This window comes from Ascaphus truei, chromosome 4 (assembly GCF_040206685.1).
Source record: "Ascaphus truei isolate aAscTru1 chromosome 4, aAscTru1.hap1, whole genome shotgun sequence".
Classification (NCBI taxonomy): Eukaryota; Metazoa; Chordata; class Amphibia; order Anura; family Ascaphidae; genus Ascaphus; species Ascaphus truei.
In genome coordinates, this window is record NC_134486.1 from 146,973,355 (window position 1) to 147,261,712 (window position 288,358).

Here is a 288,358-nt window from a genome sequence, read left to right on the forward strand (position 1 = left end):
GTAAACTAGCTTCAGCAGTGCTCTGCACCTAGCAAGCTAGGAATCCCCCATAACATCTTGTTCTAGTGAGTTATTGTCGTGTTTCTGTTTTGTGTTTCTCCTTGGTTGCTCCAGCCACAATAAACCCGTGTTTATTTAACTCTTCAGTATCACAAAACACCAAGCAGAACTTAAGTCTAGTCAAACCCCCCTTCCCCCACCCATCATAACAGAAAACTCTTGTTGGGAAGAGATAACTCTTTTTTTTTACCACACTGATGTCCCACTTGTCTGAAGTGATCTGCTGTCATTGTGATAGTCTCCCACCAGGGACCTGGGATTAGAAAGGACATCTTGTAAGCTGTGATATGCAACAACCTGCTTGAGGCTTTAATGAAGAGGAACCTCCTCCGTTTGTGGTGAATTCTATGCCTTCTGTCTCGGCCTGACCTCATCCAGGGGGCCCAAATAAATGAAGAGTTCTCCAGTTTAGGGAATTTGTGAGCTTGAGGCAATAGGTCAGACAAACCAGAGAACTTTAAACAATAATACCTATGGATATTGGTAATATAATTAGGTCTGATCTGACTTATAAATAAAGTGTCCCTACTAGCCATCTTAAGGACAGCTAATTTGGAAGGTAACAGGACTATTTCTGATAACTGATGTCCCTTATTGCCCTCTTTCTCAACCTTGTCCAACATGCACAAATGTGGACCTGTTGTGTCAGCAGTTTTAAATTGAATGCTTCAAAATAGTTTTAATCAGCTATCAGAGGGAAGAAACATACTGCTCATGGCAACTAAGGCCTGGTCAATTTCTAGCACTATAAGTTCCTAGATGTCTGCTATGGCTATGTGGCTTCTTAAAACCAGATTGTCCTATTGTACCTAAGAGGTGTGGGAGGTATGATTGGTAAAATCCAATACCTTAGAGGGAGGGTACTTCATTGTAAGACTGACCCATATCATCTGGATGTCATTCTTATTACAACAATGATGTTTGAAGAACAGCTTTCTACTGGTTAGGAAGTTGCATGTAGTATCACAGATATACACGGTAGACACAAAAGCAGTAAAGCTGACACGGAAATTATGAAGTGGGAAAAACATATACTGTATGTCACAGGAGACCAGTACTTTCAACACCTTTCCCTTCCGGGATAATAATAATAGCATATTCTTGTATAGCGCTGCTAGTTTTACATTGCGCTTTACAGATACATTTTGAAGACATAGTCCCTGACCCGTAGAGCTTACAATCTATTTTTTTGGTGCTTGAGGTACAGGGAGATAAAGTGACTTCCCAAGGTCACAAGGAGCCGACATCGGGAATTGAACCAGGCTCCCCTGCTTCAAACTCAGTGCCAGTCAGTGTCTTTACTAGATCAATTTGATCAATTCACTAGGCAGGACACAGTAATGGAATAAAATGGGGTTTATTCTGGTACAACCAGCAGACACACAATGGAACACAAAATACAGGAAATACACGCTTAACTGGAGGTCTAAGGGGGAGTCTCTAGCCTCACTAGGTGCAGGGTGCCTGCTTCAGGAAGGCTTACTCTGTCCACTCCATGTCCAGGAACACCACGGTACTATCTACGGTATAGATACCTGACTTACCCCGTTGACCGAGTCTCTGTATGAGAACTTGGCCGCATCTCTAGCACTTGTCCCCAGCTTGGCTGGGCTTCTCCGGCATCTCAATGCCCCGTGCTTTTCTATTGCGAGCAAAACACCTTTGAAAAGCCAGCCTCTGCTTCACCGGACCAAGCCTATGAATAATCATGATGGTCTCGTTCTCTGATGGGCAGTCCCCTTACATAGACCTCGGTGTCAAGAGAGAGGGGATTTGGCCTGGAATTAAAGGGGTTACACCTCATTTGGCCACCCCCTACTCTCACTTGGGAAGCCAGGGGTTAACTGGACTGAGGTCCAGTAATGTGTTTTTACCTTGCTTCAGCATCCTAATGTATATTCCCCTGTAAAAATGTATTGTTCCTGTTCCATTGTTTGCCCCAAACATACACTGGGATTGATGCGGTAGGCTTAAGGGGTTAATGAGCTGCAGTTTAGGAAAATACAAATATGTGTGGTGTCTTTTCAGAAATATCTGGGCTTCAACAGGCTTGATTGAAGTTGGGTGTGAAAAGTACAGAGGGGGTTTAGTGTACAGTATGTTAATACCTAAGTTTGCAGGACAAGGGTATATTGCTGGTAGAGGCAGCTAGGACCCAGTCTGGAGCATTGGGTGTGAAATATAGCACCTGTGACAAACGTTCCCTAGACAGGGGGCCCAGCTTCAAAGCCTTTCTTGACAAGGTGTTTTATGGGGGCTAGGGGTGCGGTTACAGATGACGATATCAGAATGAGTGACCTTATTAAATATAAGAATACCATGAGATGTCCTCGGCTGAACATGCTAAAAATTACATATGTGTAACCGGGGGACCGAGCCGCAAATAACGATTACAGACACATGATGTCTAGCAGGTCCTAAGAGACAGATATTAATATCTCTCTTAATTTTAGTATTACACGGTAATCTCATTGGGAGCGTCATGCGTGCCAGAATGTATTAATATGTCTCGCGTGCCAGTAAGTAAAACTGAACTGAAGTTATGAAGTTATTTAGATAGGAAAAGCAGTTTTTAAACGTCCTTGGGTGGGAGGAGTTTTACTCTGGGGAAAACTGTCAACCTCACCACTGATTTATGAGAAGGGCTGGGTTTAGGTTGTGTTCAATGGGAAATAATTGTATAAGAACCAGGCTCAGCCTATGGCTATTGTCTTTCGTGTCTTGGTGATTTTGAAGAGTGCTGTATGAACCGCCAGTCCAGAATTATGACTGACTGTTTCATCATTCCATCTTAAGTAAGTGTTATATTTTGTTGTTATTTGTACTATCTTGTTGTGTTCACCTTTTTCAAGGAATAAATTATATTTTATCATATCTAAGCCTCGTTCAGTTCAACCCAGTTATATTTTTGGTGTGTATTATTAATAGCCTGTCACAAAGTTACCGTCACACTCGGTGTCCTATGTCTAACATGGAACAGGGACCAACCAATGCACGGATCGTGATACAACCACCACTCACAAACGGAGGCTTGTTACCTGCATCAGAGGAGGGAGCGTACCGAGGGGCTTAGGTAGCTGGTGAGTAGGATATTCGAATTGGCCAATGGGAACCGTGACTACTAACAACGGCTTTCAATTGCCAGCCCCATTCTTCCCGCTGGGTAGGCTCCACGGTGTCTGAGTGAACGAGTCTTCCCCGCGGGGAGCCTTTGTCTCTGGGCCTGGTTTTTCGCTCTTCCCCGGTCAACCAGATGGTCCAACACCTCCCATCCTCCCTTTTGATCCACCATCTCTATGCAGATATCCTGGCTAATCGAATTACCAGGACTGCCTCTATAGAGATAAATACACATTTTGGAAAACATATTTCTTCCTCTAACCTGGGCTCAGGGCTTTGGATGAGAAACTTAGCTTTGCTGGCGGGGAAACAATATTTCATAGGGGGAACGTAACGGTATTAACATGCATATACGTACCCACAAATCAGATGCGTTTCGAGGGTAAAATTGTGGGACAAATGGTAACTTTGTTCCACAACATTTTATACACATCTTAACACTTTTGCCCCCCAGTATTCACTATTAAAGTCCTGTTCCTGAAGTTCCAGTTTTATAGCTGAAACACAGAGGCAAAGAACAGGTGGCTAGAGATGCTTATAAAGAAGCTACAGACATTGCTGGACAAACAAACTGAGACAGAAGGGAAGAATAAATCCCAGTAGGGAAGAATCTCCCAAAGGCTATAGAACTGCTTGGGTGTACAATAAGAAAAAGGAATATAATTGAGCCAAAATTGATAGTACAGCTAAACCCCGTTATAACGCGGTCCTCGGGGTCCACCCCGAGACCACCGCGTTACTAACGGGGTCGCGCTAATTTAAAAAAAAAATGGCCGCCGCATCAGTGCATATTTACCCCGCGGTCCCGGCTTCCCCCTGTCACCGCGTGACAGGAGATGGGAGGGGGATTCCCCTCCGGCTTCAGCTTCCCCTGTCACCGCGGGACAGGAGATGGGAGGGGGAATGCCCCTTCGGCTTCAGCTTCCCCTGTCACCGCGTGACAGGAGATGGGAGGGGGGATTCCCCTCCGGCTTCAGCTTCCCCTGTCACCGCGGGACAGGAGATGGGAGGGGGGATTCCCCTCCGGCTTCAGCTTCCCCTGTCACCGCGGGACAGGAGATGGGAGGGGGGATGCCCCTCCGGCTTCCGCTTCCCCTGTCACCGCGTGACAGGAGATGGGAGGGGGGATGCCCCTCCGGTCCGGCTCCCCCCCGCCGCAGCACAGGGCCCTCGCACCGCATTACAGGGCCCCCTGGCCCTGCCGTAGCGCAGGGTCGTCCTGCCCCCCCCCCCCCCATGCCCCCCCGCACTGCACCAGGCCATCCCACCAGCCCCCGAAGCATCAGGGGCCCCCGCAGCCATCATCCCCCTCCACCGTAGCACCACCCCCACCGGCACACCCCCCCCCCCCTGCAGCCACATGCCTCACCAATCATCCCCAAGGTAAGGCTGATTTATGTATATGTGTAGGGTGTGTGTGTGTGTGTGTGTAGTGTGTGTCAGTGTGAGCAGTATGTGTGCAGTGTGCAGTGTGCAGTGTGTGCAGTGTGAGCAATGAGCAGTGTGTCAGTGTGTGCAGTGTGAGCAATGAGCAGTGTGTCAGTGTGTGCAGTGTGAGCAATGAGCAGTGTGTGTGCAATGTGCAGTGTGTGTCAGTGCGAGCAGTGTGTGTGCAGTGTGAGCAATGAGCAGTGTGTCAGTGTGTGCAGTGTGAGCAATGAGCAGTGTGTGTGCAATGTGCAGTGTGTGTCAGTGCGAGCAGTGTGTGTGCAGTGTGAGCAATGAGCAATGTGTGTGCAGTGTGTCAGTGTGTGCAGTTTGAGCAATGAGCAGTGTGTGTGCAGTGTGCAGTGTGTGTGCAGTGTGTGCAGTGTGTCAGTGTGTGCAATGAGCAGTGTGTGTGCAGTGTGCAGTGTGCAGTGTGCAGTGTGCAGTGTGTGTGCAGTGTGAGCAATGAGCAGTGTGTGTGTGCAGTGAGTGTGTGCAGTGTAAAAACGGGAGCCACGGGAAAACCGCGTTATAACCGAATCGCGGTATAGCGAGGTGCGTTATAACGGGGTTTAGCTGTATTACAAAATATGTTGACCAAGGAAAATAAAAAGACAACAAAACCTGGCAGCTGAGAAGCCGCAAAAAACCACACACCAACTGTAGAGAATCAAATAGCAAAGCTGCCAAAGATGCATGGTAGACATGACGTATGAGGTGCTTCACAGTTACAAAGCTCAGTACATCTCCTGCTGCAGCAAATGTTTAAATATATTATTAGATCAAACAGGTGAATAATTATTCTTGCACTACACACAAAGTGCAAGCGCTATTTAACTAGTCAAGAAACAAAAACCTAGAATATGTGATGATGAAGTTTTAGGATGAAAAGCCAGTCATAGTGAAGCTGTAATGCTTATTCTTCTATGCTACAAGATAATGAGCTAATTCTTATGAGTGTGATAAGCCAAGAAGATATGAGAAACAAAAGTGTAGCTGAGAATGGAGAAGAATGTTCTCAGCATGATCAAAATGCACTGAGTTTTATTCTAAAGTTGCAGATACCAGAGAAAGAGAAACAAAAAAGACACAAGGACCATATATAAATTACAAGTGACACTTTTACATCTTTTAGCTTCTATTTATCAAAACACTCAAATCCAATTTTGTCACCTCTTGGTAATTTTTGTGATTTGGGTAGTCTCACCATGAGGAGTTGGGAGGTGCAAAAAAAAAACCCCCAAACGTAATTTGACATATAAAATTCTGAATTCTTGTGCATCATTTGTCTGCCTCTTAAATACAGATGTAGCAGGTGTGTGTAACGCCTGTATGCCCACAGGCCTGGCCAGTCCCCAGTGCTGAGGTGGGTAAGGGTATAACACGCACCCACAGCAGTGAGAGCGTGCCCGGAGTGTGGTAAGATGCGTTGCCGGGCATGGTGAGAAAGGGTTAACAATATACTTGCTGAGTCCGGGGTGCCAGAAGTCCGAGGGTAATGTCCAAGAGCCATGGGTCAGGGGCAGGAGATAGCAGCGTAGTGAGGTCCAAAGCCGAGTCCAGGGATAGCGAGGTACACGTAGTCAAACAAGAGCCGAGATCAAATCCAAAGGTATCCAACAGGGGCAGGGACAGGAACAAGAGCTGAAACAGAGAACAGAGCTTGGCATAGACAGCTGCACACATGAGTCACAGAGGAACTATGCAGAGCAAGGAAGGAGAGGGCAGACTGGTGTTATAAATGCAGGAGGACCAATGGTAGCAAGGGGTGGAGCAGAGGCCTGCTGAGCGATCCCAGGGATAGGTCCAGGTGAGCAGGGAGGGAGTCAGAGAGGTGAGTAGTTGAAATCGCCTGCAGCCGATGGGGGGGACGGAGCCAGCAGCATGGGAGGATGAGTAAGAGGATCGGGTGCGCGCGCACTCTGTATGCTTGCCGTGCATGCGCCCTGGCCGCGTGCGGGAGGATGTGGCGTGCGCCGCGGAGGAGCGGCATGGCGTGGGGGCAGGAGAGGTAAGGAGCCGAAGGAACAGGGAACCAGAGCTGACAGCCGCACCGGGAGCTGAGGTGACGGGGACCCGCTGAGTTGTGCATGTCCCCCGATCCCTTACAGTACCCCCCCTTGAGGATCCGGATGATCCTCCCAAGGTTTAAGAGGAAATTTCCGACGAAATTGTTTAAGAAGAGCTGGAGCATGAATATGATGACAAGATACCCAGGAGCGTTCCGGCGGGCCATATCCTTTACATTGAACGAGGAACTGAAGTCTGCCCCTGGAAAAATGTGAATCAAGAATGGAATGGACCTCAAATTCCTGTTGCCCTTGTATTACGACGGGATTGGGTCTCTGAGGACGGTCCGGAAAATGCACATTTTGAACGAAGGGTTTCAGAAGGACACGTGGAACACAGAGGGTATCCTCATGTTGGGAGGTAGCTAAAGTCGATACGCTACAGGATTGATCTGTTCGAGGACCTTGAAGGGACCCAAGAATCTAGGAGCCAGCTTCTGGGAAGGAGTTTTAAGCTTGATATTTTTTGAAGATAGCCAAACTGTGAGGAATCGGGGAGTGCGTCCCTTGCGGCGCGTTCCCTCCTCGCCTACCTATAGTACTGCGGCGGCAGCTGCCGAAGATTCGCCCCCCCGCTGATGTGCGCATCACCGTTCCTGTTACAGAGTGTGCGCGCACCCGCTCCTTCTATGCACGGTCACTGAGCATAGCTCCGCCCCCTCGGGACGCGCCGCACCTCCGCTGTGCGCGGTGCACGCGCATGGCCGCGTGCTATGAGCTCCAGTTACGTGTCAAGATTTTCTATGAGCCTTTGTCTCCTGCAGCCTATCCTGGCATCTGCGGAGGCCCTGCCTCCGCTCCCTCCCCTACTGGTTCCTGTCTCCTATATAAGACTGCCTCTTCCTGGCATACCTTGCTGAACATAGACTTTGTGTAGCCTTGTGTGTGCCTGGCATGTCCAGCCCTGTCCTGCTTTGATTTCTACTGTTACCCCTCGTGTACCGACCTGGCTTTGCATTTGGATTCTCTCTGGCTCGTTACCCCTGGCTTATGGATAATGACTACGTGTACCTCTCCTACCCTTGGAACCTGGCGAGTATTGGATTAACCCTTTATCTTCATACCCAGACCCAGCAACGCTACAAACCACCTACTGAGCCCGCCTTCGCTACTGTGGGTGTGTGGCACTGTCCTTCCCACCTCAGTGCCTGGGTCAGGTCTTGTCTCTGGGCTCGCACAAGCGTGACACAAACTCTGTCTCCAGGTTTGTATTCTGAGCCCACCTGACGTCGCCGATCTGCTTGCGTTTTTTGTTTTTGGACGGCCCCTTGCAAGGCTTTTTTAATCTTCTTCCAAGAGTTTTGTAGATTAGAGACGTGAGTATCTGCTGCAGGAACACCAGAGGGGAGGGAGGAGAAAGGAAGGCAGCTGGGATGGAACCCATAATTAATGAAGAAAGGCGACTCTTGCGTGGACTCATTCTTCAGTGAATTAATAGTGAACTCCGCCCAGGGTAATAGGTCCAGCCAGTTGTCTTGAGATTCTGACACAAAGCATCTGAGATACTGCTCCAAGGTCTGATTCATTTTCTCCTTCTGGCCGTTGGTCTGCGGGTGGTAACCTGAGGAGAAGAGGAGGGAAATGCCAAGTCTCTGAGAGAACGCTCACCAAAACTTAGAGATGAATTGAGTACCCTTGTCCGAAACAATGGAGAGAGGCACGCCGTGTAACCTGAAAATTTCTTTAGAAAAAATGTCAGCCAAGGTGGCTGAATTGGGGAGACCCTTGAGGGGTATAAAGTGTGTGTGCTTGGAAAACCTGTCCACTACCACAATGATCATATTCATCCCCTTAGAAGTTGGAAGTTCAACAATAAAGTCCATGGAAATATGCTTCCAGGGCCGTTCCGGAATAGGAAGAGGCAGCAGGAGACCGGTAGGTTTGTGTCGGGCGGACTTGCTCTGAGCACAGACTGGACAAGCTCTGGTGAAATCAAAAACGTCTTTGTTCATTTTAGGCCATCAAAAGGTCCGTTTAATAAGATCCACTGTCCTCTTGAAGCCTGGATGACCAGCAGATCTGGAAGAATTCCCCCACTCTAAGATCTTGTGGCGAAAACGTGGGGCAGCGTACAGACGTCCTTTTGGCACCTTAAATCTCCTAGGGATATGAACCTGGGCTTTATTGATCTCATCCAGGATATCAAAAGTATTGGCAGAAATAATATACTTTGTTGGAAGGATGGTCTCGGAAGATTCGTTAGATCCTTCCTCCGTAGAAAATTGGCGAGAAAGAGCATCAGCCTTGATATTCTTGGTACCCGGAATATAGGAGATTGTGTAATTGAAACGAGAGAAAAAGAGTGCCCAACGTGCTTGACGGGATCCCAGACGACGAGCCCCCTCAATGTACAATAAGTTTTTGTGATCGGTGAGAATAGCTACTGGCCCTTTGGTACCCTCGAGGAGATGTCTCCATTCTTGCAAGGCCAAACGTTCACGGTTCCCGACTTCATAATTTCTCTCGGCCGAAGAGAATTTCCTAGAAAAGAATCCACACGGATAGAGTCTTTCTTGGGGAGAAGATCTTTGTGAGAGTACTGCCCCAGCTCCCACATCAGAAGCGTCAACCTCCAGGGTGAAAGGAAGGGATGTATCCGGATGCCGGAGGATGGGGGTGGAGACGAAAGCTCTTTTGAGGAACTCGAAGGCTTTGATGGCTTCAGAGGACCTTGCTGTCGGATCAGCCCCTTTTTTGGTAAGAGCAGTAATGGGTAGAGCGATAGTGGAGAAAATACGGATGAATCTCCGATAGTAGTTAGAAAAGCCAAGGAAACGCTGAACGGCTTTTTGGGAATTCGGCAACGGCCAATCCAGAACAGCCTTCAATTTCTCAGGATCCATGGTGAAACCTTTATCGGAGATTATATAGCCAAGGAAGGCTGTGGATGATTGGTGTAAGAGAGTTTTCTCCATCTTAGCGTAGAGGCTATTTGCACGAAGCCGAGAGAGAACCACCTTGGTGTGACGAATGTGCTCTTCCAGGTTCTTGGAGAAAATGAGGATATCATCTAAGTATACTATGACGAAAACACCCAAAATATCATTCATAAATTCTTGGAAGACGGCAGGGGCATGGCATCACTAGATATTCATAATGACCCGAATGCATGTTAAATGCAGGTTTCCATTCGTCACCGTCTCGTATTCGGATTAGATTGTAAGTTCCTCTCAGGTCGAGTTTGGAAAATATAGAGGCTCCTTGTAGCCGGTCTAACAGTTCCGAAATTAGAGGAAGAGTGTACCGGTTTTTAACTGTAATCTTGTTAAGCCCACGAAAGTCGATACAGGGTCTTAAAGAGCCATCCTTCTTTTTCACGAATAAGAAACCTGCCCAGCGGGGGAGGTGGAATTCCAAATAAACCCTTTCTTAAGATGTAGGATGTAGGTCGCCATAGCCTCGGTCTCGGGCACAGATAGGGGATACGACTTAAACTTGGGGAGTATGGTTCCAGGAATTAATTCGATGGGGCAGTCGTACGAACGATGAGGTGGTAGGACTTTAGCCTGAGTCTTGTTAAAGACATCCAAAAAGTCATGGTATACCTCCGGCAGGGTAGAGAGAGAAAGTGAAGTGGTGTCGAGACAGCGAGCACAGTGATGGGAGGAGTGACCGTCTTCTTCAAGGTAGGAGCCCACTGGATCGGTAGTTTGTATGTCCAATCAACACGCGGGTTGTGAAGCTGAAGCCACGGCAATCCCAAAATGACCTGGACAGTAGGAGAGTGGAAAACATAGAAAATGATGACTTCAGTATGACCATCCGCGGTGGTCAGGGTGAGGGGAATAGATTCCCAAATAATGAAGACTGGTTGAAGCGGTCGACCGTCGATAGCCTCAAGGCCGATAGGTAACTTCTTCTTGACTAACGGGATTTGGTTATTGCAGGCATAGTCATGATCCAAAAAGTTACCACCAGACTCGGAGTCGATGAAGGCTTCAACCTCTACCCTAACATTGGAACCCTCAAGAGTTATGGGGAGAAGGATTCTCTTCGGTAGCTCTTTGGGGGAAGAGGGGCAAGGAGAAATGGTACCCAGTAGAAGCCCCTCTACCTTTACTGGGCGTTCTCGTTTCCCGGTTTCAGGCGACAGTGATGTAGTTGGTGTTCCGGGGAGCCACAGTAGTAGCAGAGACCCTCATCTCGGCGGCGTGTTATCTCAACGGTCCGAAGCTGTTGGCTACCGATTTGCATCGGTTCGGGAGCGTCCGGCGCAGGAAGAGCCAAGGGAGGAGACCTAGAAGGGCGGCATTAAACGGGGATGCTGGCGCTCGTGACGTTGCTCTTGAATGCGCTGGTCCATCCGGACGCTAAGGGCAATGAGATCCTCTAGAGATGAGGGCCGAAAATGAGCTGCGAGATCATCCTTGAGGGATTCGGACAAATCCTGCCAGTATGCCGCGGCAAGAGCTTCATAATTCCACTGAGTCTCTGCAGCGATGGTGTGGATCTCCACTGCGTATCTTGCAGCCGACCTGCAACCCTGGGAGAGATGAAACAAGGAAGAAGCGGCAGTCTCCCTACACGCTGGGGTGTCAAAGACCTGCTGGAACTCTCGCCGGAATTTGGGGTAGTCCTGTGTTAAATCAGATCTATGCTCCCAGAGGGGAGAAGCCCAAGCGAGAGCGTCGCCCGTGAGCAGGGCAAAGACACAGGCCACTTTAGAACGACCTGAGGGAAACCGAGATGGGGACATCTCGAACTGGACGTCACATTGGTTCAAGAATCCCCAGCAAGTAAGGGGGTCCCCAGCATACTGGTTGGGTAAGGGTATAACATGCACCCACAGCAGTGAGGGCGTGCCCGGAGTGTGGTAAGATGCGTTGCCGGGCCTGGGGAGAAAGGGTTAACGATATACTTGCTGAGTCCGGGGTGCCAGAAGTCAGAGGGTAATGTCCAAGAGCCGTGGGTCAGGGGCAGGAGATAGCAGCGTAGTGAGGTCCAATGCCGAGTCCAGGGATAGCGAGGTACACGTAGTCAAACAAGAGCCGAGATCAAATCCAAAGGTATCCAACAGGGGCAGGGACAGGAACAAGAGCTGAAACAGAGAACAGAGCTTGGCATAGACAGCTGCACACATGAGTCACAGAGGAACTATGCAGAGCAAGGAAGGAGAGGGCAGACTGGTGTTATAAATGCAGGAGGACCAATGGTAGCAAGGGGTGGAGCAGAGGCCTGCTGAACGATCCCAGGGATAGGTCCAGATGAGCAGGGAGGGAGTCAGAGAGGTGAGTAGTTGAAATCGCCTGCAGCCGATGGGGGGGGGCGGAGCCAGCGGCACGGAAGGACGAGTAAGAGGATCGGGTGCGCCCACATTCTGTAAGCTTGCCATGCGCACGCCCCGGCCGCGTGCGGGAGGATGTGGCGTTCGCCGCGGAGGAGCGGCATGGCATGGGGGCAGGAGAGGTAAGGAGCCGAGGGAGCGGGAAACCGGAGCTGACAGCCGCACCGGGAGCTGAGGTGACGGGGACCCGCTGACAGGCGCGTGTCCCGCGATCCCTTACAGTGTGTTAGCTTCACCCCTTTTCCCACTTATGGCTAAGGACTTTACAATGGTGTCTGCTCCAGATAGTGCATTGTATGTGTCCCACTGCTTAGCACCAGCAGGAACATTAATATCCTCTACATCTATAAGTGTGACTAACTAATAATTCTTATTTGATTCCGATATTACTTTATATGTATGATGCAGTAATCGATGATGAAATGGCAAATGCAATAGGATCCCAGAAAAGTTTTGATTAACATGATCTTCAAGTTAAAGGATCATTTCAATGCAACAAGAGTTTGGAAATGCAGATGTGAATGCATGACCCACAGTCCTACCACACTTTTTTTTATCATTACATTATGAAATAGTTTGTTAATGTCGTCTGATTTCTAAATTGTATCTAAGTACATTCTAGGATCATGGTTTTATAAATTCGAACAGGACTGCGAAGCTTAGAATACAAACTGCAAGTGGCTTTAAAAATCAGGATTGGTCCATCTTGAAAATGTCAATTTAGTAGACAAAAGTACTTGCTGAAAATAGTGTCAGGCTGCTAATAGAATTTAAACAAAGAAAACACAAAGTGGGAGATGTGCCAAGGGAGTTTTATGACAAGACTGGGTCAAAGAGAGATATTTTCATTTAGTACCGATTTATGCCCATTTATTAAAGCACCATTCCCACCTAAAACAATGATTGTTTGTTGTACAGTATTCAAACTGGGAGGTCCTCAGTAGCTGAACCGTACTATTTTCAGGTTCGACGACTGGTGCCCTAGAAACTTACCATTTAGATGCCTGGTTAAATAGGAAGCCAGTGGTTAAATAGGAAGCCTAGAAATTTGGGTGAAACCTAGAAATCTGCATTTTTTTCAAAAGGCCCTAAAATGGATGGTATTGTATTATATGATTTTAAAAAATGTGGGGTCAAATTTCTTTAGATGTTCTTGTAGATTATTGTTTTCTAATCCAACAGGAATATCACAAAGCTAAAGTACTCAATTTACTGCCAAATTCCCTCTGCACGTAAAACATATAACATTTGTATTGCTTTTTAATGTACACTGATAGTTCTGCTTTTGAAAGCATTGAAATGTCCAATAATGAAATAAGATTTTGAAACACTTAGAATTATTATTGTAATTCAATGATAAAAAATAAACTTGGTGCAACTAAGGCTGATGGCTGATAGAGGGCACTGTGAGCTTGTCTTTGCTAGGCTGTTCCTGTAGCCTGATTGAAAAACAGAACATGCAGAGCGACAGAGTCACAAAGAGATGAAAGGACCAAAAAGAATAAATCCAGGGGGAAATAGTGTGGTAGGATTGAATTACGGCATGTCACAAGGTGATAGTTGGAGGAGGAAAATGAATGTCCTTTATTCTGATCAAAGTTCAGGTTTATTAACAATATCTTCCACACCCACATAAAAAGCTAGCAAGCTGAATGTTTTCACTCTTGATATGCATTGCTCTTACAGTGATAATTGTAATATAAGTAATACTGCACGTGTGCGGCTTCATTATCAACGTAGGAGAATGCAAAAAGTAATATGTGATTAATCTATGAAAATCATTAATAAAAAGAAGAACGTTTATACAGTACACAAAGCCTTTTGCTATGCTGAACCTGAGAACCTGAGAGGTTTTAAGGCATGAATCCCATTTAGCACAATATACTGCATTTACAATGAAGTCAAAATACCTAACCATGTAATGATTTTCCTACCATTTGAAATGTTTCATTTGTAATTTAAGATAAGTGTTACAGTTTTCCAAATGAGAAAAAATACAGTAACCACAAATGGCACAGAAGAAAATATGTAACATATGCTGCTTTTAATCTAGGCTCCTACATTAGTAGTTTGTAATTTCACACGGGCGGGTTTATTGTATTTCATTTTTCCTCCGAAATAGAAAACTGCTGGAGAATTTTACAGAGTTCTTTTTATCCTTATAAAAATCTAAAGGTTAAGGAAATAAAAGACAGAGGAACTTATTTACCAAACTTTGCTCCTGTAATAAATATCTTCCCTGTGCTAAAAGACTCCATACGGCCCATATGAGTGAATGCTACTCCACTTCTGGTGCCAAAAGATGCCATTTGACCAATTCAAGTGAATGGGCCCTAATGTACTTCTGGAATCAGAAGGTGTCTGTTGAAATAGCAGTATTGGACAACTTGGGAAAGATGCTGCATCATATCTACAAATACGTGAAAGAGATGCTGCAACACCCGCATTTTGTAATTTATGCTTCCATTAACACTTCAAAAGAACTAGATTAAATCTTTACAGATTTATTTTGAAGAGCATGGACATTTAATGTTTCGGACTACACCAAGCCCTTTGGGAAACATTCTACTTGACAAAGAACCAGAAGTGTATTCTATGGTGGGGGAAAACTACAAGCCCATACAAGCCTCAACTGTTCGCACACATCAAATAAATTGCACTGCAGCAGGTAAACAGTTACAAGAACTGTGCACTATCCACACAAATCCAAAACGTTTTTTAAATAACTAAATCCACAATTAATAAAGCTTAACCCCTAAAGTGTGTTGAGAAACCCCTAAAGTGTGTTGAGAAACCCCTAATGTGTGTTGAGAAATATTAAAACTCAGCCCTTTCTTTGTGAATGCACTCAACATATTGCCACTGCTTTCCTGATTAAAATGAGCCAATCCTACATTACTATGTAACATATACTTTGTCATGAGCACTGAAATACGTAGTGTTACCATCAGGTTATTTTATCATGGTCTCTGAAGGTGTGCATTAAATTATATCATGGTGACCCTGGCAGTCCCTCACTATAAATATAGTATGATCTCAGCATACAAAACAAGGCATGACCTCTTATTATTGATTGCATCAAAGCCTTGCATTAATCAGTATGTATTACTGAACTGAAAAAGTGACTAATTGGTATTTACTGTAGGTACAAAAACAATTGTCCATTTGGTTCGAAGATCGGTTCTGAAGGACAGAGATGCTGAAAGATTACTCAGGGGGATTGAGGGACATTGCTAGTAGGGGAAATGTGCTCATGCATGAATAATATTTAACATGAACATGTGAATTTTATACACACAAGTTAAATAAAAGTTGTGCTAAAACTATTTTCAGACAACTTCAATTTTGGAAGACTGACTAATTAGGGAAAATGTGCTACCTTTCTTTTACTTGGATCATAATACATACATTCTGTACACGAATGACAAATTGCACAGAAAATGAAGGTCAATGACAGTCTGGTCATTTTTTAGCTTGATAACTTTGCAAAGATTTTAGTCAGGGGCGCAAACTTCTTGAGCTGCGTCCCCTGCCCAGCAGCTGCAGCGTTCGTGCCCCCCCTCTCTAAGCACTTGATGTAAAATTATGCCGTGGGTCATGTGACGTCACGTGATCCCGCTGCGTCATTTGACACACGTTGCCATGGCGATGTGTCAAGTCACATGACCCCCCCAGCTGCCACGGCGACGCGTCGCCGAAGACCTGACAGAGAGCATGTAAGGGAGTTACAGAGGCCTCACGCGTCTCCCAACTAAATGCCGTGGGGAAGAGCGCGGGGTCTCTGTAACCGCAGCGCTCCCACCCCAGTTTGCGCACCACTGTAAGTAGATATGAAAATGTGTGAAAATCATTCAAAAGTGTAACCTTGGTTCATGTCACATGTAATCTGAACTTTGCTTTAGTCAATATCCATTTTCATGTTCTTTACATACCAGAAGTAACCACTACTATTGTTAAAGTTCCAAAACATTTGACAGTGATCCTATCTGCTGATTGGTTTGTGCAATAGTGTGAAGGATGCCAATAGCACAGCCACAAAGGAAGCAAATGAAAGCGAGTGGGAACAAAAATGGAAGGTTGGGTGAGATGGTGTAAGACTGATGGGGCAGGCGATTAAAAAATGTAATCTGGACAGGGACACTTCTATATCCTGAAGATTGCTGGGTCACATAATATGTGGTTAAAAAAGCACACCATGATTTCAGTGCCCAATAAAAGATGATGGCTGGTGCAGAGTACTTTTTATTATTTCTCCTTTCTTAATCATGCTTGTAGGACAGTTACTACCAAAATATGCACACACACAGTGCCAAGCTCTGCCAGAACAAGCACATTCCCTTCTGTTGTATTAATGTATACTGTCTATTACAGTGCAGCAAACACTTGCAGCACTACATAAAATTAAATAGCTGAATGTGGGCATGAATGGTTCAACTAGGAAGCGTCTAGACTCTGACTGTGCATTTTTTTTTTTTTTTTACAGTGACACCATCAGATACAATAACAAAAAGGTCCCTGCTGTTGCGGTGCCTTTCTCCAACAATGCAGGCTTTGTCAGTGTTTTGTATGAGGAGGTGATACATACTGTAAATAAAATAGCCTGTCCCTCTTTTCAAAGGCACCCTGTTGCCAATGCGCAAGTTCACTGGCAGACATCTTTTCCTTTATCCAGGCTGAAAACACTCCTGTATTTCGCCAGGCTTCTTATTTGAAGCAAAAAGAATAAATAAGCTTTAAAACTTTCGCAGGTCTACATCCATATTAAAATATCACAGATATTGTTATGTAATACTTAAACCCTGCTAGCACTTAGATTGTTATTAATTGGCCAGGAAAGAGACTTACAGGTGTACCGTTTGTAAGGTATTTAACATTTTAAAAATAGTTTTGAATTGATGTTTTAATTATTTATTCTGGGTTTTTTCATTTATCATATTTTTTGATCAGTTTAAATTCTCTCTGAAGGACATTTTGTTTTTCTGTTAAATATTTATATTCTACAGTGCTGGAGAGATTGTCAACATGTTGCTCAGTAATGCTCTGTACATCTATCATACATTAAAGTTTTAATGCCCAATAAGGGCCAAAGGGGTAGATCCTAAGAATGTCACTAATTTTTTAAGGTTATTTGATCTCATTTTAACATATTCATTTCAGTAACGCATATCCCCAAAGCTGCTTAACGCTATGTTGTAAAGCCATTTACCTTAAAAATAAGGGAACCTTACATTTTAACAGACCCTAGGCTTCTTCCTATTCAGATCATATGGTAATGAGCAATTTAAGTACCAATGGAGATCCTCAGACCTCCGTTACTGTTAAGGTTATGCTAATAACGTTACCATATTTGGCAACTGCTGAAAGCTGCCCTTACTCACTTCTAAACCCTGAGGAGCATTCTGTTATTTCTCACAATAGACTACAAGGGGAAAGGGAAGGTCTTAAGTGGTTCCCATATTAATAGCGTGAGTATAGGAATTAACCCTTTCATGAATTGTATTATACTAACAGATATATGGTGGAACATATAAATGAAAAACAGCAACAAATTAATATTAATTGGTGTTTTTTTTTAAAGGTATTAACTATATGTTGTTTAATACTGAAACATTAGATATGTTTATGTGGCCTATTATTGTATATATCATTTATGGTATAAAGTCTGAGTTTACCTGAGGAGACAGAAGTAACCAAAATATAAAAAATACAAAAGGTAACATATATAATATTCAACAAACATAACTATATACATTACAGACAATAAAAAAACATATATAAACATATTAACAAAGTTTCCCTGGTGTGGTTGGGAAAGAGGTGTCGGGCAATGTGTCGTAGCTGTATTGCCCAGGTCAGGACACTACCAGAATTGCCCAGTTAATGGGATCTGTTAGTTACAGCTGTGGTATTCAGTGTATTGTTTTTATTAATCTCCCTTCATCCAGGTAACATTACCTTGGTCGTTTTGCTAAGGGTCCTTACTTTGCATATCATTAGCCATGAAGATACTCGTTAATAAGGAAGAAAATAAGGTAAGTTACCTAATTAGGTAAGGTAACGTTATTTGCCCTTATTTAGCACACTTCTGAGGTTCTACCCCTAAGATCCTTCATTACTTAAAAAAATGATTACAATGTGCAAGCTTGATAATGGCAACTACTGATCATCAATTAGAATCCACTGCAGTTGATGCAGACACAATATGTTTCAACATTTCAAAACTTCTGTTATTGAGATTTGGGAAGGATTTTTTTTTAAAGATTTTGGCATTTTTATTTTTGGAATCTTTTATCAGGAAGAAAGCAGAGAAAATTATACATTTTTTGCTCAAGTTCAAGGATTTCCCTAGATATATTGGAGCACTTTGGGGGGAAATTTAATAAGGTATGCTGGAGGTTAATGCAACAGATTCAGTGTTAACTGCTATTTACATCAATGGACGTCAACGCTGGATCAGATGCGTCATCCAGAAATGGTCTTCTCCTGGGAGATTCACTATAGTCCAACTCCTGTGCTGTATTGCCTTAAACTCAGGTATTTGACACAAGACCATATTCTTTAAACATGTAAATAAATACAGGTTTACTTAAAGGGGAAAGGAAACTGATATAAATATGCTGTTTTTAAGCATGTCCTTACTCCTGGAGTCCCTCACACATAACAATTTTGAGAGAGGTTATTGCCATAACCCCCATCCAGCCAATCCCCTTGTTCTGCCTTTGTTCCAAAGGGCATGAGAACCATTTAGCAAAAAGGTTCTGAAGTGGGGGTTTGGGGGAGAGGGGGTTGCCTGAAAAAAATAAACAACAAATAGAAAACATGAAACAATTATAAATCCAGAAGTGGCAGCAAGAAAAATATGAGAGGAGATAAAATTGTGGCTACATTTTAAAAGAGAGAGGATTACACAAATATAACCTTATGGAATCAGATTGTCCACAGCCAAACTGGCTGCTGCTGTATAGCCTGTCAGCTTATTTTTGAATCAAATACAGTATCCCCTCCCCATACAGACACACACAGCAGAGGCTGCTGGCTGAACTGCACTTGTAATCCTCTCTCAGTAGCGGCTGCAAATGTAAGAGGGAGCAATAAATAAAAAATAATGTAGACCCGGTGGTATGAAAGGAAGATCAGCAGAGACTATAAGGAACTCTTTTACCACGTTGTAAAAATAAAAGGAGGGTGGGGTTAGAGAAATGACAGCCCAAACCGGGAAGGCAACCTAGGGGAAATATTGAGTTTCTATTAGTGTATTGACTGCTGGAGGAGAGAAGTGTGTGTAATGCCAGAGATGAAGGAGAAGGAGGACACAGGAAAAGTATCTAGAAGAAAGTGGGAGACGAAATGCTAGAGCAATCCTGACAGATTCTAACTGTAGGCTGGATGTACACAATATGAATTTAAAGAAAGTAGAGATTGAAAGCTCAAGGCAAACTTGTTTGGAAGGTCTTCAGTAATATGACTTGAGGGTGTTGCCTGCCTGGGATCCTTTCTGCACACTGCCAATGCTACAAAAGCAAGAGACAACCTGGGTGGAATGACTTTACTCTATATCTGATGTAAGAAAACTGAGCATACAGAAAGTATAATCAGCTATTTTTTCCCCCTGTTATCAAGACTGAACAAATTGGATTTTGTTTCCAGCACATGAAGAAGTCTGATTGTGGCTGCAGAATGACAGGAGACGCCAGGTACCTGTGCCATGCTTTATCTGATTGTTATTTCAGAGCTGCCTGATCACTTGTAGAGAAATAACTCTAGAGACTGATTTTGCCCTTTGAAGTTTATATATATTTATTTTTCCCCCTGTGTGGATACTTATTGTTTTTGTTATTGTTGTTGTTAATAATCAAGAGATATAGTTTAGAACATTTTGTTTTTACCTTCAGCATTTTTCTTGGTGGCAACAAGTTTCACACCATGTGTACAAACATAGTGTATGAGTGGTTAAAGACTCTGCAGCTTTCTCAATACACCGAGTCTTTTGTGGATAATGGGTACGATGATTTGGAGGTTTGCAAGCAGATCGGGGACCCTGATTTGGACGCAATTGGGGTATTGATCGCCCAGCACCGCAAGAAGATACACGATGCTGTCCACAGACTGAGGGAGGAGGACAAAGAGGCTTCAAGTGGATTGTATTTTACGTTAGAGCCTCAGGTGGGCTCACCTACCCCTGATATTTACACCAGCCACTTGGTGGAGCAGTACGAGACCAAAGCGTGGAGGGAAGCGCAGGGTCATAAACCAGTTCCCAGAAGTAACAAAAGTGGTCAGCTGAGCAGAAGCTTGGTCACTTATCCTAAGCTGAAACTAAAGATCATGATAAGGGATAAACTCATACGGGACGGGGTCAACCTCAGCAAGCTGCCTTTCTCCAAAAAGGTAAGTGACTTGTAGAAGAGAACTCTTTACTATTCAATATCGTGCTGATGGACTGCAAGGCAGAAGTCTATATTTTTTCTAAACTTTCACCCATGCCTGTTAACTCCCACTGGTAAATGAATTGTATCACTTGTGTTTACAATTGTGTCCAAATCATATACTATTTCCTCCCTACAGTACATACACCTGTATACAGGATAATCACAGAATCATGACTATATATCTGTCAATCTTTATTTTAGGCATAGTAAAAGTCCCCCCCCCCCTTACTTTATTTAACAAATCTTTAGGATTTAATTATATACAGTAGAAACAGTCCTGTGGCTCAAACTAGTTGATTCACTCTGCTCCTGCTTCCCATAGTACAGTACATCATGGATGGTATATGAATGAGAACTATTGACAGGGACAAACTAAAAGGAGAGACGGTATAGCTGCAACGGATGGATAACATGTATACATTATATGCTAAACCAAAGAATGTAGTTTGATGGAATTGTTCTGACCCAGGCAATGATACTCAATTGAGATCTGTAGAGGGGCCAATTTATCCAAATATACTTCAGTTTCATTGAAAATGTATGAATGACATATATAAATCTGGTGGTATTTTTGCACTGATGCAACACTGGAGGGAAAAAAATGACTATATCTACTAGAGACAGATAAAACCCCAATATGATTCCAATTATGTTGGGAATTAGATGAATGCCTTCAAATAAAGAGCACATCACTGGCCTGATGGAAGAAGGCAATTGACTAACTTTCCTGCCAAATTTCCTCCTTGGCTATAGTGATACAGTAGGAAAACAATACATATTTTTAACAGTACCAGATGTACAGTAGCCAACATTATTGCACCCATGCTGAGGGTGAAATACTGCAATAGATCTTTTCACTTGCTACCGATTCAAAACAATAGATACAATACACTACTCTCTAACTCATTTCCCTGCATTTCTACCTCAACTATAGCCATGCAAATTTCCTATCTTTCATGACAACTAGAGATGTGTCAAAATGTCATAGAAATTCTGGATCCTGGTGAAATGTGTCTTTTTTTTCCAGAAAATGTGAACATTTGCAAATAAATATTTTCCAACGATCAAGTCAATTTGCAGGTCACATGGTCCTAAATTCCAATCACATGACCCTACAGTCACATCACATGCCCAATTTTCACTAAACTCTGGCAAACATTAGTGAAATTGTCAAAAATGTAGCAACAAACGTACATTTGAAGACATTAACACATTTTTACTGAAAGCACTAAGCTCTCTGGAAACCTTAAGAGCACTTACAGCTCAGCAGGTCACATTTGCCTGGGGGTATGTTAATAATCTAAGTCAATCTAAAACTTGCTCAGCAGCTCTTATTTTCCACTGCGCTCATAAATCTATATTGGGAAACATAAAACCAGGACTAGATGTGCCTGTCCCTGGAAATTAGTATTTTGCAGTCAGAAAAACATTGCTGGGAAAAAGGGCAACGTGAACACAAACGAAAAAATGATTTAATAATGTGGTTATCTTTGAGACAGGGCTTATATATTAACTTGATCTAGGTTTCAAAGTTCTATAGTAGGGAAAAGTTACAAATATAGTCACCTCCTTTAAATAGAAACAGTGTAATGGTAGTGTGTTTGTCTGGTTTATTTTTTTTTACATTTCATGAATGGTTTCAGTGGAGGATTAGTTTGGATTCTAAAAGTGTGCTAAGGAATGTGTGCATGTGTACACCCACATGAGGGGTGGTGATTATCATATGGTATATATTTCTGTGGACAGCATCATGATAACTGGACCTCTTCCTGTGACAGGCAAAGATGCTATTCACTTTCTCCAGACATTATTTTCATTGATCTGCTATGGACACAGTAGAGCTGTCTTAACTCTTTGTAACCCTTGATTATCTTTCTCTTCATATCTCGCTAAACACATCAGTCCTGCTTTGCAAGCCGAAGCAGAATTAGAAAAATTAAAACACTCATGCTAGTAGCAGTAGCTACAATTTATGTTTATTTTAAAATGTAACATTTTGTTTTATATTTACACTCAAAATTCTAACCTTGTCCCTAATGGTATAAGGGGAAATTCCAGGAAGTATACCCAATATAATTCCTATTTTGAGAGTACATTATGTGCGTAGTAGTAAAAGAAAGAAAGCTATAATGATTTCGATGATAGAACAGTGAGAATAAAGCAGCTTTGATAAAATGATTGATGACCCATCAATGGTCATTTTTACTGAGCCCTTACAATATTATTAAATATCAATATTATTTACTGTGAATAATGCAAACGTTATAGATAAAGCAATGGATTTAACCAAAAAATACTTTTTTTGAGGGAGATAGTGGGACTGATGTTTTTACGTTAGAAAAAAAAATTAACAAAATATTGTTATACTGGATGACCATCTGTTGTTATACCATATTTCCATTTCTTCTATTTTATTCAATAGCATGCACCGAGTCCTGTTAATGTCAGTAGCTTTTGCTTGCATGTGTGGCATGGTTTGTTCAATAAATGACTCTCATTTTCTAATTAGGCTGCTCATGGACCATACAAAGAAGTACAGTAGCTCAGCAGTTAAATCTGTCAGTGCTGAAGGGGATTTAGAAGCATGGCAGGTCTTTTCAGTACCAAAAAGAAGGATAAGGTTGTGAGCAATGAGGGTTGATTTGTTTTGTAACTGTACAGTGTCTGGGAGACTGCAAAAAACAATAACATAATAAGACAGGATCAGCTCACTGTGAATTTACATATGTGGCCGGTAGTGCAAACACATGACAGACACAGAGTCAGAGTGTATGTGTTGTTTGTTAGTTTTTGTATATTGTAAAGTTGCAAAGTTAGAGAATGGAAGAAAGGACCAGTACAGCCACCCAGCCTTCTTAGGCCGAGTCCATAGACGGACAGGCCGTGCTGAGGCGTGCGGACGCTCCGCGCTGAGCCCCTGCATCCTCAAGGAGGATGCCTTGAGGGGCTCACACGAGCGTCCGCAGGCGTGCTGATGAGTTGGAGGTTTCAGCCGAGCGCCAAGCTGATTTTCAGCGCGCTGTCGGCTGAAAACCTCCAATCACAGCACAGCAGCGTCAACGTCACGGCGCCGTGACGTCGGCGCCATGACATTGACGTCAGTGCGTCGCAGGTGATTGGCCCAGCGACGTCACTGCCCCGCCTCCAACCACCTCCCCCCGGCTCCCTTCGCTCACGCTGGCTCACCTGCAAGTCCGTGCAATCGCGCTGACTGAAGCAGGCGAGCCTCAGCGTTAGCGCGCCTCCGCTCTCCCCACACCTCTATGGCCCGGGCCTTAGACTGCGTCCCCGCTAGCACTGAGCGGGCAGCGCTTGCGGCAGTTACATATATCTATATATGTAAGTAAGGCCTGGGACATAGTGCCCCAAACTGTGCGGAGGCGCGCTGAGGCTCAGGGAAAGCGGTGCTTTCCCTGGCCTTACACAGCGCTCTGTCAGGGGGTGGGACGGGGGCGGGCCAGTGACGTCACGGAGCTGGTTCGCCCCTCATTGGGCGAACTGCTCACGTGACCGGCCCTGCGCTCCGGCGAGCGCCAAATTTCAAAACTCCGTGAGACACACGCTTCCGCAAGCATGCGGAAGCGTGCGCGAGCCCCTGCTAAAGCCACTCTCATTGCGGCTGCAGGGGCTCAGTTTCGAGCAGCAGCACGCCTCAGCACGGGTCAGCGCATAAGCGCTGACCATGCCCGAGGCCTAAGTCCCCGAACATGCTGTGCGGGCGCGCTCCTACACGGGCACACACGCTCACCCGTGCACTCAACTACCCGCAATGCCTCTCCCCCGCGTGGCCTCTCCCCCCGCGTGCGCGTAAATGCAGGACACCCGGCGCTCATGCCAGCGCCAGTGGGGACTCAGCCTTACTCAGCTTGTTTTATGCTAGCTTGGAAATGTTGCAACGTATAATTGTAGTAAAACTCATTGTCTTACGCTCACCCCCTTTCGTCCCCCAAAAGTGATCATACCTGATTTGAGAATCTTACGCTTTCCTACCCCCCTTCCTTTTCTATCTCGACGGGTACAGTAGTTACAAAACTTTCTTACATGTTGCATATACTGTAGTGCATTGAATAACTATACATAAATATAATAATTGTGAATACAACGTTTTTGCCTTTGCCATTTTTTAAGAATTCATGTGTTTATTTTATGTTTGATTTGCCTTTTTCATTTTACAATGGTTGATTTTAATAAAATGTATAAGGAATTACAGTTCGATTTTATCTTTGTTATTCAAGTAATTCCGTGTATATATTCTTTAGAGCAATTATGGTGTTTTGTATGCATGACAATTTTTTTGTGTTCTCAGTTTTAAATAATGAATGGTCTATATTATGTTATATAGGGTGTCAATTGGTATTGAACTTGATGTGAAGCAGAAAGATAAGTTAGTGTTAGTCAGCAGAAATGTTACTGTCGTTGAGAGGAGAAAAACAACAGATTTATGGGTTCCTATAGATTGTGTTGCCTAACTCATTCCTGAATGCAAGCTTTCAAGATAATTCTTGTGTTTTCCTCTCATGCTTTAAAAACAATGGTTGTGCAGCTAGTTTTTAGTGCTTTGGAGCCTCAGAAAAGAACCTGTTTGTTCCAAGCTGAATATTATTTTGGATGCAAGTATTTTGATATTGCATATGTCCACAGTTAGAATGTAGCAGGTAAATATAAATGTTTCTCATTTAAGGCACATTGGTATTAACCCATCATTTCCTTATCAGGGAAGAGTTTATTAAAGAAACTCTTGAAATTATTAATATGGAACTAATTTGTATATAAATAGAATATTGTTTTTTTAGCCCCAAACTGTTGTGTCTCAGAGCCCTGAAGAAATGTACTTCTCCCTGCAATTAAAACAGCAGCACCCCTATCAGACCCCCTGTTTTATTTCAACCTGCCTGGGAACCCCACATTATTTTCCACTTTGGGGAGACCCCAGTCGCTATGATACATACAGATAAAAGTGCCAACATTTTGTTTCTCCTGCAGGGGACTGGACCTCACAACTTTTACTCGTATGTATCACAGAAACCAGGGGATCCCCCAAGCTGATAATAGTGTATTTCAGCTCCGGGGGACACTCTGGTTCCTATTCTGGAGAAACAAAGAGGGTTAAAAGAAAATTGAGCAGGGGGAACTGCTGCTTTAAGCTATAGATACCATGACACACAGCCCTTTTTCTAAAGTGAGGAAAGAAACAAAGACAAAGCAGTTTGATTAATACCAGTCTTTTTAGCTATTTCAGTTACACCATGGGTAATTCATAAACAATATAATTAAAGGCGCAGTTATACTTTAAAATCTGTTGTAAAGATGTAAAAAGATGGAAACATTCATCCACCTTCGAACGTATGTAGGATTTTAAGAGTTGCTTTATATGAAGGTATCTATCTATCTATCTATCTATCTATCTATCTATCTATCTATCTATCTATCTATCTATCTATCAATAAAAAAAGATGTAATTTTAATTCAAAATGCCTAACTGTGAGTACACTAAAAGTTACCATTGTATATCTATTACTTATACTGTACAAACTACTTTCCTTAAAATTGCTATACCTCTTGGTTTTTTCTCTCTGGAGCTCAACCACATTGATTTCCCCTCCAGGGACCCCCTGCCTTTCAAGATACTTACATCGGAAGGTGATGCCAGTAGCAGCTCCGGCAGCTTAAAGACCTTGCGAACCGCAGGCCAAGAGGAGGCTGCGATGTCATCCGTTGTAACTTCCTAATGACCCGCATGCCGTGGAACTTTTATAAAGGATTGAGATACCGGCATCACCTTCCGATCTGAGTATTTTTTTAGAAAATCACAACTAAGATAGTCAAAATATGTTCTATTTTAGAAATAAGAGAAACTGTGACTTCAATTTTTGTTGTTAAAACTTCCACTGGAATGTAAAAATATTGGCTCACCACCAAACTAAAGATGGTTTAAAAGTATACAGATAACTTCTCTTTAACGTCATCTTAATTGCTGCAATGTAGAAGGCTTGCCACATCTGTATAACACTGCATATAAAAAAAGGTCACTGCTTAAACAGTAATTAAAAAGTCCCCAATTCATACACAGAGTACGCACACTGCATGTACTAAAGTATGTACAGCAACTGCGATTTATGAATTGTTTGACAAATGCAAGCACCATTTTAAGAACTTGCTTCACTTTAGGTTATATGCAAATGTTTAACATTGGTATGAATGCCAATTTATAACCCATGAAAAATGTAACCCCCATTTCAGTTAAGAAAATTAAAGGACCACGAAAGTAGGTATTTATGCTTTTTTTTTTACCTTCTATGAACCAGATGGTCTTCCATAGCTGAACTGTGACATTCAGAGCTCCGGAGACCACCCGTCTGATGAGACTATCATTGTGACTTTTGTCAGTGTTTCCAAAGCAAAGATGCTAGTAGGGTCAACCAATCGAAAGCTGTAATATCGTCCTCGCTTTTTATTGGCTGCCAGAGTGAGCCCAGTGGCCATATTGTTCCTCCAGAGGGATCCAATTTGTTTTTTTGGATCCCTGTAGCTAATGGAATTCAGCTGCAAGTAATCCCTTTTTTTAAAAAAAAAAATATATATATATATATATATATATATATAACTACCTTGAGAAAGGTCCCACTGGGGGGACCGAAACGTTGGTTTTTGTGTCTTCTATCAAATATAGAAAATGTATGATTTACTTACCTGCGTGCTGTCCCTTGATGTCGGGTTGCAACCGGTATCGTATGGTCTATTATTGCTTTATGGGATAAGCACCAAAACTTATTTACTTGCAAATGGTGTGCCGGCTGTGCATTGGATTACATATATATATATATATATATATATATATATAGAGAGAGAGAGAGAGAGAGAGAGAGAGAGAGAGAGAGAGAGAGAGAGAGAGAGAGAGAGAGGCAGAGAGAGAGAGAGGCAGAGAGAGAGAGAGAGAGGCAGAGAGAGAGAGAGAGGCAGAGAGAGAGAGAGAGAGAGAGAGAGAGAGAGAGAGAGAGAGAGAGAGAGAGAGAGAGAGAGAGAGAGAGAGAGAGAGAGAGAGAGAGAGAGAGAGAGAAAAAAAAAAAAGAAAACCAAGCAGCCCAGGTTACTGCCTTAAAGCTCTGAGACTGATTTTAGTGAAAATATGAACAACATGAAGTTCATCCATATTTGACTCTTAAGATTATGGGGGAGATGTATCATAGCAGATTTGGAGCGAAAATGATGCATAATGCATCATTTTCATCTTGCATCTCTTTGCTTTAAAGTACCAAGATTCAATTTTAACTTTATCTAATGTGTGCCAAAATTATCAAATAGTAACACAACAGAAATGGATCCTAACGCACCAAAATGCATGCTTTGGCATTGCATTTCAAGAGGCAGAAGGCAAATTAAATACTACATTTTTTATTTTTGCACACAAAAAACTTGCAGATGGATCACTATAATTTTGGCAGAATGGTTTTTTTTTTTTTTACAGCAGAGGATTTAAAATCTGGTGCTCTATTTAAGCAATTTTTCAAGTGACAATGCAGAGCGATTTATATTAATACTGTTTTCCATACACAATTAGTAGACCCTCTAAAATGAACTTATCCCATTAGTGACCCTATCCTATAAACACATCTGCCTTGTGCTGGGGAGAGCTCTGCTTCACTCAATTGATTCACAGCATATTGAAAAGGAGCCTCTTCAGTAAACTGTAATGATGGCTTTTGGGGGTGGGGGGTGAGAAGCCTGTTTTTTGCATTTTACCCTATTTGTTAAGTTCTTATTGCAAATCCAAAATGTGCAAAAACGTCAAACACGTCTTTAGACGCTATTCGTTTCTAACTATTGAATTCTATGCGATAAGCAAAAACGAATGGGGTAAACTCCCCAAATTATACATTAATTGACTATTTATTAAGCTGTGAGTTTGCATATTGCCGGAAAAAAATCATGAACATAAATCACATGGGGAGATGGAAGACATCTGGAGACACACCTCAGAGAGATAGGTACCTGGGAAATATGCAAAGAAGGGATTTGAAAATTTTCTTTGACATTTTTTATTAGCCTTATTTTTAGTTTTCATATTTTCCAGGTGTCTCGCATGTGTCTAGGTATTGTTCATCTCCCCATGTGGAGTAGTGAGTAATGTCCTGGGAGGTATATGCGCCCTATACTATATGAGCCTCTCTCTTTATCTCACATTCACTAAACTCCATCCATTTAACGCTATGTTAACTTGATGGTAATGATAAAGATGTACTCACTAAAAAATGTAACATAGCGTTAACATATGTTTATGTCACATTAAAGGCATAACTATACAAACAAATAATGTATGCAGGTTGTATGCAAATGAGCCTCAAACATGTCGGTATCTCTCACTTTCCCTCCCTCTTTCTCTCCCTGAGGAAGATGAGATTTCTGGTTCGGACTTTCCAGATGGTATTGCAGTGAATCGGGTGAAAACGAGATGTATAACCATAGGATTTTTATGCATAGATAATTCTTAATGAAAAAGTAGTTTCGCATTGAGTCAAATAATGTGTCATTTCCGGGCAGTTTAACTATGTCTTCATTCTGCCAACATAACTTAAACCAATTAAAAAATAATAAGGGATAAGTTGATTACATACAGTTAGGTCCAGAAATAATTGGACACTGATACAAGTTTTGTTATTTCAGCTGTGTACCAAAATAAATTCAAGTTACAGTTAAATAGTGAATATAGGCTTAAAGTGCAGTCTATCAGCTTTAATTTGAGGGCATTCACATCCAAATTGGAGGATGAGTTTAGGAATTACATCTCTTTAATATGTAGCACCCTCTTTTTCAAGGGACCAAATGTAATTGGACAATTGACTCAAAAGCTGTTTCATGGACAGGTGTGGGCTATTCCTTCATTATTTCATCATCAATTAAGCAGGTAAAAGGTCTGGAGTTGATTCCAGGTGTGGAATTCACATTTGGAAGCTGTTGTTGTGAACCCACAACATGCGGTCAAAGGAGCTCTCTATGCAAGTGAAACAGGGCACCCTTAGGCTGCAAAAAAAAAGAAAATCCATCAGAGAGATAGCAGGAACATTAGGAGTGTCCAAATCAACAGTTTGGTACATTCTGAGATAAAAAGAACGCACTGGTGAGCTCTGCAACACAAAAAGGCCTGGACGTCCACGGAAGACAACAGTGGTGGATGATCATAGGATCCTTTCCATGGTAAAGAAAAACCCCTTCACAACATCCAGCCAAGTGAAGAACACTCTCCAGGAGGTAAGCCTATCATTATCCAAGTCTACCATAAAGAGGAGACTTCACGAGAGCAAATACAGAGGGTTCACCACAAGATGCAAACCATTCATAAGCCTCAAGAATAGAAAGGCCAGATTAGACTTTGCCACACAATGTCTAAAAAAGCCAGCCCAGTTGTGGAACAGCATTCTTTGGACAGATGAAACTAAGATCAACCTGTACCAGAATGATGGGAAGAAAAAAGTATGGAGAAGGCTTGGAACGGCTCATGATCCGAAGCATACCACATCATCTGTAAAACACGGTGGAGGCAGTGTGATGGCATGGGCATGCATGGCTTCCAATGGCACTGGGTCACTAGTGTTTATTGATGATGTGACAGAAGACAGAAGCAGCCGGATGAATTCTGAAGTGTATAAGGATATATTGTTTGCTCAGATTCAGCCAAATTCAGCGAAGTTGATTGGACGGCGCTTCACTTTACAGATGGACAATGACCCAAAACATACTGTGAAAGCAACCCAGGAGTTTTTTAAGGCAAAGAAGTGGAATATTCTGCAATGGCCGAGTCAATCACCTGATCTGAACCCGATCGAGCATGCATTTCACTTGTTGAAGACAAAACTTAAGGCAGAAAGACCCACGAACAAACAACAATTGAAGACACCTGCAGTTACGGCCTGGCAAAGCATCAGAAAGGAGGAAACCCAGCGTTTGTTGATGTCCATGCATTCCAGACTTCAAGCAGTCATTGCCTGCAAAGGATTCTCGACAAAGTATTAAAAATGAACATTTTATTTTTATGATTGTGTTAATTTGTCCAATTACACTTGAGCCCCTGAAATAAGGGGACTGTGTATGAAAATGGTTGCAATTCCTAAACGTTTCATACGATATTTTTGTTCAACCCCTTAAATTAAAGCTGAAAGTCTGCACTTCTATTGCATCTCAGTTGTTTCATTTCAAATCCATTGTGGTGGCGTACAGAGCCAAAATGATGAAAATTGTGTCAGATTCGGAAATAATTGGACACTAACTGTACAATGTTGGCCAAGAACAGTCACTCAGTATATGCTAGGCAACTTCATTCTCCACCTTCAAATCAAATCTGAAAACACAGCTTTTGTTCTAAGCATTTAATAGCCTCTATCCATGACCACTTCTCTGTACACCCGCAGGGGCACTACTAACCAACCATTGGGTTCAAGCACTCAAATCAGTTGTGCTTTCACCTTACCCTGCTGCCTCTGTAAGCTTCCAAAGTACCATATAGATTGTCAGCTCTCGAGACAGGTATTCCCTTAACTATTCGTTATTTTCATTTTTGTTGTAGTTATTTTATTACAATTACAGTCTCCTTTTGTTTATTTTATAAAGTGCTGCGTACATTGTTGGCACTGGTGATGGTTGAAACTGGTGATGGCAAGAGATGGGCAAAACTGTAAAAATATGTTTCCCAAGCTTTCCATTCAAAATCCGTTCTGTGGTGTAAAATCCATCGATGGATTGTTCCAGTTTGAATCCGTGCAATGTTTTTTTTATCACTCTCAATCCAATCTGTAGATCCCGCAATGAGTTGGAGGAGTTTAAGAATCCAATCCGTGGATTGCGCAAATCCGCCGATTGGATTCTTAAAATCCTTTAATTTATTGCGGGATCCACAGATTGGATTGACAGTGAAGAAAATAAATCTGGAAAGGAAAGACTAATTACCCTTTTTGAGACTGATTCGTGGAAATCCACCAACCAAAGGAAATAGCCAATGGAGGTGGATCCAAATTCTCAACAAAAAAATCTCCCAATTCTCTAATGATGACCTCATCAAGTGCATAGTTACAAAATGGTGTTTAGTGAAGAAGATAAGTGCTTAAGACAAATCAAGAATTACGTCCCAAAACGCTTACATTAAATGTTTCCTGATAAAGGATGGTCACTAGAAGGACTGAAAAAAACAATTTGTATCATTCAGAAAGGGGAACTGGATCAACGGGTTGTCGATTATGCAATCAGACAGTGGCGTTTCCGCTTTTGGGTGTGCATTTCAGCAGGAGGAGGACATTTTGAACACATACTTTGAACTCAAACGTTATAGTAATCTTAGTTTTTCAGATTAAATTACAACAGTTGAACACATTTACAAGCTACGAAGGAAAAACTCCTATTTCTCGGTCAATGAACATGAACCCACCGCAGTGCATCTGGTACTTGTTAACTAAATTGATGTCACTGTATTGTCTACTTTGTACTTCTTTTATAGTGTTAATCTATGTAACAGACCCACAATTGTGCACAATTTCATGGGGATTGAGCGAGAAATATATAGGCTATGATGAAAAATGAAAAAGTTCCCTTATTTCCTGAACACAGTGTACATACATATACAAAATGCAAAAGGTACAGTAAAAGGCAAGGCAGCATAACATTTCATCAACCCTTCCAAACAAACAATAAATCACAGTCATCTTTTACCTGGAGAATTGTCCCCATAGGAATAATGGTAAAATGAATTGTAATCCATTGCAGACCCTGAATTCAAATATCAGATTTCTGAATACATACAGTACAGTACTTACTCTGCCTAATAACAATCACTCATGTAATGCCAAGTCAGACTGGGTTTGAAATACTGAAAAATGTTTATGGACGTTTTAATACAGTATAAAAATGGTTCCAGTTTTGCTCTGATGTTTTGGACATTTCACGGATAGTTATTTAAAATATCTGATGGTCTTTGTATTCCAATACAAGTAAAAACCTTGCTCGTTGTTTTTCTAATGTCACTCATCCCAACAAGATAAAAATGTTAAGTGGCACCTTATCACTCATCCAGAATTGATTTCAAAGCTTTTATGCATTTTTTTTATACAGGGTGTCTGAAAGCTACTAAATATTAGCCCTGTGCTCATCAGGCATAGATCATTACATTTCTGGTAAAATTCTGACAAATGAACTACATTCTGAAAGCTTTCTGGGTATATTCATAACAAAGTTGAATATGCATTAAGCTTTTAGTAGATTGTTTCCAGGCATGCACTTACTGTAGTTTATCGAAGGATCAAAGGCAGACATAGACAGGTTGAAACTTATCTCTATGTCATTCCTAATGTAGAACGAAAGGTTAATTATATTGCAATCATTTATCTAACGTAGTCCGGTTGCAAATATGATCTATAGTCCTTTCAAGAAAAAATAAATTGGAATATTTAAGAGTGATAGAACCTACCCTCTTAAGTTGTATTCTGTTGCTTTCAGGTATCAACAAATTGATTAAGGGCAGTGATTTATTGGGTCTGTGAATAAGAGTAGAGTTGCAGCACCCGTTATTGCACTCGTTAATGCAATGCGAGGCTTTAATGCTACCACATTATTTATCACAATAAATACCACAGCTCCATTGAAAACAATGCAGAAAATATCTACCATTTCCATTGAAATGATACCTACTCTACCTGTATGTATAGTATTACATACTGTACATAATGTATTTATTTTGAAATATTTTGAATAGGAACATTACATTATGCATCGTGTTTGCATGTTTGTATACGGAACCATAGGATAGAGAGGATACTGTGCAGATTTGTGTTACATTTTATATTAATTAAAGCAGCAATACTACATTCTCCCTTTTCCCCCCGTGTCTTATTTGAATATGTAAAGCATCCGACAATGTACAATTCTACATTCTTACCTAAGCTGGTAATCGTTTGGTGCTCCTGTTATATAAATCTCTAAAAATCCTGATTGTGTGACTAACATAATGGCCACCTTTCAGTTTCAATTAATCCTTCAGTCAGTGTAACTCAGCAGCTACAGTATTTACAGTTTGCAGCTCAAACTGCTGGGAACATTGTCAACAAATTATCACAAATAGGAAAGTTCTATGAAGATGTTGTACTGAAGGGGAGGTGGACTAAAACCTGCTATAGAAATCAAAGAATGCTCAATATATTAAAACTAATGAAAAATGGCATTAAGAATCGAATAAAAAAAAACAGTCACTATTGTCTAATATGACGTAACTGATTTATTTAAAAAAAAAAAAACCCATAAGATATCACATGTTTTTCTGCTTTAAGCACATGATTATAGAAGTGAATGTACATTTAAAAAATAGATTTACTCTGAAACCAACTGGATTTACACAGGGAAAGTGATATTGACTATTTAACTTGTGGGATGATTTCAACTTTGGCCTACGACTGAAATACCTCATTATGTAATAATAACTGTTGAGTGCTAAGATTACTTGTGTGCTTCTCAACATGCCCTGAAGAAACTTGCCCACTGACAAAAGAAAGCGCATTAAGTGGTAAAAATAGCTATTGAGTTAAAAAGCCATTGGTGATGCCTATTATGTGAAATTGGCATCTGCGGAATAACCCAACGAAAATACCTTTGTATATTTGCTGCAATTCCCCTTTAAAATTGTAGACCTAATTTATTAGCAATGCCTTTGTCAGCTACAGTAAAGAATCAAGTGTCTTTTATGTGGTCATAATAGTAGTAGTGGGAATAAAAAAAATTCACATCTCTACTTTTGAAGCCCAATTTATTAATCTCTCCCTTTTCTAAGTTACATCCATCCTAATACTAATAACTGTGTACCTGAATTGTTAAGTGACAGTACAGATCTCATCAGTTTAATTACTGCCACTCAACATCCACATAGTGGGCTTTTATTTTATGTTGCAATATACATACTAGAGTCAAACTGTATCAAACATGTTTGTGATAGACACAAGGGAACCCTATAAGGGTATATCTTGTACAATCTTTCATTTTATTTTATATACCACATCTGGTGAGCCAAATGACCCGTATCTGTTGTTAATATTTCTATGATGTGCAGGACTTTGAAAATACACCTTTGAGGTTTTTAATGTTTACCACAATAGTCAAATAGACCAGTGAGATTTTGAAAGGTCTGCGCTAAATTTTCTTTATGTATTAAATCTCTACAATAAATGTTCTTAATTTTGTACAGGCATACCCCGGTTTAAGGACACTCACTTTAAGTACACTCGCGAGTAAGTACATCTCGTTTAATAGGCAAACAGCAGCTCACGCATGCGCCTGTCAGCACGTCCTGAACAGCAATACCGGCTCCCTACCTGTACTGAAGCTGTGCGCAAGCGGGGAAACTATAGAGCCTGTTACACATGTGTTATTTACATCAGTTATGCACGTATATGACGATTGCAGTACAGTACATGCATCGATAAGTGGGGAAAAGGTAGTGCTTCACTTTAAGTACATTTTCACTTTACATACATGCTCCGGTCCCATTGCGTACGTTAATGCGGGGTATGCCTGTATTACTATGTAGCGGTCATGTAAAATGCCTACAGTCATCTCTCCTGCTGGCAGCAAGGCCTGGTAAGTGTGGGCATGCCAGCAGTAATCATGGAGGTTTTCCCTCACACCCTGGTGGGGTGCCCTGTGTATGGATGGGACTGGTCACATGCTCTGACTCCATGGTTAGTGATGTCAGAGGTGTGTCAGCCTCAGAAGTTACATAAGGCACAGCACTGTGACTAACAGTTAGTTGAGGAAGGAGTTCAAGTTCGTGCAAGGTGTTTGCAGAGTTCAGAGACTAGCTGACAATTATGTTCGAGTAGCTGATTTAGGAGTCTGTGTCCAGGGACCTGGCACAGAGCAGTGAATCCCTAATCTAGGAGACATACCTACCAAAGGGAAGCGGCTGGAAAATGATCGGCTAAGTACACCCCATTGTGGAGGGCAGCTATGCCCACCAGTACAATAAAGATGGAGCTGATCAGAAAGACCCCTGTGTGTGAGAGTATGATTACACAGGAGGTTGCACCACCGAGGAGTTCCTCACCAGGACCATCCCCATGCGGACGCAGGGACCCTGATGAGGTGGAGGCGCTGCACTGGAACTAGGTGAGACTCAGCACACTACCTCAGCCGCCTGTCTGGACGGGTCCTCCCCACACACCATCATGCGGGAGACTCAGGAGTCCTGTAGCCAACAGGTGCACCACCCGACACTACCACACTGTAATGGGGACCGGTTAGACCACAGGGGCCAATGTGAGATTGGGTGGGTCAGGCCGGGCCAGAAATACCGTTACAACTAATTACCAGAACCTAAAACAAATCTACACTTCTTCAGTGCAAATATCGCTAACAGAACTTTGCACTCTAAGTATTTGGTACTGTACACCCAAAGATAATGCTTTAGTTTATGTAACTTCTTTATAAAAGAAGGATACAGTATGTGGTATCTTACAAGTGGAAGAAGAGTGATGGCAATAGGTAGAAGGAATTTAATTGCAATTGGAGGCTGGCTGTGTAGCCAACAAAAAAGGTGAAGAAAAAAAAGAAGTTAACTGAAAGAGCACTATGAACAATTTTTTTTTAAATATTATGTTTGGTAGGATTGCAACTTAAATTTTATTTTTATTTTTTATTAACTCATTAACCTTTCAAGTATATGTGAAACTTTTCCACCTTAGTTGTAGCAGATATCATCACAATTTATCTTAATGGCAAATGGCAGAGGTCCTTTTTACGTATTATGTATCTGTGTATGCATGTCCGAATGTGTATATATCACTGATCATCTTCACTTTACAGACGTAATTCAGGAATATAGAACCCAAATAGTGAAACTGCATTTAAAAAAATAAATAATGAATAACGATGTAAGGAACAGAGATGAGGAAAAGAAGAGAAAATGGAGTCGAATAAACATACTGCAAGGGGTGAACGCAGAGCTGATAGAGCAGGCTTTATCAGAAGTTGAAAAATATATATAATAAATAAATAAAAACTAGAAAAAAGAGACAAAGACGTACATGCAAGTGACAGGCCTATGGGATGATATATTACTAAATAACGAGCACCAAACCAAGAGAATATAACAGAAAAAGTTGTGATCGTTCCCCCTACCCTTTCACGCACTTGTATGTTGATGAACGGAAACTGTAAACTTAAATATAATTTGTATAACCAAATATGTATTATTATTTTTTAAACACCAAGGCAAATGTATACAAGATGCATGTGACTCAAATAAAAGTATTTGTGGAAAAAAACAAAAAACACTGGGAGAATGGAGCCCTACTTCAATTTTTTTGAAGTGGTATGTAAATAGACTTAAAGTGACTGTGGAAGTAGGAGTAAATTAATGAATTCATAGATGGAAGACAAAATATCTGGTATGTGTATCTCATAAAAATTCTTAATTCTCCCCTTAATTGTTTTCAAATCTTAAGGATTGAGGAGCTTAACAAGCAGTGTGTGACAGAACTTAGAACCAAGTGAAATATGCAAATGCATGTGTGTCAGGAACGCCAGCCATGCCTGTGTGCACGTGTCTGTGTATATCAAAGAGGTTAAAACAACCAGCAATCCAACAGACTCACTCACCTCCTGAGGGTTATCTCCCCAAAATCCGTCACACTACACCTCAATATGCTACCACCATGGAAAATTTACGGTCCTCAGGAGTTCTTGGTCCCCTGTTTACTGGAAAAAATATGTAATTAACACAAAAACCCAATTTAGTTAAATGTGTTAAAAAATGCAGTTAATCTCTTCAAAAAGTTATTAGGTTCTATTAGAGCACAAAGACGTCCTTATCCAATTTTAGAGTTAATATACGAAAACTGAACAGTGCTTGTTTACTGAGGAACAGGTAAATACAGTAAACGTCACAAGGAGGTGACACCGGGAATTGAACTAGGTTTCCCTGATTCAAAGTCAGTGTTCTTGTTTACAGTCAGTGTCTTCACTTGCTAAACAGCTCCTTCAGACACCATGACCAGGAGACAGAGAATAATTTTTATTAAAATGAAAGTTAACCCCTTGGTTGCTGTATTTGTTGACATACCTTAACATATTTGTCAATAGGGTGACAATACAGTATGCCTGTTCCAATTTTGTTGAAATGTTGGGTTTTTATAACTAAATCTATGTGGGCTATAGTATTGGACAGCTTTCACTGTTATGTTGATCTTTATGAATTTCTATATTCTGGTACATTCTACCTGATTAATACTTAAGCTGACTCCAATTTAGACAAGCCAGGATATGTAGATACTATTCTCGTAGCTGATAGGTCACCATTTATAGTTGATTTATATTTAGTATAAGGAGTGGTTCAGTGAGTAAAGACACTGAGTTTGCAGTTGGGGAACATGGTTCTTGTGACCTTGGGCAAGTCACTTTATCACCCTGTGCCTCAGGCACCAAAAATAGATTGTAAGCTCCATGGAGCAGGGACTTGTGCCTGTAAAATGTCTCTGTAAAGTGCTACGTAAAACTAGCAGCACTATACAAGAACATATTATTATTATTAGTATCAATAATTGCCACAGCCATTTCTCTCCCAGTATCCTAATTCCTAAGTTTATTGCCTCTCCCTTCCAAGTGAGGACAGTGTCATAATCAGATTAGAATTTCAGTTTATTTCATTCTATTCTGCTACGTTCCACTATCCTATTTCCTCTTCCTGAAGGTAAAAAAAGCAATAATTATTATGCAGTTGTTTCTTAAAGGGGATAGCACCTTTATGGTTATCCTTTCCAATGTGTCATAGCAAAAATTCCAAAGCTGTGACATTGTGTAGCAATACATGTTCATTGTGTAAATGTAATATTCATTGATTTATTGATGTTAAGAAAATGTAAAAAAATTATGCTAAATGGCCAAATACTAAAAAGTATACTTCAATACAGTTGCAGGAAAAAACATATAGGCCAGGATTCACCAGCATTAACGGTCATTGAAGTCAATGGCAGTTAATGCCAGAGTGGTGTGCAGTTTCCAACATTGGAGCTTGAAGAATCGGCCCCATAGTTCAATAATTCTACTTACAGTAATACTAGAATTATGTGATCAATCTACGAATAACTAAATCAAAGTTGCAAAATCTCTCTTAAAAAAAAGAGGGAAATTCCAAAAATGGCTATTACGGTATGCATTTAGGTAATGGCTAAAATACATGTTTTTTGTAATAATAGGAATTGGTGCACCGGTACTAAAAACTGTAAGCATCGGAGGGAAGGGGGTGGGGGGAAGGGTACGAGTCAGTCAGTTGCTGCAGAGGGTACATCACTTCATGGAGTCCTGTCATCAATTTAGGGAATAGTTTACGAAGAGAAGTTCAGCATGCAAGCAGTGTCTGATCTAATTAAGTATTGTGCTAAGTTGGAAGACAAGATTGGATTTCCCAGCCTTGCAATGGACTTTACCAGTATACTGTTTCCATGATGCACTGGGGTTCTGAATAAAGTGATTTGCCTGTGGTATTGGGTTAAGCTGGTGAAGCAGTTCTGCAAGCTGTTTAGAAATAAAAGTGGCTATTGTTTTTATAATGCAGTCCTTGTAGGAAGCAGTGTGTGTGGAGGAGGGGATTGGCAGCATTGAAATCCATGGTGCCTTGCTCAGCTTGCTTGTATTACTACTACTTGAGGTGCAGCAAAATCAATCTAAAATCTTCCCTAAAGTATTTATTCTAAGTGCCAATGTCTGGTATCATATTCTGATCCGATCTTAACTGCTATGGAAGTCAATGGCAGTTAATGTGGAATCGAGGTGTGTTACTGACATTGGGTCTTTGTGAATACCGCCATTTAAAACTTATATAGTGTATTGGTGCTATTTTATCTAATGAGTAATTTCTATCATCCCATTAGGGAACCATCTGAATAGTGAATAACAAAAAAGCACATTTATTAAATAAAAAACCTATAATAGGCAATGTATGTGTACATAGATTTTTTAAGGCATTTTAAAATGTTTTGGTTTCCATAAGTTTCTGGTACTTTCCTACAGTAGATCCCTATTCAAGAGGTATTTTCCATGCTAGAGATAATTTGCTAAATTCCTCTAGCACAGAAAAATACAGATCTTTCTGTGATGTCTATTAAAATAACGTCAAATCATCTTCATAATGTAATTTTCCAGAACCACGTGAGCACAATTGTGGAAAGTTATTTGTTAAAAGCACTTTTGCATTAACCAAAGAAACATATTGTACTTAGATTGCCAAGTATACTCTTCAAATGTAACTCATTCTAATCAACTTTTTCTGTTGTCCAATGAGGAAAATGCTTCTAGGATTATGTTATGTTTAACCCTTTATTAAGCATATATTTATTATGTTTAACATTATTCAACTCTACGTAACCCTACAGTTCCCTTTGTAATATACATATGTTGTGATTATAATAATAGCTAGAAATATTCTAACACTGGAAACTAAAAACGTTCTCTGTATTAATACTGAAACAGGCTATATATAGCACGGTGTATAGTATAAGCACTAAATAAAAAGTAATATCACTATTATTTTCAAGCCAATTTGCCTATAATTTCTGTAATTTTATGTTATAAAGATAAGCTGGCTACCTTCGCTGCTTTTATTTATCATAAACTCCTATAACTCTTTAAAACATATTTGCTTAGGATTCAGGAACTCGTGCAAAAGCACTACACACAAAAATGTTTTATATATATATATATATATATATAAATATATATATATATATATATATATATATATATATATATAGCAAATGGAAATATTACTGTATGCTCATTTGCATGTCTTAGACAAGTCTGCAACCCTGCCTTTCACCATTATCACCCAGCACACAGCACTTCCACTGCAGCAAGAGATTCTGGGAAATGACATGCAAATGAGCACACAGTGCCACCTTTTTCTTCAAAACCATTAACATGGTTCCCTATAGGCTTAAGCTTGCAGCATGGTCATGTTAAGGACCCTTTACCCTTCAAGTGAAGAAACTCCTGTGAATGTGTCTCTGACTAGGGAGTGACTATCATTGTTCATTTAACTGTGTGTACCATTCCAATTGTTGCTGGACTTACATGCTGGACTCATATGTTGTACTCAAGTGGTAATCTCTATGCATTTGAATACATATATGATCAGATGACCGCAGTTCAATGCTAAATCCTCTATACAGTAAGTGCATTTTAAACTCACATGGTCAAGGCTTGCATAAGGGTTCCTTTCTGCTTCTTGTTCACTTTACTTTACTGGATTAAAGAAAGTATTCCGGATTTATATCAGTGGATTTCTTTCTCTATAGTGATTCTCATATATTTGAGCCCCAGTTGTTTCCCCTACCTAGGGTAATCTAATGCTTAAAACATAGCATAGACTCCCTTCACGTGTCCGCAAGAGACTTCAAAGATGCACAAGCCAACAACAAAGGCATATAAATACTCAGTATGTAAATGCATGTAATAGGTAGATAAGAGTAATAATACTCAATAGTAAGTTTACACATGAAAGAATGGCAAGAGCAAGCGCCAGAGTGGGTGATGTGAACGAGCTCAGAGGGAAACCCGGGCTTCTTTGGTTGTCATGGGATGCGTCACCACGTTGGTAACTCCTTTAGCGGACGACGTCACTCACGATTTGAGATGGAAGGTGAAGGAGATCGGAGCAACATCTGATGCATATTAAACTAGCTGATTGTTCCTGTTTTGGCGCGAAGCTTTTCTTTTAAAAATTGCATGTCGCTCTAGCTGCCTTACCACTCCAAGTTTAAGACAAGGGTCGAAACATGTAGAAGTGTCAGCGCCTGGTGGGACCCCCTGTTTCTCTCTTCTTTGAGAGCACGTAGCTATACCCCATGTGACTTTGATGCTATGCACCCTCAAGATTGAGATGGTTATAATTGCAAGACTGTTATTTTGCCTGAATACTCTTACTGTGTTTATTTGACATCCTTTGACTGTGACTTTTTCCATTTATGGCCAGTCATTACTTACATTGTCAGCGTGACCTTAATTATCTCATTATGGCACATATATGCTAGCTTTAGTATGAAGAGCAGTGTATTTCACCACAGTGTGGATAAGACATAATACACTTCATAATGTTCATTTTCTTACATCCATTTGTCTCTGTTATGTGTCACTATACACCACAATAGTGTCAGGTTAGGATCGCTCCTTTATTTACTACCTATTTGCAGCAAATAGTTGGCTATCAGCCTTGCCATTCTTTCATATGTAAACTTGCTATTGAGTATTATTACTCTTATCTACCTATTACATGCGTTTACATATTGAGTATTTATATGCCTTTGTTGTTGGCTTGTGCATCTTTGAAGTCTCTTGCGGACACGTGAAGCAATTTTTCCGTATTGTGTTCTTATGTCATATGTGATACTTAATAAATTTTGGTTGCTTTGGTAAACCTGAGTGCTTCTTTAGGGACTCTTTCTCTGTTGCCACACATATATCAATATATATATATATATATATATATATATATATATATATATAAATATATATGAACAAAAAACAAACAAAAGCGCAAGCTCCATAGCACGTAACTGAGTAAAAATTAAGGTACATTTATTTAAAAAATCAGCAACCTATAAGAATGTGCACTTACAGGATTTCAAACAGAACCATTCGTGGGAGAGAAATCTCTATTGTGGTCATCTGCGGTGGTATGGTGAGTCCCAGGTTTGCCGAGTGGATGTAAACAGCCCAGGTTCACCATGAATTGGCAGCAAGATATAAAGGCATCCAATGCCTGCACGTCCTTTGCTCCCTCATACAATGATTGCTAACACTTGAAATTATCGCCAGCTGGAGCGCAGGGAAGCCAGGGACTCCAAATACACCAACACAAATGCGATGACGTCACAGCTCTACGCGTTTCGTCACACTGCAGACATGCATGCATGGAACTATTGCAACTAGTTTGGACTGACTCTTTAGCTTTATCCGATATATTTAGTATCTGATTGTGCGCCTGATTGCCAAGGTGCAATTAACTACATTATCTGCCAATTAAGTCTTATACAGTGACCAATCTACTATGTGTGTCATTTCTGTTATGCATGGTCTGGCTCTTACCTAATGAAGCCACACCAGTCAGGTCATTAGTTTGTATGATGATTTATTTATGGATATTTTTTAATTAAGCCAGAGCATCTCAGTATATATATGTTCACATTTATGGGTATCACTGTACTGCATTTTATTATGGGTGTTGTTGTTTGTGCCACATTTTTCATGCTTGTTTTATTGTAATGACCAGCCTATGATGCCATTGGCCAATGTTGCTAACATTGACACTGTATTTTACCCTTATACAGCATTAGGCATTTACACATGCCTTTATTCAGCCTATTTAGGCTTTTTCCCCTCTTCCTTGATTAAAGCTAGTTGCTACACACAGTTTAACAACTGTTTATGAGTTATCACATTAGTTAGCAAGCAACATGATCACCATTCATGCCCTGAGACGCTCAGATCACAAAGGACCACTTCGCCTGCAGTTGCGCTTATTATTTATTTAATTCCCGCGTTTCGCGCATGCGCAATGGTTATCCTGTCAGCTCCACACGCATTACACTCTCCCTTCACCAGCTCGTGGCTCGCGCATGTGCAGACATGCGTTTCATTGGTTACATGCGCCCCCTCTGGCTCTGAGACATGCGACGGAGATGATTTGACTTATAGCCTATAACCCTTGACCCCTGCATGCGCAGTGAGTGCGTTTCATGGGACGGGTGCATCATTGCGTTTCAGTTAATGCCTGATGGTTTGGTTGCAATGGGAGGGTCCTGCATATAGCATGTAAGTTATTGTTTGAATTAAATTATGTGTTGCACCTGTTTGTCATGGTTTGGTAGGGTATTTATATGTGTTCTATTGCACTCTGTATGTACATCACCTTGAGAAAGGTCCCGTGTGTAGGACCAAAACGTTGGATATGATGTCTCACTAAATACAAATCTTTTTTGACTACCTCGTGGAGTGCTGCCTCTGATATTCGCTCATACGGTATCGTATTGCCTATACAGTATATATATAAAAGAATACAGTGCTTTAGATTACAGAAAAAGATCATTACAAGAACATACAATTACAGTAAATGCAGAACAGTTTCTTAAAATAACAGGATAAAACATAAAACAGAAATCCCAATACATTACGTTACCATATGTCAGGGTTTTCTCCAGAGAGGTCACTGGTGTAGAAAAATGAAAATCCAAGTGTTTCATCCCAAAACATCCATCATACCTCTGTTGAATTCTGATTTTCATAATACCCTGCTAAGACTTATGTACTATGTTTTTCCTCATTGAAACCACATAAACCCACCCCTGTCATAAATCAGCTGCTAAATTGATGGTTTTACGATAGAGAAAAAAAACCTGCTCTAAAGCGGCATTTAGAATCTTGCCTCAATATTTAAATGCTCATAGCTTAATTTCCCCCAATACTTAGACAGACGTGAGCCATATCAATAGATTCAGGCGATTATGATGGCTGTAACAAGCTTGATTGTGAATGACAAATGGATGTCTGTCTTTGGCACCTCTTTCTCATGTCATATGTGGTCTCATTGCATGCGTCTCTTTATAATATTCAGATATCTGTAATCGTTGCACTGTAGCGTAGAGGTTATCACTGAATATCCTAATTTCCAATAAAGTCCTCCAACTAAGGCGTGACCTGTGGGTCACCTCTCTCTGGGATTCACCAGTAATCATTCAAGAACGTTTATTTTTCTTTAATGCTGAGAGCATAGTATCTGGCTATCATGTATTGCCTTCTAAATGACACGTGTCACTTTTAGTGATGCCCCCCCAAATTAAGTCCTGTTGACCTGCCATGACCCCAATATATTGTATTTTTAAAACTGTACAGATGCAGTCACCAGTATCTGACCACTTGCCTTGCAGTTTTCTGGGAGATTGCCCCAGATTTTCCAACATTTCGGTGAGATTTCTGCAGCCAGACGAATGGCCCATTGAATTAACATCGTGGGGGTCCCTGAAGGTCCCATTCAAACTGAGACCCCCGCTGTGTTAATCCGATGGGCCATTAGTCTGGCTGCAGAATCTCACAGAAATGTTGGAGCATTTACTGTGAGATTGCCACATTATTTTCCCAGACAAATAGTCAAATACTGGTGGCTGCATCTGTAGCTACATTAAACCCCGAAGCACAAGATTGACTAAACGACTTAATATAAAATACTGTAAGCTGCAGAAAATTAGACGTGCATAGACATTATCATCATCATTTTAAAATATGTAATATTCATGGGATAATAAATATCTAATCCCCTGAATGTACAGAGACGTTGAAGTGTATACCATATCATCATCTTCACCCCTAGTCGATCCACTGCTGGATGAAGGCCTCCCCAATGATCTTCCAGGTAATGTGGTTGCAAGACACTCTTCTCCAAGTTGCTCCAACAAATATATACTGTTAATTTTCCCATCTCACTTTTGGTCATCGTCTTAGTCTTTTACTTTAACTTGGAATCCAGGTGAGTAATATTATTGTCCAACAATGGTAATTTGTTCTTGAAATATGTCCTGCCACTGCCATTACAAAACATTTACCCTTGTAATAGTGTCACAGACTTTTGTTTGGTTTTGAACCCATTCTATCATTCTCATGTCTTCAGGTAATACCCAGAATACATCACTCCATACTTCTTTGAGTTGTATGAAACTTCTGAATGATCTTTGCATTTAGGGTCCAAGTTTCACGTATGTATGTGAGAACATGCTGAACACATTGGTCAAAACTTTTCTCTGCAGGCACATAGGAAAATCTTTCAAGGGAACTTTCCAGTTTGTTCCAAATTCATTTAATCCCATCTTCATTCTCATGTTGAGTTCATTCAAAAGGTTCCCATTCATTGTTACTTGCCAGTCATGTAGACATAGGCCCTTATTCTGTAAAATGTGATAGTGCTGATGAAAAGCCCCATTAAAGTCAATGGGACTTTTCATGTGATAGCACGTTATCTGCGCTTATCACACCTTCCAACGTCTTCTACTTCTATTCCATTTATTTTGCTTTTTTCAGAGTTTACACATTTGTTGCATATCCCTTGGTCTTGTTGAGATTCATATGGAGTCCCACTTTCTTACTTGCTTCGGTAAGTTCTCTGATTTATTGCTTGAGGTTTTCGGAGCTTTTGGCAAAAATAAAAATCTCATTTGCAAATCATAGGTGGCATGAGAATTAACCGTTGATTGTGAATACTTTTTCTTCCAAATCCAATCTCCTGTCTTGAACAATTTTTCAAGTGTTGCTATAAAAGGCGTTGGTGACAGTGGGGCCGATTCACTAAGCTACGTTAATTAGCGCTGAAATGGGTTACATCACTCGGGCGAAAAAGGGTGAAGCCATAAGCGCTATTCACTAAGGCTGTTTGGCGCGTTTTTGGCCTGCCTTGCCCAAAAGGGCCATATCACGCGATCACCTTCTTCCCCCCCTGATATCGTGCTTAAAGTTAGATAGCACGATAACTATTATAAACAAAGCAGCCTGTAAGAACTGTATGGAGACGCTGCGTTTCAATGCACGGCTCTTACAGGCGATCGTGCTGTTCAAATATGATTTTTAATACTAGTGTACATGAGCAGGGGGTCTCCTGAGCTGAACCGCATTGGTTTCAGGTCTGGAGACCCCCTACTTCAGGAGATATAGGCCCCGTTATGGGGTGCCGGTATCCCTTGCAGAATGTAAATGTCCCGGTCACGTGACGCGGGAGCTTTACAAGTGCAGGGGATACCGGCACCCCATAACGGGGCCTGTATCTCCTGAAGTAGGGGGTTCCCGAGGCTGAAGTCAACCTGCTTCAGTTTAGGAGTGGCCCTGCTCCCGTGCAATGTGATTACAATCCATATATTATTATTGCTAATATAAGTGAACTGAATTAAGTTCTTACAATTGTGTCCCGTAAAGTTCGTGTATGTTCATTTTTTTCAACGGTGTATCTGTGTGACAGTCTATGGAAGGACTCAACCACTTCACTATAATAGTGTTTTTACTTCTTTTAGATATGTTTTAGTTCACAGCATAGCTATGGTACTGTAGGGGTTAAGTGCTGAACTGTTGATCTGGTGAAATGATGAACTGATTAAATGAGGGAAGCACACGTGAGAATTTATAATTACACTTTGGCGGGAACATTTCTAATACACCCTATATAAGCCGCCCGACAACATGTGGTCTGCAGCCCCTGAGGCTGCTGGGACTTGCAGTTCCCAGCGGATCTATGGGTGTAATGGTCGCCACTGGCATTATACTGCGCATGCACCTGGTGTACAAAGATGGCTGCCGTAACTCTAGATACTATCTGCGAATGCGCGAGACTTCTCTGCACATGCACGTGCACACACAAAATGGTGGCGCCCTCTGTGGAGCACCGGCGACCCGCTCGCCAGTTCACAATCTCCCTGCAGCAACCACACAACCATACCCTCATGCAGCCTGGAGGTAACATGGGGACCTGGCTACATACTATATGTATCAGGATAACTATAACATTGCTCCATTGCTCTGGAATGTTCCTGTTCTTCCACCAGCATCTAAAGAGTTTATGCAAGGATTTTCTCTTCTTCTTTCCTAGATTCTTTCAATATTTCAGTAATTCCATTTCCCCCATAATCCTTCCCATTCTTCATGGGTTTTATTGCTTTTGTATTGTATTGTATTGTATGTCTTTATTTATATAGCGCCATTAATGTACATAGCGCTTCACAGTTGTAATACATGTGGTAATCAAATAATTAACAGATAATATAAATAACAGGTCATGGGAATAAGTGCTTCAGACATAAAAGTAACATTAAGGAAGAGGAGTCCCTGCCCCGAGGAGCTTACAGTCTAATTGTTAGGTAGGGAGAACGTACAGAGACAGTAGGAGGGAGTTCTGGTAAGTGCGTCTGCAGGGGGCCAAGCTTTATCGTGTTCAGAATATCCACAGTGCTATTCATATGCTTCTTTAAGCAAGTGTGTCTTAAGGTGGGTCTTAAAGGTGGATAGAGAGGGTGCTCGTCAGGTACTGAGGAGAAGGGCATTCCATAGGTTTGGGGCAGTCAGTGAAAAAGGTTTAAGGCGGGAGAGGGCTTTAGATACAAAGGGGGTATAAAGAAGACTTCCTTGAGAAGAACGCAAGAGTCTGGATGGTGCATAACGAGAAATTAGGGCTGAAATGTAAGGAGGGGCAGAAGAGTGTAAAGCTTTAAAAGTGAGAAGAATGGAGTGTGGGATGCGGGATTTGATCAGAAGCCAGGAGAGGAATTTCATGAGGGGAGATGCTGAGACAGATCTAGGAAAGAGTAGAGTGATTCTGGCAGTAGTGTTTAGGATAGATTGTAGGGGAGACAGGGGAGAGGCAGGAAGGCCGGACAGCAGGAAGTTACAGTAATCAAGACGGGAGAGAATGAGGGCCTGAGTCAGAGTTTTAGCAGTCGAGCAACAGAGGAAAGGGCATATCTTAGTGATATTGCGGAGGAAAAAGCGACAGGTTTTAGAAATTTTTTGAATGTGAGGGGCGAATGTGAGAGAGGAGTCAAGTGTGACCCCTAGGCAGCGTGCTTGGGCTACTGGGTGAATGATCGTAGTTCCAACAGTAATGTGGAAGGAGGTAGTAGGACCAGGTTTGGGAGGAAGTATGAGGAGCTCTGTTTTAGCCATGTTGATTTTAAGGCGACGGAGGGCCATCCAGGATGATATAGCAGAGAGTTTTGCCACTTCTTCTGGAAGTACGCATGGTACATCATTCATGGTTTATTTTCACACATCGTCTGTTAGTTAAAACAGGGTATAATCTGTGTTCTCATACAATTTCATGTTCTGTGTTCTCGTACAATTTCATGTCCTCAACGCATTTATGATAAGCACACTGTCTTTTATTGTTAATCCATCATCTTGTTTGAATGCAGTGATATGATTGGGAAGAAGCAAAAGTCGCTGCTTTGTCTTATTTAAGCTTTTATTATCTTCGATAATCTTCTTCACTGTATCGCAGTAAAATTTTGTTACATCTTCCATTATATTTTTGCGGATTATCTTACACAAATATGCATATTCAATTCTTGATCTTGCATGTTGGAATTGTTTTATTTCATGTTGTCTCCTCTGTAGTTGAATGCGCACAAAGCAATTACTATCTTCATAAATTCGTCATAATTGTTTGTTAAAGCGTCCCCATATATTTTGTGTAAAATTAAATAATTTTTCAATTCTAGATTAAATTCTCTGCTATTGTTCATGAGGTTATTGATGTTGATTGGTTTTGTCTTCTTTTTAAACAGTTTTCGTCTTTCCTTCTTCGGATTCAGATGTAATTTGCAGCTAACCAATCTGTGATCACTCCTTCTGTCAAAACTATTAAGCATTTTGCAGTCTTTAATCACATGTTTCTTGTCAGCTAGGAAATAGGCAATTTCATTCTTGATCCCATTGGGTCGATTCCATGTCCATTTTCTATTTGGATTCTTCTTGAAGTATGAATTCATGATGTAAAAGTTTTCACATTGTGCAAATTCTACCAATCTGTCTCCACGTTCATTCCTTTTACTTTATACTTACCAACTGATGCTTCATCTTTCTGCTGGGCACCCACCCATCTTTGCATTGAAATCTCCCATAAATAACTTGAGGTGATAATTTCCTTTGTTGCTAAAGTGATTGATTTCTTAGTAAAATGATTCCCCTTCATAGCCTGTGTGACGTGATGCTGGGGCATACGCTTGGAAACCTGTATGTCTTTGTCAACTGAATGAGGATTGTGGCTTTTCTTTCTCATCAGCTTTCATACTCCACTGTTGTTCTCGTGTTAATGATGAAGCTTACTACACAAATTCTTCCATTTTTTTACTTCTGTAATAGAATAGGTGTCTGCATTTGAGCTGAATGCAGCATTCATCTTTTATTCGTACTTTAGTAAAGCCAGGAATATCCCATTTCATCTTTTCAACTTTGTCTTCCAGTTCATGCAGCACTGCTTCACTGGAGAGATTCCGGCAGTTGTCGGTTGTCAGATTTAGGTTTGAATGACAGCTTTTGTTTAACTTCTGGGGATTCTTAGCACTTTTTGCCTTCATGCCTTGTTCCTTAATGCTGTCAGGCCCAGGGACAATCCAGCCTCTGGAAAATGAGGGCCATTGATTTTCGGTAACTTCCATATTTGGTGGTTGTGGTCTTACCGTTCTTGGCAGCCATCCTTATTTGAATGTATATAAATACCTTTCCAACTTTATGCCAAGTATATATTTCAAGTTTTCATAGTATGGTTAAACCTACCTACACAAGTGCCACTATACTTCTTCTTGAACACCTATTGCCAACTTCCCATCACTTAGAGATGTTAGATAAGCATTTGAGAGAAGAACACCATTTATATACAGTATGTTACAAGATATGCTGCAGAGATATAGTTATCATGTGGATGTACAGCTATTGTTGAGGCAGTCTACCGTTGGTTAATATTAGTCTAATTGGGCAGCATAGGTAGTCACTACACTTACCTCGTCCATGACAATATACATAATGCACCAGGTAAATATCTGTTAGTGTCTTCTGCATAAATAGTTCTATTCTCTAAGAAGAAGGTTTTATTTCTGGTTGTAGAATAAGACACAAAATTGTTATATAGGGGAAAAAAATAATAATTGCGCCAACCATATTTAAGTGAATTCAAGACTTCAGTCCCTCACAGAGTGTAATCCTGCTGCCCGAGTTTCTTAGAGGTGATTCACCAACCTCTATATGTAACAGTCAAAAAAGGGGGGGGGGGATCCTCCGGCGTGTGTTTCCACTTGTGATTCCGGGACACATGCAAAGTAAAATAAAGAGAGGGACCACAATCAGGGGTGGTTAAGAGACAATAATAAACGTATGAAGTTCTATAGGGAACACACTTACATTTGAACAACAAATCTTCAAATGGGGATGGGGGGGACCTCTTGATGATACCTCAAAATAGGGAAGAGAAGGGAAACATAGTACAACACTGTTTATTAACAACAAATTAAAAAAGATTGAAAACTCACAAGCGGCCAATAAATAATGGCATAGAGAAGAGGTGTCTCCAGACTCCACAGATCATCCTCCAGAATATTTGGTTGTCTCTTGTGGATTCTGTTCCAGCTGGTAAGATGGTAATGCGAGGAAGCAGTTAACAGCAAGGGGGTCTTCCGGAACTTGTGCACAGACCGGATTTCCTCCCGTTTGTCTCTCTCCTTGCCGCAGCTCCCGCCTTCCACGCATGCGCATGCGCTCTGGACATAGTGCTGGCCAAACTTGAATTGTGATCTCACTCTTCTGTACGGTGGCCTGTGATGCCCAAAGTCCATCAGACGCGTTTCGCAAATTAACTTCCTCAGTGACGGTCAAGGAGAGAGACATACGAGAGGAAATCCGGTCTGTGCACTAGTCCCGCTGCAAACTATCGACGTGGATGATCAAGAACGCTGGACTGGCAGTGGACCGGCGCCGGCGCCAGCTGAATGTAAAATTCTATGGTGAGTATTGTTGCCGTATTATTTTCTGTGTTTTTTTTATTTTGACAATGCAGTATCAATATCGGTGCGATTCAAAAGTCAAGCGATTCTCCTGTAAGCAATATTATTGGCTGAGCGGCTTCTACAGTACTGTACTGCAGATACTGAACTATTGGTGGAACGCTAGGCGCATGCGCAAAGGAACCTTCTTGAAACGCATACAGTTTGCGTGTCATTACATCAACGGTAGGCGCATGCGCATGTGAACAGGAGATTCTCCCCGAGAAAATTATTGGTGGGACAGGCTGGGAACTTCTTTAGACCATTACAATAAAACTTTTATTTTTGTTTTTCCTCAGAAAAGAAAACGGCTAATGGAGGGATTTCGATGGATAATATTGCTTTGTGTAACAATGCCTGCACATTACTGAATCAGATTTAAAAACCCACGTACCGGAGTCTACAGTTTAGTGGCTGATGTACACTATGCTGATGTTTTGCGGCCGTACAGTATACAATACTTTTTTATAAACAGTATACTGTGTAATAAACCTGAAAAAAAAACTATGCATTTATTCTACATGTATTACAGTACTGTACATACAGTATGTGTCTTCTATACAGTGCTAGTACATACAGTACAGTACAGTATTGTATGTGTCTTCTATTATTTTTTTTAATACTCATGTACTGAGCATGCCTACAGTATACAGTACAGTGTGCCTGGACAGTAGTGTACATTCTAGAAACACTGTATTTTGTTACAGTAGCAAAGGAGCCAATGGAACAATGTAAAACAAATCAACATGTTTTTTATTGGTGGAGTAAGTACAAAAACATTTATTTACAAATACTGTACAATGTAGAAACATTTTAAGTGCACAGCAATTCAAAACATCAACAGGTGTATGGTTTACTGCTACAGTTGTGAAAACATTTATGTATAGAAAGTAAAAACATTTACAGTCAGTCAGTATGGTTTACAGTCACATGTTTTAAAAATAAATTCTTTATTCATAAAATATACAAACCGCAACATCTCCTTTATCAAAGAACGGCAAGTCAAAACATATACAGTGGGATGGTGTGCAAAACAGTATGCACCAGTACAGTCCTCGAGGGCAGCAGACAGGCCCGGTTTTCAAGACAACCTTGAAAACAGTGCCTGTTTGCGGCCCTCAGGGACTGGAATTGTGCAGGTCCTGTGTGTGTACAGCAAGTTAAAACATTTCTGTATAAATACAAGTTAAAAAACACACAACAACATCTTCTTTATTTAAGTACAGCAGGTCAAAACATGTACAATACAGTTCAGCACAACAGTATGGTCTTACCTGTGATTAAAAAAAATCTTTATTCATAAAATACAGTATACAAAACGCAACATCTACTTTATTAAAGAAACATACAGTATACAGTACAGTGGGATGGTGTGCAGGATTGCATCTTCACTGACGAGTCTACTGTGTCGCTGGAGAGATTTGCAAGCTTTGCATTCCACAAAAAAGGCCACATATCTTTGAAACCGCGGCCAAAACACCCCGTGAAGCTGCATGTGTGGAGTGCCATCTCTAGGCGTGGACCAGGATGCATTGTCATCTTTGAAGGTAAACTATATGAAATATAAGGTAGCCTTATGCACTGTACTTTACTAGTGTAGCCTTACTGTATGCACTGTACTGTACTATTGCGCAGTTTTTTGAGCACTTTTCTTGCTATAGGAATCATGAATAAAGCTTTCTTCCAAGACAACATTGTCCCTGAGATAGTGCAATACATCACATGCGAGTACCCGAATGGTCACCGCTTCTACCAGGACAACGATCCGAAGCACACCGCATCAACAGCGCATATCCTTGAGCGCGGTATCAACTGGATCAAGACGCCAGCAGAGTAAGTGCGGTAACCGTGTCTCATTTTTTCCCCCACAGTTTTTACTGTGTACTGTATCTCTTAAACTAATTGTCCTTTTTTTCCAATGACAGATCGCCAGACTTCAATCCGATCGAAATGGTCTGGCATCAGCTGAAGGACCATATCCGGAAAGTGGCGAAACCCTCCAAAAAGGACGAGTTGTTGAAAGGCATAATGAGTTTTTGGAACGATGTGCTCACCGTGGAACGCTGCAATAAATATATAGACCAAGCATCAGGAAAGTAGTACTGTGCTGTAGTATTGTAAGTACAGTATGATACAGGTAAGTATGGCACAGATTTTTTCTTTCCAGATAGTCAGAGTATACAGTAGTTACAGTTTTTTCTTTACAGAGAGAGCAGCACCAGCCATCAGGTTACAGTACATAGTATTTAACAGTAGTCAGAGGATACAGTAGTTCCAGTATAGACTAGTTTGACAGTACTACAGTAACTGCCTACTAACTGCGCAATTTTTTTCTTTCCATACAAAGCTGCACCAGCCATCTACAGTAGTACTACACATCACACAATGCCATAATACAGTACTCACATAACTGCACTAATTTTTTGTTTTCTTGTCGTTTCAGGAAAAAAGGGTGGCCTGGGGGGAGGTGGGGTTTTGTGTCCAGTCTAATCTGTTTGTACAGTAAAATGTACAGTATATAAACAGCAGAAATGATGTACACAAAACCTCTCCTCTTTCAATGAACTACTGTACACAGAATGAGGAACAAGATAAAGACGGAAAAAATAATATTACTATATATATATATATTATACATTACAGTATATATTATTAAATAATATTATAAATGTGCATTATTCATGTTTCCCCATGTTTTAGAAATGTTTTCTAAATGTTTATCCAATTTCAATCTGCCAAAATAACTTAATAAAGACTGCATTATGTATTATTCATGATTAGTTTTATATTTGTAGTTTTTGGTTCCTGATAAAATAAATATTTATTCACATTCCTGCTAGTCATAATCATTTACAACAACCACAACCCTTTCCCCCACCCCTACAGTACACCAATGAATCAGTTAATTGTTTTTTTACAGTAACTCTCAATTCTCACAATGCTGTGCAAATCGGATTTACATTTCAAAATCGAGAAGGGATTTTCCAAAGCGTTACCGTAAACAAAGCCTCAAAGGGTTGGGGGGGGGGGTGATTACACGCAGGCGCACTGAGGCTTTGTAGCTCGGCTATGGACGGATTAAGAACACAATGGCAATATTCAGAAAATTAACGACTCTGTGGAGAGAGGGGGTTGGGTGACTCCGGCGCAGTAAGCAGCAAGCTCCCATCTCTAAAAGGATTAGAGTACACGCAGGCGCAGTGAGGCGATTGACGCCCGGCTAGAGACGGATTAAAAACACAATGACTAACTAACTTCAGAAAATTAATGACTCTGTGGAGGTGTCTGTCGATAAGAGTTTGTGTGTGCGTGGGGGAGGGATGAAGGATTAGTTGTGCAGCAGTTCAAAGAAATAACATACTGTACTGTAGAGTACAGTAATTTCAAAAGGCAGTTCATCATAATACTGTAATTTGATCGCTACACCCCCCAAATACAGTACACAAATAAACCATGTGCAGGCAAATGCACAGATTTAATATCGTAATATCAAGATTGTTTTTGCAGGCTTGTGGATAAAATAATTTTTTGGGGGGCACTCAAGCAAGCAGTGGTGGGTAATGTTACAGGCGCATCTCAAAGAGAATTACACGCAGTCGCAGTGAGGCTTTGTAGGTCGGCTATGGACGGATTCAGAACACAATGGCAAGATTCAGTAAATTAACGACTCTGTGGAGAGGGGGGGGTTGGGTGACTCATCCGCAGCTAGCAGCTAGCTCCCATCTCTAAAAGGATTACACGCAGGCGCAGTGAGGCTTTGTAGGTTGGCTATGGACGGATTAAGAACACAATGGCAAGATTCAGAAAATTAATGACTCTGTGGAGAGGGGGGGGTTGGGTGACTCATCCGCAGCTAGCAGCTAGCTCCCATCTCTAAAAGGATTACACGCAGGTGCAGTGAGGCTTTGTAGGTTGGCTATGGACGGATTAAGAACACAATGGCAAGATTCAGAAAATTAATGACTCTGTGGAGAGGGGGGGGTTGGGTGACTCATCCGCAGCTAGCAGCTAGCTCCCATCTCTAAAAGGATTACACGCAGGCGCAGTGAGGCTTTGTAGGTCGGCTATGGATGGATTAAGAACACAATGGCAAGATTCAGAAAATTAACGACTGCGTGGAATTTCAAATCCTTGAGCTAGCGTTCGTGGGGGAGGGGGCTGCAGGGTACAGCTGCATGAAGTTCAAAGCTAAAGACATACTTTGATTCCAAAAGGCAGTTCATCATAATAATACACCCCCAAATACAGTACGTAAAAAGCACACAAATCAACCATGTGCAGTCAAACGCACAGGGTCGCAGTCAAAAGCACAGATTGAATATCGTAATACAGTAAGATGGGTTTTGCAGGCTTGTGGAGAAAAAAAAATTACAATTTAATTTTTAATTTTTTTTTTGGTCACTCACTTACTCAGGCAAGCAAGCAGTGGTGGGCGAAGTTGCAGGCATATGCGCAGTAAATTCCTGCTGTCAAGCAGGGATGTGATTGAAACCAGACACACGTTCAAAGGAATGGTGTGGGAGAGATGTACTGCATTGCACAGAAGATAAGAAGTTGAAATACCCTGCAGTTTAGTTAATTATCCTGAGTGAGGGGAGAGCACTGTATATGCCGAAATGTGACACTGTTACAGTACTGTACACACCTATGCGTTTCAACAATTTTCAAATGTGACATACACTGGCGACACACTTTATTCGAGCTCGGCTAGTCCCACGAATTCGGGTATACCCGGGTGTATTGAGGTTTGTGACTGTTTTCTGCCCGAGTGCATTGGGTTATTTTCCAGGCAGGGATTGAAGCATTTTATTCCCGCTGGCTGCAATACTGCACAGTATATATATATATATATATACTGCATTTCAATTCATGAATTTATGCCATCTGGTAGACACGCGAAGCATTGCAGCCTATTAAATCCTAATCATTATCATTTAACAGATCAGCCACCCGTCAGCCAGGCATGAACCCAGGCTGGGAAGGCAAACGCAACGGGGCTTGTCAGAGGTGAGGAGCGGCACATTCCAGGTATCTGCAAGGTACATACTGGGTATTTGCTCGAATAAAGTGTGTCGGTGCAGTACCATACAGCAGCACAGCACTGCAAATGCATGTATACTTTAAATATGCAAATTTACAATTACTGCGCGCGCACACACAGACTGTGTACTGACGTATGTTGAACCGCAAAGGTATTAGACTTCCAAGACAACAGCTCCCCTGAGTTTTTACACGGCATTGCAGTATTGCAGACAGCGAGAATAAAATGCTAATATCACGAGCGCGAAAATAACGCAGTTCACTCCGGGTGAAAATGACAAAAAAACGCACCTAACCGGGATAATCTGAGAGCCGCGGATCTAGCCGTCTTAGACTCAGATCGGCCGCCACTGTATTTATAGCACAGAATACAGATATGAGCAATATAGAAAAGGCTTAACCATGTGCTAAAACTATTGGTTGTAACATATTAAAAATGCACTTCCTTTGCTATGTTTACAAAATTACTCACATCACAAATGTATGGCGTAAATGAGCTGAAGTCTCTGTGGCAATCTCAGTACCACTCCTAAACCATAGTGTATGTTGGCTCTGACTCCTGGAGTTATTATTAGCTGACTTTTGTGTTATTGCAGTGACCTATTGTATTTATTTTTTTTATAAGTGACTATGTCTTCCTTTGTTTATGGCAAATAATGTCCCTCCTTTTAGATACTATAACTATATTGCTCTTAATTACTTTTTTTAGGCCCAATGCCAGCTTTGTATGACCTTGAACATGTGACTTTAGCTTCCTACTCTTGTGGTGTTAAAAAATGAATTGAATGCATTGAAAACTCTTTGTCTAGAACAGGGGTGCGCAAACTGGGGGGGGGGGCGCGGGATTTTTTTGGGGGGCGCAGAGGGTTGCAGAGGCCCCACGCTCTTCCCCTAGGCTTTTAAATTAAATGCCGGGGGACCGCGTGAGGCCTCTGCAACTTAAATTTACCGGGATTCAGCTGGTTTCTGGACGCATCGCCGTGGCAATGCGGCATCAAATGATGCAGCGGGGTCACGTGACGTAATGTCACATGACCCGTGGCGTCATTTGACGCCAGTTCACACGAAAGGGGGGAGGGGGCAAGTGCCGGGGCTGGGAGGCAGGGGGGCGCAGCGCAGAAACTTTGCGCACCCCTGGTCTAGAACAAGTGCTGTCTGTATTTTTCAGTGTGTGCAATTTGAATTAAAGTACATTGGTACCACTAGATATCATAAACTAATAATTATTTGAGTTTGTTATATGTAAATTTGGAATGTATACTGTTATCAAGTATTAGTCAGAAATGTTTTTCTTGCGTAAAGTTCCTAAATATAGTCAGTATAATAATTCAATATATCTGAGCAGGGAGTTTAAACTATGGGGATCTGCAAATCATTTACTAATGAATCAGACAGATTGTGTAATTTCTCCATGGTCAAAAATCAACTAAAAAAAATGCCCATATTAAAGACCATCATTTTTTACATATCGACATAACCCAAGCTTTAACATAACAATGTAAAAAAACCTAAAAATCATAGGGTCAAAACCCACTGATTTAATTTACAATTTTATTTCACATTGTGTATGTATTAAATAAATAAATAAATAAATAAATAAATGTATGTACAGTATTTGAAGCACATGGAAATACATGGAGGAGCAGAATAGGAAGCACATGGAGGTACAGTATATGACGCACATGGGAGGTGCTGTAAGGAATCACATGGAGTTACAGTATAGGAACCACATGGAGGTACAGCATATAAAGCATATGGATGTACTGCACTGTATTATTTTATTTATTTATTTATAAAATGTTTTACCAGGAAGTAATACATTGAGAGTTACCTCTCGTTTTCAAGTATGTCCTGGACATAGTTAATATGACAAATAATACATGGTTACAAATACAGTTACATAAATGAACAGGGTATACATTATATACTGTACAATAGATTGCATGCACAGTTAGAGAAGATGTATATTATAAGCTTATGTAACAGTTACAGACCAGATTAAAATGTGAGACAGCCTTAGTTTTGAAAGAACTTAGACTGGTGGCGGATGTGAGAGTCTCCAGTATGTTTTTCCAGTTTTGGGGTGCACGGTAAGAGAAGGAGGTGCGGCCGGATACTTTGTTGAGCCTTGGGACCATGAACAGTCTTTTGGAGTCTGATCTCAGATAATAAGTGCTGCATGTGGTAGGGGTGAGGAGCTTGTTCACATAGATAGCTTGACCAGAAAGTATTTGAAGGCAAGACAGAAAAGGTGAACTTTGCGCCTAGACTCGAGTGATGACCAATCTAGTTATTTGAGCATTTCGCAGTGATGTGTGTTGTAGTTGCATTGGAGAACGAAATGACAAATTGAATTGTAGAGGGTGTCAAGTTTGCTAAGGTGGGTTTGGGGCATATAAAGCACATGGAAATACAGTATAGGAAGTACATGCAGGAGCGGTACAGGAAGCACATGGAGGTACTGTATATGAAGAACATGGAGGTACAGTATAGGAAGTACATGTTGGTAGAGTATACTAAGCACATGGAGGTACAGTATAGGAAGCATGGAGGTACACTATAGGAAGCACATAATGTACAATATTGGAAGCACTTGAAGGTACCGTATGGGAAGCACAATGAGATACTGTATAGAATCAGAAGCCCATGGAGGTATAATTATTAAGTACATGGAGATACAGTATATGAAGCATATGGAGATACAGTATATGAAGATCATGAAGGTACAGTATAGGAAGCATATGGAGATACAGTATATCAAGCAAATGGAGATACATTATACTGTATGCCACCACAGAACTGGCAGAAAAACTTTCTTGTGAAAGTTGGTGTCAAGATGCTTTCTAAGTAAGATATTCATAATTGATGCTTTTGATGAATTTCAAAAATCCTCCAACTTTCACATATTTCTACTTCTTATCTTCTCTCAATCACATACGCTGATAAAGGTAAAGCAAAATAAGTTCACAATAACGAGATACTAATATAGTTCCCAGGCATAATGAATTCCAGACTCAAACACCTCATATGATGCATGTCTATGCCGTCTAGAGAACATAAACAATAACATATATTTAAAAAGTTGACAAAAAACAGAATAACTATTTGAATTACTCTTCACTTTGCTGGAGATTGGTACAGCTCACCAGATACTTGATATCACATGTGCTGAAAGGATAATTTGAATTCTTTATGGTATCACAGGTCTAATTTGAGTTAATTTAGGCTGTAGTTGAAAACAAAAGTACATACTAATGTATCTTTCAGGTAGCGCACATACAGTAAAAGTAAGCTATTCAAAATTAAATTACCATGCAAACCGCAACTTGCCTCTTGCAATGTTACATATATTTCCATAAACTCTTCTTGATACCGTAACCGGTTGAGATAACTTTTTTAATAGAGCAGGCTTTATTATTTAAGTTACAATTCCCATTTCCCAAGGCCTTAGTGTATCTTCAAACTGCAATATTGTTGCTTTCATTTTTATCTAGAATATGGGCAAACTACTAATGTACCATATGCAAACCAGCCAAAAAATATTAATGATCTCTATGCTGAAAATTGTGCTTTAACAGTTCAGGCAAGGAGCAGTGCAGATTCATAGTAGTATAATGCTCATGGTCATACCAAACTAACCTTACCCACTTGCAGTGCAAATATGACGATGTTACTCTGTATTTCTCAGATGGGAAATAAACCTTACAAACCGATCTCCCATATATATTTTCTCAATTGGATGGACCAAAAGCAGGGAGCCCTGACAAAGTATCATCTCATAATTCAATACATTTGAACTTTATTACTACATTTTTTGTTGCTTCCGCTAAAATTTCTAACGTCATCTGTAAAAATGTGTGCGTTGTTCATCTAGGATCTTGTCATCCTGTTAAAAAATCCACCCAGGTTAGAACAGATGTAGAAGATTTAATTGCTCCTGCTGATAACATATCACACTATAACGCAGAATATCCCACTTTAATGCAATAAACTTTACTACATCTGTATATACTAAGGATGGACACGGTCCAAATGGAATTTTTGTCAAACCAAAACACGAAAATATTTTACAACCAAAACAAAAATCAAAACATAATTTTTTTTTAGCTCTTGACATTTTGACAATAAATATCATGTGATATTTGTAGCAACCGGACATCCACTGACAATGCGCATTGAAACCTGTTGAGAAGTTTCTTGATCGATTTTAAGGATGCATGAATACATTTCTCTTTTATGCTATTCAGCACAGTTGTCACAGCCTAGTGGAAAAATTCTGAAATCCTTTGTGATGTACTCATGAGGAAACAATTTTTTTACTGTCTGAGAAATACAGAGTGCCGCCCTATCTTTGTCCTACATGTGGGTAAGGTATGTTTCAATATAATCAATAACAATTAAACTGGTATCATGTTAGTAAAAATAGTAATTTTAAATTAGCCAATTTTACTGCATGTAATGTTACAATATAATCATTGTGTCAGTACGAGTTTAAATTATTGTGATAACGAAATATCTATCCATTTGTTCATCTGTTGTACAGATGTAGCCAGACTGTCGCCAGAGCCGGATGAAGAAAAGCAAAATGCTGTTGCTCCATAAAAGCTATGGCTCTCTGTGTGGGGGGAGGGTGGTGGTAACTTTTTTGTTTTTGATGGACCCCCCATGGAGAGATTTCCTGCTGCCGGGTGATGTTACACTGGCTACTTCTGTAGGCCTGTAAAAAAGATTGAAAATAATTTGGAACTTAAAAAAATACACTGCTCCCTCATTATTCCTGTGGATTGTGCAGAGGAGTTTTCCATTTACGTTCAAGACCCTTCCTGTTTGTATGTTGATCTAGAATGGGAGCTTAACCTAGGGGTATCACTGATTGCCACTAAAAGTGAAATAAAATGTATAGATTGAAAGTATGTAAACGATACACAGGTTATGAGCTGTAAGCCTCAAAGAAAACCTTACATTCTTGAAATATCCTCTGTGCATCACAGAGAGAGGTGATAAACAGGTCACAACTTAGTTTGAGGGTTTATTAAATATGAAGATACCATGGGCCTGACAGACGTTTTCAAGAATAATAAATAGATGCTCGTAACCGTTGCGATTAGATGAATCAAATAATTCCAAACATTTCATGATTAAGAGGTGCAAAGACAGATATCCATTTCTCATGCAAAAATAGACATTATCGGGTCATATTTTATGTTGAAACCTGAATGTTAATTACAGACGCAACAGTGAAGATGGCGTCTGTCTATTTATTATGGAAATAAAGTAATGAGGACTTTTTTATATTGAGTCAAACTTTAAAAGTCACCAGGAAAGGTTTTTTTCTTTTAAGTTATAAACTGTCAAACAAGTGGTTGATTGATGACAGGGGTAGGCTTATGTTGTTTAAATGGGAGAAGAAGGGTATATAGATCTTACCAAAGGGTTATGAAAATGAGAATTCAACAGCGGTGTGTTTTGGGATCAAACATATGAATTCTCATATTTCCTACACCAGTGACCTCTCTGGGAAGACTCTATGACATGTGGTAATGTATAGGCAGTGGCGGATTTAAAAAAACGCCACCCATAGGCACTTAACTTGGGGCTGCCTCCTCCTTCATGCTGCCCTCCCTCTTCTTCAGCATCGCGGCATCAAATGATGTTGTGATGTCACATGAAGCCACCTTTCCATGACAAATCAATGCCATGTGACATCACATTGCCATGGCAACGCGTCACCATGTGACGTCGCAGCGTCATTAACACAGCAATGCTAAAGAAGGAGCAGGGTGTCACCAAGAACGTAAGAACGCAATCAGTGGGCAAGTGGGCGGGGCCTCTGAATATAGTCTAGGAGGCATGGTGGCGACCAAAATGCCGCAGGGATATTTCGCTGCAATATCTACTCCTAACTGCCCAGTCCCAAAAGCCAGGTGTGATAAGTGCAGGCTTAAATATCCTGCACGGGACCACTAAACTGTCTATACCTGCCGCTCCGACACGCCATGTTTCAATGTCCGATGTGGGACATTTAATCATGCACTTATCAGAACTGGCTAAATAGAACAGTTGGTGCAGCAGACCTGGCTTGTCTAGCGGCGACTTGTCCTGGCAGCAGGATGCCGCCACCATTGCCAAATGTTATCTCTATGTGGGGTGGAGTGGGGATAAGGGAAAGGGAAATGTTGCCACCTAGACCTGGGCCTGTCAGTCCTAATTGGAAATCTGCCACTGTGTATAAGAATTCTTGAATGTTTTTTCTTTTAAGAAACTGTATTTTTTGCATTTATTGTAACTGTATGTTCTTATAATAATCTTTTTCTGTAATATATGCGCTGTCTTTTGGTATATTAAAGTCAACCTTTAATAAGTGATGCATTGGGCTCTGATGTGTGCTACAGTTCAGAGAGTAAAGTACATTTTCAGATACATTTTACTATAACAGATTTTTGTGTATTAATTCCAATGTTTTTTCTTAATTAACAGGGACCATTAGATTGCAAATTTAAAATTTGATATTTTTTTTGGTGGTGGCAGCAGATAATAGATATGATTGCTACTGAGTAAGGGTAAATATCAATTCATTTGAAGTACCTTGCGAAAAGGAAAGGGAAGCTGGCTAGTTTAGTCGTTTGTATTATCCCTGGTTCATATATGTAATGTACTCACAAGTGCGGTGTTAGTGACAGATAGTATATTGGGACGGATTGAGGGGAGATATTGTTCATTTAAGGGACCTTTGCGGAAGGTGAAAAGTTGGTCAGCAAGAGAGCTATGTGCATTAACCCTTGTCCCATATACAGGTAACATCCTCACAGGTGTGTCGTCCGGACATTCCCATTGAGGTATAATTCCCAAATAAATATTGAAATTACCTTAGTTGTGTACTTAAATCATCAACTCTATGTAGGTGCCCAAAGTCTTATTATATTCTAAGTGCTAAGAGATGTCACCATTTCATGACTAAAATAGGACCAACAGAGCCAAAGCCTATTTTAGAAATAGTTGATTTTTTGTTGAACAGCAGCGAGGAATATTCTCCTCTGTGTTCTTTGCACTGTATGCAGTGGTGCACTTACCTTTCTGCCACCTATAGGCTGTAGGGTGGCCCTTCTCCTCGGTGTATGACATCACAACATTACAACGCTGTCTGGTCATGACAACGCAACATCACATTGCATCACGTTGTCATGGCAACAGGAGGGCCTGCTATAGAAAAGGTAAAACATACCACACACACACCTACACAAACAAATTGCCTCCCCAAATAATAGCCGCCCCCCAAAAATTGCTACTCTAGGCTATAGTCTAATGAAAAATCCACCACTGAGTGTATGATGGTTGATGCTAAACAATTCTCTGCTAACAAGCACTTATTTGTAAATGCCGTACCTCACTAAATGCTAATATCAATGGCTTTTTAGGTGGACTCTTCCACGTATTGTAACTGAAAAAAAAAGCGATAGCTTATTAACTCAAGGACACAGCAAAAGATAGATTAACTAACCTCCTCTGCTTTCATTGCAAAGTCTCATGCAAACGAATTTCTAAGCATTTGGCAAAGCAAGGCTAGATAGAAATAAAATGTGTTCATGTCAGCTTACAGGTTCAATGGGGTCTATTTACTGCAGTCTGCTAGCTGTTAATTATGGCAAAACCAGTACAAAAACAATATAGCTGAACCACGTTATAACGGGGTGCTTGGGGTCCACCCGATGCGACCGCATTATAACTGGGATCACGATTAAAAAACAAAATGGTCGGGGGGGTGGTGGTGGGGGGGGGAGGGAATCTGTGTGCGCACGTGAGTGTTGCAAATGTGAAAAGAGTGGAGGTGATCCAGAGGGAGGTGATGGCCCCAGATCAGTGTAGGCATCTGGGCTTGAGTGGCAGTCATCCTTTCTCTTCTCCTGTGAGCTGATGTCAGAAAGCTATTCCCCCTTCACCTCCTCTCCGGTGAGAGAGAGAGAGAGAGTGTGTGTGTGTGTGTGTGAGACTCTGTGTGTGTGTGACTGTGTGTGTGACTGTGTGTGTACTCCCCAGCCTCACAACCTCTGTGGATGTGAATGTCGGCATCTCACGAGCAGGTGAGGTCCTCTGTTATTTTCGGTATCAGCCGGTAACAGGGAATGTGTCTCCCAGAGTCTCCTCTCACTCCGGCTCTTGGAAGATAATTATATATATCCCCAGGTTTAATTTTTTTCATATTTATCCACTTGTGTAGTACTCTGTGTAGTGGTTGTACTGGCAGTATTGTGCTGCAAATTTTGTCCCGGTACTTTGAGGGATATACAAGCTTTTCAGTAGAGGATGTTCTGAGGATATTTACTTCTATTCTCTGTAGTACTCTATACAGTGTTTCTGGTGGCAATACTGTGCTGCATTTTTTATGTCAGTCCCTTCAAAGATGTTTTGATATCCTTTGTGAAGATCGTATTCTCAATGTTCACATTATTCAGATATTAGTATATTAAAGTAAGAGTGAATACTTGTACCATATTAATCCATGTAATTACACATTCAGAGCCTCCTTCAATCTCAGAGTGATGTCTCGTGGTCGTGGGAAGCTTGGCTTCACACTAAACCCTCTTCTTTTTTTTCTTGTGTGTGTGCGTCTGTTTCTCTATTTAGTTTAACTGGGTTTTTTTCTTTTACTCCCTTTTGTTCCTCTTTCATTTTTGTATTTTTTTTTTACATTTTAATTTTTTATTTGTTACTCTTGTAGTGTTTCACTGATTCATACTCTTTCTATCAGTATATTAGTGTCCACTCGGCAACTCCTGGAAGTTTGCCAAAAAAAAATTCAACATTTAAACGGGAGCCACGCTCACACCGCTTTATAAGCGATCCACGTTGTAGCAGATTGCGCTATAATGGGGTTGAACTGTACAATGTAGATGTAGCCAGAGTAACAGTTTGCACTGCTCAGGGAAGCCACAGAATCCTGACTGAAGCATCAACCCGGCACCGAGAAATCTCGCCATGGGAGGGGTTCAATTAACGGACCCCTAGTAGCCAATGACAGCCTTTACTGTTCCTGAGGCTGCAGCATTTTGATTTTCTTCCACCGGCTTCAGGGACAGTAAGTCTTGCTACATCTATGTTCATCAAAGAAATGGAATCTCCCTGAAAGCAATTGGAGTTTGAAAAATTGTGTGCAATTCATTTGCACCGGTTTTGCCCCATTTTTGCATCTGGAGAAGTTAGGTGAATCACCCCCAATGGTTTTTACTAATACAGTTCCATTTAACATGTGTTTTTTCGTATAAACTGCTGTTACCTTATATTTTTTTTCTTAGACTCATATTTCATTGTGGGATATTACAGTAGTTGTATGTCTTGACTTATAAAGTCATGATGATAAAGGCTTGAGTATATTTGATGCAACCCCGTTTTCTCTTTTACCTCCAACTCTCTATCTTACCATCTTGTTTTGGCCAAATTAGCTTTTCAAAATCTTTTAAATTAGAAAGCTCATTGGAATTCCAATTTCAGTAAAACTAACTGCATATTTAAACAAGTGAATCCTAACACACACATTACAAAGAGGAGCTGTGTAAGCCTTTGTGCCATACTTACTAAGCAGTGCAAAACATAAGGCCCATTCACTTGAAGTTGCCATAAAGTGTCTTATAGCTTAGCATCTGTAAATGTCACGCTCTGTGTTGTTTCCCTCTCTGTTCCTTTCTACTCTGCACTGTTGCTATACTCTTTGCATGTTAAGCATGTACAGTAAAAACTGAAAACACAAAACTATATATTTCTCTTCCACAAATAGAATTTAGAGGTATTTAGAGGTATTATGGTATTACAAAAAGAGTGTCAAACTTAATGTAATGCAAGAACTTGCCTTTGCTAGAACATAACAAAACATGGTAAGACATACATTTTTCTTCAATATCTACAGAATTTTATTTTTTTGGAGAGCGTAAGTGCATCCCTTTCCGTTATGGAGATATGTTACGTTTTCTTACTGGCAAAAACAAAGTGGAATATTTATTGTAAAAGTGGAACAATTTTAGATTAAAAAATCTGCACTGTATATATAAAAATATATTTCAAATAAATATCAGATAAAAAAAGAACAAAGTGTTTTTGATACTATACAGCCTGTGCCATAGGTTTTACCCTGGAATAGCACCACTTGTGCCTTAAACAGAGAGACCCACAAATTCCCAACATTTTGAGGACTAAGAGATGGACATTCTGATTGAGATAATCGGGAGTTCTGACTTCTGTTTAGCTTTTATTAATGGAGCGAGGAGCCCACTATGGGAAATAAAGGAGTATGGGAACCTAACCACAATGCCAACTTCTAAGTAATGATAACAGCCTGCCTCATGGAATTGGTAGCTATACGAAAGCGAGGACCACCACAGGTTGTGGAGAGTTATGAGAAAGATAAGAACACCACAGTGTGTAAAAAAGTAAGGGAATAAGAACATCACAAGACGTACTGTAGGTGGAAAAGGAAACAAAAAAGGAGTATTCACAGAAGCTCCGATAGTGATAACGCTTATTAGAGTTCGATCAGCGTTAACTGTCATTACTTGAATGGAGCTCCAGTGCCCACTTCCAGTGTTTAATTAATCATCCCCTTAAGGTCATCTTGATTCGAAAATTGAGCATACGGGCAATTGTATTACAAAACTAACAGCTGCCATTCTTTTGCCTTCACAGCAGTTTACGGTAGGTTCCCACTTTGACAAAAGGTGAACTTGTTCACAGACACAATTATTAAAACTCTGTTCTCTTTTTTTGTATTTATTTCTTTAGCCGTTTTAAAGAATAAATGGTTCCCTGCCAAGGATTCCAACACAGAATGTTTCTGATTTGGTGAAAGAGAGGCTGATGTGATGAAACAGAAGTTCAAGATCCAGGATCCATTTGCTCTGGTGCTTATGGTTTTTAAAATGCAGGACAAGAAGATGTGGCATGTATTCTGAATTGATATTTCACACAATCCTTAAATAAAGCTTTACCAGTAACTAGGAATTTGGATGTAGCTAAATCAGTCAGTGTTCTGCAAAAGCACCTGGATATTTGTGACTTGAACTGTTCAATATGTTTACATATATGTTGCTGAAACTGCATCCAATTTTACTTGACTATGTTCTGAAAATTCTGCATACTGTACTGGTTGTATTTAAACCAGAACTATGAACAATCAATTCAATCAATACAAGCAAAACATAGACGGAGCCTACATCATTGAAATTGATAAAGATCACATTGAAAGAAAGTATTTAATTTCATTTGTAATATGTGTACAATGCAAGAATATACTGATTTCAATAAACCTAAGTGCTAACATTTTAACATGTCTGTTGTGGTTGTGATGATGACCAATTCTTTACAAGTAAAGAAAATATCCTGGTGTTCATCAATTACAGTACAATTACAAAAGGAAATGCTTTTAATGTCTAATTGTTTATAAACATTTTCTGTTTATAGGCAAAAAAATGATTTAGGACTAATTCAGTCATACATTTTGACATACAGTAGCTAAATATTCATAATTGTCAATTTTGAAGACGTTTCCCATTTGTCCTTAGGTACAGTGGTTACTGGATTTTTCTCCAACCAGTTGTTTGATTGCATTACAGGAACGGGCAATCCAGAGACTGAAAGACTTTGTAGGTTAAGTAGGAAACATACGTTTTAAATTACTGAAAATCTCTACTCATCTTTTAAAAATGGTGGTAAACATACAAACTCACAGAGAAAAAAAGGTGGGCACATTCAGGGCTATACTTCGATGTCACTGGAAATCACTTGAATGGGCAGTAAGGTGTCTTATAGTATAGCACTGCTTAGTAAATATGGACCATAACTCTTTGTGCAGCTTTATGAATTGTAGGCACAGTCTTTCAAAACAAGAACAATGCATTATGTTAAGTTTAGCACAAGAACACAAAATATACAATACATACTGTATTCATTATTGGCTTATTATGGTATAATGCCTGAGTAGAGTATACTTCAATAACTACACATGTATGCTAAGATCTGTGTTTCGAAGCAGTTCTCAGATCATTTGCAATATTGTTTATCTCAAGAAACCTACATATTATAGAAATGCCACATTAAAGAAGCAATACTGCATGACTAACACCTCTTTGTACATCATGGGAAACGGGGGTCGACTGGAGCTGAACTGCACTATTTAAAGTTCCACCCGCCAGTTCCCGAGATACTTACCGGGGAAGTTACCGATATTACAACCTGGTTTTTATAGACAATTTAAATGGCCATCCAAATGGAAGCTGCAACCGTGGGGCCAACGAGAATTGACAGTCATTTTGTTTCTCTTGGAGAGAGAGATTTAAAACTGATAACTTCACTGATAAGTATAACAAGAACCGGGAGAAACCCAGAGCTGAAAGTAGCATGGTTCCGTGGTGGAGGAACCCCATGCTGCAAAAAAAGTGGGTAAAAAAAGGTCCAGACAAGATTGCTACTTTAATTTGTTTTCCATATTAGAAAACGACTGGAGGATTTCACAATGAATTATATAATGATAATGAAAAAGGGATGCTTACATTGGTCATATATTGAGAGACCCTCTAGTTAAATTGCAGTGAAAAATAGCAAGAAGGATATTTCCTTGTTGGAAGACAAAAAGTAATGGTAAGTTCTATAGAATACTAGTGGAACACACATGCATTCCAAGTTTTTACCTCCTGTTTCAATCATTTATGACTTTGTTCCTTTGCTGGAAGGTTCCTTGTGGGGGACCGAAACTGTCGGACAGCTTTCATAAATCATCCTTTTGTATCATCCATGTAAGTGCAGATCTCATCTTCTTCGACTTACTGTACCTGATCAGTTTGACCATGCACCCATAGCAGAAGAATGATTTAATCACAAGTGCTCTATCCTACTGACTTTTAGTATTTCTCTGCTGGACATCATTTTGGATCCATGTTTTTTTTTAACCTTCTTATCCTCAACTGCGATTTCTTGTCACTTTTGGTATGTAATTAAGGTGGTGGGGAGTGTGTTTCTCCTTTAAGTGTCAATATTATTTGTTTGTTTTTTGTTTACCCCTTATTTGTTTACAGGTTAGGAACCATATGGTCTCTGGAGTTGAACCACCTTTTTCAAGATAAAACTTTCACCTTGATAAAAATCTTATACTGGCACTCAAACATTAGCAAAATATATCCCCATTTGTGAATTGCAATTGGAGTGCTGGTCTTCTATTTGCTGTGCATCTTGACTTAGGACTTTCCTGATCAGAGTTCCCGCACCCACAAGCTTTAATACCTTGCGTGCATACATATCTTAATTTCTTTGGTTATTGAAGAAGCACTTATATGTGATCAATGAATAGCTTGGTGGCCCTGTTTCTTTTTCCATCTTCATGTAATAAAAATGGATATCATCTATTAGTCCTCCAAACATGAACAAGAATGGCCAGGAGTGGCAGTGCCACCTACTCTGCTACTTAAGATATTAGCAAGTAATGAGCACTATTTTGTGACTTATAGAAAATGTCTACTGCTGTTAAGACGGACCATAGCGATAAAGTTGCTATGTTTTTCCTTAGCCCAACTAGTAATAAAGGCTGAAGGATGAATGGTAGATGCGGTGCAAACAATATGTTTACTGCCACAATTGTGTCTACCTTTGCGTATTTGACCCCTATACAGTATCTCTATCAATATCTTCTGTATCTGACTATGTTCATTGCCATAATTTTGTCTACCTCGGGTTTTTGACCCATCTACCTCTAATACATTTTGTGGTAACCGGTGACATGAGAAAATCGGGCAATATCTCAAAAACAAACAATATTTTTGAATAGTTAACTCTTTTGGAACACGGCGAAAACTGCAGGTTATTAGTGCTACGTTTTGTTGTATAATAGTCTACTGCAACCTAACACTTGCCCCCCAGTTTGAACTTGAATAAACTCTTTAATAAATACGGCAAGAACTATTTTCGAGCAAGTAAAAAACCACGAGCGCTCACTGTACATGAAAAAATTATGCATGCATCTGCATAAAATAGACTGATGTAGCAGATGTTGGGTACAATAATGCATTAGCCCTGTCCCTTTTCTCGTGCGCAGCTAATTAGTTTTCAGTGGTGTTTGCTCCAGCTACAATGTGCCAGGGGGAGCAATAATGGCTTCTACATCTGTATATGAGAGTCCAGACAATCTGCTGTAGCACTTTTCTCATATTAAAGTTCAAGAACCTTTGAAGCAGTTGAACCTCTTTGGGTTGGAAATTCATTGTGCCGGCAAAAATGGTGTACAATAAATCTGACACAAAATTGTACCAGATATATCAAAGTAAAAAATCCTATTGCCTTTAATTGGAGATTTTCCCTGATATATTTAAGTATTTTTTTGCCCGAGAATTGTACCATTTTTGCTTGATACAAAGACTGGGATACTGCCTTCGAATGAGTGGCACGATGGTTATCACCAGAATTAATTACTGGCTTTATCGGTCAGTGCATTTTCTCTCACTGACCATTTTGGTTTTGCGATTGTCTTCATGCTGTACCAACACATTTAGAACTGCAGCACATAATAACATGTTTAGTATGGTTTACATGTAGCATAGAATTATAGATTTAACCCTTCCATCTTTTCCACAATGCACACAGTTTTAAATGTTGCCATAATCTTAACATGTCATATGAGATGGAAAAGTAAGTTTAAAGCAGAAATACCCCCCAAAATTATTATTATTTCTAGTTTGCCTGAGCTAGGGGGTTTCTCTGAGCTAATCTGTGATCCTCCAATGTCCGGGAACCACCGAGCAATAACAGTTTTAATAAATAATAAACTGTTTACATTTTTTGCAGTTTCTTTGAGAAACTACAAAAAAACTATAAACATGACCACTGGGATCACTAATAGAAATCTGTGAGGTAATTTCCTGCTGACATCACAGCTTTCTATTGGCCACTGGAGGCAAAGCTGGCCACGCTGACATTTTGTGTATACCAGGCAAGTATTCTTGCCCATTGGACAAAACATCTCATTGCTTGGGAACCGAGGGGTCCCTGGAAATTGGTGGACCACAGATCAGGTTAGTAAAACTAAAAAACAAAAAAGGTTAAAAAAAATACTCTCAAAATATGTATAAAGTGTTAATTACAACAAATATTATTAATTAAACAACAGACAAAATGTATGGCCAATGTTTTATCTGGATCATCTTTGTGTTTATATCCAAGATCATCAAAACACAGTCACTTGGATTGCACAATGCTGTGAGATTATCATTGTGAATACACACTATTGTAAGTATGTACAAATAATGTATTGTTTCATAATACTATTTAACAAGAGATTCTTTTTTAAAGTATGTGTTTATGCCAGAAATTTGAGAACATAATAATTAACCAGATATTTGTAAAATCACCACCTTTTTAAATAAACATGAATTTTCCAAATTATAGAGGAACTGAGATTTTTTGCATGGAAATAAATGAATTAGTGAAGGACTGCGATTGATATTCTTGTATAGAAGCAAGCACTTTCATACTCTTTATTTTCAATATGGTCTTTGTGTTTATTGTAAAAATAAATAATGATAATAAAACTCTAAAATGTAGTAATCTCGTTCTGTGAGGTGGATGCATAAATGTAAATTACGTGTTACTGCATATCATCAGTTTTAGGTTTATAGTCTCTGCAGTTTACGTCTTCGTTTTTTAGTGGCACAAGAGAAGCAATTCTGAAAACGATTTAAATGCACCTAGTAATTACAAATAATCCCTGTTACTTTTGCATTAAAAATTACAATGATTTATAGTCAACACAAATGTATTTTGTGGTTGCAGTTAGTATACATTATTATATTGCTTATTAGTTATGGTCAATGATTTAATGTGTAAGAGGCACACATTAAAAAGCTGTAAAATTATTTACTGTTTAATAGATTATATCATTAAATTTGAAACAGCCTTTGCATTAATTAAGATCATGTACGCAAAGGTACCTATTCAGCTCTTTTGTTTGAGAATGTACAAATAATTCATTCTTATTCAATGTTTAACTAAATGTTCAAATGGTATTTGTTAATATATTAACTGAAGAAATGAGAATACTGGGTAAGACCAAATGGTCAATGAAGTCCAATATATATTTTGTACATTGCTCAACACAAAAAGATTGTGTGGAGAATACTGAACAAGACACCTGATAGTACGTATGTGTACACAGACTGAAAAGCATGGAGGTTGCATGTTTGTCGATATTTATAGTAGTGATTGATGCGTTTAACTTCTTTTAAAGGAATAGGACTATATTTACTAAGCATGCTTCATCAATAATACACCTTCCTGTGCTGAAAGACACTTGAAAACCTTTTGTCTTAAATTGGCTGTAACGTGTCTTCCAGCGCCGTAATGTGGCTTATGGCATTTTTTAAAATAAATCAAAACACCCCCATTTTCTCCATGAGTACTTTAAAAAGAGGGATACATTGTTTTAAAAGTATCTTCTTTGAATCATTATAATAGTATTACTATTTAGAGTACTTTGTATTTGCAAAAGATTTCTGAGAGGAATTGCACTTTCAGTATTTGTAACGTCAACAAGTTAGTCATGGTATTAATAGTGATTAATAATAGTATTATCACAAGATCTTTAGATGGGGCACTGGAACAAAGTTGGCAGTGCACATGCCCCATGAATACATTTGTGCCATGACTCTCGGAAAAGCTCAGCTTTATGCTCGGGGCATCAGAAGGACTTTACTACCTATTATAGTTCTATTGTTTGTTGGATCAGAGTTCTTCAAGAGCTGCAGGTATGTGGAGAACATACAGAGAAGTCATATAACAGACAAGTTCAAGGCCTGATAAGTATAGGACAACACAAACTTGAGGCTACTATAGCTCAACTGTAAAAACATGTCCTAAAGAACTCACAATGACAAAGAGAGATATGTGGAAATGTGGAAAAACCACTGAATGATCATTTTTATGCTACCACACGTATTGCAAAAATAGAGGCATTTACAGAGAGGTGGGGAAACATGACAGATATAGGTGATACATCAGAGAAGTTGTGAAGGGTCAAGAAGAAGACAAAGTGATGATAATCAGGAAAGTATGGATGGAAAAGTATAATTTGACTGTTGTATAAAATATTTGTTTATTTATATTTTGGGATTTATTGTATTGTATTGTATGTCTTTATTTATATAGCGCCATTAATGTACATAGCGCTTCACAGTAGTGATACATGTGGTAATCGAATAAATAACAAATAATATAAATAACAGATCATGGGAATAAGTGCTTTAGACAAACATAACATTAAGGAAGAGGAGTCCCTTCCCCGAGGAGCTTACAATCTAATTGGTAGGTAGGGAGAACGTACAGAGACAGGAGGAGGGCGTTCTGGTAAGTGCGTCTGCAGGGGGCCAAGCTTTATGTATCATGTGTTCAGAATGTTCTCAGTGCTATTCGTATGCTTCTTTAAGCAAGTGTGTCTTAAGGTGGGTCTTAAAGGTGGATAGAGAGGGTGCTAGTCGGGTACTGAGGGGAAGGGCATTCCAGAGGTGTGGGGCAGTCAGTGAAAAAGGTTTAAGGCGGGAGAGGGCTTTAGATAAAAAGGGGGTAGAAAGAAGACATCCTTGAGCAGAACGCAAGAGTCGGGATGGTGCATAGCGAGAAATTAGGGCTGAGATGTAAGGAGGGGCAGAAGAGTGTAAAGCTTTAAAAGTGAGGAGAAGAATGGAGTGTGAGATGCGGGATTTGATTGGAAGCCAGGAGAGGGATTTCAGGAGGGGAGATGCTGAGACAGATCTAGGAAAGAGTAGAGTGATTCTGGCAGCAGCATTTAGGATAGATTGTAGGGGAGACAGGTGAGAGGCAGGAAGGCCGGACAGCAGGAGGTTACAGTAATCAAGACGGGAGAGAATGAGGGCCGAGTCAGAGTTTTAGCAGTCGAGCAACAGAGGAAAGGGCGTATCTTTGTTATATTGCGGAGGAAAAAGCGACAAGTTTTAGAAATGTTTTGAATGTGAGGGACGAATGTGAGAGAGGAGTCGAGTGTGACCCCTAGGCAGCGTGCTTGGGCTACTGGGTGGATGATCGTAGTTCCAACAGTAATGTGGAAGGAGGTAGTAGGGCCAGGTTTGGGAGGTAGTATGAGGAGCTCTGTTTTAGCCATGTTGAGTTTAAGGCGACGGAGGGCCATCCAGGATGATATAGCAGAGAGACATTCAGAAACTTTGGTCTGTATAGCAGGTGTAAGGTCAGGTGTTGAAAAGTATATTTGTGTGTTGTCAGCATAGAGGTGATATTTAAACCCAAAAGATGTTATTAGGTCACCTAGAGAGAGTGTGTACAGAGAAAAGAGAAGAGGTCCCAGGACAGAGCCCTGGGGTACCCCCACAGAGAGATCAATAGAGGAGGAGGAGGTGTTAGCAGAAGAGACACTGAAAGTACGATGGGAGAGGTAGGATGAGATCCAGGATAGAGCTTTGTTCCGAATACCAAGAGTATGGAGAATGTGAAGGAGAAGAGGGTGGTCCATGGTGTCAAATGCTGCAGAGAGGTCGAGTAATATGAGCAGAGTGTAATGACCTCTGTCTTTGGCATTTTATAGTATACTATTGTATATACCACAAGAGAAATAACAGAACTGGTATATAAATGATTTGTATATTATAATTAGAGATGGGCAAAACATTTTGTTGCGGATTTGGGTCCGCCTTTGATTGGCCTGTTCCTTTGGTGCGCGGATTTGTCTCAATAAAGCCAATCCACCATTTATTTTTTCAAAGAAGGAAAGCAATCTCACCTAGCCTTACTAACTCATAACCCACAGTACATAGTATTACTTAGTAACCTTGAAAGGACTTCAAGCACAATCAACAAAATGGATATACCTTAAAGGTATGCTGTTAGCAGACAGTGTGCACTGCTAGCCCTCAACTGGTTTAGCTCACACTGCCAGAGCTGTGGCCTACAAAAGCAGTGATTGTGGGTTCTAGTTCTGTTGGGTCTGTTACCATTCCAGTCATTAGGTTGGTGCCTTAGGCTTATCTATATAGTTGATATGGAAATTCTTTTAGGAAGTGTGGGGTTGGACTCATGCTAATAGCTATACAAAGTATATTTAAATATCTCCCAGCCAGGTTCTTAGGGCCCAATACACAGATGGATTTTGTCAAAACAATCCGGGGAACGGATTTGGACTAGTTCGCCCATCTCTAATTGTAATATTTTCAGAGAAGCAATATCAGATTTATTTTATGTATATGTAGCTCACTGTTCATTTTTAGGAATACACAGGCTAATTCCTGTAACATGTGAAATGCTTTTTTTAAATTAAAAGATGTATTCCCTGTTACATTTTATACATTTTATCAATGTAATTGGTTTCCGTAGAACAATTAAATCACCCTTATAGTAAATATTGTACTTATCTGTTTCTTGTGGAAAAAAAGAATAAGATTCCATCTTCTGGTCCTATTTCTAATTGTATTGGTTTAATTATTTTTGTTCCTAGATCCCTTCGGTTAATGGCAACATAATTAGTTTACACAAATCACAAAGGAAAATGTGATGCCTGGATGAATAATTTAGTTTACATAGTCTATTTACAAAAGATATTACAGCAGGTAGATGCAATATTGTGAAAAGTTAACTATATATATATATATATATATATATATATATATATATATATATATATATATATATATATATATATGTAACGGTATTTCTGAACCGGCCTGACCCACCCAATCTCACATTGGCCACTGTGGTCTAACCGGCCCCCATTACAGTGTGGTAGTGTCTGGTGGTGCACCTGTTGGCAACAGGACTCCTGAGTCTCCCGCATGATGGTGTATGGGGAGGACCCATCCAGACAGGCAGCTGAGGTAGTGTGCTGAGTCTCACCTAGTTCCAGTGCAGAGCCTCCACCTCATCAGGTCCCTGCGTCCGCATGGGGATGATCCTGTTGAGGAACTCCTCCGTGGTGCTCCTCTCTGTACATTCACTCCACACATGTACACGAGAGGGTTTGTGATTGAGAACATCTTTATTGCCTGAGTGGGCTAGCTGCCCCTCGCAGTAGATATCTAGCCACTCATGTCCAGTCAGTGCCTCCCTTTAAAAGGTGTATCTCTCCTTAGATAGGGATTCCCTATCCCCGCAGGGATCACTGCGCTGTGCCAGGTCCCTGGACACAGTCTCCTCTTCAGTTACTATAACATAACCAGAACTTCCCAGTAACTCAGGCTGGGACTAGAACTTGAACTCCTCCTCCTCTTAGCTGAACTTGTACTAGAACTACTTTTAGAAACAGTGCTGTGCCTTATGTACACTCTGGAAGCTGACACACCTCTGACATCACTAACCATGGAGTCAGAGCATGTGACCACTCCCATCCATACACAGGGCACCCCACCAGGGTGTGAGGTCAAACCTCCATAATTACTGCTGGCATGCCCACAACTTACCAGGCCTTACTGTCAGCAGGAGAGATGACTGTAGCCATTTTACATGACCGCTACATATATATATATATATATATATATATATATATATATATATATATATATATATATATATCATTTGTAAAAGAATTATGTTAGTTGCATATGTTTAACCTATGAAACATGCCACTGAATAATATTGAAAGCATCTGATTTATTTTTTGCTTATTCAAAATATTTGGGATGTGAATTACGCCTAAAAATAACAATACTTAGAAATAAAGGTATATTTAAAATGTACACGCTATGCCCAAGGTCTCTAATAAAACCATCTCAATGTTTTCTCTAGACTTCTTCTATTTCCCCCTGAGTGGTTATTTTAAAAGTGCAATAATCACAAAGCTGACAAAACAACAACCTTTTGTACACAGTTTAACAATCTAATCGGCTTCCTTAAACTAATTTAACCATGCTGAAGCAAATATTTGTCTTCTTTTGTTTCAAAGGAAATGAATTACAAATTGCATCTTGTAGGGGCCTTTGAATGGGGAAGTGTTTGTCAATCAAGTGTTTTCTTTACCCTTAGCCCACCCTTTCCTTATCAGAGAGTCAATCAAAATAAGGAAAGGGGTCCTCTGGCGGTGAAAACTCTTGTTGAATACATAGGGATAACGGAAACCGTTTAACTTCCTCTGGCTTCTTCTAAGTCTTAGTCTGCCATCTTTACAAACTAACTTGAAAAAAAGTCTATGATTTAAATACCCATACACCTAGATTCTGCTAAAAAGGCCTCCATTGCCAATATGTAACCCCTTAATCAGTGCCGCAGATAGCTTTCCCAGGGCCTAGGACTAACGTTTCCACTGGGGCCCCCCACCCACTTGCCGAGAACTCCTCCCCCCCTTTTGTTTCTCTTACACTCCACTCTTCTCACGCACCTCCTCGCTCTCTCACCCCCCTCCATCACCCTTTCCTCCCCCCCTCTGTCTCTTATTGTCCCCTTCCCTCTCTTACACCTCCCTCTCCCCTCCCTCTTACAGCCCTCTCTCAAACTCCACGCAACCCCATGTATTTTCCCCCTCTCGCCACTCAATAACCCCCTTCCCTAAATACACACACACACACACACACACACACACACACACACACACACACACACACACACACACACACACACACACACACACACACACACACACACACACACTAAATCACACCTTTACAAATCCTCCTCACACATTCTCTTTCTATCCATGCTTCTCCTCCTTGCTTCTGGGGATATCTCTCCCAATCCTGGTCCCTGCCTTATTCCTACATGCTCTTGTCTTCACCTCCCTCATGCAACTTCTACTCCTTCTGGTGTTAACCCCTCCAACCTCATACCCATCCCCTGCCACATCTCCCTCCTCTCTCCCATTCTCCTGTGCCCTTTGGAATGCTCGCTCCCTTTCTAACAATTCTGCCTGATGAAGCACAACTCTGTGTGAAACGCATTGCGAAAGCCCTACAGCGTTATTGGGAACCAGTCCACTAGTGTACCAAGCCTCAGCAGTCCCACAAACATCTAGAGACTCTTCGGTACGCCGGAGTAATTTTCTTTGGGAACCGGCATTTGAGGCGGGCTACCATCTAAGGGTCCTACGGGTCCTGCAAGAGCTGCAACCCGGAAGGAAGAGCAACGTGGTGCCGAGCCAGGCAGCCCCAGCGCGCGGCTCTACCTTGTAAGCCTCAGCACCATCTCCCTGTGCCCAGGACACCACCAGGACTGCTTTCCTCTGCCCTGTTCTACTGGACATACTTACCCCACTATGTAAGTTTTTATTGTTATTATTCAATTGTTTTAATTAAATCTTGACCCTTGGTGCGCTTTTGTGTTCCATTTTCCCCTTTCTAACAAGTTCGTCTCTCTGCATGACTTCTTTCTCTCTCACTCTCTGCTCCTATTTGCTATAACTGAGACCTGGCTCACTCAGTCTGACTCTGCACTGGAAGCTGCCCTCTCTTATGGTGGCCTTTCTTTAACCCACACTCTGCGCCCTGATGCTAGGGGTGGAGGTGTGGGGCTCCTGCTCTCCTCTCTCTGCCATTACCGAACCCTTCCTATTCCTCCCTCTCTTGCTTTTCCCTCCTTTGAGGCTCACACTGTCCAGATCTTCTCTCCTCTCCCAGTCCATGTGGCGGTCATCTATCGCCCACCTACCTCTACTCATCCCCCTTCTTTCTTTCTCTCTCACTTTGTGGAGAGAAAGAAAGAGAGCCAGGATTCAGACTCCCCGTTCTTCTCCTTGGGGACTTCAATTGCCACATTGATGACACCTCTCTCCCATGGGCTTCCCGCTTTCTATCTCTAACCTCTTCTTTTGGCCTTCAACAGTGGATTGCGGTCAGCACCCACAACAATGGCCACTGCCTAGACCTTGTTTTCACTAAAAACTTTCTCTGATTTCTCCATTTCCCCCTTTTCTCTCTCGCTTCTCCCCTTCTCCATCTCCATCTACACCTCGCTTTTGCAGAAACCTGTGCTCTATTAACCTACCAGCCTTTGATTCCACTTTATGCTCCTCCCTCTCCTCTCTCAGCTCTGCTACAGACCCTGACAACCTGTCAGGAACTACAACTCTGCCTTATCCTCCTCTTTTGATTTACATGCCCTGCTTTCTCTCTGCCATCCTCGCCCTTCTAACCCAGACCCTGGCTAAATTCCCACACGCGCATGTTGCGTTCCTCCACTCGTTCCTCTGAACGCCTCGGGAGGAAATCTCACACTCTCGCAGACTTCCTTCACTACAAATTTATGTTATCCTGTTTCAACTCTGCCCTCTCTCAAGCTAAACAAACCTAATTTTCTTCACTAATCAACACGCACAAGACTAACCCACGCCAACTCTTCTCTGTCTTTGACTCTCTACTCAAACCACCCTCGGCTGCCTCCTCTTCTTCCGCCATCTCACCTCAGGACTTTGCTGACTATTTTAAAGAACATCCCCCATGTTTCCTCCTCCCATCCTACACCACTTCCTAACTCTCCTCCTGCCTTACTTGACTCTTTTTTCCTTGTCTAAGAGGAGGATGTGTAACTGTTGATCTCCTCTTCTCCCTCTACCACTTGCTCTCTTGACCCATTCCTTCCCATCTCCTAAAACCTCTTGGTCCTACTATAATCCCTACTCACACACATTTTTAACTCCTCCCTCTGCTTTCAGAAAAAAGAATTGTGACTAAAGCGCTAAAGTATCTAAAACTAATTAGTGATTAAACAAATAGTGATAAAATAAAACCCTTTACATAAAGGTTAGGCTACCTGGTACCTACTGTCTAGTATAGACAGAAACAGAACATAAAACAAAATTAAACCTGGTGCCAACTAAATGTCCAATGTGGTAAGTTCTGTGATCCTCAGTGAATCTGCACAGATGCTTTCAGGCCATGTAACGAGAAAAAACACAAACAAAAACAAATAAATAAATCATAGCGTATAATTGCTGGGTGATGTCAGTCTACACTACAAACAAAACATTTAAACAAAACTCCTAGTAACAGACTAAAAATATATGTTTATTTAAATATAATGAACTATGCCATTAAAAGAACTGCAATAGTAACAATGAAGGACAGCTAATCATCCGGAGGTGGTAAAATCAAAATCCTACTTACGAGAAGCAAGGTGATATCAGGCGGTGATGAAACAAAGTTAGTGTCCAATTGGCATCGGAAGGATATTCTAACAGAGTTAATACTCTGTAACGCCGGTACACTCGTCCGAATCTCCCTTCTGCCACACTCAGGAATGTGCCGGTGGGGGAAGCTGTCTCTCTGGGGCACTAACGCTGACACCACGTGTAGCTATCCCCCCTCTCTCTGCTCCTCCTGTCTGCCCGACAGCTGATGCGTGCCCGCGCGCGTGTACCCATGAGATTTAAAGGAACACGAACTTATCCACTTGATAGCGGTAGCTTACAGCAAGCTATGACCAGCTGCTCCTACAAAGTGCTCTACGCTGTCCTAAGGGTGACAAATAACATCCACTCCATTTTCTCAACACCTATTCTCTCCTAGACCCTCTACAATCTGGCGTCCGCACTGCTCACTTCACTGTTACAGCCCTCACTAAAATAACTGATGACCTCCATGCTGCCAAAGACAGAGGTCATTACACTCTGCTCATATTACTCGACCTCTCTGCAGCATTTGACACCGTGAACCACCCTCTTCTCGTTCACATTCTCCATACTCTTCTTATTCGGAACAAAGCTCTATCCTGGATCTCCTCTTACCTCTCCAATCGTACTTTCAATGTCTCTTCTGCTAACACCTCCTCCTCTTTTGATCTCTCTGTGGGGTACCCCAGAGCTCTGTCCGGGGACCTCTTCTCATTTCTCTGCACACACTTTCTCTAGTTGACCTAATAATATCTCTTGGGTTTAAATATCACCTCTATACTGACGACACACAAATTAAATTTTCAACCCCCAACCTTACACCTGCTGTACAAACCAACGTTTCTGAATGTCTCTCTGTGATATCATACTGGATGGCCCTCTGCCGCCTTAAACTTAACATGGCAAAAACAGAGCTCCTCATACTTCCTCGCAAACCTGGCTCTACTGCCTCCTTCCACATTACTGTTGGAAGTACGATCATTCACCCAGTAGCCCAAGCACGCTGCTTAGGGGTCACACTCGACTCCTCTCTCACATTCTCCTCTCACAGTCAAAACTTTTCTAAGGCCGAGTCCATAGACGGACAGGCCGTGCTGAGGCGTGCGGACGCTCCGCGCTGAGCCCCTGTATCCTCAAAGAGGATGCCTTGAGAGGGGGCTCACGCGAGCGTCCGCAGGCGTGCTGACGAGTTGGAGGTTTCAGCCGAGCGCCAAGCTGTTTTTCAGCGCGCTGTCGGCTGAAAACCTCCAATCACAGCACAGCAGCGTCAACGTCATGGCGCCATGACGTCGGCGCCGTGACATTGACGTCAGTGTGTCACGGGCGATTGGCCCAGCGACGTCACTGCCCCGCCTCCAACCACCTCCCCCCGGCTCCGTTCTCGCACGCTGGCTCGCCTGCAAGTCTGTGCAATCGCGCTGACTGAAGCAGGCGAGCCTCAGCGTTAGCACGCCTCCGCTCTCCCCAAACCTCTATGGCCCGGGCCTAAAACCGGTTGCTTTTTCCTCCGCAATATCACAAAGATACGCCTGTTTTTCTGTTGCTCGACTGCTAAAACTCTGACTCATGCCCTCATTCTCTCCCGTCTTGATTACTGTAACCTCCTGCTGTCGGGCCTTCCTGCCTTTCACCTGTCTCCCCTACAATCTATCGTAAACACTGCTGCCAGAATCACTCTACTCTTTCTTAAATCTGTCTCCGCCTCTCCCCCTCCTGAAATCCCTCTCCTTGCTTCCGATCAAATCCCGCATCTCACACTCAATTTTCCTCCTCACTTAATGCTTTACACTCATCTGCCCCTCCTTACATCTCATCCCTAATTTCTCGCTATGCACCATCCCGACTCTTGCGTTATTCTCAAGGATGCCTTCTTTCTACCCCCTTTGTATCTTAAGCCCTCTCCCACCTTAAACCTTTTTCGCTGACTGCCCCGCTCCTCTGGAATGCCCTTCCCCTCAATACCAGACTAACATCCTCTCTATCCTCCTTTAAGACCCACCTTAAGACACACTTGCTTAAAGAAGCATATGAATAGCACTGTGGATAATACTGGATACATGATACATAAAGCTTGGCCCCCTGCAGACACACTTACCAGAGTTCCCTCCTACTGTCTCTGTACGTTCTACCTACCAATTAGATAGTAAGCTCCTCGGAGCAGGGACTCCTCTTCCTTAATGTTACTTTTATGTCTGAAGCACTTATTCCCATGACCTGTTATTTATATCATTTGTTATTTATATGATTTACTACTGTGAAGCGCTATGTACATTAATTGCGCTATATAAAGACATACAATACAATACAAGCCCCCCTCCCCAAGTACATACATACACACACACCATACCTTGGGGGGTAAGGGGCCTGGGGCGGTGGTATAAGGGATCATGTGGCAAGTGGGCTTACCTGGGGCCCTTGGATGGGCCTTCTGGAATCATGTGGCTAGTTCACAGGAGAGCCCAGCAGGCCCGCGAAGCCTATGGAAGGGAGGGAGACATGGACTGTGCTAAGGGAAGGGGAGGGCCCTTCTTGCCTGCAAAAGAGGAGAGAGGGGAGGGACAGAGGGGGGCAGCAGCCCCAGGATAAAGGAGGGCCAGGTTTGCCTGCAGGAGGGGAGGGATATATGGGAGGGGTCCATGAAAAGGGGAGGGCCTGGCTTGCCTGCACATAGGAAACTATAGAGTTGCCGGCAGGGAGGCTGGGCCCCTTGACTTGTCAGGTCCAGGACATTAGTTCCAGCTGTCTTCCCCTGTTGATGGCCCTGCCCTTAATCTTTGATTGTCCCATGATATTTCTATCCCGAGGTCTGGCATGCCAGGAGCCCCATTACTAATGTGGCCAGGTCTCCTTATAGGCTCCCCCTCAGCTTTCCTCCGGTTCCCCTTACCTCATGTGGAGTGGTGTGGGGAGGTTGCAGTGGCGCGTGGGTGCCGGAGATGGGGTGTGCGCACCCCATGAGATGTGCAGGAGCTGTGGGCTGATAGACAAGGTGGCCGAGTCGCCGGAGTCCCCCGGCGGACGGCGGGACAGGGCGCCACCATCTTGAATATAGTCGCTTGTGCGCGAGACACAGCGCATGCGCAGAGATTTGCCAGTTGTTGCGGCAGCCATTACAGGGCTTGCGCATGCGCAGGAGCACCTTAGGAGTGGCACCCATTAGGAGAATATATCCATTGGGGACTACAACCCCCAGCAGCCCCAGGGGCTGCAGTCAGTTGAAACACAAGCAGCCAATAGGGTGTCTGCATTTGTGGTAAGGGGAGCTCACGCTGACAGGGCAGTTAGACAGTCTTTTGGGGCCAGGGTAGATAAGGGGAATGGAGGGTCTGAGTGTCAGTGGCTGAGTAATGAGGACTTCCCCATTGATGGGATTGTGAATGTTCATCTGGAGATAATTCAGTTGAACACAGGCAAATTGTACCCTATGGATGTGGAGGCCCGTGTGTCCCGAGCCCCAAGAGCAGCCCAAGTACCCGATTATCCTGGGAACTAACACTGATATAGTATGGACAATAATCAGGGCCTACCTACAAGAAGTCTGTGAACTACCTCTGAGTAGTCTAAACCTCCATCCCATCCTGTTGGAAGAGTGTTGCAAGATATCTGCTTTAGACCATCATGGAGTTCTCTTCAACCGGCGAGCAGGGATAACAGCGATTCCACCAGGGGGAGTGAAGCACATGGCCGCATTGTGCTGCTGCTACCCTGATCGAGACGAGGCTGACCACCTCTTCTCCATGGAAAGCATGCCAGAAGAATATGTCCAGCAAGGCTACAAGTTACTGTAATACCAGAAGTATGGGAATGGACTTCCGAGATCCCTCACCGAATGGACGTATTTGTCCCAAATATCTCTCCGTACACCATGGCTTTTGATCAAGGACGAAAATTGGGCGGTATATACCCCGTCACCCCAGTGGAGACAATGCCTCAGGTGAATGCTGCTGCAGTGTCCGAGCAGCCAGCCGAGCTGACCTTCGACTTCGGAGACTCGACCCTACCGGCCGTGTGGAGAGACCGGTTGAAGCTCTGATTGGTGGAAATGCATCTGCTTAATGCCCGGATGAGGGAACAGACTCCTCATCGATCAGCGGTGTTGATATAGTATTGAACCACAAACTTCAGGAAACTGGCTTCACCAAGGAGTCTGACAAACAGGCCAAATTGGAAGAACGCCGGGCTGTGTTCTCTACGAGCGAAATGGATGTGGGTTGCAGTCTCAGCGCCCAGCACACCATCAGGCTGAATGACACTACACCTTTCCGAGAACATTCTCGTTGCATTGCCCCTCGGGATGTGGATGATGTGAGAGATGTCTTGCACAAGATGGAGACAGCAGGGATTGTGACCGAATCTCGGAGTTCCTACGCCTCACCCATCATGGTGGTGAGAAAGAAGAATGGATCGGTAAGATTGTGTGTCAACTACCGGACACTGAACAACTGTACCGTACCCAATCAATCCACTCTTCCCGCATCGAAGAGATTCTCAATGCACTAACTGGGAGCCAGTGGTTCCATATTCTGGACTTGCAATCTGGGTACTACAGGTACCGATGAGTAAAGAAGACCAGGAGAAGACTGCCTTCATCTATCCCCTGGGTTTCTACCAGTTTACGTGCATGCCCAAAGGCATCTGCGGGGCTCCAGCAACATTCCGCCTAATGGAGAAAACCATTGGAGACATGAATCCTTGGGAATGTTTGGTTTACCTAGATGATATTATTGTCTTCAGTAAGACACTGGAAGAACATGAAGAATGGCTGCTTAAAGGGCTGTACCATCTGGGGCAAGAGGGCCTGAAACTGCCACTCGACAATGCCGGTTCTATCGCACTTCGGTGACCTACGTGGGACACATTGTGTTTGCGTATGGAATCGCCACAGATCCGGCCAAAGTCGAGGCTGTGGTGAATTGGCCGCGACTGAGAATGTCATGGAATTACGCTCTTTTCTCAGCTTCTGTGGCTACTATCATCACTTTGTGGAAGGGTATTCCAGTAAGGCCAAGCCTCTAAATAATCTCCTCAAGATAAACCCTGAAGATACCGGGCGAAAGGTCACCTCTGCTAGACAGCCGTTTGGTGACAAATGGACGACTGAATGCGAATGGGCCTTCTTGGGCTTGAAGAGGAGTTTAATCAAAGCACCTATTCTTCCTTATGCCAATCAAGAACAGCCCTATGTCCTCCATGCAGACGTGAGTCTTAACAGCTTAGGTGCAGTCTTGCACCAGAAGCACCTGGAGGGGCTCCAACCAGTAGCCTACATCAGCAGCAGTTTGACTCCTAGCGAGCAAAATTACCCGGGACACAAGTTGGAGTTCCTCACCCTCAAGTAGGCCATCGTGGACAAACTCCATGATTATTTGTATGGCGTATCCTTCGAAGTGAGGACGGATAACAATCCCCTCACCTACATACTAACATAAGCAAATTAGATGCTACCGGCCATTGATGGCTGGTAGCGTTATCAAATTACCAGTTCATGCTGAAGTATAAACCAGGGCCTCTGAATATAGGAGCAGATTCCCTATCCTAAAGACAAGGGCTGAGCCCCACTCCCGACGATGACGGCTGGGAAGCAGTGGTAGCAGATAGGGTGTCCTTTTCAGATGCCGTGCAGTGATCGCGGTCTGTGGTCTGGGACCAGACCACTGCGGTGCTATCAAAGACTCTTAAAGGTGAGACCCTCCTACCGGAGTCCACCCAATGCAGAGGTGGACGCCATTGCGGAGGGTCACGTCGCTGGATCAGACGGATCCTCATTTCTAAGTCGGCTTCACCGAGTACTGGAGTACTCGGCAGGTACCTCAACAAGTGCAATAATAGTTCACGGGTTAGCGCTACTCCCTACACTTTTGGGTGGGCTGGACACTGGGAAAGGGACATCAGTGTATTGGTGCCTAGCACCCGATATACTTTGGGACACTCACTGGTTGTACTGGGCGGGGTGTTCATTATACTGGGAGGTGTTGTTATGTTATATGTGTTATCAGTAAAGGTTGTTATTATATACTGTGTGTTTACTATTACTATTGGTTCCTGTGAGGGGCTTCTCCCACTATGCCGGGATCCCGCGCAGGTGGAGGTGCTGCACCGAGATGATAATTATACCACCCCAGGCTCCCCATGGCGGAGGTTTGGGTCCTCTCTTTATTTAGGGGGAAAGAGGGCTACATTTTGTAGCTAGGTCATGACCCTTTGCCATTTGCTAAGGAAGAACTAAACGTGTTCTGAATAAAAGAGGAACACTTTTGTTCAAAATACGAGAGATTCCTCTCTTCCGTTTGCCTCATCAGTGATGTCATAGGAGCGATCATATGATCTTGACGAACAGGGAGGGGCTGTTGCACCTTTGCACTCAAACGGAAGGCTTGCCCCCTTTAAAACAATAGGGACAGTATAAGATAGAGGCTATTGTAGAGGAAAGGAAACATGAAAGTATGCAGCCACCCTAATAATTGTTCTATAATTGTGACCCATAAAAATTTGTTTTTACAGTATATGTTTTTTTAGATTTTCGAGTAGGTTCAGTAAGCATTTATTTTAACATTCAACAGAATTGAAGTTAAGACCCCAACAATTTAACCGCTTGTAGAAGACACCTAATACCCTGTTTAACACCAGGATCCATCTTGTAAAATCATCTAAATCACTAGTGGGTCTTTCTAATTTCCAATCTGCTGTCTAGGATGAACCCGGCTGCATTACTCAGTTACGCTGCTTAGTTTCTGCATTGTGTTGCCAAAATGAAACATGATGGTACACTACCGACACACTTTATTAAAGTGTGGCCGGTACCGCAAGCCGGGAGATTTCCCGGCTTGCTAGTGGCCGCCCCTCGGCGTGCCGCGCGTCATAGACGCGCGGTCACGCGTCTTCGGGAGCGTGTGCCCCCTGCACGCGCGTCCAGGGGCTCCCCGAGGGAGCCCTGGTGTCCCGCGATCGCGGGACAGCGGCAGGGGGTTCCGGGGGACCCGGCGGACCCGGCAGCGGTAGGGAGAGCGCCCCGATCGGAGGGCGCTCTTCCGCTGCTTCGGCGCGCGCCCGTCACTCTCGAGCGCGCGCCAGGCTACTGCTGCGGCCAAGAACGGGCAAATGCTCGAATAAACTTGGCCGCAGCAGTATAGGTGCGGTTTCTGGTAACAATGAATTCTACATGTCCATGTTCTATTATAAGCATTGATGACATTTCAAACTGGATAAAGGAATGAAATATGATATCACTTCCTATTATTAACTCATTTTTGTTTGACAGTGTAGTCCTGTAAAGTAGTCTTTTGTGGGATGACGGTTAAATTTTCCTCCTCACATTTAGAAAGGCAACATGAGCTTTTGTAAAACTAATGGGCACATTTCTCAAGTTTCGATACTGGTTATCACATCTGTTCTTGTGTTAACTCCCGTTGAAGTTAATGGCAGTTAACGCATAGAACGGGTGTGATAACCTGTAGCAGCACTTGATAAATGGGCCCCTATAAGTGGTGATATCTTTGCTGTTAAAAAAAAAAAAATAATCATGTGATATATTCATTTTTAGTTAAGCAAAATATTAAATTCTACCATGGACTAAATTATAACCTTTTACCCACAGGTTAATTAAATTACATCTCGTGCTTCACAGTACATATAGAAGTCTTTGCTTTTCACAATGGCCTAAAAAGCAGCAACATCTGGTGTAGTAATGATCGGCTTAATGGTTAGGTTCAAAATTCGGGCATAAGTTGTGGATCAGCTTTGCTGACAGTAGTTTGTCAGGGAGGATAAATTAAATGATGGTGTTTATAATAATCTATAGGTGAATAATTTTGATTATTTTGATTATTATTCAATGGAATGCTAGGGAATAGTACTAATAGTGCCACGACAAAGAACCTGAAAAATGCTGAATAAAACCATGTGATGTATCTAAAATAAGATTAATAATGTGAATGACCAGGAGGTCCTTGTGACAAAGTGAAGTGAATAATTAAATATCTAATACAATGAGGCTAAAAAATGTAGCTGGAAGATATAATCTTAGGGATTGTGTGTGTAATAATTGAGGATCACATAGATATAGTGATCCAAATGTGTGAAATATAGGGACCCAAATTAGACCACATGTGAATAAACATAGGTTAGTGAATGTCTTAACTAATGATGCACTGGGACCCCAAACCATGACTACTAATGAAATAATAATACAGTATTAATAAAATAGAAATTACAATACAATTAATTATATTGAATAGTAATATAGGCTCACAATTGAGACTATGGGTGTCCAATATGAACATCAAATAATAGAAATATAATTGAAAAAAAGCCAAATATAACCTATATGTATTAAACTGAATAGTGATCACTCCAAGACCGGAGAAAGACCAAGGTAGGATTCAGACAAATAGATGACAAAGGAATGCAGAGGAAGTCAGAAGGACAAGGAGAAGTGTCCACAGGAGGGACTAGACCAGTATACTGACATCCAGACATTCGTTTAATCCACCAGGGGTCAAGGTACTCAACTGGTGGATCCAGAACGTTTCCCGCTTGCAGAGGATCTTGAAGCGATCGCCTCCCGGAGCACAAGGAGAAATGCTCTCGAGTCCCATGATAGTCATAGATTTAGGATCCTGTCCATGGTTCAATTTGAAATGCCGAGAGACACTATGAGAGTTTAAACCTTTAATGACATTTCTTCTGTGCTCCAAGAAGCGAGTGCCAAGTGACCTGGTGGTGCGGCCAACATATTGTTGACCGCTTCCACACTGAATAAGATAAACCACATAGGTACTTAAACAATTAATCGAACTGGTAATGGAATGTATAGTCCCTCTGCTGGGGGAACGGAATTGGGTTTTAATAAGGAGGTGTCTGCAGGTTATACACCGACTACATCCACATTGGTGATTGCCCAAGGAACCCTTACATACCGGGGCCTTGGAAGATATTGGTGATGACCTCAATTTGGTGGGAGCCACAATGCTCTTAATATTTCTGACCTTCCTATAAACTATAGCAGCTCTTTCTGGCAGGATGGACCCCAGATGGGGATCACACTTGAGGATGCTCCAATGGTTGTTGAGAATTTTATTTATAAATCTAAAAGACTGGTTGTATGTTGTTATAAACCTCACCGTAGACACACCTGTCTTAATGGATTCCACTGGAGCATCATAACTCAAGCGTACCCCTTTGTCAGATTTGGATTAAGTCTTACTCAATAAAACTGACCTGTCCAAAGAGCTTGCTTTGCTGATGGAGTCGGAGACTAGATCCGGATCATAACCTTTAGATGGAAATTTGTCTCCAAGCAATCTGGACTGGCTGACAAAATGAGTATCCCTGGTACAGTTTCTACGTAGTCTGTGAAACTGGCCCAGGGGGACATTGTCAACCCATTGTTTGTGGTGGTTACTGGACGCATGAACAAAGCTGTTTACCGACACAGACTTAAAGTGTGTGGAGGTGATAATGTTAGAGTCTGAGTCGGCACTGAGGACTAAATCAAGGAAGACAGTAGACACTGCATCAATTTCAAAGGTAAATTTAAGTCCAAATTGGTTATTGTTGAAGGAACTCAAAAGACCAGATAGAATAGACTCTTCACCATCCCAAATAATAATAATATCATCTATGAAGTGGCCATAGTACACGAGACCCGCTCCAAGTAGGGTGTTGAGCCACACAAAAGTCTCCTCCCAGTGACCCATGAAGAGATTCGCGTAGCTAGGAGCGCAGCTACCGGATGGTGGTGATTATTATCACGAAATGCTTTTATACCTTGTACCCTTGTGAGTGCATTTCCCCCCCCCCTTCCCCTCAATAAATTTACGGTTTTATACTATGGGGTGTGCGCTCTCTCCTCTCTCCTTTCTGCAGATTTCCTATGGACGTGGTTAGTCCTTCTGAGAGCAGCTGGAGACCCCTCACACCAGGATCTATCCACATTGTTGGACTTTTACCTTGAGGACTGTTTTTTACCCTCTTTTTTGCGTTTTTTGTTTCTTTTATCATTATTATTTTATTGTATTCTATTTTGGGATATTCACAGGTTTATCATAATTTTTATATTTATTGTTTGCACATGCACTAAGTTAGTTCAACTTCACATTACATATTAAGTTTAGACTTTTTATTTTACTTATTATCACATTATTTCTATTAATTATTCCATCTCTACCATTTCACTTTTTTTTACACCTCCAGTAGGCGCTGCTTTTTTCTTTTTTGTTTGTCCTATATATATATATATATATGTGTGTGTGTGTGTGTGTGTGTGTGTGTGTGTGTGTGTGTGTGTGTGTGTGTGTGTGTGTGTGTGTGTGTGTGTGTGTGTGTGTGTAGCCCTCTTTTATGCTGATCTAGAGCGACTACTAGTGCTGCATTTACCTGTTGGCTCAGCGAGATCTGGGCCTCCGCTAACAGGGAGCCTTGGGTAATATTAGAATCTTGGCAGCGCCTCCACTTACCCAGGATCCCCAATAAGTGAGATTCCCCTAGGCAACAATAATCATAACACACTTCAACTTGGTAACCGTTTACTAACACGTAATGGCAGAACCTTATCTTATACCTATTAAGGATAATACACATATAATGATGTATATAAATGGCAGACATGCAATACATATTATAACTGTGGCTCGGCCACTTTCCTATAGAATAATGTCAGTTCCCAGCACCGCGTGCACCCCACTCCGTGTCCAATATATATATATATATGTGCAGCCCCTTGGTCACTCAACCCAGTGTCCCCAAAGAGTCCTCCCCCAAGGCGGGATCAGCGCCTGATGGTACCGGTGTTGGTGCACTTATTAAATACCTTCCGGCTACTCCTGCAGCCGGTAACAGACTTCGAAAAGGATTCGCCGATCCACCGCAGTCTCTCACGAGTTGGTGATGTCCAGCAGCTTAAGCCTAAACCACTGTTCACACCCACCGCAGCTCCACAGCACTGTGTCCCTATCTGTTGCTACAGTAAGGGAATAGGTGCCTCTCTCTATAGGGCGTCCCTGCAGCACCACAAGCTTATGGTGACTCAGGGTATACACTTGGGCCTGGGGGGAAATCTGGCCTACGCAGGTGGGTCACTGACCCCCTGCACACACACAACCTCTCCCCTTGCTCCTCCGGTGCCCTCTGGCTAGCCTGGTCTCTCCCCCACGCTTCCCTTTCCTGCCTGCCAGCAATCCTGCACTCCTATTGGTTCCCTGGTGTCAGGTGGCTCTGCTGAGGCTCCTGGGAATTGTAGTTTACCCCAGAGCCTCCTAATGATTGGCCAGCCGTTCGCGCGCTTTACAATGCGCATGCGCGACTCTCTCTCCGCTCCGGGCCGTCTCGCCTGACTATTGCGCAATGCCCACAACATGGCGGCGCCCTGTGCTACCGGGCCACCGCGGAATCTCAGAACGCTCCCTCAACATGCGCCCTACACAAAGGTGAGAGGGAAACCAGGACACCCCTACATTCTCCCCCTGGTGGAATCCAACGACCCCGCTTGGGAACGTAACCAATATACATATTTACACAATAAAAATGCATATATGAAGAATACAACTTATCACTGTATACTCTATATGAGATTATACATTTCACTGAACATTCCAATCACAGATCTCTCTCTATGACCAGCCCACTGCTGAGCCTCATAATGGGGTGCACCGAATTGATCATACGCCATCCTCATGGGAGGTTGACCAGCTCTTTGGCTTCTGCGCAGGTGCTCTTCCGTTACTCCCTCTGGAGAGTAACAAATCTCGCTTGGCACTTCAGTCTCTTCCCTTGAGGGGCTCAATGTTTCTACACAGTCTCTTTGAGGCACAAAGCTTGGGCCCTGTGGATCTAATGGCTGACTCATTGGAGTCAGCGTATCTGTCGTTGGACCAAGGGGCCCTTTACCGTTGTTCCTTTGGGAGATGCCCCGCGGTCCTCAGAGGTGGCATTTACTACAGTCACTGGACCACCCTCTGTAATATCTGACTCTCCATCGAGCAAAACAGTGGGCACTTCCAATTCGTTATCCCCTACTTGAGGTATGGGAAAGAGATGATTTTTATGCCATACCTTTACCCGGCCTTCTGAGTCTTTGATGCGGTATACCGGGAGGCCAGGCATCTGCGACTCCACCTCATACACGCCATCTCTCCAACGGTCGGACAGTTTGTGCTTCCCGGGGACACCCAAATTGCGAAGGAGGACCGTATCCCCTGGGCGGATTTCCTTATGGCGCACTTTGTGATCATAGCGCCTCTTATTACTTGCATTTAGTTGCGCAGCCGCCTTCTCTGCCAGTTTATATGCCTGATGCAAGCTGTCTTGTAATCTTTGCACATACCGAAAATGCGTCCTGTTGGATACCACATCGGTAGATATCCGCAGACGCACATCCACTGGTAGCCGAGCTTCTCGTCCAAACATTAGGAAGTAAGGTGTATACCCTGTGGACTTGTGGCGAGTACAATTATAAGCATGCACTAAAGTCTCTACGTGCTTACTCCATTCAGTCTTCTGAGAGCCCTTCAGGGTGCCCAGCATGTCGAGCAGCGTTCGATTGAAATGTTCGGCATAGCGTCCCCTCCGGATGGTACGGTGTAGTTCGTGACTTAGTGATGCTCAGTAACTTAAGCAATTCCCGTATGAGGTTACTTTCAAAGTCCCGGCCTTGATCAGAATGCAATCGATTTGGCAGTCCATAATGAAGGAAGTATTTCTCCCACAGTACTTTAGCCACGTTACAGCCCGTTGGTCTTTGGTAGGAAAAGCTTGAGCATATCTAGTATAGTTATCTGTGATCACCAGTACATTTCTGATGCCCCGGGTGTCAGGTTCAATGTAAAAAAAATCCATACACACCAGATCCACGGGTCCCAGATGGGCCATGGGTACCGCCCGGTTGGGGAGTGTTTTCCTTTGTATACAACGGGTGCACTGTCTGCAATGTATCTCCACAGATTCTCTCATTTTGGGCCAATAGAATCGATCACAAAGTAGGCCGAACGTTTTGTCAATGCCAAGATGACCATGATCGTCATGTAATGCCCAGAGTATCATGGTTTGCAGAATCTTGGGCAGAAATAACTGTCGCCTGTCGGTATGATTGTGATATGGTATGATCCTGTACAATACTGTAGACAGTTGTCCAGTTCAAATTTTCCCATCTCCTTCATTAGTAGGGCCACCAGTTCTTTAGGAGCCTGTTTGAGTATGGAGGGGTTATCTTGTTGCAATGCTTGACGAACTAGCCCAATTACTGGATCCTGAATTTGATATTGCACCATTTCAGCCTATTGGCCTTTGTCAAAGTATCTGCTAGCTCTACACTTGTAGCAATAAAGTTTTTTGAAGTCACCTTACCAGCCTTCACTTTGTTTGCACGGCGGTGCATCGCATCCTTATCCTCCACGAGGTGCTTCCACTCCTAGGTAATGACACTCGGAAGTACATCAGGAATCACAAAAGGAGTTTTTCAAATCTCTCAGTGGAAGAGAAGCAAGCCATCAAATCCTTGAAGGCCAATGATAAAATCATCATCAAACCGGCTGATAAGGGTGGGGGGGGTCGTCGTGATGGATTATAATAATTATAGGGCAGAGATTGAGAGACAATTGTTGGATACTAATTATTATAAAAAACTACCAAGAGATCCTACAATGGTCTATAAAAATGAAATAGACTCCATCATTCGTCTTGGAGTAAATAACTCTTGGATTTCTGAGGAAACAAGTGCTTTATTGTCTCAAGACTACCCTATAGTACCAGTGATCTATGTACTTCCCAAAGTACATAAGTCTATCATCAATCCGCCAGGCAGACCGATCATCGCAGCAATGGGATCACTTTGTCACCCACTCTACCAATACGTGGATTTCCTGTTGCAGCCAATGGTCGTTAAGGTGACATCGTTTGTTAAGGACACCACGGCCTTTATTAATAAACTAGGCATGATTTCTTTTGATATTACAAATATGTTCCTGGTTACGTTGGATGTCTCCAGTCTCTATACCAATATCCCACATGGGGAGGGACTGGAGGCAATCCGGGAACATTTCTCTAACCTAGATGGTTATGGCGGCCCCCCGATCGAGTTCGTCCTCCTTTTGATCAACATAATTTTGCAAAAAACTTTTTACGATTTGAGCGTGACTTTTTCCTCCAACAAACAGGAACAGCAATGGGTTCCAATATGGCTCCGGCCTACGCCAATTTATTTATGGACAGTTATGAACAGTTACACCTACTTAATGAAGCCCCCTTTGCCAACAAGATTGTCCACTACACTCGCTACATCGATGACATTTTCTTGATCTGGGATGGGCAGGAGGATGAGCACTTGCAGTTAGTTTCACACTTGAACACGATACCGTCCACGATACGGTATACTGTCAATTACAGTATGGATCGTATTCCTTTCCTTGATACAGTGGTTTATAAGAAAAATGGGCTACCAGCTACTGAGATTTTTCAGAAACCAACAGACAAAAATACACTGTTGTGCGCAATGAGTCGCCACCCAGAGTCACTTAAACATGGCCTTCCCTATTCACAGATGCTTAGGGTCAAACGCATTACCAGTGACCCTAGGCTGGTTGAGGAAGCTTTGTGGAAAATGGCTCAGAGGTTTCTGGATAGGGGATACTCTAGATCAGAAGTCAATGTGGCCCTAACTAAAGTAAAGGCAGTTGACAGGGGGTCCCTACTCTCACCATCTAATGTAAAAATCGAAAAGGCGTGCATGAATATCGGTAGTACGTATACTACTTCTACTAATCAGATCAAAGTAGTATCAGAAGGAATTGGAATATCTTGGCTACTGACCCCAAAATTGGGAATATCTGGCGGACGCCACCGAGGATGTGCTATCGCCGGGGCAGGAAGCTGAGGGATTCGCTTGTACAAGGCGATCCATCGGCTAAATATGCAAATACTACAACATGGCTCCAGAGGAAACCCGGTGTCTATAAATGTCACAGGTGTATTAATTGTGGCTTCTTACAGACTGGCCAATCCTTTACTCATCCCCATAGTGGTTAATCAATTGGTATCAAGACTGCCATTAACTGTGAGTCGCGGTTCGTTGTCTATTTTATTAAATGCCCTTGCAGGCTTTATTATATAGGCAAAACGAGCCGTATGTTCAAGGAACGCATGGCCATCCATAGGTCAACCATCAGAAAGGCACTATTGGATCAAAACACAGAGGATGATCTTAAATCCTCCCGGTGGCAAGACATTTTAAGCAACATCGACATAGTCTTTCGTCACTCAAATGTATGCCGATTCTGCAAGCCAACACCTCTGCCTGTGGTGGGGATCGCAATAGGCTGCTGCTGCAATTGGAGGCAAAAACCATCTACGATCTGAAGACCAGGGCACCATATGGCTTGAATGAGGACTTCAGACTGGGATGCTTTATCTAACTTTTTTTTTTTTTTGCATTTCTACCTAATCCTCTGCTCTCCCCCATGCTCTGGCTCTATCTGTTGCCATTTGCATCTGATATCTCACTGTGTCTCACTGTTCTTATTTTTATCATTTCTTTGTCTGCATCTTTTGTCATTTTCCCCACCCTTCCTGCCCTTACTGTTCCTGTTGTCTTTTCCTTTGTCTTCCATACCCCTGTATGTTGCTTGTTACCCTCTCCCTTCCTTTCCCTCCCTTCCCACACTGCTTACATCCCATTGTGTTTTCACTGTTGAGGTGCACTTTGTTTGGTGATTCACATTATTAGAGCTCATTTGTTGCTGCCTGTGATCTGTCCACGCCACCTTCAGTCTGGGCGGAGCTACTGGGGACCACCCAGAGCCATGTCAGGCTCTTAGGCTGCAACACGGCTACACTGACAGCGCGACACATGCGCTATGGTTCTTTGATTACTTGGGTGGTTTCCATGACTACAGTAAATGCTCCTAGTCTGTCGACGGCAGTGGGAGTCAGGCGCGCAATTATGACATCATCCTCCCATCCAGACATAATTGCAGACAGCTGTGCTGGATGGGTGGGGCAGACTTTCAGCCTATCACACATGGTGCATAGTTTGGGTGTGGGTATATATATTGGTGGTTTTGTTCAGATTGGTTATGAGCACTCCCTTGAGAAAGGTCCTGTTGTTAGGACCGCAATGTCGGTTGATTGTGCCATTTAAATACATATCTTTTTGTGAGTGCCATCTGGTCTTGTTTACTATATATATATATATATATATATATATATATATATATATATATATATACAGTGTTCAACAAACCTATACATTTGCTCGCCCCGGGCGAGTGGATTTAACCCCCGGGCGAGTAAATATTGGCCCAAGCAGCACACGTTTGGTACTAGGTGGCGAGTAGATTTTTTTGTGTGGCGAGTAGATTTTTTGGTGATTTGTCAACCACTGTATATATATATAGCAGGGAAACTGGTACAATCAGAATCTTTGACGATGCCGATTGGCTGTCCGTGTGATGTCACTTTATGGCCAGCCTATTAGCATCACTGTGCGGCTGCAATGTAGGGAGGAGGGGTGTTTGCTGACGACTCTGCCACTACCTGCCCTGCCTGCAGCCTTTGGTAAGAGCCTGTTTATTTTGTATGTATTTGTGTTTTTCTAGTCTTATGATGGTTGTGGAGGTTCTTTTAAGGGATTTTGAGGGTTCTTATAAGGGGTGTAGGGGGTTCTTATAAGGAGTTAATATATCATGATATTACCATTATAAGTCTTTATTCAATATGGTGCTTCAGAGGTTAATGTAGCTATAGTTCAATTTTAAAAATACAATATATTGGGTTTATGACAGGCCAAGACTTTTCCTGGGTCTGTGCTGATCTTCAAAAAGGGCTTAATTGGGGACCCTATCACTGATGGCCCACTAAAAGTGATGTGTTGTTTAGAAGGCAATAAACGATAGCCAGATATTAATCTATCAGTCTCAAAGAAAACTAATATTCCTGAGACATCCCTTGTGCATCCCAGAAAAAGGTAACCCACAGGTCAATGTTTTGTTGGAAGACTTAATTAAAAATGAGAATATCATGCAATGTCATCTACTCTTCATAATAACAGGCATATTATTTGTAATCATGGCAAAAACACAAATCAAACCGAACCACACACTACATGGGTAAGAGGTGCCAAGAACAGATATCCAGTTGACACTCAAATTTAGGAGCAAATCGGTCAAAATGTGTCTTGTTACGTTCGTCAAGATCACCTGACTATTAATATGACTCATGTCTATCTGAGTATAAGAAATAGAAAGTTATGAGTGCATTTATATATTGAGGCAAAACTTTTTAAAAGTCAAAAGAAGTTTTTATTTTCCTCTATTGTAAAAGTGTCAACCTAGCAGCAAATTTACGACAGAGGTGGGCTTATATTGTATCAATGAGAAAAGAATCGTATGTACTGTAGGGCTGCCCCAGAGTTATGAAAATCAGAATTCAACAGAGGTTTGTTTTGGATCAAGCACGTACATTTTCATATTTCTACACCAGTGACCTCTAGGGGAACGTATTATATGGGGATTTCTGTTTTATGTTTGAAGGAAAATTTGTTATTTCCTTCCCCTGGCTTCAGAACCAAAAGGAACCTATTCTCTGCAAAGAAAACTGAAGCCTTGTGACTGGACACAATCTGTACCATTTGCAGCAGACTTCCCCGGAGAAGTTTTCACACCCTGCCACTGTTATCTTCGGTTTCAAATCCATTGTCTCAATTTATTACTCATAGGGTAATGACTTTTATACAGAAAAAAGAAGATATTGGTTAGAGGCGTAACATAGGCGTAACATAGGCGTGTCTTGGGCGTAGCTTTGATTAGAGGCGTGATCAAGGGGCAGGACATATTAGTGGCGTGACTTTTGGGACGTGTCTTTTACAATACAAGCAATTGTCTGAATACATAGCTTATTCATTGTCTGTTATCAAAAGAGACCTTGAGTCTTTAGCAACTATATTACACTATTTTGCTTCTTGCATTATATTCTAACTAAAACATCAGGAAATTGACAACACAAAAGTATCGTGGTAATATCCTGACCAGGAAGAAAGGAAATGCAATTTAGCAGAAACTGAGTGCATTTATGAATTATATTTCAGCAAAAGGCTGACTACAGAATCTTAACTAGTTATGACCAGACAAAATGGAACCTTAACATGAGTGCAGATTCTGGCCTGACATACTGGTCCTAACAATGTTTTATCCCATTATTTTTTTGTAACAATTTTTTTATTGGACACGTTCATAAGTTAATGTACATACAGAATTGTCATGAGCCCATGACACTTCAGCTCAATACAGCCATATTGTGACCAAGAACATTTTCACATTTTCTGAAGGGGGGGAGAGTGATAGAGGGGGGGAAAAGAGGAGGAGAAAGAGGGGGGGAGGGGGACTAACCAATGGGGGAGGGGGGGTTGGGTGGGGGGGGATGCCCGGCGCTTTCTTGATATTTCCGCCTACAGTCTGGGGGGGAGTTACTAGGGGTTTCACAGGGCTGGCCTTCTTGGGTTTTATCTCCTTATCCAGGGGTCCCAAGTATTCCAAAACTGGGGCATCTTCTTTTGAAGCATAGCCGTGAGTTTTTCCATTGTCATGACCTCGTTTATTCTTCTGATTACTGTGGTTCTCGAGGGGCCCTGACCTGTTTCCAAGCGGCTGCTATAGAGCACCTGGCCGCTGTCAACATGGCCATAATCAGCCTGGACATTGGCGGAGGAAGATCCTCAGTGGGTTTGTTCAGCACCAGGGACAATGGGTCGAGGGGCAGGGAAAGCCCCGTTACCTCAAAGATAAGCGTCTGGATCATGGTCCAGTACCTCTGGATCTCCGGACATGACCACCAAATGTTGGCCATGTCCCCCTTTTTACCACATCCCCGCCAGCACAGATCCAGTGTGCCGGGGTAGACCTGGCTCAGCCTAGCTGGGGTCAGGTACCACTGATACATGATTTTATAAATATTCTCCTTTATTGTTGTACAAATTGATGTTTTTGTAGCATGCTCCCAAATCTCCTCCCAGTCTTCCTGGTCTATTTGGAGGCCCAATCCTCCGACCATTTTTGCATATAACGGTGGTCCGGCGGGTGGGATACCGGTTCCAGACCTTTATAGATCTCAGATATCAGACCTCTTTGGTATGTGTTTTTAATGCATAGGGATTCAAATCTGGTGAGCGGGGGGAACTTGGAGGTTGGGGATAATGCTAAGAGGAAGTGACGAACTTGAAGGTATTTGAACAGGTGGAGGCCCTGGATCTGGAGTTTGTCCTTTAGTTCCTGATAGGTTAAGATCTCCTCCTTCTGCAGCACATCAGCAACCAGCTTAATGTTACGACCCTGGAATTGGTCAAATTGTCTCGGGGAACATCCCGGTGGGAAGTTTGGGTTCCCAAAGAGTGGTGTGAGCTGGGAGGGGGAAGCTAGCAGACCGTACTTCCCTTTGCTTTTAAGCCATACGTCCCACGTGCATCTCATTGCTCCCAAGTCGAACCTCTGTGGTCTGGCCCCGCTGCTGCTTGGGGTCCACAATGCTACCTGGAGGGAGTGGGGGCGCGCGTAGTGGGACTCTATTTCGAGCCAAGAAGCCAAGGCCGGGTCGCAATTCCAAACTACAGCCTGCTTCAATTGTGCTGCGAGATAGTACTTGGCTTTGTTGGGAATCCCCAACTCCCCTCTCGCTTTTGATGAAAGCATCACTGATCTAGGGACCCTGGGTTTTTTGTCATTCCAAATGAATTGGAAAAATTGTGACTGGACATTTTTTAGCGCTGCTTGTGGGATCGCGATTGGGAGGGTTTGGAAATTGTAGAGTAGACTTGGGAGGACGTTCATTTTTACTGAGGCCATTCTCCCAAACCACGAGATCTGGTGTTTTTTCCATGCTTCGAGGTCTTTTTTAATCTGATCGAATTTAGTTATATTGGTAGAGTGTATTGTAGGACTTGGAGATTTTAATTCCAAGATATTTAATGTAAGTGGAGCTCCACTTGTATTTATAGTTGGCCTGAATTAGTTTCCATGTTTGGTCGGGGAGGGATATATTTAGGGCCTCTGACTTGTCCATGTTGACTTTATAGTCTGAGACTGTTCCAAATTGGGTTAGCACTCTTTGAAGGTTGGGGAGGGAGGTATGGGGGTCGGCGAGCGTTAAGATCACGTCGTCGGCAAATAGGGAAATTTTGTGTTCTCTATCTGCAATTTGGATTCCCTTTATACTTTTTTCTTCTCTGATTGTGGCTGCTAGGGGCTCAATAGTTAGTGCGAATAAGAGGGGAGAAAGTGGGCAGCCCTGCCTAGTCCCGTTCCTGATTTTTATTGGGTCTGAGAAGCCTCCTGATAATTTTACGTGCGCTGTAGGGTTTTGGTAAAGGGCTCTCACTCCCTCCAGAAAGGGACCACAGAAGCCAAACCTCCTCATGGTCTGGTCTAAGAAGGACCACTTGATTCTGCCGAATGCCTTTTCGGCATCCAGGCTCAGATTCATTGCTTTGGAACCGGAGAGATGCACGTGGTCAATTATGTCCACAATTTTGCGGGTATTGTCGGAGGCCTGTCTTCCCGACACAAAATCTACTTGATCTACATGTATAAGCCTAGGGAGAATTGGGTTTAACCTGTTTGCCAGGATCTTACTGTAGATTTTGAGATCTGTGTTTAATAGGGAGATGGGCCTGTAGTTCCCGCAAAGGAGCGGGTCCCTACCCTCCTTATGAATTATAGCTAAGTTTGCTGCTGTGATTGTGGCGGGAATCGGTTCGCCTTGAAGGAAGGAATTATACATATTGAGTAGGTGAGGGGAGAGGATGGGCTTAAACGTCTTGTAGTAAGAGTTTGAGAAGCCGTCCGGGCCGGGGGTTTTAGCTAATTTGAGTGAGCTTATAGCTTGAGTTAGTTCCTCTTGGGATATATTTTTGTTCAGGCTCTCTATCTCCTCAGGGGCCAGAGATGGCAGGGAGCATTGCTCTAGATATTGGGTGATTGTATTAAGACTAACTGGGTCCTGGTCTGGGGGGTGAAGGTTGTATAAATCTGAGTAGAAATCTGCAAATTCCTGAACTATCTCTTTTTCTATGTATGAGACCTGCCCTTTCCTAGTCCTAATGCGAGCTATCTGGGACTTAACTCTGGCTCCCCTGAGTTTAGAAGCTAAGAGGCTATCTGCTTTATTGCCCTTGTCAAAATATTTCTGTTTAGACCATCTGAGTGCCTTCTCTACGTCCTCCAGTTGGGACTGTTTGAGGGCAGATCTAGCTAGGTTTAATTGTTTTAGCGTTTTTTTTGACGCCGTAGTTTTATGTTGCTGTTCTAGCTGTGTGATTTTGTCTGTCAGGTCCTTTTGGAGTTTAAGTTTTTTTTATTTTTTATGTGATGCAATTGCCCGGCATGGACAGGGCTGTAAGACATAAGAACGTCTAATGGTGGCCTTATGGGCCTCCCAGAGCATAGCTGGGGCAGAGACGGAACCTGCGTTGATTTGAAAATACATTGAGAGTTTTTGGTGGATGGTTGTCTCCGTGTCGGGACAGTTCAACATGGAGTCATTTAACTTCCACTTGTATTGGGTGTTTTTAACAAAAGGTAGGGATAGAGTGAGGTCGATCGGTGCATGGTCTGACCAGGTGATTGACCCTATGTTTGACTGGGCGGATGCTTGGAAGACATTACTTGTACCTAGAAAATAATCGATCCTCGAGTAGGACTGATGAGGGGAGGAGAAAAAGGTGTAATCCCTTTGACCCTGGTGCTGAGCCCTCCAGATGTCCACTAATGAGTATTCCTCAATGATGTCTCTGAATTTCTTGGCTTTCTTTTGGGACTGGGTGGCGTATGAGGAGGGGGGGAGGGAGGGAGGAGGGGGGGTAGGGAGGGAGGGGGGGGGTGAGGAGGGGGGGAAGGGGGGGGGAGGAGGGAGGGAGGGAGGAGGGGGGGTAGGGAGGGAGGAGGGGAGGGGGAGGGGAGGGGAGGATGGGGGAGGGGAGGGGGGTGGTGAGGGGAGGGGGGGTGGGGGAGGGGAGGGTGGTGAGGGGAGGGGGGGAGGTGGGGAGACATGTTCCTCTGCATATTCCATTCTAGACAAACACATTTACCAAACAGTACATATGTTCGCGCATGGAGACATATTTACACATTTGACATAAACCTTCTCAACTTTCTAGCTAGTCCTTTATGATAGCGATAATCTATGGTGTTGCACATACAATGGCCCGGGGTGCCCTATTGGGTTTATTCTCCAGTGCCTAGGAGGAGAGCTCGATTCAGACTCGGCTCTGAACAGGACCTCTAAGACTAAAACACTCGAGCAATACATGAATATTCCTTCTTTTTGGCCTGTTTAGGTCATCTTGCTCGGACCAGGCTGGTGAGGCTAGCGAAGACCCAGGTGTACGTGTTGTACCTTGAACCTTATCATCTATCGCTTAGTAACCCTGTGGGGGAGGGAGAGAGAGGAGGGGTGGGGGGAGGGGGGGGGAGGAAGGGGGTATGTGGGAGGGGGGGAGGGGAGGGAGGGGGTGGGGTGGGGGAGGTGGGGAAACCTGTTCCTCCGCATATTCCATTCTAGACCGACACATTTACCAAACAGTACATATGTTCGCGCATGGAAAGGATCTTAGTAATGTTCCGTCTGGTGTTTCGTGATCTCTGCAGCTTAAAATGTTTTATCTTTATTAGGCCCCCATGGCCTGCTGGGTATTATTTCCCTTGCCAGAGGGGTAGGAGGGTCGAGACTGGTCGTTATCCTGGCAGGTCAACTAGCCCTGGAACCAGAGTACATTGCAGGAACGTTTCCTGGGTTCCTATACGGCGACCCCTAAGGCAGATTTGGCTGGTTTGGCCACCGGGGCGGGTGTATGGGGCGTGGGAGCCCTTTGTGGGGTATCCTGAAGATTCATGGGACCTTGCATGCAGCGGAGAGGATAGGGGGGGGGATGGGGAAGGAGGTGTTTGGGCCTGTTGGGCGCGGAGGGTTCGGCTACCTGTCCAGGGGCTTTGGGGGTCCCCTCGGCTCATGGGGGATGTTCGCTCGCATGGGGGGGGGGCACTCTCCCGGTGTCCGGGTCTATACTGCTGCCCCCACTCATACGGCGGCAAGGCAGGGGACCACTCAGAAAAAGGGGGGGCGCGGGGGGCCATGAGGGAGAGGTACTTACAGTTCGGAGACTTCCTCTATGCTTTAGTAGTTCTCGTCTCCCCCCCCCCCGCAACCCGCCCCACCCGGGGCCCGGGCCTCCAGGGCCGCACGGGCCCCCCAGCTGTGCAAACCTCAGCCGAACGGGCTACTTCAACAAATACAACTTGAAAACTGCAAAACTGCTTGAAAACTTTGGAGCTGGCCGTCCTCGAACTTCTGCAGACAGCCTCTTCGCCCTGAGACCCCCCTCCGGTCTTTCTGCAGGCGTCAGGGTTTCGCCACCGCGAGACCTTATTCTCGGTGGTGCAGGAGACAGTCCCGCGATGTTTGCACCGGTAAGTATCGGGACGGCGCGGGCATCATTGAGTAGGGACCGCATTCACCGGCGGCCTCCTTAGCGTCTGGACATCTTCGCGTGTGTTGATGCCTCTCTTCTTTCCGGCTCGGCATTGCTGTCCTCGTCTTCCTCGCTCTGAGCTGGGGCCTGTTGTTGCTCGGACGTCCATGCAGCTGGTGGGGTCAGACCCAGGGCCCGCAGGTATGGAGCCATGTCTTCCGGAAATCGTATTGTGAGGTACTTGCCTTTGTGATTCGCTGTCAGCTTGAATGGAAACCCCCAACAATACCTGATCTCGTTCTCACGCAGGAAAGTTGTTAGGGGTTTCATTTCCTTTCAACGCATCACCGTTGTCCTGGATAAATCGCTGAAGACTTGGAGCTGTTCGTTCAAAAAGGTCAGTGATTCTTTTCCCCTGCATGCTACAAGTATGTTTTCTTTTGCTGTGTAGCTATGCAGTCTTACGATCACATCACGCCTTCTGCCCGGGTCTTCTGATCTGGGCCCCAAATCTCTTTGGGCCCGGTCTATTTCTAAGTTTCTATCCTCCAGGTATTCGCACACAGACTTGAAAAGATCCAGGAGGTACGGGCGGAGGAGGCCAGGCAGAACCGTCTCAGGGATGTTGCGAATGCGGAGGTTTTGCCTCCTATCCCGGTTCTCCTGGTCCTCCAATCCGTCCTTGAGCTGGGAGAGTTCTTCCCGTAGCCGGAAGATCTCCTCCGCTGCGGTCTGGCGCAGGTGGGTCTCCTCCATTTTGCCTTCAAGCGTACTTGTCTTATCCGCTAGGCCATTGATCTGTAGTGTAAGATCGTGAACCGCCGCTTTAATTTCAGATTGAAAGGAGGTATGTAGCTTAGTGTGTTGCGCCGCCATCAGCTCCTCCATGAAGGCTCTAGTGAGTAGTTGCTCCTGTGCGGGAGCCTCTTTGGTTTGGGCTGTCTTCCCCTGTGCCGCTTGATCACCGCGTGCGCCCCCGCCATCTTGTATCCCGGGCTGCGGTTCAGGGCTTTTCTGCTGCGGGGAGAAGTACCTCGAAAACCGCTTGGGAAACCGGCTTCTTTGTTTGCCTAGACATCCTCCAGATATTACCCCGCCCGGGGGGCTGCAAGTTAGGCGAGAATTTCAGGTGGAAGGGTGCTTAAATCAGAGGTTATTCGGGAGAGTCTGCGGAGCTCCCAAGTTACTCCTCCATACCAGGTGACGTCACCGGAAGTCCCCCTTATCCTGTTATTTTAAGAAACTGTTCCACATTTACTGTACCTGTAATTGTATGTGCGTGTAATGATCTTTTCCTGTAATCTGAAGCATTGTATATATACACCCCCCCCTTGAGAAAGGTTCCGTTCCGGAGCCGAAACGTCGGGATCGGTTGTCTGTTCACACATGCCTGAATACACTATTTTTTTCCCCCTGGAAGTGAGTGCTGTCTCTTATTTGCCGGATGCAAGGATGGTAATATGTTTTATATATATATATATCTATATATATATATATATATATATATATATATATATATATAGATATATATATATATAGATATATATATATATATATATATATTTTTTTTTTTTTTTAAACAATTCTTTAATAAGTAATCCTTTGAGGCTCTGAACGAACTGTTGCATGCTCTGGAGAAAGTATTGATATTTTGGATACATTTTGCTACAACAGATTTTTGTGTGTTAAGTGCATTTTTTTCTATAATAAACAGGGACCTGAAACCCTGGCAGATATATTAATTTACATATTTTGCATAATTTCTCGGGTGGTAGAGCATTTAGATATGATTACAATTGAGTAAGGGGTTAGTATTAACTCACTAAAAGTACCTTGCGGAAGAGAAAGGTGAGTTGCCTAGAGCATCCGTGAGTATTAACCCTGTTTGCATATCTAAGTCACATGCTCACTTGTGTGCTTTTCGTGACAGATGGTATATGGGGACGGATTGATGGGAGATATTGTTCATTTGAGAGACTTTTGTTTAGGTGAAAAGTGGGCCAGCTTGCAAGCTGTGTATTTACCCTTTGTTCTGTATGCAGGTCATTTGCTCACTGTTGTGCCGTACGTGACAGGGGTGTTAGGAGTCTTATGAGGAGTGTTTGAGGTTTCCTATAAGGGGTGTTGGGGGTCTTATGAGGGGTGTTTTGTGTTCCTATAAAGGGTGTTGGGGGTCCTATAAGGGGTGTTTGTGGACTTATGAGGGGTGTTGGGGGTCTATGAGTGGGGCGGGGGCTTATATGAGTGGTGTTGTGGTTTATATGAGTGGAACAGGGTGTAATAGACGGTGTACCTATTTTAATCTGGGAAATGTTGGAGGGTAGAACAATAAACTGTTATTTGCCCAAGTCTAACCATCATGGAAACAGCCAGAACAAAATGTTTTGTTTCAGGAAGATGAAGGTGTGGGAGCTGCTCTTGCACGTATGCAATCTGAAATACATTAGGTACAGTTTGTGGCTAATGCACTAGCCAATTTGATAAAATGAGGAGGATTGCAACATTTGCAAACGGATCCATTTGTTGATTTGAATGAGCAATGGGTTTTTAAGTGTATCTTTCCAGTTGCTGCTCCGCCTCTTTCTATTGCATTATTCTTTGTGTTTTGTGCACACAGGTCATGAGTGAACAATGTATGTATCCTTTCTGAGGTGCCCAAACAAAACATGCAGAGCATGTCGAAAAGTTAATTTAATGCTGAGAATGAGGCTGACTGTTATTTTTGTCAATCTGCTGGTTTGTTGCCATGGTTACAACACATTTTGTGTAAAGAGGCTACATGCCTGGGATAATTTAAAGAAATAATGTTTAGGTTAGATATTTAAAGTTACATAATTATTTATCTAGGGACCTTTCTAAAGTACTGCACTCACTTAATGGCCAAAAAAAAACAGTGACTGAATTAAAGTATTAAAATGACACATTTTAGTTCATACTCTCTTAACACCTTCACTGCTGGATATGTTCAGAGAGGTGTTTCAGCCTCAGTACTGTTTCAAAGGATTTGATGGCTGCAGTGGTGTTTATGTAGATGTACATGATTTATGAAAATTCTAAATAGTCCTGCACACCATGGGTATGAAATCTTAAAGATGCAAGGAATAAAGCAATAACGGTTAAGGGACATGAACATAATGGTCATTGCTTTATTCCTTGCACCTGGTTGCTTTTGTGCACTGTTTTTTTGTTTTGTTTTTTAACTTTTTTTTCCCTTTTTTGGAGACACATACAGAAATTACATACAGAGGGTACAATCAGTGTGATACATAACAATCTGAGGATAGTGGCTCTTGATTGTGAGGTGGGCATATAGTCTCAATAAATTCTTTTGTTGATTTTTTGGTAAGGAAAGCATGGGGGGAGACTCAGGGGGGGGGCGATAGATGGGAACGACAGGAGAGGGGGAAGGAGGGGGGGAGGGGGCAGGTTAACCCCTCTCTCTCTCTCTGCCTCCTTAGCGCGTAGGCTCTTCGTCGATGGGACCTAGCCAGGGGGTAGGGTTCAGGAACCTGTCCAGGGCTCCCAGGTATTATAGAATTGTGGCATTTTCTGTTTTAACATGGCTGTTAGTTTTTCCATATTCATTACTATATTTACTCTGTTGACCACAGTCCTTCTTGAGGGCGCTTTTAGTTGCTTCCAGGCCGCTGCCACCGAGCATCTTGCCGCCGTAAGTATGGCGGATGTCAGCCTGGCCGCGGGGGCTGGGAGATCCTCTATTGGTTTGCCCAGCACGTACGTCAGAGGGTTCAGGGGAACCTCCAGGCCCAGGGTTTCATCCAGCAGCCTTTGAACTCTGGTCCAGAACCGCTGTATCTCCGGACATGTCCACCATACTGCTGCGGCCAAGTTTATTCGAGCATTTGCCCGTTCTTGGCCGCAGCAGTAGCCTGGCGCGCGCCCGAGAGTGACGGGTGCGCGCCGAAGCAGCGGAAGAGCGCCCTCCGATCGGGGCGCTCTCCCTACCGCTGCCGGGTCCGCCGGGTCCCCCGGAACCCCCTGCCGCTGTCCCGCGATCGCGGGACACCAGGGCTCCCTCGGGGAGCCCTGGACGCGCGTGCAGGGGGCGCACGCTCCCGAAGACGCGTGACCGCGCGTCTATGACGCGCGGCACGCCGAGGGGCGGCCACTAGCAAGCCGGGAAATCTCCCGGCTTGCGGATCTGGCCGCAGTGCGATAAACTGTGTCGCCACTGTATGTGGGGCATGTCGCCCTTTTGTCCACATCCTCTCCAGCACAGGTCAGTTGCGCAGGGGAAGATCTGGCTCAGTCTACTCGGGGTCAGGTACCATTGAAATAGTATTTTGTACATATTTTCTTTTGTAATCGAGCAAATTGAGGTTTTAGGGGCTGCATCCCAGATGTCCTCCCAGTCCTCGAGGTCTAGCAGTATGCCGAGATCCGTGCACCATTTTTGCATATAAGCATGAGTGGGTGGGGGAAGAGAATTCTCTAGTATGCTATAGATTGCTGTAATTAGTCATTTCTGATATTCTCTCATTCGACAGAGGGACTCAAATTTGGTCAGGGGGGGGAATTTTGAGGTTGGGGATAGAGCTCCAAGGAAATGCCTTGTTTGTAGAAATGCGAATATGGGGAGGTGGGGGCTGATAGTTTGTTTTTGAGCTCCTGGAAGGACAGAGCTTCGTCATTCTCTAGCAGATCCGCAACCATGCTAATGTCTAGGTCCTGGAATTGACCGATCTGAGCTTGGGAGCACCCAGGAGGGAATGCAGGGTTCCCAAGTATGGGGATGAGTTGGGAGGTGGGTGAAGTTAGGCCATATTTCCCTCTATATTTGGACCAGGTAGACCACGTGCATTTCATCGCCCCCAGTCAAAGCCTCTGAGGGAGTTTTTCCTTATGGTCCGGGGACCAAAGCAATACTGGGAGAGGGACAGGGGCTACATGGCTGGTCTCTATTTCCAGCCAGCAGGCGGAGTCCGGGGGGTTGTTCCACATACCGCCTGTCTAAGCTGGGCTGCATGGTAGTACCTTATCACGTCAGGCACTCCCAGTCCTCCTCTTGTTTTTGCAGCCATGAGTACTGACCGCGGGACTCTGGGTTTTCGTTGTTTCCTTATAAAGCGTATAATTTGGAGGTTATAGAGCTCCGTGTAGTAATTTGCGAATTCTTGGGCAATTTCTTTGTCTACATAGGTAGTGCGACCCTCCTTAGTACGGATTCTTGTGATTTGAGCTCTTGCTTTTATGCCTCGTAGTTTTGATGCTAGAAGTTTGTCGGCCTTATTACCTCTATCGTAGAACCTCTGATTGGTGCATTTGAGCGCTCTCTCCACTTCTTCTAATTGGGATTGCTTTAGCTCAGTTCTTGCTTTGTCAAGTGTTCTGAGTATTTTTTTGGAGGGGGTCGTTTTGTGTTGTTCTTCGAGGGAAATTATTTTGCCAGTCAGCGCCTTTTGTGCTTTTAGTTTAGATTTTTTCTTGTAGGATGCCAATGAGATTAGGTCGCCTCTGATTGTTGCCTTGTGGGCTTCCCACAGCGTTGATGCTGCGGAAACTGACCCTTTATTTAATGCAAAAAATGAGGTTAATTTGTGCCGAATTGTATCTACAATTTGCGGGTCATTAAGTAGGGAGTCATTCAGTTTCCAATTATAAAAGGTGTTCTTTACAAAAGGGAGAGAGAGGGTCAAATCGACCGGGGCATGGTCGGACCACGTTATTTGCCCTATATTGGACTGGGAGGACGCCTGGAGAACATTCATGGAACCTAGTAAGTAATCGATCCGCGAGTAAGACTGATGTGGGGCTGAGAAGAACGTGTAGTCCCTCTGGCCCACGTGCTGGGCCCTCCAAATATCCGTAAGGGAAAAATTCTGCAGGATTTCCCTGAATCGTTTCGCCTTTTGCTGGTTCTGAGATGTGTGTTGAGCAGAAGGCAAGGAGGATTTGTCCTGCTCTGGCGACAGTACCATGTTGAAGTCCCCGACTACCAACAGTGAGGTGAGCACTGTTTGGTCCAGGGGTTCCAAAAGGCCCTGAAAAAATTGTGCTTTGTTTTCGTTGGGTGCGTATATATTAAGTATGGAAAGGGGGTTTCCAGACAGGGATCCTTGTAGGAGTAGGTAGCGTCCCTCTGGATCTCGGGATATATTGGTGGGGACAAATGGTACGCTATTTTTAATTAGAATGGCTACTCCCCTTTTCTTTACGGGGGATGAGGCGTAGAAGGCCTGGGGGAAGGCTTGTTTGAATGTGTTAGGGGGGTTATTAGAATTAAAATGGGTCTCTTGTATACAGATAATATCGCTCTTGGTTTTTTTGAGTTCTTGTAGCGCTAGCTTACGTTTCCTGACTGAGTTGAGGCCCTTAACATTGAGGGAGATAATCTTAATTGACAACATTATGGGGGCATTTTTCTCCCAGGGTTGTGGGGCCTGGGTCCCGTATTATTCCCATGATGGGGGAGGGCTGGTTTTTTGTTAGGGAAGGGGTTGGTAGGTTTGTTGACTGGTCTATGGAGCAAGGTGCTGTGGAGAGCCAGAGAGGGGTGGGGTGGGAGGGGGGTGGATAGGACCGGGTGGGGGGGGGGGGTGGGCCACACACAAAAGGAAAGAAAGAGGTGGGCTTTCAGAGAGCCCAATTGTTTATCCCCTTGGCACCTTTGTGTCAAGGAGTTGGGGATTAAGTACCCTGGAGGTCCGTCCGGAGCGCCAATCGCGGGGCACTTCCAGGATGGAAGGTCCGACACCCTCCCTAAGTAGTTGAGCTGGGTGGGGGGGGGGGTTTGACCCTTCTTATTTTGCTATGTGGTCTACAACTTCGTGAGCTTCATTTTTACATAAGTATAGCTAAAACAATTGTCAACATCTACGTATTGCGACCATGATGACCCTCTGGGGGAGGGGGGGGTTGTGGCTCTTCTTATTTGGTTATGTGGTCTACAACTTCGTGGGCTTCATTTTAACATAAGCATAACTAAAACAACTGTCAACATCTACGTATTGCGACCATGAGGGCACTCTGGGGGAGGGGAGAGAGGGGGGGGTTGGGTTCGAATGAGCAACTTGTGTTCTCAACCATGGGGTAACTTTCGGGGGGGGAGTGGGGGGGGCAGGAGGGGGGGTGGGGGGAGAAGGGCTTCATGGGGAACCGACAGTAGAGCGAGAAATAATGGCCAGCAGGTGGTACTTTTCTATCACCCCTGTTGCATCTCTTGTTTAGTTCATGAAATCAATACTGCCCATGAACCTGTGGTTAAGCACAGTGCCCCTCCATCCCCCGCCATCCCCCCCAGCAACCCCCCCGCATTTTAAAACCAAGAGACTATGATACCTCAGCCTCGGCGCCTTATCCCTGTGTCGGGTTCAGTTTAGACAGAGTCAGGGGGCTCTCTGGGGGAGGGAGTGGGGGGGTGGGCAAGAGAGGGGAGTGGGGGGGTGGGCGAGAGAGGGGGGGGGGGTTGGCAAGAGAGGGAGGGGGGGGATGCTTAAGGTGGTCTGACAGATATGGTCGGGCAGTGCTTTACTGACCTCCTCTTAGCCCTATGCGCAGGGCATCCATGCCGCGTAGGGAACCTTGGGCCTACATGGAGCATTTCTACACATTGATGTCATTGTATCTTGCCTTTTCGCTCTCCTAAATGTGCCAGGCAAGCCAACAGGTTGTTCTACTGCTACTCTCGCTTTGGCAGACTCAGGGAGGTGATTGCAATCGGAGTGGGGGGGGAAGAGGGGGGGAAGAGGGGGGGGAAGAGGGGGGGAGAGTCCCGGGGAGGGGGAGGGGGAAAATGGGGGGGAGAGGGGAAGGGTAGCTGGGGGGGAGGGGAGGCTGGGGGGGGGAAGGGGGGGTTGGAGAGGGGGGGGGGTTGGAGAGGGGGAGGGGGAGGGGACCTCATGGGGCACAGTCTTATTCCCCTAGGGTGGTGGGGTTTGCCGAATCGAAGGGAGAGAGTACCCGACGGGAGAGGCCTGGGGACATCTGCCGCCCACCTCAACCTGGCGGGGGGGGGGGTAAAGGGAGGGGGGGCTCAGCGCATACGACCTGATTTCCATGGTTGCCAGTGGGGGAGCGTCCATTGTTCGTGTCAAGGAGTCCGGGAATGCGCCACTGTTAGAATCTTGGGGTGTCTTAGGGAACGCCATTGGGAGTCCAGGGAGGGGGGGGGGCTGGACCCTCCTCAAAGTGGGGGCGTAAGGCCTTGATGGGAGTTGTTCCTCGGCTCTGGGACTTTAAGGTCTCCGTTTCCCTCCAGGAGCCGGGCTTCATCGGGTCACGTGGGTCGCGAGGGCAGCTCCCACTATCCCTGCTGGTCCGGCTCTGCAGAAGGATCGGGCAGCTCTCGGCGCCATCTTGCAACGGGTCCTCGGGAGCGTCTCAGAAGCGGTGATGGCTGGACGTCACCTGGATCGCGGTGTCGTCCGGTGTGAGGAGGGAAGGAGGAGAAGGTAAGGAGGGGGTGGGATGCGTGTGAAGGGGGAGTCCGATTGGGTATGGGGGGGGGATTGTGGAGAGGGAGAGAGGGAAGGGGGGAGAGAGGGGAGTGGAGGGGGGGAGAGAGGGGGGGAGAGTGGGGGGGAGGGAGGGGGAAGCGGGGTACAGGCAGCTGTGTCGCCTCTTCGGTGGTTCGGGGTCTGAGGCAGAAGGGAGATATCTTAGGTGAGTTGGGTATTTGGGGAGGCCATTTCTCGGGATGATAAGCTTAAAAGGGAATCCCCAGCGGTAGGAGATCCCTTGATCGCGGAGGAGGGCTGTAAGGGGTTTCATATCCATGCGTTTCAAAACCGTGGACAGGGATAGGTCGCTGTATACTTGGACTGTGTGGTCGTCCATTTTAATATTTCCCGCGCTTCTCGCTGCCGCCGCAAGCTTTTCTTTAGTTGAATATACGTGATACCGGACGATCACATCTCGGGGGCGTTTGGGATCGGGGGATTTCGGGCCAAGGGCTCTGTGTGCTCTGTCTAGCTGTACCTCATGCTCGGTCAGGTCAGGGACCAGGCTCACAAAAAGTCTTTTAAGGTAGGACTGGAGGGATTCTGGTGTGACTGATTCCGGAATCCCTCTGAAACGTAGGTTTTGCCTATGGTCTCTATTTTCCTGGTCCTCAATAGAGCTTTTAAGGGCTGCTATCTCGTGCCCCATTCGGGCCATGTCGTCTTCCATGTTGGAATGAGCATCAGAGATGGTGGTGATTTGGGCCTCCACTGCGTCCGTCCTTGTGGTTAGGGTGCTCAGATCCGCCCGTATGTCACTCAGGACCTTTTCCAAGTCCTCTATAAACCCCCGTCGCATCTTCAGAAGCAGCTCCTCAAAGAACTCCTTGTTGAATTCCTGGTGGGCCGGGGCCGCTTGGCCCAGAGTTGCGGCCTCCGCGGCATGCTCCTGCTCCTCGGCGCCATCTTGTGAGACGGGGGACGGCTCCAGCGGGCGCGGGTTTGGCTGGAAAAACTTAGACACGGGGTTCTGAGCTTTTTTCTGCTGCTTTCCCGCCATGCCTGAAGTTTCAGGGGGGGTGCTGGTCATTTTTGGGTGGTCTCTCCGGTGTTTGGAATGCGCTACTATATCTCTTCGTGGGGAGGGTGTCGGGAGCTCGTCTCCTAACCTGTCATTCGCGGTGACGTCACCGGAAGTCTCGCTTTTGTGCACTGTTAATGGTGGTGGATTGTTTTTTTTACAACAGTCTGTAGATCTCTCCAATTTGACGTTTTTCATGCATGGTTGTGCTTAGACACTTAGAGCAGTTTTTTTTATTTTTTTTTTAAACATATTTGACTATGTGTGATTTTATTCAGTGTTGTAGATAGCAGATTTTGTTGGTGTAATTGACAAGTTGTACTTTCCACCCCATTTTTATTGTATTGTATGCTGTGTTGATTAAATTTGCTTTTGGCTAGTTTGTGTACTAGAGTCTCTAATGGTAGGGAGTTGTTGATACACCTTTAAGATTTCATACCCATAGTGTACTGAGGAGTATTTCGAATTTCTGTTAGACTTTTGTAGGAATTAGGGATTCCTTATGTTCACGTACACCCATGTCTATTTACTCGCTATAGATACTGTTCGGTTGTGCTGTTTGTCTATATAATGATTTATGAAGATGCAGCAATATTTAACTGTACATGTGCATACAACCTCAGAGCAGAAAATAATCTATTTCCAGTGTTGTACCATGAGTTTAAAAAAAACAAATAATTAAAGGGCATAAGATAACACTTCCATTTTTTTTTTAAATCATTCATTGTGGTAAATTAAAAACATAAACACAAACAAATTGACAAAATAATTCATTTTTATTTTTTACAAATGCAAAGCTAAATTATTAATGTTTAGTGACTAGTTTTATAAAACATATTTACCTTAAAATATATATGATAGTTAGACATGGTTACATCAAGGATTTAGGATATCACTTAAAGGTGCAATTCCATACAGCCAGACAAAAAACAATATTTTGTAAATAATTGAATAGGCTTTTCATTGTTGCTCTAGAAATGAATAACAAATATTTTTTTTTAGGGGCTTCTGAATGTGGGAGTGCTTGTTAATCAAGCATTTTCTTTACCTTAAAGCTGCGGCCCAGCTGCCTGCGCTGCACGCGCGCCTGCAAGGCTGGTGGCGCGTGCAGCCGAATTCCCCGGTTTGCACAGAGCTGCAGGGGAAAGACAGCGGGGACGTGACTGGGGAGTGACGGGGGCACAGCCATGACATAACCTGGCAGGTTCGCCCTCATTGGCTTAACTTCTGGGGGGCGTGGCCTAGCTCTCCATCGCTAGTTCCTCTCACAATTTTCTTGCAGGCTTGAAAAAACTCACTGCGCAGCGTGGCGGCCCCCCCTTGCAGCGGGCCCGGCCCCATTGAGGGGTGGCTCTTTTCCCTGCAGCGTCCGTCACAGCGGTTGATGTAGTAGCCAGCGGGGACCTGGCCTTAGTCCTCCCCAGTCCAGAACCAATAAAGATAAGGGGTGGAGGGCTCTGGCTGGTAAACTCCTATAAAACATACAGTGACACCTACGTCTTAGCTCACCATGATTACAAAAGAACTTACAAAAATATTTACAAATATTTCTAGGTGCTATATTTTGGTTAAAAAAAGGTACCAGTCACTCAGATGTAATTCCTTACATGTGACTGACCTTAGTTTACTTTGGTCCTAGGATGGATTGCTCAAGCTGCAGCATTTCACAGCGGGAAAATAGGTACACATGCGTCTATTATAACCACACGCAACTCATATATTCGTACACCCCTCGTATATATACCCACATAAATCCTACATCCTTCATATACCCAACATACCCCTCTTATTGTATACCCTACAGACTTGTATATCCCTACCCCACTAATATAATATCCCCCACCCACTAATATAATGTTATAACCCCCACCCGAGAAAATGACCCCTACCCACAAAGAAAATAACCCCCATCTCACAAATGTAATAACCTCTACCCCACTAATAAAATAACCCCACCCACTAAAATAATAAAGCTCACCCCACTACTACAACAGTCCACATAATTTGGCAGCTGCTCCGTACCTCCACTTTATAAGACGCTCCTTGCAACTGCAGGCTGAACCTGCTGAGGGGCACAGTCAGGGGGGGCCCGCATGCATAAGGACCAAAGAGGATCCAGCAACCGCTACTTTTCCCCACTCCCTGCGACCGCAGGCCAATCAGTGTCTTTGGCTAGCCATGTAGCGAGGCCGCATGGCCAGCTTATTACTGTAGCATCACCAAAGATTCTGATTGGCCAGTGGTAGTAGCAAAAAGTGTGCAGCAGCAGACGGCAGTCCAAGTCGGTACACTGCTTGGGGGCATGGTACAGGACCTGCTAAAACAGCATTGTACTGGCCAAAGTTGCAATATGTGGCATAGCTTAAGAATTCACTTTTACAAATCATATAATAAAATCACTTCTCAAGCTTTAACCACAATGGGACTGTCATCTTAAGATTTCGATCCAATCCTTCCTTCCTGTCTTTAACCCCAGTGCATTCTGGTTCACAATGATTCTCACTGTGCATGGGAAAAAAAGAGTTGAATATGCTGGATCAGATTTAGAGGCACTGCTAGGGGGACCATTTCTTTTTCTTTTTTAAAGAGGTTTGAAGCAGGGTTTCTCCAGACCTAAAACACATTAATTTCACATCCAAGAACCCCCATCTATTGACCCACGGTGGTAAGTATCACGGGAAGCAGGGGGTCCCGGAGCTGAAATTATTGCAGTGCAGCTTCGGAGACCCTCTGCTTCAAACCTATTTAAAAAAAATATATAATGGTCCCTGGAATTCCTGTTTACATTTCCTAATAACACAGGTCAGCAATACTGTAATGAAAATATTTCTGTGGTTATCTCAGATGCTAAGTCTGTCCGTTTCTCTCTCCTGATGTTCATACTTTGTAAGCATTCATTTTACATTTACATCTATCAAGTGGATTTTGGACACAGATCCCATTTATGATGGGCTAATTGATAATGTATGTATCAAAAGCATATTTGTCATTAGAGCATCTTTAGTTAATTTACTTACAAATACAGTATAGATGTGCAAACTGTTAGTATGAGATCTTAAACCATGCAAAAGCAGCCCTTTCTGAGTAATGAAAAAAAGCCACGGCTAAGTTAGAGCTCACAAGCAATTCACCCTTAGGTTGGAAGCAAAGCTGAACCGCGTTAAATTTCAGCTCCTAGGACCCCCTGCTTCTGGAGATACTTACCTCCGTAGGTGCTCTCAGTTCTTCATTGATGTTTAAATCCCCAGCTGGGGATGCTACTGGCAGCACCTATGGCATTACGTATCTCGGGAAGCAGGGTCCCAGAAGCTAAAAGTAACGCGGTGCAGCTCTGGAGACCCCCAGCTTCACATCTATAAGCGGGAAAAAAATCAAAAACGTCCCTCAGCAGAACCATACCTTTAAGGCAATTTCATTAAATATGCTTGTTTGCAAAATGCTCCAAAATTGCTAGATTATTTTACTACTGACACCATAAATACGGCACACACCATGTTTCACTCACAGCCTGGCCATATTTTGCTTAAAGTTTACTAATTTGGCCACATTATTAGCTCTTTCAGGCTTGGCAAAACTTCTCAGGGAATCAAATTTCAGAATTTTTTTTTTTTTTACGTACATTTCTGCAAATAGATTTTAGACGGTTATGCACATCTCTACTTACAGACATAAACAGTGATTGTCTTAATGCTGCAGTGCCACTTAGCATATACTAGCTAAATTTAAGTGAATGCATCTAGCCATGTAACACATTTACTATCATTATTTTTTTTCCAATTGTAAACCTTCTTCCAAAAAACATAACTTATGGTTTTCCAAGACACCGAGGAAATGATTGAGCAGCACATTATAATAGTGGCCCTTTCTAGCAGTCCCCCCAAAATATTCTGCAATATAACTTCACAATGAATTATGTCACTGGAATAATAAAGATAAATCAATTATACTTTTAAAAGGTGCAGTTATTTGCTATAATTTAATTTACACCTTGAAACAGCACCCTTTTTGAATCTCCCACATGTGTATCATGGGAAACTCTGCATAGGTGCTTTGGAAATTACTTGAATTTAGACTCCAGTTCAGTTGCAGGAGAATTTTGCTTAAAGGACCGCAATGGTTGATTTGGGTGTTTTTATTCTCAGCCTCCGTTATAACTAGTCTAGTTTAATATAACATAGTTTTACGTTTTTGAATAAATCAATCTATTTTCCCATCACTGAGTCTAAGTCTGTTGTGCTACAAGATTTGCCCCTGGTTTAAGATAAAATCCAGCCAGACTAGATTTATAAATGAGGTCGTAAGAGGTAAAGTACCTGAGCTTGCTGATGCTTTCCCTTCCGATAATGGAGAAAGTGGCAGATCCATGGACAACTTCAGCTTGTTCAGGCTTTTACATTACTTATTTATTTATAAAATGTTTTACCAGAAAGTAATACTGCTGCGGCCGAGTTTATTTGAGCATTTGCCCGGTCTCGGCCGCAGCAGTAACCAGGCTTTCTCCCTCCGCTCGCCGGGTCCGCCGGGTCCCCCGGGTCCCCCGGAACCCCCTGCCGCTGTCCCCCACATCGCGGGACACCAGGGCTCCCTCGCGAGTGCAGGGGGCGCAGGCACCAGATGACGCGTGAACGCGCGTCGCTGACGCGCGGCACGCCGAGGGAGTGCGGCTAGCATGCCGGGGCATCCCCCGGCTTGCGGAGCTAGCCGCACTCAAATAAAATGTGCCGCCTCTGTACATTGAGAGTTATCTCTCGTTTTCAAGTTTGTCCTGGGCATAGAGTTATGATGACAAATAAAACATGGTTACAACTACATAGTTCACTTAACTGTGCATGCATTGTCTTGTATATAAAGATAATATATATTATAGGCGTATAAGTAGCCATCTCAATCCATAAATCTGGATTGGGTATATATTGCTGTGTGGTCAAGAGTTAGTTTTCAACTACATTATAGTGTTATCATCACTATAGTATAAAGCTTCAGTCCTTGGTTGTGAGCAGGTTTTCAAGATGTCTCTAATTCCCCCTTAATGAATGAATATAACCCCAGTTTTTCTCTCCTCCAACTCATATTGAATTCAGCCCCCACCTCTACTGCCACATTCAACACTGCTAAAAGCTCTGTGAGCCACAAGTTCCTCACAATTAATCTAGCTCTAATTAACATTAAAGCAGCAATCCAAGCATATTTTTTATTTGAATTTTTTTACATAGGATTGAAGCAGAGGGTCTTTGGAGCTGAACCCCATTAATTTTCACCTACGGGGACCCCCTACTTCCTGATATATTTACCTCTGTAGGGAGTATCGCAGTGTTGTTTAAAGGTCCTGGTCACGTCATCCAGTTCGAGTTCCTATTGACCCAAGAGATGTGGGAGCTTTGAATGCCGCAATTACGAGATTCCCAGCAACACAGCCAGAGCTGCTACCAGCACCCCTATGGAGATATGTATCTCAGGAAGAAGGGGGCCCACTGAGCTGAAATGAATGGGGTTCCACTCCAGAGACCCCCTGCTTCAATCCTATGTAAAAGAAAAAACGTCCCACTTGAATTGCTTCATTAATGATAACTAGAGCTAGATTAATTGCGAGGAACGTGTGTCTCACAGAGCTGGTTAGCAGTGTTGAATGTGGTAGTACAGGTTGGGGCTGAATTCAATCTCTGCTTTGATTGCTCCTTTAAGGTAACTCCTTTAAGGTAACTCCCTTAAGTATGGGATCAACCAGACCTGTTGATAGTCACACAATGTATTATAATTTTCTATTGTAAACCCTATTTTAACATGAATCTTTGCAAATAGAACATACCTTTATATTAAATTTGCTGTTGTAAATGTATGTATTGTATTGATAAGTTCAACTTGTAAAATATTTTACAATAAGGGTCGACTGCTATTGATTTATTTCTTTTGGGATGAAAGCCAGCACAGTAGGAGCTACAGTCTAAAGCAGAGTGGGTTCATACATAGTTACATAGTTACATAGTAGATGAGGTTGAAAAAAGACATAGGTCCATCAAGTTCAACCTATGCTAAATTTAGACAACCGATACGTTATCCTATATCTATACTTACTTATTGATCCAGAGGAAGGCAAACAAAAAACCCCATTAAGGGGAAAAATTAATTCCTTCCTGACTCCAAGAATTGGCAATTGAATTAATCCCTGGATCAACATCCTTCCCATGTATACTTATTTGGTATATCCCTGTATACCTTTCCCATCTAAAAAGATATCCAACCTTTTTTTGAACAAATCTATTGAATCTGCCATCACAGTCTCCAGGGGTAATGAATTCCACATTTTACCTGCCCTTACTGTAAAGAACCCTTTCCTTTGTTGCTGGTGAAATTTCCTTTCCTCCAACATTAAGGGATGGCCCGAGTCCTTAGTACTGCCCGTGGGATGAATAGTTCTTTTGAAAGCTCCGTGTATTGTCCCGAATATATTTGTATATAGTTATCATATCCCCTCTTAGACGCCTCTTTTCTAATGTAAATAAATCGAATTTAGCTAGCCTCTCCTCATAAGTTAGATTGCCCATCCCCTTTATTAATTTGGTGGCTCTTCTCTGCACTCTCTCTAGTTCCATAATGTCTTTTCTTTGGATTGGTGCCCAAAATTGTACTCCATATTCAAGGTGTGGTCTTACTAATGCTTTGTAAAGGGGCATAATTATGTTTACTTCCCTTCCATCCATTGCCCGTTTGATGCAAGATAAGATCTTGTTTGCCTTTGCAGCTACTGCATGACATTGGGCACTATTGCTAAGCCTGCAGTCTACAAGCACTCCTAAATCCTTCTCCATCAAGGATTCCCCCAATATATCTCCATTTAATTTGTAAGTCGCCTTTTTATTCTTGCATCCCAAATGCATAACCTTACATTTATCTGTATTAAACCTCATTTGCCATTTACCTGCCCACGTTTCCAGTCTCTCCAAGTCCTCCTGAAGAGAAATTACATCCTGCTCTGATTCTATTACCTTACACAATTTAGTATCATCAGCAAAGATGGAGACTTTGCTCTCTATCCCAACCTCAAGGTCATTAATAAACAAGTTAAAAAGCAGGGGTCCCAGTACCGATCCCTGAGGTACTCCACTCACGACTTTAGCCCAACCTGAAAAAGATCCATTTATGACAACCCTCTGTTGTCTGTCCTTTAACCAGTTTTCAATCCAGGTGCATATATTATTACTGAGTCCAATTTTCTTTATTTTGTACACCAACCTCTTGTGTGAAACCGTATCAAAAGCCTTTGCAAAATCTAAGTAGACCACATCAACAGCATTACCCTGGTCTAAATTCCTACTTACCTCCTCAAAGAAACAAATAAGGATAGTTTGGAAAGATCTATCCTTCATAAATCCATGCTGACTATTACTAATAATTTTGTTTTCCATTAGGTATTCCTGAATATTATCCCGTATTAAACCTTCAAGTAGTTTCCCTACTATTGAAGTCAGGCTTACAGGTCTGTAATTCCCCGGGTGTGATCTAGCTCCCTTTTTAAATATAGGCACCACATCTGCTTTACGCCAATCTTGTGGTACTGAGCCTGTGGAAATGGAGTCCTTGAATATTAAATATAATGGTTTGGCTATTACTGAGCTTAACTCCTTGAGAACACTTGGATGTATGCCATCGAGGCCAGGTGCCTTATTTACTTACATTTTTTCAAGTCGCTTATGAACTTCTTCCTCAGTTAACCAATTGTTCATTAATATGGAGGTTGTGGCTTCCTCATGTGGCACTACTATTGAACTTGATTCTTCCCTGGTAAACACAGAGGCAAAGAATTTGTTTAATACCTCAGCTTTTTCCTTATCTCCAATAATAATCGGCCTACCCATCTCACACTGAAAGGGTTCTATATTTTCTTTTCTCAATTTTTTGTTATTAAGGTACTTCAAGAACTTTTTAGGGTTGACCTTACTTTCTATTGCAATCCTTTTTTCATTATCCATTTTTGCTAATTTGATTGCCCTTTTGCAATTTTTATTACATTCCTTATAATTTTGATATGATGTCTCCGTCCCTTCTGATTTAAAGAATCTAAACACCTTCCTCTTCTTGTCCATTTCCTCCCCTACCTGTTTATTTAGCCACATTGGTTTTGACTTATTTCTTTTATACTTATTACCAAAGGATATACACTGATAAGTGTGCTTTTCTAACAATGTTTTAAAGACTGCCCATTTATCTTCTACATTTTTTCCCTGCAAAAACATAATTCCATTGTATTACTACTCGTTTAGACCTCGGTTTATTAAAATCTGCCTTTCTAAAGTTTAAGGTTTTTGTTGAACCCAAGAAATCTATTTTTTGATAATTTATTTCAAATGAGACCATGCTGTGATCACTGTTACCCAAATGTTCCAGGACTTGAATATTTGTTATTACTTCTACATTGTTTGATATGACCAAATCCAGTATTGCCCCTCTCCTGGTTGATTCCTCAATAATTTGGGTCATATAATTGTCTTTAAGCACCCCCAAAAACCTGTTTCCTTTTGTTGTAACGCTAATCTCATTGCCCCAGTCTATGTCTGGATAATTAAAATCCCCCATTATGGAAACATGACCCAGTTTTGATGCCTTTTCCATTTGCAAAAGTATTTTAGCTTCCTCAATCTCACAGATATTTGGTGGTTTATAGCATATTCCCACAAACATTTTCTTAATACTTTTACCTCCACTGCTAATTTCTATCCACAAAGTCTCTACATTTTCATCATTCCCTTCAAAAACATCATCCCTTATAATAGGTTTTAGATCCGGTTTAACATATAAATATACTCCACCTCCCCTTCTATTTGTTCGATCCTTCTGAAAAAGGGAATAACCATCTAAATTAACTGTCCAGTCTTGAGTTTCATCCCACCATGTTTCAGTAATGCCTATGATATCATACTGCTCCCTTGCAACTATTAATTCAAGCTCCCCCATTTTATCTGTCAGGCTTCTTGCATTAGCAAGCATGCATTTAAGTTTTTTTTCAGCCTGTACTATTATCTTATCTGCTCCTTCCTTTCTGCGCCCACTTTGTTTAGTCTTTAGAAGTTTTCTAGTATTATCTGTATTTACTATGGGTGTCTCACTGCTTGTCAAACTCGCACTTGCCCCATTCTACCTCCATACCACCTTGTATCCTCCTCTATTTCATTTAGTTCATTATCTGTTTCATTCCCCTCCCCACTCCATCCTAGTTTAAAATCTCCTCCAACCTTTTTAGCATTCTCCCCCCTAGCACAGAAGATCCCTCTTCATTGAGGTGCAATCCGTCCCTAGAATATAGATGGCACCTCTCAGAAAAGGAGTCCCAGTGCTCTAAAAACCCAAACCCCTCCTTCCTGCACCACCTTCTTAGCCATGCATTAACCTCCCTGATCTCTGACTGTCTCCCTGCGGTAGCGCATGGCACTGGTAGTATTTCAGAAAATACTACCTTGGAGGTCCTTGCCTTAAGCTTGCCCTAGATCCCTGTTATAATTTTTTAGGACCCCCCATCTCTAACTTTGTCATTGGTGCCAACATGTACCAAGACCGCAGGTCAATCCCAGCCCCCCCAACAATCTGTCTACCTGATCCGCAATGTGCTGAACCCGAGCACCCGGGAGACAACAAACTGTTTGGTTCATGCGGTCACGGGAACAGATTGCCCTATCTACCGTCCTAATAATGGCGTCCCCTACCACCACAATCTTTCTTTGTATCTGAGCTTCCTGAGTCCCCACTGTGCTGGAGGAACTATTCCCCTGGCTGCTAGAGGAATTAGTCTCCCCCAGCCTTGCCATCTCTGCCCCGACATTCCCAATATCTTCACTCAAATAAATAAAGGGGATGGACAATCTAACTTATGAGGAGAGGCCATCTAAATTAGATTTATTTACATTAGAAAAGAGGCGTCTAAGAGGGGATATGATAACTATATACAAATATATTCAGGGACAGTACAAGGAGATTTCAAAAGTACTGTTCATCCCACGGGCAGTACAAAGGACTCGGGGCCATCCCTTAAGGTTGGAGGAAAGTAGATTTCACCAGCAACAAAGGAAAGGGTTCTTTACAGTAAGGGCAGTTACAATGTGGAATTCATTACCCAGGGAGACTGTGATGGCAGATACAATAGATTTATTCCAAAAAAAGTTGGACATCTTTTTAGATGGGAAAGGTATAAAGGGATATACCAAATAAGTATACATGGGAAGGATGTTGATCCAGGGATTAATCCGATTGCCAAATTCTTGGAGTCAGGAAGGAATTTATTTTTCCCTTTATGAGATCATTGGATGATATGTCACTGGGGTTTTTTGTTTGCCTTCCTCTGGATCAATGAGTAAGTATTGATATAGGATAAAGTTTCTGTTGTCTAAATTTAGCATAGGTTGAACTTGATGGACGTACGTCTTTTTTCAACCTCATCTACTATGTAACTATGTAACTGTGTAACTGTCATTTCTATGGAGAAAGACTAAGTAATTCACTCAGTTGAAGCTCTCCATAGAAATTGATCAGAACAAAGGTAGTGGATTAGTTAAATGAATCAGTTATCAGGTCTGAGCCCCAGGCACTGTTGCTCTTGGCTGGCTGCCTTGCTCAATGTTAAAGGATAGCCAACAAGGGGTATATATGGAACATTGCTGATCAGTCCATCTAAAGTCTACTCTGGGAAGGAGTGTGGAGAGGGCCATCTGAGAGGTTCATGTCAGAGTGGCTGCTGTGTGCAGCACTCTGATATCCTGAAGCAGAGAAGCGGGCAGGGTAAACCCATTTGAAGTGGGTCCCTGCACCTAGGAAAGGTAGATCTCATTCCCCAGACCCCCGGTAAGTGTGTATATTTTTTGTATTTTGTATACTTGTGTGTTTCTGAGGATTTATGCAAAATAAACCTCATATTATTTCACTGCCTTATTTTGCCCTGTGATTGATCCCTTAAATATAAATGGTGTTAAATGACCTGGTCTACCGTGACAATATCACAACGTTTTGTAGTTAAACCTCATTTGATGAGCAAGTCTGCTGCTCGTCAAAGTTGATGGTTTGGCAATATATATAGATCACATGAAAAGAACATAGAGACAGCGCACAACCTCTCATAGTGTCAACATGTATAGTTATAATTAAACAATAATTGGTGGTATGATATGCACGTACAGAAAAAATCAATTACTTAGACAGGGCATGTTTTGGGTACATGTTACTGCTCAGATATTCAATGAATCCACTCTGTGTATGACAGCTTCCTTAGTGATTCCCACTTTGATCACTGCAGACATAGTTAATTATGTATACATCTGTGTGTTTTTGTCTTGAAGTTATGATTGGCTGTTCAAGGGATATTAATCAGCCAATCACTAACCAACCTGGGGTTTAAATACCCTACACACCAGTGCAATAATTATCTCTGAAGAAGTTGACTAGTTCAACGAAACGCATAGGAATATTGATATTTAGCAAATTGCTTTTATCCCCTTACACTACTAGAAGCTTGTCCGGTTAGCTTGCGTTACTTTGCTGAGCCAGCGTGAGTTGGTCGCCTAGTGCAGCGCAACTCAGTGACGTCAGCATATCGCTTGGTAGCGCCATGGAACTGAGGCTTACATTGTGGGACTTTAGCCCAGAGCCAGTAGTTTGGGGTTTGTTTGTCCCGTCAGATCACCGTGTATCCTGATATCTACATCCATGACCCTTCTACCGTGTAGACGTGTTCCAGCGCTGAGTGCCTACATCTGAGCCCTGGACACCCTGATACAGGAACGTCTGCAGTGATCGGAATAGAAATCCATGAAGAGAGCTGTCAGACGCTGAGTGGATTCGTTGAACATCTGAGTGGTAACATTCTCCTTTTTTTTTCTTTCTTATTTGTATATGTAAAACAAGTGACAATATATAATTATACATTCTTACCTAAGCTGGCAATCATTTGATGCTCCTGTTATAAATCTGGTAAACTCCTGATTGTGTGACTAACATAATGACTGCTGCAGTCAGTGTAACTCAGCAGCTGCAATGTTTCCTTATGTTACTAAGGCAACATTATCTATTGTTACAGTTTGCAATTCAAACTGCTTGGAACATTGCAACACTTTCCTGTTTATGGTAATTTGTTGCCAAAGTCCTTGCACTGCTTGGGGGGTGGGCTTAAACCTGCTATAGAAATCAAAGGACGCTATAAAACTCATTGAACATGTCATTAAGAATTGAATAATGATAATAATAATAATAATAATAACAACAACAACAACAACAATACAGTAAGTATTATCTAATACTACAGAACTGATTTATTTAAAAAGAAACATTTAAGATTTCACATGTTTTGATACTTTAATGGATGGTGCTTTTATGTTCATATAGACAAACTATAGACATAACAAGATGTACAATAATCATTTTCCTCTGTGGTTTTCACCAGTCCCAGCTCCATGGAAATTATTCGAAAATGAGTTGGTGGCAGTGAATTCTCAGGTGGAAATAAGTGTGAGCAGCACCTCCAGATTAGTTCCAGACCGACTGGGAATTAGGTCACTCAGAAAAAGGAAAGTGTCAGTCAGTAATTAATATCAACCCCTTCACTTCTAAAGTAGCATAGACTGAAATGTATTACAGATTGTTTGGTGATGCCTATGGCACAGCAGAAAGGGGGTTAGTGAGTTTGAAGGATCTAGTACCTGCCAATAAATGTATATGCACAGGCAGTTTGGAAATAAATTTATTTCAAGATAATGAATGAGAATTGCAAGAATTCACTGATTTTGCATAGAATATTTAGTCCAAAAATGTTTCAAATAGTTAAAATATCTATCACCATCATGTCCTGAATTAAATAAAAAAATAATTCTTCTGATTCTTATTGTATTCCTAGATAGTGGCAATTATTTTAAGATTATCTGTTGTATCTTTTTTCTGTCTTGTACTGTATTTGATTCCACTTTGTAGCGCATTGTGTGATATGTTAGTATCTTACACATTAACAAGAATAATAACTATAATGAATTAGATATGTCTTCTATGTAACAATGAAGTGGGCAATATCAAATTTTGCAGACACAAATATGCCCTACACACCTATCTAATGTTTTAGTGACCAAATATCCAATTTCAGAAGATGTGACATATCTCAAATGAAATAACACATCCTGTTATAATACAGAATATCACAGATATTTTATAGGATTCAAAAGCAGTATTGGTGCAGAATATTACATAATTTTCCACCTTTACTCCTTCAGTGCCAACCCAGACGCCCTTTTGACATACGTTGTACGGTATGGCCATTTGCTCATTTTCTAGGAGATTTCTAGTCTGGCGACTGAAGAGCGGTTACAGATCCTCCAACTGTACCGGTCTGGCTGGTACAATAACATTTCAGGGCATTCTGTACCGGCCAACAAGCAGTGTACCTGCTTATACTGGTTTCTTAGCTCTCTACTGGTTTCCCCGCCATTTAGAATTTTTGGAGATGCTGATAGGCTTTCAACGTGGTGTCACTACATGGCCAGCCTAAGCTACTAGCATCTCTGTGTTGCTGCTGGCAGGGGTGTGGGGGGAGATTCTCTGCTCTGCACCCATGGCACTAGTCCCCCTGCCACTACCTACCCTGCCTGCAAGATGGGACTATGGGTAAGATGCTGTTTTTTATTTATTTGTAAATGTGTGAGGGTTGGTGGGGGTCATATGAGTGGCGGAGGTCTATGAGGGGTAGAAGTGTATATATGGGCAGGTTTATATATGAGGGTCGGGGTTATATAAGAGGGGAGTGGTCATGTGTACCTATTTTAATCTTGGAAATGTTGTAGGGTATGCAGAAACATGATCCATCTTTGCCGGATGATCCGTGGCCACGGAGGTGACAGGACATTCTGGCACTGAAGAGTTTAAAGGAGTAGTTCTACATAAAAAAAATTACAACAATTTTTTAATATACATAGGAATAATGAGGTGAACCCCATTAATGCCAGCTCCAAGGACCCCCTGGATCTCCAGATACATAACACAGAAGTTGTCGATGGTAGTATCCGCTCAAGGGGAAACAAAGTGATGTTTAAATCTCCCACGTTATGCAGCCACTGGGAAGCAGCGACGTAATGCATCGTGGTTTCCCATTGGTACGCGTTACACTGAGCTTCAAACAACCAGAAAAGAACCACAGACACCTTCTTGGGTAAGTATCTCAGAAACCAAGGGGTCCCACATGTTATCTTCATGGACCCCCTGCTTCCCCTCAATATTTTGTTTGTAAAGTGGCCAAAGTGGGACTGCTGTTTTAACACTTTATAGGGGACAATGAAGCCTGGAATTTGAACCACATTTTTCCAGCTTCCGTACAAAAGCCAGTGTTTTTACCACTAGACCACTTATCCTTCTAGAGTATATAGCTACAGTAAATAGAATCTAAACTAAAAACAGTGTACAATATAGCACAATAGACGAATATTATAGTATATAAACACAATAGACGAATAAGCGCAATAGGCCTAAAAGTGCACAAATCTCCAAACAAAAGTTTACTATCCATTCAGAAAACAATGCTGCATAAATGGTTACAATATAAAATTATTCAAATTTATTTGTAGACTTCAATGATTTTAACAAGGTTATCAAAGCTTTCAAAGAAACTGAAGACCTGTACTGCTGCGGCACAGTTTATTCGAGCATTTGCCCGTTCTGTGCCGCAGCAGTAGCCTGGCGCGCGCCCGAGAGTGACGGGCGCGCGCCGAAGCAGCGGAAGAGCGCCCTCCGATCGCTCTCCCTACCGCTGCCGGGTCCCCCGGAACCCCCTGCCGCTGTCCCGCGATCGCGGGACACCAGGGCTCCCTCGGGGAGCCCCTGGACGCGCGTGCAGGGGGCGCACGCTCCCGAAGACGCGTGACCGCGCGTCTATGACGCGCGGCACGCCGAGGGGCGGCCACTAGCAAGCCGGGAAATCTCCCGGCTTGCGGATCTGGCCGCAGTGTAATAAACTGTGTCGCCAGTGTAACTAGCCATCTCATAACAAGGTAAATCCTGGGGGTGATTCCTCTGAATTTAATAGTGAATGCTGCCAATTTTCTGTGTGTACTCAGCTGTTTAAACAGAAAGGTATTAATAACCTAATAAAGTTCATATCTTCTCTGCTGGGTTTCCAGTGTGACCTTTGCTAGCATTTTAGATCACAGCTATGGATGAATGTGTATAGGCAGAGAGCTGTATGTATTTTGCATTATTTTTTAATTATTATTACTACTGTTGTTATATTTATTATTATTATTATTATTATTATTATTATTATTAAGGGTTGAGGTGGGAAATTTGTACCCACACTATATTTGTATCTTTCTATAATGTGTATTTCTGGGGGGAGACGTTTGTTTGTTTTTTATGAAATTGGAAATGAACCATGATTTGTATTTACCAAAATTATTCAAGCACAACAAAGAACCAAATGAACTGTCTGTTGTGGATTTTCTGTTGGTTATGAAATAAGTTTGCCTAAGACGAGCATAATCACTATAATGCCATCAATAATTTGAAACTATTGTGTTGATTAATTAACAATATTTTGACTAATTAAAGTGGGTTACTATAATAACATGAAGGAAAATAATAGTCTAGCTATAAATCTCATTATCTTTGTGAACTGTGTATGCAAATGACATTTCATAGATTAAGCTGAAAAAGATAATTGAAGTGTGGAAAACCTTAAGGATGACAACATCTATGAAGAACTCTCATGTTTAAGAGGTGTCATAACCTGCAAAGTATAAAACAATCAAGGATAATATCATTGGCAGTGAAGAGAGGAACAAAATTATTGGCAGAGAGATTGCATATTTATGAGCTGCAAATTCCATACAGGTTTAATGGGGTTTCAGGAGGTCTTGTGCACACTTGCAGATTATCGCTTTCCCCATTCTATTTATCATAATTTATCAGGAGTTGGATACCAAAGTGCAGGCAATTCCTTTGTTTTATTTATTCCTCTTGTTCCTGTGTTGTTCTTGGAAAAGTGGTGGTTGTTGCAGGTAGTGTTGCCTTATACAAAACAAATAGGTAGCGCTATATCCTAAAGTGTAGGCAGCCTATGATATATCCCTGAACCCCAGTCAGGTATCAAACAGTGCAAAAATTATATATCAATGGCGCTCTGCACTAGTAAAATATAAACATATAATATATAGTAATGGAAATATACAACCAGTAGCGTGGATGTTTCTCCTGGGAATGGATGTTCCACATGTGATGGGAAAACATGTAAGGAAAAAAATCACAACATAGTGTAATACTGTGAGACATACATACAAACATATAACATAAGACGGACGCTGGGAACAACAAGTGACCAATTACAAACACATTTAAAAAAGCATATCATTAAAAATACATAAAATACATAAAATAAAAACTGTTAGGGCACTCCAACTCAGGTGGGGGTACCTGCTTACCAAAAGTAAGATGGTATCAGGCAGTGGATATATAAGAGTATCCCCTCTATGGATGGCTGCTGCTGCACCGGACTGCTGGGCTCACACGTGTGTTGTTAGCCGTGGATACTGCTTGCTCCCTCTGTTTGTAGCATAAGCCTCTGTGTGCCCTGGACACGGAAGATTCTTCCTGCTCGGCTGTTGAAAGCGCGCCAAACGGAGCTGTAGTGAACGCGGATGGATATCCGCCCGGATTCGGCAGCCAACGGGCATCTGCTAGCAGTTTCCAAGGGGGACAGGATTCACCACCGAGTCTGGAGGACCTCTTAGAAACACCCTACGCGTTTCGAAAGTCTAGCTTTCTTCCTCAGGGGTAAACGTAGTATAAAAAAGTAGTCCCTGTATGTCCCGATATATATAGTCCCGGATTAAAGGTGCAGTACATCAGAATAGACTCGCTCATGCGCAGATGTGTACTTTGGGACTATCAGCGTCTCGAACAAGAACATATATACAAAAACAAACATAAAACATAAAATGACAAGTGATACATATTAAATAATAATAATATATTTACACTGTCTACAATAATGACAATGGAACATGAGAAATATATAGCCTAATCTGAATCATTATTGATATTATCAAACAACAGTTGTGAGCCTTATATAAGAAGTATGTTGAGCAGAATTCATACTAACCTAAACAATAGATTATATATTTAATGAAGCAAAAAACAATAATAAAAATATATATATATATACCCTTATAATGGGTGAAGGATGTGATGGTACTGTGTAGGTATAAACATATATGTTCCCATACATTGGGTAATAGGATGTGATAATATTGTATGAAAGTGGAAGTGAATGAGATATGTGTATATGTGATGTATGTGAAGTATTGTAAGCTTAATAAAATATGTCAATTGTGAAAGTTATTTTATATAATATAAAAAAAACCATTGTGCAGTGGTGACCAAGTGAATATGTGAGTTAATTAAAAGGCATATAATTGTGTATGTTATGGTCAGTGAAATATATGTGGCTACTACAATATTGATTTTAAGTGGAAATTAATCAAATAACCTATTACATATATAACTTATATGTGATATTTATAGGATATATATATAGAGTGGTTCTCCTGTGATACTCAATAAATTTAAATATAGTAGTGTGCTGTACCAGAGCCCTGTGTAATTAAGATAGAATAATCTATTATTTAGATGGATACTTTATCTGTCCAGAAGGAAAGGTTTCAGGTCAAATTCAATATTGAGCCCGAAAGGGGTGAGTGTTTTCAGTTCATAAATCCAAAAGGATTCTCTTTTACCTAGTGCCCCTGCCTTATTTCCACCGCGCCAATTTGTCGTGACTGCCTCTATCGCTACACATTTTAAACCTTTGGGGTTTTTGTCATGCACTTGGAGGAAATGGCTCGACACGCTATGTGTATCTAGGCCTTTTTTAATGTTATAAATATGTTTATAGAACCGACGTTTGATCGGTCTAGTGGTCATACCCACATACTGCAGACCGCAAGGACATTCGAGGAGATAAATAATATTTGTGCTATTACATGTAATGTGTTGTTGTATGATATATTGTTTAGAAGTTTGAGTAGATTTGAATATGGTTTGTTTGGAGCTGAATTTACATGCGGTGCATGTATTACATGTATAATACCCTTTCGTGACTTTTTTATTTGTGTTTGTTTGGAATCGACTATTAGATCTGAGTGGACAGCTCGGGGCCAACCTTTGGCCTATGTTTGGTGCTTTAGTGAATATTATTTTGGGTTTTAGTGGAAGTATTTTAGATAGGTCAGGGTCTTTTCTCAGGATTGGCCAATATTTTTGAATAATCTTCTTAATTCCTGGTGCCATTTGATTGAATTGTGTGATGAATGGTAATTGAATATGTGTATTGGATGATTTGGGTTTGTACTTAAGAAGGGTTGATCTGTCTATTGATTCAACCTCAGAGATGACTTTATCAAGATGGTTAGATGAATAATTTCTATTGATAAATCTATCTCTGAGGTCCTGTGCTTGTGTATGAAATGCATCTGGTGTGGAGCTGTTTCTTTTGAGCCTGATGAATTGGCCTTTGGGGATGTTATCGATCCACGCAGGGTCGTGATGGCTGTTGGCATGTAGGTAATTGTTGGCCTGAACCTTTTTGAAATGAGTTTTGGTATGAATAGTATTATTGTAAATGTATATAACTAAATCTAAAAACTCTAAAGAAATGTTGCTAGAAACAAATGAAAATTTTAAATTAAATGGATTATTATTCATGTATAATTGGAAGCTGTCTAGTTCCTCTAGTGAACCGGACCAAATAAAGAATATATCATCTATGTAGCGCCGCCATAGGACCAGGTTCGCTCCAAAGGGACAGTTGGACCAGATGTATTGATTTTCCCAACTGCCCATAAACAAATTTGCATAACTTGGAGCAAACCTGGTACCCATGGCGGTGCCACATATCTGTAGATAGTATAAATCATTAAAATTAAAATAATTGTGAGAAAGTATAAATTGAATGCCTGTGGTGATGAATGATTTAACTGATGATGTGATAGATGGATCATTATCTAAAAATTGGCCAACAGCATCACAACCCTGAACGTGGTCGATAACAGTATAGAGTGATGTGACGTCAGCTGTAACTAAATAAAAATGTGATTGCCATTGAATGTCCTTGATTGTCTGCAGCATTTACAATAATACTATTCATACCAAAACTCATTTCAAAAAGGTTCAGGCCAACAATTACCTACATGCCAACAGCCATCACGACCCTGCGTGGATCGATAACATCCCCAAAGGCCAATTCATCAGGCTCAAAAGAAACAGCTCCACACCAGATGCATTTCATACACAAGCACAGGACCTCAGAGATAGATTTATCAATAGAAATTATTCATCTAACCATCTTGATAAAGTCATCTCTGAGGTTGAATCAATAGACAGATCAACCCTTCTTAAGTACAAACCCAAATCATCCAATACACATATTCAATTACCATTCATCACACAATTCAATCAAATGGCACCAGGAATTAAGAAGATTATTCAAAAATATTGGCCAATCCTGAGAAAAGACCCTGACCTATCTAAAATACTTCCACTAAAACCCAAAATAATATTCACTAAAGCACCAAACATAGGCCAAAGGTTGGCCCCGAGCTGTCCACTCAGATCTAATAGTCGATTCCAAACAAACACAAATAAAAAAGTCACGAAAGGGTATTATACATGTAATACATGCACCGCATGTAAATTCAGCTCCAAACAAACCATATTCAAATCTACTCAAACTTCTAAACAATATATCATACAACAACACATTACATGTAATAGCACAAATATTATTTATCTCCTCGAATGTCCTTGCGGTCTGCAGTATGTGGGTATGACCACTAGACCGATCAAACGTCGGTTCTATGAACATATTTATAACATTAAAAAAGGCCTAGATACACATAGCGTGTCGAGCCATTTCCTCCAAGTGCATGACAAAAACCCCAAAGGTTTAAAATGTGTAGCGATAGAGGCAGTCACGACAAATTGGCGCGGTGGAAATAAGGCAGGGGCACTAGGTAAAAGAGAATCCTTTTGGATTTATGAACTGAAAACACTCACCCCTTTCGGGCTCAATATTGAATTTGACCTGAAACCTTTCCTTCTGGACAGATAAAGTATCCATCTAAATAATAGATTATTCTATCTTAATTACACAGGGCTCTGGTACAGCACACTACTATATTTAAATTTATTGAGTATCACAGGAGAACCACTCTATATATATATCCTATAAATATCACATATAAGTTATATATGTAATAGGTTATTTGATTAATTTCCACTTAAAATCAATATTGTAGTAGCCACATATATTTCACTGACCATAACATACACAATTATATGCCTTTTAATTAACTCACATATTCACTTGGTCACCACTGCACAATGGTTTTTTTTATATTATATAAAATAACTTTCACAATTGACATATTTTATTAAGCTTACAATACTTCACATACATCACATATACACATATCTCATTCACTTCCACTTTCATACAATATTATCACATCCTATTACCCAATGTATGGGAACATATATGTTTATACCTACACAGTACCATCACATCCTTCACCCATTATAAGGGTATATATATATATATATTTTTATTATTGTTTTTTGCTTCATTAAATATATAATCTATTGTTTAGGTTAGTATGAATTCTGCTCAACATACTTCTTATATAAGGCTCACAACTGTTGTTTGATAATATCAATAATGATTCAGATTAGGCTATATATTTCTCATGTTCCATTGTCATTATTGTAGACAGTGTAAATATATTATTATTATTTAATATGTATCACTTGTCATTTTATGTTTTATGTTTGTTTTTGTATATATGTTCTTGTTCGAGACGCTGATAGTCCCAAAGTACACATCTGCGCATGAGCGAGTCTATTCTGATGTACTGCACCTTTAATCCGGGACTATATATATCGGGACATACAGGGACTACTTTTTTATACTACGTTTACCCCTGAGGAAGAAAGCTAGACTTTCGAAACGCGTAGGGTGTTTCTAAGAGGTCCTCCAGACTCGGTGGTGAATCATTTCATACACAAGCACAGGACCTCAGAGATAGATTTATCAATAGAAATTATTCATCTAACCATCTTGATAAAGTCATCTCTGAGGTTGAATCAATAGACAGATCAACCCTTCTTAAGTACAAACCCAAATCATCCAATACACATATTCAATTACCATTCATCACACAATTCAATCAAATGGCACCAGGAATTAAGAAGATTATTCAAAAATATTGGCCAATCCTGAGAAAAGACCCTGACCTATCTAAAATACTTCCACTAAAACCCAAAATAATATTCACTAAAGCACCAAACATAGGCCAAAGGTTGGCCCCGAGCTGTCCACTCAGATCTAATAGTCGATTCCAAACAAACACAAATAAAAAAGTCACGAAAGGGTATTATACATGTAATACATGCACCGCATGTAAATTCAGCTCCAAACAAACCATATTCAAATCTACTCAAACTTCTAAACAATATATCATACAACAACACATTACATGTAATAGCACAAATATTATTTATCTCCTCGAATGTCCTTGCGGTCTGCAGTATGTGGGTATGACCACTAGACCGATCAAACGTCGGTTCTATGAACATATTTATAACATTAAAAAAGGCCTAGATACACATAGCGTGTCGAGCCATTTCCTCCAAGTGCATGACAAAAACCCCAAAGGTTTAAAATGTGTAGCGATAGAGGCAGTCACGACAAATTGGCGCGGTGGAAATAAGGCAGGGGCACTAGGTAAAAGAGAATCCTTTTGGATTTATGAACTGAAAACACTCACCCCTTTCGGGCTCAATATTGAATTTGACCTGAAACCTTTCCTTCTGGACAGATAAAGTATCCATCTAAATAATAGATTATTCTATCTTAATTACACAGGGCTCTGGTACAGCACACTACTATATTTAAATTTATTGAGTATCACAGGAGAACCACTCTATATATATATCCTATAAATATCACATATAAGTTATATATGTAATAGGTTATTTGATTAATTTCCACTTAAAATCAATATTGTAGTAGCCACATATATTTCACTGACCATAACATACACAATTATATGCCTTTTAATTAACTCACATATTCACTTGGTCACCACTGCACAATGGTTTTTTTTATATTATATAAAATAACTTTCACAATTGACATATTTTATTAAGCTTACAATACTTCACATACATCACATATACACATATCTCATTCACTTCCACTTTCATACAATATTATCACATCCTATTACCCAATGTATGGGAACATATATGTTTATACCTACACAGTACCATCACATCCTTCACCCATTATAAGGGTATATATATATATATATTTTTTTATTATTGTTTTTTGCTTCATTAAATATATAATCTATTGTTTAGGTTAGTATGAATTCTGCTCAACATACTTCTTATATAAGGCTCACAACTGTTGTTTGATAATATCAATAATGATTCAGATTAGGCTATATATTTCTCATGTTCCATTGTCATTATTGTAGACAGTGTAAATATATTATTATTATTTAATATGTATCACTTGTCATTTTATGTTTTATGTTTGTTTTTGTATATATGTTCTTGTTCGAGACGCTGATAGTCCCAAAGTACACATCTGCGCATGAGCGAGTCTATTCTGATGTACTGCACCTTTAATCCGGGACTATATATATCGGGACATACAGGGACTACTTTTTTATACTACGTTTACCCCTGAGGAAGAAAGCTAGACTTTCGAAACGCGTAGGGTGTTTCTAAGAGGTCCTCCAGACTCGGTGGTGAATCCTGTCCCCCTTGGAAACTGCTAGCAGATGCCCGTTGGCTGCCGAATCCGGGCGGATATCCATCCGCATTCACTACAGCTCCGTTTGGCGCGCTTTCAACAGCCGAGCAGGAAGAATCTTCCGTGTCCAGGGCACACAGAGGCTTATGCTACAAACAGAGGGAGCAAGCAGTATCCACGGCTAACAACACACGTGTGAGCCCAGCAGTCCGGTGCAGCAGCAGCCATCCATAGAGGGGATACTCTTATATATCCACTGCCTGATACCATCTTACTTTTGGTAAGCAGGTACCCCCACCTGAGTTGGAGTGCCCTAACAGTTTTTATTTTATGTATTTTATGTATTTTTAATGATATGCTTTATTAAATGTGTTTGTAATTGGTCACTTGTTGTTCCCAGCGTCCGTCTTATGTTATATGTTTGTATGTATGTCTCACAGTATTACACTATGTTGTGATTTTTTTCCTTACATGTTTTCCCATCACATGTGGAACATCCATTCCCAGGAGAAACATCCACGCTACTGGTTGTATATTTCCATTACTATATATTATATGTTTATATTTTACTAGTGCAGAGCGCCATTGATATATAATTTTTGCACAGGTAGTGTTGCCTTGTAATGAATCAGTATTAGAGTTCTTTATACAGTACATGTCAGTGAACCCGAGCTTGTAAGAAGGTCCCCTGGCTTAGGACTCCTTTTCACATATACCATAACATTATTATTATTATTGATAAGTACACAGGGAAAAAAAAGAAAAATAAGAATCATCCCCCCCCCCCTACCTGGCATACCCCTTAACCAGGCCCCCTTATTTGTCTTGTGAGTCTAATATGTCTAGTCTTTGGACGATTGTTAAAAAACAAAAAAGGGTGATATTACTGATGCCAACGGGAAGTGATAACATGTATGTTTTATTGCACCCAATAAAATCAAAGTTTAAAATTTTTTTTTTTATAGTTTTTGTGAATAATCTTTAGTATTTGGTCTAGTCAGTGCCTGAGAAGTACTTTTATTTTAGCATATTCTTGGCAATCTTTTTTCTGTATAGTCCCAGCACCACGTTTGCCATTACTTATTAGTTTCTTGTCAATAGTGACAAATATTATTTGTTAAAATCATATTGTCCTAAAATGTATCTGTTGTATTGTCCCAATAAAATTTGGAACAAAGAACTTTGATCAAACTGATGCAATAATCATAAAGATTAAACCCGGTATTAGATTGTATGTGCGGTTTTGTTTGTGGTTTTGTTCATTAAAGGTTAATTTTCCTCTGCACATTTTTTAGATTACATAACCATACTGTAGGATGTGAGATTTTACCTCTTTTCTTCCTTACTTGCTGCTTTTTGAACTGTGTGCCACTTTGTGATATCATTAAACTGTAAAGAGCTTTATCCAAGAGGCTCAAGGTAGAACAGTTCCTCTGATAATTTCTCAAAAGTCTACATGGAAAACAGTCCTGTATTACCTGGTGAGGTGGAGCAAATGATAATAAATGGCAAACACTGCCATGCAAACTCTACTGCAGGCTGATGAACCATTTTGAAGCATCGATCACCCCCAAATGGATATACAGCCAATGCCGGTCACAAGCCCGGATGAAAAATGGGGAGTATTGGTTCCCATGGTGACAGAACTGGAAAATTAGCGAAGAACCCAATGGCAGGACAATAATTACGAATCGTGGAAACACTAGAGGACGTATTGAACATCCTGCCGCTGGCCACTACAACGCATCGCTCCCTATCTTGCAGAAGATGAAGCGTTGTCGCTTACGGAGCATACCTACCTACCAAATGGATATATATTGTTTTTTTACTGAACCAGGGCTCATCCATCATACCCTGACACCTGGACACCCCTTGGTTTGGCTAATTGGGCTATTATCTATGACTGTGTGTGTGGGGGGGGTACTCTTGTTGGGGGTTAGGTGAAAGGGTAGTTTCCCTGGGGAGGGTACTTAAGCCTCCCAGGGGTTGTAGCGGGATGGGTTAACCCCTTCATTACCTTAGCGGTTAACCACAAAGGTAATGAAGTAGGTAAGTAATGAACCATTGATTGCAAATGTGGATAACAAGGCCCTCATTGAGAGGGCTTCAGTATCCACAGTGCCGATCAATGGGTTTATGGTTTATTTAAAATATAACACACACATTCCCAGCAAGCTCAAACACCAACACCCACTACATCATATATATATATATGTATGTCAAAAGGAGTGGTACTGAGCGTCCCCACCTTTTTAAATTGGGAGTTTTTTCATTTTGCTGTATGGACAGGACCTACTATATTTGTTCCCCCTCATACAGAGGCAAAAGGGAAGGTTCACAGTGTAGTGTTGGGACCTGCAAATTTGGTTATACCTTGATATTGGTATGCAGGCTTATGACGCTTTGACCAAAGGGTTTAACTAAATAACCAAGAAAATATAATTATTTACGTATTTAACTTTATACTTATTACCATATATGTTTTGTCAATTGGATGTAGCATTGGGCTCCCCTGTCTTTTTTGTTATTTTAAATGTATGTTTACTGTTTTACTGTGTTTTTTTAACTTTCTTTTTCTATATTGGATTGAAGCAGGGGGTCTCTGGAGGTGAATCCCATTCATTTCAGCTCCAGGAACCCCCTACTTCTGGAGGTAGAGACGTCCGTAAGGGGTAGTGAAGGAAAACCGTATTCCTTCACCTATGCTTCAGAACTGAGAGGAGCCTTTCCTCTGCCAAGAAAACTGAAGCCTTGTGACTGGTTACACCATCTGCACCATTTTGCAGCAGACTTCCCCGGGAAGCTTTCACGCCCTGCCACTGTTATCTTCGATCTTTGATGAACTTTCAGGCCTGGTAGACGAACGAAATGAAACGTAACGCAAGCCAGGTTTCAAATCCTTTGTCTCAATTTATTACTCATAGGGTAATGACTTTTATACAGATAAAAAAGAAAATATTGGTTAGAGGCGTAACATAGGCGTAACATAGGCGTAACATAGGCGTATCCTAGGTGTGTCTTGGCATAGCTTTGATTAGAGGCGTGATTTAGGGGCAGGACATATTAGTGGCATGATTTTTTGAGAAGTGTCTTTCCCAATACAAGCAATGTCTGAATACATAGATTATTCATTGTCTGTTATCAAAAGAGACCTTGAATCTTTAGCAACTAATTATACTATTTTGCTTCTTGCAGAGAACCATTCTATTATATTCTAACTAGAACAGTATGAGACTGTTGATACAAAAATTATCTTAGCAACATCCTGAGCAGGAAGAAAGGAAATGCAATTTGGCAAAAACTGAGTGCGTTTAGGAATTATATTTCAGCAAAAGGCTGACTACAGAATCTTAACTAGTTATGATCAGACAAAATGGAAGCTTAACACAAGTACAGATTCTGGCCTGACATACTGGTCCTAACAGGTAGCTACTCAGGTGGCTAGCTTCCTACTAGCCCACCTGACACGGGAACGTTAAACTCCAGCCGGAGTGGCTATGGACACCCCCTACAAAGGTCTCTATCTCTGGAAGCAGGGGGTCTCCAGAGCTGAAATTAATGGGGTTCAGCTCCAGAGACCTTCTGCTTCAAATCTGTATAGAAAGAAAATTATGTAAGAGCTACTGTGCGAAGAAACTGAGACAGCATCTCTCTGGGCCTCCTTTGCGCAGCTCTTACAGACTCATAGCTGGCTTGGTAGGATTAATGCTGCAGTGGTCCCATTCAGAAGTAGGGACTCCCACTGAGTTAATCCTCCCGGCCACTTTCTGTTTTATTGGCCATGACTGAGCCCCTCCCTGGCTGTATTCCGACCCTCGCAAACGTTTGTGGTCACGAGAACAGTAAGTCTTGCCACATCTGTAGGTTACCAAATTGATCCCTCTGCTGTATAGCATTGGTAGTGCTCAATCTCTGTCTGTTGTCCCCACTTTGGGTACTAAATGCCATCTTGTGGCATTCTGGTTGTGAATCAGCTATGGACCTGTCAGGACGAGCTCACCACAAACGAGGCGGGACCGCTGTGCTGAGGTGGGATAGGATATAACGCCACCCACAGCCACGAGGGCACGTCTTGAGAGTAGAGTGGTCTGGAAGTCCGAGTCGGGGCAGGAGAGGTACGGATGGTAGAGGGTGCTGTTAGCCAAGTCCGGGGTTAGAGAGAGGGACGTAATCGTTTACCGTTTGCCGGATTCGGGGTGCCAGAGGTGCGGAGAGACGTATAGCCGTATGCCAAGTTTGGGATGCCAGAGGTGCGGAGAGACGTATAGCCGTATGCCAAGTTCGGGATGCCAGAGGTGTGGATAGTCGTAGAGGAAGCCGGTTCGGTACATGAGGACGACTGCAAAACAAGACAGGACAAGACAGGACTAGGGAGGCAGAGAGTGAAGAGGACAACTGGTTCTATGCTCAGCCGACGAATTAGTGAAACTGTAGGGTATATATGGGAGAGAGGGCCCAATAGCAGCGCAGCAATGTGGGGGTGTGTGGAAGGGCCAGGCTATGGCAGGGATAGGTCCAGCATGAGTCCCAGGGGAGGAGCAATAAAGCCCAGTAGTACGGTTGTATTTAATAGCAGCAATGGTTTGAGGTACTGTGCCTTTAAGGGGCTGGTGCGCCTCCGTGTGGTCGCGCCTCCATGTAGCAGCGCCTGCGGGCGCGTGACCGGGCATACCCGCAACACTTGAAGAGGAGCATTGGCGTGCGCGCGCGCGCCCATGTGGAGCTGCGATCGGCGTCTTGGAGGAAGGCTGCCTGCGTGCCGCGGGAGGACCCGGTGGAGCTGTAGGTGAGTGGGGAGCACGCCGAGGGCGGCGTGACTCCCGGATCATTACAGGACCCTTCTACTGGGTTGATCCAAGTATGCCTCACGACTGTGACTTGGGGAACACCTTCAAGGCATAGGCTTCCTCTATGTGAATCATAAGAGTAATGTGGATTCCTGGGGATGCTATCAATTGTTTTCTAGTTAGGGGCAGTGAACTGCGTAAAGGGGATCTTTACTACATCCTATACATCTATAGTACGAAACTATATACACTATTCACAGTGAGTTTCCTCATCTAGGACTCCTCCTGGGACATGACCTTCTAGAACCCTCTCTCATATATATATATATATATATATATATATATATATATATAATGTATGAAAAGACACAAAAAAGACAAATAAGGTCCCTATATTAAACACTCACAATAAGCCTGATAACTAAATCAAAATAAGAAACAAAAAACCTGGAACCAAGAGTCAGCAAGGAAAATGCGTCAAAAGATTTTAATAAGAAGCAGTGAAACACACTAACATAAAAACATACATAAACTAATGGTAACCTACCACGAAATAATAATAAACAAGAAACAATATGAATATATATTAACACATGCTAAGTGAAAAACTGAACTAATAAGCCAAAAACATCTCAATAAATATCCAGTAAATGAGAAAAAAGATACAAATCAGCCTAAAAAGTACAGACACCCCTTAATAAATCTAACTGCCATAGAATAAAAAAGAAAAGAAGCTAAATACTAAACTCCTCAACAAATATTCAAATCAAAAAAGCCCTGGTAGAGACAGAAAAAATATAAATTGCAATAAACTTATATACTAAAAATATAGTACACAGAGAAAATATATGTAACCAATGGGGGAGCACAGGTGAGAAAAAAGATGAAAAAACAACTCATACCATGAATAAACATAGCATATGAGAAATAGTAAACATATACATGACATACATACATATACAATTGAAGGTGCATGAGAGGATCCACAGAGAATACTGATAACAGCAAGTGCTAAAATAAATGTGGAAAAACCAGTCCCATATGAATAAAACCCCTAATGACAAACAGGGAAATACTCAGCTCCTGTGGAGATAATAAGTCCATAGGAATCCTGATAGTAGAGATTTTCTCTAAGTGTCCGTGTATCAGGATCGTGAATAAAATGCACAAGGGGTGCACTGAAAAGATTTCATGTTGCAACAAATAATGACATGGGGGTAACCAAAAGACACACTCTACGCATTTCGCCCAGCGGGGGGCTTCATCCCGGAGTGATTAATCTGTACTTTTTAGGCTGATTTGTATCTTTTTTCTCATTTACTGCATATTTATTTTTCATATTATTACTTATCCCTTAGCACCCTCAGGACTTTTACTATCTTATTTTTGTTTTGGTTACGTTAATCCTTAAACATTAATATTATACTTATTTTTTGGGTCCTGGGTTAGCCCCCTTTTTTTATTGATATAGTGTTAGCGACTTTCCCCTTTTGTGTGTGTGTGTGTGTGATATATATATGTACAAAGGCAGATGTCACTCGCAATAAAGGTAGAAAGCCGGTGCTTGTCCCATATAATATTGAATAAAATGTAGATTCCTTACCAGGCAGACCAGGAGTCCAAGACCACGCAGCAAGAACCGAGACAGCACTCAGATTGATATCAAATATAAATGTATTGAAAAAAAAGGCACATACAGTACAACCGACGTTTCGGTCCTGAAACAGGACCTTTCTCAAGGGAGTGCTTGAGAAAGGTCCTGTTTCAGGACCGAAACGTCGGTTGTATGTGCCTTTTTTTTCAATACATTTATATTTGATATCAATCTGAGTGCTGTCTCGGTTCTTGCTGCGTGGTCTTGGACTCCTGGTCTGCCTGGTAAGGAATCTACATTATATATATATATATATATATATATATATATATATATGAAAGAAAAAGAGAAAAAAACAGGCGCACACCTAGTGCATTAAAGTAAAACAAACAGTTTATGGAACATTAAAAAACAGACAAATGCCCACTCACAAGTCAAACGGTAAAATAAAGCAGTTATGAGATTGGCTCTCATATGCCAGTAGTAGCGTCCGGATCAGCAATGGAGTCCTGTCCTACACACGCGTGGCGCAGTCTCCTTCACCGGAAGTGACGTCCTCCCGGTCGTGTGCCCCGCAAAAGGAAATCCCTCCGGGAACCACAGCCTTTGCCTGCTTACTTCTGGCTGCTGCACTACCAGGAATAGTAGAGATATGTCCGCTCTTCTTGTCTGGCTCGCCGCTCTCAAACTGCAATCGTAGTAGTGCGTGATACACTGTATTCAGTGGGAAAGTGCCTCCTCCGTCTTAGCCACGCCCTACGCGTTTCGTCATCAAAGATGACTTCATCAGGGGTTACCCATTGGTTGTGACCCCACAGTACTTATAGCAAGGTCAATTTGCATACACAATTAGGATAACAATTAAATCGTTAATTACATAATTTGAACCACTCCATAGATCTAATATTACCTTATTGCATTAATTATTATGGAATGATTATGAAGACACCACTACTTTTGCAAAAGATGAAACATAGCTCATTTATAAATGTATAAAGAAATTTAAATTACTTCAATGGATGATCAGAAGGTAAGGAATGAATTAGGATAGAAATTCGAACTAATAGTTATAATTAAACTTAGATACCAATTGTGATATCTAGATAAAATATTTAGACTTGTAATTTGTAAAATAAAATAAATGATGATGAAATACTACAGAGTTTGATTTAAATGTTAATTTTTAAAAACTAATTATAAATTTAAATACTCAAATTCTCAAGAGTTGTAGAAGGATAGTGACAGTGAATACTAAAATACCTAGTTTTCCCAATAAATCATTAACATATCAAACAATAATTATTCTGTTACAGGATGAATCCAACCATATTTAAATACAAATGTATACATGTGATTGATTCATTATTGAAAAAATGGATTATTATTGGAGTCAGAGGTACAGCAATAGTTGTTACTTGTCAAGGACAGAAGAAATATCAAAACGATATGTAGAATTCTAGGTGTGTATGTATGTGTGTTGTAACTAATATTACAAAATTTTAATAATTTATACTATACCTTATGTAGGTGTAAATGTATAATAATATATATATATAAATGTGTGAATGTGAAATATACGTGTTCAAATTTGTAAATGTGAAATGTATGTGTGTAAATATGACTATTAAAAAAGTTTTAAATTATAAATATTGTATGAATAATAACTATGAATACGTGTTATATGTGTATGAATATAAATGAAATATAATTTATGTATATAAATGTGACTGTAGAATAATAAAATATTATATGTGAATAAATGAAAAAGTGAAATAGTGAAAAAGCAAGACCAGCTCCTGGACCTGAACAGACACATCAACATTGTGATGCAATAAAGTATATGGTACACCAAAGTTATTTTATTGGACAATGCATTTAAAGATCTGACATGTCACTGTAGTTCAGAGGGAGTGCTGCCAGAGCACTCAAACCAGACCTCCGAAGGATCACCCACTTTGAGTGATCACACTATAGTGCTAATGTCAATGTGATCATTGTGTCCCTTTGGGTGTAATGTATCCAAAATATACATCCAGTAAGTCTCCCTCATACACAATCTTTTGAAACGATCCCCACCCATATAGGTGGGAGGGATAAATTCAATGCCCATAACTCGTAGGGACCTAGGATCTTTTGAGTGTTCATTACAATAGTGGCGGGAGAGGTTGTGTGTTTGGCACCCATTTATTATGTTTCTTCGATGCTCTAAGAACCTCGTGCTTAAAGCTCTTGATGTGCGGCCTATATATTGTAGACCGCACTCACATGATATCAAGTAGATAACGTATTCACTGAGACAATTAATGTACTCTGCTATATCATGTGAGGTGCCATTAGAGTAGGATTTAAATTTATTTGTTTTAATCAAATGTTTGCACGTTAGGCATCTGCTTCTCCCGCATCCAAAGTTCCCCTTAACCCTAATGGGAACAGAACCATCCATTCTAGAATTATTGACTACCTTAGATGTTTTTAATTTGCTAGGAGCAATCATTGTTTTGATACTCCTCGCTTTCCTAAAAATAACAGGAGCATATTTTGGCAATAGATGACCAATTTCTGGATCGCTGACCAGAATATTCCAATGGTTATTCATTATTTTTTTGATCTGTTTGGCAGACTGGTTAAATTGTGTAATAAATTTAGGCACCGATCCATGGGATGTAACCTCATTTTTAATTTTTGTTTTTCTTTTGGATTTTTCCAACAAAGTTGTACGATCCAGTAAGCTGGCATCTAAAAAAGATTTATTAACAATTGCCATATCGTAGCCTTTCTCCTGAAACTTAAATGAAAGATCTGTGCCCTGGGCATAGAAATCTTTGTCCATTGAACAGTTGCGTCTTAATCTGTGGAACTGACTCTTTGGAACATTATCTAACCATTTTTTGTAATGATTGCTACCGTACTGTAGGTAGCTGTTTGCAGCCACAGTTTTAAAATGCGTTTTGGTCTGAATAACATTCTGAGGACCCACAAATAACTCTAGATCTAAAAATATTATGGTATCTGGGTGAATGTTGTATGTAAATTTCAACCCCATCTTGTTATCATTGAAGGATTCCAGAATCTCCTCCAAGGTGCCCCTCTCACCATCCCAAATAATAAGAATATCATCTATGAAGCGGCCATAGAAAACCAAACCCGCCCCCAGCACAGCATCCCCCCACACATTGGTACTCTCCCACAGTCCCATATAGAGGTTAGCATAGCTGGGAGCAAATTTGGCCCCCATGGCCGTTCCACAGATTTGCAAATAATATGTATTTCCAAATAGAAAATAATTATGATTCAACATAAATTTGATGCATGCTAAAAGAAATCACCGTTGTGAAGGGTGCAAACTGGGATCTAATTGTAAAAAGTGACTAATTGCCTGGATACCTTTTAAGTGCTCAATACAAGTGTAGAGTGAAGATACATCACAAGTAACCCAGTGATAGGTATCCTTCCACTTGATGTCAGAGATGGAGTCAATGCCATGCAACGTATCCCGTATGTACGAGTGCAATTTGATGACATAAGGCTGTAAATAATAATCCACATACTGGGACACGTTGGATGTCATCGAGCCAATCCACGACACAATAGGCCTCCCTGGTGGTTTAACTATATCTTTGTGCAATTTAGGAATGTGATAAAAAATAGGGGTTCTAGGGTGTTTAATATATAAAAACCTGTGCTCTAATTTCGAAATAATTCCCTCAGAGAATGCACCCTGGAGGAGACCCCGGAACTCCAACTGATAACCTTCAGAGGGGTCCTCAGTAAGAATTTGGTATGATGTGGTGTCAAGGAGGAGGCGATGGGCCTCACAGAGATAATCTGCCCGATCCTGTAGGACAATCGCCCCCCCCTTGTCTGCTTGCCGAACAATTAAATCATTGTTATTTTTTATATTCATTAAAGCTTGATTTTCTTCTTTTGTGAGATTGTTAAATTTAAGTTCCACATTGTTAAGACACAACTGTTCTAGGTCTCTCAGGACTACTGTATAAAAAGTTTCGATAAAATTACCCTTAGATTGATAAGGGAAATATGTCGATTTTGGGACAAATGGTGATGGTTTACAACTCAATAGAATACCCTGATCTGCTTCAATTGGGCTTGAATTGGAATCTAGCAATGGATTCAAAACTTCCTCATGTATGGTAATATCCATAAGTGAGTTATTACTTAAATCCTGATTGTCGAGTATTGATCTCTTTACGGATGGACCCATAAGTATATCAGTAACACCAAAATTTTGAGTGTTATTATGTCCATTCCCTATTTGGTCTGATTCCATCAAAAATGAAGTCAGAGCATTTATACATTCTCTTTCTTGTGTATTAAATACAAATCCCGAATTATCATCCCCCTTTTGGGCAAAGTGTCGCATCAGGGTTAACTTACGGATGTATCTATTCAGGTCCACGAACAGGTCAAACCGATTCGGTGTACTGTTTGGTGCATAAGAAAGACCTTTAGCTAACAAGGATATGTGATGTGGAGTGAGTGTGTGTGATGAAAGATTGTAAATACCATATTCGTGTGGTGTGTCTACCATCATCTTTATTTTCTTCTGTCCTTGCTTTTTTGCTCCTCCTCTGACTCCCCTGAATCTCTTTTTCTCCGGGGTAGTTGTTGGTTCTGTTTCTCCCATAGTGGATATCTCTTTTCCATTTCTCTCTGTTCTAAAAAAGAGGTGGATTTGTTAGATTTGTTAGGTGAGTTTGAACCTTTAGTACTAGTTTTTGATCTTGCCCCTTCCCTATGTTCCACTGCAATTTGTTCATGGGAATCCCCATTGTCCTCACAACCGTCCCCCAACACAGAGTACCGATTGGAGGTGGAACAACTTGCAGAGGAAGTAGTAGGAGGGACCTTGTGATGTTCCTTCTCTTTCCTATCCATTCTAGCTTCTTTAATTAATGTAATAATTTCATTTTTTTCTTTCTCATTAGATATAGGTTTTTTATTTGTTTTAGAATCTCTATTTTCTTGTCTGTAACCTGAACTGGATCTCCCATACCTCCGATGTTGGAAAGAGTCACCCTTCCTTCTCCAATTTCTAACTCTATCATTTGCGTAGTCATCCTTATCACGTTTGAGTTTATTAGTTTTCCTCTCTATGATTTCTTTCTCAAATGATAACACCCTTTTGTGTACTGTTTCATCCAAACGGACGAATTCCTCTGTACCTTCAAATGATTTAATAATTTCTTGTACTCGGGCTATCTCTTTCCCTACTTTCTCCAATCTTTCTTTTCTGTAAGAGATTAAGAGGTTAATAAGAGACACTGAACATGTTTCCAAAATGGCATTCCATTCTTTAGTAAATATTTCAGGTGCCACAAATGCAGGTTTTTTTGTTATTCGCAAACCCCTTGGAACTAACTTGATGTCTATATAGTTCTGCAGAGAAAGTAAGTCTAACCAGTTTCTTGTTTCATCTTTCGTGTAGTTTTCCAACTCCTGAAAATTATTTTTGAGATCTATATTACTCTCTACAATGCTAGTGGTGTCTTCATTTACAATGTTTGCAAGTTTATTCCTTCTAGCTAAACGTTCCTCACAATTTTGCATCATTCTAGTTAATGTACTGTTAATGTACTGTTTAACTTCTATTACAATAGAACAGTTCTTACTATACAACCACCAACTGAAATGAATAAAATTAATGTATTTTAAAGGAAATATTCTAACAATTCAAGGTTGCAATATGGCTGCTACCTTATAAAGTGATAGATAACACAACAAAACAAAAATATTAAGGAGCGCCTACTATTACAACCTTCTTCAGGTCAGCAATACTGATATACAAATTAATCTATGGCTAAAACAGAGATTCATTTGTATATCAGTATTGCTGACCTGAAGAAGAGAGGATAACTCTCGAAAGCTTGTCCTATGACATAAATTGTTAGTCCAATAAAAAAAAGGTATCACCGAATACTGGAGAACTCATTTATTGAGAGAGAGAGAGAGAGAGAGAGAGAGAGAGAGAGAGAGAGAGAGAGAGAGAGAGAGAGCGAGAGATAGATAGAGAGAGAGAGAGAGAGAGAGAGAGAGAGAGTGTCATATATATATATATATATATATATATATATATATATATACTTCCTCCCAAACCTGTCCCTACAACCTCCTTCCACATTACTGTTGGAAATACGATCATTCACCCAGTAACCCAAGCACGCTGCCTAGGCGTTACACTCGAATCCTCTCTCACATTCTCCTCTCACATTCAAAACGTTTCTAAAACTTGTTGCTTTTTCCTCCGCAATATCACAAATATATGCCCTTTCCTCTGTTACTCGACTGCTAAAACTCCGATTCAGGCCCTCATTCTCTCCCGTCTCGATTACTGCACCCTCCTGCAGTCCGGCCTCCCTGCCTCTCACCTGTCTCCCCTACAATCTATCCTAAACGCTGCTGCCAGAATCACTCTGCTCTTTCATAAATCTGTCTCCGCGTCTCCCCTCCTGAAATCCCTCTCCTGGCTTCCGATCAAATCCCGCATTTCACACAATTCTCCTCCTCACTTTTAATGCTTTACAATCTTCTGCCCCTCCTTACATCTCAGATCTAATTTCTCACTATGCACCATCCGACTCTTGCGTTCTTCTTGCATTTTTCTCAAGGATGTCTTCTTTCTATCCCCTGTGTATCTAAAGCCCTCTCCCGCCTTAAATCTTTCTCACTGACTGCCCCGCACCTCTGGAATGCCCTTCCCCTCAATACCCGACTAGCACCCTCTCTATCCACCTTTAAGACCCAACTTAAGACACATTTGCTTAAAGAAGCATATGTGGATAATCCTGGACACATGATCTATAAAACTTGGCCCCCTGCAGGCGCACTTACTAGAATTCCCTCCTACTGTCTCTATACGTTCCCCTACCTACCAATTAGATTGTAAGCTCCTCGGAGCAGGGCAGGGACTACTCTTCCTTAATGTTACTTTTATGTCTGAAGCAATTATTCCCATGACCTGTTATGTATATAATTGTCGCGTATTACTACTGTGAAGCGCTATGTACATTAATGGCGCTATATATATACCATAGGAGACACTCTGGAACTCCTGAAAATTGGTTTTGACTGTTCTAAGGAGCCTGTGGATTCCTGCACCAGCTATCATCTTTCTGCAGCATCAAGTGAGAGTTGAACTGTGGATCCTGGATGCAGATTGACCAGATTGGCGGTGATATTTATCACAAATTGCTTTAATTATACTTACCCGTGTGAGTGAATTTCCTCCCCCCCCCCCTCCTTCCATTTTCAGAATTAAATGTACTTTTTTATGCTATGGGGTGTGCTCTCACTCTTCCTTTTCTCAAAAATATATATATACTATATTACTGTCACTTGGCAGAGGTGGACGGCAATGATTCTCACTAGTCCACCTAGTACCATGTGATGGGGAAAGGGGCATTACTCTGTGTGAGCCGGCACAGTTAACCCCCTGAGGCCATAGTGATCCCAGAGGGGAGTTACAGTACTATATATCATATCTCTGTGTGGGTCAGAATCCTTCGCCAAGTTGCCGTAATCTCTAAAGTCTGGTAATAGCAGCGCAGAATTACCATAGGTTACTATGAATCAATGAAAACTGTACTTAACGCAGCAGTGATGTTTCTTAATATAGGTTAATAAAATTTATTATTTTCACAGTATAGCTAATCTAAATAATTTTACACTAATAATTGATATTTAATAACATTAGGTTTAAAAAAGAAAATACACTTAAATCTGTTTTCATTTCAACCGTATCAATCAAGCAATGTGTAAAAAAAATCTGTTTTAAACAACACATTATTCGTCATATGTAGAAAGTGTTCATACATACGATGCATATTTTTTTTTAGGTTTGTACTACTTTGTAGCATTTTTGATGCAGACATTTTTAAAATTACAATCTTAGTATATAGGTCCCAAAGATAGCATATTGTACATCTGTCTGCAACGAACATGTAAATGTGAATTTACTTATTTGGTCTGAGTTTAACCCTATTATTCCAGAGATGACCTCAATTTATTACATTATTAAATTATTGTTTGAAGGATTCTGCTTCATGTTCCGTGCTATCACAGTTTAATGATTAACCGCCTATGTCTCATTTCTTGCTGTAACAACTAAAATTGAAATTGCATAGTACAAGAAATACATGCGAAAAGCTTAAGTGTAAATTTATGTTAAATATCCACATTTTTTTTATAGATGATCAGCAACACAGTATATAGGAGATGAACATCTGTTAACATTTACGACAGCTGATGACATTTACTGTAGACCTAAAACGTAACGCCAAACCACACATAATGAAATATGTGATGAAGAGGAGAAACAATGTTGACTTTATTTTTTTCCATAATTCATTTTTTTGGAGATTAGTAATGTAGAATTAATTAAATTCGAGCTACTGTACTGTACATCAGAACATTAATCTGGGAATTTAGTGTTAACTCATGGACGTTGATACACTTCTCTATGGCCAATTGCACTAGCTTTTTGCACCATTTCCACTTGAAATGTTTTGAATAAATAAGCATACAATTATGTTGGCTCTGCTTAAGGAAGATGATAATAATTAAATTAGCATCGTACAATCCATTGCATTTATTAAATCGTTTAGGCTTACAATTAAATAAAAATAATACTGTAGTGTACTATTTTTCTTCACTAATCATTAGGTTTTCAAAGGAATGTGATAAGTAAAGAGCGTAAGATTTTTTTTTTAACTAATTAGCATGGTAATCTTGAGGTTAGTCATCAATGGGGAACAAATCAGGACGGACACGGTAATACTCATTTGCACACTGCATATATTTTATTGCTAAAGATGTTTTCACACCATTATTTTGGCTAACTTTGTGTAGTACAGAGAGTCCCACACATAGAAAATAATACATACCAGTTGGAAAATTGCAGTCCCCATGACATAATGCAACAGGCTTGAACAGTACTGGCAGAGGTCACGCATGGTTGAGGAAAAGCTGAAACTGATTGACCACATCACAAAATAGTAAAGAAGAAAAATGCACACAATGCGCACCGGAGATTAAAATATAGTCAATTATTTATTAATAAAACAAAAAATAACCGAGGGGATCCAACCCCACCTAAGCACATATGTTATCATAGATCCGGGTTCGGTTACAATGAACAAAAACCACATAAATAATGAAATATAACTAATAAAACTAAATCTATAAACAACATAACAAATGGTATATAAAATAATAAAAAGGAAGACAATGTTCAATAAAACGGGATAAATGAATCCTGGATTGGCTAAAAATATAGCTGAACAGCTGCCTAAGGCTGACAGGGGGAGATGGAAACTTACATTGAAGCCCAGAGCGGGTTCCGCGGCGAACGTTTTGGGGTCCGGACCACGCCACTGCAGAGATGTTACCACCGCCCGAGCTCCCAGTCTATCACCCAAAGTCTCAAAAAGGTCCTCAATGCAGGTGGCCCTTCAAGTCTGTCTCTGGTTCTGGGTGGATGGGTGTTTGTTGAGGGTCCAGCCTCTGGTAGGTTCCTGGGTTAGCAGCAACCTGGAAAAGAGGGCTCTTCCCTTGTGTTGTTTATAGATTTAGTTTTATTAGTTTTATTTGATTATTTATGTGGTTTTTGTTCATTGTAACCGAACCCGAATCTATGACACATATGTACTGAGGTGGGGTTGGATACACTCGGTTATTTTTTGTTTTATTAATAAATAATTGACTATATTTTAATCTCCGGAGCGCATTGTGTGCATTTTTCTTCTTTTCTTTTCAAGGCATCCCCCTTCTGAGGGTCACCTTGTTTTAGGAGCTTACTGGGGAGACGCTCCGCACACATGCTGCAAGGGGATTTACGTTTCCAACAAATGATATACCTGCAGCACAAGCGCTGAATTTCCTACATTATCTGATCTCAAAATAGTAGTCCACAATTACTCGTAAGAAGTCAGCGTTCCTGCCACTTGAGCAGTGGACAATAGGCCAGCTCAGCTCTTCCGCACCGTGGACAGGCTCTGCAAACCAGCATGTCTGTAGTCTGGTGAAGCCTTGCAGCAGTCCAGTTGTGTCTATCTGGGCTGGGGTCCCGACTGTGCTATCTAATGAGTGTCAGGGTTCCAAGCATGAAAATGCAGGTTCTCTGGATTTATGGACTAAATTGGACCATCTGGATGTAGAAGACATTGTGCAAACAATCCAGGGGTTGAATCCCTCCACCTATGATGTGGAATTAGCCCCAACATGCCTTCTCTTAGGCCCAGTGTTTGCCAAAATAGCCCTGTGCTCTTTGCAGACAGGGATCTTTCCAAAACCACGGGAAGCAGTCAACAGATCTCTTTAAAAAAGCCTTCATTAGACCCGGATTGCATGGCTAATTACAGGCGTGTATCAAACCTTCCTTTCCTAGGGAAGGTTATTGAGAAAGGGGTGGAAACCCAACTGAAACCCCGTCTATCCACCCATGATATTTATGACCCATTCCAGTCAGGATTCAGAAGACCGTATAGTACTGTAACAGCTCTGGTTTATGTGCTAAATGATCTCCTGGTGGCGACAGACAGAGGTGACCATTTGATATTACTATTCCTTGAGCTTTCTGCATCCTTTCATACCATGGACCATGGGATCTTAATGGAGCGCCTGAAGGATTTCTGTTGGATGGGTGACACAGTTCTCAGCTGGTTCAGATCTTTTCTCACGTGGCAGATCACAGAGCGTATCTTCAGGAGTGTACTCCTCTGCACCAATGCTCATATGGAATGCCACAGGGTTCTATCCTATAAACCAACTGGCCTTAAAGTTGGGGGTTACCAGCTGCTAAACTCTTGGTGTTGTCCTTGACTGTGACTTGACCCGTAAACATCAGCTGTGATTAAATCTTAATTCTTCCACCTAAAGAATTTAGCCAGGATTAAGCAGTTGTTCCCCCCAGAGAATCTTACTATGCTTGTCCATGCCTTTCTGTCCTCACACCTGGACTACTGCAATGTACTCTACCTGGGTCTTCCAGATAAAGAGCTGTGCTGCCTGCCGTTGGTGTAGAATGCTCCGGCCAGCTTGTTAACTAACCAGACATGTTCTTGCCAAATAACACCTGTTCTCTGTTCTCTGCATTGTCTTCCTATAAAATGACCGTCCCATCCTGAATTGCATCTTTTCTTTCTTTTCTTGTATTTGGTCTCTTTTATAATTTTAAGGCAGAAATACTACTTTCCAATTTTGTTTTCTAATTTTTCTTATTGTACATGTAAAGCATGTGAAAATGAATAATTCTACATTCTTACCTAAACTGGCAATTGTTTGGTGCTCCTGTTATAAATCTGTCAAAATCCTGATTATGTGACTAACTTAATCGCTGCTTCAGCCAGTAACAAAAGCAGCTACAATATATATTACTAAGGTAACATTATCTATTGTTACAGTTTACAGCTCAAACTGCCAGGGAACATTTGCAAAAAAATATCCCAAACAGGAAAGGGCTACAAAGATCCTGCACTGCTTGGGAGGTGGGTTAAAACCTACTATAGAAAATCTAAGGATGCTTTAGATCTAATTAAAAATGGCATTAGGAGTTGAATAAAGTAATAAAGGGAAAAACAAATTAAACTGTCACTATTATATAATACTACAGAACTGATTTATTTAAAAAAATAATTACATATAATAATTGGTATGGTGTCTTGTTAACCACAATATATTTTTCGACCACCATTTAGAGTGCTGCCTTTTGATTTCGTCTCACCACGGTATCGTATTGCCTATTTTACCATATGGGATTTGCACCCACCTCATTGACTTATTAGACGGAGTGCCTATTGTTCAGTATTACATATATATATATACATATAAAATATAATTTCACATTTTGCTGCTTTAAATGTTTTTTTCCTTTTTGTTACCGTGAAGTACTTTGAGTCCCATTGAGGGAAAAGCGCTACATAAATAAAGTTATTATAATAGCATATACTGTATATTGTAGTTATAATACAGTACATAATAATTAACATCCATTCTGTTTTTGGTCCGGGCTGAGTAAAAGGTTGATGGAAAACTAAGGAAAGAACACTACAAAGTCACAATGATTGGTCCTGACTTATAAAGGTATTCAATGTTCATAGAAAATCCACAATGGTTGTCTTTCTTAATGTTCTGTGAAAAAAAATTTGACTGTTCTATTTCTCCACAATATAAGAAAGCTAAATTATTCCACTGTGAGGTAACTGTAACAATAAAGGCAATACAGGGAAAACAAGTATTTGGGGCCGTGGAGGGGGGTTTGTCTAAATTAGAACTGCACTTTATTCATATTCATTTGAAGGAAAACATGTTTAAAGATACAAAGTATTAGATAGAAATATTATTATTTAGAAATGGTTTTACTAATTTCATTTACTGTATTAGTTCAGCCTTGATTATGCCTTTTCAAGATTTCAATCATATACTTGTGTGGTTTGAGTTGTTATTTAAAGAAAATGAATATACAGTAGAAGGTGTATTTACAGTATTTTCTTCCTTCATATTTCATGACTCACATGTAGAGTATCAGTGAATAAAGCAGCCAACTATAAACCATTTTGCATCATCAACAGTGTTCTATACCTCACGCTTAAGAAGTATCTTCTTTCATAAAAGTTGATCATATCATTCACATCCCACTAATACAGAATTTTAAGAATGCTGGGACATATGAGAACAAACTCCATCCTTGCTTTTTGCTGAGGGCTTTCATTCTACCCAAAGGTAGATAATCATTGTTTTTGTAATCAAAGCTTCTCGGCTGCAAAACTGGAACAAAACCATTGCAAAAATACTGCATGAGATTTATCAAAGAAAATATCCAATTTTTTTTGGGGGGGGGGGTGCAGTTTTAATGCCCAAGGTTTGCAGCTAGGTGACTTTGAACAATAGTCTCACTAGTTTTATAGAATTGGGCTACTGCAGGTGAGCCATATAATTAAATCCTTTATGTAATTTAATTAAAATTCCAAATCTTAACAGTCTAAAATCCCACAGCTAATTTACCTGTAATATATTTTCATGGCATATAATTTAGATACATTTGAGGATTATTAAAATGAAATAGTGTCACTGGATCGGGTAAAAATAACAGTTCGTACCATATATGTATCATAGCAAACTTGAAAGCAGAAGACACACATCAGACACCCGTTCTTTTTTTCTCATGTTGATTATCGGGTTAAAACAAGATGGCACCCTCATATAACTTCTCACAAAGTCTGTTTATATATAGCACATTTATAAATTTTCATCTCACCTTGTTCTCGTGAGTGTGAAACTGTTTCACTTTATTGCTATCTGATTCACTTGTTCCTGGGTTTCGTTAGTTCTTGCTAGAGGTGTATGTCTTCTGTTCTCAGTGTTGCATAGATCTCTGTTAACATAATATTCAGTCATCTTGAAACAAGAGAGAGAGTGGATTAAAGACAAGACCTTAAAAATGAATGTTGAACCCCAATGGGGTTCAGTTTGCTATTATGCATATATCAACTGTTATTTGTATCCAATGCTGGCCAACTGAGTTATATATGTTGTACGATTTGGAAATGTTTTGAGACCAGGAGCTGGACATACAGTAAAACAAGTGAGTTTAATCCATAGACATTTTTAACTATATATATTCTTTCCTGTGGCATATCATTAAACCATTTAAGGTTCAAGGTCCAAAATCCTGAAATTTTGAAGAATAAAACTAATTTTGTTTAGGTGTCACCTTTCAATCAACATTATAAGCTTTCACATGCTGGTATTTTTGGTGTGGGAGGGCTAGAAATTAATTGTGATTATTCAATGCTGCTGAAAGCAACCATTTTGGGTGTTCCTTTTTTTGGTACCATGTGGTTCTCTGGAGCTGAAACACAGCTCCGCAGGTGCTCCAGTTCCCAATATATTTAATGGGGAAGCTGTTTCTGCCCCTTTCAGGTCCCGTGAACAATAGGGTGACCTTTTGAACAGCCATTCAAATACTGTGGCGAAACCAGGAAGTAATAATGGTATAAGTATCTCGGGAAAAGGGGGGGGGGGGTGGAGCTGAAAGTTATGTGGTTCAGATCCAGGGGAACCTCCTCCGCTCCACCCCCACCACCCAAAGCAAAAAGAAACATGGTGTTAAAAAATAGATACTTTTCTAAGGCATGGGTGTGCAAACTGGGGGTTGCAAGATTTTCGGAGGGGGTGGGGGCGGGTGGTGTTGTGGGGGTGTGAGGCCTCTGTAACTTCCTCTTACCTGCTCTCAGCTGGCTATTTGGTGACGCATCGCCATGACAGCACGACAGCCCGGGGTCAAATGACAATACAACATCACATGACGTTATGACATCATATGACGTCGCCGATGCCAGAGAGCTGGTAGGGGGGGGGGGGGGAGAGCAGACAGAGGGACGCAAACAGAAAAGTTTGTGCACCCATGTTCTAAGGCAGCGGTGCGCAAAGTGGGGGGCGCGACCCCAGGTCGGGGGCGGGAGATTTTGCTGGGGGGGGCGAGGGCAGTTGCAGAGGCCTCGCGCTCTTCCCCCAGGCATTTAAATTAAATGCCGGGGGATCGCGTGAGGCCCGAGCAACTGTTTACTTACCGGGATTCAGCCGTCTGTGTTGCGTCGCCATGGCAATGCAGAGTCTATCGCCGCCGCGGCACCATGTGACGTCACATGCCCACGCAGCGTCATCTGATGCTGATGAAGGTAGACAGGGGGCGCGAGAGCCGGGGGCAGAGAGAAAGTTTGCGCTCCCCTGTTCTAAGGGATTGTTCCTTTAAACAGTATTCTAAATAAATATATATATTAGTGGTTTTCTGGGTATGCACCTTAACCCTGGCTGTGCTCAAAGCTGTGACCATGCAGCAAGCTTAAGCCTATAGGGAACCATGTTATAAATGGTTATTGAGGCAAAAAGTGACACTGTGTGCTCATTTGCATGTCATTTCCCAGAATCCCTTGCTGCAGTGGAAGTGCTGTATGCTGGGTGATAATGGGGAAAGGCAGGGATGCAGACCTGCCTAAGACATGCAGATGAGCATACAGCTATATATATATATATATATATATATATATATATATATATATATATATATATATATATAGTCATTGGTATGGAGATTTGCACTCACGTTTGTCAGAAGGCAGATGCTTGTCCCATAATGAAGGTGTAGACATGTAGTGACCAGGGAAATCCTGATAACAGAAGACAGCACACTGCAGTAATAATCCAAAAAAAGTGTATTGTGAACACAGGGCCGCCTGTATGTATATATATATATATATATATATATATATATTATATATATATAATGTGTGTATACAGGGGTATGTGTATATGTGTATACAGGGGTATATGTGTATATGTGTATAGACAGGAAAACAGTTCTGCAGTATTCTCTGGTAAATTTCCAATGTAAAAAAAGGTTTATTGCATCAATCTAACATCAGGGGTGAAGTACAGGAAAAAATGGAGCAATGTTTCAGACCTCCCGATCCTTTGTCAAGCCCCTACAACGTGTGCCTCACACTGGGTTTAAATATAGTGCATTACACATTATAATTATAACGCCCTTTCCTCTGTTGCTCAACTGCTAAAACTCTAACTCAGGCCCTCATTCTCTCCCGTCTTGATTACTGTAACCTCCTGCTGTCCGGCCTTCCTGCCTCTAACCAGTCTCCCCTACAATCTATCCTAAATGCTGCTGCCAGAATCACTCTACTCTTTCCTAGATCTGTCTCAGCATCTCCCCTTATGAAATCCCTCTCCTGGCTTCCGATCAAATCCCGCATCTCACACTCCATTCTTCTCCTCACTTTTAAAGCTTTACATTCTTCTGCCCCTCCTTACATCTCATCCCTAATTTCTCGTTATGCACCATCCAGACTCTTGCGTTCTTCTCAAGGATGTCTTCTTTCTACCCCCTTTGTATCTAAAGCCCTCTCCCGCCTTAAACCTTTTTCACTGACTGCCCCACACCTCTGGAATGCCCTTACCCTCAGTACCCGACTAGCACCCTCTCTATCCACCTTTAAGACCCACCTTAAGACACACTTGCTTAAAGAAGCATATGAATAGCACTGTGGATATTCTGAACACGATACATAAAGCTTGGCCCCCTGCAGACGCACTTACCAGAACTCCCTCCTACTGTCTCTGTACGTTCTACCTATCTACCAATTAGACTGTAAGCTCCTCGGGGCAGGGACTCCTCTTCCGAAATGTTACTTTTATGTCTAAAGCACTTATTCCCATGATCTGTTATTTATATTATCTGTTATTTATTTGATTACCACATGTATTACTACTGTGAAGCGCTATGTACATTAATGGCGCTATATAAATAAATAAAGACATACAATACAATACAATACAATAATTAGGTGCCAAAAACACAGCTGACTCTCCTGTGGTGGCTCCTGTACTTCACCCCTGATGTTAGATTGATGCAATAAATCTATTTTACATTGGAAACTTACCAGAGAGTGCTGCAGAACTTTTTCCTGTCTATCGTTGTCGCTGGATGGTGATCCCGGCTAGTACCCTGCCCCTAAAGATACGTTATTTGTCCTACTCTTGCCCGATTAGAGTGCCCTGAACATCTTTTCGTTTTGTGTATATATATATATATATATATATATATATATATATATATATATATATATACCACGCTTATTAAGTATTAAGGTTATGGTGGGTAAAAAAAGTGACAAAAACCCTCCACAATAAAACATATAGCAAATGGAAATATTACTGTATGTTCATTTGCATGTCTTAGACAGGTTTGCAATCCTGTCTTTCACCATTATAACCCAGCACACAGCACTTCCACTGCAGCAAGGGATTCTGGGAAATGACATGCAAATGAGCACACAGTGCCACCTTTTATCTCATGCTCACATTACATGAGCAACCCTTAGTCAATGCATGCTGCTTTAAACACAGCTTTTAAGCAAGGACTTGGGAGATGCAAAGTCAGTTAACCCACTCACAGACATGTTTCAACCTTGATGGGTATCATCAGTGTGAGGTTGGCTCGCTGACATTTGCTCAAATGAGATAAGAGTAGGTAATCACCACGACTATTAAGGTTATGGTGGGTAAAAAAAAGTGACTAAAACCCTCCACAGTAAAGCATAAAGCAACTGTAAATATTCCTGTATATTCATTTGCATGTCTTAGACAGGTCTGCAACCCTGTCTTTCACCATTATCACCCAGCAAACAGCACTTTCACTGCAGCAAGGGATTCTGGGAAATGACATGCAAATGAGCACACAGTGCCACCTTTTATCTCATGCTCACATTACATGAGCAACCCTTAGTCAATGCATGCTGCTTTAAACACAGCTTTTAAGCAAGGACTTGGGAGATGCAAAGTCAGTTAACCCACTCACAGACATGTTTCAACCTTGATGGGCATCATCAGTGTGAGGTTGGCTCGCTGACATTTGCTCAAATGAGATAAGAGTAGGTAATCACCACGACTATTAAGGTTATGGTGGGTAAAAAAGTGACTAAAACCCTCCACAGTAAAGCATAAAGCATAAAGCAACTGTAAATATTCCTGTATATTCATTTGCATGTCTTAGACAGGTCTGCAGGTCTGCAGGTTTACCCACCATAACCTTAATAGTCGTGGTGAGCCAACCTCACACTCAGCACTCCCTTGAGAAAGGTCCTGTGTCAAGGACCGAAACGTCGGGTTTATGTGCCGTTTTTTCTACTGAATACACGCTGCTTTTTGTACCTTTGAGTGTGCTGTCTCCTTCTTGCCTCGTGATCTTGGGATCCTGGATCTACTCGGTAAGGAACCTATCTATACATTACCTGTATGGGACAAGCACCTTTTTACCACATATGTGTGTGCCATCTGTTTATTTTTATTTATATATATATATATATATATATATATATATATATATATATATAGTGAAAAATAAAAGAGAACCAGCATATTTATCATACCCCTGATGAAGTCAGTGCATCAGCTGACGAAACATTGGGCTAGCGTCATCACGTGATCACCAATCAGCTGTGAGAGGATTCCTTTGGCTGGGGCTGTTTGGAGGCAGAAAGAAGGGTGCAGTTTAATTTCTACTGGCGGAAAAATTGAGAGTTGTATTGCGGGGAGAATAACTGTGAAGCCTGGTTTTATGCTTATGGGCTAGTAACCCTTACTAACATCGTTGGGCTCCTGTACCTTCCGGTTGATGAACGAATAAAAAGAATACACTGTGCTTTTCCCAGATCACCTCATTCTGGCCTGCTTGCTGTGCATCTGAGGGGCTTAGCTGAGGGGTTAATGTGTACACCTTCGAGGATCTACCTTTGCTGTGAGACTGGTGAGATTGTTCCTATATCCATTTCTCCCTGCAAGTGCTTTCTTTCACTACCATGCGACTGGTTACATACTGACACTTTTCTATCAATACTCAGTCAGGATTCATCAAGCATTGCGCTATATACTATCCATTAACCTCCACTAGCCTATTGCATTTTTTATAGCCATTTATATCTAGTGATTCTTCAGTTTGATATCACTTATCCTCCTTCATTGGATATTTTTCAGTAATTGATCGTACATTTCATGTTTTCTTTGTATGCATTTTATACATTATATTTTATTATATGTTCATTGCCTCCTATGTCATATTTGTCATTTCATTGTTATAGGGACTTTGCCTTCCCTGTTTTATATTAAACTTGCCCATATTGACATTTACATTTTCTCTTTTTTGTATATATTTATTATATATTTATCGTCTTGTCCAATTTTTATTACATTTTATATACGTTATCACATGAGGATCAGGCACTTTTTCTTCTCTTTTTCTAACTAACGAACTAACTAACTGTGCATGGGTGACAAGGGGTTAACCAATTTGTCCGTTTTTCGCTGGCTTTCTTACTTAAATGTACAGGCTCAGACCTCACCTCCCACTCCAAGACGAAGCGCTGTTCTATTGCGTGAAACGCGTTGAGGGGGAGATCGTGGTGTAGCCTCGTGTGTGTGATGTCCCAATAAAGTTTTTTCTACTAACCCGGAAGTAGCCTGGATTTGTCACTAGCAGTAGTGCCGGATTTTCTTTCTTCCATGATTAAGTGTTTAGTATGATCTTATATGATCTTCCTAGAGATTATGTCTTCAATGTTGATTAAGTAATGGTCCAAGTAGGCACCAAGTAAATATTTTAAGAGCACTTTGCTCTCCTGTGTCTCACATTGTATATAGATGGTATGCACTTCTGTTCCCTTTACTAAGGTAATGTGTATTTGCTTGCAATATACTGTAGTTAACATATTTTCAAACTTCTTTCTAATATTGCCAACATTTCTTCTAGGATACCAGGTACCTGCAAAAGCTTTTCAATTTATTATAGCCGTAAATTTAAAAAGTGTATTTTAAAATCATTGTTCTTGTTTATGCCCACAAAATTTCAAAAGTAAAGTACTGAAAACAAAGAGCATATGTTCAGTGAGATTAACAATGTAATCTGCAACATTTTTAAAGAAAAGCATCAGAAGTAAAAAGTTGTGATACACTAACGTACAATTATATATAATTCACATTTAATCAATATCCTCTTGGCAGATTTATAACATAAGAAATATAATCTGATTTTGCTGTTACAAAATAATCTTAATTACTTGAGATACTTCCTCCGGAGCTCAGAGTCACTCAGGACATACAGTAACTGTTTCACTACATTAACAGAAGTTGTACATACTGTAGGTAGAAAATTATGGTTTCTTCCTGTTACTTTGATGCTTAGAAAATTAAAGTGAACTATCTTATAAAGAAGTTGAGTCCATCTGCTTTTATACACACACCATTCCCAAATAATATTTGTAATATTTCCTACTGTACATGCATTAAAATTCATTGAACTATTTGTATCAAACAACGGTGCTTATAATTAAATACAGAATTGTTTGAAAAACAGATGCTCTTTTCTTTTGTTTTATAATACTTTGGATAAGTTTTTTTTGTCATTTTTTATTTTGACTAAGTTTGAAAGGACCTGTGTAGATTAACTACCCTGGATCTTATTCTTTATTTACTTTTATACCTTGAAGTGCTCATGATTTAGTTGTTGGATGTTGCCTTAATTATTATTTGCAATGCAGATGAGCTACTGTATAGTGCTAGAAAAATATTGCCCCTCATATTGCAACCTTGATGTGTGTTGTTGGGAAGGTATATTTCTTTGGTATGACTTGTTGAAGTGGTATATGGAAGAGGTTATGGTGTGGTACTACTTCATATTTGTATCTGGGGTGGTAACTTTTTATTTTTTGAGGAATTTATTGGATGTACTAATTCAATTCCAATAACATAACCTTAAAACTGCTACAAATTAATTTCTGCAATTGGTCCAACGTGTTGATAGGTAGCAGTGAGTCAACATTTTAATGCATGTTAAAAATAACTGTCTTGCAATATCAAAATAATTTTTTTCAAGGCATTTCACCCTAAATATTGACAGCATTTTACTGGAGATCTGGAAAACTTTAACACAAGTAGGCAAAACTTCCACCCACAGAAATTTTGCAAAACAAGTCAATAATTGTAAATCTTCACATTCTCAAAATACAATGTTCTGTTTTGGATAGAAATAAGAGCGAAACAGAGACTCCATATTAAACTAACGTCCCTCTCTCGTCATATATCAGCGAAAAACTATCAATCTACACTGGCGACACACTTTATTCGAGCTCGGCTAGTCCCACGAATTCGGGTATACCCGGGTGTATTGAGGTTTGTGACTGTTTTCTGCCCGAGTGCATTGAGGTATTTTCCAAGCAGGGATTGAAGCATTTTATTCCCGCTGGCTGCAATACTGCACAGTATATATATATATACTGCATTACAATTCATGAATTTATGCCATCTGGTAGACACGCGAAGCATTGCAGCCTATTAAATCCTAATCATTATCATTTAACAGATCAGCCGCCCGTCAGCCAGGCATGAACCCAGGCTGGGAAGGCAAATGCAACGGGGCTTGTCAGAGGTGAGGAGCGGCACATTCCAGGTATCTGCCAGGTACATACTGGGTATTTGCTCGAATAAAGTGTGTCGGTGCAGTATTCAACTCGCTAACCGAGACATTCGCACATCTCTACATTTTACCCTAATATTTTCTGTCTCTAATAATAGTGGTGAAGCTGTTATTATGAGATCTTCCTGCTTTAGTTCATATTTTCTAAAAGAAGGGAGAGCTGCAGAGGTCCGCAGTATGTATTTGACTCCACAACATAAACTGCTGCTTTTACTATTGTTCATATGCATGAACAAGCACATTTCCTATGCGGAGGCCTATTTTTACCCATTTATGGCAGTACAGTATTTAACTCTTAAACAATATAAAAGGGGCAAAAACAAAGTGTCATTTAAGTGTACACTGATCAGTAAATTAAACATAGTTCCAAAAATTTATGTTTTGTATTTTTCTTTAAGTTTTTCATTACCAGAGATAGAGATTAACATATTTCATTATTCTTCAAGTTTTAAAGGGAAACTTAACGTCAAAGTTTTTTTTTGTTAACATACCAGTACTGTATATAAGGTTTTTTTTTTCTTTGAATATATGAACTATTCTTTGCAAACACTTTTCATATGGGAATATATTAAACCACAATGTACACTGTATGGCAGATTTATAGCTCATCTGATTTTCTAATGAAACATCAAGAAGAAGACAACACTTAAGAGCATTTATAGTACAGAACCACAAATAATGTCCTACTTTTGAATGTTCAAAATCAGCAACTCTATTATTTTCCCAAATTACATATCACTAAACGAAGCCTTTTTTTCTAACACCTTCAAAATAAGTATTATAATTGAATTCATATACATCATATTTTACTGTATTTAAGTTGTTAAACTCAGCTTTGAGCTTTGCCTGAGGGTTTTTAGCTATCAACCTGCTAATTAATTGCTGATATTGACTGTTCGTGTTAAATAATTAAGGCTTTAACTTCCTTGTTACTGTTTTAAGGTCTTATTCACCACTGTTTACAACTTAACATTTATATACTTAGGACAGAGTTGCTAATTTTAAAATCACAAATTTAAACCATAATTTTATTTTCTGCTATTGCACATTTCTGCTCAAAGCAATGTTCATGTTTTTGTCTGGCTTTAGCTATTTTAAATACTGTGCATGGCCAATGCCATTAGACAGAATTTGCCTTTACCCATTTTATTATTTGTAATTTTTAAAATCAGAAATGTCTAAATAGGAAATAAAATATAGTTTTCTTTTTAATTTTGCAATTAAATCTTTCTATTACAATAAAAAGTATAATTTAAGTTCACCAGTGAATGATTCATATATTTGTAAGAACTACACATTTTACCGTTTGATAAAAAAATGAGCAAATAAAAATATCACTTGTGGGCACATTGACATGTCTCAAGCAGGTCTGCAGCCCTGCTGTTCCCCATTAACGCTTCCACTGCAGCCAGGGATTCTGGGTGATGACATACAAATGGGCACTTACAGTGTGTCACTTTGCTTCTTGTCCATGGACCCCTATAAACTGTGGTATTACACAGACTTTCAGCACAGCCTTGTATTATTTATATAGCGCCATTAATGTACATAGCGCTTCACAGTAGTAATACGCGACAATCATATAAATAACAGGTCATGGGAATAAGTGCTTCAGACATAAATGTACATTTAGGAAGAGGAGTCCCTGCTCCTAGGAGCTTACAATCTAATGGGTAAGTAGGAAGAACGTACAGAGACAGTGGGAGGGCATTCTGGTAAGTGCGCCGGCAGGGGGCCAAGCTTGCTGTATCATGCGTATAGTATTAGCCACGGTGCTACTCATATGCTTCTTTAAGCAAGTGTGTCTTAAGATGGGTCATAAAGGTGGATAGAGAGGGTGCTAGTCGGGTATTCAGGGGAAGGGCAGTCCAGGGGTGTGGGCAGTCAGTGAGAAATGTTTAAGGTGGGAGAGGGCTTTAGATACAAGTGGGTAGAAAGAAGACTTCCTTGAGAAGAACGCAAGAGTTGGGATGGTGCATAGCGAGAAATTAGGGCTGAGATGTAAGATGGGGCAGAGGAGTGTAGAGCTTTTAAAGTGAGGCGGACAATTGAGTGTGAGATGCAGGATTTGATCGGAAGCCAGGAGAGAGATTTCAGCAGGGGCTGAGACAGATTTAGGAAAGAGTAGAGTGATTCTGGCAGCAGCGTTTACAATAGATTTTAGGGGAGACAGGTGAGAGGCAGGAAGGCCAGACAGCAGGAGGTTACAGTAATCAAGACGGAAGAGAATGAGGGCCTGAGTCAGAGTTTTAGCAGTCGAGCAACAGAGCAAAGGTTTTGAATGTGAGAGGAGAATGTGAGAGAGGGGTCGAGTGTGACCCCTAGGCAGCATGCTTGGGCTACTGGGTGAATGATCGTACTTACAGTTATGTGGAAGGAGGAAGTAGGGCCAGGTTTGGGAGGAAGTATGAGGAGCTCGGTTTTTGCCATGTTAAGTTAAAGTTGGTGTCGGACCATTCAGGATGATATTGAAGAGACATTCGGAATCTTTAGTCTGTACAGCAGGTGTAAGGTCAGGGGTTGAAAAGTAAATTTGAGTGTGAGGTGATATAGGTGATTAGGTCACCTAGAGAAAGTGTGTATAGAGAAAAGAGAAGAGGTCCCAGGACAGAGCCCTGGGGTACCCCCACAGAGAGATCGATAGAGGAGGAGGAGGTGTTAGCAGAAGAGACACTAAAAAGAATGTTGGGAGAGTTAAGAGGAGAACCAGGATAGAGCTTTGTTACGAATTCCAAGAGTATGGAGAATGTGGAGGAGAAGAGGGTGGTCCACGGTGTCAAATGCTGCAGATAGGTCGAGTAATATGAGAAGAGTGTAATGACTTCTGTCTTTGACAGCATGGAGGTCATTAGTTATTTTAGTGAAGCCTGTTTCAGTGCTGTTTCCATGCTTCTCCTCCTTGCTTCTGGTGATATCTCTCCCAATCTTGGTCCCTGCCTTATTTCTACTTGCTCTCGCCCTCGCCTGTCAAATGCAGCTTCTACTCCCTCTGATGTCATCCCTTCCAACCTCATACCCATCCCCTGCCACCCGCCCTCCTCTCTCCCTTTCTCCTATGCCCTTTGGAATGCTTGCTCCCTTTCTAACAAGTGCCTCTCTGTGCATGACTTTTTTCTCTCTCACTCCCTGCTTCTCTTTGCTATAACTGAGACCTGGCTCACTCAGTCTGACTCTGCTCTGGAAGCTGCCCTCTCCTATGGTGGCCTTTCCTTCTCCCACACTCCACGCCCTGATGGCAGGGGTGGAGTTGTGGGGCTACTCCTCTCCTCTCTCTGCCGTTACTGAACTCTTCCTATTCCTCTCTCGCTTGCTTTTCCCTCCTTTGAGGTTCACACTGTCCAGATATTCTCACCTCTTCCTGTCCATGTGGCGGTCATCTATCAGCCACCTAGCACTACTCATCCCCCTCCTGCCTTTCTCTCTCACTTTGAGGAGAGAAAGAAAGAGAGCCAGGATTCAGACTTCCCTGTTCTTTTCCTTGGGGACGTCAACTGCCACATTGATGACCCCTCTCTCCCTTGGGCTTCTCGCTTCCTCTTTCTAACCTCTTCCTTTGGCCTTCAACAGTGGACTGCAGCTAGCAACCACAAGGATGGCCACTACCTAGACTTGGTTTTCACAAAAAACTTTTCTCTCTCTGATTTCTCCATTTCCCCCTTTCATCTCTCTGACCATCACCTCATCTCATTTTCTCTCTCTTGTTTCTCCCCTTCTCCATCACCATCTACCCCTTGCTTCTGCAGAAACCTGTGGTCTATTAACCTACCAGCCTTTGATTCTGCTTTACACTCCTCCCTCTCCTCTTTCAGTTCTGCTACAGACCATGACAACCTGGTCAGGAACTAAAACTCTACCTTATCCTCCTCTCTTGATATGCATGCCCTGTTTTCTCTCTGCCGCCCTTGCCTTTCTAACCCCAGACCCTGTATAAATTCCCACACGCGCATGCTGCGCCCCTCCACTCGTTCCTCTGAACGCCTCTGGAGGAAATCTCACACTCTCGCAGACTTCATTCACTACAAATTTATACTATCCTGTTTCAACTCTGCCCTCTCTCAGGCTTCACTAATCAACACACACAAGTCTAACACACACGGACTCTTCTCTGGCTTTGACTCTCTACTCAAACCACCCTCAGCTGCCTCTTCTTTCTCCATTTCACCTCAGGACTTTGCTGACTATTTCAAGGAAAAGGTGTAATCCATTCATCAGAACAACCCCCGATTCCTCCTCCCATTCTACACTGCTTCCTAGCTCTCCTCCTGCCTTCCTTGACTCTTTTTCCACTGTTACAGAGGAGGATGTATCACTCCTTCTCCCTCTACTACTTGCCCTCTTGACCCCATTCCCTCCCATTTCATAAAATATCTTGTTCCTACTATAACCTCTATTCTCACACACATATTTAACACCTTCCTCTATTCTGGTACCTTTCCCTCCTCCTTCAAACATGCAACCGTTATACAATTATTCAAAAACAGCAAGCTTGACCCTACCTGTCTTTCTAATTATCGACCTGTCTCCCTCCTGCCTTTTGCCTCCAAACTCCTTGAACGTCTTGTTTTCTCTCGCTTGCTCCACTTTCTCAACACCCATTCTCTCCTAGACCCTCTACAATCTGGCTTCTGCACTGCTCGCTCGACTGAAACAGCCCACACTAAAATAACTAATGACCTCCATGCTGCCAAAGACAGAGGTCATTACACTCTGCTCATATTACTCGACTTCTCTGCAGCATTCGACACCATGGACCACCCTCTTCTCCTTCACATTATCCATACTCTTGGTATTCGTAACAAAGCTCTATCCTGGATCTCCTCTTACCTCTCCCATCGTACTTTCAGTGTCTCTGCTGCTAACACCTTCTCCTCCTCCATCATAGATCTCTCTGTGGGGGTGCCGCATGGTTCTGTCCTGGGACCTCTTCTCTTTTCTCTGTACACACTTTCTCTAGGTGACCTAATCACATCCCTTGGGTTTTAAATATCACCTCTAGGCTGACAACACACAAATTTACTATTCAACCTTTGACCTTACACCTGCTGTACAGACCAAAGTTTCGGAATGTCTCTCTGCGATATCATCCTGGATGGCCCTCTGCCGACTTAAACTTAACATGACAAAAACAGAGCTCCTCAAACTTCCTTCCAAACCTGGCCTTACTAACTCCTTCCACATTACTGTTGGAAGTACCATCATTCACCCAGTAGCACGCTGCCTAGGGGTCACACTTGACTCCTCTCTCACATTCAAACCGTCTATAAAACATATCGCTTTTTCCACCGCAATATTGCAAAGATTCGCCCTTTCCTCTGTTGCTCGACTGCTAAAACTCTGACTCAGGCCCTCATTCTCTCCTGTCTCGACTACTGTAACCTCCTGCTGTCCAGCCTTCCTGCCTCTCACCTGTCTCCCCTACAATCTGTCCTAAACGCTGCTGCCAGAATCACTCTACTCTTTCCTAAATCTGTCTCAGAGTCTCACCTGCTGAAATCCCTCTCCTGGCTTCCGATCAAATTCCGTATCACACATGCAATTCTCCTCCTCACTTTTAAATCTTTACACTCTTCTGCCCCTATTTAAATCTCATCCCTAATTTCTCGCTATGCACCATCCCGATTCTTGCGTTTTGCTCAAGGATGTCATCTCTCTACCCCCTTTGTATCTAAAGCCCTCTCCCGCCTTAAACATTTCTCACTCACTGCCCCACACCTCTGGAATGCCCTTCCCCTCGATACCCGACTAGCACCCACTCTATCCACCTTTAAGACCCACCTTAAGCCACACTTGCTTAAAGAAGCATATGAGTAGCACCGTAGATATTACTAGACACATGATACATAAAGCTTGGCCCCCTGCAGAAGCACTTACCAAAATGCCCTCCTACGGTTTCTGTATGTTCCTCCTACATACCAATTAGATTGTAATCTCCTCGGAGCAGGGACTCCTCTTCCTAAATGTTACGTTTGTCTGAAGCACTTATTCGCATGACCTGTTATTTATATTATATTATTTGTTATTTATATGATTACCACGTGTATTACTACTGTGAAGCGCTATGTACATTAATGGCGCTATACAAATAAAGACATACAATACAATACAATCTTTAATTACTCAAGGTCTGTAAGATTTCTTATACAGTACTGTTCCAGCTGTAAGATGTAGTTCAGCTCTGGCAGATGTCTTATGGCTTAATCACAGTATGCCTTCTACATAATAATGAGCGTTGAGGCTTATATATTAGTTTCAAATCGGGACAACCCTTTAAAACCGCAGTCCCAAGTAAAATCAAATTAAAATAATAAAATGGTCTATATTTTAGATATCAAAAAATTGTTGAAATAGAAATTCATGTTTTTTTAAGAAAATGCTGAATTTATGGAGATTTGCAAGAATGTTATGTCATTACTTCTATATTTTGCCAGAGGGGATAGAATTAAGTTAGATGAAATAAAGTAAACAAATTACGGGAAAATAGGGCAACTATCCTACTTAAGCCATTCATTGCCAGAGGCTTTAGCACTTCATTAGTTTGCAATGTGTTGCTAGCCCCTCTGGCATGGAAGGATTAAAGGCATTACCTTCGACTCACTTTTAAGTTATTTTGGACTTTTAATAAACCCTCCAGCACATTCTCACATTATGGGGAAAAACATTTTGAGGACCACAGATTAAGCATGTAACATCTGATGACATTACCCTTATGGAATGTAGACCTTTTACTTGATCAATGTGGGCATTTTCAGCACTTTATTCTCTAGAATCCTGTAATTTAGACTCACAATATTTGTAAGCATGGCTGCTCTGGGGTGACTACTTTATATTGGGGAGGCAAGGTGTGACAGACAGCAGCAGCACATGCTGCCAGAGTGTCTTCTAGAAGATGTCATACGATAGATGCACTTTGAACTTGGTTCATTTCCCGCACATTTTTGATAGCTTGTGTGATTTTTATGGAACTGTAGATTGCATGAATTTCCCAGGACATTGCATAGTAGCACAAATAAATATTAGTAAATATGATGGAATGGCATCTGCCATATCAAATCTATTTCTAAATTAGCTAAGAAAGCTGGTGAAACTGATTTAGTCTTATTACCAGAGCTGCCTTCCTACTTTCCTAGTACATTTGTATTTAGAGGAATCAGGGGCTCATTAGAACTACAAATAAATTGTATGTTGGCCTTGTGTGCTGTGTAAACCATGTAAAAAAAATCCATGCCTTACACCAAGGGTGTGTAAACGTTTTTGTCTGCGCCCCCCTGCTCGCGCCCCCTTACCTTTTCTCTGGCGTTTTCTGAGATCACGTGATGTCGCGTTGCCATGGCAACACAACATCATGTGACCCCCGGCATCATTTGGTGCCACGTTGCCATGGCGACACATCACCAGAAGCCACCGGAGACAAGGTAAGGGACATACAGAGGCCTCCCACCCCCCGGCATTTAATTGAAATGTTGTGGGGAAGAGCGCGGGGCATCTGTAAGTGCTATGCGCCCCCCAGAAAATGTTGCGCCCCCCAGTTTGTGCACCCCTGCCGTATACCACTAGATGTTATTTTTGCACAGGCCAGATTAGATGCTTAAGTGCAGTTGGTTCATAATTATATTACTGAACCTCGTCTGAACTTTTCCACAAACTCTTGTCCATCTGTCTGACTAACAAAATTGTTCATAGATCTTGGTTGTAATGTTAGGGGCAGAGGAAACTCCTGCAGTATAAAACATTAAGTAACTGTTATCTACTGTTCCCATCCTCCATACAATAAATAATAACATTTCTTGTTAAGTCATTTTGTAACTGGAGTGCAATGAAACATGAACTCACCATGGAGCCCCTTATGACAAATATGAAGAGCACTAAACATACTGTACAAGTACTACATTTACTGTACATTATGTGATCTTTATACCATATTTTTTTCAATGTGTTGTTGATACGGTAAAAAGACTCAAGTTCTCAAGTTTATTAAAACATATCACGTTCAGACACTTACATTTGTGCCTAAGAGAGCACATTTTGTCCTACAGTAGAGTGGCGGAACTATTCTTTAAATATATAATAACACTTTTTCCAAGGCTGGAAACCTTCTTTAAATCACTGTAAAGTACAGTAGCATCAGCAGCAACATAAACTTGACTTGAAAAGAAACAGAATTGTGTATAACCGAGTTGTCCATGGTTGTTTCTGCATACACATACGGCGAACACATTTTAATTAGACAAAGGAAAATGACGGAGACACCAAGTAGAAATATGTATACTGACAAATCTACACTTATATTTATTTTAAACTATATACAGAAATTAATTAAAACAATTTCATTCCTTTGTTACCAGGTAACCGCTAACAGATGCATCCAAATTTTGTACATGAATTGGCATAAATCTATGAAACAGTTTTGAGAGGAGACAGAATAAAGACAAAAAGAGAACAAAAAAAATGAATGGTATAATCTTCTTATATTTAGAAAGGATAGTAAGTTATTTAATTGACGCTATTAGCACTACCTTCTTCTAAAATAGCATATATTTTGTAATTAAAGGACTCCACACGTTCTTTAATTTTCATCTTTCTTTCCTATGGACAAACATAGGCTCATTATTATTAAGCAGCATTACTCCATAAGACACCATTCAAGTGACTGTTCCATAAGAGCCTATCTTTCCTATGCAGTCTTCTGACATAAGATACCTTCCGAGGCAGGAGGACATCTTACACTCTTTGAAGTCAACGGGCTGTAAGGTGTCCGTGGGTGTTTTATGGAATAGCACATCTTAATAAATATGCACCTAAATATATTTCTAATCTAAACTGTGACTTTTAGAAGACAGCCGAAGCCTTATTATAGGACTATTTCAAGCAGTTAAAATTTTCACCTGCTCCAGTTTTCAAATCGTATTGCTACTCTGTATTTAACATTGATCAATCTATTGATGACTAAAGCGTCATTGAAGTTGACACATGTTGGGCTGCTAAGCCATGCTCAGGAACATGAATTCTGCCATCTACTTTGCCTGTCTGTCTCCTAACTCATTTGCTTTTGTTTTCAGTTCTGAAGAATAAAGCAGTTTTTGTGCTGCTTATTTTTTGTTAAATTTAACCACATGGTCGATTGAACTGTCAGGCTGTCATATATTAACATTAGGAACAGCTTTTAGACGCTTGGCATTTGACAAGATTTTCATACTGGGAACGAAGGTATCAAGATATATTGAAACGAGTGCACACTATTGAACTTTATACGCAACTAACCTTTTGCCGTAATTTTCAACACCAACCAAGAGTTCATTAGAATCACAAACACTACTAACTTGTCACCAACATTGAAAAGGACGAGGGCACAGGAGTTTCGATTTTACTTTTCAAGGTGCAATTTACTTCCTTTTTTGACAAAGTCAAGGCATTCTTAAACATTTTCAGCCTGCAAATCATTAAATACATATTTACTCAAAACGCAGCAAAAGCATTGTTTGCCGTAGAGCAATATCCATTTCTAGTATCTGCAAAAAAACAGACATAAAATAAATTTGGGATCACTATAAGGGCACAAACAGATTTTCTAAAAATAAAACAGCTTTTTCATTTGTAGTCACTGGATTAAACCGCAAGGGAAAAGTTAAATATAAATATAATGCTAGCATACTTTGCAATCTTTGTCTACTGATTAAAAATTGATTAAAGCCTCAGGAATATATAAGAACAACGCTGCTTTGATACAGCTGCTGTTCTATTTAACAAGGTATGTTTCTATTGCAATAAATTCAAAACAACTAGGGGCTTCTTCATTAAACTGCGACATAGCACGGAAACTCCCATTGACTTGAGTTGTTTGGGAAACTATCCCATTGATCCCATTGACCTAATTGGGGCACTGTCGTATACAAACTGCCATTAAGTTACATTTATTGGGTCACTATTCTATTAATCTCATTGACTTCATCTGGGCACTATTGCACGGAAAATTATGTTGACGTCAATGGTAATTTGTTCCATGCGTAAGTGCCGAATCACACTATCACAGTAGAATAACCACCTTAAACCCATATCTTCTAAGCAGTGCTATTCTATAAGACGCCTTTGTAAGGAGTCTTCTGGAATCAGAAGATACATTATGGGACCACTTAGTAAATAAAGGTCCTTATTCTTGAAACAGTTTCCTTGGCAATGTTTTGATTTGCTTCCTATTTTGAGATATGTTTGAACTGCTATTCAAATTGAAGGACTTGTGTATGAAAACCCTGAAATTGACACAAATGAAAACATTTCTTATCCTTTCTGCTTGTGTCTGCATCAAATATATGAATCTTGCTCATTCAATTTCTTACATTTTGCCATAAATCTGTTAACCAAGGAGGTTTACAAAACCTTATGGATGAAGGAGCTATGGCATTTTTTTCAGTATACCAACTGACTTTCCAATGATGAAGGAGATTTTAGTCCTTTTCGTTTGAATGGAGCTGAACACTTTTCTAGCACTGAGAAGATGACCGCAGTATATTGAATAGGGAGTTGTTTTACCACAGTTTCACATTTGGGAGATTTTGATAAATGCACAACATTGGTACACCAGCACTGTTCCAGATATTTTACTATTCATACTCTTACTAAGTCCATTCATTTGGTTATAGTACTTAACATATGGGTTGACATTAATTACATTTGGGAATTAATGTGTCAAAGTCAACAGACTGTCGAGCATAAATGCTGATGACTTACTTAAAATCCATTAGCATCATTGTTAATTTAAATATTTAAATATTTGTACATACTTCTTTTTCAGCACAGTAAACTGATTATCTTATATTTGAGAGGTCACCAAGAATTCAAGTCAAGACATTGGGATCATAACTAGTTTACAAAAGGAATAACACTCTTATTTTTGCTGCAAGACTACATTCACAAAAATAAGTGCTTTCTAGAGGGGGGAAAAAATCAATTTTTAATTATAGTAAAGCCTCTTGCTTTGTGCCATGAAGGGATGACATGATAATACATATGGAACTTGATTTCCTATTTAAAACTTCAATAGAACAAATTGGAAATAAAAAAAGATTTTGCTGTATTCAACTGTACGTTTTAGATATTTCACACTTTTCTTTTGTTTTCAGTCATTTTAGCTCTACATGTAGGGCAAAACATGGCAGTGTAAGCAACCCTTTCTTTGTTAATACAGAAGATATAGATAATGCATTGTGCTGGGTTTAGAGAATTAGTTTGTATGTTATTCAATATTTTGCCATTTTTAAGGACCTTGGAAAATCCAGGGGAACATCATCACTGCTACAAAAACAGTAATAACGTCTACTTTAGATGTAGATGTTTACATGTAGCATTCCTTTTAAACACTACTACTAATCATTTCATGGTTAACAGGCCTCTTGTGACTCAGTAATGGCCTGCAATGATTATTATTTAACCGTTTGGGTGCTCCTTGATGTAGTTACTACATCATGAGGTCGAGCACTCCAGGGGCCCATGACGTAGTAGCTATATCATATGCTAGTTGCTCGTCTTCTAGGGGAGAATGCGTTCTGCGCTCCTATCGAGCACGAAACATGATCTGGCTTTCTGAAGAACAGGAGAAGACTGGGCTGTGGCACTCTGGTGCTGTGGCCCCTCCGGCATGCAAAGCTTTAAACCACTGACATGTATTCTAACAAATATATATATAGACCAATGACCACAGAGCCCCTTGTGCTCCTTTTCATAAACCAAATAGTTGGTCAGGTATGCATGAAAATGTGCAATCCCTTCATAAAAAATATAATGGGAAAGCCGAGAAATTCTAGTATAGTATGTGTTTTTAAATTAAGATGCACAGTCACAATGTTAAAAAGGAGGCGTGAATAATAGGAATTCAATATTTAGAAGGTTATAACGTAAATTAGAAAAATGGTAGTAGCAAGACTGCTTCAATTCCGTGCTTTAGAGTTAAAGTTGATTGTTGATTCCAATGTTATTTGAAAAGTCATTATTGACTTATATGAAGAGAATAGAACAAAAGTCCAGAGGCCGGTGCGACAGAGTGTATGTGTGTATATATATATATATATATATATATATATATATATATATATATATATATATATATATATATATATATATACCTTTGAGAGTCCAATATGAGGAATCAAGTAAAAATAATGCTTGGAAGGTGTTGGAATGATTCTTGAATCCACCTGATCTGGTAATAGCATATAGTGATGTTGACACTCAGATATTAGTGGAAAAGACATAGCGGATATTTTTTCCAGGTAGGGATTAATGGATAATGGGAACAGATATAGCCTGTAAGACTGATCTGACCTGTTCTCCACCCACTTATAAGGAGTAACCACAGCGTGTAAATGAAATAGTAAACCATTGATCAGGATACGTTGGATAAAGATAACAACCCCAATGTGGGTAGTACTCACAGGATACTGCAAAATCTTGACCCCTTTTGGTGTGCTTCCAACAAAGGAATGGAAATTCTGCAGTCCCAAGATGAGAGGAGTGGTGCACAGTGTTGGGGAAAAAGATGGAGCTCAGCACATCAAAAAAGAGTTCAAAACAATTTATTCAGTGGGTGACATCAGGGAACAGGTGGGCAACAATACTTATTGCGTGCATGTTAGGTGCTTTGTCAGAGTATTGTTGCCCACAAGTTCCCTGATGTAATCCACTGAATACATTGTTTTGAACTCTTTTTTGATGTGCTGAGCTCCATCTTTTTTCCCAACACTGTGCACACTCCTCTCATCTTGGGATTACAGTATTGACTTATATGACGTTGCACAAATGGAGATATAGTCCAGATTTAATGCAAGATGTAATGGAGCATATTCCAGTGTCATAAGTGGCTGTGAGTATAACTGTTGGTATGATGCATAAATGCTCAGGGACTTATGTGAGAATATCTAAAATCCACGTAAGTAAACCTACTGAGGGTTAATGGGGAATCATCAACACCTTTCCACCTTAAACCTTTCTCACTGACTGCCTCACACCTCTGGAATGCCCTTCCCCTCAATACCCGACTGGCACCCTCTCTATCCACCTTTAAGACCCACCTTAAGACACACTTGCTTAAAGAATCATCTGAGTAGCACCGTGGCTAATACTATGCACAATTTGTAAAGCTTGGCCCCTGCAGACGCACTTACCTGAATGCCCTCCTACTGTCTTTGTACGTTCTCCCCACCAATTAGATTGTAAGCTCCTCAGAGCAGGACTCCTCTTCCGAAATGTTACTTTTATGACTGAAGCACTTATTCCCATGATCTGTTATGTGTATTATTCGTTATTTATATGATTGTCACGTGTATTACTAATGTGAAGCGCTATGTACACTAATGGTGCTATATAAATAAAGACATACATACCTGGTTGACGCCGATTGTGCAGCGTCTCCAGGGTTAGGAAACACCCAACCTCAGATAATGGGCATATAGAGGGACTAGTATTTCACTGAAGCCAATAATAAAGATAAAGTTAAAAGTAACTCACATATTTACAGTAAATCCACCTGGAACTCCACGAGCATGCTCCTAGCATGTAGATGATCAAAAGGATGAGTGGTAGAAGCCGTGCACAGAAATCCCTCTGATGCGTTTCACACCCGTTGGTGTGACAAAGCGCCCCGACGGGTGTGAAACGCATCAGAGGGACTGCGTTCCCTTTTTTACTTAATGGCATTGACTAAATAAATTATTTTTCAAATGCACAGTCTGGTCTTTTCATTTGATTGCTGTGCACGGCTTCAACCACTCATCCTTCTAAAATGTAAATTAAACATAAAAAAACATTTTAGATTAGATTGCATCCACAAATGCCAGCGAGTGGATGTGCTGTTAGAACTAGTAACAGCATGTGATAATTTCAGCGCCTTTCTCCTGCTCTATACACGTATATATGTTCATAATATTCTGATGCAAGATAAAGGTTGAAAAGGTGGGCTGTAAGGAACCCTATAGTTACACATTACTCATGGTCGGCTTAAATAAACCAGTGTCACTGGTACAGTAAGTGCAACACATGACTGCCTCAGCTGCCTCTACACTGTTACATTGTTTTGACCACCATATAGTTTATAAACTGCAAATTTTAAGACAACCAATGGGGATTGTACACTCTTAGAAACCTCACCTGAGTCGCACAATATGCAATATGCCCTGTAAGAGTCTTCCCAATATGTTTCACCTTCACTGCTCCTGTCCACTAAGCCAGTATGGACAGGGTTAACATCGTTAGAAAAAGAAAGACACAACGTCAGAAACCTAGCTATCGTCAGCACATTCCCCATGCATCTCTGCTGTGGGGGGAGTCTGTTTGCTAATCAACTGTGTTCACTTCACCTCAGACGTTCTTAGAAACCACACGAGTTGTTACAAAGGTGGCAATTTTTGATGGCATACGAAGGGTAGTCAAGGGGTGTCAGCCATTTGCTGCCATTCCCTGATGTTCCAGCTGCTCTTTTAATGGACTTTGGTAAAATATTTTAGATTTATAATGAAGCATTTCCATCTTCACACATAACCCTGATCTCACAGGTCTACCTCCGCACAATCCCACTTACTTCTTCCCCAACATCAACTCCTTCCCTTTAACAAACAGCATACGGAATATGTTGGGGCATTATATATAATTGATAATAATTAGTAATAATATGCAAAGGAACTCCGTGACTGTGCCACTTTTATCTGTCTCTGTTTACAGATATAATATAATTTGTTAAGCCTGCTGCATTAAGCAGTTTGTACAGTAAACATGTGTAACGGTTTTTCTCGACCAATCGGACCCACCCAATCTCACATTGGCCCCTGTGGTCTAACCAGTCCCCATTACATGGATGTGTCTGGTGGTGCACCTGTTGGCTACAGGACTCCTGAGTCTCCCACATGATGTTAGTGGGGATATCAGCAAGACAGGCAGCTGAGGTAGTATGCTTTGAGTCCTACCTATATCCAGTGCAGCGCCTCCACCTCATCAGGATCTCTGCGTCCGCAGGAAGATGTAACTGATGAGGACCTCCTTTGTGGTGCCTCCTCCTGTGTAAGAACGTCACTCACACACAGCAAGGGTTTGTTGAACTTGGGCATCTTTATTGTACGTTCAGGCAGACTGCCCCTCATAGCGGTCGTACTCAGCCGCTCATTCCTTTGCTGCACTTCATTAGGAAGGTTCCTTCTCCTCTAATAGAGTTGCTCTCCATCTCTCCCCTTAGGGAGATTCACCAGCTTGTCTCTCTGCTTTGAGCTGCACAGACTCACAGCTATTGCATCAGACACTGCAACACTTATCCCCTGAGGAAGTGTGCGCAAGCGCACGAAACACGTAGGGTTTTTTTCTATACTGTTGGACGTTTGCACGTGAAGGAAGCAGAGAGAACTGAGTGCTGATTCCCTGGAGCAAAAGCAAGAAGAGCCTCCGCTCGAAAATCCCGCCGAGAGTCCCGCCTACCTGTGACGCAGTATCCGGTATCTGGCATCCGGTGACGTCACTTCCGGTCTTGAGGAGCACGGTGTCTGGAGGAACACTGCGGTGGATTCAACTGCTTAGCCCAGGAAGGAAAGATTCTATTCGCCTAATCGGTGCTCATTGCCTGTGTCCTAGAGTTGTCTTGTGAGTGCCTTTACAGTCTACGTAGCCACAGTATTTTGTTTTTGTTGCCACAAATTTGGGGGCTTTTAGTCTGGCAATACCTGTATATACACTGTATGACTCAAAAAATATATAGTTTAAAGTAAATGCATGCAGAAATATGGACTAAACATGTCATTCTTTAATTTACTCATAGTGATACAAATGTGGAATTTCAATACCTGGCGCATACAATTAATTTACTCAGTAACTTACTAGGAACATTGTCCCTTTTAATGAGTGATGAATTGATGGTGGACTAGTAACAGAAATAAGTAAATCATTTGTAATCCCATTAGTGGTATGCGAGCAAATAGGCATTCAGGTTAATTAAACTGGAGTTTGTGCAGTTTGTTTGTTTACAAAAAAACAGTTCAGTTTTTCATCTTTAATTGCCATTATATGCAAGCGAAATGCTGAGAAAACTGTATATACTAATTGACCTACAAATAATGATTACATTCCTGTTAATTACTGGTTTGTAAATAAACATACACTTTTACATACATACAGATGTAGCAGAGCCATGTTCACTTTGTGGCACAGTTCTGAGTGTTAATCACGGCTGCCAGGTTCCTCCATTCCTCAGTTCTATTTAGCCATTCCACACAAACCCGCAATAAAACACACACACACTTATCTGGAGGGAAATGACCAAAGTATTGATTAAAGCTACAGTTCATGTTCCTGTTTTTTTTTTTTTTTTAGTTTATTTTTTGACTTCAATAGTTTCATGTGGGCAATCTCTACTTACCTAAAGTACTGCATAGCTGCCGGTCAATTCGTTCTCCGTCTATTGATCGGCAAAGTATGGCGACATCTTTAGATCTGGGGAATGTGCATGGTTGCTTTAGGAACAATAGATTGTGTGGTATATTGGTGCATCACCACAAAAAGCTCAAGTAACGTAACTTCCATTTGTATGAATCCAAAATCCAGGAACAGTGTATATAGATAAGAATAAACCTCCCAGGGTGAAAAACAGGGACTTGGTGGTGCCCACACGGCTACCCCAAAACTTCGTCTCAAATGAACATAAATTCACCCCTGGGGTAACAATACATAACTGTCCAGCAAAAGAAGGTAGGAAATGATGGGCTATGCCCTTTACCTTCCTGATGTGGTTCCAGGTAAGAGGATTCTTCGGCATGCAGCCCTCAGAAGGGAAATCCAAGGAGGTAGGAGAGAAGAGGAGCACAGCTCACAGCGTTACCAGATGCAGGAAAATAAGGGCAACTCCAAACAGGGATAAAATGTAGATTAGCCGTTTCGGGACGCACGTTGATGACGTCACGAGTAGCGAGTTTTGGCGCGAATTCTTCTCGGATAAATAGTTTGTTATTATGTCTCTCCTTACACCTTGAGAAAGTCCTGAGGGATGAAACGCATTGGTGCGTGGTCCTGTTTTTCTGCCTAAACTGACCATTAAAGGCTAATCTATATTTTATCCCTGTTTGGAGTTGCCCTTATTTTCCTGTATCTGGTAACGCTGTGAGCTGTGCTCCTCTTCTCTCCTACCTCCTTGCTTTAGGAACAAACATGCTTGTTAAAATAGAATACAAGAAAATTGGTCTTTCAAAGTTGTTTTTTTTATAACACAAAATGCTAAAAGTATTTTTTCTTACTACAGAACTGATTTATTAAAAAAACCCACACATGCAGGATATTGCTTGAACTGCAGCTTTAAATATGCAATATATTGTAAGCGCTGCTAGCTAACATGAACATTAACGCAACAACCCAACATTTTAACCAAAAATGCCAGTCACTGACCATGGAGCCAAGTGGGCAAATACACTATAACTAAGCAAAGGTTAGCACAAAACCCAAGTCTCAAAGCTAAAGTAGCACTACATTCAAAATCCTTACTGCATTACTTACTGAATTTGTCCCGACAATGTATGCTCTTTTTTTCCCCAACTATTGTTTATTGGGTTTTTCAAAAAATGGGGAAGGTAGAAAAAAAGGGAGGATAAATAACAACATACGACAATAATCATACATACAAGTATCAGAATAATAATCATAGGGTTGACCATTTACATACACCAGATACCATCTACTATGGACAGTCTGAGTAAACATATATAGGCATGCCTGAATAACTTGGGCAGACACCAGGCATAGCCACACTTTATCCATATATAGGGAGGGTAAAAATAAACAAACAAAAAGATGCAGGAGAGTAACTGGGAAGGAGAGGGAAGGGAGGGGGGATAAGTGGGGGTCCCCCCATCACCCCGGCTCTCAAGGAGTATCACACATATCCTCTACTTGCTGCTTTCTTCCATGATGCTGCTATCGAGCATCTAGCTGCCATTACAATAAATGAAATTAGCTTTTTTATGGCACAACTAATATCTTCGTCGGGTTTTGCCAGCAAATAAACCAGTGGATGAACCGGAATTACCAGCTTCGTCGTGTTGATAAGGATATTCTGGACAACCAACCAGAACTTTTGTATAGTAGGGCAGGTCCACCAAATATGTACCATATCTCCCTTTCTTCCAAGGCGCCGTGACCTCTTTTTTCTGATGGCGCCTTGGAAGTAACCGGAAGTGCGTCACGCGGTGGATCTTCTCACAGCACACGTGTAGGAGCGGTTCCTGTGTGGTGCTGCATTTGCTGGGCTATTCGTTGGGTTCCTTGCGGCCAACGGGAGGAGTGTACGACTATCCCCCCACTTGTGCAGTGTCTGCAGAGGATTTTTCTTCGTCCAGAGGAATTTGTTATTGCCTGGTGTTCTCATGCTTGTATTTCCGGGCCTGTTGTAAGTAGGTTTCTGGTTTTAACTCCTGATGACCCGCTGCAACAGACATCCTTGTCTTAATAAATTAGTTTTATTTCATCAGCTTCTGTGTTACATGTTCTATGTTGTTAGTTTGTATTGTTTTATGTTTTTATGTTCCATGTTGTTGTGTTTACAGTACACACTATGATTATTGTCTTGTCATTTTTCAACATGTCACGAATCTACTGAGTGGAGCCTGACCTACCATTGATTGGACTATACTTTGGACTCATTGGACATTCCATTCACTATTTGGGGCGCTGGTCTGTATTTGTTTTTGTAGATAGAGTCTGATTGCCACACTACTGGGGATTCTCCCTCCCCCTCTCTCTGTCATTTGCCCCCTCTGTCATTCTCCCCCTCTCTCTGTCATTATTCCTCCCTCTCTCTGTCATTCTTTCCCCTCTCTCTGTCATTCTTCCTCCCTCTCTCTCTGTCATTCTCCCCCCTATCTCTCTGTCATTCTCCCCCCACCCCTCTCTCTGTAATTCTCCTCCTCTCTCTGGGCATTCCCCCCTTTATCAATCATTCTCTCTTCTACTCTATCAACAAACAGACAGACACACACACACACACACACACACACACACACCTCTCTCTCTGGTACACATTCTTTCCTCCTCTGCTTGGCCCTGCCCCCAGGCTCCTTTAACTTCCTCCTGATTGGCTGCTGCTGGGTAATGCAGCCAATCAGGATTGAGCAAACTGCCCTGATCTCTGCCTGCTATGGGAAATCCCCCTACAGTTAGAAATCTGATGCCCCGCACTAGGCGGCTGCCTATTTGGCCTAATGGTAGAACCGGCCCTGCTTGTATCTACTGTATATGGGCAGTGCTAGCAGAAGAGCAAAAAATGTCACAGCATAGAAAAAGGAGAAAAAAGAGTTCCTATATCGCTACACTCTATATGAAACCCCAGGAGAGAAATAATGGAAATATACTAAAAATGAACCTTTAATGTATGTCTGTCATGATAATATCATGGGATATTAGGTATTTTAATCAACCTGGTGCTCCAGGGGTTAATGGTGCAACAGTTTCAGTTTAAAAATACAATATATTGAGTTTATGGTAGGTCAAGACATTTCCTGGGTCTGTGTAGGGGACTTCAAAGAGAACTTAATTGGGGGGCCTGTCACGGATGGCCCACTCAAGGTGACATGTGTTGAGCTTGCTGGGTTTGTGTGTTTAATTAATTTCTGACTGGTATCAGTTGTATGGAGGTTGTGGCACCTCCCCCAGAGCTCACGTCAACTCCCCCTTTTTAATGGTGGAGTGTCTCATCTTGCTGCAGGTAATGAATCTATTATGGTTCTTCCCCCTCATACAGAGGTATTGGGAACAAATGCAGTGTAGTGTAGGACTTGCACTTATTATGGTTTACCTTGACGTTTGGTGTGCAAGCTTATGATGTTTTGGCCAAAATTTCTAACTAAAAAAACATTCTTTATTATTAGCATTAGCAATGTTATTAGTATTGAAGCATCATTTCTTGTAATTATTACCATGTATGTTTTGTCATTTGGATGTAGCACTGGGCACCCCCTGTGTTTTCATATATATATATATATATATATATATATATATATATATATATATATATATATATATATATATATATATATATATATATAAACATTTAATAGGTGATACTTTGGGCTCTGAATCAACTTTTGCACTCTCTGAACAGAGTATTGAAAAAAAATTCTGACACATTTTGATACAGATTTTGTGTGTTAAGTGCATAGTTTTTTCTATAATGAACAGGGACCTGAGACCCTGGCAGATATATTAATTGACATCGTTTATTTGCATAATTTCTCAGGTGCTGGAAGCATATAGATATGATTGCAATTGAGTTAAGCATTAATATGACCTCATTAAATGTACCTTGCAGAGGAGAAAGGTGAGTTGGCTAGAGTAGCCGTGTGTATTAAACCTGGTTGCATATCTATGTCACGTGCTCACTTGTGTGCTGTTGATTACAAGTAGTATATCGGGATGGAGTTAGGGGAGATATTGTCCCGTTGAGGGACCTTTGCAAAGGTGAAAAGTGGGACAGCTTGCGAGCTGTATATTAACCATTGTCCCATATGCAGGTCACGTTCTCTCAGGTGTGCCTTATGTGACAATGTCTACAATAAAATATATGAATATCAAAGAGATTTGTATGCTACAAATATTGACACTTGAATAATGGAGAAAAAGCAGCACGACAAGACACACACCCTTTCCTTTTAGAGGACACTAGCTTATTTCTTTCTCCTTTCTTTTGTTATAGGTTGCTCTATATTCTTGATATTTAATGGTTTATATCATAGTATATCACTTTAAGCAGAGAAAGGAGGGCATAAAATTGAGGCGGAAAGCCTGAAAATGGGAGGAAGATATAGTACTAATTTATGGGGCTGATGCCAAATTTACTTGCAATGTTTGTGCTCAGTTTCTATCAGAATATAAACCAGTTTTTTTACTGGGTCTCTGAGTGTTATTATTCAAGATTGCAGAAGAAAGTGTTGAGTGTGAAATAATATATATAGTAGTTACAGTTATTTACTGTGTACAATCCTGTGGTTAGGGCAATGGATACTGTTGGGGTATTATAGTCACATATAGTAAATTGTGTATCCATTATTGGTATTGTAACATAAATAAATTACTATACAGGCATACCCCGCATTAACGTACGCAATGGGACCGGAGCATGTATGTAAAGCGAAAATGTACTTAAAGTGAAGCACTACCTTTTCCCCACTTATCGATGCATGTACTGTACGGCAATCGTCATATACGTACATAACTGATGTAAATAACACATTTGTAACAGGCTCTATAGTCTCCCCACTTGCGCACAGCTTCGGTACAGGTAGGGAGCAAGTATTGCTGTTCAGGATGTGCTGACAGGCGCATGCGTGAGCTGCCGTTTTCCTATTGAGCAATATGTACTTACTCGCGAGTGTACTTAAAGTGAGTGTCCTTAAACCGGGGTATGCCTGTATATAGAATTTGCCACTGGTAAGAAAAACGTACTATTTGAGTTTATACTGTAGGTTAAATATTATGACATGCACAATCTCTACGCAGGCTATTTGGGCTTTAGTTTTGTAATAATTTTTTATCCCAATTCCCTTCTCTTCTATCAGGTAGTGTATGGTTTATGCCTTTAAAAATGCAAAACTTCTGCATTGCCTCCATGTCTTTCCCAGAGGTGTCTAGAAATTGCTGTATCCAGTTCATTTCTAATAAAGCCGATATGTTCTAGGTTTCATCTGTGAAACTGCCTGTGGGTTGTTCCCACTCCTTTAAGACCACAGAAGCAAGTGGCTGGATAGATGACCCAAGAATTTTTTTTACAGTTAATAGAACTGCGTATATTGAGTAAAACTTTGTGTTGTTCCAATTATCAAACTTTTTGCTAGGTATCACATACTGTAACAAAAGGCTTTGCATCCACTATACCTGAATGTTTCCAGAAGTGGCTGTAAACCAAGATATCTTTCAGGTTCCTAGATCTTCTACTGGCCATTTGTAGGACTTTCCTTAAATCCCAATCCTTTATGAGAATATGCCAGTCTTTTTGAAACACTGATTTGATCGCTTGCTATTGTAAATTGTATGTAAACTGTATATAAGTCTATTCTAGTTAACAACCTTTTAAGCCAAAAATTGAAAACAAACATGACAAATGATGTTATACATAAGCAACTAGTATATTTTCAGCATAGCAGACACATCAGATATGTACTTTAAAAGATATCTGAACAATATATTTATTGCACATTTATTATTTACTGTAATATAATAAATGCTTGCAAGGCAAACATAACTGGTCGATTTTCATGGAATTTACGCGTCAAGCATAATCACTATCTGACAAATGTTAAACATGATTATAAATTTTAGGATAAAAATGCATTTATAAATCCATCTACCTACCTGTCCAAGTAAAATGTTTGTAAGAAATATATTTTGGTAGTTTGGAGATTTTTTCTCATCTTAGATGTCACTAGATAAGACTACCAAGTCAATACCATCACCCTCGAATCCCTTGTGTACTTCCTGAAATGTCATCATCCCTACGAGCTGGGAATACTTGTCACTTCAAGTGTGAATAAGATAGTTGAAGTGCTCCAGAGATCCCAGTTAGTATTACAGTGCAAAGCTAAGGAATTTTTAGAGCTGCTATGAGAATGTCCAATAAGTGTTTAAAAAAACAAAAATATATAGTTTAAACATAGGAAAATCTTTTAATCATTTAAATTAGCCAGATAAAACTGAAGCATATACTGTATACTGTCATATGTAGTACATGCTAAGCAAATAATATTAATACCCAGTACAAACAGCGTGTAACTCCACAAAACATCTATGTACAATCACACTAAAAATGTACAATAAAATATTATTTATGAATAATAAATAAATTGGGTAAAACACCAGAGACTATTTAGTAAATATGTATAACATGGCAAAATCTCAAGATATACAGAAGTTTTAAAAAGCATCCGTTCTTCCCCCACCCGCCCCCATTTGTTTACATCATTGTAAACAAGGGGACCCAGGAGTTAAACCATGCTCATTCACTTCCAGGGACATCAGGTCCCCATACTACATACGTAAATATAGAAAGAGCAAGAACCCACTGAAAGCACTCAATATCCCCTAAATGTGCAGTGATAAGTATATTAAAAATAATCTTTAATGCTTTACTGATTAAAATAATGGGTGTTAAAATACATCAATTGACACACATATATATAAACCCTACTGATGAGTATATAAGATACTCCGGGTAGGTAAAATTAGGGAAACGTTTGAGGTTTATTGGATCAACACGTTCCCAGGGATCTGATATGCAGTATTCCCTTAGGGTGGTATTGTGGTATACACTGGTGTAGGGGGAAAGCTAGCTGATAGCCTGTCCTGTTTGTCAGACAGGTATATAGGTAATAACGTGAGAAGGTGTACTTGTACTCACAATAGTGGTATGCAGATAGATAAATCAGCGCAGTATATCCGGTATATCCTCACTGTATGTGGGGTAATGAGTCCTTAATCACCTAACAACAGCTAAATTGCTCCTTAGGTACAAGAGCTAGCTGAAATACACAGAGGGAAAATACAGCGGTGTATAGATTCCTATCGACAGTGTGGTTTGTGTATGCCTGTGCGCATATTCATGAATGCGCTTCCACTGTCTTAGAATATTATTGTCACTGAGACCTCTGTATAGTGTGGTTCACCTATCTTTTAGGTCACAGATAGGAGCGAGGTGAGTGTATAATGAGGTATAGCAAGGTGAATATTCTGCCAATGTGCAGAGATGTATACACAGATTGCTGCTAGCTGACTGAACAGTTAGAGAATTAGCCCAATAATGGCTGGGTCAGTCCCATAGACTGCATAGATACTCACATTAGTTACCTAGATGGGAGCTGTAAACTCCATGCGTACAGAGAGCTCCTGTCAATAATTGACATCTGCACTGGAGCTAATCTACTCCTAGAAACGGTGTGGCTGTTGGTATGCCTATGCACATATTTATGAATGTGCTGCCACCGTTAGGAGTTTATGATTGCTGATGTCACAGTGTTCAGATATTAAGTCAGATAGCTCCCCCCTTACCAGTACTTCCTGAGTCACCACTTGACGTGACGGGTGCACGCGCGCCGTCAGCATTCACGTGGCAGCATTTCAAGTATCACAGCATACAGCTGCCAGACGGCTCGCGTGCTGTTCCCTTCCAAGTGGGCAGGAGTCTAAGTGGTGACTCAGGAAGTACTTCATCACTAATCAACATGCACAAGTCTAACCCACGCGACTGTTCTCTGTCTTTGATACTCTACTCAAACCACCCTCAGCTGCCTCTCCTTCCTCCATCTCCGCTCAGGACTTTGCTGACTATTTTAAGGAAAAGGTGGAATCCATACGTCAGAACATCCCCTCTGTTTCTTCCTCCCATCCTACACCTCTTCCTAAATCTCCTCCTGCCTTCCTTGACTCTTTTTCCACTGTCTCAGAGGAGGATGTGTCGCTGTTGATCGCCTCTTCTCCCTCTACCACTTGCCCTCTTGACCCCATTCCCTCCCATCTCATAAAACCTCTTGCTCCTACTATAATCCCTATGCTCACACACATTTTTAACTCCTCCCTCTGCTCTGGAACCTTTCCATTCTCCTTCAAACATGCAACAGTCATACCATTACTCAAAAACAGCAAGCTTGACCCTACCTGTCTTTCTAACTATCGACCTGTCTCCCTCCTGCCTTTTGCCTCTAAACTCCTTGAACGTCTTGTATTCTCTCGCTTGCTCCATTTTCTCAACACCTATTCTCTCCTAGACCCTCTACAATCTAGCTTCCGCACTGCTCACTCCACGGAAACAGCCCTCACTAAAATAACTGACGACCTCCATGCTGCCAAAGACAGAGGTCATTACACACTGCTCATATTACTCAACCGCTCTGCAGCATTTGACACAGTGGACCACCCTCTTCTCCTTCACATTCTCCGTACTCTTGGTATTCGGAACAAAGCTCTATCCTGGATCTCATTCTACCTCTCCCATCATACTTTCAGTGTCTCTTCTGCTAACACCTTCTCCTCCTCTATTGATCTCTCTGTGGGGGTACCCCAGGGCTCTGTCCTGTGACCTCTTCTCTTTTCTCTGTATACACTCTCTCTAGGTGACCTAATAACATATTTTGGGTTTGATTATCACCTTTATGCTGACGACACACAAATATACTTTTCAACACCTGACCTTACACCTGCTCTACAAACCAAAGTTTCTCAATGTCTCTCTGCTATATCATCCTGGATGGCCCTCCGTCGCCTTAAACTCAACATGGCTAAAACAGAGCTCCTCATACTTCCTCCCAAACCTGGCCCTACTACCTCCTTCCACATTACTGTTGGAACTATGATCATTCACCCAGTAGCCCAAGCACGCTGCATAGGGGTCACACTCGACTCCTCTCTCACATTCGGCCCTCACATTCAAAACATTTCTAAAACCTGTCGCTTTTTCCTCCGCAATATAACAAAGATACGCCCTTTCCTCTGTTGCTCGACTGCTAAAACTCTGACTCAGGCCCTCATTCTCTCACGTCTTGATTACTGTAACCTCCTGCAGTCCGGCCTTCCTGGCTCTCACCTGTCTCCCCTACAATTTATCCTAAACGCTGATGCCAGAATCACTCTACTCTTTCCTAGATCTGTCTCAGCATCTCCCCTCATGAAATCCCTCTCCTGGCTTCCGATCAAATCCCGCATATCATACTCCATTCTTCTCCTCACTTTTAAAGCTTTACACTCTTCTGCCCCTCCTTGCATCTCAGCTCTAATTTCTCGTTATGCACCTTCCAGACTCTTGCGTTCTTCTCAAGGAAGTATTCTTTCTATCCCCTTTGTATCTAAAGCCCTCTCCCGTCTTAAACCTTTTTCAGTGACTGCCCCTCACCTCTGGAATGCCCTTCCCCTCAGTACCCGACTAGCACCCTCTCTATCCACCTTTAAGACCCACCTTAAGACACACTTGCTTAAAGAAGCATATGAATAGCACTGTGGATATTCTGAACACATGATACATAAAGCTTGGCCCCCTGCAGACGCACTTACCAGAACTCCTCCTACTGTCTCTGTCTCTGTCTACCTACCAATTAGACTGTAAGCTACTCGGGGCAGGGACTCTTCTTCCTTAATGTTACTTTTATGTCTGAAGCACTTATTCCCATGACCTGTTATTTATATTATGTGTTAATTATTTGATTACCACATGTATTACTACTGTGAAGCGCTATGTACATTAATGGTGCTATATAAATAAAGAGATACAATACAATACATACTGATAAAATAAAAGGGGGGGGGAGTTAAAAAAATTGAGCCGTTAGAATTGCTGTTTTACATCCTAGTGTATTAGATGTTTTAAACAATGCTGTCATTTTACTATCTAATTAATATAATTGTGTAGCCAAGTGCCCCTGGCTATAGCCTTCTACTGGCCTCAACACTGTAAGTCCTGATAGGAACAGGCAGTGTTGACCACCCTATCACAGCAGCAGACGCTCCTTATTGGTAACCTAGTTACTTATACTCACTTGGGTATTAAGTGGTTACTGCACTTTATTTCAATTCACTCTGTTTATTCATTATAGTTGCGCACTTGTACTGTGTTTTTCTTATAGTGTTGGGGTTAAACTCCTGTGCAGGACCTAGCCTGCAGTTGCAGCGTGGATGGGTACTATGTTGACTTATCTGGGGGTAGGCCTAAACTTGCAGTTGGAGTGTCATACCTGGGGAGGGTACTGACTGGGTCACATATATATGGTGTGATGCCTGTCAGTACCTGAGCATGCCCTGTTATGGGGGCAAGGTTACAAGCCCTTCCCCCAGGTATAAAAGTTGACACCCCCAAATCGAGGTTTGGTGTTGATTATGGGACAGTGTGATACTTTTCCCTACAAGAGGGTCAATGAGATTGGGAGGGGCTCTTGGGGCCTCAAGCCCCTGATGTCTGCTCTAGGGCTGGAGAACTATCATGCTGTTATGCAATAAACCTGCTGTTGGACCAACTATGGTGTGTGGTTATTAGAGAGGAGTGTTGCCTGTGGGAACCATCCTGCATTCAGCAGGATCCTCATGGGATGGAGGTGCTACACAGTATAGAGATGGAGAAAGCCTGCCCTGTTGCTGCTCCCAAATTCCAACTGCGGAGCCACTCAAACCTCCTGAACAAGCAAGTGAGTGAAAGCACAGGGACAATACCCATGTAGTGGCCAGATCTTCCGTGGCAGGGGGGGGGGGGGACAGTTGCTACACTTATAATTATTTTACCTTATTCCAAAATCCATGTACCTGTTCTGTTGGAGCAATTTATATACAGTTTATAAATAATGAAGCATATGAACAGGTACAGTCCAAGATATACCCTTCTAAAGAGCATATTTTCAGTCTGCATTCAGAATTTACTCTTTTGTTTTACGCTGTATCACTCATGAGGTATCTATATACTTAGGCCCATATTTACTCAGCGGTGCTAGGCAAAAAGTACCTTACAGCTAATTTAATTAAAAAGGCCTTAAAGCAAGCATGTCAAACTCAAAGGCTAACACGGTCACAAGGTTTTAGTTAAGGTGGGCCGCAAAAAAACTAAAACTAAAACTTCAATTTTCATAGAAACGTAGGTTTATTTCGAAAAGTACACTATAAAAAAATAAAAGAACAACGATAAAATTAATGTTTTCTTCCTGACACTTGGCATCTCTGACTCTCTCTGACTCTCTCTCTCTCTCTCTCTGGCTCTCTCTCTCTGACTCTCTCTCTGACTCTCTCTCTCTGACTCTCTCTCAGACACACTCTATCTCTCTCAGACACACTCTCTCTCTCAGACACTCTCTCTCTCTCTCTCTCTCTCAGACACACTCTCTCTCTCAGACACACTCTCTCTCAGACACACTCTCTCTCTCAGACACACTCTCTCTCTCAGACACACTCTCTCTCTCTCTCAGACACACTCTCTCTCTCTCAGACACACTCTCTCTGTCTCAGACACACTCTCTCTCTCAGACACACTCTCTCTCTCAGACACACTCTCTCTCAGACACACTCTCTCTCTCAGACACACTCTCTCTCTCAGACACACTCTCTCTCTCTCTCAGACACACTCTCTCTCTCTCAGACACACTCTCTCTGTCTCAGACACACTCTCTCTCTCTCAGACACACTCTCTCTCAGACACACACTCTCTCTCTCAGACACACTCTCTCTCTCAGACACACTCTCTCTCTCTCAGACACACTCTCTCTCTCAGACATACTCTCTCTCTCAGACACACTCTCTCTCTCTCAGACACACTCTCTCTGTCTCAGACACACTCTCTCTCAGACACACTATCTCTCTCTCAGACATACTATCTCTCTCTCTCAGACATACTCTCTCTCTTTCAGACACTCTCTCTCTCTCAGACACACACTCTCTCTCTCAGACACGCTCTCTCTCTCTCAGACACACTCTCTCTCAGAAACACCCTCTCTCTCAGACACACTCTCTCTCTCTCTGACACACAGACACTCTCTCTCTCTCTCTCTCTCAGACACACACTCTCTCTCTCAGACACACTCTCTCTCATTCTCTCTCTCTCTCTCTCTCTCTGACACACTCTCTCTCTCTCTCAGACACTTTCTCTCTCTCAGACACACACACACACTCTCTCTCTCTCTCTCTCAGACTCTCTCTCTCTCTCTCCCTCAGACACACACTCTCTCTCTCAGACACACTCTCTCTCTCTCAGACACACTCTCTCTCATTCTCTCTTTCTCTCTCTCTCTCACTGACACACTCTCTCTCAGACACACTCTCTCTCTCAGACACACACACTCTCTCTCTCAGACTCTCTCTCTCTCTCTCTCTCTCAGACACACACTCTCTCTCACAGACACACTCTCTCTCATTCTCTCTCTCAGACACACTCTCTCTCATTCTCTCTCAGACACACTCTCTCACTCTCTCTCTCAGATACACACTCTCCCTCTCTCAAACACACTCTCTCAGACGCACTCTCTCTCTCAAACACACTATCTCAGACACACTCTATCTCTCTCAGACACACACTCTCTCTCTCTCAGACACACTCGCTCTCAGACACACTCTCTCTCTCAGAAACACTCTCTCTCCGACACACTCTCTCTCTCAGACACACTCTCTCTCTCAGACACACTCTCTCTCTCAGACACACTCTCTCTCTCAGACACACTCTCTCTCTCAGACACACTCTCTCTCTCAGACACACTCTCTCAGACACACACTCTCTCTCTCAGACACGCACTCTCTCTCTCAGACACTCTCTCTCTCTCAGACACACTCTCTCTCTCAGACAGACTCTCTCTCAGACACACTCTCTCTCTTTCAGACACACTCTCTCTCTCTCAGACACTCTCTCTCTCTCAGACACACACTCTCTCTCTCAGACACACTCTCTCTCTCAGACACACTCTCTCTCTCAGACACTCTCTCTCTCTAAGACACACTCTCTCCCAGACACACACACTCTCTCTCTCAGACACACTCTCTCTCTCTCTCAGACACTCTCTCTCTCTCTCTCTCTCTCAGACACACTCTCTCTCTCAGACACACACTCTCTCTGTCTCTCTCTCAGACACACTCTCTCTCTCTCAGACACACTCTCTCTCTCTGACACACACTCTCTCTCAGGCTCTCTCTCTCTCTCTCTCTCTCTCTCGCAGACACACACTCTCTCTCGCTCAGACACACTCTCTCTCTCTCTCTCAGACACACTCTCTCTCATTCTCTCTCTCAGACACACTCTCTCTCAGACACACTCTCTCACTCTCTCTCTCAGACACACACTCTCACTCTCAGACACATACTCACTCTCAGACACACACTCTCACTCTCAGACACACACTCTCACTCTCAGATACACACTCTCACTCTCAGACACACTCTCACTCTCAGACACACACTCTCTCAGACACACACAGATACACACACACAGATACACACACACACACACAGATACACACACACACACAGATACAGACACACACACAGATACACACACACACACAGATACACACACACACACACACACACACACACACACACACAGATACACACACACACACACAGATACACACACACACACACACACACACAGATACACACACACACAGATACACACACACACACACACACAGGTACACACACACACACACACACACACACAGATACACACACACAGATACACACACACACACAGATACACACACACATACTCAGATACACACACACACATACACACCGATACACACACAGATACAGACACACACACACACACACACAGATACAGACACACACACACACACACACACACACAGGAGAGCAGTGGAGAGCAGAGGTAGCGACGGATGTGAGTGACTGGGGGGAGGGGGGGAGGAAAGGCATGCGATCCGTGCAGGACAGGCAAATTTACAACTAACTCCCTCCCCCCCACCCACCCCCCCCCCTACCTTCTCCTATCACCCGGGGCAGAAGGGGACGGGACACCGTGCAGCAGGCAGAGGAGCCAGGAGCAGGAAGGCAGACACAAACACTCACCGTGTGCTCTGCACAAAGCGGAAGCCCCGCCCCCGGCTTCCTCTCTGCCTGCAGCCAATCCTCTGTGGCTCGGCCAGCATGAAGGAGGGATGGAGGGGAGGGATAATCGGAGGGATGGTGGGGAGGATAATCGCGGCGCCCCTCTAGGCAAGCCACGGCACACCAGGGCGCCGCGGCGCACAGATTGGGGACCACTGGGCTGGGCCGCAAATATGTTCGTTGTGGGCCGCGAGTTTGACATGCTTGCCTTAAAGTGTTTCCAGTGCTAGAAGGTGTGGCGTAGTGTTTGTAAATATGGGCCATAATGTTTTGGAGATTTTATCATCTTCTATGTACAATATATCATAAATCATCCTAGTCTACAACGCGAATATCCTGCTTTTAATTACCATTTTTCCAATTTAGTTTTTCAAATTAACAATTCAAGTCTTCATATACACTGAAAAAAATGGGTCAGCCATAGCTGGGATTCCCTAATATTACTAACATTCAACTTACTAAAATGTTGACTGTTGCCTGCAGTACAAATTCCTCATTTTAGCAAAACACATTATAATCCTAAGTATTATGGTTGGAAAGCACATGCAGTGTTGTGTGTTGATTCTTGGTTGATTCTTATCTATAGCTTTCCTTTGATTGAAGTTCCCATGACACGTGTTGACATTTCTTCCACTGAATTTGACAAGCATGTCACCATTATTGATTAAAAAAGCATTAATGTGATAAGTGCTTGTCAAGATTTAAGAAGTCGTCTCCTGTTTTAATCAAACGGTGATGAAGTTTCAAAAGCTCTGCATATACAAGTAATTAAAAAATTATAGCCAACTAAGTACTTAAATGTAAGGCAGTTATTTGTTTCAGAGAAACATTTTTAATTTGTCAGCATTCAAAAGAAATTATAGTGCAGGTTTTATTTCCGTATTGATCCGGTTCTGTAAGAATGATTGAAGGAAGAATTCCAAGTTAAATTTTAAAGTTTAAAAAAAAAAAGTTTTTTTTATTTTGCTAAAGATTCTTTACAGACATTTTTGAAACACAGTGAATGCTGAGGGAGACGACTTCAAGTTGCATCTTAAGATTAATTTATGAAGGGCTTTAACATCACCTTGGCAATACTGGCATGAGTGATTTGGAGTTCTTGGTTTCCATTTATTCAATCTTAAGAAACATAAATAACAACATTCCAGCATTTGTTTATGGCTCAAATGATTTATTTACCAAGTATAAAGCACAGATATATTATACAGCACTAAACATAGAAGACCCAATGCACATCCAATTTGACAAATTATTTAGTTAATTTCCATATGTTTTTTCTTCTCATAAGTATGGGCCATTTACTTCAATCAAAGCATGTTAAGACTTTTGGATACAATACAAAAGTGACTAAACATCCATGACTTTTTACAGTTTTGTAAGGGTTCGTAAATTATCCAGGGCCTATTGACTTATAGGTCTCAAATGTAACTGCATTTTATTTCTAATAGACAGTTACATGTACAGTAGTTACATAGTAGATGAGGTTGCAAAAAGACATATTAAGTTCAAACCATGTCAAATTTAGACGACATAGATTTTCATCCTATATTTGTATTCACAGTTTACTGATCCAGAGTAAGACAAACAAAAAACCCCAGTGAAACATTATCCAATTATATCTCATGAAGGGAAAAATAAATTCCTTCCTGACTCAAGTAATGACAATCACTAGATCAACATCATACATATGATTAACTTATTTGGTATATCCCTGTTTATCTTTAATTTCTAGAAAGGTGTCTAACCCTTTATTAAAGATATCTATTGCATCTATCATCATATTGTAGTCTCCAAGGGTAATATATTTCACATTTTACTGTAAAGAACCCTGTTCTCCAATTTTAAAGAATGACTATGTGTCGTATGTACTGTCCTTAGGATGAATCGTTTTCAAGAAAGTTCCCTGTATTAACCCTGAATATATTTATAAATAGTTATCATATCCTCTCTTAGATGCATCTTTTCTTATGGAAATAAATCTAATTTAGCTAGCCTTTTCACAAGTCAGATCTCCCACCCCCTTTATTAATTTGGTGGCTCTTCTCTGTACTTTTTCTTGTTCCATAGTTCAAGTTTTTTTTATGGAATGGTGCCCCAAACTGTACTACATATTCCAGGTGTGGTCTTCCTAAGAATTTATGCAATGTATTATGCTTTATGCTTTCTTCCCTTCCATCAATGTCCCATTTTTTGCAAGATAATATCCTATTTGCCGTTGCTGCTACTGCCTGACAGTAAGAACCCCTAAAGACTTCTCCATCAAGGTTTGACCTACTTTTTCACATTTAATTTGTATGAGCCTCTTTATTCTTGCTTCACAAATGCAAAACCTTACATTTATTTGTATTAAAACATTTAACTTCCTAAATTTTCAGTATATCCATGTCATTCTGTAGAGACATTACACCTTGGATTATTATGCAACTGATATCTACGGTGGAATCCAAAGTGACTTCTTTTTCACAGCTCACCCATATATATTGGACATAAGTAACTACAGGCTAGCCAAGGAGATAATTAACCCTGCATTGTATATGGTGCCAGCAGCCCACCAGCTGAGATAATTCCAGCTACAATAGCGTTTATTAAAACCAGGTAGTAATTAGACGCTTTGACTCATGTCGACTGTCCCCATGGATTTACCAAAAGTCCCATATCAGCTCAGCATTTCAAGAGATGCAAATCTTCATATACACTATAAAAAACAAGTATGTCCCTCCCACCCATACGTTATTGAGAGATGCTATAGTAACTGTGGTTAAAATTAGGACATACATAAACAGCCAAGCACTGTGCCATAGCCACCAATTCTATAGCATTTAGATTGGCAGTCGTCCTGCATTGCCAATTGCCAGTTGTGAATTCTAAGGCTAGGTCCTGCGCGCCTCCTACCAGCCCCTTACCTCTTCCCTAGCTGTACCCGGTCCCTCCTCACTTCTCTGCTCACTACACACTGTGACGCGTCAGCCAGCAGGGGCTACAATAAGATAGTGTTCCCGAGCGGTGACGTGTCACGTGGTGCACCATGGAGCCAATCAGAGGCAATCATCAGATCACAAGGAAGATGCAGGAGGAGATAGACTGGGGGGGGGGGGGGGGACGACTATGGGGAGGGAGGGTGAGCTGGACAAATGTTTTCCCTGGTCCCCGCTGCAGTCTATTAACATGCTGAGTGAGGGCCCTCTTTTTATAATAGGCTGCACTAAGAACAGATCATGTTATTTTCTATGCTACAATAAGTTATAAGGGTGCCCTGCCCTGTCATGGCCACGCCCACCCAACCCATTTTGGTCAAGCCCCCACGCCGAAATAAGTTATCCCACGCCAAAATAGGTACCTGCAGATCGCGGTGAAGCACCGTGCACACACTGCCAGGACGCAAGGCGCTCGCACCGGCGAGTGCAGTGGGGCCTTAGCCTAACAGACATGTTTGGAGAGGTGCAACACTGCATGCACAGTAGAGCAGTTTGGGTGTGGCTGTATTGTGTTGTTGGGCCTCTCCCCCGCCAGATGGCCACATAATCTTTTATTAATATATATGAAATATTTTTTAGTTTTGGGTTTTGTCAATAACTAGGTACATTAGCACTCACATCATTATGTCCGCTTTGAAAACGGATACTGCGCTGCAGAGTACATTGGCGCTGCTGTCTGTGGTAGGGGTAGTGTTGGACCTTGTTTTTGTTTAATACAACTGACAGGATAATATTGAGAATGTTAATAAAACTTTCACACATAAACCATTTTAGTTTCAGAAGTACTAGCTAGGGATAGGGACATAGGTGGCTGACTTGAACTTTCTCTTTAAGTTCCCTTTTTATATCTCTTCTTAACTGGATGTTCATTTTCATCTACTAGACAGATGGGGGGGGGGAGAGTTAGAGGAAAGTGTGCCTTTTGCAGGGAGATTGTTGTGAATGTGATTGATTGACAGTATCATTATTAGCCTTCCACTTATGATGATGACTTTGAGTACTAGTTGTAGCTGGATCATCACCAGTACCGCTTTTAACTGATTTAACTTTATCAGATTCATCACCACCTATATATATATATATATATATATAGAAAAGAGAGAGGAGAGAGCGCACGCCCCATAGTGTAAAACCATACATTTAATGATGGGAAAGGGGGGAGGGGGGAAGAATAAAACTCACAAGGGTACAAGTAATAAAATATCACCACCATCCGGTATCTGCAATAGGATCACGAGTCCATCGATCTCACGGAGATGAAGGGGCAGTGATCCATCAGGATTTCCAAGGTGCCTCGGATATTGCACATCAAACATCCCAGGAGTCCCAGAAAATGTCTCCTAAGCTGGATAGCCGTATAACTGTTTCGCGCTCGAACCGGCCTGTTCCTGCGCATGCGTGATGACGTAGTGTCCATGAGTAATGCGTGATGATGCTCCCTGACGCGTTTCGTCGCACACGGGCGACTTTTGCAAAGGGTGATGAGGAAGGGAAGTAAGCAGGAAGACAATAGGTAAATCTTCCACAGATCCCAGATAGCTGCACACAGGCTAATAGAATATATTGTACAGATAGAGTAGCTTGTATTGCTACAGGGGGTGGATTGAGGGGATTTCATGTCTTACCAACTGACAACCCACTTATCTGGCAAGTTTGCAGCATCCAAAGGGTGACACAAAAAGGAAGACAGAGACAGCCACATTTAGGCATATGTTATACTTTTTATTGTGTGCCTCTGTACTTGATCCGTTTTCCTTTCCCTATCACAAGATACTAGGGTTCAAAGTATCAATAGTCCTCTATTACCCCTCGAGCACTATGATATGCTCCTTAGATTGTCCATCACCACAGTGGAGTGTGATTGGGGAGGTTTCCAGTCACGCCCCTTCATATGTATATAAATAAGAGTCACCATGACTCAATAGGGACCTCCTACCTTGAGAAAGCGCCGCCCCCGAGCGCGAAACGTACGTCGGGATGACGTCATCACGCTGACGTCGGAGGTCACGGGAGAGATTGCTCCTTGACAGGGAAGGGAGGGTGTTTGGTGCTGTACTGGCTACTCCTAACTACAGTTACTTTGCCTGAAATTGAGCACCATACTGGCACTTGCCACTCTATGTAACAGGAGAGCAGGTGCTGTACAGACTGCACGAGGTGACACTGCAATCACCAGAGCAGTGGGTAATGCACCCGTATCTTACTGCAGCACTTCTGATCCACCTTAACTGAGGCTCATTCCTCCGGTACTATTACACTAGTTGTATAATAGATACCCATTACACCCTCCCAGGGCTTTAGGTGATTCATCAGCATATATTGCTAGTTTTCAATTAGGCATATTTACCTCACCGCCCACTACCCCTATCGGAGCCACCTATGGAGGTATCTATTTAAGCAGTGGTATACCTTATATTAATCCTACCACCACCTCCTTATACATCCGTGCCTGTGTTTTAGTTGTTTTTATTACTCACTACACTTTTTGCGTCGTGACAATGTGCGTCTACATAGATGTTTAATAAAAGTTTATTGTTTTGCCCATAGGGCATTTTAGGTGATTGTTCTATCCCAATTTTGGGTACAATTACCAGGATCCCCCTCCCCTCAATCCACCCCCTGTAGCAATATAAGCTACTCTATCTGTACAATATATTCTATTAGCCTGTGTGCAGCTATCTGGGATCTGTGGAAGATTTACCTATCTTCCTGCTTACTTTCGATGTCAGTACTATCCCTTTGCACCGGTTATATTATTTGCTATTTGGTGAGCGGTGTACTACCAGTTATTTTACATGATGAGGAAGGGATGCAGCACTAGGCATATATACCCTCATGGTGTCCTAGCAACCCATAAATCCAGCTGAATCTAAGTAAGCTGATCGATGCAGACTCAATCTACTAATAAATACCGCAATTATGATTATCAGAACTATAAAGAGAAAACAAGGAGGCTAATACTAAACAGTGTAACTATGATCAATTAACGAAGTAAAAAATGTAATTAAGCTCATAGAAAATGCTAATTGCAAGATATAAAAAATACACATGAAAAATAAAATTATGTTATTTATTTATTTATTTATAAAATATTTTACCAGGAAGTAATACATTGAGAGTTACCTCTCGTTATCAAGTATGTCCTGGGCACAGAGTAAAACAAATAATACATGGTTACAAGTACAGTTACATAAATGAACAGGGTATACATTATATACAAGACATTGCGTGCACAGTTAAAGAAAATATATATTATGAGTGTATGAAACAGTTACAGACCAGGTTAATAAAAACATACTTGAAAATAAGTACAAAATGTCTAATGACACATAAGAACATATCAATCTGTAGTTTCGAAACGAATATACACCAACTAAAAAACTAATGATAAATGATAAATGACCTATAATTATAAATAACCAAAACAATATGAATAATGTACAAAACTATGAAATATATGATAAGATATGATAATGGGGATAAGGAAAATAAATGAAATAAAATAAATAGAAAGGGGATATAGCTGACCTGACACCATATCCTACAACAGAATGATCTGTACCGAAATTAGTGGTAAAGTAAATTACTAACACACTACATGTACAAAAAATATAAAAAATAATAATATAAAAAATATGTAATAGTAAATGAGGTTATGGGCCCAAGTCAGGGAAATGAACAAAATATATATAAATATAAAATATAAAAAAACATATATATATTGATGAAAATGCAAGCAATTACAGAATAACAGATTCCAAGACAGGAAAAAAAATCTGAAAAGGATTCAGATAGATGGAATACAGAGGAAGCTAAAGGAACCGGGAGAGTATGTCCACAGAGGGAGATCAGACCAGTGTACTAACATTGAAACACTCGTTAAATCCACCTGGGGTCAAAGTACCCAACTGGTAGATCCAGAACGTTTCCCGTCGGCAGAGGATTTTAAAGCGATCCCCTCCTAGAGCACACGGAGAAATGCTCTCAAGTCCCATAAAAGTCATTGACTTGGGATCCTGGTTATGTACAGATTTGAAATGTCGAGAGACACTATGAGTATTTAAACCCTTGATGACATTCCTCCTGTGCTCCAGGAAGCGAGTGCTAAGGGACCTGGTCGTGCGGCCAACATATTGTTGACCGCAACCACACTGAATAAGGTAAACTATATAGGTGCTCAGACAATCAATTGAGCTATTAATACAATGTGAAGGAGTCGGAGTCAGCAAGTTAGGTCTCTGGACAGGTCTGTTTTATTAAAGAAATCCATTTCCAAATCTGACAAAGGTACGCGCCTGAGTTATGATGCTCCAAGAGAATCTAATAACACTGGTTCCTCAATTGTGAGTTTTATAACAACATACAACCAGTCTTCTAGATCTATCAATAGAATTCTCAATAATCATTGGAGCGTCCTCAAGTGCGATCCTTATTTGGGGTCCATCCTGCCAGAAAAAGCCTCTATAGTCTATAGGAAGGCTAGAAACATTAAGAGCATTTTAGCTCCCACTAAACTCAAGTCAGCGAAACCATCCAATCTTCCCGTTATTGGGGGTCTTATGGGTAATCACAAATGTGAACGCAGCCGATGTATCACTTGTAGACATTTGTTAATTAAATCCCAATTTTGTTCCCTAAGCAGAGATACCGCACATTGTATTGATAGCTCTATTGATTGTCTGAGCACCTATATAGTTTACCTTATTCAGTGTGGTTGCGGTCAACAATATGTTGGCCGCACGACCAGGTCCCATAGCACTCGCTTCCTGGAGCACAGGAGGAATGTCATCAAGGGTTTAAATACTTATAGTGTCTCTCGACATTTCAAATCTGTACATAACCAGGATCCCAAGTCAATGACTTTTATGGGACTTGAGAGCATTTCTCCGTGTGCTCTAGGAGGCGATCGCTTTAAAATCCTCTGCCGACAGGAAACGTTCTGGATCCACCAGTTGGGTACTTTGACCCCTGGTGGATTGAACGAGTGTTTGGATGTTAGTACACTGGTCTGATCTCCCCCTGTGGACATACTTTCCCTGTTCCTTTAGCTTCCTCTGTATTCCATCTATCTGAATCCTTTTCAGATTTTTTTTCCTGTCTTGGAATCTGGCATTCTGTAATTGCTTACATTTTCATCGATATATATATATATGTTTTTTTATATTTTATATTTATATATATTTTGTTCATTTCCCTGACTTGGGCCCATAACCTCATTTACTATTACTGTACATATTTTTTATATTATTATTTTTTTGTACATGTAGTGTGTTAGTTATTTACTTTACCACTAATTTCGGTACAGATCATTCTGTTGTAGGATATGGTGTCAGGTCAGCTATATCCCCTTTCTATTTATTTTATTTCATTTATTTTTCTTATCCCCATTATCATATCTTATCATATATTTCATAGTTTTGTATATTATTCATATTGTTTTGGTTATTTATAATTATAGGTCATTTATCATTTATCATTAGTTTTTTAGTTGGTGTATATTCGTTTCGAAACTACAGATTGATATGTTCTTATGTGTCATTAGACATTTTGTACTTATTTTCAAGTATGTTTTTATTAACATAATTTTATTTTTCATGTGTATTTTTTATATCTTGCAATTAGCATTTTCTATGAGCTTAATTACATTTTTTACTTGGTTAATTGATCATAGTTACACTGTTTAGTATTAGCCTCCTTGTTTTCTCTTTATAGTTCTGATAATCATTATTGCGGTATTTATTAGTAGATTGAGTCTGCATCCATCATCTCACTTAGATTCAGCTGGATTTAGGGGTTGCTAGGACACCATGAGGGTATATATGCCTAGTCTTGCATCCCTTCCTCATCACCCTTTGAAAAAGTCGCCCGTGTGCGATGAAACGCGTCAGGGAGCGTCATCACGCATTACGCACGGACACTACGTCATCACGCATGCGCAGGAACAGGCCGGTTCGAGCGTGAAAGAGTTATACGGCTATCCAGCTTAGGAGACATTTTCTGGGACTCCTGGGACGTTTGATGTGCAATATTCGAGGCACCTTGGAAATCCTGACGGATCACTGCCCCTTCATCTCCGTGAGATCGATGAACTCGTGATCCTATTGCAGATACCGGATGGTGGTGATATTTCACAAAACGCTTTTATTACTTGTACCCTTGTGAGTTTTATTCTTCCCCCTCCCCCTTTCCCATCATTAAATGTACGGTTTTACACTATGGGGCGTGCGCTCTCTCCTCTTTCTTTTCTGTAGATCTCCAACGGATGTGGTTAATCCCCTTTGAGCGCAGCCGGAGACCCCCACACCAGCATCACTATTGCACCATTTATTGGACATTTTGAAAAGACTGGTTTTTATTTTCTTTCCCCTTTTTTATTCACAGTTCTATGTTAGCATTTGGGCTTTATTAGCGCTATTAATTTAATTAATTATATTAGACACTTATACATTGATATTATGTTGGTTTATCCTCGGTATTAATTTTATATTTTATTTGATTACCATCACTTAGTCGCTGCTTTATTTGTTTTTTTCTTTGTGTCTTTGATATATATATATATATATATATCTATATATATATATATATATAGATATAGATATAGATATAGATATATATATATATATATATATATATATATATATATATATATATATCTATATCTATATCTATATCTATATATATATATATATATATATATATCTGATATGATATATGATATATATATATATATGCATACACACACACACACACATACTCTTGCATGTCATTTCCCAGAATCCCTTGCTGCAGTGGAAGTGCTGTGTGCTGGGTGATAATGGTGAAAGGTGGGGTTGCAAACCTGTCTAAGACATGCAAATGAACATACAGTAATATTTCCATTTGCTATTTATATATATATATATATATATATATATATATATATATATATATATATATACAAATACAACTGTATGCTCATCTGCATGTCTTAGGCAGGTCTGCAACCCCGCCTTTCCCCATTATCACCCAGCATACAGCACTTCCACTGCAGCAAGGGATTCTGGGAAATGACATGCAAATGAGCACACAGTGTCACTTTTTGCCTCAAAAACCATTTTTAACATGGTTCCCTATAGGCTTAAGCTTGCTGCATGGTCACAGCTTTGAGCACAGCCAGGGTTAAGGTGCATACCCAGAAAACCACCCACAGACAGCTGTTTCGACCTTGATGGGTCTCATCAGTGTGGGGTTGATTTTAACTGGGTATGCAAAGAGGCTATGGGATAGGCTAAACCATAATACTGAGTTACCTTATGGTGAGTAAAAAAAGTGACAAAAACCCTCCACAGGAAAGCAAATATGCAAATACAACTGTATGCTCATCTGCATGTCTTAGGCAGGTCTGCAACCCCGCCTTTCCCCATTATCACCCAGCATAAGCACTTCCACTGCAGCAAGGGATTCTGGGAAATGACATGCAAATGAGCACACAGTGTCACTTTTTGCCTCAAAAACCATTTTTAACATGGTTCCCTATAGGCTTAAGCTTGCTGCATGGTCACAGCTTTGAGCACAGCCAGGGTTAAGGTGCATACCCAAAAAACCACCCACAGACAGCTGTTTCGACCTTGATGGGTCTCATCAGTGTGGGGTTGATTTTAACTGGGTATGCAAAGAGGCTATGGGATAGGCTATACCATAATACTGAGTTAAGTTATGGTGAGTAAAAAAAGTGACAAAAACCCTCCACAGGAAAGCAAATATGCAAATACAACTGTATGCTCATCTGCATGTCTTAGGCAGGTCTGCAACCCCGCCTTTCCCCATTATCACCCAGCATACAGCACTTCCACTGCAGCAAGGGATTCTGGGAAATGACATGCAAATGAGCACACACACATATATATATATATATATATATATATATATATATATATATATATATATATATATATATATATATATATATTTATATATACAGTTAGGTCCGGAAATAATTGGACAGTGATACAAGTTTTGTTATTTCGGCTGTGTACCAAAATAAATTCAAGTTACAGTTCAATAATGAATATGGGCTTATAGTGCCGTCTATCAGCTTTAATTTCAGGGTATTCACATCCAAATTGTAGAAAGGGTTTAGGAGTTACATCTATTTAATATGTAGCCCCTTCTTTTTAAAGGGACCAAGGTAATTGGACAATTGACTCAAAAGCTGTTTCATGGACAGGTGTGGGCTATTCCTTCGTTATTTCATCACCAATTAAGCAGGTAAAAGGTCTGGAGTTGATTCCAGGTGTGGCATTCGCATTTGGAAGCTGTTGCTGTGAACCCACAACATGCGGTCAAAGGAGCTCTCAATGCAAGTGAAACAGGGCATCCTTAGGCTTAAAAGAGAGATAGCAGGAACATTAGGAGTGGCCAAATCAACAGTTTGGTATATTCTGAGAAAAAAAGAACGCAATGGTGAGCTCTGCAGCACAAAAAGGCCTGGACGTCCACGGAAGACAACAGTGGTGGATGATCATAGGATCCTTTCCATGGTAAAGAAAAACCCCTTAACAACATCCAGCCAAGTGAAGAACACTCTCCAGGAGGTAGGCATAACATTATCCAAGTCTACCATAAAGAGAAGACTTAACGAGAGCAAATACAGAGGGTTCACCACAAGGTTCAAACCATTCAAGAATAGAAAGGCCAGATTAGACTTTGCCAAACAATATCTAAAAAAGACAGCCCAGTTCTGGAACAGCATTCTTTGGACAGATGAAACTTAGATCAACCTGTACCAGAATGATGGGAAGAAAAAAATATGGAGAAGGCTTGGAACGGCTCATGATCCAAAGCATACCACATCATCTGTAAAACACGGTGGAGGCAGTGTGATGGCATGGGCATGCATGGCTTACAATGGCACTGGATCACTAGTGTTTATTGATGTTGTGACTGAAGACAGAAGCAGCCGGATGAATTCTGAAGTGTATAGGGATATATTGTCTGCTCAGATTCAACCAAATTCAGCGAGGTTGATTGGACGGCGCTTCATTTACAGATAGACAATGACCCAAAACATACTGCGAAAGCAACTCATGAGTTTTTTAAGTCAAAGAAGTGGAATATTCTGCAATGACCGAGTCAATCACATGATCTCAACCCAATCGAGCATGCATTTCCCTTGCTGAAGACAAAACTTAAGGCAGAAAGACCCACGAACAAACAACAACTGAAGACAGCTGCAGAAAAGGCCTGGCAAAGCATCACAAAGGAGGAAACCCAGCGTTTGGTGATGTCTATGCGTTCCAGACTTCAAGCAGTCATTGCCTGCAAAGGATTCTCAACAAAGTATTAAAAATGAACATTTTATTTATCATTGTGTTAATTTGTCCAATTACATTTGAGCCCCTGAAATAAGGGGACTGTGTATGAAAATGGTTGCAATTCCTAAACGTTTCATACAATATTTTTGTTCAACCCCTTGAATTAAAGCTGAAAGTCTGCACTTCTATAACATCTTGGTTGTTTGATTTCAAATCCATTGTGGTGGAGTACAGAGCCAAAATTATGAAAATTGTGTCAGTGTCCAATTATTTCTGGACCTAACTGTATATATATATATTTTTATTAGTTTACAAAGCTTTAAAGCAGCGCCCTACATTGCTCGACAATAGTGTACAAGTAAAGAATTATAATACAAAATAAAGCTGCAGTATAGCGCTGTATATATTATCCCTGACGAACCCTTGTCAAAAATTGCCAAAGTTATAATTAAGCTGTTTTGGAAGCTTAATAATTATTTTTGGGATTATTTTTCACAGTAGTATCAATACTAATAATAAATGCTGCTATACATTCCAGTTACTACAATCACAGTAACATGTGCAGTATGAGGGCCAGATCCGAGAGCCCACTTCACTGAAGGTCCATTCAATCACAGCAGACTAATAATGCAAAAAATATTAAGTTTTTTTTTTCTTTTTAAGGTATAATAGTATAGCAGCAACACATAACCTAACCAACCCACAGCAACAACAAATGGCTTTAGCTAGAGGCTGCACCTCTATTTATACTCCTTCTCCTTATCCGCGGATCATGGATTACGGTTTTTAGTTCAAATTATTAATCCGTTTTGCATATTGTCAGTGATAGAAAAAAAATAATCGTAAAAAGCGGATTGTCTTTTTGAGACTGCTGGGTGGAAATTCGCGGACCAAAGGAACGACCGATCCCAGGTGGATCCCAATCCGCAAAAAATGTTCGCCCATCTCTAATCACTACTGTATATGTATATGTACTGTATAAAGAACTACGTTAAAAGGTGGAGCAACATAAAACCTACGTTTCAATTTGATTTTTTCTAATCATAATCAACTTCTGTGATTTACATATAACTGTTCCCAGCAGCATACAAAGGAAATTGTGTGGATATTTATAAGGAATAAAGTATTAGAGCAATTTGTGTATTGAAAGTACACAGGTTCATATTTTATTTCCAGAACATATACTAATCTGACACATCCCTCTTTCTGTCCTCACACAAAGGATTGAAAATACCAGAAACATTCCAGGCCATTTTTAAAAACTGTCTCCCTGATACACTGATACGTACTTGACTTGTGAAGCATTGATTGAACTACTTCTTCCTTTTAAACATCCCCACCCATAAATAAACACACAGACCATATAATCTTTGAGTGAAAAATGCCCCAGCAATGTATTATTATTACAACTTGAGAATACATGCTCAGACCCCATGGACCCTGCCAATTTACTGTATAACCATAGAACATAGAAGCTTACATCACAAAACCATGGCAGTCATCAGCTGTTCCCATACCAACTTGGTGAGCATGTCCCCACTTTTACCACAACAGTAACACACCCTCCTATGACCTTGCCCATGGAGTCTTACTCTTCACAATACCAACCAGTTACCACCAACAAAACACTGTCACTTAAGGAATCACCCCCCCCCCCTACCTCCTGTGGCAAACCCCATTTCTTTTACTTTATTTCATTTTTCCAATCTTCCAAAATTGAATCACCAAGAAAGTGTGGGTGGGCCATTTTCTGCACACAGTTCCCACTCAACTGCCAATAATCGTTGTGCAACTATGGCTTTCTTATCCTCAGCCCCCTCACCTTCCCTCCCAACTATTCCCGTTGCTCTGTACACTCCAAATAGTGCAGGCTTAACCCCCACTTATCAACTTTACACCTAGTAAAACCATGCTCCCTTCCATCTACGCCTTACTACTGTACGTCTCCTGGGTCCTCAAGATACAATGTACGTTGTTATCCGGATTCAGTGTCATAATATGGATATTTCTCCTGCTGCAAAAAAAGTACAAAAAGCTACAGCATTATAATTGTTGGGTGCTTCCTGACATGTTTTTAAGATAGAATAGAACAGGAGTCCTCCCATTCATAAAATGATTTTGCACAGATTCTACTAAAAAACAGCTGGCAATTTACATGAATGTGATTGTAGGTTTTCTAAGTTTTATTTTCTCCATACCAGTTTGATCTTTTGCCTATTTCAGTTAGCCAGAGACAGAAGGATTAAAGCACCACAGGGTCAAAGCTGTAATTGCAGTAGAGCAGCAGATAATTTTACTGGAGGCTTTCTGTTTCACTTCCTAGAACTGCAGAAAGAATTGTAACCATTCAACAAGAATTTTAAAGTCATTTAGAGTTTGGAAGCAAAGGGAAACGTGTTAATTTTAATTTTATTTATTCAACAAAAAGAGAAACAGATGTGACATGAAATTATATGGCTGTACTGTATATTTGAAAATATAGTTTGGATCTGCATTTAGTGCAATTTGTTATAATGTAGGAGCATTTGTTGTAATTCATATTTGTTATAATACAGGAGGATCATTTTAACAATTTACTAAACCAACCTTTTTGAATTATATCATTTGCTACACATTGAGGTGGGCTTTATGAGATTTAAAGCTGGAAATGGAAACACAGAATTGCTATTCCTTTTTTTATATATAATACATTTTCAGAAAAATGCATGCAGACCCAGTAGATGTTACATGGGCCAGATCCTATGATGTAGTAGCTACGTCCTTGAACACCCAAAGGGTTAACCTTGAAAAAATATCAAAAAGTAATTTTCATGCTATAATTAGTGGTCAATGATTTGATGATAGATGGAATGACACATACTGTATGATTAGTGGATGGCTTGATGCATCTATGTTCTGTCAGATTAAATGTAATAAATCAATTGTGCTATAGCAATGCATTGCAGGACCTTTTGGCACTAAATGTGATAATAAGCAACATCATTAGTCAACAGATATAAAATATATAAGTTTAGGTGTCCTTCTCCCTGAACCTATTAACCATTTCCTCTTTGTTTTTTCACATACCCGTGACATCAATAATCTTTTTTCCCTTAAACCAACTTTCCTATTCTATTGACATTGACTATGCAGAATGACCCTTATATCGTATGGAAATCTTAATATTGCCGCAAAACCTTTGTCGTTAGACTAATGAGAATACTAATGGCTCAACCAATTTGATGAAGACGTGTAAATGGTGATAAAAAGCACGCTTGGATTTTAATAGACAGTATCATCAATGTATCAATATATTTGCATCTATTCTTCACCATGTGTGTCAGCCTCCAATTTGAGAAACATTTGTAAAAGGGTTATCAGCCATAATTGTAGTCACCCTGCTGGCACCACTAGGGTTAATGTTTAGGAGCTATGCATTACTGTATGAATATGTATTTAAGGGGTTTGCACCTTTTAATGCAGAAGAAAGCTATTTCACATAGTTGGCCAGGGCCGGTTACATTTCGCATGGGTCTCTAAATGGGGGGTGTTTGTCAATCAAGTGGTTTTTTTTTACCCTTTCCTACTCTGTCATTATCATAGAACTACTATAGTTAGGGGATTCGGGAAGAAAGAACTCTGGCTGTACAAGCATTTGCTGAACACATTGAAATCCCTTAATAGGTAGTAGTCAGAAGAAATCAACCCCCCCCCCCCCAGTCAATAAATTAAATAAAAAATGCTTATAGATATCAGATGTGGGGAAAAAAGTTATCAATTTCCCCAGATGAGACCCCTTAAACATGTTACTGGAATTAGTTCACTTTGCACCTACAGAAGGAGGGATTGACCCCATGAAGTATTCTCTCCCTCCCCTATAGCGGAGATCTTGGCATAATCGTTGTTATAGGAAACACGTCGTTTATGTATCATTAGCATTATCGCCCATTATATGTGAGGGGCATTATGGCTGAAAAACATGCGTTATTGAATTTTGAACATACCCGCTAGCAGCAGCATTTTACATCCCTTCCTGCGGCTCCTGGGACAGTAAATTGGGCTACATCTGAACATCAGATCCTTTATGAAGTGAAGAATGAAACTATGGAATCCAACTGATGTTAGGTAATGTGTGACACAGAGGAGAAAAAAGTAATTAGTCCAAGATCAGACAAGTAAGTAACTAATCAAAAATCTGAACCCACAAACCTGAACCACATAATCTTCCTCTGGTCTCAAGGAATCCGAGGGCGAATATCCCTTTAAAGTAGGGACACGTTTTAATAAGCAGTGCTATTCCATGTAAGGTGTTTTCTGGCACCCAAAGGTGACTTATGGAGTAGCACTGCTTAGTAAATATGGCCATACATATCTAGCAGGTAGAGTCAAGGTCGTTGTGTATGGTGATGGGTGTGACATGTAATGCCTTGAGAATGGAAGGAACAAATGTTTTCTAAACTCCCTGTACTGAGACAAGTATTTTGATGTAATGAAGATGTTCAGTTAAAGAATATCATGGTTGGCCCACACGATTAAATATTCAGTGTGCAACAACTCATCACAAACGACATACTTTCTAAGAGCTTACAAACCCACTCTACATCAGAGTTCCAAGGGTTGTCTTTTGGCACCTCATCACCCAGAGATGTCAAATTCTAAAACACTAGCTACAGCTTCCAAATGCATTAGTAAAAGGAAGCATCTGCCAGTTTAGGCTTTTACATCAAGTATCTAATTTCAAACTCCTACATGGGTAGTCATTGTACAGATGCTATTGCACCCACTGGCGCACTCCCACATCTGAAATAGTGTGTTAACCCCATCCCTTTCGGGGAATGGCTGATTAAAGACACAGCACTTTTTCCACTGCTACGTTGTTTATGTCTCGCAGCAGTGCACCATCTAGTGCAATAACGTCTGCTACATCACTAACTGTAGACTGCTCAGATGGCGTGATAAAAACCCCAAAAAAGAGTGAAAACAGAGCTAAAGAAAAGGCTAAGGTTTTACAGTCTGTTTAATTATAATAATTTTGTTCTTGTATAGTGTTGCTAGTTTTACGTAGAGCTTTACAGAGACATTTTGCAGACACAAACCCAGCCCCGTAGAGCTTACAATCTATGTTCTTTGGTGACTGAGGCACAGGGAGATAAAATGAATTGCCAATGTCCCCTGCTTCAAACTCAGTGTCAGTGCCATAGTCAGTGTCTTTACTCACTGAGTCACTCCTTCAGCCCAATAATAATTCATCTATTTATTTAAGAGGTGCAGGTTTGTAAGAGTTGTCCATGAGTCTAACCCTATTACTTTGCAAGTTTTGGGATGCTCCATTAATTTACAAGGGCTGTTTTCTTTAAATATCTGTTTTAAAACCTTCAGTGTTAACAATTTTGCAACACACACTGTACACCGTTACAGCACTCAATATTTTAACAAGGAAAATTATGTGTCATCTTTTGGAAGCTGTGGGGTGTTGGAGATGGTTCAAAAAATTTTATGCCTGTGGATTCAATTACTCTTGAATGGAGACTAGTCTTGGCACATCTTCTATCAGGGTGCTAATGACTTTTTACTCACATCCATTCATTTAATTTCTTTGCTATCAAACGTCTTGCATTTGTGTTAGTAGTTTCAATGTCTGGTTTGCTTTATCGGATCTAAACTGATCATGTCTCTTTTAATGTGTCTGCGTGTATATATATAAATTTATATATATAAATATATATATATATATATATATATATATAATTATATATATATATATACACACACACACATACATTAATTAGGTTATCGTGAGTGAAAAGGGTGACTGAAAATCCTCCACCGTATAGCATATAGCAAATAAAAATATTAATTGTGAGCACATTCACATGTCTTAGACAGGTCTGCAACCCTGCTTTTCACCATTATTACCTAACATACAGTGCTTCCACTGCAGCAAGGGATTCTGCGAAATGACAATATAATATATATATAATATATATATGAAAACACAGAAAGTCAGAGAAATCCCAACAGAAGCACTCTGATCATGTAAAGTAATAATAACCAAAAACGTTTATTTTGTCATGGACTGAAGCAACAACGAAAACAAGGTGAAAAATAACATACAATTAAAAACACACAAGGCCGAAGGCTGCAAGAGTACTCAAACGCCGGCGCCAACAGCAGCTGCAGTCTAAATGGATCCAGGCGCGGTTAAATGGGGCCGATCAAACCCTCCTCCAGCTGGTACAGCCACACACAACAGAACAAGTCTTTCGATACACAAGTGCCCCTTGGAGTAACGTGGGAGCAACACGAGAACAACGCAATGACATCAGACCCACGTCATTGTGTTGTTCTCGTGTTGCTCCCACGTTACTCCAAGGAGCACTTGTGTATCGAAGAACTATAATACTAAAATCATGTGAACACCGAAAATATACTGGTGCAAAAATAACTGAACCATATAATACAAAACATGATGTAAACAATTGATAAAAAATATATACTGCTCCACTCGTAAACCCTGGAACAGGATATGTCTTAATATCCTCCACAAGCGATATCCACAAAAAACAGGGGAGTGGGGGATGTATCACCGTAGGACAGAAAAAACAACATAGGGCAATATTGTAGGGTTCAGTGTAGTTCTTGTGATTGAATCTATGAAGATTATACTCACAAATAGAGAATAAAGTAAGGCATACCCAAACTGTGGCAAACGTGGGTAGGACTTTCCTTGAGCCCTGCTGGAGCAAGTGAAGAAATAAAGACAGCAATAGTGCAGATAATCCTTATTTTATGTGAGTAAAATCATTTTATAATACCCGCTGAATAAAAGGCTTACATCAGGGTTGATATTTAAAATCAGTGTATACACAATGAAAAAGCCGCCGTAACGCCTGTGTGTGTGGTGAGTCACGTTCTCATGTCACAGCGGGACCCGCCCCTCCGATCACGTCACTTCCGGAATCCTGATGATGTAGATGGGGCTTCCCTTGGCACTGGTCCCACGCTCAGAGTATCCTACTTTGGCAAGTGTTGGACAACGTGTTTCACTCTGGTACGCTTCATCAGTAGTCATAACCCCCACACACGTCTGCACTTCTATATGTATCCTGCCTTCACAGGTTCCACTTTCCAAGAGAGCCCCACTTTTTTCTAATCCCATAAAGTCTTTCACAGTTATAAAGTTGTAGTCCACGCTGGGCACCTCTCCCTCTTTAGGCTGTCGTATGGTACCTAAATGTAGAATCTTTTATACGCTATAGTGAATATCTGTGTTTCCCAAGCGGGGTCACGCATCAGCCTGGGGTTCCGTTAGAGAATTAAAAGGGACCACCGGATTTTCCAGAGCACGGAGAAAGCAAGGCAGTTAATAGGAGGAATCTGACCAGCCTCCTAGCAACTGCCGTGCTTTCTCCCTGCTCTGGGAAATCGCCCAGAAGAGTAAAGCCGGCATTCACACAGCGGGTGTCTGGTAAGCAGAGGATGGGCAGGGAACTGGTGAGGATATGCATGAGGGGACAGGGACGTAGAGGGCTTTGACAGTGAAGGTAATGGAGCAGCTTCAAGGGGGATGAGGGAGTATTCAGGGAACAGAGGTTTGGGGATTAGTGCTGAGGAGATGAATTTTGGTGTTGAAGATTTGGGGGAGTGGATGTTTGTCTCTCTTACCGCAACAGGTGTTGTCAGCTTTGCTAAGTCCTGGTGGGCATGTTTGTGGGACTTAAGAAGGCAATTTCAGTCACTGCCGTGTTATCTGAACTTTGTAACTGCTCAAAGGATATGGTGTTTTGTATGCTGCCGGCCTGTGCAATGGCTGGAGTATAATCGCAGAACCAGTTTACTGGTATTGAAAGTTATAAAAGGATCTCAGGATTTGGGAAATATTCTTGCACCATTACAATGGCAGGAATTTGGCTATGCTGATGAGTTAGCAAATCAAATTTTCACTGACATATCAGATGCAGTAAAGGTGGCTGTGTTTTTTGGGGGTCAGTGATATGCGGAGCATTGACCGGTTGATTGGATAAGTAGGAGGTTGTCAGGCAAGGGCACACCTCTCAAACTCTTTACCATGGTGGTCAAAGTATAGAGTGCCGAGCTGGCAAACAAGGGTGTGATTTTAGAATTGACAATATGGGGGTGATATCAGCAGTGAGCTAGATGTCTGCGTCCTCTCCGGGAGGCTTTTGAAGGCCTTTGGGTTGAAATATCTTTATTGCAACATATGGTTTAACGCTAAGTATCTTTCTGGAGATCAGAATAGGATAGCAGATGTACCTCTTTTTTCCATTCTAGCTTGCAGTTTTTAGGAGGGGGCTGCCCACTGAGAATTTTGTCACTTGGGTATTAAGGGTATTGAGGGTGTCAGTGGCACTGGGGATGTGGTCAGCATATACGAAGGCTTGGGAGGAATGTCAAAAAATGTATGTGAGGGAATATGGGACCAATGGGCAAACGAAATTGGGTTGCCCTGGGAAACAGTGTGTTTTTTACCGGAAATAGGTGGGCACCTATTTCCAGTATAGACTGGAAGGAGGGGGGCCATAGTTAGTTCATGAGTACAGCTTACCGATATCTAGGTTCCAATTCAGAATGATGCTGGAGAGATGATTGGTAAAGGAAGGCCTTAGGGTACATTCGCATTCCTTTAGAATTAGGGTAGCCAATTGGGATTTTAGTGAGAGGTCAGTTAAGAAGTTGGGCAGGTGGTCATCTGGCACTTTAAAGGTATGTTCGGACATGTGTGAAATATTAAACAAATATTTGGTATTGTATTGTATTGAATATGTAAATGAGACCGCAGTCACCATACGTATTTCTACTCGGAGTAAATGACTGGTGCTTAGAGGGTAATAATAGGATATTAACATTGTTGATCAAAAAGGTTTGATCAGAAAGGTTTCCCCCTATATACAGTACTCAAATCATATATAGGGCCTCATGCAGTAAGCCCCGATCCAACATTTTCGGTAAGGGTTGCGGATTGGTGGCTAACAGGCCATTTTTTGGCGATTTGCCCTCGCAGTATTCAGTAAGGGCCGAATCCTTCCGATCCCTGCCGAAGCACTGCGAAAGCAAAGCTGCCGATGACCTGTGGCGATACAGCCTGGTTCCCGATAAGGCTCCCGATAAGCCTTTGGTGCCGATAGATGTTTGCAGCTGAGAGAGACAAGCCGCTCTCTCAGCGCAAACATCGGCAACAAAAAAAGTATTTAAAAACAACTTTTACTCATAGTGTACATGTGCAGGGGGTCTTCGGAGCTGAACCGCGTTGTTTTCAGGTCCGGGGACCCCCTGCCCCCGAGATACAGGCCCCTTTATGAGGTGCCGGTATCCCTCGGCGTTTAAAGGTCCCGATCACGTGACCGCGACCTGTAAACAAACCAGAGGGATACCGGCACCCCATAAAGGGGCCTGTATCTCGGGGGGGAGGGGGTCCCCGGACCTGAAAACAACGCGGTTCTGCTCCAGAGACCCTCTGCACATGCACAGTATAAATAAAACACACACACATCAATAAAGACTCGTTCCTTACCTTGGCGGCTATGTGCAACGGTAATGAAGCAGCATGAATGTCTTTTTAATTATACTGTACAGTGAGCAGGGGGTCCCCTGAGCTGAACCGCATTGCTTTGTGGAGCAGGGACCCCCTGCTTCCCGAGTTACAGGCCCCGGTATGTGTCATCGGGTGGCAGTGTCGCCGCCATGTTTATAGCGTCCCCTCAATAAACATGGCGTCCACACTGTAACCGATGGCCCAAACCGGGGCCTGTAACTCGGGAGGCAGGGGGTCTCTGAGCCACAAATAAATGCGCTTCAGCTCAGGGGGCCTCCTGCTTCCGCACAATATTATTAAAATACATTAATGCTGCTTCATTACCATAGCGGATAGCCGCTAAGGCAATGAAGGGGTTAACGCATAGTAACATGTTTATTGGGGACAAATGCCCCCAATAAACATAGCAGGAATACACAACATACAGTATTGTAATGGGCAGAATGACTATTATCCACAAATGGATAATAGTGCAGTTGTCCATTTAAAATACATACACAACAATAAAGACATTAAATACATATAGCACTCACCCATGTCCCACTGCCACGATGAAGGCCATCCTCATCTTCATCCTGCCCATGCCCCATCCGCTTCTGCAAAACAAACACAAGAATTACAACATCCAAATTAATGTCCCCTAACCCCTTAATCACCCTAGCGGTTATTAACCGCTACAGTTATTAAGGAGTTAAGCCACCATCACCCACATTCCCTCCCCCACAAAGCCCCCCAACCACCCTCACCCAATACCCACAGGGGAGTCCTACCAAATACCCTTGGGCCTAATACCCCCTCCCCCAGCACATACAGTACAATAATGTGCCAAATAACTATTATCCACATAGGGATAATACATTATTTGGCCATTATTAAACACATTCAATACCGTTAAAATGTAAAGAAAATTGTACTAACCTCATCAATAAGAAGCCTCCGTCGCCAGCATCATCCTTGGGGTCCGTTGCCAACATTATAAATAGCCACAACATTTGAATATCATTAACATAACACTGAACCCCTTAATCACCTTATCGGGTACTAACCTGAAAGGTAATTAAGGGGTGAAGCCATCCTGCAATGCCTACAACAGTTATGCATAACATCCTCAGTGAAATAAATACCCATTGCCTAACCAAATTCCATTTAATCATTCAATCTGTAGGCTCACATGCCTCATAAAACATTGCATTTACAGTGTATACATGTAGCATAACATGTAAACTGCATGTACACGCTGCAAATCAATGTTAACAATACAATAATCCCACTCAAATCGCCATACATCACAAGAAGTATATTATTTAATCCAATAAACTCACCATCAATGAATTACCACACATCACTTACATCCCTAAACAATTAAAATACCATCCATACCAATTACACAATGAACTAAAGCTATCCTAACAGAGAACAACTTCAAAACATAGAAAAAAGTACACCAACAATTACAATATACTAAAGCAAGGCTTTCCATATCCTACTGTACGGCCTGGAAGCCCAAAACTTACATCTGTCTAAAAATAAAATACATTTAGCACACATCAATGCATAGCCACAATGATTAACAATACAGAATAAGAAGCTTTAACAACACTATCATGTCTTACCCTGTATATATATCTGTACACATACATACAGACATACATACAGTGGGAAGAAATGATATGCATTATAAAAAATGAAAACATGAAAAAGCAACAAAAAAAACAGTTACATTAAGTACATTTCTTTATTTAACTTACCATTACTTGCCCCCACCGACTCCCGTTGATCAGCTTACTCACGAACCAATCCAGGAACAAATCCACGAACCAAACCAGGAACTAATCCAAGAACAAGTGCAGGAACCAATCCAGGAACCAAGCCACGAAGAAATCCACGAAACAATCCACGACACGATCCAGGAACAGGAAACCATAAAAGAAAAAAACATAACAAATTAAACATTAAAATAATAAAACATGACAATCAAGGGTTGTACTAGTTTTATTCTTAGTGAATCTGTATTAAAATACCTTGTTCCGGGGTCTTCTTGACGTCCGGTGCCACGCCCTGGTCTTCAATCTTCAGGAGGAGGTCCGTCCTCCTCGGCGTCTGCCTTCAAAATGAGACGACATAGGCTTTTAAAGGCCTATGACATCACATTTGTCGTCATATGGTTCCCACGGCCCTGATTGGGCCGTGAAAACCATGTGTTTTGGCCGATGTAAAAAAATTTGATGACGTCACTTAAAGGCAATGCCAGCACAGCCAATCAGAATGGCTTTGCTGCAATTGCCTTTAAGAAAACGTCATGAAATGACACATGGCCGGACTCACATGGTACTTGAACCAATCAGAGTAGGGATGGAGTTCCCACGCTCTGATTGGCTGGCTTACCATGTGAGTCCGGCCATGTGTCATTTCATGACGTTTTCTTAAAGGCAATTGCAGCAAAGCCATTCTGATTGGCTGTGCTGGCATTGCCTTTAAGTGACGTCATCAAATTTTTTTACATCGGCCAAAACACATGGTTTTCACGGCCCAATCAGGGCCGTGGGAACCATATGACGACAAATGTGACGTCATAGGCCTTTAAAAGCCTATGTCGTCTCATTTTGAAGGCAGACGCCGAGGAGGACGGACCTCCTCCTGAAGATTGAAGACCAGGGCGTGGCACCGGACGTCAAGAAGACCCCGGAACAAGGTATTTTAATACAGATTCACTAAGAATAAAACTAGTACAACCCTTGATTGTCATGTTTTATTATTTTAATGTTTAATTTGTTATGTTTTTTTCTTTTATGGTTTCCTGTTCCTGGATCGTGTCGTGGATTGTTTCGTGGATTTCTTCGTGGCTTGGTTCCTGGATTGGTTCCTGCACTTGTTCTTGGATTAGTTCCTGGTTTGGTTCGTGGATTTGTTCCTGGATTGGTTCGTGAGTAAGCTGATCAACGGGAGTCGGTGGGGGCAAGTAATGGTAAGTTAAATAAAGAAATGTACTTAATGTAACTGTTTTTTTTGTTGCTTTTTCATGTTTTCATTTTTTATAATGCATATCATTTCTTCCCACTGTATGTATGTCTGTATGTATGTGTACAGATATATATACAGGGTAAGACATGATAGTGTTGTTAAAGCTTCTTATTCTGTATTGTTAATCATTGTGGCTATGCATTGATGTGTGCTAAATGTATTTTATTTTTAGACAGATGTAAGTTTTGGGCTTCCAGGCCGTACAGTAGGATATGGAAAGCCTTGCTTTAGTATATTGTAATTGTTGGTGTACTTTTTTCTATGTTTTGAAGTTGTTCTCTGTTAGGATAGCTTTAGTTCATTGTGTAATTGGTATGGATAGTATTTTAATTGTTTAGGGATGTAAGTGATGTGTGGTAATTCATTGATGGTGAGTTTATTGGATTAAATAATATACTTCTTGTGATGTATGGCGATTTGAGTGGGATTATTGTATTGTTAACATTGATTTGCAGCGTGTACATGCAGTTTACATGTTATGCTACATGTATACACTGTAAATGCAATGTTTTATGAGGCATGTGAGCCTACAGATTGAATGATTAAATGGAATTTGGTTAGGCAATGGGTATTTATTTCACTGAGGATGTTATGCATAACTGTTGTAGGCATTGCAGGATGGCTTCACCCCTTAATTACCTTTCAGGTTAGTACCCGATAAGGTGATTAAGGGGTTCAGTGTTATGTTAATGATATTCAAATGTTGTGGCTATTTATAATGTTGGCAACGGACCCCAAGGATGATGCTGGCGACGGAGGCTTCTTATTGATGAGGTTAGTACAATTTTCTTTACATTTTAACGGTATTGAATGTGTTTAATAATGGCCAAATAATGTATTATCCCTATGTGGATAATAGTTATTTGGCACATTATTGTACTGTATTTGCTGGGGGAGGGGGTATTAGGCCCAAGGGTATTTGGTAGGACTCCCCTGTGGGTATTGGGTGAGGGTGGTTGGGGGGCTTTGTGGGGGAGGGTATGTGGGTGATGGTGGCTTAACTCCTTAATAACTGTAGCGGTTAATAACCGCTAGGGTGATTAAGGGGTTAGGGGACATTAATTTGGATGTTGTAATTCTTGTGTTTGTTTTGCAGAAGCGGATGGGGCATGGGCAGGATGAAGATGAGGATGGCCTTCATCGTGGCAGTGGGACATGGGTGAGTGCTATATGTATTTAATGTCTTTATTGTTGTGTATGTATTTTAAATGGACAACTGCACTATTATCCATTTGTGGATAATAGTCATTCTGCCCATTACTATACTGTATGTTAGGGGGGTATAGGTGTTGTTGGGTATATATATATATATATATATATATATATATATATATATATATATATATATATATATAATTATTTAATTATTTATTTATTTCGTTATTGTGGGGCTGGGGTGTGTTTTTTTATTATTGTGGGTAGCGGGGATGGGTGAAGGGGGCATTAGCCCCAACGGTGGTTGTTTAGGGCTTGCGGGTGGGTAGCGGGAGGCCTTAACCCCTTCAGGACCGTAGCGGTATTAACCGCTACGGTCGTGAAGGGGTTAAGTGCCCCCGCATCCCCCCCGCAAGTCCTAAACTCACACCCAGGGCCAAATACCCCCCTCACCCATCCCCGCTACCCACAATAACGCTGGCACGGTGGGTTAACCCCTTCATTGCCTTAGCGGTTAGCCGCTAAGGTAATTAAGTGGCTTTTAAATGCCTTTTTCCTGCCTCGGATGCATGCCGGGGGGCTCCGGTGCGGGTATCAGCTCCGGAGACCCCCGGCATCAATCACAGGCAGGAAAAAGGGCTGATTTTTCCTAAGTGTCGCCCTTGCTGATGCTTCTCCTTCAGCAAGTTGCCAACTTTAGTTGGCGGGCTGGATTGGCCATAAAATCTCCAATCTGGCCTGCCGATCAGCACTGAAAAGCTGATCGGGGCTTACTGAATTCAGGCGGGAAAAAAAAGTCCCGATAAGTGGCTTATCGGCAGCCGGGTGGCGAATTTTTTTTTTTCGGAAGAAAAGTTGCCGATAATTCCCACTTATCGGGGCTTACTGAATCAGGAGGGCAAAAAACGGCTATAAAATGCCAAAAAAGCCTTATCGGGGCTTACTGCATGAGGCCCATAGTCTACTGATGGACAGCAATTGGTCCTGCAGATATGCTGCAAAAAACTGGTAAGTATCCCAGAATCACTGTGGAAATCAAAAATAATAAACCTTTATTACGTCTACATAGATAATTAAAAACACAGATACATTATTAAAAATCCCCATATTGTTGTGGCTGATGTGAGTAAATATTTGTAGAGATAAGGTAAGTATAATTGACTAATGTCTCAAATTATTCATATCCTAAACATCCAAATATTGGCTACGATTCTCTAATTGTAAATATCATTTATTAATATTGTATAGATTAAATCAGAGATAGGCTTGTATTGTGTCAAGGAGCACTTGTTGTACCGTAGGTGTATTAAATGTTGATACAATGATCTATATTGCAGGTGGTGTTAGAGTATAAGGTAACCATAGGTAAGGGCAAAATGGTAATTTTCTCTGTATATCCCGTAAGATACAACCGTGAGACCCCTTCAATAATCCTGGTATTAACCACCTCTAATCAACCCTCATATGTGTGAGCTGGGAGACAAACACTGGACACACGCGGTTTTTGCAGATAGCAATGTCAGGTTAATGTTATTGTAACTAAAGTCTACTATGCAATAAAAATCATTCGTTGTAACAAAGTCTCCTATGCAATAATAGGCATTTGGCAGTAACCAGAAATAAATGCTGCTGCACGATACAAGCCTGCTCGTTTTGTGTAGTAGGATGTCGCCACTTCGAGTGACGTCACTGCCGTGACGCCCTACGTTACCGACGCACGTTTCACGTGTTCACCACGCTTCATCAGGGGGAGGAGGGATAGGAGTATGATCCCAGCGGTGATCTTTAAATACTCTCAGAAGGTTCATCCCCCAAACTACAATAGGTGGAGTCTGAGCCAAAATAGTGTTTGTCCAACCAGGAGGTAAGACGAACTCACAGACGTCCAAATCAAAGTTTAACCTGTGAGATACTAGCTGGACATTATTATAGATCCTGTGTATGCGGTTATTAGCTAAAACGAGGGTATCAGGGCAAATAACGGCACGTATTATACACAGACTGTGTATATAATTGTGTGGAAATTGAATAAAATCAATAAATATTGTGTGTGTGTATGATTGTTATCAAAATGTTATTGAACCAGAGAATTCACTGAAGGCTAATAGTTGTTATGTAGGAATGTACACTATGATACAGAAACCTGCCCTCAGTGGTCAATACAGGTCAATTTAAGTCAGAACTTAATCTAATATGTAATATGTGTAATATACAGGTATAGAAATGATTGTATTGATGATCCAATAAATAACTAATAACCAAAAAATTATTATTGAGTGAAAATAGGTCAAATAGTGTATAATAATAGCTATTGCTCCCTCTTAAAAAAAGTGATAATTACTAATAAGGGTAAGTATATAGTGATTAGTGAATATCCAGGTATGGACTGGTGTAAAAGTGTAGGAGTGTTACTAAGGTAAAAAAACCTGCCCCTACTGGTCAATGCAGGTCTAATTAAACAGAGAATTATCTAAAGTGTAGTATGTGTAATGTACAGGTGTAGAAGTGAATGTATCAAAACTATTCATCCCAAATTAAAATACCAGATAGTGTGATGATTAGATGAAAGGGGAAAAAATAAACCCTTCATTTACTCCCATGGGAGCCAGGGTTTGCAGTTGAAAGATCCAACGACATTCCTGTTGTAACAGTCGTTGCTCCCAATTGCCACCTCTTTGGTCTCTGCGTATATATTCAATTCCACAAAAATGCATAAATTTTGAATCCCCCTTATGATGTTCTATAACATGTCTAGCAATGGGGGTGTCTGTAGCATTCCGAACATTGCCTATATGCTCTAAAATCCTCGTCTTTAGAGGTCTGTGGGTCTTACCCACATACATGATGCCGCAATCGCAGGTCATGAGATAAATCGTTCCACAAGTTAAACAATTGATAAAGTCTTTTATCCTGAAAGTAGTACAACTTGTTGAGTCCTTGAACTGTTTTGTGACTGGCATAAAGGAACAAGCTTTGCACCTTGCACAAGGATAAGAACTACATGGTTTAGGACCTAGCCATGTTTTACTCTGATTTTTCTCAAGATGACTATGAACCAGCCTATCTTTAATGTTTTTGTTACGACGATATCCCGTTGTAGGTGTATCCCTGAGAACTTTGCGTAAATCAGTGTCTTCAAGCAAGATACACTGGTGACACACTTTATTCGAGCTCGGCTAGTCCCACGAATTCGGGTATACCCGGGTGTATTGAGGTTTGTGACTGTTTTCTGCCCGAGTGCATTGAGGTATTTTCCAAGCAGGGATTGAAGCATTTTATTCCCGCTGGCTGCAATACTGCACAGTATATATATATATACTGCATTACAATTCATGAATTTATGCCATCTGGTAGACACGCGAAGCATTGCAGCCTATTAAATCCTAATCATTATCATTTAACAGATCAGCCGCCCGTCAGCCAGGCATGAACCCAGGCTGGGAAGGCAAACGCAACGGGGCTTGTCAGAGGTGAGGAGCGGCGCATTCCAGGTATCTGCCAGGTACATACTGGGTATTTGCTCGAATAAAGTGTGTCGGTGCAGTATGCCAATGTTTTTGTAGGATGTTTTTAGTTACTTGTGATTGATTGTTGTATGTAGAAATAAATCTAATTACATCCTCCTGGGGTATAGTCTTTTTAGGTGCCAAAAGTTCTGTCGTTAGAGATGTCAGGGCCCTATAATAAGCTTTTTTAATTAGCTTAATGCTATAGCCTTTAGTGCGGAATCTATTGGACATATCTACTGATTGTCTGATAAATTCTTCTGTAGAGGAGCAATTTCGTCGCAGTCTTAGAAACTGTGCCATAGGGATATTGTTGGTGACATGTTTGGGGTGGTGGCTATTGGCTCTTAATAAGCTGTTAGTTGCAGTAGGCTTTCTAAAAATGCTCGTCTCGATAGTACCACCCTCTTTCCTAGATATGGTAATGTCTAAAAATTCAATCCTATTTTTGTCGAGCTGTATCGTCAGTTTTAAGTTGTGGTTGTTATCGTTCAAACTATCGATAAAAGCATATAGGAGTGTCTCTGTACCATTCCATATCAGGAAAATGTCATCAATATATCTGACCCACAACTCCACGTGCTCAGTATCAGTCTCCTTATCCTCTATGAAGACCACTGTTTCCTCCCACCAGCCCAGGTATAGATTGGCATAGGTGGGAGCACAAGTGGTCCCCATAGCGGTACCCTGTATTTGATGATACAGGGTATTATGGAACATAAAGAAGTTGTGGGTCAGTACATAATCCAACAATTTAAGGACCAGGTTGTTATGAGGTACAAAATCTGTGTTTCTAGCTATCAAAAAATGAGCAACGGCATCCATGCCACTCTTATGGAGAATGCTGGAATAAAGCCCCTCTACATCAAGACCAACTAAGAAAGAATCAGGGTTCAGACAGATGCCATCTAATTTGCGTAGCACATCTGTAGTATCTTTTACATAAAATGGTAAGGTTTCAACAAATGGGCGTAAAATTCTGTCTAAATAGACATATCGCCTAAAACATGGCTAGGTCCTAAACCATGTGGTTCTTATCCTTGTGCAAGGTGCAAAGCTTGTTCCTTTATGCCAGTCACAAAACAGTTCAAAGACTCAACAAGTTGTACTACTTTCAGGATAAAAGACTTTATCAATTGTTTAACTTGTGGAACGATTTATCTCATGACCTGCGATTGCGGCATCATGTATGTGGGTAAGACCCACAGACCTCTAAAGACGAGGATTTTAGAGCATATAGGCAATGTTCGTAATGCTACAGACACCCCCATTGCTAGACATGTTATAGAACATCATAAGGGGGATTCAAAAGTTATGCATTTTTGTGGAATTTAATATATACAGTAGAGGCAACGTTTATTCTAACATTTGCCGTAAACTAGCCGGGTTACATTCTGGGTATGTGCTGGGTATGTGCTGGGTATGTTCTGGGCTAGTTTGAGGCACGTTTAAGGCATTTCTGCATTGACTAACGACCCATAGGATTAACACAGCAGGGATCCCTGGCAGTCCAGTACAGTTTGAATGGGACTGCCAGGGACCCCCGCTGTTAATCTGATAGGCCATTAATCAATGCAGAAATGCTGGGGCTAGTTTAAGGAAAGTTTAAGGTATGTATTCAGAATGTACCTGGGTGTTTCCTGGGTTTTTTGGGGAATTGCCACTGGTTTTTGTTCGAATAAGTGTTGCCTCTACTGTACACAGAGACCAAAGAGGTGGCAATTGGGAGCAACGACTGTTACAACAGGAATGTCGTTGGATCTTTCAACTGCAAACCCTGGCTCCCATGGGAGTAAATGAAGGGTTTATTTTTTCCCCTTTCATCTAATCATCACACTATCTGGTATTTTAATTTGGGATGAATAGTTTTGATACATTCACTTCTACATCTGTACATTACACATACTACACTTTAGATAATTCTCTGTTTAATTAGATCTGCATTGACCAGTAGGGGCAGGTTTTTTTTACTTTAGTAACACTCCTACACTTTTACACCAGTCCATACCTGGATATTCACTAATCACTATATACTTACCCTTATTAGTAATTATCACTTTTTTTTAGGAGGGAGCAATAGCTATTATTATACACTATTTGACCTATTTTCACTCAATAATAATTTTTTGGTTATTAGTTATTTATTGGATCATCAATACAATCATTTCTATACCTGTATATTACACATATTATATATTAGATCAAGTTCTGACTTAAATTGACCTGTATTGACCACTGAGGGCAGGTTTCTGTATCATAGTGTACATTCCTACATAACAACTATTAGCCTTCAGTGAATTCTCTGGTTCAATCATACACACACACAATATTTATTGATTTTATTCAATATCCACACAATTATATACACAGTCTGTGTATAATATGTGCCGTTATTTGCCCTGATACCCTCGTTTTAGCTAATAATCGCATACACAAGATCTATAATAATTTCCAGCTAGTATCTCACAGGTTAAACTTTGATTTGGACGTCTGTGAGTTCGTCTTACCTCCCGGTTGGACAAACACTATTTTGGCTCAGACTCCACCTATTGTAGTTTGGGGGATGAACCTTCTGAGAGTATTTAAAGATCACCGCTGGGATCATACTCCTATCTCTCCTCCCCCTGATGAAGCGTGGTGAACACGTGAAACGTGCGTCGGTAACGTAGGGCGTCACGGCAGTGACGTCACTCGAAGTGGCGACATCCTACTACACAAAACGAGCAGGCTTGTATCGTGCAGCAGCATTTATTTCTGGTTACTGCCAAATGCCTATTATTACATAGGAGACTTTGTTACAACGAATGTTTATTATTGCATAGTAGACTTTAGTTACAATAACATTAACCTGACATTGCTATCTGCAAAAACCGCGTGTGTCCAGTGTTTGTCTCTCAGCTCACACATATGAGGGCTGATTAAAGGTGGTTAATACCAGGATTATTGAAGGGGTCTCACGGTTGTATCTAACGGGATATACAGAGAAAATTACCATTTTTCCCTTACCTGTGGTTACCTTATACTCTAACACCACTTGCAATATAGATCATTGTATCAACATTTAATACACCTATGGTACAACAAGTGCTCCTTGACACAATACAAGCCTATCTCTGATTGAATCTATACAATATTAATAAATGATGTTTACAATTAGAGAATCGTAGCCTATATTTGGATGTTTAGGATATGAATAATTTGAGACATTAGTCAATTATACTTACCTTATCTCTACAAATATTTACTCACATCAGCCACAACAATATGGGGATTTTTAATAATGTATCTGTGTTTTTAATTATCTATGTAGACGTAATAAAGTTTTATTATTTTTGATATCCACGGTGATTCTGGGATACTTACCAGTTTTTTGCAGCATATCTGCAGGACCAATTGCTGTCCATCAGTAGACTATATGATTGGAGTGCTGTATATAGAGGAAACCTTTCTGATCAAATCTTTTTGATCAACACTGTAATATTGTATTGTACTGTATGTCTTTATTTATATAGCACCATTAATGTACATAGCGCTTCACAGTAGTAATACACGAGGTAATCAAATAAATAACAGATAATATAAATAACAGATTATGGGAATAAGTGCTTCAGACATAAAAGTAACATTAAGGAAGAGAAGTCCCTGCTCCGAGGAGCTAACAATCTAATTGGTAGGTAGGGAGAACATACAGAGACACTAGGAGGGCATTCTGGTAAGTGCAACTGCAGGGGGCCAAACTTTATGTATCATGTGTCTAGTATTATCCACAGTGCTATTCATATGCTTCTTTAAGAAAGTGTGTCGTAAGGTGGGTCTTTAAGGTGGATAGAGAGGGTGCTAGTCGGGTATTGAGATGAAGGGCATTCCAGAGGTGCAAGGCAGTCAGCAAAAAAGGTTTAAGGCAGGAGAGGGCTTTAGATACAAAGGGCATAGAAAGAAGACATCCTTGAGAAGAACGCAAGTGTCGGGATGGTGCATAACGAGAAATTAGGGCTGAGATGTAAGGAGGGGAAGAAGAGTATAAAGCTTTAAAAGTGAGGAGGAGAATTGAGTGTGAGATGTGGGATTTGATCGGAAGCCATGACAGGGATTTCAGGAGGGGAGACGCGGAGACAGATTTAGGATAGAGCAGAGCGATTCTGGCAGCAGCGTTAAGGATAGATTGGAAGGGAGACAGGTGAGAGGCAGGAAGGCCGGACAGCAGGAGGTTACAGTAATCAAGACGGGAGAGCATGAGGGCCTGTCAGAGTTTTAGCAGTTGAGCAACAGAGGAACGAGCGTATCTTTGTGATATTGCGGAGGAAAAGGCGACAGGTTTTAGAAACGTTTTGAATGTGAGAGGAGAATGTAAGAGAGGAGTCAAGTGTGACCCCTATGCAGCGTGCTTGGGCTACTGGTTGAATGATTGTACTTCCAAACAGTAATGTGGTAGGAGGTAGTAGGGCCAGGTTTAGGAGAAAGTATAAAGAGCTCTGTTTTAGCCATGTTGAGTTTAAGGCGGCGGAGGGCCATCCAGGATGATATAGCAGAGAGACATTCAGAAACTTTGGTTTGAACAGCAGGTGTAAGGTCAGTTGTTGAAAAGTACATTTGTGTGTCGTCAGCATAGAGGTGATATTTAAACCCAAGAGATGTTATTAGGTCACCTAGAGAGAGTGTGTACAGAGAAAAGAGACGAGGTCCCAGGACAGAACCCTGGGGTACCCCACAGAGAGATCAATAGAGGAGGAGGAAGTGTTAGCAGAAGAGACACTGAAAGTACGATGGAAGAGGTAAGAGGAGATCCAGGATAGAGCTTTGTTCCGAATACCAATAGTATGGAGAATGTGAAGGTGAAGAGGGTGGTGCACAGTGTCAAATGCTGCAGAGAGGCCGAGTAATATGAGCAGAGTGTAATGACCTCTGTCTGTTTTGCTGTCATTCATTCCGATTGTGGCCTCCAGGAGGCATGGAGTTATGGGGTCTTTTATTCTGAGCGGTGATGAAAGCAGAAGCAAGGCCTAGATGGAGCCAGTCTGGCTATAGGTATCGTGGGTCAGCATAAGAGGGGTGAGATGGGCAATTATGTTCCAGAGCTGCTGCATCGGAAGTGAACTAGGGGTTCTCTTGACATACCATTGCTTCAAGTAATGAATTTGTTTGAATACTTGTTCACTTGTTCAAATTTATTATAAATTTGTAGTGGATTTTCAATTAGAGTCCTATTGTTTTTGTTGCAGCTTGCGGCTGAAGTGTGGCTCAGGGTGGGGTACATGGTCAATCGGCTCCTGGAGTGGGGTGGGTTAAACCTCATGATGTGTGTCGTTGGGGAATGCGGTTTCATGCTAGGCTGGGTGGCTGGTAGGATAGTGACCTTCTGAATCATTGTGAGATTACGCCATGTGAAATGGGTGGCCAGGGCGATTATGGGTATGAGTCAAGGTACAATATACCTTGGTCTCCAATAATAGTGGCAGAACAAATTTACTGGGTCCATGGGTTCATCAGTATGGTATATTGACAATGTAATATGTAATAAAGCTGTATCCTCCAAAGACGTTGGGGTGGTGTGTTTGCTGTGATTAGGGAGGGAACTGGATTGAGGCATGGTAAGGTCAGGAATCTAATGTATTTCAGCCTCTTGGATACTTTCAATGTCCTTTTTTTTTTTTTTACAATTGAAATGTCTTTATCCTGACCCCTTGTAAACAATTTTTATTTTTCCATCCTTTTACTAGTGTGGACACACTGTAGCCTTTCCTTCTGACATTCAGAGAACTTTATGTGATTTTTGCACATTTTCTAGGCAAAGTTCACATCCATCAGAACAATGAACACAATTGGAGTGGAAGTGGAGGGGGCAACATTTCAGTTCACGCCATCAAGATCCTGCCTGTGACCATGTGATTGCTACTCCAAGTGATCGCATAGTTGTGACTTCGGAAGTCTGGTGATGCTCGGGTACCGCAGGACTTCCCACAGCAAAAGAGTCAAGATAACAATGCAGTATGACAATGCATTAAGTTAAAAATTCCAACTTGGTTAGTGTTTAGAGACTTGAAAACTAAGGACTTTAAGGAATTTTCATTTTTGCATAAAGCTGAAAATTAACAATGTCACAAGCTAGTAAACATACCATTATTGTATAAAGTTCTCTATTGTGCAGTTTGACAAAATGAATAATTTGGGTGCATTCATATTTCTGTCTCTGGGAAATATATACATTTTGGATGGGCACAGCAGATGTTGATGACTGGAGAATTTCATTTCAGAAACATTGTTTTACTACTTTTGACAGGTTTTAACTGATTTGCAATAGAAAACTGTTGTGCCATAAATAAGGTTTAGGGCTACTTCAACATCTTGCAGATAGTTTGTGGCAATATATTGTTTAGTGGGGCATCACCAGACTATAAGAATACTTGTTTGCCAACTACGGTGCAACATTTCAATTTCTGCCTCACTGTCAAATGCTTTGCTTTGATTCATAGACCAAAAATGTATATGGCAATTTAATAAAATATTTATAAGATGTCCATAACAGGGTAGAAATTAATAATCAAAAATGTAAAGATGGTAAACATATGAATGGGCAAACATTTTATTTAGAAAATGAGTTAAAAAGTTAGTATTTTAAAATTAGTAATAAGTTAATAAATTACACATTACCTCTTAATTGAATTCTTTAAAAAAAAGAAACCATTCCTTTTAAGGAAAAAAATGTATAGGGCCTTTTCTATATTGTCCAAAGTGGCCACTCGGAACATTTCAAACTGAAAATCCTCATTGAAATCAATGGGGATTTTTGGACAAAAATGACTTGAACGGCCATCTTGATTCACAAAATATTGCCTTTTGCAAATATCCAATTATAAATGGAAAATTATTTTTTCACGATAAAATTACTAGAATTCTGACAGCACGTTTGGACATATAAAAAGACAAATATAATAACCAGCAAACTTAAACCTCCGCTTCCACCTGCCGCACCTCCACTCCTCCGCTAAAGAATCCTGCTGTCCCACGCCGGCTGAAAGGTAAGTAATTAGATTTTCAACACAAAAAGGAATGTGCTTACAAAGCGCTGATCCCTATAAAAAAGCTATAAACAATATGCAGCAATATGCAAGAAATAAATAAAAATGTGACAGGGCAGTCAGGAAAACTGGTGTGAACAACATCAGATAGAACACAGAAAAACAAATACAAACCAGCGTGCACAACAAATGATATTGTCGAATGAGTCCAAAAGGGGGTAAAAGTCCAGTGGGTCCAAATCAATGTGGAAACTCCATTCAGTGGGTCCGTGACATGTGGACAGATACAAAAGAAAATATCATAGTGTATACTGTATATCATACACAAACTACATATAAACAAAAAGACAAACAACATAAAACAACATGTAACACAGAAGCTGAAAATATAAACTTATTTATTAAAACAAAGGAGCCTGTTGCAGCGGATCATCAAGGGGTTAAAACCCAAAGCCCTACTTACAACAGGGCCAGAAACAATGGGCGTGGAAGACCAAACAGGGACAGGTGACAAAAGCAGAGCGAGTCCTCCGTGAACACTCAGGTGGGTGGAATGATGCCTCAAACTCCCTCCAATATCCAGGGGATTCCCAGAGTGGATGCAGGGATGTGGAGATACACAGAAGAGTGAAAGGGGACCTCTCTCGCGATGACGTCACTTCCTGTGGGGATGGTAGGAGAGGCTGCATCTGAAGATATTTTCCTCCTGTTGGCTCCTAATAAATGAAAAGGAGATGAACGGTTGGGGCCTCTCTGTATCCACAAGGAGCATGAATCACTCCCTAGGATCTTCTCAATCAACGGTGCTACCTTCCTCTATTAACACATGAGAACACTTATCTTCTCCTGGGATCACAAGCCTAGGTTCGGATCACCATTACCTTACCCGGCGCCGGGCCCACTTCTCAGTTGCCAGGTCTGGGTAATGTCCGGGTAGCTGGAAATGTGCCGGGTAACGCCAGGTACCAGGTAATTCCGGGTACTTGATACACTCCTAGTATACAGGGATATACCAAATAAGTAAACATGGGAAGGATGTTGAATCAGGAAGGAATTTATTTTCCCCCTTATGAGATATCATTGGATGATATGTCACTGAGGTTTTTTGTTTGCCTTCCTTTGTATCAATATACTGTAAGTACGGATATAGGATAAAGTATCTGTCATCTAAATTTAGCATAGGTTGAACTTGATGGACGCATGTCTTTTTTCAACCTCATCTACTATGTAACTATGTCAGTGTTAGTATTCATTTGGAGGACCCTGACAAACATCTCTATTCAGCAGAGTAACAAGGGCAGGACAAGCAGTCCTGGGCGTAACAAAATCTGGGGCGCAAAACCAGTATACAAAAATAGTAAAAAAAAGTTTTAAAAAATGGTAAATAGCGCAGCGCATGCTTACCTAGTTTCCCCTTATTTTTACAACAAATGTGCATCATATGCGCTATGTGCACATACACTCACCCTAAGATTACGCATGTGACACCTGCTGATTTTGATGATATTATCTGCAGTGTCAGAGTATCAATGCCTTTGGTGAATTGGTGATAGTATGCCGTGATATTTTTCACGCACCTGTGTAATTTGTTAGAGATGAAATGTAGCTATGACGTCATTACATTCGGTCCTAGTGGGTTCGGATGAATTGAGTTGCGTGTTTCTAAGTTGTCATTACGTCACGTCATGGCATTTAGCTTGTAATCAAGCTGCCCAAGTATCCGCAGACACGATTACATTTTTTGGCACAATCCAAAGAGTTTTTGTATTTTTTTTCAAATTCTACTGCTAGATGGGAGATTTTAATAAATTGTGTAGCTATTACTTTTAAATGGTATTGTGTTATTCGGTGGTCATCAAAATATATGGCTATAAAATCTATGCATGATCAGCTGCCAAAAATAAAATGTGCTCTACAAAAAAAATTCGGAATTCATCTTAGATCCTGAAACAATTTCTGCCGTTTTGTAAAACATATAGATTATACATTTACTTGTAATTTATGTGTTTGAAATAAAATTCTCCATCACGTACAATTTATTCATTTAGCTCTACAACTGAAAAGTTTTACCATTAGTTAAGCTGTTAAATTAATTAAGCTGTTAAATTAATAGCAGGCTTGAAAAATACGATTCAGGAAATTAGAAATTGCACCATTAAGGACAGCTGTAACTTTTGGTTCAGGCCCTTTCTCTTGCGGGTCCCGGACGGCATCCTCTCTCATGCTGCGTAATCACAGCAACCAGACTTAATAGCTCATCAGGATTAACACTGTGGGGGTCCCTGCATTTGAATAGGATGCGCTCTTTGAATCCTACCAGGCTGCACCTGTCTGTAAGAGACGCACACTAAGAGTGAGACTGAATCAGTCACTCTAATAATATATTATTGTAGCAGGGGGTCTCTGGAGCTATTAATTTCAGGTCTGGGGATCCCATGCTTCCCAAGTTCTAAGCCCTAGTATGGGGTGCCGGTATCCCCGCCATGTTTAAATTCCCACATCATGGCCCACGTGACGCGGGAGATTTAAACAATGCCGGGTGATACTGATACCCCATCACCCCATGACACCTCCCCAGCTACGCCTGTAGCTCAGGAAGCAGGGTGTCCCCGGACCTGAAATTAATGTGATTCAGCTCCGGAAACCCACCTGCTACAATAATATGTTATTAAAATAAAAGCTCTGCGATCGCATGTTTGAATCAGTCACTCTAACTGCGCCTCTGTCTCACTCTTAGTGCGTGTCTCTTACAGACAAGTGCATCCCGGTAGGACTCACACAGCGTGAGTCACCTTCTGATCTGATGAGCCATTACAGCCTGCTATGGACTGTCCTGCAGAGTGTCCCTGATGTGCTCTAGAATTTCCTGTGGATGCTGAACCATGAGGAAAGGTTCCAGCTGTATTGGAAAGAGATGCTCCTGAACTAGTCAGTAAATTATGAGGCTTTGGCACCATCAGCACCCACACTGAAGCCACAACCTCCATCTTTTTCCCTGGCAGTCCTTGGCCCCTGCAGCCTCAGTGTGGGCAGAAGTGGGTAATCTTGTCACTGTCGTCCTGCCTATAAAGAGGCAGGACTTCCCCCAGGATGTTGCCAGAGCATAGTTCCTGTGAATCCTCACCCTGCAACCCCAACGTTGCACCTCTGCCGCCTGCCTCGACCATTGCTTGTGACCCCATCCTTGCTCCTCTGCCGCCTGCCTCAACCATTGCCTGTGACCCCGATCTTCCTCCTCTGCCGCCTGCCTCGACCATTTCCTGTGACCCCAACATTTTCTTCTTTGCTGCCTGCCTTTGCTGGCTGCTATGTGCCAATAAAGTTATTTGACCAGTAAGGAGTCCCGGTCTGCAGCATTTCTTCTCGGGAGCAGAAGCAACGCCTGAGTTCTTCTCCTATCCACTATCCACCATGTTTATCCCGGTTGGAGCACACTGACATCCAGGAGCCCTTTCTCAAATCAAACAGTGAGTTCATTTCCTTTATTAGTTTACCCCATGCAAGATATTCCTCGGGTCAGAGGCTATTGGGGAGACTTCAACATGGTATTGTTTATTTGTGAGACAACAAGGGGTTAAATTACACATATAGGACGTCCCTGAGAAATACAATTAAGAAACAATTATAATTATATCTCTGCTGGATTCGGCGCCACTGGTGGCACCACTAGGGAGTTTGATATCCCAATCTCTCTTTCAATACTTCGATGATATGCTGAATTTATATTCTCCAATTCCGTGGTTGAACACCGGGCATTGGTCGGGCAGGTGCTACAAAGGCTTAGAAACAACCACCTCTATCCCAAGTTCGAACAGTGTCATTTTGAACAAGAGATAATTGACTTCCTGGGTTATATCATCTCCTACAAAAACTTGGAAATGGACCTAGTAAAGGTGGCAGCAGTTCTTGAATGGCCTTTACCTATAGGCCTCAGGCGCACATAATACTTCTTGGGGTTCGCTGACTAGTACAGGTGCTTTATCCCAAATGTATCCTGTGTAGTAGCTCCTATCACGATGCTGACTAAAAAAGGAGCAGTTCCCTACAAATGGACTCCCAAAGCCCCAACAGCTTTCCATAAACGCAAAACAGTGTTTTTGTCTGCACCTATCCTGATTCATCTCAATCCAGCCAGGCCTTTGGTCCTTGAGTTCGATGCTTCCGATGTGAGGGCAGGAGCAGTCCTCTCTCAGTGTGAAGACTTTCAAGAAAGATTACACTCTGCGCTTTCTTTTCTAAGAATTTTTCAGCTGCGGAGAGAAATTAATTCAATGGGAACCAAGAGCTCCTCGCCATCAAGATGGCACTCTGAGAAATGTGTCATCTTTAAGAAGGAACAAGTTCATTGATCACAATTCTCACCAACCACAAAAACCTGGAATACATAGGAGGAGAACCCCTGATGAAGAGGGTCACGCCTCGAAATGTGTAGGGTGACTTGTATGGTGCAAGGAGGATCGTGACTGTGAGAGTACTGCAGTGCTAAACTTCGTGAGGGAGAAGACAGGGAGCGGGCTGACTTTGTTAGACCGGGCTGTGGTGAGATCATCCCTGAAGTGCCGCGCTGTTGCGACGCCCTACGGAGGAGGGGGATCTTGAGGAGATCACGTGGTGACGCAGTCTGAAGCCGTCACGTGACACGGAAGGGCACTCCAACCCCTGGGGGGGCGGAAGCAAGCAGCAGACGCGCTGTAGCAGCTGGCATAGTATCCCCACGCAAAGACAACCCTGCACAACTCCAGCACGCATCTGTGGATTACCACATACTGCCTAAACTGACCGGATGTTTGTGAGTGTATTGTTGATTGATTTATTTCTGTGATTTTAACCTAGTAAAATTTTATTTACACCAGGAAGTGTGCGCTTTCTTTTCTTCTCATCCTTTGCAGTTATCACTGAAGTACTGGGTTAGTACTTCCATCTGAGAAAGCAGCACCCTCCTGGATTTTTTCAGCAGTCTGGACTGTTTTTGGACTCAAATTTTAAATGATTGGACTCTAAGGTTGTATTTGAACTACTTTGGGGTCAATCAGGGGACATATTTACACTCTTTTTGTTTGTTATTGAGTGCCTGTAGCTGAACCTTATATAGTATTTAGGCACTGATAATTGTGATTGTGGAATTGATCAGCAAGTCTTTCATACATAGAAGGAGCTACAAAGAGAAGGAGCTCCACAAAGAGGTTATAGAGTCAAGAAAACGTCTGAAAATGTATCACTCATGTACTGGTGGCCGGAAATTCTGAGTGATGTCAAAGAGTTTGTGGCTCCCTGTTCCTAATAAATGATAAATTAATCCATAAATACTTATTTATTTCACCTTAGAACAAAAATTATACTTAAAAAATGGGGGGGGCACATAATTATTATTTCGACCCAGGCACAAGAATACCTAGTTAAGGCACGGGCTCCACATCCACATACCTCCACATACCTCATCTTAACTTTATGCCCAAGACATACTTGAAAACGAGAGGTAACTCTCAATGTATTACTTCCTGGTAAAATATTTTATAAACAAAATAAATAGAGTACTACATGTATAATGTATATTTGAAAAAAACAGTGATAAAAATCAGGCTTCTGGTGCAATGAGATTAAAGGGAATATTTAAAGTCTTCAGTAACAAACAAAGTCTTCAGGGACCATAGTATGGGAAGCACTGAATTTGAGTAAGTATAGAAATACAGTAGGTATAGAAAGAGGAAGTTGATTCTTTTAACATATTGAATCTTCTACTTTTCTGTATGAGTAATCTCTCTGCAAGTGCAGAGTGCCAAAAGATCAAAGTAGTGGATTTTGACAATTCTGTCAACAAAATCACAGTTTGTACTTTACCCTGAATTGTTTAAACACTATTAGTTTTTGTTCTGAAATAATAGTACAGGTGGTCCTCGGTATCCGACGGTCTGCTTTCAGTCGCACGCCTTATCCGACGCTGCAAAATGCAGCCCCCTGGACGCATTATTCGACGTCAGAACCACTTATCCTGCACTCACCACCATGGATTAACATGTACCCGCAATCCGACGGTCTGTTATCCGACGGCGGTTTGCAGGACGGATTCCAGTGGATAACAGGGGATAACAGCCTGTAATGATATTACTGATGTAGTAGTCTCAATTAAACTGAATGACAGGTACAGTAATAAAATAAATTACAAACAGACATTCAGAACAGTTTCTACGAGTAGTACAAGTAAGTAGGAGGGGCTGTGAAATTTGTTTTACATTGGATTGCGTTCGTTAATTATATTGCTGTTAGCTTCACATTTTGAATAGCTTGTGAACTTCTCAAGATTACTTTTAATTATTTGTGAATGAAAATTATTATGATTTTAAGATTAGCTTGAATTATAGAACTCATACTACCATTTTTTTACTTTGACTATTATCTAAGGCATACAGTAAAGGCAGGAAGTACAGTATCAAATATTGGAAAGAAAATATACACTGAGCCAAATAAAATGTTACAATCTGGCACTTAATAACCAAATTGACAAGACATCATTGAAATGAACATCATTCATTTATATTCTTCAAGGAACTGTAGCGCAATAAATAATGCATAATGGTTCAGCATTGTATGAAGTATAGAATATGCATAAAGAATTCCCACAGCAAAGGTTTTTGGTATAACGAGGCTTGTCTGAATTCAAATGGAGATGGTAGAAAAGAAGATATTCTACTTAAAAGGTTAGTGCCTTGTACAAAGATATTTCTTTTTTCTGCCAGCAATGTGAGCTTCAACTGTTACCATATGTCTCAGGTTACTAATTACTGACTGAAGAAAATAATAGGCAAAAATAGTCACAAGGTCATCAAAAAAAATTACTGCTGAGCAGATTATTACCAGATTGCCCAAAATACACTATTGTAAAATTCTGCTATTTGTTAGGTTAGGTACCAAAACATTGATACTCCATAAAATTATCACCTTTGTTTCACTGCAAACCCATGAGTGCCAGGATTTGTGTGTGTGTGTATATATATTTTTTTTTATTTATTTTGATCTATATATACACAGTACATACATAGATAGATAGATAGATAGATAGATAGATAGATAGATAGATAGATAGATAGATAGATAGATAGATAGAAATATAGATATCTATCTATTCCCATTTATTTAGAAAAGGTTTTACCCGTAAGTAATATATGAGAGTTACCTCTCATTGTAAAGTTTGTCCTTGTCCTAGGCACATTTATGATAACAATACATGGTTACATTAAATGGACAGGGTTAAACATTACAGATGCAGCGGCTGTTATCCGTACATTTCATGGAGCCGTTTTTGGGAACTCTGCTGTATTCCACACGGCATTCACTCGTTATTTTTCCGTGAACGCTGCCGTGAATGCCGCCAATCACACCAATCCCAATCCAGCAATATGCCAGCGCCGGCACCGGCACCAGCACCGGCTTACAATAACGGTCCGACCATCACTGAAAAACCTGGTGAACGCCAATCCTTACTACCTGGCGGACAAATGTAAAATGCTATTTTCTACACCCGATAAAAACACTAGTAAATGCGTCTTAACGCGGGAAAGTTTTAAGAAATTATGCGGCATGACCTGGGTATGCCCAGGAATACAAATCGTGAAATGTTCGGATAACAGCCGCTGCATCTGTATATTTAAAGACATTTCATGAAGAGTTAAAGATGATATATGTTATGGTTATGTTATGGTTATGTTATAAATGTAACAGTTACAGACAAGATTAAAATGAGAGACAGTTGAAGTCTTGATATTACTGTAATGGGTATTCCCTGTGAATACAGACGCTACTACTGCTGTGTATACTTGTATGGCCCTCAGGAGCCTAAGCCTCCGCTCGGGGAGCCTGGGGTACATACATATAACAATCTCGTGGTGCAACGCCTCCACCTGGGAGGGATCCCAACGGAGTGGGAGGAGGCCCTCACAGGAAACAATCACGGTAAGCACACAGTTGTAAAACAGGGCAGGCTTTACTGCATATATGCTCATAACTTATACCAATCACATTCACTGTTAGCACTGCATTAGGCTATAACGTAATCCCCACACCCACCACCGTGTACCTCCGCCCCGTGTCCACAGTGTAACCCCCCTTGTCCCATGGTCAGCGCTGCCACTATGTGCGAGTACTCGTGTGTGCACGTGCATAACGTTACCTGCCCAGTGCGACGGAACCTGGGCGTTAAAGGGTCTTCGCAAAGGATCCGACGACCTTCCTTGTGATGTCCGGTTCCTCCGGGGAGATGATCAGTCAGTGGTCCACCCTTGGTACAGTTCCGCTCTCTCTGCAGAGCAGGCTTGGTCCCAAGCCTCTGGATGGGAAGCGCAGCGTCCGCTGTGTCCCTAACTAGCACTTAATAGTAAGGGGCAGGGTCTCTAACCTGGGGCCTGTCCCTGAAGCAACACAAGCTACTAGATGGCTCAGAGCTAACTGGGGCCTAGGGGGCTGCTGGCCTAGTGCAGTGAGTCACTGAGCCCTGCACCCTACCTCCTTCCCCTAGCCTCTTCTGGCGCTGACTGACGTGCTGCAAAACCCCGCAAAATGTATCTAATCTCCTCTGCAGGGAGATGCTACAGCCCTATTGGCTCCCTGGCGTCACGTGGGGTCCCCTAAGGCTCATGGGACTTGTAGTCCTTGCCTAGAGCCTTATCCTATTGGTGGAGGGTTTGCGCGCTATCTCCTGTGCATGCGCAAGCTAGCCGAGGGCTTCCTGGCTTCTGCCCTCACTGCGCATGCGCCAAGTAGTTGAGAATGGCAGCGCCCTGCAACGGGAGCCGCCGGGAGTATCTGGCCTCCATCCAGCGCCGCGACACCCACCAACCCCCAGCTGCTGGCCTATCGGGGCTCCGCTCGCCCCCTTGTCCTAGTGACGATGCGCGCGCACGCGCCCGCACCGCAACTGGCCGCAGTGCTCGTGGAGAGGGGGGCCCGCTGTGCAGAGGGGGACCTCGCTACATCACTTATACTGGAAGCGGCTTTGACTGCTAAAAAGTAGTACAAACCTTCATTAACTGTGGGTCATACATATGAAGGTTGTTATGTGACTTCATACATTTAACGCACAGTTCGCTGACTTAAATAAATTTTGGCGCATTGCATCATGTTGGATACCTGATTGATACAATTTAAATTAAAACAGAATTATGAGTATTTTGTTAGTAAATATAAAACATTATAATATATAATGAAACATCCATGCTGCACGAAATAAGTTTTTGGTTGGTATATCGCAACTAAAATTTTAGGCGTAAAGGCCACATACAAGTGTAATTCATTTTGAGATATAGGTCCCTTTGTCCCTCTGAAGGAAAAAGATCCCTGTCAAATTGAATATTCTCTTGGCAGCATACGTTTGTTTTAATAGGTGCATCCATCTACAATTAAGATCCCACCATCTGTTTCCTTCAAATTTACAAATGCAAAAAAAAATCATAATTTAGACGGGCATCGTAAAAAAGTGAAGCATGGCATATTTGAATGCATTCTTTGTTCATGGAGCAGGCATCTGTTCGTCTTACTTATTACCTAACCATAAATCAGGAGGAAAGGAGCTTCATAAAGAAGTCAAAATGTTTTCTTGGGGAGACTGAATTTAGCACAGAAAAAAAAAATCGCTGATTATAATGTACATGACTTAAACACACACAAAACGTGTAGCTGATCTTTAGTTATGTTATTTGTTTTTGAGTATTAGTAACAGGTGAATCATACATGATTTTAGAGAAACAGTCTCTTGAGGTATATCACCTAACTAAAGAACGTATAGAAGAATAAGTCTCACGTTCAATTTACCTGCATTCTACATTTCAGGGGAATACACACATTTGTAAAGCATCGCTGGCTCCTCTGGCAACAAAGGGGTGAGGCCGTCTACTATTTATTCCTAACTTCTGAAATCGATTGCCAGCGTGTGTTGCTCTTGAACTTTGCTGAACACTAATGCACACCCATTAACACACTGATACACAGGCACTAACACTAACTTGACGATATTGACACATAGTCTAAATGTTGAAATATATCATTTTGTACACATATATGCACACACACATACATATGCGCAAAGGTGCACATGCATCTGTTTGTGAGTAGGTTTACTTTAAAAGGTGTGTAAAACAGCAGGCATTAGTTTATAGTGATCCGTGCTAAAGTAGTTAAGAAGCATAAAGTGATGCACAGCGAGTGCTCATTTGCATGTCAATACCCAGAATCCTTTGCTGCAGTAGAAGCATGTTTTTTGTGTGTTCATGGCAGGGGTGGGTGACTCCAGTCCTCAATGTCCACAAACAGGTCAGGTTTTAAGGATATCCTTGCTTCAGCATGCATGGCTCAATCAGCGTCTAAGTTTGAGCCCCTGTGCGAAAGCAGGGCCATCCTTAAAACCCAATTTAGGCCATTTAGGACAGATTTGCCCCCAATTGGTTTATCGGGGGAGGCAGGTTTGTGGACCTGTCACATGAATATGTTCATAAGTGTTCTTTATCCGTGCTGTACACTGTATGGTGAAGGTTCCCCCACCCCCTTTTTATTACTCCCCATACCATACTTTCTATCTACTGCAGAAATTATAAGCCTTTGACTGTAGGTCCTGCACCCCTGCATTTGAACTAAAGTATGTTTCATTTTCTCTTTTAGTTTAGTACCCCGCTATTGCTACAGTACTGTATGGTTTGTAGGACAACAGGCTGCCACTATCTATAGCAAGTATCCAATGATTCTTTGCAAACCTTTTGGACATATTTTATTTTGTATTGATTTCACATACTTCATTGGCTGTAATACCTTTAGTAGATCAACATATTAATCATACAAGGTGATCTTATGCATAAGCTTTCAAGACTGAAGAGGTCTCTCCATCAGATGCCTGCACTCTTGAAAGCTTATGCATAAGAAAACCTTGTGTGATTAATATGTTGGTCCATTAAAAGGTCTCCCGACCTACAAAGTACAGATGTAGCAAATGTTATCGTGCAGTAATGTGTAACACTGCATAATTAGTTTGCAAAATTGAGCAATGATGTTTCCAGTGACTCTATTTGTTTCAATGGAGGTATGGTAAATTGCGCGATAAACATTGCAGCAGCAGTAACACGTTATCATGCGATAATGGGTGCAATCATTTCTGCTACATCTTCATCCTACTCTTTCTGGGACCAATACAGCCACTAACACCATTCAATGAAGTATTGATTTAACAACATTCAAGCAAAGCTCTGATGAAGCCTGTCACGATCACTTGCAATTATCAGTGACCTTTCAGTAAATGTAATCAGATGTGACCTTTTATAGCTGTTCTTATTTTAAGTCACTGTCAATATTTAAAGGATGGATTAGTAGCAAGGTCATGGAGCAAGGTGTATTGGCTACTTTACTTCAATTGTACTCCTTACAGTAATTATCTTGTTCCTGACATGCAGTTGCTGTGAAGTCTTAGTTTACCGTACGATAATCACTCCTACATTTAAAGTGCAAACCACCAAAAAAGTTTAAAAGGATAGATGACTTGGAAAGTCATGAAGAAAGTTGTATTATATAAACTTTAATTGTAGTCTTTAATTATTATTTTTATGTTTCTGGCAATCAGTCAGAGTAATGTCCTAATTTACAACAAGATACGGTAGGTCTGCCTCCCTTTAAGGTGCACTGCCTCCAAAAATGTATACTAATGAGTTTAAAAAGATGGATTGATAGCAAGGTTATAAAACAAGATGAAGTATTGGCAGCTAAACCGTAATTGCAGTCATAAATGATATTTTTCTGATCTGCATTCTGTTGGATTGGTAGCTTATTTACGGTAACACAATACCTTTTTAAGGCCGCTACTCAATATGCTGTGGAGCTGCTTCTTACGCTGGAAAAGATATCAGCTCTATTCAAATCAATGGCACTAAAATCTCTCAAGAGCAGGAAAACAGATTCATAGCAAATAGAATAAAGGCCTAAGATACAATAAAAATCCTCCAAAAATAAATGAAGGCCCATATTCACTAAACATCGTTATATCAGAGAAAATATTGCTAAGTTATACAAAACAGGAATGGGTGTTATTTTCACAGAGTTAACGACAGTTCTGCATACAAATAGCTTAGTGAATCTAATATATATATACAGTTGTGTGAAAAAGAAAGTACACCCTCTTTGAATTCTATGGTTTTACATATCAGGACATAATATAATAACAATCATCTGATCCTTAGCAGGTCTTAAAATTGGGTAAATACAACCTCAGATGAACAACAATACATGACATATTACACCGTGTCATGATTTATTTAACAAAAATAAAGACAAAATGGAGAAGCTATGTGTGAAAAACTAAGTACACCCTTACTGCTTCCTTAGGAATTAAGATGCCAAGTAGCAGACAGGTGCTGCTAATCAAATGCCCTTGATTAATTGATCATCAGCAAGTGTGATCACCTCTATAAAAGACGGAGGTTTAGCAGTTTGCTGGTCTGGGGCATTCAGGTGTGTGTTAACACAATGCCAATGAGGAAAGCCATCAGCAATGATCTTAGAGAAGCCATTGTTGCTGCACATCAATCTGGGAAGGGTTATAAGGCCATTTACAAACAATTTAAAGTTCATCATTCTACAGTGAGAAAGATTATTCAAAAGTGGAAAACATTCAAGACAGTTGCCAATCTTCCCAGGAGTGAACGTCCCAGCAAATTCACTCCAAGGTCAGACCGTGCAATCCTCAGAGAAACTGCAAAAAACCCAGAGTTACATCTCAGACTCTACATGTTCAGTTAGCATATTAAAGGTTAAACTTCATGACAGTACAATTAGAAAAAGACTGGACAAGTATGGTTTGTTTGGAAGGGTTGCCAGGAGAAAGCCTTTTCTCTCTAAAAAGAACATGGCAGCATTGCTTAGGTTTGCAAAGTTTCATCTGAACAAACCACAAGAATTCAGGGACAATGTACTTTGGACAGACAAGACCAAAGTGAAGATGTTTGGCCATAATGCACAGAGCCACGTTTGGTGAAAACCAAACACAGCATATGAGCATAAACATCTCATACCAACTGTCAAGCACGGTGGTGGAGGGGTGATGATTTGGGCTTGTTTTGCAGCCACAGGACCTGGGAACCTTGCAGTCATTGAGTCGACCATGAACTCCTCTGTATACCAAAGTATTTTAGAGTCAAATGTGAGGCCATCTGTCCGACAGCTAAAGCTTGGCCGAAATTGGGTCATGCAACAGGACAATGATCCAAAGCACACCAGCAAATCTACACCAGCAAATCTACAACAGAATGGCTGAAAAAGAAAAGAATCAAGGTGTTGCAATGGCCCAGTCAAAATCCAGACCACAACCTGATTGAAATGCCGTGGATGGACCTTAAGAGAACTGTGCATAAACAAATGCCCACAAACCTCAATGAACTGAAGCAACGTTGTAAAGGAGAATGGGCCAAAATTCCTCCACAATGATGTGAGAGACTGATAAAGTCATACAGAAAACGATTACTTTACAATTTATTGCTGCTAAAGGTGGTTCTACAAGCTATTGAATCATAAGGTATATTTAGTTTTTCACACATGGCTTCTCCATTTTGGTTTTATTTTAGTTACATAAATCATGACACGATGTAATATGTCATGTGTTGTTGTTCATCTGAGGTTGTATTTACCTCATTTTAAGACCTGCTAAGGAACAGATGATTGTTATTTTGTCCTGATATGTAAAACCATAGAATTCAAAGAAGGTGTACTTTCTTTTTCACACCACTGTGTATATATATATACACCGTGTCATGATGATTTATGTAACTAAAATAAAACCAAAATGGAGAAGCCATGTGTTAAAAACTAAATATATATATATATATATATATATATATATATATATATATATATATATATATATATATATACAGTGTTCGACAAACCTATACATTTGCACGACCCGGGCGAGTGGATTTAACATCGTGGCGAGCTCCTATTGGCCCAAGCAGCACACGTGTGGTACTAGGTGGCGAGTAGATTTTTTTGTTAGGCGAGTAGATTTTTTGGTGATTTGTCGACCACTGTATATATATATATATATATATATATATATATATATATATATACAGCTAAACCCCGTTATAACGTGGGTCTCGGGGTCCACCCCGAGACCACCGCGTTACTAACGGGGTCGCGGGAAAAAAAATGGCCGCCGCGCTTTAGCGCATATTCATCCCGCGGGACAGGAGATGGGAGCGGGCATGTCCCTCCGCTCCCCGCTTCCCCCTGTCACCGCGGGACAGCCCGCGGGGCAGGAGATGGGAGCGGGGATGTCCCTCCTGTCCCCGCTTCCCCCTGTCACCGCGGGACAGGCCGCGGGGCAGGAGATGGGAGCGGGGATGTCCCTCCTGTCCCCGCTTCCCCCTGTCACCGCGTGACAGCCCGCGGGGCAGGAGATGGGAGCGGGGATGTCCCTCAGGTCGTCGCTTACCTCAGATCCCGCTGCCTGCATGGAGGTGGTAGCGGGGGGTTTCTTCTCCCCACCGCTGTCCCCGGTGCTCCCGCTGCCTGCGCGGGAGGAGGGGGGGGAGCGGGTGGTGGTGCTGGTCGTGGCCCGCTACTCTCCCCCCCCTCCCCGGACTGCAGGAGGGAGCTGCTACTCTCCCCCCCTCCCCGGACTGCAGGAGGGAGCTGCTACTCTCCCCCCCCTCCTCGGACTGCAGGAGGGAGCTGCTACTCTCCCCCCACTCCCTCCACTGGCTGCAGGAGGGACCCGCTACTCTCCCCCCCCCCTCCCTCCACGGACTCGGGCTGGAGCACTCATACATACACACATACACACACACACACACACAGGCACTCACGCACTCATACACACACACGCGCGCACACACATGCAGGCACTCACGCACTCACACACACACACACAGACAGGCACTCGCACTCACACACACAGACCGCTAACCCCCCCCCCCGCCGCAGTACAGGGCCCGCCGTAGCCGCAGCGCAGAGCCCCGCCACCCCCCCAACCCCCACAGCACAATGACTTCCCACCCCCTTAACTTTGTGAAACAAAAGTCACAAGACGTTGTACAGGCAAAATACATCTGTTAAAGTGCAGTTGTCTGTTTATTTCTATATAATAATTGTGTGCAGTGTGCAGTGTGTGTGCAGTGTGTGTGCAGTGTGTCAGTGTGTGCAGTGTGAGCAATGAGGAGTGTGTGTGCAGTGTACAGTGTGTGTGCAGTGTGTCAGTGTGTGCAGTGTGAGCAATGAGCAGTGTGTGTGCAGTGTGTCAGTGTGTGCAGTGTGAGCAATGAGCAGTGTGTGTGCAGTGTGCAGTGTGTGTGCTGTGTGTCCAATGAGCAGTGTGTGTGCAGTGTGCAGTGTGTGTGCAGTGTGTGTGCAGTGTCAGTGTGTGCAGTGTGAGCAATGAGCAGTGTGTGTGCAGTGTGCAGTGTGTGTGCAGTGTGAGCAATGAGCAGTGTGTGTGCAGTGTGCAGTGTGTGTGCAGTGTGTCCAATGAGCAGTGTGTGTGCAGTGTGCAGTGTGTGTGCAGTGTGTGTGCGCAGTGTCAGTGTGTGCAGTGTGAGCAATGAGCAGTGTGTGTGCAGTGTGCAGTGTGTGTGCAGTGTGAGCAATGAGCAGTGTGTGTGCAGTGTGCAGGGTGTGTGCAGTGTGTGTGCAGTGTGTCAGTGTGTGCAGTGTGAGCAATGAGCAGTGTGTGTGCAGTGTGCAGTGTGTGTGCAGTGTGTCAGTGTGTGCAGTGTGAGCAATGAGCAGTGTGTGTGCAGTGTCAGTGTGTGCAGTGTGCAGTGTGTGTGCAGTGTGTGTGCAGTGTGTGTGCAGTGTGTCAGTGTGTGCAGTGTGAGCAATGAGCAGTGTGTGTGCAGTGTGCAGTGTGTGTGCAGTGTGCAGTGTGTGTGCAGTGTGTCAGTGTGAGCAATGAGCAGTGTGTGTGCAGTGTGCAGTGTGTGTGCAGTGTGGCAGTGTGAGCAATGAGCAGTGTGTGTGCAGTGAGTGTGTGCAGTGTGTGCAGTGTGCAAAAAAAAAATGTAAAAAAAAAAAAATTTTCAATTTTTTTTTTTTTTTTTTAAAAACGGGAGCCACGGGAAAACCGCGTTATAACCGAATCGCGGTATAACGAGGCGCGTTATAACGGGGTTTAGCTGTATATATATATATATATATATATATATATTAGATTTACTAAGCTATATATATACTTTGTGTATCTTCACCTTATAGAGAGAGCAATATTTAGGATTCACTTAGCTTTCCCCTATGTTAACACGTTAAGGTAGCATTAATCAGTTTTAAAAGATTGCCATTCATTTTAATCCCGATATGTTAAATTGGATGCAAATGAGTGAATTATGGCATAAATCATATTGATCCCAAATTCAATAAGCAGAGCTATGGCTAACGCAGGGAAATATTTCATAAATTCAATAAAATCCAAAAACACAAGCAGATATTTTGGGAGTGCTGTAGCATTACAGGTAATCAGCAAAGGAAAGCCTGGAAGGTTTTGATACAAAGCTACAACAAAAGAAATGTGTCTTAATGGAACACTGTGGATAGTGTCAGTAATGAAGAACCTGCATTAGAAACTTTACAGTATATATGACTTCTGGTTTTTTTTTGCAGGGGGTTGGTGCATGTTTAGTATGTTATGATAATACTGCACCACGGTTTCCATGGGAACAAGCATTTTGTTTTGTAAAGCATTTCTCGTAAACTCATCAACATGGCGCTACATAAATGGGAATTATTGTTAAATAAACTTGCACTTTTACTTATTCAATTAAAATAAATATACATTTAAGAAGGGCTACTGTGAAGTAAACTTGATATCCATGGACAGATATTGGGAGGAAAAGTGCCACATTCACTATGCCAGGGGTGTGCAAACTTCCTGCGCTGCGCTCCCGTCTGCTCTACCCCTGTATCGCGCCCCCCTGCAGCGTCAAATGACACGTCGGGGTCATGTGACGTCACATGACCCACAGCATCATTTGACGTTGCGTCTCCATGGCAATGGGCATCAAATGGCGCCATGGGTCATGTGACATCACGTCACATGGCCTTGCGGCGTCATTTGACGTTGACGCTGCGTTGTCATGGAGAAGAGTGGACACGGAAGCTGGGTAATTAAGCCTTGCCCCCCCCAAAAAAGTCTTGCAACCCCCAGTTTGCGCTCCGATGCACTAAGCAGTGCTCTGCCATAAGATGCCATCCAGTGGTAGAAGACTCTTTCCAGACAATTGAAGGGAATGGATCTGTAAGCAGTCTCCCGAGGCTGAAAGGTCTCTTACGCCAGAAGACTGCTTAGTACTGTAAATATGGACAATAGTATGTTATGGCAGAAAATAATCTAATATATGCTTCCTATTCCCATAATTCATCCTTTCCCTTAAAGCAGCAAAACATGTAGCACTGACAATGTTTTATTTTTTTTATTACAGGAATGAAGCAGGGGGTCTCCAGAGCTGAACTGTGTTAATTTCAGCTCCGGTGACCCTCTGCTTCCAGAGATAATTAACTCTGTAGTGGTGTCGGTATCTCTGCAGCCAGACAGTTTGTGGGCCTAACGAAATAGCGGCTTAAATGTCCTGTTTCACATGGGCAAATAGGAAACTGCAACGGATGACCTCAAGGCTTCCTATTGGCCCGTGTAACATAGGACTTTGTATGCCTAACGAAATAGTGGCTTAAAGAGATACCAACACTGCATGACTTGCACATTTCAACTAAACAGAGACACCGACAACCACTATGGAGGTATAAATCTCTGGTAGTAGGGGGTCTCCGGAGCTTAAATTCACACAGTTAAGTTCCGGAGACCCCCTGCTTCAAACCTGTAATAAAAAAATACAAATAAAAAATTGTGCAGTGCTACTGTACATGTTTTGCTGCTTTAATACAGTAAATGTAATATTCTACCAATTATAATTTTATGTGGTACCGGCATATTTTCAGAGGAATAAAACTATTTTTTTATTTCTTCAGATCAAGAATGTTTTTGTAAATAGAAAGGTAATAGAGGACTAGAGGGTGGTTCTAAAATGCTAATACTAGTAATGTCATATACACACTACATCACTCATTTAAACGTAAATATGTAGTCTGGAAAGCCAGCCTAAAAACAGAAATTTACCATGCCTGCAAAGTTCCATGCACAGTATTCTATTTTCTTTCATCACAATATTTGTGTACGTATATCTATATTTATATAGCGCCATCAGTGTGCATAACGCTTCACAATATGAAAAGAAGTGTGCATTTAAAAGGGAAATCCCTTCTAGAACCAAAGTGAACTAATTTCAGTGACCTGTTTAAGGAATCTCGACTCAGAAATTGATACCATTTTGTTATCCAAAAAGTAATATTACATTATTTGTGAGATTTAGACTTGCGAGGGGTTTGCTTTGCTCTTATTGCCCCCTTTTTGTGATTTCACTGTGTCTTCAGCTAGTGCTAGTACAGCCAGAGTCCCCAACCCAACCTCCCCTTAACTTTATTGGCTCTGTGATTGGTACAAGGTGTGATGATTCTAAATTAAACACTTAATTGACAAACCTGTCCTGCAATCTTGTCTGTCTGTCCTGCAATCATCCTACCCTGCTGCTATTTAGTTCAATTTAGGTAAAACATCTCAAATTGTCTGTCTGTAAATCATTCCCCTATTGTCTTAATTTAATTCATCTTTCACACTTGTGCAAGACAACACCCACCTTTGAAAAACCATTTGCTTTAACTACCCTCACATGTGCTAATTAAGTTTGTTGTACCAACCAGATGACTTTCTAAATGTATATAAGTAAACTCACAACAGCCATTGCTGCCTGCAGCCTTTGCTCTTAAGCAGAAATGCTTTTAAGTAGAAATCTTTAAAGTAGTATGGAAGTTTAAAAAAGGAAGTTCAAAACAAGTGGAAAAAGTGGACACAATCTACTGCTTCTGATTCCTGCATTTGATCTACGCTGGAAAGGAAAATATCATCCCAGACTGCACATCTCAACACATTACTATTGCTGTGATGCCGCCTTTACTTTTTATATTTGCTGTAACCTCACTTATTTTCAAATTATGCACTTCCTTCCACCAGCCTCATCATGTCTCTAACTCTATTCATATTTCGCCATCTCTCCTTACTTCACCACTTCTCAGTTCACATGAACTCCTCTCTTACCTGCGCCCTCTGTCACCACACAGCTATACCTCCTGCACTAAAACACACCCCTACAAATCATCCTCACACATTCTCTTTCTGTCCATGCTTCTCCTCCTTGCTTCTGGGGATATCTCTCCCAATCCTGGTCCCTGCCTTATTTCTACTTGCTCTCGTCCTCGCCTTCCACATGCAACCTCTACTCCTTCTGGTGTTAACCCCTCCAACCTCATACCCATCCCCTGCCACCCTCCCTCCTCTCTCCCTTTCTCCTGTGCCCTTTGGAATGCTCGCTCCCTTTCTAACAAGTTCCTCTCTATGCATGACTTCTTTCTCTCTCACTCCCTGCTCCTATTTGCCATAACTGAGACCTGGCTCACTCAGACTGACTCTGTTCTGGAAGCTGCCCTCTCCTATGGTGGCCTTTCCTTCTCCCACACTCCGCGCCCTGGTGGCAGGGGTGGAGGCGTGGGGCTCCTGCTCTCCTCTCTCTGCCGCTACCGAACAGTTTCTATTCCCCCCTCTCTTGCTTTTCCCTCCTTTGAGGTTCACACAGTCCAGATCTTCTCTCCTCTCCCGGTCCATGTGGCGGTCATCTATCGCCCACCTTCCTCTACTCATCCCCCTTCTGCCTTTCTCTCTCACTTTGAATCCTGGCTCTCTTTCTTTCTCTCCTCAGACTCCCCTGTTCTTCTCCTTGGGGACTTCAATTGCCACATTGATGACCCCTCTCTCCCTTGGGCTTCCCGCTTTCTTTCTCTAACCTCTTCTTTTGGCCTTCAACAGTGGACTGAAGCCAGCACACACAAGGATGGACACTACCTAGACCTGGTTTTCACTAAAAACTTCTCCCTCTCCGACTTCTCCATCTTCCCTTTTCCTCTCTCTGACCATCACTTCATCTCATTTTCTCTCTCTCGCTTTTCTCCATCTCCATCTCGCCCTCGTTTTTGCAGAAACCTGCGCTCTATTAACCTACCAGCTCTTGATTCCACTTTACGCTCCTCCCTCTCCTCTCTCAGTTCTGCTTCAGATCCTGACAACCTGGTCAGGAACTACAACTCTGCCTTATCTTCCTCTCTTGATCTTCATGCCCCGCTTTCTCTCTGCCGTCCTCGCCCTTCTAACCCCAGACCCTGGCTAAACTCCCACACACGCATGCTGCGTTCCTCCACTTGTTCCTCTGAACGCCTCTGGAGGAAATCTCATACGCTCGCAGACTTCATTCACTACAACTTTATGCTATCCTGTTTCAACTCTGCCCTTTCTCAAGCTAAACAAACCTACTTTTCATCACTAATCAACACACACAAGTCTAACCCACGCCGTCTCTTTTCTGTCTTTGACTCTCTACTCAGACCACCCTCAGCTGCCTCCTCTTCTTCCTCCATCTCACCTCAGGACTTTTCTGACTTTTTTAAGGAAAAGGTGGAGTCCATACGGCAGAACATCCCATCTGTTGCCTCCTCCCATCCCACAATGCTTCCCAACTCTCCTCCTGCCTTTCTTGACTCTTTTTCCGCTATCTCGGAGGAGGATGTGTCACTGCTGATCTCCTCTTCTCCCTCTACCACTTGCCCTCTTGATCCCATTCCCTCCCATCTCCTAAAACCTCTTGCTCCTTCTATAATCCCTATTCTCACACAGATCTTTAACTCTTCCCTCTACTCTGGTACCTTTCCATCATCCTTCAAGCATGCAACAGTCATACCATTACTCAAAAACAGCAAGCTTGACCCTACCTGTCCTTCTAACTATCGACATGTCCCCTCCTGCCTTTTGCCTCCAAACTCCTTGAACATCTTGTATTATCTAGATTGCTACACTTTCTCAACACCTATTCTGTCCTAGACCCTCTACAATCTGGCTTCCGCACTGCTCACTCTACTGAAACAGCCCTCATTAAAATAACTGACGACCTCCACGCTGCCAAAGACAGAGGTCATTACACTCTGCTCATATTACTCAACCTCTCTGCAGCATTCGACACCGTGGACCACCCTCTTCTCCTTCACATTCTCCATACTCTTGGTATTCGGAACAAAGCTTTATCCTGGATCTCCTCTTACCTCTCCCATCGTACCTTCAGTGTCTCTTTTGCTAACACCTCCTCCTCCTCTATTGATCTCTCTGTGGGAGTACCCCAGGGCTCTGCCCTGGGACCCCTTCTCTTTTCTCTCTACACACTCTCTCTAGGTGACCTAATCACATCTTTTGGGTTTAAATATCACCTCTATGCTGACGACACACAAATTTACCTTTCAACCCCTGACCTTACACCTGCTATACAGACCAAAGTTTCTGAATGCCTCTCTGGAATATCATCCTGGATGGCCATCCGCCGACTGAAACTTAACATGGCAAAAACAGAGCTCCTTATACTTCCTCCCAAACCTGGCCCTACTACCTCCTTCCACATTGCTATTGGAAATACGATCATTCACCCAGTAGCCCACGCACGCTGCCTAGGGGTTACACTTGATTCCTCGCTCTCATTCTCCTCTCATATTCAAAACGTTTCTAAAACTTGTCGCTTTTTCCTCCGCAATATAACAAAGATACGCCCTTTCCTCTGTTACTCAACTGCTAAAACTCTGACTCAGGCCCGCATTCTCTCATGTCTCGATTACTGCAACCTCCTGCTGTCCGGCCTTCCTACCTCTCACCTGTCTCCCCTACAATCTATCCTAAACGCTGCTGCCAGAATCATTCTACTCTTTCCTAAATCTGTCTCCGCATCTCCCCTCCTGAAATCCCTCTCCTGGCTTCCGATTAAATCACGTATCTCACACTCAATTCTCCTGCTCACTTTTAAAGCTTTACATTCTTCTGCCCCTCCTTACATCTCAGCCCTAATTTCTCGCTATGCACCATCCCGACTCTTGCGTTCTTCTCAAGGATGTCTTCTTTCTACCCCCTTTGTATCTAAAGCTCTCTCCCGCCTTAAACCTTTCTCACTTTCTGCCCACACCTCTGGAATGCCCTTCCCCTCAGTTCCCGACTAGCCCCCTCGCTATCCACCTTTAAGACTCACCTTAAGACACATCTGCTTAAAGAAGCATTTGAGTAGCACTGGATAATCATGGACACATGACACATAAAGCTTGGCCCCCTGCAGACGCACTTACTAGTATTCCCTCCTACTGTCTCTGTACGTTCTCGCTACCTACCAATTAGATTGTAAGCCCTCAGAGCAGAAACTCCTTCCTTAATGTTACTTTATAGTATGTCTGAAGCACTTATTCTCATGATCTGTTATTTATATTATTTGTTATTTATATGATATGTATTACTACTGTGAAGCGCTATGTACATTTATGGCGCTATATAAATAAAGACATACTGTACAATACAATACAATACAAACCCATTCATATGCCAATAAGAAAGCCAATCCTTTTCTATTAGCATAGTTATATTCCTTTGGGAAAGCCTATTATACAGTTACATTTTTTTTGTATGACTGTATGATTGCACCTTTAAAATCTTTGTTATTCATTGCTCTTAAATGGCATTAAAGCTTTTGTTTCAAGCAGCTCATTTTTAAGTCAAAGTAATTACTTTGTTTGCAATCAACAGTTTATGCTTGCAATCAATTAAGGGACAATTCCTAGTAACCAAATGATCAGTGGAATTTCTTTCGATTGTTACATTTGGTTTAAAAGCAGTGCATACGAATACATTGTTTCTGCCTATTTTCAATATGTAGAAGGGGAAATTGAGCATACGCATAAAGAAACAATGTAAATTGCCTGGTGCACACTGATAATTCAGCCCCATTTTTACAGTAACATAAGAGATAAAAAATTTAACAAAAAAATCTCTGTGCTACTATAATTTATAACCTGGAGCAATTTAGTCTCTGTAGATAAATTGTACGCTCACCTCAACAACGTTTTATTTTTTTCCTCTATTTTTCCATGGATGTATTGACTTTTTAATAGTAATGTATGGATTTTGCAGTGCACACTGTACATCACAGGAGAATAATACATGTATAATCATTTACAATTAATCCCTGCCACAACACTTTTTAATGTCTGAGATAAAGGCCCATATTTACTAAATGTTAGTATGTCAAAGAGACACCTTCTGGAGCTTGAAGACAACTTCAAGCATATACAAGTTAATCGTTTTTAAGGTACCTTCCACCGCTGAAGGTGCCCAACATCAACGTTTTGCTTTGTGAATATGGGCCAACATGACATGTCCATGTTTACTGGAGAGCTGAACTGGCACTGGGACTTAAAATGTGCTTTACCATTTCAGAGTCAAGTACCTTAACCTATAGACAACCCAGGTAATACTGTATGTAAGTTTAATTGGTGCACAGATGGACCAGAAGAAAAAAATCCTATTGATTTTAGCAGGTTTATTCAAGTTGTGATACCTTTTAATTGACCAACATAATGGTTCTTCATAGACATACTGTAGGTGTACGCAAAGTTTCAAGACTCTAATGACCATTCTTTAGATGCACTAAGACTTCACAAGTCCCCTCTTCAGAAGAATTAACAGTTTTTAAGATACAGTGTAATATGGTTCATCAGCAGATGTAAAAGTACATTAAAAATAAAAATGATAAGATCTCAAAAATCTAAGAACTCTATAACTTATTTATTTGAAGAGCTATCATGCTTATTTATAAAAAAAATCACAATCTGCAACAAGTCTACTCTTTGCTTGGACCCATATGCTTGAACGTTTGCTAAAATATTAATTTCTTTAACAAATGTAGTAATATTTTTGTACCAACACTAATGCATCTTTTTTTCAGCAGAAAAGCTTTAATAAATGGCACCTATAGAATGTAAGATGTACTAGGGAAACGCTATATTTCATACTGCGTTGTTGGATAAGTGATTAATCCTAATAGGACAAAGATTCATAACACGGAATGAAATACTGGCAAAAAAAAAAAAAAAACATTTTGAACATACATTTTTGGCTTTTGTTATCAAATTGTCCTATTATTCTCAAACTTGTGGTATTATACGAGCAGTTAAATATGTCTAATTTCCACTTACAGTTGAGGCACCGGCAACGAAGTTGTCCAGAAAGGCGGCTATTGTCTGTCATAGCAATGAAGCACTGTTTTGAAGTCAAACAAAAATGTAAATACTGAATACCACTTCCTCTCACATTATTGCGAATAGAAAAGAAATGCGTTTAATATAATATCACAAACTGCAAAACACTTCCATGTAACAATTTCATTTGAAGCAAACTGTCAGAAAGTTGAAAAATAAAAAACACACAACACTCATTATTCACAAGAAGGCCATGATTTATGAACAGATACTGAACATTTCAAAAATAGAACTCCAGTGGACTTGTGAATAAAGTTATTCAAATTTATTTACATAATTGCAAGCAATTCATCAGCGTTTTTGTGCCCATACTGCACCGACACACTTTATTCGAGCAAATACCCAGTATGTACCTGGCAGATACCTGGAATGCGCCGCTCCTCACCTCTGACAAGCCTCGTTGTGTTTGCCTTCCCAGCCTGGGTTCATACCTGGCTGACGGGCGGCTGATCTGTTAAATGATAATGATTAGGATTTAATAGGCTGCAATGCTTCGCGTGTCTACCAGATGGCATAAATTCATGAATTGTAATGCAGTATATATATATATACTGTGCAGTATTGCAGCCAGCGGGAATAAAATGCTTCAATCCCTGCTTGGAAAATACCTCAATGCACTCGGGCAGAAAACAGTCACAAACCTCAATACACCCGGGTATACCCGAATTCGTGGGACTAGCCCAGCTCGAATAAAGTGTGTCGCCAGTGTATAGACCCTTTTCAAGATAAAAAAAGCAGTGATACCTGTCTGCTAAATATACCCATCAGATGCCATCGGAAACATGTTCTGGTGAGGAGAAAGCGAGGGGACTTGGGCTCTTGCCTTGCCTTTTTCCAAGTGCAACTGTTGCTAGGCTATTATCATAACAGTGTTGTGCTACCTGTGATACAATAATAGAATAAGCTTTATCGTAACTACACATAATAATACATATCTCACTTAAATACAATACATTTCAATCATAGTAAGGAACAAAGAGCAATGTCAATACTATATATAAAACTAAACATAAATTAACTGTACAGTATATTAGAATATATACACTCATTGTATAATGCGACTGCTCTCTAGTCCCACGGAACACCATCAAATATGAAGAAAGAAAAAATGATCGATATCAGTGCTGCTCCTTGGGATGACAGACTCACCAGGTAGGTAATAAAATCAATTTATTAAATCTACATAAAAAAGATACTAGAACAAAACAAAAAAGATCTCCTCCTTTGGACAGACGGTTCCTTTGGATATCAAATATGAATACCCTATTATTCTAGCAACTATGCTCAAATATCGATGAGGAAAGATACAGCCTCACCGTGGACTGCAGACAAAATGGAGATGATCAGGATAGTACAGTAGATCGCGTATAGCAAACATAGCCCGTCTGTTCAAAGCAATACCTACTATGGTTAAGAAGAGAGCATCTGTGTTTCAAAGTCTCTGCACCATTTTTCCAGTCCCCCTTTAGTCCCCCGTTCCCCCCCCCCCTTACATGTTTCCCTTGGAGTCTGGTGGGCATATTTAGCACTGGAATCACTGATTTTTGTTTTATCCCCCATGTGTGGACTGAAACATTGATGAAATGCTTGTAATTATGTGAATAACTTTCTTCACAAGTCCACTGAAGTGCTGGATTTCTTTTTTTGAAATGTATACTATATCCACCAGATTTTTGGACAGACGTGCACCTGTGGCAGGATCTACATCAATTATGTGATATGTGAAAGTGCATAAACATCAAAAAACAATAACAAATTTAATTAAAGAAAAATCAAGAATTGTTCAATCATAAATAAAAAGCGGATCTACGACTGACTCCTGCTAGTAATAGTTCTGGCTTTTTCTAATAGTCCTTAGATGTACTGTAGTTACTTCGGTTTGAATCAGCCTCTCTGCCAGGTGCGTATGCAGCTCTGAAATGGAGGGATTAAAATCCTCACTAGATAGAAGCAATGTAAACTAAAGAAAAGCCCATAACATAATACTGTTTAATAGTAAAAATATAATTTAAAAAGGTGTCTCACTTGCTCATTTCTGATGGATAAAAAAGCATTCAAACTTTCAAGGGAAGTATGGTGCCCTTTAGCAGGCGTCTTTGGAGCTCCTCACCGCTCTCCCAGACCCCGTCTACTCCCAACTGCTTTAGGAGACGCAGTGGATTTCCAATTGGCATATGGGATTACTAAAGTTCAGTCATTCACATTCCGTGTCAGTGTCACTTCATCAGGGTGAATGATATCATAACCAGGATCTGAGTCTCTTATAGTCCCAACAATTGACGAATTGTTCAATTAAGCTGAGCATATGTTACTAATAATTGAACAACTGTTACATACAAATGATTCATACATAAGAGATCTTAGATCACAACTTTACCCCACAAAACATGGGCATGTTATCTCCTATCTATATATCTACATTACATATACATATATCTCCCTGATGAAGTTGGCGCAACAGCTGACGTAACGCGTAGGGTTAACGCCATCACATTGACCAGATCAGCTGTGTGAGGAGCAGCGGGCTGTTGTGAGTTGTTTCTCTCTGGATCTTTTCCTCTGAAGGGTTTATGGACTAACAATACAGTCCAGCCAGTTGGTCACGGAAATCCACGGACATCACATCTACTGGCAAGACATCTGGTTTGCATATTTTCAGCATTTGCAGATTGCAATTACATTCTTTGTTTCGTGAATCAACTCCATCTACCTGCAGGGGCTTCAGCTGACGGGTATGTGACTGACGTCATTCTCGATGCAGCACAACTGTCTTCTGCACTTTAGGAGTAGGAGAAGCAGTAATACCTGCACTACTGATGAGCAACTTGATTTATCAATCATCTGCTGGACCGGTAATATATTCTATTCATCTTTATCTATCACATAGATTGTATACGGGACTCCCTATAAACATTACATGTAATACACACTGCTGGTGATTGTGCCAGCCACTCACACCGACTCTAATTTCAGCTATAGAGACTCTGAGCGCTCCAGGCAAATTTTTGCTCTCCTCCTCCCATGTGGAGATTACAGCTTGATCTGATGTTGTACTGATATTTCAGTATAGACAGATCATGAACATCATCTGAAGAGATTATAGAAAAAAAACATTTTTTATGGATAACAGGAAATTAGAATGACCAAAGTGCAAAATGTATAAGTATATACATATCCAAAAAACGACTCCATGGAATCTGATTATGTACATCTACATTGGTGTACCTATTGGAGTGTACAGTGTTGTTTGTTACTGTGGTTACCAATTTATTTTCATTTTTAATATTTAATTTTTCAGACATGGTATCAAGAATGTGATTGATGATTTTTTTTATCACATTAAAAAAAATGAAATCCAAGATGGGGCTGCACTGATTCGGTTGAAACTTCTTTGGTCTTCACTGCAATGTGGGCCTCTCAGAAAGAAAAATGACATAGTGCAGATGGTATAAAACAAGTATATTGCAAGGTATAAACAGGGGAACCCGCACACTCAAAAAGATAAACAAGGAGAGTCAGTAAATCAAAAGAATATTTTTACTGAGATCAGATATAAAAGACACCGTACGAAGTGAATCCTAATATACAGGTGAGTGAGCTCTAAGACAAAATATGGCTAAGCAAAAGATAATTGCAAAATAAATGCTAGATATATGCACAGAATACTTAACTAGGCTCACTATAAAAGCAGTTGGACTAGGCATAGAAAAAGTACAAAACATTGAGTTGGTAAGTAAAAAAATGGGTCACACTGGGGTAGGCAAGCCTAAAACAAAGAGGAGGAAAAAAAAGCAAAAGAAAACGGGATAGGGGAAGAATACAAAACCAAAAAATGTGGAGAAGGGAGGGATATAGAAAATGGGGTGGATGGATAACAAACAAAAGGTAAGTAATAAAAGGGGGGGGTAAAGTTTCATAAATAATCCCATCGTCAGGCCAGTTCCCAGCAGTTCTACGCCATCATGGTTCCTCCCTTTGATGGAATGCCAGTATGAAACCCCAAATAAAGTGTTACCAGATGTCAGTATATCAGGCAAAGTGCAGCAAAATCAGCCAAAACAAATGTCCTAATTGGAAAGAAGTCCATCAGAATTGCAGCCTGTCAAGAAACATGAATCTTTGGTCAATCCCACTCATTTCTCTAGGTAAGCACACACATGTAGAGCACAATGCCCAGCAGGAACCTGGACTGTCGAGCTCCAACTCAGACCCCCACACTGCAGGGATACTCGTCTCTCTGAGCATCTGACATCACTGTCGGTTTCACCGAGTGAAAGAAAAGTGTTAGAGATGTGGAAAACTGTCAAAGATTCATTCACAAAATGTACGTGTTTTTTCCCCCAAAATGCAATGCTCTGTGAAATATTTCATCAAGCCTCAAAGTGCAAATTAGTAAATTTTCAGCAAAATATTGGCAGAAATTGAGCAAAAGATGGTTTGTGCACAAATCTAGTGATCTTAGGAAATTTTGTGAACAAATCTATCAATTTAAAAAAAGTTTTGCATATTAAATGACATTGCAATACATATTGAATTAATGCGTGTACTGATTGATCTGTGTGGTTGATTGAAGTGCTGGTTGGTTAAAGTGTGTGCAGTTAGAACCAGAAGGAAAGGGAAGTACTGGGTATACTAGCAGGGGTGGCTGTTTTGGGGGAGTGTGCAGTGGGTTAATCTATTTTTAAAGTGTGCTGTAATTTGAAGCAAGAAGAAAAAACGAATGGCGCACAGCTAGGGAGCCAGGTGGTTACAAAAAAGTTACCTTTATTCAGTGCACGGTTGAAGACATATTCACCCCTTGGGGACAAAAACAAGCACCTCCTACGCATTTCAGACCGGTAGGTCCTTTATCAAGGACACTCCTTGATAAAGGACCTACCGGTCCGAAACGCATAGGAGGTGCTTGTTTTTGTCCCCCAAGGGGTGAATATGTCTTCAACCGTGCACTGAATAAAGGTAACTTTTTTGTAACCACCTGGCTCCCTGGCTGTGCGCCATTCGTTTTTTCTTCTTGCACGCCAGCAATCACTCCTGGAGATGACGTGAGTGGGCTTCATGATTTAAGACTGCTATAGTTGAGTACTGCTACAAATGTATTTTAGTAACTCACAGGTCTATTGTTTATCCCCACTCCCACTGGTGTCTCCATGGATAGTGCTATATTGTGTTATATACTGGATGAAGTTGTCTGGGGTTTGAGCACCCTAATTTATCTTACCTACCCTGTGCTGTAATTTGAAGCCTGTAACTTTTTTTCCCTTTCTCCTGCCTGAGGCAGAGTGGGTGTGGTTGGTTAATTGGCTGGCCTAACACACCTGCAGTGGGTGGGGTTAGTTAATTGATAACCTAACACACCTGGTGGGTGTCCCTATTTAAACAGAGTCTAACGAATTCTGAGCTTGCGTGTACTGATTGATCTGTGTGGTTGATTGAAGTGCTGGTTGGTTAAAGTGTGTGCAGTTAGAACCAGAAGGAAAGGGAAGTACTGGGTATACTAGCAGGGGTGGCTGTTTTTGGGGAGTGTGCAGTGGGTTAATCTATTTTTAAAGTGTGCTGTAATTTGAAGCCTGTAACTTTTTTTCTCCCTTTCTCCTGCTTGAGGCAGAGTGGGTGTGGTTGGTTAATTGGCTGGCCCAATACACCTGCAGTGGGTGGGGTTAGTTAATTGATAACCTAACACACCTGGTGGGTGTCCCTATTTAAACAGAGGCTTCTAACGAATCCTGAGCTTGTGTGTACTGATTGATCTGTGTGGTTGATTGAAGTGAGGGTTGGTTAAAGTGTGTGCAGTTAGAACCAGAAGCAGTTTGAACAAGGAAGCAGTTAAACAAGGTATAGTTTATTGAAGTACAGTTTACTGTTAGTACTTCTAAACTTCATAGTTGCTAGAATGAGCAGGATTGAAAATGCCACTCAATGCACATCTTGCCACATGTATGTGCACTTGGAGCAGCTGTTCCAAGGAGCATACCGCTGTGAGAAGTGAGAGCAGGTGGTCTCTTTAGAATCAGAGATTGCTGATCTGAAGAGGCAACTTGCAATATTGAGGGACATTGGCAATCTTGAAAGGAAATTAGAGTTCACTGAGCAGGCCCTTGCTTCGACTAGTGGTGCAGATGGTGGCGCTTTTAGTGAGGAGCAGGTAGGTAGCTTAGTTGCTGTTAGTGAGGAGCAGGTAGGTAGCTGGTTGACAGTTAGAAGGGGAAGCAGGGGCAATAGGGAGAGGCAGGTCGTTTCTGAGCTGACACATCCCAATAGATTTGCCATGTTGAGTGAAGATATTGGGAATGTTGGGGCAGAAATGGCAAGGGGAGAGACTAATTCCTCTAGCAGCCAGGGGAATAGTTCCTCCAGCACAGTGGGGACTCAGGATGCTCAGATGCAAAGAAAGATTGTGGTGGTAGGGGACGCCATTATTAGGAAGGTAGATAGGGCAATCTGTTGCCGGGACCGCATGAACCGAACAGTTTGTTGTCTCCCGGGTGCTCGGGTTCGGCACATTGCGGATCGGGTAGACAGATTGTTGGGGGGGGCTGGGATTGACCCGGCGGTCTTGGTACATGTTGGCACCAATGACAAAGTTAGAGAAAGATGGAGGGTCCTAAAAAATGATTACAGGGATCTAGGCCAAAAGCTTAAGGCAAGGACCTCCAAGGTAGTATTTTCTGAAATACTACCAGTGCCATGCGCTACCGCAGGGAGACAGTCAGAGATCAGGGAGGTTAATGCATGGCTAAGAAAATGGTGTAGGAAGGAGGGGTTTGGGTTTTTAGAGCACTGGGACTCCTTTTCTGAGAGGTGCCATCTATATTCTAGGGATGGATTGCACCTCAATGAAGAGGGATCTTCTGTGCTAGGGGGGAGAATGCTAAAAAGGTTGGAGGAGATTTTAAACTAGGATGGAGTGGGGAGGGGAATGAAACAGATAATGAACTAAATGGAATAGATGAGGATACAAGGTGGTATGGAGGTAGAATGGGGGCAAGTGCAAGTTTGACAAGCAGTGAGATACCCATAGTAAATAGTGATAATACTAGAAAACTTCTAAAGACTAAACCAAGTGGGAGCAAAAAGGATGGAGCAGATAAGATAATAGTACAGGCTGAAAAAAAACTTAAATGCATGCTTGCTAATGCAAGAAGCCTGACAGATAAAATGGGGGAGCTTGAATTAATAGCTGCAAGGGAGCAGTATGATATCATAGGCATTACTGAAACATGGTGGGATGAAACTCATGACTGGACAGTTAATTTAGAGGGTTATTCTCTTTTTCGGAAGGATTGGCCAAATAGAAGGGGAGGTGGAGTATGTCTATATGTTAAACCAGATCTAAAACCTATTATAAGGGATGATGTCTATGAAGGGAATGATGAAAAAGTAGAGACCTTGTGGATAGAAATTAGCAGTGGAGTTAAAAGTATAAAGAACATGTTTGTGGGAATATGCTATAAACCACCAAATAACTGTGAGATTGAGGAATCTAATATACATTTGCAAATGGAGAAGGCATCAAAACTGGGTCATGTTTGCATAATGGGGGATTTTAATTATCCAGACATAGACTGGGGCAATGAGATTAGCGTTACAACAAAAGGAAACAGGTTTTTGGGGGTGCTTAAAGATAATTATATGACCCAAATTATTGAGGAACCAACCAGGAGAGGGGCAGTTCTGGATTTGGTCATATCAAACAATGTAGAAGTAATAACAAATATTCAAGTCCTGGAACATTTGGGTAACAGTGATCATAACATGGTCTCATTTGAAATAAATTATCAAAAAACAGATTACTTGGGTTCAACAAAGACTTTAAACTTTAGAAAGGCAGATTTTAATAAACTGAGGTCTAATCTAGTAGTAATACAATGGGATGATGTTTTTACAGGGAAAAATGTAGAAGATAAATGGGCAGTCTTTAAAACATTGTTAGAAAAGCACACTTATCAGTGTATACCCTTGAGTAATAAGTATAAAAGAAATACGTCAAAACCAATGTGGCTAAATAAACAGGTAGGGGAGGAAATGGACAAGAAGAGGAAGGCGTTTAGATTCTTTAAGTCAGAAGGGACAGAGACATCGTATCAGAATTATAAGGAATGTAACAAAAATTGCAAAAGGGCAATTAAATTAGCAAAAATGGATAATGAAAAAAGGATTGCAATAGAAAGTAAGGTCAACCCTAAAAAGTTCTTTAAGTGCCTTAATAACAAAAAAATGAGAAAAGAGAATATACAGGTAGGACCCTTTCAGTGTGAGATGGGTAGGCAGATTATTGGAGATAAGGAAAAAGCAGAGGTATTAAACAAATTCTTTGCCTCTGTGTTTACCAGGGAAGAATCAAGTTCAATAGTAGCGCCACAGGAGGAAGCCACAACCTCCATATTAATGACCAATTGGGTAACTGAGGAAGAAGTTCATAAGCGACTTGAAAAAATTAAAGTAAATAAGGCACCTGGCCCCGATGGCATACATCCAAGAGTTCTCATGGAGTTAAGCTCAGTAATAGCAAAACCATTATATTTAATATTCAAGGACGCCATTTCACAGGTTCAGTACCACAAGATTGGCGTAAAGCAGATGTGGTGCCTATATTTAAAAAGGGAGCTAGATCACACCCGGGGAATTACAGACCTGTAAGCCTGACTTCAATAGTAGGGAAACTACTTGAAGGTTTAATACGGGAAAATATTCAGGAATACCTAATGGAAAACAAAATTATTAGTAATTGTCAGCATGGATTTATGAAGGATAGATCTTGCCAAACTAACCTTATATGTTTCTTTGAGGAGGTAAGTAGGAATTTAGACCAGGGTAATGCAGTTGATATGGTCTACTTAGATTTTGCAAAGGCTTTTGATACGGTTTCACATAAGAGGTTGGTGTACAAAATAAAGAAAATTGGACTCAGTAATAATATATGCACCTGGATTGAAAACTGGTTAAAGGACAGACAACAGGGGGTTGTCATAAATGGAACTTTTTCAGGTTGGGCTAAAGTCGTGAGTGGAGTACCTCAAGGATCGGTACTGGGAGCCCTGCTTTTTAACTTGTTTATTAATGACCTTGAGGTTTGGATCGAGAGCAAAGTCTCCATCTTTGCTGATGATACTAAATTGTGTAAGGTAATAGAATCAGAGCAGGATGTAATTTCTCTTCAGAAGGACTTGGAGAGACTGGAAACGTGGGCAGGTAAATGGCAGATGAGGTTTAATACAGATACATGTAAGGTTATGCATTTGGGATACAAGAATAAAAAGGCGACTTATAAATTAAATGGAGATATATTGGGGGAATCCTTGATGGAGAAGGATTTAGGAGTGCTTGTAGACTGCAGGCTTAGCAATAGTGCCCAATGTCATGCAGTAGCTGCAAAGGCAAACAAGATCTTATCTTGCATCAAATGGGCAATGGATGGAAGGGAAGTAAACATAATTATGCCCCTTTACAAAGCATTAGTAAGACCACACCTTGAATATGGAGTACAATTTTGGGCACCAATCCTAAGAAAAGACATTATGGAACTAGAGAGAGTGCAGAGAACAGCCACCAAATTAATAAAGGGGATGGACATTCTAACTTATGAGGAGAGGCTAGCTAAATTAGATTTATTTACATTAGAAAAGAGGCGTCTAAGAGGGGATATGATAACTATATACAAATATATCAAGGACAATACAAGGAGCTTTCAAAAGAACTATTCATCCCACGGGCAGTACAAAGGACTCGGGGCCATCCCTTAAGGTTGGAGGAAAGGAAATTTCACCAGCAACAAAGGAAAGGGTTCTTTAAAGTAAGGGCAGTTAAAATGTGGAATTTATTACCCATGGAGACTGTGATGGCAGATACAATAGATTTGTTCAAAAAAAGGTTGGACATCTTTTTAGATGGGAAAGGTATACAGGGATATACCAAATAAGTATACATGGGAAGGATGTTGATCCAGGGATTAATCCGATTGCCAATTCTTGGATTCAGGAAGGAATTAATTTTTCCCCTTAATGGGTTTTTTTTGTTTGCCTTCCTCTGGATCAATAAGTAAGTATAGATGTTCTCAAAATGAAGCAGAAACCTGTGAATTCTTAAATTTTTTAAGGAATCATAGGTTACAATAAATCAAAGTTTAAGCTTTCCTGACTTTCACAAAATTGTTATGCCTTTGTTCCAAAAATTGCCTCTAAATATTTATGTATCGACCATTTCAGATCTGCCAATATTCTTCCTTTTCAATTTTTTCTAAATCTGGGTTTTAAACACTAATTTTCTGGGTATTTTATAATAGTTTTATTATCTATTTACCATCTCCAGCAATTGTGATCTCCAAATCCATTTTTTCTGTCCACAACAGGCCCTTCTCCTTTCTTGGTACCACTATTAAGCCTACTATGCTTTATTCCCACACACCCACTATGTAAAGTTTAGTGGGGACAAAAGGATTTAATGACAATGACAGGTTTAATATGTTAATGGGTCATCTGTCAAAGGACTAAAGTGGCCCAATAACAGTCACCCCCCCAAAAGTTCAAAAATGTATAAGGCCAGAAAAGACAAGCAGACTCTGGAGTCTACGGCACTACTCCAGTGTCAAGGCTAAGATTGGAAATGAACTATGTACTGTATTGTAAATCACTTTGATTTCCTGTTTTCTCTAAAAGGTTTTATGGGGAATTGTACACTTGATTGATCATTATTATTAGATGGGTTAAGTGTCCTCCTTTGTAGTTTTTCATATTCACGTGATCAGCACCAGAGTCCATTTCTTCCTCATATGATTGATTGTTATAATAGGGCCCTGCTTATCCATTGATATAACAGTGACTGTACAAATATCTCCTAAGACATCAATTCAATTATGCTTCATTCCACTGGTTCCTGAACTTCATTTGAGCAGACATAGGTGTAAACTATTTTTGGTATGCTATCAATCTTTTTTGATACACAGATTTATATGGTGTCTTGTGGCTACACTATTATTGATAAGCACAGTTATTTTTTGTAGCAGTTATTGTTTTGCCCCATTCCATGACTTTTCATAACCACACCATTTTGTTTTCTTTTTTAATTGTAAAGATAATAAATACAATTATTTGTATGTGTGAATTGTATTTATTTATTTTAGTGCCAACAGTATATGCACAGCTTTACAAGATTACAATACAGGGAAAATAAAGTACAACCAATGGGGATAAGAGCAGCAAATACATGAGAACATAATTTAAATTGAGACCATTCCCCAAAGAGCTCATAATCTAAGTGGTATATTGGGAACTTACAAACACAGTTGGCGTAAAAGTGAATTTATTAGAAGTATAAGTCAAGGAGTTCAAGTGCATCTGAAGTTAGTAGTGTAGTCATAGATAATTTAATGAGATGCTTCTTTCAAGAGGTGAATTTTCAGAAGGGCTTAAAAATCTATTATTAAGTGCTAAAGCATTCCATAGGTAGGGAGAGATGAGTGAAAAATGTTAAAGACATGATAGAACTGTAGAGGTAAAAGGTGCTAAAATAAGTTGAGCGTGATATCTCGCGACACCTCTAATCTCCTCAAAGTGGAGAAATATGGAGGTACAGAGGAGTGTAGAGCCTTAAAGGAAAGGAGGACAATATTGTAGTTTATATGGAAATGAATAGGATGCCAGAGAAGAGATTTCAGGAGGTCAGGTGCAGATACGAGCCTAGAAGAGAAGATGATTGAGAATGTTGAATGTTACAGTAATCAATGCGGGAGACAATTAAACCATTAATTAGTGTTATAGTAGTCAAGGAACAAATTAAGGCGTTTTTCTTCGCAATGTTGATAAGAAAGAAACATCAAGATTTAGTAACAGTGCCTAAATGAGAGGCGGCCACAGTAATAGTCAAATGTAACCCTGGGGAACGTACATTATGGGGAATGTTGGCCTGCTCGATAGTTTATCCCTCCTTACCGCTTACTTTTGTCACATATCATTTTGGCATTACAATTTTAAGCTAATACTAAGTGTGGTCCGGTTGGTTGCTGGGCAGAAGGGTCAGTGGTGTGGTTGCCATGGTGATAGCTCATGGCACTCATACTATTGGTGGGCAAGGGAGTGACAATTAGGCTTGAGATATATTTTTTAAATCCTTAGGCATTTTTTTCCCTTACTTTTGTGAGGTAAATCAGTGAACATCCACTTACCCTCCCAAACAATATATAATTTTGTACATGGCTACATAGGAAGGTGTTCACATGTATCTGAATAAAATCATCATGTGTAAAATCTATGTACAAATATTGCCCAGGTCCAATAAAATGTATCGCAGTCTATTTCACTCTACCTAGACTTCTTGAAATACCTTTCCATATTCTGTGGAAAATTATATACAAAGTATATTTCCTTGCGGCCCAGCAACATTCAACAGTGACTCACAGCCACTAACGGCTTTATTTAAACCAAGAAGATCTCACTTAGGACCTTTCAACCAAAGCTTGAACTGTGTTCTCTGCTGATGAAAGGTTAATGCTTTACACTAATCATTCCACTCAATGGGCAAAATAAAAGCATTAACACAAAAGGTTTTGCAATCTTGCAGCAAAAGTAATGTGTCCAGCATAAAAGCCCAAATGGGAATTTAATTGCAGCTCTAAAATTGCTGTGTTTCTTTAAAGCAATTCAAAATATGGTCATGATTCCTTGGTATGATCTATATGTCCTAATATATTTTAGTAGTGCTTAAAAAGGCATAGCAAGAAAGCGGCAATATATTAAAAACTGGAAAAACACATTACAGAATGCTCTTTCTTAAGACTAAGATTAAAACATTTCTTAATTTCTATATGAATAAATTACAAGAAGTTACAATATAGGGTGAATATACGCATTATCGCATCACCATTGAATATCATGGTAGCATGAGCATTTTTAAAAGGGTTCAGAGAAATTTTCTTTTAGAAAAGAGATATGTTTTCTCTAGGAGATCTTTGCCATTTCACTGAATGTCACTTTATTTTACATTTTGCAAGTTCTTCTTTCAGCAAAGTGTTTATTTAAATATAACAGTTTTAACATTATTGTTGCAACATTTATACCAACAAACATAATCATTTCCATTGAGCAAAGTGTAGTACGACAAGAGATTGGAGAATGTAATAATACATTGCAGTTTATGTGACTCTTAGACATGATGATCAGATATCCTGCTACAGTACAAATTATTGTGACATATATTACTCATTTTAATTTAATGTGGATTGGAGATGATTTTAATACTCTTAAAGTGTTTTCCTGTTTGTTTGAGTAGACAAATAGGATTCTATTTTACCTTTTATCGTCTTCCCTCATGTGATAGACACCTGGAGTACTCCTTGGAGAAAAACACGATAATGAATGTGAGATGTGAGTGACTTGTTGGTGATTGTGTTGATATTTTCTCATAAGCCTGCTTTGAAATTCAGCTCTTCACAGCAGGGATTGCCCCCAGACTGAAATTGCTATATTCTGTAAGAGATACTTTAAAAACAAAAAACAGTGTATACTGTTAGCATCAGGCAGCATATTTTGTGGATGCTTTCTGGCTCATATGCTTCCATGGTCTTAAAATATTATTTTTTATAAGACAGGCCAAAGAGTAGTATTTGCCGTGCTGCGTTTGAGTTCTGGAACATTTAAAGCAGTAATTCTGCCTAAATAACCCCCTTGTTAAAGCATTGGAACCTGGGGGACCTCTAGTGCGGAACCATGCAGTTTTCAGCACTGGGACCCCTCAGTTCCAGAGATACATATCACTGGTGTGACTTCCTATTCTTTCTAAAGGTATTTAAATGGTTGTCAAAAATAGTAATCTGCAACCATTAATATTGCGGCGTCAACTGCGAGATTTAGAAGCCATTTTGTTAGCACTGGATGGAGTTTTAAAACCGGTAACTTCTCCGGTAAGTATCTTTGGAACCAGAGGTGCACTGGAGAGGAAAACTGAGTTGTCTAGCTCTAGAGGACACCCCTGTTTCAATGATATAAAAAAAGGGGGTTTACGTTAGACCAAGCAGCTGCTTTAGCATTTATGGGTTATTATTTCTGTTGATGCTGTCTGAAAAAAAAAAATATATATATATTATATATATACAGCACTTCCACTGCAGCAAGGGGTTCTGGGAAATGACATGTAAATGAGCACACAGTGCCACCTTTTGCTTCAAAACCATTAACATGGTTCCCTATAGGCTTAAGCTTGCTGCATGGTCACAGCTTTGAGCACAGACAGGGCACACTGTAAACTACTGATCCACTGATGCTTATCCCATATGCACACATAAAATTAATATTTACCAGATGTTGGTCCGGGAAAAAGAGACAGCACACAGCCAGGTAGGTACAAAAGAACTGTATTCACATAAGAAATACACGGCACTGCATCCAACGTTTCGGTCAGCAAGATGTGACCTTCCTCAGGGATGTGCAGTGAATGAGTGTCAGTGACACAACATATATACATAAACCAATCAACAAAATATTCCACTCACCAGTGTGGGACCCCACAAAGCCCACGAACGTAATAGGAACTGCCTGAAGAGCTCGTATTTCCAAGATGGCGGTGCGTTCCACGGCTGGGCTGCGGGTCACAGGCAGTACACACACGCGGTTTCGCGGGCTTTGTGGGGTCCCACACTGGTGAGTGGAATATTTTGTTGATTGGTTTGGGTTTCCGCGAGAGGGGCTACAATTCCAGTGATATACAGGATGCGCTCATAAAAGTGAGGCAGATTGACAGAGAGAGACTCTTGGAACCACAAGCTAAGAACCCTGTACAGGATCGTTGTCACTTTGTCAGCACCTTCTCGACAGCCTCTGGGTTCATCAAGCCACATTCGCAAAAATTGGCATATTTTGTCAAGTGACAATAGAATCGGTAATATCTGCAAGGATCCCCCTCTGCTGTGTTACAAATGTGGGCGTAACTTGGGTGACATGTTGACGCAATTGGATCCAGTTAATAAATATGCTAACACCAAGAACTGCCTCTGCAGAAAACCGGGAGTTTATCGATGCCATGGATGTACTAATTGCAATTTTTTGCAAACTGGCACCAGCTTCTTGCATCCACACAGCGGGGTACAAATTAAGATCAAACACTTCATGAACTGCGAAACTCGTTTTGTCATTAATATGATTAAATGTCCCTGCGGCCTCCATTACATTGGTAAAACTTCCAGGATGCTCAAAGAACGCCTCGCAATACATCGCTCTACTATTAGAAAGGCGCTATTAAGTCCTGACAATACCGAGTTCGCGTGCCTTCCTGTGGCCAGACATTTTAAGTTACTTAAACACCCCTTGGTAACCATTCACTGCATGCCCATTTTTCATGTGCCTCCACTGCATCGAGGAGGCGACAGGAACAAAATCCTGTTGCAACAAGAGGCCAGATTAATCTATGAGCTAAGTTTAAATGAAGACCTCAAGCTTGGTTGCTTTTTATAAATGATTTATTTGCCCTGCTCTTCTTTTCTTCCATTACCCCCTTTTCCCCATGTTTCCTTCACTTTCCTTCACATATTGCACTTCCATGGTGTTCCCATCGTTCCCCTTCTGTGGGACTATGATGTCCAACCTTCTGTATATGGTAACCCCATGATTACAATTTGTTAACCTATTTATATTACTATAGGTTCCCTTTTATTATGTATTTGCCATGTTTTGCCGTTTTTTGGGGGGTTAGCCTTTTTTAGTTGGACATTGATCTCTCTTTTTTTTCTCATTCAGCTATTCTGTGTTTTCCTTCCTGACAGGAGTTCCCAGTCCCAGGCTCTATAGTGTTTTTCTAATGCTGGGTGGCATTTTTGCCTCACCAGCCCTTGGGTTTTGCCATTAGAACGCTGAGTCCACCCACGTATGCGCAGTCAGTGTGCGCACACGTCCCTGCGATTGCTAGGAACGCGATCGGGACTCCCCTCAGCAGGACTACTCAGTACTAGCAGCTGGCGCCTGATGCATGTGCGCTCTTTCTCGGCATGCCCAGCAATCGCTCAGAGGTTGCTAGGGACTCCGTCGGATCCCTGCATTGCGCTTTGCTATGGACATGGCGGCGTACTTTTGACATTTGCATATTCATGATGCCCACGCGCAGAGCTGCTCTCATTGGATGGTCTGGCTGTCAGTATCTGCATCCGCCTCTCATTGGTCTCCTGGCCAGAGTAAGCGGTGATTTCACAGCTGTGGTTTGATTTTAGTGGTTTTATTGATTGTTTGCATTGGGTGCTGGTGTGTTTTTAGTCACTGGTGGGGATATATTAAGATGTCTGGATTAGTCACTGGTTGCACTGCTCTGAGGACCGAAACGTTGGCTGCCCTGTGTTGTTAATACACTTTGTTTATTCATCTAAACTGCGGTGTGCTGTCACTTTGTTACCTGGATCCTCCTGGTCACCTCGTGTAAGCATTTATATATGGGACAAGCATCTGCCTTCACTGAGAAACAGTGAGTGCAAACTATTTTTCCATTGACTATATATATATATATATATATATATATATATATATATATATATATATAACACTCAAGAAGCATAGAATTTGAAGGCAGATAAGAATCACTTGGCCCATCTAGCCTGCCTATTTTCCGATCTGATCTACAGTTCTTAATCCTTTTTTAGTCTTTAAAACATACAGAGTTTAAACTGCAGCAGTTATCAAGATTCTGGATTTAGACATGTAATTGAGTACACCTGAATAGGTTTAGAACCATGATTACTAAACTGTGCTATTCCATGGCTGGAAGACACCTCACAGCCCATTCCAGTAACGTGTGTTTCATAAATGTTACACATACAGAGTTTCTTATTGATTTTTCATATGTGGTATTCATTCGACATCACATACAGTAGATGCCTCATACAACAGTCATAAATAATGTTAACATTAATCACACAGTGATATTTCATGTGGATTTTGGCTCAAATTAATATTGGTAATTGAGGGAATCGCCCTCAAAAACAGGGTCAGTTGGTCAGTAAAGATGTCCAAAATATTTATGCAGGTTTGCATTTTGAACTATTTTTGAATATTTGTGCCGATATCCAACTTTACCATTTTCTTTAAACAGCGACTATATTTTTGGCAAATTAGCATAAAACATGTATGTGTTTCTTTGCAACCACCAGGAATTGTAATACAATAAGTGCAACAAACAAAATCAAACAATAGGAAAGGAAATCCCTGCTCCTGGAGAGCTTACAATCTAAGACATTGAGAATTGCACATTTTTGGGCCTTGTAAATTGACAACTACTCTTCGCTCAAATGTTTTGTAGTTTTATGAATAACTAGCTGATATACCCGGTGTTGCCCGGAGGCAGGGAGGGGGGGCGTGAAAGGCAGGGGAGGGGGGGGGGCGTGAAAGGCAGGGGGCGTGTGAAAGGCAGGGGGGGCGTGAAAGGCAGGGGGGGCGTGAAAGGCAGGGGAGGGGCGCGTGAAAGGCAGGGGGGGCGGGGGGTGAAAGGCAGGGGGGGCGGGGGCGTGAAAGGCAGGGGGGGCGTGAAAGGCAGGGGGGGCGTGAAAGGCAGGGGGGCGTGAAAGGCAGGGGGGCGTGAAAGGCAGGGGGGGTGAAAGACAGGGGGGGCGTGAAAGGCAGGGGGGGCGTGAAAGGCAGGGGGGGGCGTGAAAGGCAGGGGGGGTGTAAAAGGCAGGGGGGGCCTCAAAGGCAGGGGGTGGGGCGTAAAAGGCAGGGGGGGCGTGAAAGGCAGGAGGGGGGCGTGAAAGGCAGGAGGGGGGTGTGAAAGGCAGGGGGGGCGTGAAAGGCAGGGGGGGGCGTGAAAGGCAGGGGGTGGCATGAAATGAAGGGGGGGCGTGAAAGGCAGGGGGGGCATGAAAGGCAGGGTGGGGCGTGAAAGGCAGGGGGGGCGTGAAAGGCAGGGGGGGGCGTGAAAGGCAGGGGGGGCGTGAAAGGCAGGGGGGGTGCGTGAAAGGCAGGGGGGTGCGTGAAATGCAGGGGGGGTGTGAAAGGCAGGGGGGGCGTGAAAGGCAGGGGGGGCGTGAAAGGCAGGGGGGGGCGTGAAAGGCAGGGGGGGCGTCAAAGGCAGGGGAGGGGGCGTCAAAGGCAGGGGGAGCATCAAAGGCAGGGGGGGCGTCAAAGGCAGGGGGGTGTCAAAGGCAGGGGGGGCATCAAAGGCAGGGGGGCGTCAAAGGCAGGGGGGGCGTCAAAGGCAGGGGGGGTCGTCAAAGGCAGGGGGGGCGCCAAAGGCAGAGGGGGGCGTCAAAGGCATGGATTCCTCCCCCTGCATTTCCTCACCTGTCAGCATGGATGTTGAGCCGTAGAGAGCGTGCTCTGGGAGGTGGGGGAAGTGGGAGCGACACACACGCGACACCTAGCTCTACTTCCAGGCGCCGCCATCTTCTCACTCGGCGCCGCGAGGGAGGAAGGGGGTCCTTCCGGGCGCTGCCATCTTAGGCGCCGCGAGGGAGCTGCAGCCTGCCTGGCCACTGCCTGTACCCCTGCCGGGGAGGGAGATGAGCGGAGCGCCGGGAGGGAGAGGTGAGTGGAGCGCCGGGAGGGAGGGATGAGCGGAGCGCCGGGAGGGAGAGGTGAGTGGAGCACCGGGAGGGAGAGGTGAGTGGAGGAAGGGAGAGGTGAGTGGAGCGCCGGGAGGGAGAGATGAGCGGAGCGCCGGGAGGGAGAGATGAGCGGAGCGCCAGGAGGGAGAGATGAGAGCCGGGAGGGAGGGAGAGATGAGCGGAGTGCCGGGAGGGAGAGATGAGCGCCGGGAGGGAGAGATGAGCGGAGCACTGGGAAGGAGAGATGAGCGGAGCGCCGGTAGGGAGAGATGAGCGCCGGGAGGGAGAGATGAGCGGAGCGCCGGGAGGGAGAGATGAGCGCCGGGAGGGAGAGATGAGCACCGGGAGGGAGAGATGAGCGCTGGGAGAGAGGGAGGGTTGTGTGTGTGTGTGTGTGTGTGTGTGTGTGTGTGTGTGTGTGTGTGTGTGTGTGTGTGTGTGTGTGGCGCCGAGGGGGAAGAGAGTGGCAGTTGGGTGACGTCAGACCCACCAATCTGATTGGCCAGAGGCTGAGGACCAATCAGATTCACCGCAGAGAGCACTAACCATTCGATTTTATATATTAAGATTTAGAACATTGAATAAAAAATATGAAAAGTGAACCATGAGAGGTCCACACATTTCTACTGGCCATGTGGACAGTATTATCTAGCGATGTTACATGGCCTTTATTTCAGTTACTGTCATATGATACACAGATCACTTACAGTTTTCACTTCTCAGAACTAGAAAATAAATTGACAGGACTACTGCAATACAGAGAAATTAGCAACCAGAATAGATGCAAAAAAATATTATCGACCAATATATTGTATAATTTAGTTGTGTAAATTGGCATATTTGTTGTGGGAAGACTGTTTCTGAGAAGAATTTGGGTCTGACGTTTTATTGCATTCAACTAAACGTAATTGATTTAACCAAGCTCAATGGATGTCATTTACATTCAAAATGAGAACCTGCTTCTTGTCTAATACCCGACAGAATGTTCTCCAGGGTTAAAGTTTAGAAGCCATTTTTCAAAAGCCATGCTAAATTGGCTGTAGCTAGAAGGTGCCAATAAGTTCTGCATGAAAGAAATTAAACTCTGTGCAGCGGGTTAAATACAATTGCAACCACCGTCATAGACAGAAAGTCTTTGCAGTTGATCCAGATGTTAAATATTAAAATGTTCCAACACAGCTCATGTGCATATTAGATCAACTGAAGGTCAGACTTGATTTTGGGTTATTTGGAGCCACTGAAAATACAAAAAAAATCTACAGAACAAAGATTGTTCTGCCCTTTGCTATTGTGATACTGCACCGACACACTTTATTCGAGCAAATACCCAGTTTGTACCTGGCAGATACCTGGAATGCGCCACTCCTCACCTCTGACAAGCCCCGTTGCATTTGCCTTCCCAGCCTGGGTTCATGCCTGGCTGATGGGCGGCTGATCTGTTAAATGATAATGATTAGGATTTAATAGGCTGCAATGCTTCGCGTGTCTACCAGATGGCATAAATTCATGAATTGTAATGCAGTATATATATATGTACTGTGCAGTATTGCAGCCAACGGGAATAAAATGCTTCAATCCCTGCCGGAAAATAACTCAATGCACTCGGGCAGAAAACAGTCACAAACCTCAATACACCCGGGTATACCCGAATTCGTGGGACTAGCCGAGCTCGAATAAAGTGTGTCGCCAGTGTATGTATTAAAGCAGTTTAAGTAGCTGAGCATTCTTGTTTACTCTCTCTGTAATGTGGTAAAAATAGTTCTACATCTGCCACCAGTCTTATTTAAATTAATTGTATATGATTAACACAGATAAAATATGCCCCTTTTATTTTAATAACTCCCACAAAACAAATGACAAAATAATAGCTGTTAAATCACAATAGCAGTAAAAATTGTTTATATTGTCATACCTTACAATAGGGTATTTTTCCCCCAAAAAAGCTACATGTTGATTTTCTTCTGTTAACTTAAACCCAAATTTCACAACTCTGCACAACTTACAAAACATGTACAGTTGTGTGAAAAAGAAAGTACACCCTCTTTGAATTCTATGGTTTTACATATCAGGACATAATAACAATCATCTGTTCCTTAGCAGGTCTTAAAATTAGGTGAATACAACCTCAGATGAACAGCAACACATTACATATTACACCGTGTCCTGATTTATTTAACAAAACTAAAGCCAAAATGGAGAAGCCATGTGTAAAAAACTAAGTACACCTTATGATTCAATAGCTTGTAGAACCACCTTTAGCAGCAATAACTTGTAAAGTAATCGTTTTCTGTATGACTTTATCAGTCTCTCACATCGTTGTGGAGTAATTTTGGCCCACTCTTCTTTACAACGTTGCTTCAGTTCATTGAGGTTTGTGGGCATTTGTTTATGCACAGCTCCCTTAAGGTCCAGCCACAGCATTTCAATCGGGTTGAGGTCTGCACTTTGACTGGGCCATTGCAACACCTTGATTCTTTTCTTTTTCAGCCATTTTGTTGTAGATTTGCTGGTGTGCTTGGGATCGTTATCCTGTTGCATGACCCAATTTCGGCCAAGCTTTAGCTGTCGGACAGATGGCCTCACACTTGACTCTAGAATACTTTGAGTCGACCATGAACTCCAAGGTTCCCAGGTCCTGTGGCTACAAAACAAGACCAAATCATCACCCCTCCACCACTGTGCTTGACAGTTGGTATGAGGTGTTTGTACTGATATGCTGTGTTTGGTTTTCACCAAACGTGGCGCTGTGCATTATGGCCAAACATCTCCACTTTCGTCTCATCTGTCCAAAGGACATTGTTCCACAAGTCTTGTGGTTTGTACAGATGCAACTTTGCAAACCTAAACTGTGCTGCCATGTTCTTTTTAGAGAAAAAGCTTTCTCCTGGCAACCCTTCCAAACAAACCATACTTGTTCAGTCTTTTTCTAATTGTACTGTCATGAACTTTAACATTTAACATGCTAACGGAGGCCTGTAGAGTCTGAGATGTAACGCTTGTTTTTTTTTTTGCAATTTCTCTGAGCATTGCACAGTCTGACCTTGGGGTGAATTTGCTGGGACATCCACTCCTGGGAAGATTGGCAATTGTATTGAATGTTTTCCACTTTTGAATAATCTTTCTCACACCTGAATGCTCCAGACCAGCAAACTGCTAAAACTTCGGCTTTTATAGAGGTGGTCACACTTGCTGATCAATTAATCAAGGGCATTTGATTAGCAGCACCTGTCTGCTACTTAGCATCTTAATTCCTATGGAAGCAGTAAGGGTGTACTTAGTTTTTTTTTCACACATAGCTTCTCCATTTTGTCTTTATTTTTGTTAAATAAATCATGGCACGGTGTAATATGTCCTGTGTTGTTGTTCATCTGAGGTTGTATTTACATAATTTTAAAACCTGCTAAGGAACAGATGATTGTTATTATGTGCTTATATGTAAAACCATAGAATTTAAAGAGGGTGTACTTTCTTTTTCACACAACATTATATATATATATATATATATATATATATATATATATATATACATACATACAGTTCAACCCCGTTATAGCTCGGTCCACGTGGGCCACCCAATCCGACCGCGCTATAACCAGGGTTGCGCTAATTTAAAAAAAAATGGCTGCCGCGCGCCTGATCGGTTGGAGGGGGGAGGAGGGGGGAAGAGAAGAGGTGGATTGAGGCGCCGGCAGCCCTACACGTCCTCCAGCAGCCACCGTACTTCTCTCAGCATTCCCCACATTCCCCTCAGCAGCCTCCCTTCCCCCAGCAGCTCCACACCGATCACCCCCCAACCCCGCACCGATCCCGCACCGATTCCCGCACTAATCCCCCAGCCCGCAACCAAAACGCACCAATCCTACCCAGCCTCGCACCCATCCCCCACCCCCCCAGCTCCGCACGGATCCCCGCCAGCAGCCCCACGATGCCCCAGTAGTTCACACCAAAGGTAGGAGGGTAGGTGGGGGGGGGGGCTTTGTGCGTTCTGTGAGTGTGTGCAGTGTGCTGTGAGAGTGTGCAGTGTGCTTTGAGTTTGTGCAGTGTGCTGTGAGTGTGTGCAGTGTGCTGTGAGTGTGTGCAGTGCTCTGTGAGTGTGTGCAGTGTGCTGTGAGTGTGTGCAGTGTGCTGTGAGTGTGTGCTGGTGCTGTGAGGAGTGTGTGCTGGTGCTGTGTGTGCTGTGAGTGTGTGAAGTGTGCTGTGAGTGTGTGGAGTGTGTGTGTGCAGTGTGTGTGTGTGTGTAAAAAATTTTGTTTTTTGTTTTTTAATATTCGGGGTCCACGCTCAAACCGTGTTATAGCAGAGCGCGCTATAACAGGGTTGAGCTGTGTGTGTGTGTGTGTGTGTGTATATATATATATATATATATATATATATATATATATATATATATATATATATATATAGCAGTTTGAAAGAACCACAAGCACTCCGTCCGAATCAACAAAATACTGGGTGCAAATCCTATAAAATAATTTAGGCAATACGATACCGCATCAAGATGAAATATCAGAGGCAGCACTCCAAATGGTAATCAAAATATTGTATTGAATCAACAAGACATCATTCTGAATTCAATACAATATTTTGATTACCATTTGGAGTGCTGCCTCTGATATTTCATCTTGATGCGGTATTGTATTGCCTATATATATATATATATATATATATATATATATATATATATATATATATATATATATATATGGTAAAACAATAAATTTAATGTGAAAAAAACTCACAATTAAAGACAACATTATTTGCAGCTTTTGAACATTTGCGTTGAGGGGATTTTTACTGAACAGAAACATAAGCAAATAGAGAATTAAACAAAATACACAAATAAAATAAATTAGGTGATACAATATTTTATCTATTGTATACGGATAGTCATATTATACTTTTATTTTACCAACACTTGTTGATCTCTAAATTACATAACCAACACTCCACGAACAACACAACTATTGTATTGTATGTCTTTATTTATATTGCGCCATTAATGTACATAGCGCTTCACAGTAGTGATACATGTGGTAATCAAATAAATAACAGATAATACAAATAACAGATCATGGGAATAAGTGCTTTAGGCATACAAGTAACATTAAGGAAGAGGAGTCCCTGCCCCGAGGAGCTTACAGTCTAATTGGTAGGTAGGGAGAACGTACAGAGACAGTAGGAGGGAGTTCTGGTAAGTGTGTCTGCAGGGGGCCAAGCTTTATGTATCATGTGTTCAGAATATCCACAGTGCTATTCATATGCTTCTTTAAGCAAATGTGTCTTAAGGTGGGTCTTAAAGGTGGATAGAGAGGGTGCTAGTCGGGTACTGAGGGGAAGGGCATTCCAGAGGTGTGGGGCAGTCAGTGAAAAAGGTTTAAGGCGGAAGAGGGCTTTAGATACAAAGGGGGTAGAAAGAAGACATCCTTGAGAAGAATGCAAGAGTCTGGATGGTGCATAATGAGAAATTAGGGCTGAGATGTAAGGAGGGGCAGAAGAGTGTAAAGCTTTAAAAGTGAGGAGAAGAATGGAGTGTGAGATGCGGGATTTGATCGGAAGCCAGGAGAGGGATTTCATGAAGGGAGATGCTGAGACAGATCTAGGAAAGAGTAGCGTGACTCTGGCAGCAGCGTTTAGGATAGATTGTAGGGGAGACAGGTGAGAGGCAGGAAGGCCGGACAGCAGGAGGTTACAGTAATCAAGACGTGAGAGAATGAGGCCCTGAGTCAGAGTTTTAGCAGTCGAGCAACAGAGGAAAAGGCATATCTTTGTTATATTGCGGAGGAAAAAGGTTTTAGAAATGTTTTTAATGTGAGGGGCGAATGTGAGAGAGGATTCGAGTGTGACCCCTAGGCAGCGTGCTTGGGCTACTGGGTGAATGATCGTAGTTCCAAAAGTAATGTGGAAGGAGGTAGTAGGGCCAGGTTTAGGAGGAAGTATGAGGAGCTCTGTTTTAGCCATGTTGAGTTTAAGGCGGCGGAGGGCCATCCTGGATGATATAGCAGAGAGACATTCAGAAACTTTGGTTTGTACAGCAGGTGTAAGGTCAGATGTTGAAAAGTATATTTGTGTGTCGTCAGCATAGAGGTGATAATTAAACCCAAAAGATGTTATTAGGTCACCTAGAGAGAGTGTATACAGAGAAAAGAGATGAGGTCCCAGGACAGAGCCCTGGGGTACCCCCACAGAGAGATCAATAGAGGAGGTGTTAGCAGAAGAGACACTGAAAGTACGATGGGAGAGGTAGGATGAGATCCAGGATAGAGCTTTGTTCCGAATACCAAGAGTATGGAGAATGTGAAGGAGAAGAGGGTGGTCCACGGTGTCAAATGCTGCAGAGAGGTCGAGTAATATGAGCAGAGTGTAATGACCTCTGTCATTCACTACTGAATATTAGCACTGGTTCTACCTCCATGAGAAGACAACACTAACTCTGCCACCAAGAACAGGCTATAGCACCGGCTCTCTCCCATCATAAGAGGACACCACCACGCCATGCTGCTCACCATTAAGAATTAATACTATTGCTACCTCCATGAGGGAACACCACCAAACAAATCCTTTATGGCATGGCTCCAGGTCATTTGTACCTGTTGTCATGTCACTCTTGCACTACTAGTTTTGGGGTTCCTTCTTGCACTGCTATTTTTTACACATTTTCCCTCTCCTCCATTTTCTTCAGCACCTTCCAATGGATGGACCAATATTATGTATACCCTAAATTGGCAGTCACAGAAGTAAGGCCAACATTTTCATCGTAAAAATAGTTACTCTATTGCTTGTCTCTGGATACTTTGCTATAAACACACACACATACACACACACACACACACACACAAATTGTCTTTACTTTATTGCAACTTAACATTTAATTAATTATTTATTCCTGCATGCACCATGATCTGTTTCATTTATTCTAACTATGAGGTGAACCAAGAGTTGCCCCAATCTATTGCAACATAACCTAATATAATATTGTTTTTCAATTCTTGAATAAAAAGCATAGAATTAACTCCAACATTCCAAATAACACAGGTTGAATATCAGTGCCCCAAGTCATTCAATTTTAATTAAGTAACAAATATGAACTAATTACCAAATGCATAACTGCCTACGGTCTGTGTTATAAAATATGGTATTTTCCAACTGTTTGAAAAGCAGATTGTTACTGATTATATAATATTTGTCTGAAATGAAAACAGAGTTATGGATGGATTCCATTTACGTTTTAATGTTTTTTTTGTGTGATTATTTTAAACTAGTAATCACCTACAAAATCAATAGTTTTTTTTTTAACCTTACCTAACTGTGGGTCTCCAGGAAATCACCTGTGGTCAAAATGGCCTCCGATTCTTGCTTTAAAACCTGAAAGCGCCTATTAGCTGCTGCCATTCAGTCACCACGGACCAGAGTTTTTAGGATTCTGGGTTATGGTTAGGGTTTTTAGGGTATGGGGTTATGGTTAGGGTTTTTAGGGTAAGGGTTAAGGTTAGGATTTTCAAGGCACGGGGATAGGGTATACATTACCTGTGGCGACAAACTGTCATGGCAGCCAAATGTCCTGGTATTGAAATGGGCATGGCTAAACAGCTGCAACTAATTGTCATAGACACTTAAACACCTACCTTAACAAAAAATGAGTAAAAGTAAGATATTAATACCGAAATGCAGAATTATTTTATAATTCTGATTGAATGGTCTAATTGTATCTAAAATAAAGCAGCAGTCCCTACCGTATGTTTTCTATTTTTTGGAATCCCAGTATCCGAGATATTTTTTTTCTTTCTTGTCAGTATGTCGCACAAAGAAAAATACAAATATTGCTGGAGGGTCACCAACAGAAAGTTGCAATGTTATCTTCCATTGATGATATACCGTATTTCCTCGATTCTAAGACACCATTGATTGTAAGACGCACCATAGATTTATAGGGCAACAGCAACCTCCTTCTCAGCACTATGGGTGCTGCGCTAGGGTTGGCAGCATCGCGTTCTAGGAACATCATTCCGCAACGTCGGAGATCACGTGATCCTCAGTTGACTTGCATTAGCGTCCATATTGGTAGAAGAGCCATAACCGTTTTTCAATTACATCGATTGTAAGACCCATCCAATTTCAGAAATAGTCAAAGTGAAAAAAGTGCGTCTTAGAAGCGAGGAAATAAGGTAGCTTTCTATTGTCAGCTGGAGTAAGGCTAACATAGCAGCCATATGGTGTTCACCAGGCATGTATTGTTGCCTGGTGAACAAAATTTTGTATATCTTGGAAACCAGGGTCTCTGGATGTCAGGGCACAAGGGACCTCCTAGTTCAGGAAGTATAAAAAAAAGATTCCCCCCCAAAAAATGAACTTGATGGCAAGGAGTGATATATATCGAACCAAAAAAAAGTTTTGATGCTCGGAGATACAGTATGTAGCAGACTAGGTGCAAAATATGATGCATCTCAGTATACTATGTGGCAAATTACTCTTATTGAAACTCTCCAAAGTGTAAACTGGTGCAACGGAACAGAAATGGAGCATATTGCTTTGTTACATTGAGGCAGAAAGGTACACATGAACAGTTTTGCCCCTCTTTTGCAGCAAAATTGTCTCAGTACATAGCCCCAAGGACTCCCTATACTCACCAGCACTGTGTAATACACCACTTTTGCAAATTTGTTGTAATTGATTTTCCACACAAGTTAGCCAAGTTTACCATTTTGTATGCTGTAAAATAATGTTCACCTTATTTAATGAAAGGCTATTGCTTTTCTATCCATTTAAAAACAAAAAAACAAAAAGCAACTCAGTATACACCATACCCTTTCCATAGACATTATGCTAGTTGAATGCAGATTACACCATTTAAAAATAAACACACGGGATCATCAGAATATTTGGTAGGGAAGCTTCTTGCATAATTTCCAGAATTGATCCTTTCAGCTCCCCTGCTTGGAAATAAAAAAAGATTCTGCTAAATATAAATTTCACATATGTATGGCTTTTGGTAATGTCCCATTCCTTATGTTGGCTATGCAACATTTGACTTGCATATGTAATGCTGCATCCATGAATAGGATTCATAAAGCTGAGAGAGTTCTTTGAGAGAAAAATGAATGACACCAAGCTGCAAAAAAAAGAAAAGGAAATGATTGATTTCTTTTTTCCCGTTGGCTATGCTTGGATGGTTTTCACAAGATGTATATTCCGAAACTATTGTAAGGACCTTAATTCTGTCAATCAAAACATAAAAAAGACATTCATTATTTTGAATTTTGAATATGATTATTGTCTGGTAGAAATGTTTATTTTTCAAGTTGATGCTATGCTATTTATTTTATCATTGAAAGAAATGCCAGTTTGTTGGTGTGACAATCGCTAAACTCAATAACTTTTTTCAATGTATTGAAGTTTCCTACATTTGTGAATATAACATTAAGGACCATATTTACAAAGCAGTTTCTGCCACATGGCAACTTCCTGCATCGGAACTAGGAACTTAACTGTTGCGGCAGCCTCCTTGCCCCCTCTTCATTCTGAACTGCAGCGTCAAATAACGCCGTGGATGTCACCAAGTGACGTCGCACTGCATTGCATTGCCATGGTAACGAGATGACATGTGACGTCACATTGGTGTAGGTGAAAAAATAAAAAACTTTTATTAAACTACATAGTTACAAAACAAAAAACAGACTAAAGACAAAACAAGGGAATTCTCCCACGTGTTTCAGGCTATACAGCCCTTTCTCAAGGAGTATGGCCCGAGAGCACCGCAAAAGTATATGGGGGCGGACATTTTTGCCGCCCCAAAATTTGCCAACCTAGGCCCCAGCCTAATGGGAAATCCACCATTGGCTGAAGGCACCTTACAGACCATGGGCTGTATGTAGTGTGTCATCAGAAGGTGTCTTAAGGCAGATGGCTGCTAGTAAATATGGACCTATATCCTTAATTAACCTTTAAAGCATCCTAATGATGTACCAGGCATAGGCATTGGCACACCAGAGATCCTTATGACGTGTCAGGTTTTTCATGGGCATTTTCTCTTTTTGTAGGAGGTGATTAGGCTGACAGCTCCGAAAGAGCAGTCAGCTTGATCGAAACAAAAGCGTCATGTGATCTCTCTGGGAGCGATCACATGATTCAGAAGTGCTGGGGTTTCTGGCACCAACAGAGTTTAATACTGTATATAGTAATGAACAGATATTTATATATACTGTATACCGGGATTGCTTAGAGGTCATACCAGTGGGAAAAGTGGAGCATCTAGACCACTAGCAGAGATAGTGATTGGTGTAATGCTGTAGTATACTGCCAGTCTGCTACCAAGCACAATATAATTAACTTGCCTAGTATTTATCTTATACTGTATGGTACTTTTTTTCATGAGAAATAATTCTAGACCAAGAGTATTCATGTTTGTGTAAATAATAATTAGAACAGATAAAAGAACAAAAATCATGTAAGAATGCCATAAAACCTGTTTTTAACGTAAGCACAGTGAATAAAAAAAATAGTATAATCTATATACTCTACTTATTGATAGCAGACTACAAACCACAACATAATCAAAAGATTCTTTAGTTGCATACATGCCATCCTTGAAAAGTTGAGAAATTATTAATTTCTTAGCAATATAACATCCAATTCCACATAGATTTAAGTGAAACTGACCATTGGTAGGTATTGTAGATTACATTACCATAAAGTCACAAGGTCTTTGAAGGCATGCTCTTATGCAGTAATTAACATTTTCTCTGACAGCATAAGATTTGCTCAAACTTGAGGGAGAGGGAAAGAAAGGGAGAGGGAGAGAGAGATAGAGAAAAAGACAGAGAGACAGAGAGATGGAGAGGGGGGAAGAAAGGGGTTAGGGAGGAGAGAGATATCAAAGCCCAGAGATAGGTATTTTTTTTATTAAGTGCATAATTAGAACCATAGAACTAAGATGGATATTATTTGTATTTCTTTACTAAATATTTTATCAAAAGTAAAATTTGAATAACTATATAATATCATATATACATTTATATATTATAATAATTATACCAGTGTGGTTACTTTAGATGCATCTAAAAAAGTTGGATGCATTTATAACTTTAATTGTTGTACTGTACTGTATATAATTATGAAACATCTTTCCTTGGTACTGCATTGTAACCACACATAATATTCCAACAGCATAATGTCTTCAAATACTCTGTTTAATAGATTGGACCCCGGAGTTATGTTTTTTCTTCTATTGAATAAAAAGTCACATATAAAAAAAATCTTAGCAATTTTTCAGAATATGTGGAGGATATTTTTCTAATGAATTGGTTCCTTGGTGTGTAATGGTTTTTCATGTGAGTAAATTCCATCTGGTGCCCTAAATCCTGCTGTAAGTACCATTTTATGTTCTGCCAGTGCGATTTTACTGATCAGAGTACTATGTGTTACATTTATGGCTACGGTACTGAGGAATAGTTGAATAGTATAATAGTATTTTACTTTAAAAAGAAAAAACCTCAATAAATACTCCTTACAATATTTCATTTTTCATTATTCATGATATTTTGTGACGTTTTTTTTTGCAAGGTTAGAGGAACTGTTTCCTTCATTATTTAATGCAAAGCACCATAACTCAAAAATTATTGTGTATATATATATATATATATATATATATATATATATATATATACTGTATATATACTGTGTGTGTGTGTATATATATATACTATATATATATATATTGATTGCTTTCCTCTTAACAAGTTCTGACATTATGAAAAATGCTATCGCTTAATTTAAACTGAATATATCACTTTCATTATGTTAATTTGGTGCTAAGCCCCAATACGCTAAGGTCTGTTAGGCTATTTAATGTTACATTAACCCAGTTTTACTCATCTATTTATTTAGCATACATTTCTTTTTTTTTCCAAATTCAAATTTATTGATTTTTGTCCACAAGGCATAACATACATATGTACATGTTATCTCATGAAATTTCTTGCATAAATGTCGTATTTGTGCCCTATGTCACACAGATCTACAGACATACTGTACAACATAAAACTCACCATGGAAGAAAGAGGGGGGGGGGGGGGGGGGGGGAGAGAGCAGTCGAAGTCTTGTCCGCTTTTTTTTTTTAATCTTGGTTCCTGGCAGTCCTCTGTGGTTTGTCCTTTGCAAGCCTGATGAAACCCACACAGCTTCCTTGTAAGGCCTAGTCCGGGCCTGCCTTTTCAGTCCCCTACCTATTGCATCTTATCAAAGGAGAACTCACTTATTCTAATCAGTGCCAAACGGTGAGATTGCTCACCCCCTGGATATCTGTCTGGGCCAGCCACGGCAGCCAGACCTTTTGCAAATTTGGGCCAGTGTCATTGACTAAACTCGTCAACTTTTCCATCTGGCAGATAAATCAAATTCTGTTTCGAATCTTTTCAATAGATGGAATTGTATTTTGGTTCCACAATGCTGCGGTCTCGCACATCATAGCAGTTGCAAAATGAGCAATTAATTTGTTTCCCGCTCTGGATAGCTCCGGCGCTGGTTTGTTTAGCAAAAACAGCCACGGGTCCAACTGAATTTCGAGGCCCCAAATCCTCTGCAGCCAATTTCTAATTTGTTCCCATAAGGGTGCTATACGAGGACAGGACCACAGCATGTGCAACAAGTCCCCATTCCTCCGCACCGTTTGGGGCACAAAGGGAGTAACCCGGGACGAATTTAGATAATTTGACTGGGGTGCATACATTTCTATGTATGTTAGGAATAATGAGATTTAAATACAGTGTTATCTGAACACTACATATCCACTCAAATCTTGTAATGGGGGGAGTGGGTGGAGCAGGAGTGGGTGGAGCAGGAGTGGGAGAGGTTGGAGGGGGAGAGTGAGTGAGCAGGGGGGAGAGTGGGTGAGGGGGGATGGTGGGTGAGTGGGAAGGGTTAGGGGGAAGGGTGAGTTGAGGGAGGGGGGGGGGTAAGATTTAATATAGGGCCCATTGACATATACACCTCCCAAAACAATCCTCTATACAACATATGGAGATATTCCTGTGCACACACCTGAGATACCTGGTAGATCAGCTCATATTAATATGCAAAGTATATTTAAATGATTCAGACTCACGTTTTTGGCAGGTAACGCAATATTGTATGACAATAACGTGACTTAAGCCTATCCTAATGATATGTAGAACATTATGTTATTTTGTTTATACAGATTTAGCTTTATTTATTTTCAGTGGGCTCAATGTGAAGCGGATGGAGCACATCCTAAATTTCCCTGGAGGGATTAACGCACCGGAGCTCCCTGCTTCTTAATGGGTCTCCCGCTACGTTAATTCTAACGGCCCACGACCAGTCTATGTTTGTAACCCTGCCCCTTAACAGACCAGGTTGAATACTGATAGCTCATCACATCCTATGTGTGACCCAATCAGTATCCTTGCTTCAGGCTGACATTTTCTGGCTGTTGCTATGGCCCGCCCTTGGATACCTACAATGAATGTATGCATGTGTATGTATGTATATATATGTGTGTGTATGTATGTGTGTCTGAACGTGTCTGCACAATGTTAATAAAAAATTTATTTTTACGAAAGTGTTTTTTTTTTAATTAATAATAAATTACACATACATACACAAACACACATACACATACATACACACAAACACACATAAACACACAGTACCTTCACACAGCTCACAGCTCAGCATACACACAAAAAGCGTGCGGCACGTGCACGCGCGCGCACGGCCGCACACTATAGAACAGCCCTTAGAGAAGGAATTAACCCATCCACTGCCTGCACCTAACAGGTCTTACATTGGTAGGGCCCAGGAAAAGGCATAGCGGCCGGGAGGCTATGCTTCATTTAGATAATGTGATATGATTTGCCCTGATTCAACAGAGCATAGTTTACTGTGCTGAAGTTGGAATCATGGGGTCTATTTACTAAAGTCTGCAAAATCAGATTATTAAACACCACCATATTTCTCAAAGAAAGGGAATTAACCCACTGCTTTACTAATCTTTGTTTTTGTACGTGCCTCACTTACCACTGTATTTAATATATTTTAATTTTGACATACTTCCCATGAGAGGTCTTGCGCTTTCTTTTTCTTTTCTATAACTTTGGATGCTCTGTCATCTCATTCGCCACAGCACAGCCTCTCCGATATTCCTACATTATTCACAATATTTCGTTTGATTGTGTTTGTCACTTATGTAAATTAGTCTATTTTTGCACCCAATAACTTGTGTATATCACTTTTTGACTCATATTTTTATATTATAGTTCATTACATATTTATTTATCATACACAATTTGTGCGCTTTCTGGTTTGCGGCTTTCATTAAGGGCACATGCATCTCGTGCCGGTACTGGTTATCACACCCGTTCTGGGGTTGATTCCTAGTCAAATCAATTGGAGTTAACACCGGAATGGGTTCGATAACCTGTACTGGCACTTGATAAATGTGCCCCATAGTCTCTAATTATCTGATGGTTGCAGGCTATCTAATGGTCAATTGGTTATTCAGTTTAATTTATTAATAGTATTTGATTTATGACCTTAATTGCATTGAGGTCTTATTTGTTTGTGGCTATACAGCTGTCTGAGTAGGTTTACTAGCTATGCACTTCTATAACCCAGGCTGTGCTGGAAGCTGTTTATTGCAGCAGGCATAAGCTTACAGTATACGGGTCCATGTTAAAATGGATTTGTAGCAAAAGGTGACACTGTGTGCTCATTTGCATGTCATTGCCCAGAATCCCTGGTTGCAGTTAAAGCATTGTATGCTAAGACATAACGGTGAAAAGCAGCGCTGCAGACCTGTCTGAGACGTGAATGTGTTCGCAAGTGATATTTTATTTGCTGTATGTAGCTATAAAATACAATTGAACAATATTGTATAATTTGAAGGAAGCATTCATAAATGGAATGGTTTGAACTGTGAAAACTCCTGTTAGCTGACAGCAACGTGGTGTGATGCATGCTTATCATCAAACTTTCTGCAGCTTCACAGTATACAGCTGTATACATCATCAAGTTTGCCTCCATATGTTTAGTTGGATGTTGTAAATAAATAACTGAACCAGGCCTGACATTGCCAAGATATATAATGGCATGTAAACAGAGGCTATAAGCCAGCGATCTGTGCAATGTTCTGTCCTGTTGGGTGCCAGATTGCCAACAACTCTTTAAACCTGCATAATTATATTAGTAGAAATGAAAAACATACACACATAACCACTTTGCACAGTGTTAAATTCGACATGCTAACATTTATCTAACATGTCTAAATTATACTCCCTGTTTT

General features: G+C 41.3%; 1 protein-coding gene across 6 annotated transcripts; it reads left to right on the forward strand.

The window, feature by feature from the left end:
- The first annotated feature begins 17,847 nt into the window (after positions 1-17,847).
- Positions 17,848-229,958, forward strand: SAMD5 (sterile alpha motif domain containing 5). 6 transcript variants are annotated; one of them, XM_075596656.1, is made up of 4 exons: positions 17,848-17,993; positions 19,582-19,655; positions 19,854-20,349; positions 229,103-229,958. In XM_075596656.1, the coding sequence occupies exons 1-4, from the start codon at positions 17,961-17,963 to the stop codon at positions 229,193-229,195; spliced, it is 696 nt and encodes a 231-aa protein (XP_075452771.1). In that variant the 5' UTR covers positions 17,848-17,960; the 3' UTR covers positions 229,196-229,958. The 6 variants fall into 6 exon arrangements, 5 of the variants coding, with proteins under 5 accessions (XP_075452771.1, XP_075452775.1, XP_075452772.1 ...); XM_075596660.1 differs by lacking the exon at positions 229,103-229,958 and adding an exon at positions 44,732-45,993 and having other exon boundaries at positions 17,850-17,993; XM_075596657.1 differs by lacking the exon at positions 229,103-229,958 and adding an exon at positions 22,900-23,259 and having other exon boundaries at positions 17,850-17,993.
- Positions 229,959-288,358: the final 58,400 nt, after the last annotated feature.

Bases quoted from the DNA above. Each gene is read 5' to 3' on its own strand.
- SAMD5 (XM_075596656.1), top strand. From the start codon at position 17,961: ATGAAGATACTCGTTAATAAGGAAGAAAATAAG. The intron at 17,994-19,581 runs GTAAGTTACCTA...CCTGTTATCAAG, and splicing joins TTAATAAGGAAGAAAATAAG to ACTGAACAAATTGGATTTTG. The intron at 20,350-229,102 runs GTAAGTGACTTG...CACATTTTCTAG, and splicing joins AGCTGCCTTTCTCCAAAAAG to GCAAAGTTCACATCCATCAG.